This window comes from Eumetopias jubatus, unplaced genomic scaffold (assembly GCF_037043125.1).
Source record: "Eumetopias jubatus isolate StellerSeaLion01/CBP00866 unplaced genomic scaffold, mEumJub1_p1.0 scaffold_5, whole genome shotgun sequence".
Taxonomy (NCBI): domain Eukaryota; kingdom Metazoa; phylum Chordata; class Mammalia; order Carnivora; family Otariidae; genus Eumetopias; species Eumetopias jubatus.
In genome coordinates, this window is record NW_028274811.1 from 59,414,218 (window position 1) to 59,666,878 (window position 252,661).

A 252,661-nucleotide genomic window follows, 5' to 3' on the forward strand; every position below is an offset into this window, starting at 1 on the left:
CCCTGAAATGCTGCCTCATCACAGACTGTCACGCTCAGACCCTACCCTTGGCTCACCTGGACTGGAGCGAGTTCCTGTGGTCACACAGCTTACCTTTGCTTGGGAATATGAAGTGCTAGCAAACTCACTGTTGCCCCCCACGTCCTGCCTTGGATTCCCAGCATTGGATTTCTTCCATCTCGTGCTCCAGATCTATTTTCAGTTACACCTGCCCCTCCAGCCTGGGGCAAATAATTGGTCAATATTTACGAAGATCACTGTGGGCAAGGCCCCACGCTAGTGGCCAGAGAATAGAAAGTTAGAGGGCTTCCGCGTCAAAGAGCTTCTGAGCTAACTTAGGGCCAAATAAGGCTAAAGTGTTAGGTGCCAGTGAGTGTACTGAGAATAGCAAGCAGGAAGGACTTGCTTCCCTGGCAGGGTCAGGGAAGGCTTCCCGGAAGAGGTGGGATGTTGAATTGAGCATTAGCAGATTAGGCAGGCCAGTGGTTCTAAATGCATTTAATTTTAATTTAAATTTTATTTATTTATTTAATTTTTTTTCTCAATGCATTTTAAAGAAATAGATGCGCTAGACTCTAGCCCCAGAGTTGCGATATGTACGTCTGGGGTGGGGTCTAGTTGCTGAATTCTCCCTCCTCGTCTTCTTCTTCTTCTTCTTCTTCTTCTTCTTCTTCTTCTTCTTCTTCTTCTTCCTCCTCCTCCCCCTCCTCCTCCTCCTCCTCCTCCTCCTCCTCCTCCTCCTTCTTCTTCTTCTTCTTCTTCTTCTTCTTCTTCTTCTTCTTCTTCTTCTTTCATGGGTGACTGAGTTAGGTGATCACAGTTGAGAATTGTTGGTTTGGGCAAGGCAAGGAGAAGTAAGGCATATCAGATAGGGGAAACAACTGTAACCAAAGAGGAAAAGCAGGAAAGCACAGAGCTCTTTCTTTGGGGTAGGACAGGCAAGAAATAGACTCATTTAGCTGGTACGTATTAGTGCTTGAAAGGCAGCTCAGAAGTTTAGATTCTATACTTTGAGCAATGGTTTTTGAAGGGGGGAAGAGATCCTAAGGGATCTGAAAGTGTTTCTATAACAAGTACTTAGGCAAGGGAATGAAGGAGTCAATTGATATGTAAGCCGGGGACTCAAGTAATTGAGTCTGCCTAGAATTCTCTCTGTTCTCAGACTTGAAGGAGGTACACTATTTTCCTGGGCCCAAAAGTGTTAGCCCCGGTCTTTTTTGCAATTGCAGGCGGAGTTAAAACTAGACGTCATGTTGAATCATGTCCCAGGATGATTGGCAGTGATTATGTCCATTGCTTTATTCCCATGTCTTCCAAAAGACAATCATAAAAATGAGTCTGATGTTGCATTTTCCAAAATTTCAACCATCAGATCATGTCTATGGAGAGGTAGTTTTCATAGACACGCAAGTAAAGGTGATAGAAAAGAGAAAAGGGAACAACTTAAGAGAGATTACAAAGGAAGAAATGTAAGACTTGGAACACAAAGTAGGCAACCAGGGTAGCATATAAGGAATTCTTTTTTTTTTTTTAAGATTTTATTTATTTACTTGAGAGAGAGAGAGAGAGCACGAGCAGGGGTGAGGAGGGAGAGGGAGAAGCAGACTCCCTGCTGAGCAGGGAGCCTAATGTAGGGCTTGATCCCAGGACCCTGGGATCATGACCTAAGCCGAAGGCAGACGCCCAACCGACTGAGCCACCCAGGCGCCCCAGCATATAAGGAATTCTTAAAGAGAATAAGGGTTTTTGATTTACAGAGTAGCTACCTTCAAAGACCCAAAGACTGTCACATGGTAGAAGCATTAGGCTTGTTGTGTATATTGGTAAGCTTCCCCAAGAAGTAACGGAATGGGAGTGTTCAAACAGGTCATGGAGGCTAAGCTATAACACTCTAGGATTCCAGGTTCTAGTAAGTGCTTGAACATACAGAGCCAGCCATTACCCTCAGCAAAAGGGCATCCGTAAACCAAGGCTGGAGCAATAGCACTGCTTATAATAATGACACCTTTCATTTGTATAATGTCAGGCATTACATTTCTTTCAAATGCTGCACAAAACCTGGCATGATTTTGGGCTGTATGAAAAATTGCTGGTGAAAAATATATACATAAGCCTCCTGCCCTCCTTTAACCTTGTGGCCCAAATGAGCAAATATATTATCCAAAAGAGAATACATGTTTTACACTTACAGAACATAGTCTTTTTCCCTCTAAAAATTAAAAATCTCTTTTTCAAGTCCTGGCCACTCTTATTCAGGATGAATCCTAGTGCTCTATTCTCTCTACAGCCAAGATGCCCTCCTAGGGACAAGTTAGATGCTTGACTACATCCACAAGCTCTGTAAGAACTCCTGACAAATGAGACCTTTCATAGTAAATGGTGAAATAGAACAATAGGAAAGGGCAGCTTGATAGCTACTCTACTGAAATATATGGAGAATTCTCATTAGGAAAATGCTGGGGGGGAATGTCTGCTTTGTGCTGCACTCAGAAGGATGTAATAAAATATTTTCTATGTAAGTCTCTGAATAATGCAGTCCTTTTTTTTTTTTAATTTGGGGGTGAGAGAGCATTAGTTGGGGGGTGGGCAGAGGGAAAGGGAGAAGAGACTCCCCACTGAGCAGGGAGCCCAATGGGTGGCTCAATCCCAGGACCTGGGATCATGATCTGAGCTGAAGGCAGATGCTTAACTGACTGAGCCACCCAGGCACCCCTGATGCAGTCTTTTCTTGAGATTAGTGTTAAACTGGGCCCCTAGGGGCTGCACCTTAGCCCTACAGTTACCTCTCTCTATGATATATGTGCTAGACTATGAGTACCATGAGAGGAGGTGCATTGTTTTCGTTGTTTCTATGATTGTCATCAATGCACCCCCAGGATCAAGCACAGTGCCTAGCCCAAGAAAGGCCCTCACTGAGCTTTTGATTAAAGAAAGGTTGGATAGATTTGATTACCTACTGCCAAAGAGTATTGCATAACTTATTTTTTATTTATGAAAGTAAAGAAGTAGCCAAAAAGAAAACCACCAATTTCCCCACATAGTATACAATTTGGCCAATAAAGAACCTTGGATCATAGTGAAGAGCTGCGAGAAGGCAATCACTGGATATCGTGTAGACTTGGAAAAGGACCAGAAATGTCTAGGCAGATCCTAAGTTCAGCCTGTACAAGATTAGAGCAACAAACGGAGTATATTTATCATTTAAATGAACAACAAATGGGAATGTGAGATAAGCTGACATTCAAACTCACTAAACTTTGTATTTACAGAATGAACACTTTGCAAATAGCCCCAAGGTTACAGTTCTTTTAAATTTTTCACATTATTGCTCTAAGGTGTGGTGGGCCTGAAATACCACAATGGTGTGATGATTGTGCCAAAAAGCAAGCAACATAAATACTTGGAAAAGGAGAACATTACCTTTTTTCTCCCTTGATGCAGGTTTCAGAGGACCAGCTATTTTTAAAAAATGGAAAAAATTGAAAAGGAAATTTTCTAAAAAGCAAGGAAGAAGTTGGTAGAAAGAAAAGCAAAAATGAAAAATGATATAATACTTGGAAAAAAGATTAAGGAAAAGGAAGCGCAAGTACAACTCAGGATTCTAGGACCTTGTGGGTATAAGAGGAGGACCTCTGAAGCTCTACCTGCAAAAACAGTAAAAACATAACCACATAGTGGAGGTCTCTGCGAAACCTTGAAATGTGAAGATATATACTATCAAGTGTGGGAGTGCAGCATATGGGGTTTTACATTGATATTGTGACAACAAGCCAGATTTCCCATGAGTCCCTCCTCTCTCAAGGAGAAATACAGTTTCCAGATAGGCACAGCCCAGTTATGCACTTGCCTTACAAAGCTGTACATGGGTAACATGGTCATAGCCAACTCTGTCACCCTCACCCCCATCGAAATCCTTTTTTTCACCAACCCAGAGAGCAGCCAAACTAAATACCACAGGCGACAAGCTTGGATCATAGCTTTACCTCTGTTCCTTCCTCACCACTTCCTTTATCTTCTCAATTTTAATCTTGCCGATGAGTCCTTTTTTACCTCCATTTTCCACCATTCATAGGACATTGACTTTTACCTCAGGCAATTTATTTTTCACACAGACTTACTAAACATAAGACACCAGCATCATCAGTCTGTAAAGACCTTGAACCAGCCCAGAAAGTCCCTCCAGAATTTCCACAAAAATCTTCATTGGTTCCTTGCTGCATGCCCCAGCATTTATCATAAATGAATGCCATTACTTTTTCTGTTATTTTTTTTTTCTGTCTTGTTTAAATACAGGCATGTGACTTGCTAATCCTCTTCATTCCCATGACATTTTAGCTACCTTTTAAATGAAATACCCTTTCTGAAATTTGACCACGGCACAGAGTCAGGGCCTGGTGAAATGGAGTGTTGGGTCCAAGGCGCTTCGTCCGGCTCTTTTTGCTTGGGTGTACACCAGGGGCTTCAAGCCTGGCCCAACATAGCCTCCCTGATCATGTTTGCAAGGTAGACTCTTAACCAGTGTCTCTGTTCAAACTCTTGACAATCCAAACGGCAGAGCCCTGTCATGACTTTACTGCTTTGAGATGTGAGGGCTGGAACTATACTCTCCACCCCTTGTCCAAATAGCTGTGGACAGAGAGGGGAGGGGAGGCAAGTTCCTTAAGGAGGGGATGTGAGTGGCATCTCTTCTACATTTCTCTCCATTTCTCTCCAGGCTCCCACTGTATCATGGTCCACATAAGGAATGAGTACATTCTTGCTTCTTTCACCCTCAGGCTCTTCACTTTAATGACTAATGCAATTATCCACCAAACAAGTTATCAAACAGAGTCTGTGAGAAGCAACATCTGATTTTCCAGCCTCTGGTTATTCTAGAAAAAGATGAATTCTGGGAACATCTTTGGGATTATGTCCTCTCAAGTTTACACAGGGCAAAGGATCTTGGTATAAAGACAGAGCCAAGTCCTGTGCATACCATCTTCTAGGTGCAGTAACTTAGAACAGGCCTGAGGACGATATTCAAAGTGGTGAGGTTTCTATGTACCTCTTTGAGACTCGCTTCCCATCTCCTGGCAAGTTATTATAATGACTTCCATTTGCATAGTGCTTTACAGCTTAGTAACATTTTGGTTTAAATGATCTCATCTCATGCTCACAGACACCCCAAGAAAGGAGTAGTGACATCCCCATTTTATAGGTGAGGATATTGGGGCTCATTCAGCGACTATTTATAGAGTAACGACCGTGTGTTGGGCCTGGTGGAGACAAAACGATGCATAATACACAGTTCCTACCTTCAGGGAGGCCCGCAGAGAACACTGACCACCAGCAAGACTTGACACTGCAGCCCTAGCCTATCAGGGCACAGAAAAGGGTTGATGATCCAAGAATGGAAAAGCTTTCTGGAAGGGGTGTTATCTGAATTTTTTTTTTTTTTTTTTTTTTTTAGAATCAGGTGAGTAAGATAACAAGAGCCACTGGAAGAGCATTCTAGGCCCCAACCCATTCTTATTTGACCTCTTAAAGAGGAAATCTGTCAACTCAAATACACTTCTGGTGGGATTTCAGACCCTATAACAATGCCCAAGGAGGTACTTGAAATAGGCAACGTGTGGGGAAGTTCGGGCTCAGATGTGTTATTGTCTAGTCCCTAGACTGAGTGTGCCCCCTCCAGGAAGCCATACCAGTCTCCAGGATACTTTTCTAAGTACACCTGTCTGAACACTGCAGCCTCTTTCCCCCAGACAGACACAGAGGAACCCTCCCTAACTCGCCTCCTTAATATGAAAATGAAAATACACGTAGAGATCGCAGATACCATGTGGAGGCTGGCCCTTCTGGAAGTGACAACCAGGAAAATAATGTTAGAACTTTGCCACCACAAAATGTAGTCTAATAAGTTCAGGCACCGAAAAGTGTTACAATGAGTTGTTTGTGGTCAGTGGTTCAATCCAGAACAATTTTTCCTGCTTCTTCAATCTCCCTGGAAAAGAAGAGGTAGAAGCCAAGTCCTCCGTATGTCCCCCCCAAAACAGGGGCCCAAAGGGAGCTACTACCCCAGGGCAGCAGACAAATCTGCAGCATTTTGTTCCAAGAGACGAGTCTAGCCTCTCCAGGGAGCGTCAGGCATAAGCACCACGGCGCACTTTCGATTTTTCTCTCGGTTGGACACAACAGAAAAATCTAAATTATTTTGAGGAAGAAGAAAACATCACTTTGGGTCAAGCGGACCCTTCTTTTTAAAAACATCTGGGATAGCAAAATGGGTGAAATAAGTGTAAAAGCATTTTAAAAGACGCCATTCCTAGAAATAGTAGAGAACGACTTCCTTATGTGGCCCCTGTGGTGGTGGCCAGGGGTCTGCAGGTCTAGGAAGTGACTCAGATGCAGCCAAGAAGCCACGTTGTTGTGGAAACCCTGGCGCTGGATTTGGGAATGGCACCTACTTGAGGATGATATAAATTCTGGTCTTGTGCACATATTGTTTTGCAAAATCCAGGCATGAGATCATTTGGCCTGAATGTTTTCTCTGAGGGTTTCTCACAAACACAGTTATCTGAATTGAGTTAGGCCAGGGGAAAGGCATTCTGGGGATTATCTGATGGTGCATGTGGAGGTTTAAACATTTCTCAGTTGGGCCACAAACCCAAGGTTTTATATTTGTTTTCAAGAGGGCCCACAGAGGAGGAGCCCACCGATGTCTAATCACCCAACCGTTTCCTACTACTTTAGGAAGAACTAAAACACTCTCTCCAAATCATGGGCAGGAGACGGAACAGCACCACTATTCTTTCCGGCAGCATTTATTTGATTAGATGGGTTAGTATTTCTGTCTGTTTTTTATTTTAGACTTCTCAGAAGAAGGGCCTCTAAGACTGCTCATAGTTTTAAGTAGGATTTTCTATCGTAAGTGAGAGGTGATAAAGAAAAAAAAACAAACCTTAGTTTTAGATCAGGGGCACTGCATCTTTCCAGAAGAGAACAGTCTGACTGATCACATCATATCGTTGCAGTGTTTCTGACCACTTGCATCAGAATCATTCACAGGGAGACCAGTTAAATAGAAGATTCCTGCACTCCTCTCCAGAGACCCTCACTCACCAGGTGTGGGGTCAAGCCCCAGATTCTGCAGGTGTTCCTGGTACACTGGCAATCTACAGAGCTTCCGAGTGCTAGATAAAGTGATCATTCTCTCCCTCCCACATCCTTTGCTTGATTTTGCTCCAAAGAATATTTTAATATAAGATTTTTTTAATATAAAAAATTTTAAAATAGAGCTTTCTGAGACTGAATTGTTAGCACTCATCAGAAAGATAGGGGAGGGACGCCTGGATGGCTCAGTCAGTTAAGCGTCTGCCTTGGGAGCCCTGGGATTGAGTCCCACATCAGGCTCTTTGCTCAGCAGGGAGCCTGCTTCTCCCTCAGCCTGATGCTCCCCTTGCTTGTGCTCTCTCTCTCTGACAAATAAATGAATAAAATCTTTAAAAAAAAGAAAAGAAAAGAAAAGAAAAGAAAGAAAGAAAGAAAGAAAGAAAGAAAGAAAGAAAGAAAGAAAGAAAGAAAGAAAGAAAGAAAGAAAGAAAGAAAAGGGATATTTGGCCGATTAACGGTTGGAAATACCAAAAGGCAAGAAAGAACCTGAAGCCTAGTTGGTTATCAGTTTCTTGAGTAGAAAGAGAGAGGAACAGGTGTCCTAAGGGCAGACCTGCAGAGCAGAGGGGAGAGGACACACTGTCCAACTGAGGGGAGGCCTGTGAGGGCAGGCACATAGGATAGGTTTTACCTTTTCCTTCATCAGCAGAATGTTCACAATTAACTTCTGTAACGAAGAGTCTTGCATACGAGGGAGGACAGACTCAGACTTAGAAATTGGGTATTTTTTTAAAGATTTTTTTATTTACTAATTTGAGAGAGAGAGAGAGAGAGCCAGCAAGAGCAGAGCAGGGGGGAGGGGCAGAGGAAAAGGAACAGGCTCCCCAGCCTGTTGACAGAGAGACAGACAGAAGTGCACAAGCAGAAGGAATGGCAGAGGGAGAGGGAGAAGAAGGCTCTGCGCCGAGCAGGGAGCCCAATGCGGGACTCGATCCCAGGACCCCAGGATCATTACCTCAGCCGAAGACAGACATTTAACTGATTGAGCAGGGCTTAATCCCAAGACCCAGAGATCATGACCTGAGCTGAAGGCAGGTGCTCAACCATCTGAGCCACCCAGGTACCCCTTTCCTAATATTTCTTAAATTTATTTATAGTTTTAACCTGGACTAGCTCTTGGGATAATAAGTGCCTTAAGTTTACTACCAGTTGTGTTTATTATTGCTTTTATATACATCTAAAACATTTTTCAAACTTCTGTGGGTATTCCCCATTTGTAGTGTTCTGAGTTTTGGGGTACACATTCTTTCCCTAGCTACACTTTCAGAATTTCATCAAATTTGCTCCTATCTTCCTTCTTAACTAAGAATACTCAATTTCCGGGCACCTGGGTGGCTCAGTTGGTTAAGCGTCTGCCTTCGGCTCAGGTCATGATCCCAGGGTCCTGGGATTGAGTCCCGCATTGGGCTCCCTGCTCGGCGCAGAGCCTGCTTCTCCCTCTCCCTCTGCGATTCCCTCTGCTTGTGCACTTCTGTCTGTCTCTCTGTCAAATAAATAAATAAAATCTTAAAAAAAAAGAATACTCAATTTCCTTGGGGAATAATCGAGGTATTCCAGCCACTTTCCTCGGGATCATAGATGAAAATAAGCTATTACCAGAGTTCTTTGGGGGTATCCGTCTGTTATCTGGTAGCAGCCATAGAGCAGGACCTCAACTTCAATTCTATTTCTCCTGCTTACTAGCTGGGAAACGTGGGGCAAGTTATTTTCCCTTTTGTTCTCCTCATCGGTAAAATGAAATGTCAGTGTATGTAATACCTATCACAGAATGATCATTAGAAGGAACTCTGCCCAGAGGTGGATGGGAGCTCAGTGAATGCTTTTGACTCCCGGCATTTCAGGCGGGGTTCTGAGTAAACCATGTGTTCTCTATGTCTGGCCACATGTAACAATTTCAGCTTACACAGGAGATATCAGCATGTCCCCACTAAAAATGTATATGGAAGAAATAGTATGAAGACATTTACCCATTAGCAAATTCAAAACACACAATTTATTGAGTTCTGAGTTTTAAAAACAGTTTATGATAACTGCTCTGACTTTATTTAGTAGACAAGTGACTTATTCAATGAGAAATGCTAAGTGCATACATTTGAGAATCCGCATCAAGTAGACAAGTCTGAGGGTCAATGTTTTCCTCCCCTATCTCCTCTTCGTGTGGATAGTTGAGGTGGAATTACACTTCTTCCGTAAGACAGGTAGGACTAAATCCCGAAGGTCCAGGTCCCGAGGAAAAGACATGACTTACAAGCTCAGGCTGAGTGCCCGGTAGTGCTTATGCCATGGAAGGCATAACTCATTCTTTTCCATTCTGAACACACATTACCCCTCTGTTCCCAAACGCAACCTTGTGCTTTATATTCTATTCCCCCACACGGTTCCAATGGAGAACTAAATAATTTATTTATATTTCTATTAAAACGTTCCTGGTGCCATCAAAAATGCCATTGTGCAAATAGTCTTTTTCATTTGAAATAGGGTTTCCAAAAGGATTCCAAGTGACAAAGTTTAAACTCAAGCGTCATCTAACTAAGCAAATGAGAGGCGATGTTTGTGTGTATACACGGGCAAACCGTAGCTACTGAAATACTGCATGAATTCAGTGCTTTAACCTGCTGTGGGCGTGAAAGGTGCCAGGAGTGTGCTCTTTTCTACAGTGGAGATGCGTTAGTACTGGTTTGAGACCTAGGCAAGTAGTTCAGTCTTCTCAGTATCAATTTCTTCCTTCTTTTTTTTTTTTTTAAGATTTTACTTTTAAGTAATCTTTACACCCCATGTGGGGCTCAAACTCACAACCCCAGGACCAAGAGTCACGCGCTCCACCGACAGAGCCAGCCAGGTGCCCCTGCATATCATTGTCTTACATCTCTTATTTTCATAGCATTTTGTTGCAATTTCCGCCAACTATCGGTTTATTTTTTCCTGTGTAACATAAGAAAAGGAAATTTTGTAAAGGATACCATTATCTGATAGTTTCTAACTAAATCATCTCTTACAAGAGTTCTCCTCTAAAACTTTCACTGGTGGCAAATATATATACGACACTTTGCAGTTTATAACATTCCGTTCTTCCTGAGCTTCACATCAAACCTGTGGGAGAAGCAGAGCAAGAATTAACACCCCTGTTTTACAGATTAGGAAACGGAGGGCAGAAAGTTTAGAAAGGATGTAAAAAGACTTCTGGTGGATCTTGTCAAATAACTACAGATACCTTTTTTCAGTGACGAAATATCCTTTCCAATTTCCTGTGGCTCTCCTGAGTTCTAAATTATTGCCCAAAAGAAACCCCAAAGAAGTAAAGGCAGTGGTATGTATATTCTCATATGGTTAAATCCTACTGCAACATACTTTTCCAAAGAAGGTACTTGGAATAATAACAGTACAGTTGTCCCTTGAACAACATGGGTTTCAACTGTGCAGGTCCACTTATACGTAGATTTTTTTCAATAATATACATACAGTGCTGTAAATGTATTTTCTCTTCCTTATGATTTTCTTAATAACATTCTTTTCTCCAGCTTACTTTCTTATAAGAATACAGCATATAATACATATAACATACAAAATATGTGTTAATCAACTGTTTACGTTATCAGTAAGGCTTCCCGTCAAGAGCAGGCTATTAATAGTTAAGTTTTGGGGAGTCAAGTTATATGTGGATTTTTGACTACACGGGAGGGGAGGTTCTGCAGACCTACTCTATGTTGTTCAAGAGCAAACTGCAGGGTGCCTGGGTGGCTCAGTTGGTTGAGCATCTGCCTTCGGCTCAGGTCATGATCCTAGAGTCCCGGGATTGAGTCCCACACTGGGCTCACTGCTCAGCAGGGAGTCTGCTTCTCCCTCTGGCCCTCCCCCCTCTCATGCACGCGCTCTCATTCTCTCTCTCCCTCAAATAAATAAATAAAATCTTTTTAAAAAAAAGAGCAAACTGTAATGTATATTAATCATTTATTATGTACCAGGTTCTGTATTAAGCATTTATATGTTTTATCTCAATTAACCCTTACAACATTCCTAAGCAGACAGGCACCATAAATGGCACCATTTTACAAATGGGAGAGATAGGCTTAGAGAGACTAGTGACTTTTCCTGAATTACAGAAAAGCAGTATTTTCAAATCAGTCACTCCAGCACTCTTAAGCAGGGCTTTATACAAAACTAATTCTCTGTCCCTACAGATGACACAAAATAAAGGCCAACTCAATTCAATTCAAAGATGAATTGTCTTTGTCAAAAAAAAAAAAAAAAATCCAGTACTGCATTGCTGATGCAAATGCAAAATGTACAGCCACTTTGGAAGATCGTTGGTCAATAAAAGTAAACCTACACTTAGCATATAACAATCCCAGCCCTAGATATTTATCCAAGCGAAATGAAAAGACATGTCTGTGCTAAGGTCTGAATGGGAATCTTCATAGAGCAGGATTCGTAATAGGCCCAAACTGGAAACAACCCAAATGCCTATCAACTGAGACGTGGAGAGCTTGTGGTCTGGCCACACGATGGAATACTACTCAGGAAGAGAAAGGGAAGCTACTGATAGATGCAGCAGTGTTGGATGGACCGACCTCAAAAGCATTATGCTGAGTAAAAGAAGCCAGACACAAGAAGCTACACTCCACGGGATTCCTTTAACGTGGAATTTTAGAAAGCTCAAAACTATACTGACGGAAAAGAGATCAGTGGTTGGGGGTGGGGGTGGGGCTTGGAAGGGCAGAGGGAATTGACTAAGAAGGGATTCGGGGAACTTTTGAGGTAATGGAAATATCCTGCATCTTGCTGGGTACAGCGGTTATGGGAGTTTATACATTTGCCAAAACTCATCCAACATTCTACTTTAAAAAGCTGGTTTTATTGTGTGTAAATTACACCTCAGTTAGTCTTCCTTAAACACAAATCTAGCATTAAAAATAGGCCCAGCTCCGCCCCTGCTGCTTTCCAAAATTATTTGATTATGGGCTGTTGTCACAGCAGGGTTATAGCAAGGTCAGCACCGCACTTCTGTTCCCTCATAAAGCGGCAGTTAGCGTAAAAACCCCTGCATCCCTTCAGAAGAATACTACAACTCTCTTTCATTTCTCCTCTTCTCAAGCATTCTATGCATGCCCCTCATGGAAAAGCCAGAGCCACAGTTCAAATCTGAAGCCATCTGCTGCAGACTTTACTCTTGCTTGGGGGAGGTCAGCCTTGTTGTTCTAGGTAGGCCTTCAATTGATTGGATGAGGCTCACCCATACGAAGGAGAGCAATCTGCTTTCCTCAAAGTCCACTGATTTAAATATTAATCACATCCCAAAACACCACCCCAGAAATATCCAGAACAATGTTGGACAACATATCTAAGCACGGTGGCCCAGCCAAGTTGACACATAAAATTAACCATCACAATCTTCTTTGAGCTCTGTTTCTACTCCCATTTTTAAAGACAAGGAATAAAGTTGCAGGCAATGAACTCAAGACAGTGTTTTCCAAATTTGGGTGATGATGAGAATCCCTCAGAGAGGGTTATTAAAACTGCAGGTTCCTGCCCCCCCCCAATAGATTTTTATTTAGAAGGTCTGGGGTGGGGTCCAGGACTCTGTGGTTTAAATAAACTCCTCAGGGGATTATGATTAGGAAAATTTGGGCAATGACACTGTAAAACAAACCTACTTGTAACCAAGGAGCCCGGCTACTGGCGGAATTTATAAGGGCATTTGCCCAGTGTGAAGCCTATCCCTTGAAGCTGCTTGCTGTAAGGGCACACAACAAAGTCTGTTTAAGAGCTCTTTTATCAAGTGATTAATCCTGCCCCAGGACTCAGCTGGGTCTCCTCCTGAAGGAACTCCATTAAGAGTGGTACTAGATGCTCACACTCACACAGGCCCAGCTGGGTCCTTCACAGAGGTGGGTTTGGGGCAGAGTCATAGCCATTCCCTGGGCAGCAGCTTCCAACCACACACTGAAGAGATTCCGTGTTTGTCCTTTTATGAGGCTAAGCCAGTGGTCCCACAGTGCTGTAAGCAGGAAAAGAACTTGGAAACTGAAGGGAGAAGTACACTTAATACCTTTAAAACAGATAGGGATCTTCTCTCTCTCTCTCTCTCTCTCTCTTTCTTTCTTTTTTAAAGGCTTTAGCTTGGAATGGAAAGGACATCAGATAAATATCTTGAAATAGCTGAAGAGTGCTCATGTGGAAAAGAGGTTTGGATTTTCCCTCTGTGTTCCCAAGAGACAGAAATAGCCCCAGTAGGTGAAAGCTATAGAGAGTGATATTATGGGCTGTACAAAAGGCAGAATAAATAGAAAAAATAAGGACTTACAGTCAGATAGTCTGCTATTAATCTGCTGGTCCTGCCACTCACCAGGTGTGGGATCTTGGGCAAACAGTTAATCTCGCTGAGTTTTCTGAATTGCAAAATGGGAATAATAATAGCTCCAGGGCCGTGGTGAGGATTAAATGAGATGTTTGTAAAGCTCTTACCAGAGAACTGGACCCATAACTGGGGTTCAATAAGCCGTAGATGATAGAAATAAGGAGAGTTCAGGCTGTGAAGGGTGAAGAGGTGGCCTAAAGGAGGAGTAAATGCCCATCCCCAGAGGTGTGAAGCCTGGTTACAAACCCTCCTTTCCGGGGAGTTGGGGGGTGACAGGGAGTAGGGGCTTGAAGCATGGTGTGAGGGGTTGGATCAGACCCCTCTTGAAGTGCTTTTCACCTTGAGCAATTTTACAGTTCACAGAGGAGGTAGAGAACGCAGTCTTGTGCTTGCAAAAGGATTGTTCTTTTGCTTTTAGTGAAAACATTTACTCTCTCTGGCAGCCAACCCTTAGCCTTCGAGATTAAAAATTCGAGGACTTATGATTTGGCTTTTACTGGGAAGTTACAGCATTACACAATGTTTGCCCCTATTCCACCCTGAATCCCAAAGCTTCCAATATGTACCACAAAACAAAGTGATGGCAGAGTCCATTCCAAAACAGCAAGGAGGACAACCGGACCAGAGTCTTGCCGGCCATGCACAATGCGCAAAGCACACTGGGTCTCATCCAGGACAGTGAAGGGAATAGCATTATCAAAGAGCCGCAAGAGGCTGGGATGTCTATTAAATATAGGAACTGGAACTGCAATTTTCCCTAAATGTGTTATAACGATGCCCAAATGTTCACAAGAATTGGAATAAAGGTAAAGAGAAATTAAAAACCCCATGTCTTTCCCCCCTCCCCCACCCACCAGGGAGCCACCTCCTTCCCACACCCCCTAGTTCAGAAACTAGGTGTTTACTCTCTAGAAATTTGAACATAAGAGCATCCTCATTCTGGGATATCAGCACATCTTAAATCTTAGGCAGGGATGGGCGGGAGATGCTCTCTTGAAAACAGGGAGGTTAGGTAAAAATTTTTCCTACTAAGTGGAGAGTCCCTCAGCCCCTTTCCTTCTGGCTTTCAAAACAAGGGTAGCCAGGACTGTGGCACACATACAGAAGACAAGAGTCTCCTTCTTTGAAAAAAACTTAAAGACTCCCCCAAAATTTCTACAGCTCCTGACCTTTTAGGACCCCCCAATTAAAAGGCCAGCTTACCACTTGATCCCCTTAAAGCAAAGCCTACCACTCGTACATCTTTTAATGTGACCTATGTGTAGTATCTTGGATTTGATCATTCAACTAGGGATCACCAGATATTTGAGGAACACCTCCAGCTTGAAGGACAGAGGACATAACATACAGAAAAAGGGGGAAAAAATAGAACGTGGAGGGAATCCAGATAATATAGAGAGCAGATTTTTATTTTAATTCTAATATCCTCAAAGAAATGGGAGAAGATATTGTATCTATGAAACAAGAAATGGATCTTATGAAGCAACAATTTGAGAATAGGATACATGAATTTACAAAAAGAAAGAAAACTCCCAGGCAGGAGGTGGAAAGCTCACCAGTAGGCACTGATTCCCAGCTGGAATCTGCAGAAATACCAAGGGAAGAAGAGCCTGAAATTGCCCTGTCCCTGGGCAGCAAGGTCCCTCCGTTCCCATCCTCTGATCCGCTGTGTCGTTAGCTGGGAGTTCCTGATCGGTAGGTCTGTCCTCTGTCTACTTTTCCCCCACCCCTTACCCCCTCAAAGTTGAAATGTCCTGGCCTATTCAGGCAATAGTCTTGATCCTGGCTGGAATTTCCTTATGGGAAGAGAAGAGAAAAACAAAGAATTGTTATTGACCAGCAGGCTAGGGAAAATCCAAATATGAAAATAAAAGAAGGAGAGAAAATACATAAAATTCAGTGGGCTGTTTTTGTCAGAAAATATTTTCAACCTGCTGCCTGGCAGTCAGTGTCTGTGATTGAGGACAGCAAGGCAGGCTGGGACAGAGATGAAAAAGCAGGCTGCACAGGAGGAAAGTGGCAGCAGGTCGGGATAAGGAAGAAACCCAGTGTTTGCTCCCCATACTGATGAACAGACTGTCGTAGGAAGGTCAGGTGGATGCTTGCTCAAGATAAAGCAGGGTGAGGGGAGCTAGGGGAAAGGTCGCACAGACACAGTAGGCAGGGAGAAATGAGTGAAAGACATTTTAAGTGATGACTCTCAGAAGCAATAGTTATGCGGGGAGATGGGGTACCCAGCGACGATGCTGAACAATTGTGGGTCCTCTGACTTAGAACTTTTTTGGAACTGCTTTGGAATTATTATGAAGGCTGATTCAGGGAAAACCAAAGGCAGTATTAGTGCAGAAGTTAGGTTTAGGTTTTGTGCTGACTTTGGGAGGAAGGAAGCCATCACAGCTTTTCACTTTGTCACTTTTTTTCCTTCTGACAGTTTTAAACTTTATTTAGCTTTGTGAATTTAAATATAGGTTCACAGGAAGCTACAAAGACAGAATAGAGAAGACCATTCCCATGTACCCTTTACCCAGTTTCCCCTAACGGTTACATACATCTTCTATAACTATACAATATACGCTGATACAATATATGATACTATATCAATATACATTGATACAATGTGGGCATATAGTTCCCTTTCATTTCATTACATGCACAGGCTTCTGAAATGACCGCCAAGATCAAGATCCAGAATATTCCATCCCCACAAAGGTCTCCCTCTTGCTACCTGTTTATGGTCACATCCACCACCTCTCTTCCTCCTGCTCTGTTACAGTCACACTCTTTCCCCCCCCGCCCCCCCAATCCCTACTCCCTTGCAACCACTAATATCTTCTCCATCTCTTTAATTTTGTCATTTTGGGAATGCAATATAAATAGATTCATACAATATGTGACCTTCTGTGATGGGCTTTTTTCACTTGGCATAATGTCTTTGAGGTACATCCAAGTTTTTACCTGCATCAACAATTGAACACAATAGTTTAGTCATTCACATAGGGAAGGACATTTTCCTTGTTTCCAGTGTTTGGCTGTCACAAATAAAGTTACTGTGAACATTGTGTCCAGGTTTTGTGTGCACATACGTGTTCATTTTCTGGTATAAATTCCCAGGAGTGCGAGAGTATATCTAGCTTTGTAAGGAACTGCCATACTATTTTCCAGAGTGACTGTTAACATTTTACAATTCCACCAGCTGTGAATGAAAGCCAGTGTCTCCACATCCTCACCAGCAGTTAGTACCGCATTATTTCTTTTTTGAAAGAACAGGAATATCATGCTACCTTCCTTTTTCACCTTCTAAGTAAAAAGAAAAAAAAATTCAGTAGTATGTATAGGTATGTATAGGTATGTGTGTGTATACATATACATATATATACACATATATATATAATCTATTTAAGTTCAAAGCATACTAAGACAAACACCTGGTTAACACATCATCCAATTTATTTATTTTTTTAATTTTTTTTAAAGATTTTATTTATTTAATTGACAGAGAGAAAGACACACACACACACACACACACACACACACACACACACACACACAGAGCAGGAACACAAGCAGTAGGAGCGGGAGAGGGGGAAGCAGGCCTCCCGCCGAGCAGGGAGCCGGATGTGGGGCTTGATCCCAGGACCCTGGGATCATGACCTGAGCCGAAGGCAGTTGCTTAACCAACTGAGCCACCCAGGCGCCCCAACACACCATCCAATTTAAAAACTAGAGCATATCAAACCCAATTCCACCTTCTGCTTCCCCCACAGAGAGTGGTAGGCTGAATAATGAACCCCAAAGATATGCTAATCTTAGGAATTTGTGATTGTTACCTTATGTGACAAACACAGCAGATGGGATTAAATTAAGGATTTTGAGATGGAGAGATTATCTTGGATCATCCAAGTGGGCCAAAATACAATCCGTAGGAAATCACAGAGGGAGACCCGACTACAGAAGAGGAGAAAGCAACGTGACCACGGAGGCAGGCGTTGGAGCTATGTGGCCAAGGAATGTTGGCAGGCACCAGAAGCTGGAAGACGCAAGGGATGAATTCTTTCCTAAGAAGGAAGCACAGCCCTGCTGACACCTTGATTACAGCTCGGGGAAACGGAATTCAGACTTCTGGTCGTAGAACTGTGAGAGAACGATTATTGTTGTTTTAAGTCACCAGGTTTGTGATAATTTGTTACTGCAGCCCCAGGAAACTGATACATAGACACACTGTTTTGTCCCCATGTGCTACTAAAAGATCTTAGTGGAATTGTAAAATGTTACAGGCACTCTGGAAAATAGTATGGCAGTTTCTTACAAAGCTAGATATACTCTCGCACTCCTGGGAATTTATACCAGAAAAATGAACACGTATGTGCACACAAAACCTGGACACAATGTTCACAGTAACTTTATTTGTGACAGTCAAACACCGGAAACAAGGAAAATGTCCTTCCCTATGTGAATGACTAAACTATTGTGTTCAATTATTGATGCAGGTAAAAACTTGGATGTACCTCAAAGACATTATGCCAAGTGAAAAAAAGCCCATCACAGAAGGTCACATATTGTATGAATCTATTTATATTGCATTCCCAAAATGACAAAATTAAAGAGATGGAGAAGATATTAGTGGTTGCAAGGGAGTAGGGATTGGGGGGGCGGGGGGGGGAAAGAGTGTGACTGTAACAGAGCAGGAGGAAGAGAGGTGGTGGATGTGACCATAAACAGGTAGCAAGAGGGAGACCTTTGTGGGGATGGAATATTCTGGATCTTGATCTTGGCAGTCATTTCAGAAGCCTGTGCATGTAATGAAATGAAAGGGAACTATATGCCCACCTTGTATAGTTCATTTAGCTAGACTGTATCCTTATAAAATTGCTGTGTTCTTATATGGAGAGACTCTGGGAGTTACTTTTTTTGTTCAACATTGTTTCTAAGACTTATCCATTTTGTTGCAAACCATAATTCATTTAGTCTTACTGCTGGGCAATATTCCATTATGTACTTCTTCATTCTCAGTGGATTGTGATATGTCTCCTTTATCAGATTAAAGAAAACTGTTTTTTTCCCCCCAAACTGAGCTTACGCCCAGATGTCACATTTCCCATGTTCTTTCACTTCAAATATTGAGTCAGACAAAAAAGCGTGGAAAGTAAGGTGAAATGAATGTTTTAAGATTCTGGGATTCCAAATACTCCATCAAGAGTAAATGTGAGTGAATTTCCTCACCACTAGGGAGGGAGAACTGGGTAAGATACCTTGGGATGAGGTGTGCACAGGGCATCTCCTCAGGCCCCTGCAGACCTGCTCAAACGTGGGAGAGAGAATGCCCACCCCTACTCCCCCCACTTACTCCTGTGGTTAGTGAGGAGTTGGGGCCTCCCTGGCTGAAGCAGATGTGGCTGGAAGGCCGGCCTGAGACACAGTGAATCATCAGTGTGAGGCTGACTCATTACACGAAAATCAAGAATAAATAAGATGACCTCAAAAAGATTTCTGACTTCTAGTTGGACTCAGGACCCCTGCTTCTCCTGAATACCCAGGAAGGTAAAAGGTATGAATGAATCTGGAACTAAGATGAATAAGGAACTAAGGATGATTCAGCCTGGGATGAAGCGGGTGAGGGTTCATGAGACATTCTCAACTTTTCCCTGCAAAGGTCTGCCCTGGAAAAAGTCTTGCTTGAGTGGTCGGTGAGTCATCTCACAAATCTGGGAGTCGTCATCCCAGCTGTCACGACTAGTCAGCCACCTGTCTCCTCACCCTTCACCCTATGTGTGAGCTCTTTCCTCAGCTGCCACTCAAATTATCCTCTTTCAGGAGAATCACAGAATTTATCTATGATTTTAGGGGGACATGGAAGGTGGTCTCACTTTGCACCACAGCCCAAACAATGGAAAAATCCATTTTTCAAATTAATGCTCTCTCAAGTTTTCATCTAGGAATTGCTGAGTCATTTCCAGTACAATTTCTATACTGCTGAGAAATGCAGGTGCATTTCTTATTTTGACATATTTCCTTTACCTTGGAGCATCACCATGAATTCCTAAACACTTTATATGGAGAAACAGCCCCTTACTTCTCCAGAGGCAGAGACACTCACAAGGATGACCTTAGTAAGGGAGGACCCTTGGCTAGGCAGGTCAGCCTGGCAGGATCCAGGTAGGCAAGCAGCAAGCACCTTAGCTCCCAGACAAAAGCTTCCTTATAGTTGTCCTCTCAGCATCATCTCTGGGGCTAGAGATTGGCCGAGCTCGTCCCTCACCATCATCCTTCTTACACATTTATAGGCAACTGCCAACTGTTTAGCAATCTAGTTCTCCAGCCTGAGAGTTACTTAATTTTTTTTCCTTCCCCCTTTTCCACTGTTTCTTCTTTGGCCACTAATTTCTCATGTGCGGGACTACAGAAACTGGGTAAAAATCTGGGGGATGACTTGTGAAGAAGAAAGGCAAAGAAGTCAGGTAGCCTTCACTATCCACTTCATCCCTCGCTCTTATCAATTAGGGACAATCTAGCATGGTCTATATGCTACAACCTCTTATTTATGAGTTATTCAGCAGCCTTTCTCACCAGAGCCTGGTGAGAAATTCTATTTAGCTAGGGCACATCAAGACTACACTCAGATCTTCTGACTCTCCATCCAAAGTTCTCTTCGCATTATAGCATATCCTATTTTTTAGAGTTGAAATTGAAGACATCAGTGGTTCAGTGGGACATTCAACAGGTCACTCCTGGCTATTGTTGTCATGAAGAGGCAGATGATAAGTCTGAAGATCTTTGCCAATAGTTGGCAGCAGTCTTTATTTCCATCATCAAAGACTGAGACAATAAATTCGCTTGCAAGGCGATGTCTGATACCTTTAGTGGCAACACTAAGACTGGCTATGTCGCCAAAGGCTCCCAACATTTCTAGACCTATTCAAAATCAATGGTTCTCTTTGCAGAGCACAAAGGCAAACACTAAATCATCCAAAATCAGTAGGAAGTGATGGACAGGGGAGAGGACTGTGTAGTACGAAGGATAAAGAAATAATAAGGCCAAAGGTTATAGAGTGATTGCTTTCTAATTTGTCTTTATAAAAAGCAAAAAGAATCAAATGAAAAGTTGGCAAGTCGCAGAGTGAAAATGTCAGAAACATTTTAGATTCTAAGGCTTTGCCACACATGGTCTTGCATAATGTTGGAGGAAGCAAGGCTGACATGGAGAATACTTTCACAAGTCTGAGCCAGCCAGGAAGCTGGGGGAAAATGCTCTTAAATTCGGGAAAATTACAGGACTGCTATTTGACATTATTTGGAGAAAAACATCAAACCTCAGAACTTATTCTGAGAACTTGAACAAGAGAAGTACTTCAAGCCCAGAGGAAGGTGGATCCCTCTAGGACTGGAAGCACTGTTGGTGGAAGCCTTTAGGGAAGGCCTTGCCAAAGGGGGATGGATGAAGTGGGCTTGCATTTCAGTAAAACCATTTTCTAAGTGTGCATGGAGAGCAAAGAGAACCTAACTCGGGCCTGGGGCCTGGGAAGAACATATGAGCTAGGCTGGAGAGTCGGATCTCCCCCCTATGTATGGGCCCAGCATCACAGTTAAGTTTAAAATAAACAAGCTTACTGTTTTGAAAAAGAAAAGTGATGAGAGCAAAGGTTTATCTGATCATAAACATGTTATCAAAATACAATACGGAAAACTGCGTGGCACTGACGCACAAATCGTTGTAAAATTCAATGAAATAGACTTGAGGGTCTGTAAATAGACTCAAATACAAACCCGTGGTAGCACTGGTCCCAAACAGCAGGCTCTGGGGCTGGGATTCTGGAGTGTGTGTGTGGGGGGGGGGGGGCGGATAACCCTAGGCATATGGCAGCATCACAGTCGCAGACTCTCACCCGTGCAGGTTCAGGTAGAAGGTGAACGCCGGGTTATGTGGTAGCTAGGACATGTGAATGGATGGGGGTGAAAATGACAAAGATTGGGGAGCTGGTCTGATTTCAGCTCTCTGGAAGCCATGAAAAACCACACCTGCTAACTATCAACCCAAGGTGTGATATGAAACCTCAAAGGCCTCCAGCAGTTACAGAGGCGAATGTGCTCAAAACTGGTCCCAGGATCTAGTTATAATAGTGGCAAAAGTGGCAAAGGAAATTAACTCACAGCTTCATTGAATCTCTTATGTCAAAGTCAGGGTAGAAAAAGGGGAAGATCCTGAGATGTGGCCGGGAATGTTTGGACGAATGAGTCTGAGAAGCGTGAATCGTCATGCTCCTCAGAACTCTCTCCCCTGCTAGAGGAGAACCAACTGCCCTTACCCAGAGACGGTACTGAAGCCCCCACTTGATGTCTACCTTCTTGAACATTGCCCTGACTCTGACTCTCTTCAGAGGATAAATAAAGACGAGGTCTCAGCAGTCTGAGTAGAAAACACAGCTCCTCCTCCAGGAATAAAAATTGTCCACATGAAAGACATCACGAGACTTGGTTCACACGTACCAGGAAGAGCCAAGGATCACATGCGGGGGCGGATTTTAAGGAATCAGAGAGGGGAGAAGGGGGAATTGGTAGCAAGGGCAGATTATAAGGCTGGAGCGGGGGCAGTTGCTGCTACAGGAGCCCTCTCCCATGGTTTAGGTATCAGGGAAAGGATGCCCAGGAATGATCCTAATATATTGTTGTAATAGCTTCTTGAAGTTCTGAGCAAACAATGGCCACAGGAAATGAGATGGAAATGCTGGAATTGCCTTAGCATTGTCTTGATGAAGAGGTCGGAAGGCTTAGGTCTGTGGGAATGTGAGAAGAGATTTATTGTGCAAGACCACAGGAGCTACCAACGCCCTGTATTCCTCAGGAAGACAGAGGGAACATTCCCTTCACTAAGGCCAGGAGGGTTACAGGTGAAGGAGGCACTGACATCCTGGAGAAGCTTGGTAGGGACCAGGGCTGACAGTAGGAGGTACTGTCATGGAAGTGGGCTCCCTAGTGTCAACGGAAATGACAGAGACTAGACGGTGGCTGTTAACTATCAGAGCAAAGGAGGCAGAATTACTATAGTGAGCAGCAAGGCCAAGGCAGCAAATCAGGGCTCTATGGCAATGGGTAATAGATCATGGTGTTCCTAGGAGCACAAGATGCTTGGCTACCTGCTAGGATACTACTTACCTTGTCAAGAATCATGGAGGGTCTGGAATTTTGCCCTAACTTCAAACTAACAGGGCAGTCTACCATAGTTTCACGGATGCTGACAGGATGCATGAGACTCTTGAGTCAGAGACAAGGAATTTTATTGTTCCTGGTAGAGCGAGCAGCATGAGCTTCATATCTACATTGGTGTCCCTTGCTCCACATCCCACAGGGGCAGTGCGGAGGGACACAGGTAACTGTCATGTGTACACAAAATGGCTTTGTGTCACAACTGAGAAACCCTGAGATTGGGGAACTTGAATTTTTTATAATGGGAGTAAACAAATTTGCCTGACTTTTGCTCAGGAAGGAGACATCTCCCCCCCTGCCGTCTGCTCCACAGGGAGCCCCTATCTCTATCTTCCAAGGCTGTTTTCTATACAAACATACTGGAAGATATAATTAGGAACAAGTGGTTGTTAGTGTCTCTGTTCCTAAGACATGAAAACAAAGGAGAGATCCATGGAGAATCATCTCCCAACACCTGCCTAAAAAATAAAAAACGAACAAAGAAAAGACAACTTTGTGACCAACGCTTTTTGTCATAAACACTCTAATAAACAGATCTTTCTCTAGATAATTCATGGGGACAAAGATTTGACTTTGTTGGTTGTAACTCATCAGTTTTGTTGGGATTGCTATCATGGAAGTATACCCTGTCTATGGAGTTAGCCTAATACCAGCTGAGACCAGGATGAGGGTGGTATTCGCAACAGTCCCCGTCCCAACATCCTTCACTAAAGAGGCAGTCTGTCTCCCTACTCCTTGAGTCTGGGCTTGGCTATGCGACCTTAGCAATCTTCTGCAGAGGATCATAGCTCACACGATTCCAGTCCCTCTCGTGTTCCTCCACCATGGCATGAGCACAAGTCTGGGCTAGCCTGCTGGAGGCTGGGGAGAGCGTGCAGCTGAGCTGAGTCACCTCGCCACCCAGCCACAGCCAGCCAACTCCTCCATGTGCGAAGCACCCCAGCGGAGCTCCCTAGCTGGCGGCCCGCAGACACGCCAGCCCAACAAATCGCCACTGTTGTATGTCACTGAGGTTTTGTGGTTATTTATTATGCAGGATTACTGTGGTAAGAGATTAGTGATACTGTGAGGCAGACATCTAAGAATGACCATGGCTTTTAGCAGGAAGAAGATGTGATTACCTGAAGGAGTCTATTACTCTTCTCTTTTCTATAATTGCACAGTTGGAACCCAGACGGAAGGAAGAATACTGCTCGTTTAAATCCGAATACTGCTCGGATTTAACAATAATAACATCACACACTGACCCCATATGTCCAGGCAAAGAGGACTAGGGGGGAACAGAGCTGCATCTCCCCTGCTACCTGAGGGCTGACTGTACCAGCAGGAAGGGAGTGGGTGGTGTGGAGCCCGGACAACAGAGAACCAGGAAGCAAAACGACGCCAGCTTTATTCAGGGCCCCGCCAGGGAGGAAGAACCTGGCCAGAGGGCAGCCATTTTGGGGGTCACAGGCTTCTCCACACCTGGCTGGCACCCCTCAGGGGGCTGATCCCAAACTCATGGCTTCCTTCCTCGTGCATGAGGGAAAACACACACTCTTTCCTTAGATTTGCTGCTTCTGACCACGTGGGTGAGCACCTCATCTGGTTCTTCCTATCCCAGCAACGCGACTCTCTCAAGGCCTCTCTGTTGAGACTCCAGGTCATCAGGAAGCTCCCAATAATTAATTCAGCCCCAGACACCTGACCCCCCTGGCCCCAACACACACACACACACAATCAGGGTAGAGGAGCCCTGCTCACAGGCACACGTTTGCTGGCATTCTGAGTAATGATTATTCCACTGGGACAGGTTGGGAGGTGGAGCATTTGATACAGGATGGGGCTTAGAAACAGCCAGGGCAGAAAACTCTGAGCCCCTGGAGAACTGCTCCGATTTGTGTTACACTGCAGCACAAACAGATGATGACCCCCTCTAGATCCTGCTGGACACTGAAGGGACTTAGGGGAAGTTCAGATTTTCTGTAAACTCCATTTGTATGGACCAGAGCTAAAGACACCAGTCTGTCCGGTCACCACAATTATGGGAACTCAGGCTTTGGTTTTTATCCTCTCAGCCTGGGACCTTTCCTTTTTTAGCACCAAGACACCTTTTGATTCGTGGCAGCCCTGCTGGGACCCTGACGTGGGCACAGACTTCTCCACTGGCAGCACCAAACCTATTGCCAGGTATGGCTGGGCGCTTCCTCACAGTTTCTAGCATGACTCCGGCAGCTAAGCAGATACTTGCTTTCAAATCCCCATCGTGGTTCCCCCAGGGTCCCCCTCAGAGCTCATGGCAAAGCTCAGGAGCTGCCTGCACCGCCAAGAGTTCAGCTGGGCCTTGCCCTGTGTATAAACAGGAAATCTTAAGGTTCCAAGGGGCACCTTCTTCAAGCAATAAAGGCTCTTAACAAGCTCTGCAGTAAAAGACACTGAACCAGAAAAGTAAACTTTCACAGAGGGGCGACTGCGTTAATGGAGTTGACCAGTCATTAGTGCTAACCCTCTAACTGTAATGATTTGCACAGATGACCTTCCAAAGAAAAATAAAAGGAAAAATAAAAGCAGCCTTTCCAAAGCGGTGCAGAGCATCAGATTTTGGGAGGTGAAGCCCCCAAGTAGGAAATTCCAAGTAATTATTGAAGGGAATGAAAGAGAAGAGAAAAAAATCTCACTGAAACTCTAGCAGGAGTTGAAGGAAACTAAAATTTAGAAGGAAAAGGCAAACAAAACAAGGGAAAAACCAGTGCACCTCTCACAGGGGGGCATGATCTTGGAGCTGACCAGGAACGCCAAACAGGTATTAATAGTAGGTGACTTCCCAGTGGGACACCCAACAAACAGCTAGGGGTGGGAGGTAAACAGGACCCTGGGAGTGAACTGGAAAACAGGACATTATTATAGGAAGTGCTCTGATTCCTACGTAAGGTTTAGATTAAAATCTCATTTAGGCTCACTGCTTTATTATCTTGAAAAAAAGCTGACACATTTTCAGCCTTTTTCCCCATGTAGAGATTTCCTAAAATGCCCCTTTAAAAAAAAGTCACATGCATCACATTTGCAAATGAATGACAAAAAAGAAAAGTACCTGTGTGGAAACAAATACCATTATGATTTTGAAATATGGAGTTGCATTCACTCTAATGCCAGACTTTCAATTTGATAATAAATTTAAGACTCAGGGGGAAAAATAGTCATTCTTTTTGGCCATAATAACAACAATGTTTGCTCTTACTTTCTCATACACTTTGGAGGGAGGGCCAATTTGAAAAAACCCTAAGAGCAAGAAGGACTCTTACCTGGCATTTACTACATGCTAAGCATAATTCTCAATGGTTTACATGTATTAACACTTTTTTTTAAAGGTTGTATTTATTTATTTGAGAGAGAGAGAGCAGAGAGAGAGAGCACGCGAGTGGTGGGGAGGGGCAGAGGGAGAGGGAGAAGCAGACTCCCCACTGAGCAGGGAGCCCGATGCAGGGCCCCATCCCAGGACCCCGGGATGACCTGGGCTGAAGGCAGATGCTTAACCCAGGCGCCCTTGTATTAACACTTTTGATCCTAACACCAATTGCATGAGGTAGCTACTATCATAATTTCCTCTTTATGGATGCAGAAAGCCCAAGCACAGAGAGATTAAGTGACTCACTCAAGGTGACATAACTAGTAAGTAGTGAAGCTGGGATTTGAACCCAGATGGTCTGGTTTGAGAGTCTGAGCTTCTGAACTGTGCTGCTAGCAAGAACACTCTCGAAACACAGTTGTGTCTTAACAGGAGAAAATGGACTGACTTTAAAAGAATGTTGGGGTGAACTATTAGATCACAAGCAAGGCCACAACCAACATCGGGTCCATTCAGAGTTGATTTTAGAGGATGCCAAGCATTTCATCTTAAAGCCTAAAGAGTCAACCTTTCTCAGTTTAGTTTTCCCTAAACTTATCTTCCTTCTGAGGTGAGAAGGATCCCCACTGGATACTGCCTTGTAGGACCGAGAGTCACCTCAATGTGTCCTGCTTAAATCAATTATTTCTGGAGCATCTGCGAAAGAACCATCATTACAGAAGACTATACATAAGAGTTTGGAAAAGAAACAAAACTGGATCATAACATCACATGTCTTGGGCAATCATTTTCATCCTTTCAACCCTCCCCTTCTCCACATTGATTTTGTGAAAGACTTATTTCATTTCCATTAAAGAGCAATTTCCAGACCAAAAACTGTCAATGAACTGCCAAGGAGTCAAGTTCACCTCTACCCCTCTTGTGTGGAGCTCCGCAGTGCCTCGGGCCAGCAAGGAGCCCCGTGCCATCCCAGGGCCCACCTGGAAACGCATGCTGCAAGTGAGCCAGTCTTAAAACCGGTTTATGGAGAACATTTTCACCCTGTAACCTTAAACCCAGCAATGAAATAAAGAACAGCATGTTTGTATGATTTCCACCAAGTTAGAAACAAAATCTGATGCCCATTCAGCCCACAGAGTTAAGAAATTTATAGTCTTGAAAACACTAGCATGCTTACTGAAAAATCTTATCCCATGCATTAAATAATCACTGGTCACAAACTATAATTCAGAGTTATTATTTCCTGAAGTCCTATAACTACAACCTAAGTTCTCTGGTTGCTAATTTTGACGTGTGTGAATATCTTTGACCAGTTGTGTGAATCTGTCCACCTTCTGAAAAGTGACTTTATTTGATGTGATTATGTATTAAGAAGCAGTGTTTAACTGCTCTAGAAATTTTGTCCTAATGCCCTTGTCTCAGACTTCTCTCAGAGATACTTTGCAATCCTTTAGGGGGAATGGATTTCTATTGGTGGTTACTTTTATTTTTTTCAGACTATACAGACAGTAATGAAGATTTGCCTGTTGCTTGTTTAAAGAAAGTCATTAAGGCATTTTAAAGTGTCTTTATAGGCCTGGTGCCAGGTGCTTTCTTTCAAACACCTGGAGAGAGAGAGAGAAGAGGCCGATGCCAACAAGTAACAGAGGAACAATTCTATAAAGCATATTTGCTAGTATTACCAGCATTTTCTGAATGTTATTTATTAGGTAAACTAAAGGGCCTTTGTTCTACAGTGAAAAGGAGCAGATAAGTCAATCACTGTGGAAAATCAGTTTCTCAATGGTTTGTAAAATGAAATTGTATTCTATTAATATGTTTTATACATTCATTATAGAAGAGAGTAAAAATACAAAAAAGTTTAAAGAAAACAGTATAATCACTCAAAATCTCACCTTCCAGAGAAAAAAATCTCAGCATTTGTCTCACTTTTTTCTTTTTAGATTTTATTTATTTATTCATGAGAGACAGAGCGAGACAGAGAGAGAGGCAGAGGGAAAAGTGGGCTCCTTGTGGAACACGGAGCCCGATGCGGGGCTCGATCCCAGGACCCTGGCATCATGACCTGAGCTGAAGGCAGACACTTAACTGACTGAGCCACCCAGGCGCTCTATCTCACTTTTCTACACAAACACACACACACACACACATACACCATGTATTTTTAAAATCTGACTTTGTGACCCAGCTCTGCTCAGGTTTGTCCCCTTCTTCAATGATCAAGACCTGCTGACCTGTCGAGCTGGTCCCTTATGGTTTATCACTTCCCTGGATGAATTCATTCCTAATAGGATCTCCACGGCCTCATTCAGACTTCTAACACACACACCCCAGCAGTTTCAGTAAAACCCTGGCATTTCTGCATTTTAGCTTGGACTCAGCCTGGGTCATCTTCTCACACCCTCGTCCCTACATTTGGTGTGAGGAATAAGAGCAATATGGCAGCTGCCTTCTAATGTGGGAAGGATGAGCCTTGAGGGGAAGGCACACTATGGCTCTATGCCGTTCTAGGGGACACAGCTGGGACTGATGGAAACTAGAATAGTCTTCCTTGAGAAGCGCTGAGTGCCCTGCCTGTGGCTCTATTCACTTGTCAGGATGGTTGTGGGAGAGAGGATGGAGAGCAGAGACAGTTGATGAGAGTGTCCTTGCCATCAGGTTCTGAGATTCTATTCTCTCCAAGGTTGACCTTATGTCTGTCTCCACATCAGCATCTTGGTCATGGCTGTAGCCGCGAGCCCCGTTATGGTGTCTAGCACATAGTAGGGGCTCAGTATTTGTTGGAACAAATAACTGAATGCATCGGTGAATCTCACTGCTGTGGTTACTCCTTTGCCCTCCACTTCTGGAGATTATGGACAAGTGACTGTGCTGGAATTTGAAACAGGCGTTGGTGGAAAGGATGGAGAACCGCTGGCTTCTTAGCTCACAGAATCCATTTTCTGTTGTTTCTTGGGAGGACCCTTGGTCTTGGTTTTCACACAGTGGTATGTGGAATGGACTGGGAGACAGCCAATTTGGGCTTTTTCATCTACCAAACAAAACAAACCCAAACATTTGATTTGATAGATGGAATCCCCAAGTGGATGATTTCACTCAGTTTTTTAAACAATGCAGCAAGAACACTGGCCTCCTGCAGGCTTTCTCTTGGTGGGGGGCGAGGGAGGAGTAGTGGGCTGCAATGGGGAAATGACGAGTGCTAAAGGATTAAAAAGACAAGGAATGATTTTAAACTAGCAAACGGAGATCAAATGTTACACCGCAAACCGACAATACAGAGATCTAAAATCAAGTATTGCTATGTTTTTGTAACATAAGGAAGCAATATATTTTTTAAAACTTCTCTACCAAACGACATTTTAGGACTTGATAATATTAATATTTTCTGATCTGCTCGAATGAATACAAACAGCCGTTTCATAAACAGAGATCAACTCACATACAGATTTAAAGTGACGGCTTTAGCAATTATATAGCTGAGTTAATTCTATGTCTGAAAAGTGGAGATAAAACCACCAGCCAGGAGGGGAGGTCTGTTTTTTGCTTTGTCACGTGCAAGTGGAGATGCCTGGGAATCTCTAGGGAGCTGCGGTCAGCTTAGTATCAATTTGAAAGAGTGGTAAGGGATGGGTGTTTCTCAGAGGTGGCCTCAGGGGTGAACCAGGTAACTGGAAATACCTTTCTCCACCCTGCACAAGAATGCCAGACATAAGGTAGCTATCACCCCCTTCATTCACATCAGTGTGGTTTACGGAGATTGAACAACATTAAAGGCACATTCTCAGGGTTTTTAGGACACACATTGTATCTTGAGGCATTTTATCTGTAGACATGTTTAGGTAGGACATTGTTGGACTTTTACTCAGGACAAATAAAAACTTCTACTTGAGTGAGAAAACATGCCCAGTGTTCCCCTCTGGAACTGGCAGTTACCACAATATGCCCTTGGCTTTGGACCAGTTTGAACACACTTGAGTTCAACCAGACATACTTACAACCCGCCAAGTAGTTGTATAGAGATAGCACTTTCTAGACTAAACGGTCAATTACTGGTATTTATTGACAAAGAAAATAATTGTATACCCATCAGCAACATATCCAGGAGCCAGAGGGAATGTTAACAGGGTAGTAATTTTGAATGTGGTTACAAGAATAGCCCATAGCTATTGGGCAGGAGGAATATAAAGTGCATGACTTTAGCCCTGGGACTCTCAGCGCCTTATCTGCTGTCAGTCAGGAAGGAGCCTTGAGGCTTCAGTACTCTTCCTGGACTCCTGAGACTCCTCGCCTGGCCCCCAGAACAAAACCGCCATCAGTTCTGCATTCCTTCCTCCCTCCCCAGTAACTGGAGTGCCCCCAGTCAGGCTGTGCCTATCAACTCCCCCCTCCCATTATTCTTCCAGGCTGAGGGACTAAATAAAAACATAGACCAACCATCATCATGATTTTTCTGAGGCTGCTTAGCTCAGCCGTCCCCCTTCATTTGAGTGAGTTCTGTGGAAGCTTACCTCTCTGTTCTAGCAAGGCTGTAATAGACTAACATCTAATCCCCAATCTTCTGCTCTCACCCTTAACTAAACAATTCTCTGCCCCCCTCAAAGATTCCTAAGAAATTTTTCTTTCTTTTTTTTTTTTTTAAGGGGAGAGGGACAAATAGAGAGGGGGTGAGAGAATCTTAAGCAAGTTCCATGCCCAGCATGGTGCCCAAGGCAGGGCTCGATCCCACGACCCTGAGATCATGACCTGAGCTGAAATCAAGACTCGGATGCTTAACCAACTAAGCCACCTAGGCACCCCAGAAATTGTTCTTTTATGAAAGATTTGCCAGGGTAAGGGGAGGGAGTGAGTTTGGGGTGGAGTAAGGAGGAGGGGAATTACATCACTCATACACAGAACTGCACTTAGAAAAATCTCCTGAATGTGTCTCTTTTCCCTCAAATCTCTGCCTTTGGATGCTTCCCACCTGAGCTCCCTCAGCCTCTGTACCCTATCCTGGCTCCTCACCCCAAATTTCCCACCACATGCACCTCACCCCTTTGCTTATGCAAAGTAATTTGGCTCCTGGACCTGCAGAAGCAAGACGACTTCGGGGTCCAAACACAAGAACTACCTCAGACACCAGGAACCCTTCTGGTGGAGGAATTTTAAGTCTCAGATCATTTTCCTGTTTTACTTTTTCTCCCATCACCTACACCAACTCATCTAGGCACCTTGCACATCACTTCCTTTGAGGTCCCCTTGTCAAGCCCACATCTTTGAAGGTGGCAGCTTCTCTTCGTGCCACACCAATTTCTGGAATGAGCTCAAGTAGACACCCGCTGACCCAAGTTAACACGGCCCCTCTGTTCTGATTCTAAGCTTTTTGGTGACCTCCACACAGGGCCAGGTTCATGAGCATGCAACCTATGTGGTGGCAACGGGCCCCATGTTTAGAAGTGCCCTAACATGGTTTAATGCTCTACCATCACCGTCAGAAAATTCTTAATACGTTTGAACAAAGGGCTCCACGTTTTCATTTCATCCTGGGCCGTGAATGTTAGGTAGCTGGTTCTGCCCACACATGACCTTCATAGAAAATCTCCCTTCCTTCAGAGCAGTTTCTCCACAGGTCCTCACAAGCCTTAACCTCCAGGCCAATTGGCCTTGCCCAATCTGGCCCCTACTCACTGTGGGGTGCTGGGCCTGGAGAAGGCAGCTGTGCAGATGGAGATAGTGGGGGCCCTCTTTTGCTCTAATGAAGCCATGGAAACCAGCATTTCGGGGGTAGAAGTGAGGGGGAGAAGGCATGGAAGTTTGAGGATGGAAGAAGGGCCCCTGAAAAATCCACCTCATCCACATGCCAATTCCAGAGATTCTACCAGTAGAGAGAATTCCTTTGTAGTAAAGTCCTTTCCAGCTGTTTTGAAGATAAGAATATTTCTGTGAGGGTCAATACCCCACGTTATTGGTCTCTACCATGCTGTGAACAAGTCCATAAGCTGTTGTAAGCTGATCACTGGTGGAGGTCTTGGCACACAGGAGAAACCTGAATGAGGTCTGACAGAGTGGGCACTGGGGCAGGAAAGTCAAAAGAGTGGCAACTGAGTGGAGGAAGGAAGCTGCTGAGGAAGTATTTCTTCTACTTTACAAGTGTGCTAGACTCAGAACAAAAGCTTTCCTGCTCAGCCTATCTTGATGGGTAAAAGGGGCTGCATTAATATCCTCTGGCTGCCATTTTTTTTTTTTTTTTTTTTTTTTTTTTGGCCAATAACAAATTACCACAGCCTGCGTGGCTTAAATTAGCAGAAACTTATTCTCTTATAATTTTACACACTAAACTCTGAAATCAAGGTGTCAACAAGGTTGGTAGTTTTTGGAGGCTCTGAGGGAGAATCCATTCCATGCCTGTCTCCTAGCTTTTGGTCACCTGGCAATCTTTAGCATTCCTTGCCTTATGAATGCATCATTCCAATCCCTGCCTCCATCTACACAGTGTCCTCTCCTCTGTGTCTCTGTGTGTCACGTCTCCCTCTTTCTCTGACAGGGACACCAGTTATCAGATCTAAAGCCCAGTCTAAAGGCAGAATGATCTCCTCTAGAGAACCTTAACTTAATCACATTTCCAAAGAGCCTATTCCCAACAGCCAACAATACTGAATTACATACTCCCAAATTGCTGAGAAACTATGCCTTAAATGTTCTCACCATAAAAAAATGATAATTATGTGAGACAATAGAGGTGTTAGTTAAGCGATGGTGGTAATCATATTACAGCATATAAATGTATCGCATCATGTCGGACGCCTTAAACTTACACAATGTGGTATGTAAATTACATCTCAATTTACAAAAGAACTTATTTTCAAATAAGGTCACATTCATAGGTACAGAGGTTAGGATTTGGATGTATTTCTTTATAGCTACAACTCAATATATGACATTTTTATTCATGCTTGTGAACTTTTGAGCTTTGGTTTTTCCCTTGACGGAAATCCTGAAATCCTAAGACTGATTATTAAATAGTAACAGAAAAACCTCTATAAACCCAAGACATTTTAGAAGTATGCACCACAAGAGACTCTGCAGGATCTCCCAGGATCTCAGCAGAATGGCAAAGAACAATAGCAAAATGCTTTTGATCCCTTCAGTAGGAAGGTTGCAATAAGAGCCAAGGCCTATGCTTTAAATATTGTTGTGCATTAGTCAGAACATAGATATGTGAGTGTTTATGGTCCTGAAACTGACATGGGAAAGTAACCAAAATGTGGTTCTAGGAGATTTTCATTAGATTTATTGGTTTGGCGAAAAATATGTAAAAAAGCCTAACACAATATTTGTGAATAAAACCTCTAATGACTGAATCCTATCCACCACTCCCTTACACGCTTTTAGGAAAAAATCACTTTTTGGCATATTATACCACAACAGTACCAAAGATGAACAATCAGAAATTATGTGTGATTCTTGATCACTAAGAAGAGATTCCATTACCCTCAGGGATCTGGCATACTAAAATTATTAAAAGAGGAAAATGATCTTATAAAAAGTTAGGTTTTTTTTTTCCCTCATTAATCTTCACCACTCTAGGTCAGTTCTATTCAAGTATCATCATGGCTTGCATTAAGGCCACAGAATATTCTGCAGATATTGAGACTGAAATTTTTCCCTCTGAGTGTCAATTTTCTTTTTAGGATGCCAGATTACCTCCGATTTCCTTCTTTTATGTGCAGAAAAATCCCAAACACCCCAGGGTGTCATCCTAATCACATTTCGTGACCAGTAATATCACCGCGCAATTAAAGTTAAGAAATTGTTTTCATGGAAAAATAAACTCAAAGGAATAATCCAGAACATTGTGAAAATGATAAATATGGGAAGCTGATCTACCAGATATTAAAACAGATCACGTGGCTACAATACTTAAAACAGTGTGTGTTGTGGGGGCGAGAATTGCGGCCAGATCCAGAGCTGCCGGATAGCCACGGCACCTGACCCCAGACCCAACCACTATGTGAATGCAACCTCCTGGAAGATCCCAAACCAGAACAACCCAGCCAAGTCACTCCTCATCTGGACCCACAGAAACTATGAAAGAAATGACTATTGTGGTTTGAATCTGCTAAGTTTTGGGGTGATTTGTTACGTAGCAGTATAGATTTCATAGATAACGAATATAGGCACTCTCAGTGCTTGCTGGTGGTAGATTGAATTGGTATATCTTCCTTGGAGATGAGCAATTTACTAGTATCTAATCAAAATAACACATACACAGGCCCTTTACCCAGACATTCTACTTTTAGAAGCTTCCCGACAAATATATTCACACAGAGGCAAAGTGATATACATACAACATATTTATCACAGTATTGTTTAAATAGGAATGATTGGAAATAACCTAAAAGGCCATCAATATGGGCCTCTTTAAGCAAATTATAAGATTCAATAAAATATTGTTCAGTCCGACAAAGATGATGGTATTCTTTATATGATGACATGAAAAAATCTCCAATGTAATTTCTAAGCAAAACAATAACAAAAAAGTAAGGTGCAAGGCAATGTGTATAGTAAAGAGGCAATTGAAAAGGAGGAGGAATAATATCTGTCCATAATTGCATGAATATGCATAGATTATCTTTGCAAATTACATGAGAAACGTTTACATCCATTGTCTGGAGAAAAGTACTGATGGCTGACTGACAAGAGTGGGAGGGCAGAGGTTTGCCATATACCCTTTAATATCTTTTCATTTTATTCCAGTGACTGTATTCCTTAATCATAAATAAATTAAGTTAAATTTAAAAAAAGAAATTTCTGGGGCACCTGGGTGGTGCAGTCAGTTGAGCGTCCAACTCATGGTTTCAGCTCAGGTCATGATCTCAGATCCTGGGATCAAGCCCCAGGTCGGCCCCCCTGCTCAGCAGGGAGTCTGCTTGACTCTCTCTCTGCTCCTCTTCCCTCTCTCTAAAATAAATTAAACAATCTTTAAAAAAAAAATTTCAATCAGTTGTTTGGCTTTGATTTAATACTGTCTGGACTTTTAGATATTAGAGCTGGATCTTCAAAATGAGGTACATATAGGTCCAAGGATCAGGAACATTTTCTTTCAGGGTGTGTATTTGTGGGCTTTCAAGGAAACAGTAAAGGGAATCAGTTTCCAGATTTCAAACGAGCACAGAGGTTCTTGCTTGAAATTCATTTGCCTGGGAAAGTCCCCTGCCGGGCTGGTTCTATTTCTGGCCTCCCCTCTCCTAGCCTTCCTTCCACCCCTCACCTGTCCTACACCGGATGCTGGGTGTCTCCCTCCCCCCCCCCCACCCCGGAGAGGGAAGACCCTGGGGAGGCCAAACCAGGGAATGGTTCAAAATATTGGCATTGCTTTTGAGAGAGCAAACAACTTTAAAGATTGGGAAATACTTCCTTTTGCAAATCCAATTCTTGCAAAAGCTTGTTTCCAAGTTTTTGTTTTCCAAAAAATTGAAAGAGAACCTATTGTGCTGTCTAGCACATTAAAAATTATTTTTGATCATGGATTTCTGGGCCATTTTTTACATGTGACTCCAGACTTGAGAGAAATGAGTGAAATTGCTAAAAGTCTTTTCGTTGCCATCTGCTTGTTTATATAAATAATGTTCATCAGCACTGGCATTTTTAAAAACAGAAAAAAGTAATACAATTGATACAATAAATTATACTCAGCCATAAGTAACTGAACTTGCTTAAAAACCAAAACCGCCCTATCCATCTTACTAAGTGATACATTTCCAATGAAATTTTTTTTTTAAGATTTTATTTATTTGACAGAGAGAGAGAGATGGAGCAGGAACACAAGCAGGGGGAGTGGGAGAGGGAGAAGCAGGCTTCCCGCTGAGCAGGGAGCCAGACGCGGGGCTCAATCCCAGGACCCTGGGATCATGACCTGAGCCGAAGGCAGACGCTTAACGACTGAGCCACCCAGGCGCCCCTCCAATGAAATTTTACTTTTATGTTTAATGATTGTAGTTGGTCAAAACAATTGTAGTGATAACTGCACCGAAAGTTTTCCTTCTTTTTTTTTTTACCCTTAGAGCTTTACAGTCACAAGAATTTTTTTAACTTTGAAGATTCTTCATATTGAAGTTTTTTGTTTTTTTTTTAATTTTATTATGTTATGTTAGTCTGCATACATTACATCATTAGTTTTTGATGTAGCGTTCCATGATTCATTGTTTGCATATAACACCCAGTGCTCCATTCAATACGTGCCCTCCTTAATACCCATCACCGGGCTAACCTTTCCCCCCAACCCCCTCCCCTCTAAAACCCTCAGTTTGTTTCTCAGAGTCCATAGTCTCTCATGGCTCATCTCCCCCCTCCGATTCCCCCCCCTTCATTTTTCCCTTCCTACTTTTTTTTTTAAACATATAATGTATTATTTGTTTCAGAGGTACAGGTCTGTACAGAGGTACAGTCTTACACAATTCACAGCGCTCACCATAAGAATTTTTTTTAATTTCAATTTGTTCACATACTTTTGTTGAAGTATGATTGAAAAGAGAAAAAGACTTTCAAGCATACAGACATATCTGAGGTAAAATTCTTTGGGGGACATATAATGAAATTAGTTCCAAGTAAAAAGGAAACAATGTAAACTTTGTATGTATTAAAGAATAATTTTTGGATATATTTTTAAAGTGGTGATGGTGGGTATGAAATTGCTGTGGCATTTTGGATACATTTTAAAGATGATGTAACAAAGGTTTTTAAGTCTCCATATTTATAATGTGTTGAAAATGATGTCTTTTGTTGAAGAAACATTTTAAATAACATAAGATTGCATAAGGGAGAAAGTTCTTCGAATTCTTTAAGCAGTACACAAACAAATAATTTGAACTACTGCTTTAGAGACCATCTGGTTCTGCTCTCTTCACTTTGCAGATGAAAAACTTGTCCCTCAAAGTGAAAGTAACTTTGTTAAGGTCACCAAGTGACATATGGGACCAGACCCTGGTCTCCTGCCTTCTGGTGCAGGCAGCCAGATCTAATCTACAAGGCAACATGCCCAGCCTGGGAGGGGTGAGAAATCCTCTACAGTCCTTGGCAGAAACACCTGAGTGGTAAGGAGCAAAGAGCTTCAGCCCAGATCCCAATGTTGTGCACTCCGGTGGCCCACCAGGAATGGAGATTAATACCCAAGCAACAAAATGCTGTCTTCCCACATCCTCATGGCGCTTGTGCAATGTTTTCATGCCCCCCCCCTTATGACCACCCTTCATTTGCTTTCCCATCTTTTTTGCCTCTAATTTCTTTTCTTTTTTTTTAAGGTTTTATTTTTTTGAGCTAGAGAGCGAGCGAGAGAGCAGGAGCAGGGAGAGCAGAGGGAGAAGCAGCAGCAGGCTACCTACAGGGAGCCCGATGTGGGGCTCGATCCCAGGACCCTGAGACCATGACCTGAGCTGAAGGCAGACACTTAACAACTGAGCCACCCAGGCGCCTCCACCTCTAATTTCTGTGAATCTTTTGTTTTCAGTTTGCTCACGAGGCACCTCTCCTGGTAACAATCATCACCCCCACTGCCCATGGTGGCAGCTAGAGCTGGCCAGGACCCAGGAAGGGAGAACAGGGCTGCAGGAGAGACAGGGGCACCTTCTTAACTTTGCCTTGGTAGCTCTGCTTTCTCTCATTCTCACGCCAGACCTGCTTTCCAGCTTTTCATTCAGCTGCAGGCAGGGCTACCATAGAACTTATTTTCCAAATGAGCATATATTTGAAAGGGGGCATGGAATACATATATTAATAATTATGCCAGAGAAACAGGTAGAAACCAGGGCCATCCCAGGACATATGGTCACCTTAGCTATAGGGTTGCTAGTGAAAGAGGAAGGAAGAAGAAAACCACTCAAAATGTTGGATTAGCCATAGGGAGTGTTAGAGCAGTGGAACTCCAGGAGATCTGTTCTGGAATGGAGTGATAACACCCAAATGAGGGGGGGAAATGTATAGATGATGAATGTCTATTGTGTTGATTTTGTCTAATATTCTGGGATGAGCCAACCCTACCTATGGGCAAAATCAGCAGCTATACACTGGATGTGATTCAGGGAGTCCAGAACAATCCAGAAATACATCTATAGGATCAACGACTCCTGCAGTAACTGAAATCCCCCAAATTAAAGTTATGGCTTAGGCCTTCTGGACACTAGTTCATTTGACCTGGGTGGCATAACTTGGTAGGAATATCATAAATGCATCCTTCTTTATCTTACAGAGAAGAATCATGAGAACATGGGTCACAAGACAGCTAAGTTTTGAAGTGGGGACTAGAGGTGACATAGTAAAAGATCAAGAGCTCGAGTTCTGACCCAAGCTTGTTGGGAGGTGGCAGCTATGGCCTCTGGGGTGGGCATTCAGCATGGCCCAATCACACATGCAGCCTCATTTAACCCTCCCAATGACCATGTAGGAGGGCGTGGGCTTCCCTGCTTTCCTCAGGAGGTAATGTCCAGGTGGCCCGTTAGCCCTCTGACATTTCTTTGAAAGATCATTACATGACATAGATTGTACCAGGAATCAAAAGAATAACATCTTGTATCCATGCAGTTCCACGTGTTGACAAGTGCTTTCACACGCATCATGTGGTCACAGGGAGAAACTTGGCATGTCTGACTCCATGTTGCTTCCATTTCCCCTGCTGCTGTGACCTATAGCTTGAGGAACTTTTGATTAGCCCTGCATGTAGGCATGTTAATCATGGAAGGAATTTCGCTTACAGGAGAAATTTGCAAAAACCGCTTTTTTACCCGAAACCTACCTCACTCGAGGAGATAAGGAAAGATGTACAGCAGTGAGGATGCTATATTTAAGATTTACAGGAACAATGTGACCAGATTCCTGTATGCAAAGATCCACAGACCAAGGACAAGGGAGTTACATGATCTTTCCTCAGCTTTCCACCCCCTTCAGTTACCTTTTGACTCCAAGCCCCTCCCACTTCCCTTCTTCCTAACATAAAAGCAACTGCAATTTCACGCGGAGGGGAGATGATTCTTTGGGACAGTTGTCTGCCTTCTCTTCAGTTTGCTGCCGCCTTTCCGAAAAAAGTCCCTTCCGTTGCCCATATTGCCCCTCCTCAATTTATTGGCCTGCCTTGTGAAGAGGAGATGAGCTTGGACTCAGTTACAATTTGATCCAGACTTGACAAGAACCTCATGCAAAGGACTGGCTAAGTCTCCTGAGAACTGTCTTCCAATGAGCACAGCTAACACCCATACTCCATGTGTCCTGACTTTGGGTTTAGTGATCTGGTGCTTTTCCCATAGACTACACAGCTCTATGCAGTTTATAAGAGATCAATCCTGACAAATTTCCTTGGTCTTATAGGAAGGATCATTGGATCACTCCAGTCATGCATACTGAGAAAATATTCACTTACAGTTAGACTCACGTGCAGTCTTCCACGGTCTCTAGGTTCCTAAAAACCTGATTCCTGCCCATCCTAGAGTGACCTCCTTTCTAGTTCTTGATGATAGCAAATCCTTCCCCACTGGTTATTTCCTCTGCCTGGATTTCCTTTCCCCCAGATCTTTACAGGGCTGGTTTATTCTCATGCCTCAGGCCAAGGTTGATTGCTTTAGACTCTCCCTTACGCTCTTATCTAAAGTGGCCTCCTCGATTACTCTCACTCACACATCATCCTGTTATTTCCTTGAATGCACAGCATACCCTGCTTATTTAATACATACTTTTATCCTGTTTTCTCCACTAGAACCTAAGTCCCATGAGGCAAGGAGCAAGTCTGACTTTTAATTGCTCAATTCCCAGGGCTGGTACATAGGAGGTACTTAATAAATGCTGTTTTATGAATAAAATGAATAAGCAACTTCAGCTGGGGATGCTTGATTTGGGCCTGTGGCCTGCTAGCACTTCTCCCATGGATGGTTATGCTGTAAGTCCAACAAGAGTTCATTCAGGAAACTACACTCACTCACTCAGCTAACTGTGAAGGAAGGGAGCCTAAATTATCTACTTGAAAGGGTCATCTAATCTGCCTGCCTCAGGAAAGGGAGTATCAAGATCATATTGGGCAAACCTGTCACATACAAACCCTCCAGTCTAGGTATAAACTGCTTGATCTTTTATTTTTTTTATTTTTAAAAAGATATTTATTTATTTATTGGAAAGAGAGAGAAACAGCATGAGAGGGGAGAGGGTCATAGGGAGAAGCAGACTCCCTGCTGAGCCGGGAGCCTGATGTGGGACTCGATCCCAGGACTCCGGGATCATGACCCAAGCTGAAGGCAGTCGCTTAACTAACTGAGCCACCCAGGCGCCCTAAACTGGTTGATCTTTTATTTATTTTTTTTTAAGATTTTATTTATTTATTTGACAGAGAGAGAGAGAGCACAAGCAGGCAGAGCGGCAGGAAGAGGGAGAGGGAGAAGCAGGCTTCCCGCGGAGCAGGGAGCCGGACGTGGGGCTTGATCCCAGGACCCCGGGATCATGACCTGAGCCAAAGGCAGCCGCTCAACCGACTGAGCCACCCAGGTGCCCCCAAACTGCTTGATCTTTTAAAAAAGTAAATCCCACATGCTCTCATCCAATTTAATAGCACAATCATGAGGAAGCATAGTATATAGGATTATTTCATTGAAAAATATATCAAGCAAAAAACACTCTTCAATCTCCTTTGGAAAAATGCTAAGCTCAGGAATTCTTTAATCCCGAGAGATTCCAGAGGCCCCAGCGTATGTTAACCTTAGAGCAATTTCACTAGACTCTGGTCCTCTCAGACCTTAGATACTGTTGCCTGTTTAATTAAAAATAAAAAAAAAATCAATTTTTCCTGCCGTCTGACCATGATGCTAGTTTTTAAAGCAATAATTTCCTGGGATTCTGGCATGAGATAACAATGAGAGGGAAAGGAGCTAAAAACTCTGTGGGGAGGAGGAGAAATCTTAGAAATACAGAATAGAAAAAAAAGTTGAAGACTAATTTTTTTTCAAGAGCCAAAACATTTTCAGATGTCCCCTAATATATGTCAATCCAAAACTTATACAATTCATTAATATATTTTTACCCCATGAGAATATCCAAAATAAATACAAAATTATAGCTGAAGACTACAAATGGACAGAGATCTCATATCAGTTCACTTTATGCCATAAGAAAAAAACTAAAAACTCCCAAATTGTCACTATAATTTTGGCAATTTTCCTCCTAGACTCTAATACAGGAAAATAAGTCTTTATACTTTTTTAAAAATTTATTTATTTTATTGGAGAGAGAGGGGATGGAGGGGAAGAGGGAGAGAGAGAATCTTATACAGACTCCCCACTGAGCACATAGCCTGTCCTAGGGACCCATCTCACAACCCTGAGATCACAACCTGAGCCAAAATCAAGAGTCAGAGGCTCATGGGTATTAAGGAGGGCACATATTGCATGGAGCACTGGGTGTTATATGCAAACAATGAACCATGGAACACCACATCAAAAACTAATGATGTACTGTATGGTGACATAACATAATAAAATTTTTTAAAAATTTAATTTAAAAAATTTTAAAAAAGAAAATTATGTAAAAAAAAAAAAAGACACAACTGACTGAGCCACCCAGGTGCCCCATTAATTTTTATACTCTAATATTGGTATAGAAATGGAATAAATCACCCTGGAGCTGAGATATACATTTTTAACCCTAGTGATAGAAGGATGTAATGTCACTAAGTAGATTCCTTACTCTTTTTTTTTTTTTTTTAATAACTAAGATTTTGTAATGATAGACTGGTCAATTTAAACCAAACCCACTGAGGAAAATTAGGGGAATTTTGCAGCAGGATATTAGAAATGCCTGTTTGAAGGCATCTGAAAGCTCTCAAGATGGTACAGAATTCCCAGGCTGGAGGATAGAGGCCCAGGGAAGTGGCCCAGCATGTGGAGATGTTTTTTTCCTGGCGACTTTTGCCAACTCTGAAAGTGGCTGAGAGGCTGAAATTTGTTTTTGACAGCCATATTGGGCTAGAGGACTCACTCTAGCGCCCACCAAGGGGACTTCTGGTGAACTATAAATTGAGACCGCAAAGGGATCATTCTAGGGAAAAGGGTGGACTAGATTTATAAAAGCCTTATAAGGATTAAAGCTCAACTTCAAATGATCTCATCTCCAAACCTGAATTGAGATCATCCAAATTGGTGGTGTTCCTCTCTGGAAGAAAATGTCATCTTAGACTTTAATTCTACAAACAATGTTGCAAATACAACATTGGGCACAGTAAAAAATAATCAGGTACATGATGAGATAAGTCAACATGAAAATAAACCAACCAACCAAACCAACTCAGAAACAACCAACCACAAAACAGAGCCACAAGAGCTTCAGATATGCAAATTATCAGTTAAAGTCTTACTTAACTGTTCACTGTGCCAAGGAGATAAGTGAAAAGATGGGTAATTTTGACAAGAACTAGAAACTATACAAAGTAAACAAATGGATATTTTAGAACTGAAAAAAGATAACTGAAATTAACTTAGTGAATGGGTTTAACACAGATGAAGAGAGAACCAGTAAAATAGAAGATAGGTCAGAGAAAATACTTCAGAATGAATCATGAAGAGATAGATTAATGGACAATATCTAACAAGGATAAGTTAAAGAGGATACAGTAAGAAGATATCACATACTTGAGAAAGAGAGAGAATGAGGTAACAGTAATATCTGAAGAAAAAATGGTGAGAATTTTCCAAAGCTGATCAAAGATATTAAGCCATATATTCAACAAACCTTACCAAGCCCAAACAAATTTTTAAAAAAGAAAAGAGGAAACCGTATCTAGTCATATTATAGTAAAACTTCTAAAACTAAAGACAAAGAGAGAATAAGATCCTGATTATAATACAAGCAATATTCAAAGGAGCAAAAAAAAAAATGAGACAGACAACTGACTTAAACAGAAGCAATGTAAAACAAAAGATGATGGAGTATTATCTTTAAAAAACTAAAAAAAAAAACAATAACTGCAAATGTACTAGAATGAATGGGAAATACATCTTTAGAAAAACAAAAACTGATAGAATTTGTCACTAGCAGACTTAAGCTAGAGGACATTATTCAGGCAGAAGGAAAATGACTCCAGATGAAACCTTGAAGATGCAGAAATCACGGGTGGAGGGAGTTAAATTTAACTTAATATTGACTTATCAAACAATAATAGGAATTAGAATACAAAGCCACAGGGCAGATAAAGGTGGGAGAAATAAATGGATTTAAAGTATTCTAAGATCCTCCCAATGTTCAGGAAGAAGACAAAATAGCAATCAAATTAGTCTTGTGAAGAATTCATTTATTACCCATATGCAAAGGAGGATATAACTTCTAAGCTAGAAGAGAGGAAAAAAATAAAATAATAATAAATTTAAAAATTCAAAATAAAATCAATTCGAAAGGAGAGGAAAAAAGAAGGTAGACCAGAGTAACAATAAGTTGCTTAATTAAGACTATAAACCTCAATGTAGCAGTAATTACATATAATGCCATGAAACAGAGTCAAAGATCTTCAAAGTGACATAAAAAATTATGCTTATAAGAATTATCTATATCTCTATAGGAATAAAAAATGTTGTAAGTGAAGAGACGGATAAAGAAATACAATATAAAAACCAATGAGAAGAAAGTAGGTATGGCTATGTTAATATCAGATCCAGTAAACAAGATCTATAAAGAGGGACATAATGATAAAATTTACATTAGAAAGATATGACAATTCTAAGTTAATATCCACTTCAAAATATAGCTTCAAAATACTCTAAAGCAAAAGTTGACAGAACTAAATCACATTCGTGATTTAGAGTTCCCACCTACTCACTGGGAAAACAGACAAAAATATTTTACTGGGAGTTTTTATTGACATACTTTGCAAACTGATATAACAAACAAAATCAGTAAGAATATGGAGGACTTCAGCAAAATGAAATGTTATTAAGAAATAACATGAGAGACAACATGGAACATTCAACAACTTCAGGGCATATATTGTTTTAAAGCATATATAGAAAAAATTGATCATATACTGTGTCACAAAGCAAGTCTCAACAAATTTCTAAGGTTGAACTCACACAGCATAGACTCTCTGACCACATTACAATTGAAAAGAAATCAGGGGCACCTGGGTGGCTCAGATGGTTGGGCATCTGCCTTCGGCTCAGGTCATGATCCCAGGGTCCTGGGATGGAGCCCCGCATCGGGCTCCCTGCTCGGCGGGGAGCCTGCTTCTCCCTCTCCCTCTGCCTCTCCCCCTGCTTATGCTCTCTCTCTCTTTTTGTATCTGTGTCTCAAATGAATAAAATCTTTAAAAAAAAAAAAAAAGAAACCAGAACCAAAATATAGTAGAAAACCCCTATATATATGGAGATTTAGAAATAAGCCTCTAAATAATCCCTTGATTAAAAAAAATCACAATGGAAATAAGAAAATATTTTTGGATGACATGAAATGAATGAAAATGTTATATATTAAAACATGGGGGAAATTTCCTGATTTTAAAATTTGGATACTGTCTATGGAAGAGCTAGATTTAACTTTTCAAAACCTTCTCATGCTCCCCACCCCGCCGCAAAAATAGATCCCTTCTCCCCTACTTCCCATCTTCCCAAATAGTTATAGCACATTTTGATTAAATTAATATTCACCACTTATTATTTTGACTATGTAAGTATATAAATATTTTTCACAAAATATAAATGGCGTAGATGCTGCCTTTAAGGCAGACCAGTCTTCACTTCTCATCTACCCTCTTGACTTCCTGATTACTTTGCCATCCCTGAAACTCCTCACTCCAGCTGCCAATGACATCACGTAACAGTTAAGTAGCTAAAAATCTCCACTATCCAAACTTCAGGGCCAAAGCTTGAACTAATGGCAACTCAGGATGGAAAGAGATGTGTTTGCATATTGCAAAATGGCAAGAGCAAGGAATGCACAAAGGAAATAGCATTAAAATTAAAAAAAAAAAAAAAGTAGATGCTCTCGGGGCGCCTGGGTGGCTCAGTCGTTAAGCGTCTGCCTTCGGCTCAGGTCATGATCCCAGGGTCCTGGGATCGAGCCCCACATCGGGCTCCCTGCTCCGTGGGAAGCCTGTTTCTCCTTCTCCCACTCCCCCAGCTTGTGTTCCTGCTCTCGCTCTCTCTCTCTCTCTGTCAAATAAATAAATAAAATCCTTAAAAAAAAAAAAAAAAGTAGATGCTCTCAAAGTGTATGCGAATAGCTGTTTGTTTTTGGCTAACTGGAAGAGTGCAGAACAAGAGCAGACCGAGAGTTGAGCATTCTGAATGATTTTATTACAGGGGAAAAAATAACAGATCCAACTGTCTTCTTATTTTCCTTTTTTCACTACCTAAGAATAAACAAACGAATACAAAGAAAAGAAAGAGAGAGAGAGAAAGGGAGAAAAAAGAGGCCGTTCCCAGGATACAAATCCATTGTTCAAAGAATGTTCTCTTGGATATAAACATGTGTTTACGAATGTGAGTAGGTGGTGTTGCCTCTGCTGGGAGCAGGAGACACCTTTCTATGCTCTGAGTGCAGGAGATGATGTGTAAAGAAAGGACAAGAATCCTCACCCACAGCCAGGGCAGGTGGGGAGGTAGAGAGCAATGGTCTTCCTGGAGGCCACTGACGCAGGATGAGCAGGATTGTCGTGAGCTCCCTGTGGGAAGCCACGTGCATTTGCCAACAGAAACGGCACGGTATACTCTTGGATCAGGTTGGGAGAAGAAAACACAGGTATCATCTGTAAAAAAGAAGAGTTGGAGTTTTATTTTTCTCCTGTTGAAATATATAGGTTTCTACGGAAGAGCTGGAAACCTCACCATTTTTTTCTTATTAGTTCAACAGATAGTTACAGAACACTTACTGGGTACCCAGCACTGAGCTAAAGCTGGAGAGTTTTCTCAAAATGAACTTACAGTTCAGTAGGGAATAGAGACATAAGAAGGCAACCACAACAGTGTAACAAGGCTAAAATTGGGTGGATTTAGGTGTTACAAAGGCCCGGGGAGAGGTTATCCTCAGTGCAGCCTGGGTGGATGGATGGGAGGCTTCCAGAAACTGGTCACCTAAGGTGACAGCCAAACCATAGGATCTGGGACACTGTAACTGTGGGAAAATGTTATAAATCCAAACTTCAGATTTACTAATTTATCAGGCCTACTTGACATGTAAATTTCAGATTGCTTGTATCCTCTTTCTTCCAAAAACGCAGATAGAAGTTGAGTATACTCATTGTTGCTAAGACTTCTGCTTTTTCCCAATGGTCGTAAGCCTGAAGCCCTTTCTGTTTCCTTTTGAGATCACCACCTAAAAAGGTCCCAGTCCACTCATCTGCTTTGTCCTGTTCTTTCTGCCCCATTATGCAGTCTTACCTCAAAATATCACTTGAGAATTAAAGGAGAGTTCCTGGTGGGGAAGGCTGGGACTTCTTTTTCGAACTGGCTCTCAGCAAAGGTCATCAAAAGGTAACTGGCCATGTCCAGCTTTTGATCAAATTTTAATGATCACACTGATATAAACCACTTTCTGTTCCTGATCTATTTCCCAGGGTCTGTCCTGCGACTAATCACCAGCTGAATGGACGCTGGGGCTCCAGGCCAAAGTGAAAATGCTCCAAGGCTCAGTCCCAACAGTTTGTACAGGGACATTACAGAGCACTTTTTATTAGCTCTGACTCACCCTGGGCTGTCTCCACAGCCTGAAGTCAGGCTGCCTGTTACCTTTGTTTCCTCCAGTTTCCATGAATACCACCCCAAGGGGCTTTGAAAGCTTCTAATATAGGTCTTCTCTGTCTTTTGGTCCTTCTCTTGGAAATTCATTGTGGGTCCATCTTAGTTCTTGGTTTTCAGAGGACATGGCATCCTCTTGCTCACCTGCCTCAGCGTAGCACCACTTTCCCTCAGGGGTGTTCGAAACATTGTGGCTGCCTCTAGAAGCAACCTCTTGGACTTGGGGTTTGAACCTTGTTAGGAGCAAGGCAATTAACTGAGCTCCCTGTAAATTGGTCAGACAAGTGAAGTAAGGCAGAAAAGAGAACTCATTTCTAAAATAGTCAGGAAATACATACATACATACATACATACATACATACATACATACATAAATGCAATCTTGCTTATGGTAAAAGAATTTTAGTCCAAATGATCAGAATTGCCTGCACTTTACACTGTATGTCGGTGGACAAAGCCTTACGCAGTTCAACCCCTTCCCTCCAGTCCCCCACCGGACCCCCATCCAGATATCTTGAACCTGCCCACACTTTTATAAATGTACAGAAGGGCTTCCTGGCTCCCCCATTTTCCCTTATATTCCATACAGAAGACGGATTCATTCTTACTTCTTTTTCTTTTCCAAGCAACACAGGCACTTGGTCACAGCTGGAAACTGTAACAAGCACGATGGAAGAAATCATGTTCTATCCACAGCTAAAAGGTGAACCTGCAAATTAATTACCCACACATATGCTCAAAGCAAGTTGTTAAGGAGCCAGGTAATGTTTGCGGATGAGCTACGCGCAGGTAGGCTGTCCTCAGCCGAGGCCCAGGTCTTCCCATGTGTCTGAGCGGTCCCGAGGGTAGGGCAAGGGGCTGGGGAAAGGGCAGTGGGAAATTTTGTTTCCTTGGCGGCCCATCTGCTGAGGTCACGAACGAGCCTCACTCCGGCCTCCCTGCCATGCCGGTCCAGTGGGTGGTCTCTCACACTCATACTCGACCAGCTACATAGCACGGCCCACACCCTGCTTATGGCCTCTGCCAAAGTATTTATTGGGAGCTTTGCCTTCTTGGAAAACTAAATGGCTAGGACTTTATAATTAAAGACTTCATTAGTTTCCTACTGCAAATTTCCCTAGCTAATGGGACTCAGGCCTGCATTATTGATGGCATCGGAAGGCGTGCTATCCATCAATCCCAGCCATCTTCTTAAACCCATGTGCCCACCATACACCCTCTCCCCATGAGGCTGTCGGCAGAATAGGAGAGAGTCAATGCCAGAGTTAACAAGAAAAAAACTCCCAGGGTCTCCACACTGGTCTGCATAAATTTGTACTGTAGCCAAAACCAGGCTGGGAAATGTAGCCAGTCCAACCCATTTATCATTCTTTAATTGTCTTCTATTCTGAGCTCATCCCATAAGTAAATGGGGCATTCCAGCAGATAAAGCTGGACCTTCTCCACGGCTCATCTTTCAAGATCGTCACCAGTGAGTATTTTAGAAGCTCTTTGGGGCAGAGGAATGGCAGCCCTTAGAGAGAGAGGGCTGAGAGATGAGCTCAGAGTTGCCAAAGGAAGCTGGTGGGGTAGCATTATGAGATCAGTACATATTTCCTAGAAAGAGTCATTTTGTGGCCTAATTTGAGGAAAAGCTTTCTTTCCTAATTCCTATAGCACGGGAGAATACCACTAAAACAGCTGATATTTGAGTGCTACCTTTCATCCGGAAATATTGAGCACTTTATATGCATTATCTCGTCAACTCCTCGAACACCATCTCTCCACGACAATCTGTTTTTCCTCTCCTCTCTGGCAAGAGTTGTAGCTGGAACATGGCTGCGCAGCCCAGAACTACATTTCCCATCCTGCCTGGAAGCAGGTGAGGTCCAGGTTCTGTACCTTCCCAGATGGAAGGTGAAAATGAGTGTGCTACACTCAAGCTGGAGCCTTTAGGGAGGAGGCTGCCTCCTCCATACTCTTTCCCCCTTTCCTGTTGGTTGAGTTGGTGAAAAATGTAATGGTTTTAAAATCCATGAGTTGCTATTAGGCTCAGTGCCTAAGCCAGCCACCAACCCAGAGCACCCGTCCTAGATGGTTTCATGACAGAGAAATAAACAGCCTGCTCCTTAGCTCACCACATTTTAAGGATCTTTATTAGAAAGCTTATGTTACTCTAACATACATTGCAACAAGTCTCCAAGGCAAGTTGTTGTTGTTTTAATTAACCTCATCATTAACTAATGATAAAATTCCAGTTCTGAGAAGTTAGCAGATTTGTTTGAAGTCATACTGTTAATAATTAGCAACATTGGAATCTATGATGATAGAGGTCGGAACAGTGTCCCTCGGGAAGAGTGCACTGATTGAGAGTGTGCACAAGGGAGACTCCCCCACCCCGCCTTTGTTTTTCCTTTTCTTTTTTGGAGAAAGGTGCTTGGATTCGTAATTCCCATTTAGACGTTTTATCCTTATACAAAGCACTTTCACACAATTAGCTCATTTAATCCTCACAAATATCTTGTATGTTGTACAGATGAAGAAACTGAGGTTTGGACAAGTTGTATGTCTTGAACACAATTAATAAGAACCAAATCTAGGATTTGAATGTAGGTCTTCACTCCAAATCCTATAGCCAATCCATGATATGCATGCTGAAGCAAACTGCAACTCTCTCACATAAATTGCAAAACCAACTCAAACTAGGTTAAGCAAAAACCAAGACCCCCCAACCCCATACTGTCATTCACTTAACTGATGGAGCACAAAGGGAAGCGGCCAGAGTAGCATGGTAGTCATTAGACATTTTGTTCTCTCACTCTGCTGGTAGTGTTCCTCCACGAGGCTAGAGGAAAATGGGGCCAAAGCTTCCACGATGAGCAACCCCAGGAGAAAACTCAGTTCTTACCCACTGCTTTAATACTTCTAAGTCCTGGGGAAAGACCCTGATTAGGCTGGCTTGGGTCTATTGCCTTCTTCATGGACCAGTTGTAGAAGCCCGGGGGATGGGGCAAGACACTATGAATGGCTGTCCCACTAGAACCACGTGCAATGGGTGGTAGGACAGGAACAATTATCCATAGGAAAGGGAGGACTGTGGATGCTGATGAAAATCAGGAAGGGATATTGGACGGACAAATACAGATCCATTATACATACCGTGCATTATAGAAAGGGTTCAGCATAGAACTAGCAGCAACATCCCTTCATTTTGAAAGCATTGTATGCATGTGTGCATGTGTGTGTGTGTGTGTGTGTCTGTGTGTGTGTGCGTTATATAGGTAATCATCTCTTGGTCTAACTGTAGACATCCTCTTGCACAGTGGTCCAAAACAGTGCACTCTGTGACTTACCTGTTCATTGCAAGACCTCTCCAGAACTTCTCAGCGGCTCCCTTCTATTTACAGGCCCCAGGGGAGGCTGACTGGTAGTGTGGGTACACTCTCCTCTCTCAGGATGACCACTGTCCTGGATTTAAGGGATGAAGGGGTGAAATAATTACACACTGGGTATTCGTGTGAAGAGTGGGAGAGAGAGGGTTACATATACTCTCAGCTTTCTGTCTCCAGGGTTTGTTTTTGGTTATCCTCTGAGGATCAAAGTTCACTTTTGCTATAATCCCTGAGTAAAAACATGTCAGACATGCCGCTCCGCCTGTTCCTCAGCATGCAGAGGGGTTTGGCAGCTCCTAGCCGAGTCAGTGCACGTGGGGACCCCATGGACCCAACTGCTGGTGACAGACATGAGCTCCGCAGTGCACTGGGCCAAGAAAGCAAGCAGTCAGACCTGCCTAGCCTAGTAGGGACTGTCCTCTCTCTATTCTGCCATGTGACCTAACAACTTGTGACACATTTTTAAGACTCCAGACATTTCTGTCCCCTGCTTTGCATTTGCTTCTAAACTTTTAAGTAAAAAAAAATTAACCCATGGTAAAGCATAATTTTTACATTGGCCTGGTACACGTGCCCACAAAATATAACCAAACATATTTCTTGAAAAACACTTAATACTTACCCTTACCCTGTGTGTTGCACTTGGATATATTCAATTTTACTTCAGTTTTTAAAAACTGTGGGGCATAACAGACTACAGTGACTTCAGGACAGGCTGTGTGACCTGCAGGTGGAGAGCACATAGTCCAACCATTCCATGCACTGCTCCGAGGGCATCATCCGTTTAAACTGCGAGCACCTTCCCATCAAATGCTTCAAAAGCCTTTTGTTTCAGGACTCTGGCCCAGGAGCCTGTGAACTTGCTAGGTTGGGTGAGTGGCTCGTGGGCCTGCATCATCTCTCTACTTCTTCCTGAGGCATGTCCGAGTTAGAATGGAGACTTTCTCCACACACCGGTCACACAGGCTCTGCTCCACACCTTGGGCAGTCAGAAGCTTGCTCCCTGCTGCACTAGCTGAGTTATTAAACAGTCCTTTGACATTTCCAATAGAAATGAACTTGCTGCCAAGTGCATGCCTTTGAATCCAGGTGAGCTGAATCTCTTTTCCACCATATACTTTAAAATCTTTGACGACAACACCTGTTACTGGCCTGAGTCCCCTGTCACCAATTTCTTCCATCTGTAAGGAACACAGTTCCAAGGTCCCTCGCCATCCCATCTGCTGTTTCTGGACACTCTTGTTTGCCAACATCCATCCAAATGTGGAACAAGCAATTAGGTTCTTGGTACATATGTATGTTTTATACCTATATCATCCCATTTTAAGAAATCAGCTGGTATAAGGGACAGAGCCCTTGATTCCAAGATATCAACCCTTGTCCTAGCTGCGTGACATTGGGCCAGCCCCTTTTGGTTGATTTCTTCATTATCAAAGAGAAGGTTGTGTTGAGTGGGTATAGGGTTTCAATTTGGGATGATGAACAAGTTTTGGAAGTGGGTAGTAGTGATGGTTGCACATCGTAAATGTACTTAAGGTGACTGAATTGTACACTTAAAATGGTTGAAATGAGAACTTATGTATATTTTACAACAATTTAGAAAAAGAGAGAGGGTTGGATGTAGAATTCCTTCCCATGCTTCTAGAACCTTTGCCATCTGACATCACGTTACTTTGCTTTGAAGGCCCCAGGGGCCAGGCTTAGCTCCAGGCATTGCATGGACAGTGGAGGGAAGACGGTGGCTGAGATTCCCAGGGGAGGAGGCGGTCAGCTCCTGGCACACACCCCTCACCCTCACTGTTCTGGAATTGTGTGGTCTAGTAGGACCTCAACACTGAACACATCCCCAACAAAATGAGAACAGTGACCCTGCGAAAGCCCCTGGGCTCAGAGTCCCTGCAGGGAATTTAAAACAAGCAAATGTGGAGGAGGGGTGCGGGGAGGGAGAATCAGAGGAAGGTGGTCAAAAGGTACAAACTTTCAGTTACAAGGCAAGTAAGTACTAGGGATGTACAGTATAACATGGTGACTATAGCGAACACCATTACGTGATTATATGGAAAAGTTGTTTACAGAGTAAATCCTGAGTGTTTTCATCACAAGGAGAAAACTTTTTTCCTTTTTCTTTTTATGAGAAGATGGACATTAGCTGAACCTACTGTGGTAATCATTTCACAATATATGTAAATCAAACCATCATGCTGTATGTCTTAAACTTATATAGTGATGTATTTCAACAATTTCTCAATAAAACTAGAAGAAAAAAAAACAAAACACCCAAAATAGGAGCACCTGGGTGGCTCAGTCAGTTAAGCATCTGCCTTCCGCTCAGGTCAGGATCTCAGGGTCCTCGGATCGAATCCCAAGTCCAGGCTCCCTGCTCAGCGGGAAAGCTGGTTCTCCCTCTCCCCCTTTCTCTGCTCAAGCTTTCTCTCTCTCTAATAAATAAATAGATAAATAAATAAATAAATAACAATTTTTTTAAAAAATACCAAAATACATTAAAAACTAAAACGAAAAACAGGCAAATTCTTCCTCTGACAGCCTGACCTCTGGGTTATATGTGGTCCAACTCCAAGAAGACCTAGGGGCCCAGACTTGAGAAATTCCTTCCCTACTACCTGGCTCTGGTTTCTAAAATCATCTTTCCCGGGGCGCCCGCTGGCTCAGTTGGTTAAGCAACTGCCTTCAGCTCAGATCATGATCCTGAAGTCCCCGGATCGAGTCCCACATCAGGCTCCCTGCTCGGCAGGGAGTCTGCCTCTCCCTCTGACCCTCCCTGCTCTCATGTGCTCTCTCTCTCATTCTCTCTTTCAAATAAATAAATAAAATCTTTAAAAAAATCAAATCAAATCATCTTTCCCCTGCTGTCTATCTCCGGGGTCGTGGTGGGCTCAGAGAGCTGTTGGGATGAAGGCGGGGAAGCCATCCAGCTGGGCTTTCATTCCTCTTCTCTGGTTTTGGGCAGCAGCCTTCCCCTGCCCTTTAAAATGTGGAGGGAAGGCGAAGTAATAAAAACACCAAACAAGTTGAACCTGAGGCCTAAACACATGGCCTCCCAGATGCGGGCCAAGGGCCATCGCAGAGCTGGCTCCGCCCAGGCCTGGGTGATCCTGGTGAGCAGCCCTCGCAGGCGGCCTCCCCCAGGCCGCTGCCGCTGGGACTCCCCGAGCCTCCCGAGAAACCACCATAGGTGTGAAATGACCCCCCCAATTCCCCGACACTGTGGTGGTGGTCTGTACCTCAGTGGGCCTTCGAGGTGAAAACAGAGGCCTGCGAGTATTTGATTTTCAATAGTTTCTTTTTTCTTTTCACAAACCATGGGAGAAAGCCGAGGCAGCTGCCAACGACCTCGAGGATCGGATCTGGAGAGTGCTGCCGTATTTCTCATCTCCAGCCAATGACTGAAAGCACCTCCCAGCGGACCATGGGAGGCCAAGGGCGAGAAGAAGCCTTCCGGGCAGCGGTCTTCGGGGAGCCGCCGCTGAGACTGCCGGGCTCCCAGGGCTGAGAGCGCCCAGGGAGGGAGGCCAGCCGGGGAGCGAGGAGGGCGCTACCAGGCAGCGGGCGGGACTGGCAGACTCTCCGGCGCAGCTGAAGATGAAGAGCCATTTTTACACCACTTAGCAGCCAGCGGAAGCGGGCGGGGAAACTGGTCGTCGAGGCAGCCCCGGTTCTGACTGGGTGGGCAGCCCAGCCGCGCAGCAGACTCACCTGCCCAGGCGGAGGCGAAGAGACGCCGGATGTGCTCCAACAGTGACCACCACGGGGCCCCTGGCTGCGTGCCCCCGGACCCTGGGCACCTTCGCAGTCACAATGCCGGTCTGGTTCCGCCGCATCCCGACTCCTGCCCGCCACCTCTTTTCCTTCGTCTCCCCCTTATACCTAAAATAACCGGTGTATATGCACACATGTTGCATTTTTAAAAAGCTAAATAGCCCATGGTATGTTTTGATGGTCATCGGGTGGAGATGAGACGGGTAAAAGAACGGGTTCTGGGAAAAGACTCTCCGTTAGTGGCACGCTCATTCAGCTCTTGTCTTTATCTTCCGCGAAGTTGTTTTGCTCTCGCTGTTTAACAAAACAACAACAAAAATCCTTGCAGACCTTGTTTGATTACAGAATTCTAGTGGTTCTCATTGATCATTGTAAAATGCAGGACAATTTTATAACAGTTTTGTATGTAGCTATTACATGTAGGACAATTTATCTTTAAGTAGGGATAAATGACTCTAGAAGGAACGAATCCTAGATTGTTTTCCCTTCAAGTCAAATGTCTTATTGTTTAAATAAATTTCTTGTTTAACTTGAAAGAGGAAAAAAGAAAAAGGGATGAAACCAAAATAAAACTCCCAAGTGGAGGTCTGAGTGTTTAACAATTAAAGAACAATTAAAGAGCCAGACCATGTGCAACCCATTTGCGCGGGAGGGAAGGGCTGGCATGTGGGCACTCTCCACTCTCCTCCACACGTCAGCTGCTTTCCACACAAAGCGAGGCACCGTGCCAGCCATCTGCATCTGGGGCCCAACGGGAGTACATGGTCATGGCTTTGGGTTCTGGAGTCAGTCAGACCTGGGTTCAAATCCTGAACCTGACACTTTCCAACTGTGACTTTGGTCAAACATTTCATGTCCTCTGTGCCTCAGTTGTCTCATCTACCAAGGGAGGAGGATGATAATTACTTCGTAGGCGGTTGTGAGAGTGAAAGAGATAGTACCTACAAAGCACTTAGTGAGCAGTAAGAACTCAATAACCCACATTATCATATTCTGTATTCCATGTCAGTGAAAGCTGAAAGCCATTGGCTCTCTCTCTCTCTCTCTCTTTTTTTTTTTAAGATTTCATTTATTTGTTTGACAGAGAGAGACACAGCGAGAGAGAGAACACAAGCAGGGGGAGCAGGAGAGGGAGAAGCAGGCTTCCCGCGGAGCAGGGAGCCCGACGCAGGGCTCGATCCCAGGACCCTGGGATCATAACCTGAGCCGAAGGCAGATGCCTAACGACTGAGCCACCCAGGTGCCCCTTCATTGGGTCTCTTGACATTGATTTTTCTCCTTAACATTTTATTATAAAAGATTTCAAACATACAAAAAAGTTGAAAATTGTACAGTGAACACCCATATACCTACCACCTAGATCTACAATTAGCATTTTGCTATGTATGTTTTATTACATATTTATCTCTTATCCACCCATCAATCCATTTTTAAAAAATATGTATTTTAAAGTAAGCTGCAGACATTAGTGTTTTCACAGTGCACATCATTCCCTGGTTTTTTTAAAAAGGTAAAATTTATATTTGGTGACATATATAAACCTTAAGTATACGATGAACACATCCATCTTGGATCCTTAGTTCTGTATCCCTGACCTCTGTTACCATAGAAACTGCTTTCTCATAGGTTCTCCTCTCCCAGGAGCCAGGTAGTGGGTGGTGGTGGCAGGGGAACACAGGAGGGGAGAATTCCACCTAGAGGCCATTCATTCTCTGAGGCCCTGCAAGGTCCTATTCCTCTGGGAGGTCCAGATTGAGCTGATGTTCCAGTAACTGTACCCATGACTATTTCATAGGTCCAAGACAGTTTTAGATGTCATTTAATTTATGCAGTGTGGAAAAGGTTTTGTAGTATCCCTAACAGATGATACTCAGTCTCTCTTTGAATGCTTCCAACAATCTCACTAGCTTAGCTTCCTCAACTTGGAAGTTCTTTCTGTTGATAAGCTGGAATTTTCCTTCCTGTAACTTCCAAGTTCTTCCTTCGGAGAAAGATTCAATATCCCTATAAAAACAGGAAGCCAGGTGTCTCACACACCCTTCATTTTCTCTCAATTTCTCTAGGTCTTTCTATGCTTCCTTATTTGGCACTTTATCACACATCCTGCCTTGAATTGTTCATTAATGTTTCACACATTCTGTCTCCTTTTTTTCCCTTTTAAAAAAAAATATGTATTTATTTGAGAGAGAGAGCACAAGGTGGGGGTGCAAAGAGAGAGAGGGAGCAGTAGACTCCCTGCTGAGCAGGGAACCCCATGTGGGGCTAGATCCCAGGACCCTGGGATCATGACCTGAGCTGAAGGCAGAAGCTTAACCACCTAAGCCCCCCCAGACCCCCCCAACTTCTGTTTCCTTTATGAAGTTTCCTGGGGGTGAAGACCACATCTACGGCTTCCGTATGCCAGCCTGAAACACTGTCCTCCTTGAAGCTGCTCAGTGCATGGATGTGATTGACTTAGATGGAGAAAAATAAGAATATTACATGTGTTAGATATAAATGTAACTGATCTGGGTCCAAACCATTTAATGAGCTTTAGTCTTTTCAACATATTTGGAACCATACATCATGAGTAGGAAAGCTTGCACATGATTTGATCTATGTTCTGTAAAGGAAATAGCCTTGGAATATAACACCTTAATGAAGATCCTTGAATAATGAAGCTATAAATAAAAACACTGTTCCACGAACTCTATGTTGTCAAAGTTGGGCTGCCTGAGCCATCATGGCTGTATGCTTTGGATTATTAGGATCCTAATTTTGGAGAAGAAAACCTTGCTATTCAAGAACTTTCTCTGAAATGTCAGCCCAGTCTTAATGTCCACTGCAACGCCAGGGCTGGGGAGATTTCAATTTCGTATTTCATTCCAGGGCAAAATCAAAGGGCTTTCTGGTGTGAAGTTTCTTTGAATCTCCCAGACCCATCTTCCAAACAAAACTTCTCTGTTTCCCATAAGGGGCTCTGGTTTTTTGGTAGACCATGTAAATGAAGAAAGTCTAGTTCCATCCAGGTCTTATCCACTCACTTTCTTCCCAATTTATGCACAGGAAACCCAAGTTGAAGTATCATTATAAACTTTCTTTAATACCATAAATGCCTCCATTTGGGGCAGAGGCAAAAACTCTGCCGACTCAGCTGGTTTCCATTTTTTCCGGTTGTGTTTGCAGAAAAGAAAACTGAGCTAATTTTTACCAAACCTTCTCCTCTCTGCCTCTCAGGAGACCAAGAGTTAGCCAGAAGCCAAATAATCACTCTAACAACATAACTGTGTTCTTGCCCTGCATGTTTTTCTTTTCTTCCAAAATTAAAGGACCCCCCTGTGGCCCCCTGCCAAACCCATGGTCATATACGATTTCACGAGATGGAAGAGCTGTTGACACCATCTAGATGGGGCCTGGGAAGCACTGATTCTTCCCTGGACCTGAAGAGGGTTGTCGGGGAGCACAGAGAAATGACATAAAAGCCTCTGATATACTTGCAATGACTCGTGTCCGCTGGGAGCTTAGTAAATGTAAAATAAGCCTACACAGATGTTTACTGCAAAAGTCAGGGTACAAAGGCACGTCTCCAATGGCATGATAGCACTCAAAGGGGCTTCTCTGGGGAGACAGCTTCTTGAAATAAGAGCAACTTAGGATCTTAAGGTTTTGGGAGATATTTGTCTAGTTCTCTTCCTGCGGCAAACCCCCCTGTTATATATGGTCCCGTGGTCGCCACAGGAGTTACATACTATTAGTGACTGGTTGCTCTCCAGAGAGGCTGGGCCTGGTCTGGTAGAGGTGCTGAGGGGTGGTTCCTGACAGAGCCAAGAACAAGAAGGCCAGAAGGAGTGCATCCACCTGCTGGGGGGGGCCGCCGAGGGGGCAGCCTGGGGAGGCTCGATGCTGTGTCCAGTGCTCTTAACATGGTGCCCAGAACCAGTACAAAAAACCTGCTGGGTTGACCATGGAAATGGATGAAAGTGAAAGAAAGGATAGGAGATGATGAGGAGAGGCCAGGACAATCTCCTGAACTAACTGTCCTGAGTAATCATCAGGACAGTTTCCCAGAGCAGAAATAACATCCCGGCTTGTATTTTATTGCTTGCTCAGTGAATGCATGGGGAGCATATTTGATTTACATGAAAGCACAGCCCTGTGCTTGTTAAGAGGCCCTGCCCACTCATTACCTCTGGTTGCTTATATCCCATGCATACCTGAGGATAACAGCTGCCTCCAAAACAAGGTGATGTTGCTTTCTGGAGCTGCCCTGTTAGCATTAGGGTTTCTCCTTCCCTTGGGGGCGAAAAGATCTGCCTCTTGAATGTACAAGTCAAAGCTAACCTCTGTCAACTTTTTTTCAACCTATGACTTTTAACCATACTGTTAATTCACAATGTCAAAACTCTCAATCTTCTTTTGCACTGGAAAATTTAAAGATACTTAGCACAGAGTTGGATCTTGGATGCACATTTTAAAAAATACCTTTCATCTCAGCTACAAGAGCTTTATTTTAGCAGTCACAGCAGTGCCTGAAAGACTGAGAAACCACGATCATAAAATAATGAACCTTTTACATGACCTCTAAGTGACTATAAAATAACGTACACATTAGAACGTATAAATCAAATATATGTATGTATACCCAAATAAAGGTTGTTCTTGAAACAACCTTTCTACTCAAATGATGCCATTATTGCTAGAAGCATTTTCAAAATGTCTCTGAGTAGCCTTCAGAACAACTGGCACAAAAGCAAAAAGATGTCACCCAGCTTGAGGGTCACATGTTTGCTTCTTTGATCCAATGCAATTTTCTGTCTTTCACACTTTTTGAAACTTCTCCCTGCCCTTCTGCCCTCTTTCACATCATGAACTGATAACCAAGAGATTCTAACAGTTTAATGGCACTGAGAATGGAAAGGTCCAGCAAAAAGACTGAGGGGCCAACTGCAGCCTGGAATCTGAGAGACCAGTGGAGCATGGCCGCTGTCCCAACTCTTTTGGGTATTGAGTGACTATAAGAAATGTGAGAGGTGCCTGTGTGGCTCAGTTGGTGAAGCAGCCGACTCTTGATTTCCGCTTAGGTCATGATCTCAGGGTCCTGGTATGGAGCCCTGCATCAGGCTGCCGGCTCAGTGGGGGTGGCTGCTCAGGTCTCCCTCTCCCTCTGCCCTGCCCCCCTGCTTATGCTCTCACTCTCTCCCACTCTCTCTCAAACAATTAAATAAATCTTAAAAATATATATATATATAAGTAGATAACTGGCCAAAGTGTCCACAACTCAAATCAAGTTGAACCCCCATTAAGTCAAGGACTATTCCTTGGTTATAGCCAAGAGGTAGCACCATGCATCCAATGTAGATCTGGGTTTGGTCAAAGTCCTTTTTTGCAACAGGCCAGAAGGTGAGCACTGGCCAGCCATGCTGGAGCTGGTTGCCACTGGATGGCAAGGATGTTTGAGCCCCAGAGATAAGGTAGAAAAGAACCAATTGTTGTTTGAATTCCCTCAATGGCAGCAGCTGTAAATGAGACCTGCAAGAGTTGGCTTGGGCCAGTACTTGAGGGAAAGATGAGGTTGAGAGAGTCCTAGTTTTGTGGAGCTACAGGAGGGAACAGAAGCTCAGGTAGCCAAGAGTAATAGAGAACCTGGGTGTGTCCTCAAGATTTGGGACCAACCAAAAAACCTGGTTGGCTTATTGTGAGGATTACATGAAATATTTATGCAAATGCTTGAAAACTATATCATGCTTACTCACCACCCTTTTTGCCCACCAGGAAAGCAAACAAGCTTCAATGTTTCCACCCTCCTAGTTATCACTTATCTACATTCATCCCTATCTCCTTTACTCTTTGCTCTTTCCTTATTTGTTCCTGTTCTTATCCATGGAAGGCTAATTACCTGCGCAGTGTCCTTGCTCTTCTAGAGCCCTTCCTCCCTCCTCCGAGTTCCCATTCCACTCACTATGCCCCATTCATTCACCTCTTCAACCTCTCTCTCTCTCTCCCCCATCACCTCGAAACATGTTCTAAAATCTCCTAACGAAGAGAAAAACCCTCTCTCATGCCATTACACCCCTATAAGTCCTTCTTGTTTCTCACACGATTGCTTTTTTCTTTCGAGTGAACCTTCCGTGAAGGGCCCTGTCCACCCATTACCTCTGGTTGCTTATATCCCATGCATACCTGAGCTCACAGCAAGTCTGATTCCTGAATCCATCACTATACTGACATTGATTTTGGCAAGTGGCTACCCCCCACCAAATCCAGGGGGCACTTTTTTGTTCTTCCATTCATCCACTTTCTCAACTCTCTCCCCTCAGCTTCTATGGGAATACACTCTCCTGTTGTTTCTTCCATTTTCCCAACTGTTCCATTCCATATTTCTTCCTCCACCCACTCCTCAAACACTGGGGATCCCTTTTGGCCTCTGAGGGCACTGAGAATTCTTCAGCTCTTAGGAGGAGGCTGGTTGGCAAACAGTTCACAGTCAAGGCCCTATGTTAAGCCATAGGGTCTGGAGTTGGTGCTTTCTCCCTCTTGGACTCCCTTTCAGGGCTCTTATCTTCCAAATGTCCAGTTTAGTGAGTCAGCCTGTGGCCACCTGCTGCTGGGAAAGCACATGTTATAGAGGCACAGTTTGACCAGCAATGTTCCAGACACGAAAACGAACCCCTCTTCGTTCCTTACCCATTGATTGTCATGCTTTTTCTAGGGTTCACCTTGCTGTTCTATAAGACAGAGTGGAGACTTGCATCTGGGCTTATGAAGACAGATGGCCATTCGGTATATTTGAACTAAGTCTGATCTGTCCACTGCAGGCCAGAGAGTCTGTGGTTCCATTAGTTAAACCCAGCATATGAGGGCTAGGGCTAGTCCCTGAGGGCAGGGGCTAAAGCCTTCAAACATCCATTCCTCAGGGGCTTCCCTGCCTGGTTAAGTTCTCTATAAACTTACCTGTCCCAGAGTCCAGAACAGGATTTAGGTGTTGAGTCCTGGGAGCCCGTATTCTCAAATGCATCTTTATCTGACCGACTTATATCTAGAGTCTCTTCCTTCTCTACATGCACTTGTTCTGAGAGATCTGACCCACCCACAGGGCTCCAAATATTGCACGTGGGTGACGATGCCCAGTCACCATCTCTGGCACACAGACAGGGTTTCTGACCCATATGTAATTATAGGATCAATACGCCTAAAAGTTAATTCATTAACATTCCCCAAACCATCCCTTTACTCCCTACTCCCATTTTGTCTTTACCCTGCCTCCTACCTCCCTTTTTAGCTAGCTAGCTCTTAATTCTCCATGCAAATACAGTCAAGACAAAATATCACTTCAGTAGAAGGCTCCCCTGGACTGGAAGATTGGGTTGGCCCTCCTCTATGTTTATATAATGCCCCGTACTTGCCCAATATGATGCTGTATTATAATCACTTGCTCCCTTTCTAGCTTTCCCACTAGATTGTGCATTCTTCCAGGGCAGGAATGCTGTCTTGGATATAAAAGTCCAAGAGTAAATACACAGGTAAAATGGAAAAACTCTCCTGTTGCAAATTGAAAACTAGCCTTCCTCAAATACGAGACATCAGTTTATTGAGCAAGCTGAACTTGGTAAGATTTTTTTTTTCTTCCACCATTGTCTTCAAAGGAACACTATTTGTGTCTCCTTACTCTCTGGTGATGTCTCCAGGCAGATTCCAAGACTTCAATCTCATTCAGGCATCAGAAGAGTTCTATTTGGGGATATTAAAAGCTCCACTCTAACCTCACATCGGAGTCTCACATCCGGTTTAGTTCCTTGCCACTCTTCAGCTCGGGTTTGACATGAGGGTTAAGAACCTCCAGTGGGGAAGGAGGTATGTTTGTTCTTTCATTCTTCCTGATTTGCCTTGTTCACTTACCTTCCCCCCACCCCCAGCCTTCTTCAGGATCCTCTAGGGCTGAGCAGATGAGCAAAACTGAGAGGAAATCATGAGGCCATTATGGGCAACATGGGCAGTTTGTGGCTTTCGCCTGAGTGTCTGAAGTCCCCTTCATTCTAAGTCCAGCTCTTTTACAGGGCATGTTAACAGGACTTTTGGGAGGCACTGCCCTCCTCCTGCCATGGAGATTTCCCCCAGTGCACCACGGGTGATGCCCTGTGCAGTTGATCTCAATCTGTCTCTGCTGGGGCCCTCTGCCCCACCATGTAGCTCTCTGGCTATTGCCTGGCCTATGGAAATGGACTCACTCTTAGCCTTCCAAATGGCAGAAATGCCTTGCTATCCCTGCTGCCCTCTCTCACCTTACCCCACCACCCAGTTCCAGCCAGCCACCTGCTCTCACAGCTCCCTGAGAACCAGGTGCCAGTCCTCATGGCCCCAGATGCCAAGAGACACAAGGCAGCCTCTCCCAAGATCCTTAGCATTCTCCATTCTGGTAATAGTAATACACTGGCTGAAATGTTTTTGCCACTCCTCAGTCGGTTAAGCGATCGCCTTTGGCTCAGGTCATCATCTCAGGATCCTGGGATCGAGCCCCCGCATCGGGCTCCCTGCTCGGCGGGAAGACTGCTTCTCCATTTCCCACTCCCCCGCTTGTGTTCCCTCACTCGCCATCTCTCTCTCTGTCAAATAAATAAATAAAATCTTAAAAAAAAAAAAAAAAGAAAGAAAGAAATTTTTTGCCACTCAACAAGCTTCCATCTACAAAGTGAGAGACGAGTTTGTCTCCCCCCCTTTTTTTTTAATTTTGTCTCCCCTTCTTGCAAGAACCTTCTCCCAAGCCTGAGGTGCTCTTGCTCTTGCTCTCTGCTTGATCTGGGTGAAGGAATCCCCTTCCCCAGGGAGAGTGGAGGAAAAAGCCAAGCTTGCTCCTCTTACAAATTCCCTTCAAAGAACTCTCTCTCCTGAACCTCTAGCCTTTCCTTCGCAAGTCCTGTGGGATTTCTTTAGCATCTCTCTTTAGAATGTGGGGGTCCTTATCACCCACTGACTTCAGCTTTGAAGCTGTAGCCAACACCTGAGACAACAGGAAAAGTTCCATTGCACATCCTGTTAGCTCTTGCTACCGCTTAAAATATTCTTTCTCCTTCCTTACGCTTGCCTTTAGTCTCACATCACTACGCCACCAACTTCATCTAAAATGCCATTTTTCCTTATATTTCCTCAGTAAATAGTGAGAGAAAAAGGGGTTTGGTTGGAACTTTATCTTCAAACAAAACTAAAACATCACAAAAACATATTGGCCTATTTCACAAAATGGATGTTGTGTGATTGTACACTAATTCTCAGACTGAAAGAATTTATTTTGGGGGCATTAACTGTTTGATAAAATTATAAGATAGCACAGTATGTCTTCCTTAGTTTTACATTCAAGGGCAGGAAGATAAAGAGGAATATTTTCCAGAAAATATTCAAGAGTTTCATCAGTTTCCTGAGGGCCTCTCTTCTGCCTTTGATATTCAAATCACCTTCCTTTGAAGAGCCTAATGTGTCAGCATCCTTGTCAGTTTTCTCTCATTCTCTGTTCACTGCTCTAGTTCCACCGCCAGATCTTTCTCAGTAGGTTTACCCAGGAGCGAGTAATTCTCCAACTTCACTGCCCACTTCATGAAAGTGCATTTGATTTGCATCTTATTTCTGTATACACACAACATTGGAAAACCAGCTGGAGGCTGGCAGGCCGGGAGGCGGCTGGCTAAGAAGGAGGCTGGTTTCATTAGGATTGAGGTATTTGCATATGCATGCCTTTCTGAGCGCCAAATTCCTCAGTCACCACTGTGTAACAACTTTTGATTTCCCATGCCACCGTATACCTTTGGGCTTAGATACTAAAGTGTGGGACAACGAGGGGCCTCTGCCAGCCCCCAGAAAAGAGTTGTACCTCAAGTGTTTCTTGGCTGAGATGGCGGCAAGGACTCTTTGGAGCCAGCAGAGAGCTCACAGGAGACAAGGATGACCAGGGCTGAGGGTGACTATGCTGAGTCACAGAGGCAGGAAAGGACTGGAAGTGTCTGAGATGGAAGGCAAGGGAAGGCCAAGACTATTTTGGCCTCATGACCAAGTGGGTGAGGCTCAGCCCTGGGATGGCACAGAAACTGTCCTCTTCTGTAAGACAGCTCTTTGGTCCTGTGCCATCAACAGGACTGTAAGTTTCTGGGTGAGATGGCAGACTACTTAGCAGCATCAAGGGCCAGGTTGGGGCTTCAAATCATAATTTGCAAAATGGCTTCCCCCTCAGCCAAACACTTCCCAGAAATGACCTCTTCCTATTAACCTACTGTGTCCCATCCAGTACTTGGCCTCTAGACAAGGCTCTGCCCGCACCAAGTCCTTCTGGGCCCACTACCTGTATAAGCAGAACATCCAAGCTAATGCCCTGTTATGACTTAAGGCCATTCCCCACTCTTGGTGGAACAGAAGAGAGAGCAAAGCAATCACCAGTCCTTTCCCTAAGCCCATCCTGAACTGGGAAGGAAGGAGTGGGACAGGGAGGAGAATGCGACTGGGTGGAGGGACACAGTGGGCAGCCTGAGACAGCTGCCCAGGGATTGCTGCCCCCCCGTATCCACACCCTTGAGTGATCCCCTCCCCTTGAAGGGGGACTGGATTTAGTGACTGGCTTCTAACAAATAGAACATGGCAGACATAACAGATGTCATTGCTGAGAGATTAGCTATAAATGGTTGCAGCTTCCATTGTGGGTACTCATGCTCTCTCTTGACTCCTACCCGCCCTCCCCAAAGTCAAGCCTTCAGCTGAGATGACCACCCCATGAGAGCCTTTAGCCAGAGCTACCCAGCTAAGATGGACTCAGATTCCTGACCCTCCGAAACTAGAGGAGACAGTATTTTTCGTCTCGAGATGTAATTTTGTGGTAATTTGTTACACAGCAATAAATAATGCACAGGGCAGGGATTATCTTGTGGGCATCATTTCCCTGGTTTCTGAGTCCACCTGAGAGATCAGAATCTCCAAACAGTCTTGATGACCATGGAAGACATCTGTGGAAGACATCTGTGATCCTGGGCCCTTCGGGTTTGATTTCTTAAAAAATGGCTCTCTAGGTTTCATTGCCACCGTCAGGTGAAGGGACATACATGCAACCCAAATGGTGCTCCTCTCCCTGTCACTGACTCCCACCTGTACTTGGCACTCACTGTTCCATACGGTCACTCTCTGAACTAACTGTGAGCTCCCTGAATGCAAAGACCCCTTTACTTTTCCCTGCCTCCCGACACAGTTCCAAAAACTGAAACCACTAGCTTGTCTCCATTGTATCTACACCAAAAAAAAACCCCACCCACTCCCACCCTGTGGAAGGAGAAAAGCCTCAGTAAATATGGATCGATAACAAAAGGGCATCAGGAAATATGCCATCTGCCCTTTCCAGCTAGCCCTTGGCATTTGCAAGACTTATCTCAGCACCAGGCGTGAACTATGAAGCCAGTTTTCTGCAGGGAAAGTCACACATGGAAAAGCATTTGTAATAAAGCTTGAGCAAATGAAGGGAGGAAAATCTTAGGGAAGGATTGGAAGATGAAGGGGGAAAATCTGAGTCTGTCCAAATCTGAGACCATAAAAAGTGTTTGAAGCCATCAGCTGATATCTTGGAGGAGATCCCAGGATAAACAAAACCTGCCTGAGGAGTCTGGATAGTGTAATGTTCACCCTGATTTGAAGAAGGCGCTGAAGTCCTTCCAGCTGTTACAGATAAAGCCTTTGAAGATAGGCAACGTTCCAGACGCACATTTCCCCAGAGCAGGCAACTGGGCAGGGCTGCCATCAGGTTGAGTAAACAGGATCTGCAGGTAGGGTAGAAACAAGGTCTGCAGGTTGAAAACAAGAGCTAGACTTTGAAATTCAGGGACTACAATGTCACCCTAAAATTAAAAGACAATGGAGTCTTTTAAATTCAACAAATGGGACTCATTCAACTTGTGTTGTCTAAGTACCAAGCACGACTCTATGAGACAAAGCTATTCCATTCAACACACCAGACATGAGACTTCCGCCTGGTGGGGAAGACAGTCATTTATTTATACATGAGTAACAATGCAGTGTGACGCCCACTCTCATAGGAACACCATTCCAGTTCAACAGGGCTAGGGGAAGCTTCCCAGGGGAAGGGACCCGTGATGTGTAGACCTGAAGGAGGAGCTAGTCCAGAAAAGAGCAGAAGGAACTATGTAGGCAAAGGCACTAGCCTGTGTTAAGGCTTAGACTCACCAGAGCACCAGCAGATTGCAGGAGCTGAAAGAAGGGCAGAAAGGCAGATGAAAGGCATTAGGATTATTCATACTGAAAAAGGCAAGGCTAAAAGTGGAATGAAAGTTTTCAATTATGGGGCACCTGGGTGTCTGTCATTGGGCGTCTGCCTTCAGCTCGGGTCATGATCCCTGCGTCCTGGGATGGAGCCCCACATCGGGCTCCCTGCTCGGCGGGGGGCCTGCTTCTCCCTCTCCCTCTGCCGCCTGTCTGCCCACTTGTGGTCTCTCTCTCTCTCTCTCTGTCAAATAAATAAATAAGTTTTCAATTATAAGTTGTTTATACAGAAGGCACTGACCTCCCCCACTGAGGCTGCCGGGTCAGCCCAGGTATAAGGACCGGAAGGTGTGACAGCACTGTCACCAGGGAGAGACAGATGGTCATCAGAACTTCTCTCATGGGTGGGGTTGGGTGGGATCACCCCAAAGGATACGCTTAGTAAGAAGCAAGTGGTTGCTGAACTGACTCTCCGAGGGAGTCAGTTACCCGCAGGGATTCATTTCGCCAAGTGTGTGTGCAGGTTGGGACCAGATGTGATGAGTTTGGGACTTCAGGGGAGTTCTGGGGCAGCTGCCAGAGCCTCCCCTCTCCAGCAAAACACAGTGCTCCTATTCCAATATTAGAAGAACATCACTTTGAAGGATCACCAAATTTTCACCTTTCTCACAAGTCTCAGTTTGACTCTGTCTATAACAAAGGAAAGGGATCTAATATGCCCATTCCCTCTCCCCCTCTTTACTTTTCCCTGCATCCCGACACAGTTCCAAAAACTGAACCTAAAGCAGAGACCGCTGACCATGCTGAACGCACCACCTGCAAATGCACCAGCAGCCCCGGCTGACGTGATGGTTCAGGTGCAAGTGAAGGACGGCTTTTCCTTGCACTACCGTCTTCGCTGGGGTTCCTGCCCCCCTGTCCCTGATCCTGCTTCCCCTAGGCACAGTCAGGGGGACTCGGGGGGGGGGGGAAGATGGTGATCAGGACGCTCAAAAAAGAGCCATAGGGACCAATAAAAATATGGAAAAGTCCAATCTCTTGGTAGTGAAACACAAAATAATGTAACATTTTAAAGCCTGTCAAACCAGCAAGACTCTTCAAATTGATAATAAGCACTGGTGAAAATAAAGGCAAGTTCTATTTATTGATGGTTACACGTAAAACCTTAGTGACAAAAGAGGAGAGACTAATGGCACCACCATCTCACTCCTCTGTTCTGCCATGCTGGTGCACAGACAGGCTGTTTCTCCCCTGCTGGGGATGCATCAGCTACCCCTTGGTGACTAGGTGGGCTTGCAGTGGTGGGGGTGGGGGCGGAGACCACTGGGGTGGCTTAGCCTGAAAGCCAGCAGATGCCCCGCAGGAGCCCAGCCCTCATGCAGTACCAGACCAGACGCCCCAGACGTGCATTCTCGAGAAGCAGGGAATTCTCTCTGACTTTTATCCTTCTAACCATAAAGAGGAGTTGTGGGCATAATTACTACGGCTCAGCCACAGGACTTTTTACTTAAGGCAACAATGTTTAGCTAACTACAGAACACAAAGCATTTCTCTAACTAGGTCCTTTTGACCAACACAGAACTCTCTAATTTGTAACATTTTAAACCAAAACATAGTATTTGAACCTAAACATAGTCATTATTTGTTCCTCTTCAAGGAGAGACCCTCAGGAGGCAATATTCCTCATAGCCTCGGCATTATTTTCTCTCCTCCCAATCCCCAAAGAGAAATCACTACAAATGGAACTTTAAGAAATACCAGTGTATCTGAAGTGTTTGTTACTCTTCATCTTAGAGCCTTAGACACAGAGGGGGAGGGAGGTCCTATGGACTTTGTACAAAAGAGAGTAGTCGGTGTTGCTGGTAGGACCCACCTCCAGAATTCAGCAAGATGGTAACGGAGTATAAGTAAAGATTAAAGACTGGTTGATGCCAGCTGGTCATAGAACAGGAGAGAACACTGGGTCTATTTTCCAACCAGCACCTGCATCAGAAGCTGCAGTGAGCTTTTAAAAGAACCTACCTATCAGCCTCGCCTCGCCTCCTCACATCAGCACTGTCCTGTGTGTGTCCCCTGCGCGTTCGCTGGGGCGATGATCACCAGCCTCTTTGACCTGCGTGGGGGAAAGCGGATTTTCCTATGAAATGTATGGAAAACATGAATAAATTCCCTTCCCAGGCTGAGTCATTTGAACTCCTTTCAAATGTGTTTTATTTTCTAAGCCTCCAATTGCCTCTACTTTCTTACCTCTGTAACTGTGATGCCTTCTTGGCGAAACCATTGCACTGGCCTCCTCCCTGGTTTCCCTGCCCCCCACTCACCCCAGGCCCTGTGCCAGCCTGAAGTTCTCACCTAGCTTTGAATGTCACTGGCGATGCTCCCTGAGTCCTGAGTTGTAAGAAAGGGACTTCCTACAATGGCTCCTCTGTCCGTCCTTAAAGGCGCAGGACAAAAGGGAAGGGAAGGCAAGCAGCGCTGGAGGATGCCAGGGAGTGTGGTAGACAGCGGGGGTGCTTTTTAAGAGCAATTTGAGCTCGTAATTCCAACTCTACTGGCTATATGACATCACTCAAGAGAATTTTCAAATTGGTAAAAACATTTACCTAAGGATTAGGCATTATCTTGAGGCGTTTGGTAGCCACTGTAAAAGTCAAACGTGCCTGCTATATACACTGTCCCCAGTAAAGGTTAATTCCTTGCCCTGCCCCTATAATTGGCAAAATATGGTATACTTGGTGGGCTAAATTACAGTATCCCAAGAGGCTGTGTGCATCTGAGTCAGACGATGCCACGTGGGCACCAAGGAGGTGTGAACTGGCTGGTGGGGCAGAGCAGAGCCATTAGGATCCTGAGTCTCCCCAGAGGGTGCCTTTGGGGTCAGACGCCAGAACTAACAGTCCTGAAAATTAAGGCTCAGGGAACTCCTTAACTCGAGAAACTTCTGTGTTGTCTCTTTTTTCCTCTTCTCAATGTTTACTTCTTCCTAATATTTCATCGCTGTATGTCGCATCTCCACCAACTTGTTTATTGACTTTCTTGGCTTCTTCCTTTGCTGGATCCTCTGTGGTTTTTCTACTATATCGCAGAGGATGTGTATGTTGGTTTCTTTGTGTGTTTATACATTAACTCATTTAGAATGCTTCCCTTGCTTCAGGGTCTCCAGGCACACGAGCAAAACAAACTGTTAGAAGCAAAGCCCAGCTGTGGTTCTTCTTGGAGGAAAGGCAGATGGAAGGGGATGGAGCACCTCGGGAAGTTCCAGTCACCACGGAGTAGCTCCCAGCACCCCCGCAGGGTCTGAGCACACGCCTCAAGATGGGCATGCCTGCCCTCAGGGAGTTTCCTTGTCTCCACGCCAGGGTCCCCCAGTCACAGCCCTGGCACTGATGACATTGAGCCACATAGTGAAGAAGTTATTCATGTTTCAGGGGCTGAGAATAACACAGTTATTCAATTCTTTCCCTCCAGGCCAGAAATAGTTCCAGGCTCAGGCTTAAGAGCGATTTGTATTCATTGTATGTATTTTTATGATTACCAATGACACTCATTTTCTCTTTAGCATAGTGATAAAAAAGCATCACTTTACATTATTTCAGTGAAGAGTGTACATTTAAGGAAAAGTACCATGTTAGGACCCTCAGCAGTGAAAAGCCCTAAGTGAGCAACAGAGTCCTGGGTGGGGTCTCACAGAGGATTGCTAGGAGGCACCTCGGGCACTGGGTGCCCAAGGGAGCTCCAGCTGCTTTGCGGGAGGAGAGGAGTAGGTGGAGCTCAGTGACAGAACACATGTGGGTCCCAGTGAGACAGGCCCTCCTGTCTCACTTGTCCTGAAGTCCTGGACGTGGGAGCCACTGATTTCCACCCCTGGTACGTGTTAAGCCCAAACACTTTCATTTAAGCCCTGGCCTAAGAACCAAGAAAAACCAGCACACTCTCGGGACGTCCAAACAAGGAACATTCTTCAAACAAACCAGCTGTTTCTCTAACAGATTCAGAGGACTCTCTAATCAAAGGGTTTAATTTTAAAAATAGCTCACTCACAAAGAACTTACTGCTTTCATGGGTGCATAGATCCAAAGCAAAAATTACAGTTAAATGAATCCTCTTGGCAAACGTCAAGCTGCATTTCCTCAGACTCTAGAGCCCCCTCCTCCTCACCTCTGCTTTCCAGCCCTGCCCTGGGACTACCTCCTCCTGCTGGTGGAGTTCCCTGGTAGGTGAGCTTTACTGAGGGGGAGGGGTCTGATCTCACCCACCCTTCCTCCTGGCTGATGTCAGTGTCCTGTCCTCACGCCCACCACATATCACAGGTGGACTTGAACGATCCCAGCTACAAACCCTGGCGTAAGCGGCAATCCCAGTTCTGATTCACTTAATGCACACAAAGGCACAGAAAGACGGGTTTTCCCAAGGAGGGGAGGAGGGTGTGCGCGCTGATGCTCTCTGCCTCACGCCGCGAGACTCTGGTCTGGAGGCAGGCGCCTGCTTGCCGGTTTGATTGATTGCACAAAGTCCCTTGTGTGTGGAGGCCCTCACCTCTTGAGGCCTACGGAGAAGAGTGGGTGTAGAGAGAGAGAAAGATCGTATGTTTGTGTGAAGTGTGTGTGAAATCATGTCCTCTTGGAGTAAAAACCCTGGGAAGATCTCTACTTTAATGGGATTAAAATGAGGAGTTTCAAAACAGGTGACGTTTTATTTGTCTACCATCTTAGTCTCCAGTGAGGGCTCAGCTGGGCACAGTGGGATTTGAAAGCCAATCTGGGAGGTGGGCCACTTCCTTGCTCTTTTTTTTTTTCTTCACACTTCTTTAAAAAGAGGTATGAAAGAAGGTTAGTGGTGTGTCTGTTGGTGGCTGCTTTATGGGTTGTCTAATTTTCTGTATTTTCTAAAATTGTTACAGTGGTATGTGTTACCTCTACCGTCAGACAAATAATACAGGTTATTGAATGAAATATCTTAGGCTCAATGATTTGTTACTTGGGTGAATTAGTTTGAGAAAGAAATTGCCCTTCCAGTTTCCTGATGGTCAGAAGTCCTGAAGTCAGGCCCCGGGCAGCATGAGTCACCTCTCCTCCGCTTTGTGCCACCTGGTGGGTGGCTCTCGTGGCAATGGGGCAAAGTTGAAAGAGACGGGGTTGGCACCTCCGCAGCCGTTCAAACCTACCTGCTCTCGGCGGTCGGTAAGGACAGCGGCCAGAGTGAGCAGATCATTTGACCACCTGAAAATGAACCAATCTGCTCAAGCTCAGGCTATTCTACACGTGGACAAAAAAAAAAAAAAGAAAAAAAATCAATTTTAAAGTTTAAACGGTGCCTAGGAAGACTAATAACTACTTCAATATGTTTAGTGTTGGCTGGGATGTTCTTAACAACTGTTAAGCTGGAAAGAACTTGGTCCTACAGAATTGGATCATAAGCCTCGGGCAGAGGTCAGGCCTGCAGTTTCACTCCCGTCATTTCCTGGTCTTTGCACCTCTCCCCACAGCACCAACACGTAGGGGAGAACCCTTCAGGAAACGCAGGGGAGCAAAATCTCAATTGAGGAATGCCAAATCGATGCGTTCAGGTTTGATAAACACAAAAACCTAAATTTGTGTTTACAAAAGGAATCACAAAAAGGCTTCTTCAAATAGTGAATGTCTTTGCAGCATGTAAAATGTTTTCCTTACAATTATTTGCAGGTTTCCAAGCACATTTGGGTAACATATGAGATAAATATGTAGTGCTCTCTTGCTCTAAGGGCAGGTGTTATTTTAAAGTACTTGTTAATTAGGTATAACATATAAACCGTAAAGTACAAAACTTGAGCATACTTCTTAGTGAATTTTTACATATGGATACAGCCATGTAAAGACCACCCAGACCAAGATACAGATCATCTTCTGGACCCTGAAAGGTTTCATCATGCTCCTTCCCAGTCAATACTCCTTCTCCCCAAGGAAAGAATTTTGTGACTTCTCTCACCATGTTAGTTTTGTCTTATACGGGAGTCCAATCTATGAAAGAACTAAAAGTGCAGCTATATTGGTAGGTTGGAGGACCTAAACTCCATTCTCTGTGTCTCCCTCTCTCTCTCTATATATATATAGAATTTATATTCTACATATAGAATTCTATATATAGGAGATAAATTCTCTCTCTCTATAAAATTTGTCATTTCTCTCTATATAAATTTCTATATATATAAAATTTGTCATTTTAACCAACTTTAAGTGTACGATTTAACGGCATTAATTACAGTTACACTGGGTGCCTGGGGGGCTCAGTTGGTTAAGCGACTGCCTTCAGCTCAGGTCATGATCCTGGAGTCCCGGGATCGAGTCCTGCGTCGGGCTCCTTGCTCAGCGGGGAGTCTTGCTTCTCCCTCTGACCCTCTCCCTTCTCATGCTCTCTCTCACTCTCTCTCTCTCAAATAAATAAATAAAATCTTTTAAAAAAATTACAGTTACACTATTGTGCAATCATCACCGCTATTTCTAAAATGTCTTCATCACCCCAAAAGAAACTCTATCCATTGAGTAATAGCTCCCGTTCTTCCTTCCCCTCAGCCCCTGGTAACCTCTAATCTAATTTCTGTCTCTGTTAATTTGCCTATTCTTGGCATTTCACGTAAGTGGAATCACATAATATCTACCCTTTTGTGTCTGGCTTTGTAGTTTAATATTTTCAAGGTTCACCCATGTTGAAGCATGTATCAGAACTCCACTTCTTTTTATGGCTGAATAATATTCGTTTATCCATTTGTTTGTTGATTGACACGGGATATTTCTCTGGTGAACTTTTTAAAAAAACAAAATGATTCTTTTATTTATTTATTTTTTAAAGATTTTATCCATTCATCTGACAGAGAGAGACACAGCAAGAGAGGGAACACAAGCAGGGGGAGTGGGAGAGGGCGAAGCAGGCTTCCTGCTGAGGCAGGAGCCCGACACGGGGCTTGATCCCAGGACCCTAGGATCATGACCTGAGCCGAAGGCAGATGCTTAACAACGGAGCCACCCAGGCGCCCCTCTTCTTATTTTCTTGATTTAAGTAATTATATGTTTGGATAAAGATTGGATATTTTTAAAATGTAAGGGGTGTGAAAACCAAGTATGTCTTTTATAATTAAGATTGAACAGATTTTATAAACATTACCTCTGGTTAGTTTAAAATTATATTAAACGAGATAATTCTTTTATTTTTTTCTTAAGAAGAAAATTGCCTTTATTTTTCTTGGGCAACAAGATAATTCTTTTAAAGCACCTTGTACAATACTTGGAATATAGTAAGCATTCAAAAAATTAGTTTTTTAAATATTTTCAGGAAACGAATGGTTTTCAAGATGGAGCACAGTCTCAGGCCTATTTTTAGCAGTTTTTTTTTTTTTAAGATTTATTTGAGAGAGTTGGCGGGGGAGGGGCAGAGGGAGAGAGAAAGAATCTCAAGCAGACTTCTTGCTGAGTGCAGAGCCCGACATAGGGCTTGATCTGACAACTCTGAGATCATGACCTGAGCCACATTCAAGAGTTGGGTGCTTAACTGACTGAGCTACCCAGGTGCCCCAGCACAGTTTTATTTCACATTCTTACACTGGAATTCAGTCCTCTGAGAGTCAGTCAAACACCATCTATTTAACATATACTATGTGTCAGGCATTGTTCTGGGCAAAACGTATCTACTCAGTTCAGCCCACCCATCACCCTACCAGTAAAAAACCCTGAGGCGTAGAGAGGGTTAAATGATTAGTCCATGGTCCTTCTAACCACTAAATAGCAAAGTTGGATGCTTTTTCTCCCATCTGTCTTCAACTACCAGAATTTGATAAATGCATGTGGCCTTGATCAGACAATCTATTCCCCAGGGGGCTCCATTCGCCCATTCTCCTCTGTTGTCCATGGTGGTATCAAATATGTCCACATATCTGACACTTCCTTCAAAAGGCAGGACCTAAATTCTCCTCACTTGTGTACAGGTTGGACTTTGTGACTCATTTTTAAGGAAGCACAAAAAGGTAGAAGTGACACGGTAGCACTTTGGAGGTGGAGTTATTAAGGCACACGGTAACCTCCTCTTGCTCTGTGTCTCTCCAGACGACTTGCTCCGCTGGAGGTTGCCTGCCATGTGTGAGGCTATTCAAGCAGCCTGTGGGGAAGCCCACAGGGCGAGGAACACAGGCCTCCAACCAAGAGCCTTGTGACTGAGTCATCTTAGAAGGGGATCCACTGGCCCCGGACAAGCCTTCAGATGACTGCAGCCCAGGCCAGCTGCTTGACTATAATCTCATGAGAGGCCCTGAGCCAGGACCACCCAGCTAAACCACTCCTAGAGCCCTGACCCCCCTATAGTGTGGGAAGTAATAAATGTTTATTGTTTTATGCTGCTAAATTGGGCAGTAATTTGTTATACAGCAACAGAGAACAAACACACTCTCTTATTCTCACTTTATATTCACTCCTACCCTCTCCTGACCTCCCTTCAATAACTTATTTTATAGTTTGCACTCTTGGGGCAAATGACTGGCGTGTTTTTTTCAGTTCTGATATTTTTGCTACGTTTATTTATTTAACAGTTTTATTGAGATGTAATTTACATACCATAAAATGGGCCAACACGTTAAAAAATTGTGGCAAAACCACATAAAAGTTATCATCTTAACCATTTTAAAGTATACAATTCAGAGGCATGTTGTGCCAACACCACCACTGTCCAGTTTCAGAACTTTTTCACCACTCAAATGGAAACTCCCCATTGACACATTTTAAAGGATAAAGTAACTTTCTCTTCCCCAGATCTGGAACAATCATGTAGTAACAAAGAAAAACCATTAAATCAATAAAACTATTCTTTAAAGGTGAGCGAATTTGGAGAGAAACAACATTAATATGAATCTGTTCACATCCTTATAACAGAATAAAGAAACCTAATGAGATACATTCTATTATGGATAAAATAAAATATCAAATAAAAGTTTTACGACAAGTAGTTTTTACAACTCCCTTTAAATCCACCGAGTGCAGAACATCCATGTTGTACTTGGCCACCAACAGACTAGAACTGGGGCGGCCCTGGGAGCACAGCAGGGAGGGTAAACAGGTGTCATGTAGTGATGGCCTCTAGTCTTCTGGTATTAATAGACACTGTGGTTAGAAGGATCCAGAGGAACATCTGGGCTCAGTTAGTTCAGAGTATCTGCCACAGGTGTGGGGGTGGTAGGTGATGGCATTTTGACCGTTTGCCAACCCAGGAGCGGGGTAGAGGTTGATAATAGGTGTCTTTAGTTCTAGCACCATTTCCTTCCAATCATCTTATTTTAATACAATACATATTAGAGGTGACCAGAAAATATTGTTACTGAATTGAAGGATGGCTACACCAGGACCCATAGCACATTGTTGGCTGGTTTTAGTTTCTAGTGTCCTACAAAGAAGAGAATGGAGGATTATTGCCAAAAGAGTATCTTTGGCAGGCGTGTTTCCCCTTTTCTCTCCTGGAGAGGACATTATGGCTTCACTACGGAGTGTCTGTGACCATCCAGATATGCAAATTCTGTTCCTACCCCAGGAGGGCAGCTTGAGAACAGAAACGCAACAGTTGGAGGATGTGTTTAGCTCACTGCACTTGCATGGTGTGCGACTTTCTCTTTTGTTCAATTGTCCATTCATTCATTTAAAAAAAAAAAAAAAGTACTGACTACCTTCTTTGTAACAGGCACTGATCCAGGCATTGGTGACGAGCAGTGAACAAAACAGTGGAGCTCATGGGAAAAAGAGTATAGTTTCTGCACACAGCAAAACTGAGTCTGAGTGTGACATTCTTGAGAGCTAATCTGGACAGATCCACATTAGTAGGACATCAGTGGGACTGCGAAAGGGCTGGCAGGTCAAACTGTGCATCCTCTTTCCCCCACCCCAGAACCTCAACACAAGCAGTAGAAGTGAAAGTAAGGGAAACGTGGGTGTGCTCTCCTTTGCTTTACTGAGGCCCAATATCTCAGATGCTGGCCATTTCCTTTCAAACTGCCCACTTCCATCATCCCAAGACAAAATTATTGTTTCCTGGGGTTTCTCCTAATTGCTAGGGAATAGCATGCAACTCATAATACATTATGAGACAAAGCCATGATCATGAAAATAAACTCTGAAACTTAGAAAAGTCTTCACCAAACAGATGACACAGACTTGTTAATGACACTCGGCCACTTCTTGTCCACCATGAGCATGCCTGCAGAGCCAGACTCGACCACCTTCTCTGGGCAGGGCTCTTAGCTTCAGTGTTAGCGGCAGAAGGAAGATAGGGCACAGCAGTCTTCCAAAAACCAGTGGTGCTCAGAGTGGAGAGGCGAAGCAGCCTTCCCAGGCACAGGATGCCTGAGTCAAAAGGAGGTTAGGAAAAGAACCACAGGGGAGAGGGGGTAGCAGGAAGTCTAGGCAAAATGAGCAGTGGCTGGAAAAAAAAAAAAAAACTGGGGATAAAAACACATTTCTTTATTGTAATAACCAAAACCAAGAAGCAGGCATATTGCCATGCTGACCATAACTATGAAATGGGCCTTACGCTCCACGATGAGATGAGTGACAGGGTGAGTAAGTGAGGGGTGAACCAAGGGGGGTTATTCACATGGAATGCCTGAACATGATAGCTCACAGACAGGGAGATCCCCTGGCCAACAGAACCATTAAAAGCTGTCTGCTCCCTACATTTGTTACAAGAAACATGAGGCACTCCAATAAAACCCAGCTATTGGCAGAGGGAGATCTAACATCTGACTTGCGAGGCAAAAAGAGCCAGCTGTACAGCCTCCAGGACTCAGTGAGAACCTCCTATTCCAAGTCAAGTCCCTAGCTGTCCCATGGCTCAGGAACAAGAGATTGAACTCAGCCACCCTCTCCCCTAGACACACACCCTGGCCAACAACAGGAGTGTTCCAGGTTTTATCAGCTTCTTAAATGCACTGGGGGTTGCAACAAGACACCTCAGCGTGGTTGAGGAACAAGAGAAGGGCCAGGGGAACCCAGGCTGGGAGAGCAAATGAGACAAGAGGTACAGGAGTAAAGGCCTGCAGTCCAACTTGTACCAGAAAGGTGGTCTGGCTCCCCAGGGCTGCAGAAGTCCTACATCCATGGGCCCCAGGCCCCAGTGCCCTTGGGGTCACAGCGCGGGTCCTGCGCCGGGAAGTGCACAGGCACCGAGTGTTTGTGGTAGAACTGCAGGCGGGAAAGGAGCTGCCTGACAATATGGGGATGGTCTCTTGACAGGTCATGTCTTTCTTCTGGGTCCTGGTCAATATCAAAGAGCCAGAGGGTCTTGGTCGGTGGGTCCGATGAGGGTATCACAGAAACATTGTTTTGAGACGGTGGAGGAAACCAGCAACCACAGCCTGGCAAAGAAATGCAAGAGTTTACTGGGGGAGAAGCATCATAGGCAGGTTCGCACTTCAAGGAAGGAGACTGGGGGAGAAGGCTGAGTGGGGACGTGGGCAGGAACACATGACAAACATGCGGCCCTTGATGCTGTACCAACATCTATCTCAGTCTCTGACTTCTGGTGCTTTAACCAGACATGGTTCAGGGCTTCACAACCAGGGGCTTCCAGGAAAGTGCGTGCGTGCGGGTGGGGGCGGGGGAATTTTCAGTTGTCACAGTGACTTAGGGGAGCTGCTACTGGCATACCGTGCTCATGGGCCAGGGAAGCTAAGACATCTTGCAATACACGGCGCACCACCAGACAAAGAATTATCTGGCCACAAATGCCAAGAATGTCATCATTATAAACACTGCTAATGGCATCACAGTCTTAGCCATCACAACCCACATTTTAAAAGTATGTAAAAGACCTCACTTTTAGAGAATGTGCTCAGGGGAAGCAACCACCTCCTTCGGCTCTGCAATTGGTTGAGGATGTAGCTTTCAGAGATTTTCCTTGCTGGCTAGACGAGCTGTGCGCGACAGCCACACATCTCTGAAATCCTTATTTTCCACGACACATTACAGTGACATTGCTTCCTTTCACCCCCCACCTACAGTTAATGCTCAGTCTTCTTTTGTCAGGACAGGAGATCAAACCATTCCTCATTCAGCAGCCCCAGAGGTATGTTCTGCAAAAGGCAGTCGTCACTTTGGTAAAATTTTCCTCGCTGTTCTGGGGGGAAATGCTCAGCATTCTACCTGGGTAGCCAGTGAGAAGTTTCCAATTCCTGTGTCTAATTGCAGCATGGAGAGATGTGTTGAAGGCGAAATGTTCCGGATGAGAAGAATCATCCTTTGCTGGAGCCAGGCTCTTCCCAGGACCTGGGAAGAAACAGTGTGGAAGCATTTAGGTCACTGTTATTGAAATGTGTCATTATAAATCAACACTTAATATCCTCCTTGTAGAATGGTAGCTTTTATTCAACTCTGGAGTGTAAATGTGTATCCCACCACAGAAATGAATCTTCTATTAAATATAAACAGAAAGCTATAGTTCCATTAAACATCAGTCATAAACCACCACAAATATAAAGGGAATCCCAATGAGATTAGAACACTAATTCATCCTTAAAATCACTATGTTCTGCCAATGTACAGCTGGCCCTATGTAAAACAGAGTTCCGTTATAGCAGGGTAGGTTGTTTTCTGTGTGTGCCTCTTCTCTTTCTGCTGTTAAATGATCAGATTAGATGAATACATTTTCTATATATACTTATCCCTATGTAGATAATGAAATAGATTATAACATGTACATTTTAATGGAGTCTCTCTCAAGCTATGAGAGTTCAGTCATGCCATGATTAATAGTACTATATTTATTTGTTTAACCACACTGATGAAATCTAAAACTAACTGAGCAACGCTCAGTTAACTATTCAAACAGGATAATTATGGGTGTAAGAATGAATTGGTATACAAATTCTTGGATTACCTTAATTTATCATCTTGGGGTCTTATACTAATTGACTATTAGGTTTTTGAGGGGAGCAGTTAATAGTACCTACTCCCCCACCTTCTTGAATTTGGAACCAATTGAAAGGTGGAGACCAGACAGTTGGAGTTAAAAATAATTGCCTTTGTTACTGATAAAGTTGACTGAAGAGAAGATAGCTTCAGATCTGTGGCAGAGAGGCCTTTCTACTAACTGACCCTTGACTTAGAAAGACTAAATCACTCATCGCTGATCTTGCGGGACACCCACTGGACTCCCTCGGAACTGAGAGCAGACCTGAGTGCTTACATATATCCTGGGGGCAGGCTGGCCCTAAAATTAGACAGACAAAAGGTCTGAAATGAGCATGCTCAGTTCCTTCTTTTGGATAACTCCCTCTGTGGCCTGCTTGTGAAGAGTGAATAAGGTGCAGCAAGCAAGACCTGAGTTCTACTCTAGTTAAACACCCTGGTTGGAGGGGGCGCCTGGATGGCTCATTTGGTCAAGTGTCTGCCTTCAGCTCAGGTCATGATCCCAGGGTCTTGGAATTGAGCCCCTTGTTGGGCTCCCTGCTCAGTGGGGAGTCTGCTTCTCCCTCACCCTCTGCCCTTCACCCCGCTGTGCTCTCTCTCTAATAAATAAATAAAATCTTAAAAAAAAAAAAAAGACCTGGTCTATCTGTGAGGACAAGATATGGAGGTCCCCACCTCAGTCATACCTGTGCATGTTTAAAAGCCTCGATTTTGGGCCTAACTCTAAAATATCTAGTCTGTTTTCAGTCCACATTTACCTGTCAACTTTTCAAACATGGTCACAGCAAATCACCTTGGGTGTATTTCCAAAGGCTCCCAGACCACCCACCCAAGGGCTAATAGCTGTGTGTGTGTGTGCTATGTCAGGAACAATCCGCTGTCCACCATGGCGGCTAGCCCATTTGTCCACCATCCTGTCATAAAGACTCTGACCCTCCTCCCTGCCAAACCGGCCTCCTGTGCTGCTGCCCAGGGCTTCCTGCGGGAAGCACTGTTTGTGGGGGCAAAGGCAGGGTCCTGTTCTTCTGGTCAGTCTTGTGGAAATGACCCTGGAGGGACATACTGGAGACGGAGCCAATAAACATCGGTGGTTTTAGACCTTCAGTCTTCACAATCATGTACCAACAAATCCTTAGCACCAAACAGCAGATCTTTTTGACTTCTTGTTTCTCTGCCTGCTTGTGGATATTTTGGCTCCAATACAAACGGATGCTTGCCGAGATCGAGGCGCAGAGGATGTCTATCGTAGGAAATGCGTTCTTAATACACAGACTGTGGTGGGACTGTGAGCCCTCATGATTTACTCCTCACAAGCTCGCACAAAGGACACATTGTGATACCAGAGAATGTTAAATCAAACAAGTATGCTTTGCAAACATAAACAAAGAGAGGAAATTTAGATGTCTCGGCTAAACTTATATTTATATACATTTTTTTCTTAAAACAAACAGGAACATAAAATATCTAAACAATAAATAAGTCTAAGACTAAATGACAGAAGGTGCTATTATGTCAGCTCTATTTTTTTCTTATTGAGAAATTAAACAAAGAGAAAATTACAAGGAATAATCTGACTAACATCCTGCAAGTCAACACCTAGAATGTTAACATTTTGTCACGTTTGCTTAAAAAAAAAAAAAAAAAAAAAGGAAACAGAACAATGAAAACAAAGGGACAGTTTCCATGTGACAATTTGTCCCCATCCTCAATCTCGGTCTCCTCCCCAGCCCCCTCCCCCCCCTGCCCCGAGGCCGCTGCTATCACGGTTTCGGTGCCCAGTGTATCCTGCAGCCATTTAAAAATTGAGTGACATATGCATGCATCAAAGAATAATATCCAGACCTGTTTTATACTTTAAAAATGTCCATATATATGTTAAACATATTCTGCAACTTGCTTTTTTCATCCATTACAGTATTTTTAGAGCTCTGTGATTATGTTTGCGTATATATATATATATTCCTTTTAACTGTTTTTTCACTATATAAAAAAAATCACATTTTATTTATTCATTTTTCTGTTAGGCATTTTGGTTACTTCAATTATTCTTTTTTTCCCTCTATTATAAACTCTCCTGAAATGAGCACTGTTGCCCATGTCTCCTTGTGCACACGAGCAAGAAATTCTCTAGGATTTGTGTCTGGAAGCAAAACTGTCTGGTTGCAAGGTGCACACCTTTCCAACTTTACAACACATGTTAATTGGCCCTCCTACCAGTAATATCTCCCTTTCTCCATACCCTATACCTGATACTTTCAGACTTAAAATTGTTGCCTATCTAAACATTTTAGACAGAATCTTCACTTTTTAAAATCAGTCAGCAAGAATTACCTTTCTTTTTCCGTATTAGTCCAAGGGTTGCTTTACAAAACATTTTTAAATAACACCCATAGAGAAAAGTGCACAGAAGATGCTGATGAAGGCTGGACCCTCCTGTAGACACAGCCCACTCAAGAGAGAGGACATTCCTAGGACTTCAGAAGCCCATGTGGGCAGCCTTCAGTCACCTCCCCTCTCTCAAAGGTAGCTGCTATCCAACAGTAGAGTTCTTTCTGCCTGCTTTTGAACTTCATGTAAACGGAAACCATACACCTTGTTCTTTTTTATTTCTGGCTCCAAGTGATCTCATACTGTTTGTGAGATTCACCCTTGGTGTTGAGGTTCAGCCTGTTCCCAGCACTTCATTCATTTCCATTGCTGGATGTTACTCCCTTGCATGAAGGTTCCACAGCCTCTTGCATTTAGACTCAGAACCCACAGGGAATTGATTGCTGTGTGTGAAGTGAGGTAGGACTTGAGATTCATTTTTCAAAGATGGCTATCATCTGACCAAGACTATTGAAAAGACTGTTCTTTTCTACTCATCTTCAGGGACACCTTTGTCAAACATCTTATTTCCATTTATGGTGAATCTGTCTCTGAAGCAGCATGGTCCAATAGAACTTTCTTTAGTGACGGAAATGTTCTCTACCTGTGGTGTCCATTGCAGCAACCACTCGCCACACGTGGCTACTGGGCATGTGAAATGCAGCTAATGCAACTGAGGAAATTAATTTAAACGTAAACTGCCAATGTGACTAGTGACTACTGCAATGGACAGCCTTCTATCCCACTGGTCTATTTGTCTATCCTTATGCTAATACCACACTATTTTAATTACTGTAGATTTATCATATGTTCTTCTATCTGCTAGTATAAGTCCCCAATTTGTTGTTCTTCCAGACTGATTTCATCATTATTGGCCTTTTGCATTTTCAATATAAATTTTAGGAGTAGCTTGTTAAATTTCACAAACTAGCTGCTGGGATATTGATTATGATGATATTGACTCCAGGGAGCAAGTTGGGGGTATTGCTGTCTTAAAATATTGAGACTTACAACTCATGAGTGTGGTGGATCCCTGTATCTTCTCTTGAAAATAGTTTATGATTTTCTGTGGAGAGGTCTTATATGTCTTTTCTTAGGTTTACTCCTAGTTGGTTAATGTGTTCTAATACTATTATAAACAACATTTAAAAGTTTATTTCATACTCTGGATGTTGCATATACAAATACAATTGGCTTTTTTAGATATTGACCTTGTTCCCAGTGACTTTGCAAAATTCATTTGTTAATTCTAATCCTTTGTTTATATAGAGTCCTTGGATTATCTATGCATCCTATCATGACACCTGCAAACAATGACACTGGCTTCTCCCCATCTTATATCTTTTAGTTTTCTTCTTCTTACCTTATGATGCTGGACAAAGTCTCTAGTATAAATTTGAATAAAAGTAGTGATAGTGAGAATTTCTATCTCATTCCTGATTTCAGGGGAAAAGTTTTTAATATTTTACTGTTAAGTATGATGTCAATATAAAATTTTTGTAGCTATGCTTTATCAGATTAAAGAAGATCCTTTCTACTCCCAATTCACTAAGTTTTTTTTTTAATCATAAGTGGATGTTGAATTTTACCATGTTTTTTCTGCGTCTGAAAATATCACATAATTATTCTTTTATCTTTTAACACAATGAATTATATTTATTGATTCTTAAATGCTAAACCAACCTTGCATTTATGGAATAAACCCCTTTTCATCATGAAGCTTGTCATTTTTATATATTGCTGGATTCACATTTTGTTTGGGATTGATTATATTTCCTGGATTCACATTTATTTTAGAGTTTTTGCACTTACGCTTAAGAGAGAAATTGCTCTATTAATTTTTTTCTTGAAATATTGTCATGTTTTTGAGTCAAGGTTATATTGGTCCTATAAAAGGAACTGGAAGTGTTCCCTGAAGAGTTTGTGTAAGATGGATGTTACTTCCTAAATATTTGCAAGAGTTCATTTGTCAAACAATGGGGGCCTAGAATTTTCTTTGTGGGCAGGTTATTTATTAATTTAATTTCTTTAACAGATATAAAACTCTTCAGATCCTCTATTTCTCTTTTTCTTAGTTCAGTAAAGTGTATTGGGAATTTGTTTAGTTCATACAAATTTTTATCTCTGTATTATCTTTTTAATGTCTGTGGCATCTGTAGTAATATCTTTCCATTCCTGATACTGGCAGTGTGTATTTTCCACTTTTTTTCCCATGATAAATTTTGTTAAAGGTTAGTTGATTTTATTAGTCTTTTCAAACCAACATTTTACCTAGTAGTCCCTCTCTGTAGTATGTTTGTTTTCTATTTCATAAATTTGCCTCTTCTTTTTATTATTTCCTTCCCTCTGTTTCCTTTTGGCTTAATTTGCTCTTCTTTTTTTAAGGGGGGGTGGCGGAGAGAAGGAGCAAGGAGAGAGAATCTTGAGCAGTCTCCACACCAGCGCAGAACCCAGCTTGGGGCTCGATCTCATGACCCTGAGACCATGACCTGGGCTGAAATCAAGAGTCAGATGCTTAACTGACTGAGCCACCCAGGCACCCCTTAATTTGCTCTTCTATGTATAGCTTCCTAAGTAATTAATTTTCAGTACTTTTTCATTTCTGATATATACATTTAATACTATAAATTTTCATCCAAGCACCAATTTATTTTTATCATGTAAGCTTTAAATATGCATCTTTGTTATTCAGATCAAAATATTTTCAAATTTTCATTATAATTTCCTTTCTGACTCATGGATTGTTGAAAAGTGTATCTCTTAATGTCCAAACATTTGAGAATTTCCTGTTATCCTTTTGTTACTAATTCCAGTTTAATTCCATTACGATTAGAAAATAGCTCCATGGATTTTTAAAAAATAAACTTTTAACTTTAGGATCATGTTAGATGTACAGTATATGATTTAAATCCTTTGAAATATGTTTCCACTTGCTTTATGGCCCAGTACGTGGTCAACTGTATAATGTTCCATTCTCACTTAAAAAAGCAAAACAAAACATGTATTCTCAAGTTGTTAGGTGCAGTGATCCATATATATCATAGTTTGTTAACTATGCTGTTCAAATGTTTTACATCTGTACTGACTTTTTGGTTTGTTCGCTTGTTCTAATAGTTACTGAGAGAATTATGTAGAAAATTTCTTACTGCGACTGAGAATTTCTTTCTCCTCCAAGCTTTGTTATTTTTTGAGACTATATTATTAAGTGCTTACCCATTTGGAAGCATTATAATTTTCTGGCTGATTCCTCTTTTTAAAATTTTGAGAAGCCTCTCTTTATTTCCAACAACGCTTTCCCCCTTTAGTCTACTTTGATGTACAGATTATTAGCTATCATCACCGTTGTTAGTGTTTGCATGTTTTCTTTTTCCATCCATCTCATATGTAATACAAAATAGTATAAAACAGGGTGAAAGGCAAGATAGTGACTTCCAAAGATGTCCATGTCCTAACTTCCCAGGAACCTGTGCTATGTTGCCTTACAGAGGCAAAAGAAACTTTGCACATATGTCTAAGGGTAAGGACCTGAAATGTGGAGGTTATCTCCTATTATTGGAGTGGGCCCAGTCTAACCATGAGTCCATAAAAGCAGGGACTCTTTCCTGACTTGGTCAGAGGGAGATGGGTCTGAGAGGCAGTGTTGCTGACTTTGCAGTTGGAGGAGGGGCCATGAGCTAAGGAATGTGAGCGGCCCCAGAGCCTGGAAAAGGCAAAGGAAATGGATTCTGTACTAGACCCTCTGGAAGGAAATATAGCACTTCTGAAACCTTGACCTTGGCCCTGTGAGACCCATATCGCACTTTTGACCAACAAAACTGTCAGGCAATACGTCTGTGTTCTTTTAAGCCGCAAAGTTTGTGATAATTTGTTACTGTTGCAATAGAAAACCATACGCAAGGGAGCTGTGTATTTGCAATCACACAAATTAATTAGGAAGATATTACATATCAAGTGGTTGAATAAACAACATCAGGAAGAATATCATTAAGGTCAGACAGAAAATATTACAAAAGATCACAGGAGGAAGAAGTCGATACAGGCTGAGGCACACAGGAAGATAGATGAAGAAAGCGGGACTTTAGGCAGGACCTGAAGGATGCACGTTTTTGGTATCCAGCACTCCACCCCTCTTCCAGCATAACACAATGTACGGTACGGCCTGGGTCTGATTTAGCCCTATAACCCCAAGGCCTCACCCAGTGCCCAGGCACATCAATGACGAGCACTGCTGAAACAGCAGATGACTGCAAACTGGCCCAACAGAAGGTGGAGAAGGTACTCTGAGCCCGAAGAATGAGAGAAGCAGTCTCAGTGACGGAGAGCCTCTAATGGACAGGGAGGCAAGTGCTGCTGGAGGCTTAGGCCCGGTGGCTGGTACGCGTGTGAAACAGCCTCGGGGAGCGTGACAAGCCAGCCTGAGGAACTGTCCCTTTTCTTCTCATCAACAGGGAGGCACAAGAGGAATTTAAGTATTTTTTAATATTAAACTTCTTTTTCTAAGACCTTCATTAAGATATAATTCACATATGACACAATTTACCCCTTTAGAGGGTAAACTTCAATGGTGCTTAGCATACTCCGAGAGTCATGCAAGCTGCTGGACGGAGGAGAAAAGGACACTGGATTTGCTAACCTCTGGGCAGAAATGAGGGGTTCAAAGAGAAGCACAGCATAAAAAAATCTTTCTCCTTTCCTTTGGAGCTGATAGCCACCTCTGAGATAGAGCTTTCTGGCCAGACAGACATACTCAGTTTAAGATGGACCAGTCATGTGTACTGATGTTGGATATAAAAAAGGAGATGAGCAAAACATTTTCGGGCAAATGAAGGAAATCACTATCTTACATAATATGTAGTAAACTTCTAGAACTCCTTATCTGAGCAACCTCTGGAAACCTGAAGGAGTTCGAGCTTCTAGAATGAGGTGGGTCCATGGTTTCCAGTGGAGAATGTGTTCTCCAGAGCCAGAAGGGGTTCCAGAAGCACCTTAGGAGTTGTCTTTAGATGGGATAGTGATTTATGGGGCAGGGTCCAGTTCCCTGTCTTCATTTCACTCAGTGTTGGTTAACTCTTAAGGAAGAATTTGTAGTGTTTGCTAAATATATTATACTTCTCTACATTTTTGTTTGAAGAAAGGGTCTGCAGCTAAACAACAATTGGAAAGATACTAATTAGTGGTGGGTGATGGACTCATCAAATGGGAAAGGGACTGAGGGGTGCCAGGAGATACTTCTGATCTTCTGGTGTTCATGAAAGGCAGCCTTGTTTCTTGACTGTACAATGAATGCATCCTCATCACTCTTTGGGAACTACTGTCCAATACAGCCTAGGACTCTACTTTATAAAATACGTTATATTTCTATGTAATTTATATGTTTCTTGTACGTAAGTTGGAAACACAAAAACGTATGAACAGGAAAATTTAAACTATCTCTAAATGTATTAGCTGCTGTTAACATTTTGGTGTATACCCCTTGAGGCTTTTAACGGTACAAGGCTTAAATAAAATAAACATCTTAGCTGACTTGCAAATAAGAGGAAAGTTCGTAGAAAACCAAGTTTTCATGGCTAGAGAAAATAAGGCAGGGAAGGGAGGAGTCCCAGGCATCAGTGCACGGGTGAAGGGGATGGTCTGGGTCTCTTCTTCTCTGGGATGTTGTTCAAGTATGCGTTGGGTGTGGCTGGAGAATGTGGCTTGGGAAGAGTTAATGTTGTGAGTCTGCAGGAAAGTACAGCAAGGGATGATAATCAGGACGAAGAGAGGGCCTGCGATTGCAGGGAGGCCCCTGCCCACCCATCTCCTAGAAGGCCACAGCACACAGCAGGACACAGCAGGCCCTTCTGGAGCAGGATTGCTTGGGTTCAAATCTCAGCTCCATTATTCAATGGCTGTGTGAGCTTAGGGGTTAGGTGATCTCCCTAGACCTACATTCCCTCATCTGCAAAATGAGGATAATATCATCTATTTCACAGGACTTGTGTGGCCTAAATGTGCGGATACACTGAAAATGCTCATTAGCACTACATCCGGCAGATAGTAAGTGCACAATAAATGGTTTTGATACGAGTTATGCAATCTCGGGCAACTTTCCTAACTCCCCATGCCTCAGTTTACTATATAAAGGTAATACAGTAATAGCAGGTGAGAGAAGGCATATCCAGTGCTTAGCACAGTATCTGGTATGTTGTATTACCATTGTCAACATTAAAGGTTATAATGCTAATACTTAAAAGCACTCACTACATGCTTACAAAATGCTGTGTTAAGTGTTCTATGTATATTAACTCATTTAATCCTTGCAAGAGCTCTGTGAAATAGGTAATAATGGCTAGTAATGATGGTCACTGAATGGTAGCTATTACCAATATAAGATAGGTTTTTTTCTTTTATATCCTCTTTTACTGAAGACCTTATAAAGAGGAGAAAAGTAGGCAGAAGTCATTATTATACCAGAAAAAAAAAAAAAAAGACACCCTAAGCTAAAATCCTAACCAAACAAACCACGCCTCCAGTCTGGGTCTGGAGAGGACCTATATTTGCTCCCTTACACATATGTTCTGGAGTTTGAACAGGGTTAGGGTGAGAAAGCATTAATAGTGAAGCTTTAATTTGCTACTTTAGGCTTTAGTCCCTTTTCTGCCCTGCTGCATGGGCTGTCCTTCATTTCTACTGAGCCCTTTCTGTTTTTGATCATGTTTATAATTTACAAAGACCAGGCTAAAAGTTTATTCTACCTCTAGTGACCCATTTTATTCTCTTGCTGCTGGGAGGCCATCTTTGGACTTTTACGGCATATGCACTTGTACTTTGCACAAAACGTACTCACTTGGGCTAAGTGGGGAAAACCCCAGCTTTCCCAGATATTTGGTGATCAAGGTATTTTTAAATATGGAATCCTGCCAGGTTGTCTTTTTTAATGAACAGGCAAATGTGTTAGTTTATTACATGAGCCAAATGTGCCTCATAATTAAAACACCAAAGTTTTGTTTACGCTCAACATTTGACTGGCTGGCCAATTTCTTCATGGCTCAATCCAAGAAAAGTTCAAAGGAGCCCCAAATCAAAGGGCAGTTCAAGTCACCGAGGTCCTTACTGTGTCACCTGGTCTGAGCCCCACTGCCCACAGCCCGAGCGTCCCCCTCAGCGCATTTGGGCTCCAACTGGATGGTCGCTCTGGGCGGACATGTGAATCAGATCTCTAGTCTGCTCATGGCTTGACACATCCTGAAAACTGTGGGCTCAGGCCATAGCTGCCTCTCATCTCGCTATCTGGTAAGGACTTACGTACCCAGATGCAAATGTGTTCATTGTTGCCTTGATTCTTGTTTTGAAAGTCATTCTAGATCTAAAAACAGAAGTTTTTCTCTAAAAATAGTTCCCAATAAAACAAGAGCTAGAACCCCACACTCTGAGCTGATGCTTTACTGAAACTTTTACTCAATTTTCAGAGATGGAAACAGACCCTACTGGCCGTAGGTATGGCTCCAGCAGCTTGCAAGCTGGGATTTACAGAACGGTTAGGAATTTACCAGCAGCATTCCTTATACTATTACTATTACTTGCTAGTTCTGAGAAAGAACTCTGAGAAACCACTGTACATTTTAATAGCCTTTAGAATGAATAATCCATTAAGTCATTTAGCCACTCTGAATTCCTGTTTTCTTGTATGTAAAATGAGGAGAAAAATAATGCCTACCTCACAGGACAATTGTGAGGATGGAATGAGATCCTGGGGGTGGTGAGTGTTCTTTGCATTCACTGTAAGTATAAAAATACAAGTCTCTTGAATTCCCACAGCAGTTGCCATACGACTGGGTACATGGATAAACTAACTGACCAATTGAAATAAATCATTTCAATTTAGGTTCAACCTGTGGCCTTTGATTGACAGCCATCAAAATCAAGGTATGGTCAGCTGCCCAAACCTGTAACAACCGTGAAACCTGGACCAGCTACCACGGGAACCGAGATATTATTAGAAAAGCGTGGGGACGAGGGAACGGGGAAATGTGGTAGTGAAAGGGCACAGAGTTTCAGTTATGTAAGATGAATAAGTCCTAGAATTCTACTGTAGAGCACAGTGACCACAGTTAATACTATATTGTGTCTTTAAAAACTTGCTAAGGGGATAGATCTTATGTTAAGCGTTCTTGTCACACCTATATACACATAAGAAAATAATAACAACAGGGTGTAAGGAAACTTCTGGAGTTTGTATATGACACAGATTGTGGCAATGGTCTCAAAACTCATCAAGTTGTAAATATTAAATATGCACAGCTTTTTGTAGGTCAATCATATCTTAATAAAGTGGTTTCTCTCAGGAAAGGGCATGTGGGCAGCTCAGTCAGTTCAGCATCTGATTCTTGATTTCTGCTCAGGTCATGATCTCAGGGTCATGAGATCGAGCCCCGAGTCAGGCTCTGTGCTCAGTGTGGAGTCTGCTTGTCCCTCTCCCTCTCCCTCTGTCTTGCCCCTGTGCACACATGTGCACTCTCTCTCTCAAAAAAAAAAAAAATAAAAATCTTTAAAAAAATAATAAAGTGGTTTTAAAACGAATGAAAAAAGAAAATTGTGTAGAAAAAAACAACATGGCAATACCACCTAAATTATGTATGCTAAATGAGATGTCTGGTTAAAATTGTGAAAACAGGGTGAAATAGATCAGGGATTCCCAATTCTGGCTGTCCACTGGGATCACCCGACCCCCCCCCCACAGTCACCTCAGGACTTAACTACAGCTCCCTGAGCCCGGCAAGCTCAGCACAGGCCTCCTGGCAGGCTCAGCCTGCCCAACACCGGCTGCCTGGCTGTCTGTCACCTTCAGTGACCTGAAACCCCCATCTTCAGCAGCAGCCCCTACTACGCTTGCAACTGTCTTGACACGGCGCTTCCCTCCAAACAAAAGGTATGCAGCTGCTCATCATACAAAACAGCTAAAAGCAGAGTTGTCCAACCTCCACCTGGATTCGCCGCCAGCAGTCCCCAGAGGACCCCTCGGGCTCCATGGACCCCAGGGTGAAAGCCAGTGGCCCAGGCCACTCTGCTGGATGCCCCCACATGGGCACAGGTGTGGAGCAAGGGGCCCTAGGGAGCCACGTCAGCACTGGAGTGCGGTGGAGCTGGCTTGTGGGCCACGTGCTCTTTGCCCTTCAGGGGTACGCCCATCCCTTAGGACCTGTGCAGCTCTTGTGCACCCTGGAGAAAGGTAACATAGAGAGGCCTGAGAAGCATTAAAGGTTCGCCACCAAACTCATCCTGCCCCTTATTTCTGGGCTTAGACTTGATTGCTGCAAGTCTTCTGTTACACCCACACTACTTTAGGGTCCTGTCTCTCCCTGGCGAAATCCTTGCAACACGAAACAGGAGTGTTGGGGAAAATATGCCAGACATAAAGCTAATCAGAAAAAGGTGAGGAGGAATATTACAGATGTTATTTATTACCTACAAGGGAAAAATCAAAATGCTCATAATTTTTACATATGCCCTCCACATGACATATTTCAAATGAATCTGGCCTTACGATTTTCAGTTTACAAAGTCAGTTTCTCCAACACTTATTCATTCAGTCCATATTTGATATTTTAAAAGTCCTAATGAAAAAGGAGCTTTGATGTGGCTTGCTCAGCCTAGACAGAGTTCAAATGTTAATCATTATTGAATTGTGCATAATGAGTATTCAGAGAGTGTGTGTGCCTGGGTCAGAGGGAACTCCGACAGTGGGTTAATATCTAGCATCTGAGTGTCAATGGGGCACTGGAAACCCAAACAAAAGGAAACCAGCATTCAGTGAATCCTCAGCCCCTGACTGTCCCAAGAAGTGTAGCAATATCTATCTGAAACGTGTTGTCGAGAGAGCTTCTCATACTTTGGTTCACACTGAATCTTGAATAAATGTACTATTTTATATTGTTGATTCATTTGCGTATTAAACAGATATTTATTTTGGTGATCGATCACTCCACATGCTAGATCCTAAGTCTTTACAATGAATAAAGTAGAGTCCAGAAGATAATAATAAAATAATGTCAGGCGCCTGGGTGGCTCAGTTGGTTGAGCGACTGCCTTCGGCTCAGGTCATGATCCTGGAGTCCCAGGATCGAGTCCCGCGTCGGGCTCCCTGCTCAGCGGGGAGTCTGCTTCTCCCTCTGACCCTCTTCCCTCTCGTGCTCTCTCTCTCTCATTCTCTCTCTCTCAAATAAATAAATAAAATCTTAAAAAAAATAAAATAAAATAAGATAATGTCATTAAACACCATAAACTCTAAAACAGGGGAAAAAACATTTGTGGGCTGAGTGAATAAAACGAACGAAGTGCCAGGTGATTCCAGGGGAGATACAAACTGCCTGGAAAGAGCAGGAAAGCAGTGCTCACTGAGCTAGGCTCCAAAGGACAGGCTGAACAGGACAGATAAAGTGTGACAGAGATGATCCAGGGAGGGGGGCGTGTCTGTCTCCTTGAAATTTTCTTCTCCCTCCTTTTCAGTCTCTAAATGAGGACATGCATGCAGAGCACTTAAGCACAGCGCCTGGCACAGAGAGAGTGCTCGATCAGGGCTGGTTCTTATTTCTACCGGAGACTGCTTTTTAGCCTCCTTTGCTTTTTCTTCTTTCTCTGTTCATCTCTAAAATGTTTTAGAGTTCAATTCTCAACATTCCTCTGGGTATTCTAGGCTCCAAAATCTTATCTCCTACCCAGATGGCTCTTCATTCCATCCAGCTGCCCGTGCCTCTAACCCAGGCTGACCTGCCCAGGCCACCATGGGACCAGAGCCCAGCCGTCTGGCCTCGCACACACATACTGCACCTCAATCATCTTGCAATCCTGCATTTGTAGATAGGGAATTGGACATCCCTCTTCTATTTCTGGCCTTCACCATCAAAACAGCCTCAACCGCTTCAGCTTGCCCCTCCCCTCTCCACCCCTGGACAACAGTACAGGTACTCTCTCTGGCTCCACCTCCTTTCCAGGGCCCCCATGAGCCACTGTGCCTTTCTTCAGCCTGTGCCCAGGGGGAGGGGTAGAGGTGGCAGGCAGAGAAATCCTGTGTATCTGCCCATAAGAAGCTTTATAGAAAGCTCCTCTTCAGGGGCGCCTGGGTGGCTCAGTCGGTTAAGCATCTGCCTTCGGCTCAGGTCATGATCTCAGGGTCCTGGGACATCAGGCTGCCTGCTCAGTGGGGAGAAGGCTTCTCCCTCTGCTTGCTGCTCCCCCTACTTGTACAGATTCACTCTCTCTCTCTCAAAAATAAAATAAATAAAATCTTAAAAAAAAACAAAGAAAGAAAGAAAGCTCCTCCCTCATGTAGGCTACACATGGCCAAGTCCCAGACCCCCCCCCCCCCCACCAAGCTGGGTGCCTTATCTCCACATCCTCCTGTGGTAGTGACAGTGGTAGAAACATGTGGAATGAGAAGACAAAGGGGTGGCATATGGAACCCTGGAGAGAACCAACATCTGAAAGGCAAAGCAGAGGGGAGGAGCCATGGAAAGACTGAGGAAGAGGAGTGAGACTGGAAAAATGCCTCAGAAGCCACAGGAAATATTCCATGGAGGAAATGGTTACTGTCAGAGAGAAGGAAAGTCCGAGAACGCAGGGAAAGAGCAATGGATGTGGCAAAGAGGATGTCAGAGATGACTGTGGAGACAGCAATTGCACTGGGCTTGCAACACACAGTGCCCAGAATAAACATGCACAAGGGATCCAGCAAGCTTGTAATAACACAGACAAGACAGAAGAGTGTGTCTTTTCTCTAATCATCCCCCAATTAAAGTCATAACAGATGATCATGTCCAGTTCTGATGTCATCATGTGCCAACTACCGTCTCTATTCTGACCTGCCCCACAACAGGCAAAACAACAAGGCAGAACTATGGCTCTCCTCTGCATTCACGTGTTTGGTTCGTCTCTCCCTAAATACAAGTTTTTAAAGTAATTGGTAGAGTCCGTCAGCAAATAGCTATAAATAGGCACTGTGTATATATAAAAAAAGAGAAACTAACCAAAAATATTCCTCTTCAGCCTGTGATTAAGAGGATGAGCATGAACCAGGCTGGGTCGTCTGTTTTCTGGCGGGGGATGAAAGGAGAAAGCCTCCCCCGCCCCGCCCCCCCACATGGCATCTAGTGAAATCCCAACCGCAAAGCCTCATGGTCCAAAATGCCTTGCTGAAGGCCTCTCTCTTCCTGTGTTGTACTGTTCGTATTCCAGTGTGCAGGAAAGACGTGTTTAGGCTCTGAGCACATTTTTGGATAAGGTAGAAAAAAAGTGCTAATTTAATACTTTTGGAAGGGGGGCCCTGCCCATGGAATCAGCCTGTGATGGCTGTCAGGTGGGCCTGGCCTCTCTGGGCAGGTGGGTGATGCTGCCCTTCCTGACCCCGGGAGCTCAGGCTGGGGCGGCAGTGCCAACAATTACAGCTCAGAAAGCTCAAGCCAGTTGGCACTCTTCCGAAGACAGCCCTCCACAGCCCTGCTCCTCCACAGCCCAAAGCCCTGCATGTTATACAAACCCTGTAATCACCCAAATAAGGACCACAAGGTGCTGCCTGCCAAAGGCAAAAAAGCAAACATTTGAGACAGCTCTCTCTAGCCTCCCCTCGTTCTTGGCAGCAGCCCGGTTGAAACGAAGGATGTTTTATATTTTGAGACTATCAGGGTCTCCCATGAGCCAGCACTCAGAACACAGTCTCTCTTTCCAAGGAAAACTAGAAGCGCATGTGAGAAGGTAAGCAAAGATGGGGGTCTTTGCTCTGCAACTGATTTAGTGAGAATGAAGGGTCAAAGAGCTGCCACCAACTCCTCAGACCTACTTGGGAAGATCTGGTTCCAGAGAGCAACCGCCTTCAATGCTCACGAATTTGCAGATGCTGATATGAAGCTGACAGCTTGACTCGGGAGTCCAACAGACAAACATCCCGGGATTCCCGAAGCCCCAGTGTTCTCCCTGAAAACCCAGTGCTAACAGTCACACCCATAATCCCAAACGTGCTTCCTGAAGAGTGCTGGCTGCCAGGGACCCCACACACATTCGGGAAGTAGCTCACAGAGGGGGCAGCATCTGACCCGGTGCCGGCCATCCCAGTCTGGAGAGACACTCTCTCCCTATCGGTCATCTGCTCTCTACCTGAAGCCTGAAGCAGGTGGGAGGGACTTGACGCTAAGCATTGCTGTCACTTCTCTTTCCCCAGTACCAGTGTTAGCCCGCTCACATTAAGGGAAGATGGGCAGAGCTAAGCCCCACTTCTGAGACCTGCATATGGAAAACTAATTAATATACAGAGAAAAATAAGACAGAACTGAATTTTCCATCTGACTCAAGAATGCTGAGGATCAGGTAGATTTGGAAATGGAATGGAGGGGCCTCCTATCATATTGGGGATCTCATCTACTGCAGGATGGTAGTCTAGGCGAACAAAACCCCACAGAGCCAGAGTAAATTCTGAAAATACAGCTGATTGCTTTGATGCTGTCTTCTGGCTCTAGTATAGTGTGTCACATGGAAAATTTAAAAAGATACCCAGGGCAACTCCTACCCCCCTTACACCTTCTTCTTCTTCTTCTTTTCCTTCTTCTTCTTCCTTTTTGGAAAAGGAGCATTGTAAATAGGGAAGTAGGAGTATTTGCAACTGCACACTCCATGACAAACCTAGAGCTGGGCAGAAGCAAAGCAGGAAGCTGTCTACAGAGGGCTAGATAGTCACTGGCAATCTCGACTTCCCACCCACTATTTTGCCCGACCGTCTCTCTATGGGGCTGGAATTCCCAGCAAAAGCATTCCCCCTGAGCCGACTGAAGCGTTGCATTTACAAGGTATCATGTATGAAAACAACAAGAAGAAACCAACAAGAATGTTTTGAATACATGCTATGTGGAAAGAACTGTGCAAGGTGTCACGGGAATTACAGAAAACCATTAATTAATTAGGTTTTCTGAGGATGTGCCACGGTACAATGTTAGATATGAGAAAGTATCTTTACTTAGGAAGTTTATAGTTAACTGGAAGATAGATGTCGATAAAAGGCAATACGTGACGAGTGCCAAAGGAATGGCACACAACTGAAATAATTTAAGCATTAATTGAGCACCAAGCATTTGCAAGCCATGTGCAAAGGACTGTGGGGAGTGGCACAGAATTCCAGAGACAGCTTCCAGAGACTGCTTTCAGAGAAAGCTTCCTGGGAGAGGCGAGACTTGGGAACCAAGGCTGGCAGTGAAGGACTGTAGGATTCAGAGAGGTGGATGGAGAGGAAGAGTGTGCCCCAGGCAGAGGGAAGGAGCACGAGGCAGGACTCCCAAAATCTGTGCTGACTCTGGAGGACAGTGAGGCATCCTCGCTGGCTGCAGGGGGGACACAGTGAGAACAGTTTGGAAAGGATGGGTCCGATCAGTTCCCCCAAACTACAGAAGGGAGAACTTTTTTCAGCAGGTAATTGGAAACCAGTCACAACTTTTTGAGCAGAAACGAAAGGCACATTTTTAGAAAACTTCATCTCCAAGCTCATATGATGTGATTATTAAGTTTCTCAGATGACTCGATACTGGGAAAACATCACAGCTGGGAAAGACTGTCCACAGGAGAGGAGAGTCCACACTGCAAATGAGCAGGCTGGGTCAGGACAGCAGAAAACCCATCAAAGAGCCTCGACGGACAGGAACTGAAACTGGGAGACAGAGGGAAAGCCTAGGTGACCAACAGAGCAGGAGAAAAGGTGACTATTAGGTCTGGAATGGCACCACTGAACAAAGAAAGTGAGGGCAAGGCTGCTTTTTGAGGGCGATGGTGAACTAGGTTTAGACACACTGTGAGACACGAGCAATCGGACATGTCAGTGTAGACGCGGTGAGGGATTTACGGCAGGTGTGTTCCCAGCTCGCCTAACTTCTGTCGCATGGTGCACGGGGCCTGCCTCACCTGCTTTGTCTCCTCCCGCGGATCACGGTCCCACCGCGTTTCGTGGTCCCCCTTGCCGTTAGGTTGTGCCGGCACACTCCCAGGCAGCCCTGGCCCAGAAAAGTCTCCTGTGCACAACTTTCCATGCAGACAAGCAGACCGGCATTGGTGGCTCATTAAACATGGCAGGGCCATGAGATGGAAGAAGCCATGGTTCCCCAAACACCACTTGGACAAGAGCTGTCTGGTGCTCAGGAATGCCCATTTTGTTCTCTACATGAATGAGAGATGCCTGTGTGAACTGGATTAGCACCTACTTTCGGTCTGCTCCAATAGTCGGCATTATCTTCACAAATCCATCCCTCCTCCAGCCTCATCACACGCCCCTCCCTCACGACTATGTTCCAGACGTGCCGATTTCTTCTGTTCTTTGGACACACTAGGCTCTGATGGTCTATACGGCCCTTCCCTGTGGCCGACATCTTTGCATTTGCTCTTCCCTCTGCCTGGAGGACTCTCTATGGCTCGTGGCCCAGCTAACTTCTTTTTCAGGTCTCAGACCAAATACTACTTCCTCAGAGTGCCTTTTTTCACCACCCAAATGAAATTCGGTCAACCCCTGTTCATCTTTCATAACCCATATTACAATTTGCAATTCTATATTTCTTTATTTACTATGTCTCCCTATAAGAGTATAAGATCCCCAAAAAGCAGGGACCGTGGCTGTTTTGTTGGCACTGTACTGTTCACCCAGTACCTCACACTCTGTAGGTATCTGATAAACAGCACCGAATAAGCGAATGCCTGGAGCTCCAAGGTTCTGATGAGACCTGAGAGTGATCTGAATGGGGACAAACAGGAGGAAGAGAGCATCCGGCTGAGACATAACTGTGGGAAATATACATTTGGGTATGGCACTGACATCTCAATTCACACCCCAGAGAGGGTCACTGCCAAAGAACACGGGGTAGGGCAACAATATGAGAATAATTAAGGAGCTGGTTGGTACAGGGTGAAGAATGTTAGAGCTCCTGGGAGGCCTCAGACATCACATCGCCAGAGCTCCCCTTCGTGTAGATAAGGAAACAGAAGGTAAGTCCCTGACCCAGCTAGTTGGTGTCCAAGGCATGCAGCTCTGTAGCAGGTCCTACTAAAAAAGTCTGGATTCCTGGTTGCCTTGATAGCTGAGAGGGAACATAATTTTAAATTTGTGGCCAGGGAAAACCTGTGGTCCTACTGCTGGACCAAAGGGGCGTCTCGTGATGGACTTAGGTGAACCTGTATGTCCTAAGATCTTAACTCCAGGGTCCTTTCTCCTGAATGGCCAGAGAGGGGGAGCGGCTGCGTGGGAGCCTGAGGAAGAGACACCCACGTCCCATTTGGTTGTGTCTGTTCTCCTGAGAGTGCAGCCCTTATCTGGATGAGACGAAGAGCCTTCCTCAGAGAAGTAAGGAGCGGGCCTCTTGGGACCTGAAAAGAAGCATGCTCCCTTCCCCTGTGGGACTCCTCAGCTCTCATGGAGAGCATTTTCACTCACACATTGGAGCTGGAGCTCCAGTTCCGATGATTCACTGTAACACACTTCCCCCTGCGCTGGGGACACTTCTTGTATAAATACGATTAAATGAGCCTGTCAGTCCTCTGGTATCCTTTGAACACTTGAGAGAAAGCCGGCAGCTTACTGGGGCTTTTTCCAAAAGAAATATTTGCTACTAAAAAGTGATTTCCACACACATCCATGCCTCCCTTGATCAGGAGATAATTGCTGGGCCGTTAAAGTCGTCAGAGCTGGGGGCTGGCACAGATAAGTGGGCCAGCAGGAGCCGAGAATGCCCCTGGAGTCGCACTAGCCCCGGCCCCCTCTGCTCTCGCAAGCTTCCCTGAGGTCAGAGCATCCAAGTTCCCACAGGCACAGTGCCGGTCTCCTTGGCTGGAGGGCTTGGATCAAACATCTGCTCCCCTGCTTGTGGCCGCCTCCCTACTTCATCCGGCCCACATCCCCTCTGGAGGTTCAAATGACGCAAGCTCTCCGGAGACTGGAATTCTTTCCCCATGGAATATAGTCATTTATTCATTATTTCAACGAATATTTGTACCCGACTAGGAACTGATTTCATTCCACTCGGTGACTACTTATTGAGCACCTATTATGTGTGGGGAACTGCTCCAGTATCACTCCCTGCGGGCAAGGAGCTCCGGCTCGAGTGACAGTCTGTTCCCTGTCTCAGCACCCGGGTTCTTCCACCTGAGGGCAGCGGGCAGCACTGGTCAGGGCGCCTGGCAGTCCTGGGGAGTCAGGAGTATAAGCAGGATGCCTGAGAGGCTCTAAGACTCTTTGCCGAGTAATGTTTTGGGAATAAAAGAGAAATGTCCTTTAGTTTCAAGGAGCTCACATAAGATATAAGCAGCGTTAGACTCCTGCAAAAAGAAGCAAATACCAGGGGAGAGATTATCTCTCAGGATGAGTAATTGCTCATGCAGATGTGAGCAAAATACAGAGTGAAAAGCAAATGAGTGTTTCACTCCAACTCAAGGAGAATTCTTTTCATCAAAGCTAATTCATTCCTCCTTCCTTCCCTTGCTCCCCCCCTCCATGTCCTCCTACCACTGAGGGCAGAGGACTTGGTCATGTAGTCACCTGAGCGTCTCGTGAGGAAGAAAGCAGAGGGCAAGTCAGAGAGGTTGGGGGGGGGGGCGGTGCCTAACTTTCACGTGACTCAGCAGAAATCACAGAGCTACCCTGACTTGTCACACTGGGTGACACGACTCCTGGGAGGACAGGACAAGAGCGCAGAGGATCAGGGAAGTCTCTTGACACTGCAGATAATTAATACACTAAAACCAACAACCAAAGCACAAATGGAAGCTGTAATTACCCAAACGCTTTCCAAGAGTGGATCCTGGAGAGGAGGCAGAGAGGGGCAGTTTCTACTTGTGCAGGGGCTGGGGAAGGACTGGCCCTTCGGACGCCCCCCTGCTTCTGTGGGGCTCACTAGAGTCATCTGCCTGTCCCCCGACACCCTGCTCCCTCACCAGTCACCATCCAGCTCCACAGGCTCGGGTCCATGTTCACACCAGACACGATGCCCGTGGTACTTGCAAGGAAGGCTACAGAAGAGCAGTTCTCCATTGCTGTGAGCAAGGCAGTGCCAGAGACGCGCGGAGACGGAAGAATCTGGAATCCCAGCTCTGCCACTGCCGAGCTGTGCAGCCTTGGGCACAGGCTTCTAAGACTTACTTTACTTCTCTGTAAAACAGGAATAATACTACCACCTCCCTTCCTGGGGCTTCTGTGAGGACTAAAGGGCCCCAATGCAAAGTGCCGAGCCAGTGCCTGGCACAAAACAGAGGGAAAATATGGGAGCCGTTACTGTTCCTGTCATTGTTATTGTTATTATAAAATCTACTCTGGCCTCACCTTCTTTGCTAGGACCCTCCTGTGTCACTGAGGGACTTAAAGGAGACGGCAGTAACAAAACGAACCAGTGCTCAGAGCAAGTGAAAAATGACAACACAGTCACAGCGCCTGCGGCCATGTACAGCAATTTCATATCTGGGAGATGTCATGAGGCTGTTGATAAGCAAGATCAGCTTCTGCATGAGACGCACTGTACCAGTCACCACCAGGGAAATAATAACACCTTTTACAGTAAGAGCTAACACTCACTGAGATGGCCCCCTTCAGAAGCTTACAGGAAACAAAACGCAGTTTCCAGATTGGCCCTCCTCCTCTGGATTCATTACAGTATTGATGCTTCCAACTTCTTTTATCCATGTAACTGGACTGTTGAAAATTTGTTTGTAGGTCCATGGAACCACCTCACATTGTTGCTTCACGGTAAATTCCCAGGCTGCCATCCCTCCTCACACTGTTCTTTGCGGACAGCTGTGAGCACAGCACTCTACATTTACCCCATTTCATTCCAGCCTGTTAGGTTTGCCTCATTATTCTCAACTGTCAGCTTCTCTTGGATCCCGACTTATCATCTGCTGTACTCACTACTGTCCATGGCTCTTATGGCATCTGGAATGCGTAAGTATGGCTTTGATAGCTTCTTCCAAGTCATGCCACAAGAAAATGGGTCATGGATCAGAAGCTAGACAAGATGTTGACTCAAAGCAGTAGGCACCCCTGAGAACTCTTTTTTCTTTTAAAGATTTATTTATTTATTTGAGAGAGAGAGAGAGAGACAGCAGGCGTATGAACTGTGGGGAGGGGCAGAGGGGGAGAGAGAGAGAGACTTAAGCAGATTCTGCACTAAGCGCTGAACCAACGTGGAGCTTGATATCATGACCTGAGCTGAAGTCGAGAGTCAGACGCTTAACTGACTGAGCCACCCAGGTGCCCCTCTCTGACAACTCTTAAGTCTTAAATCGTTCCATTTAAGACGTCACCAGCTCGCCGCACTTGCCATGCTTATTCCTCTACTCCCTACCACTCCCAATTAGCTCTTCTTCCTCTCACTCTCTTACAACTATGTCTGCGGTGTACACAGAAAGTGGGGCCATGAAGATGCGCAGCGGTTGAGGACAATAAAGTGAGCACAGAGTGTCCCATGGTGGGGTGTGGTGGGGGTGGGGGGTGGGGTGGGAAACAAGAGGGTGGTGGAAATGAGGCCAGTGAAAACTGTACTCTGGAAAACATTAAGCCAATGGACTTCAGAGCATCCAGTCTGTGGAGGGAGATAAAACAGAAATATTTGAGAGATTAAATAATTCAGTGCTGAGCCTGCTGTCCACACTGCACGTTCCTAACTGGCTGGTGGTACCTAGATTCTATCAGATAACACAACTTCATCAGTCGGCTTCCAGGTAGAGTTAGCCCCATGAAAGTGTCCTTCTATTAAAAAACGAACCCAGGCCAGCTCCATGGGGAACAGGCTCAGTGAAAACAGTATGTTTTCTTCTATAACCTGTTATCAAAGAGGCAGTGACTCCTCACTGGGGAAAAGCAAGTGTTTCGAACCAGAAGAAGCCTAAGCCCAGAGTTTGGAGTGCAGACCTTTCTAGGACTTCCGGCTGGCCCCCACCCTTCTGGAACCAACGTAAGGAGGAGCATCTTATTTTCAAAGCCCTTTAAATATCTGAGGAACCTGAAGATGCCAAAGGGGTGGAGATCCCAACGATTTGGACCCGCTTCCAAAGAGATCCTCAGAAGTGGCCTTGAGCGAGGCAAAGAGACATAATAAAGCAAATCTAAGAAGTGAGGGGATGAGAACAAAATAACCTTTCCCACATACTTAAAAAAATCCTTAATTATTATTCAGCCATAAAAAAGAATGAAATCTTGCCATTTGCCATGACATGGATGGAGCTAGAGAGTATAATGCTAAGTGAAATAAGTCAGAAAAAGACAAAATACCTTATGATTTCACTCATATGTGGGAATTTAGGAAATAAAACAAACGAGCAAAGGGAAAAAAGAGAGAGGCAAACCAAGAAACAGACTTTTTAAAAATGTGTCAGAGAGAGAGAGAGCGAGCGGGCACAAGCAGGGGGAGTGGCAGGCAGAGGGAGAAGCAGGCTCCCCGCTGAGCAGGGAGCCCGATGTGGGATGAGATCCCAGGACCCTGGGATCATGACCTGAGCCAAAGGCAGACGCTTAACCGACTGAGCCACCCAGGCATCCCCCAAGAAACAGACTCTTAACTATAGAGAACAAACTGATGGTTACCAGAGGGGAGGCAGGTAGGGGGATGGGTGAAACAGGTGGTGGGGATTAAGGAGGGCACTCATCGTGATGAGCACTGGGTGTTATACGGAAGTGATGAATCACTAATATATTGTACACCTGAAACTAATATTACACTGTATGTTAACTAACTGGAGTTTAAATAAAAACTTAAAAAAAATCCTTAATTATAAAACAACCCAAGCACACACAGAAAAGTAGACCAAATAGCATAATGTAATAGCATAATACCAAGGTACCCAACACCCAACTGGAACCATTATCCACTTTTGGCCAATTTTCTATCTTTCCCTGCCTTTCCCTGCTCCCCACATTGTTCTAAAGGAAATCCCAGCCATCATAACATTTGATCTATAAACATTTCAGTATATATTTATAAAAGACAAGAGTTCTTTAAAAAAACAATAATCACAATACTATTATCACATTAATAATGATTTAGTGAGCAAAGAGGAGCAATGTTTCCTAGAACATTGACAATAATTCCCCAATGGCTTCACATATGCAGTTCTATGGTCTGAATGTTTACGTCCCCTCCAAATTCATATGTTGCAATCCTAACCCCCAAAGATGATGGTAGTCGGGGGTGGGATGCTTAAGTCATGAGGGTGGAGGCCTCATGGGTGGATTAGTGCTTTGTAAAAGAAGCTCCAGAGGGATCTCTTCCCTCTCCACCATGTGAGGACATAGCAAGAAGGCATCAGCTATGCATCAGGAAGTGTGCCCTCAGCCGGCTGTAATGATGCTGGTACCTTGAACTTGGACTTCCGAGCCACCAGAACTGCAAGAAATCAATCTCTGTTGTCTATAAGCTACCTAGACTGTGGTATTTTGTTCTGGCACCCTGAACAGACAAAGACATCCATCCAGTCTGCCTTTGCATGGTTTTTAAAACGCTTTTCTAATGAGGCCTGCACTTACCTCCTGGGTGGCTGGAGGGACATTGTCCTAGTGCACGTAGCTGGCTCAGGACAGCCCCGTATGCTCACAGAGCTCATCCTGTACTGGGTGGAGTAAGATTCATTTCATGTTGCATTTACACCTCCCAGCACAGAGAAGTACTCCTATTAAAGTATTTCCCTGATTTCCAGAGCCACAGGCAGCTTCAGAAAGCCAAACAAATCATTTTGAAGGCCACAAGGGACAAATCTCACTTCAGCCTTCACGCCTGCTCAGCACTCAGCATTGGCTGATGCCCCTGCCCTCTTTGCAGTGTCACTGGAGGGAACCACGGAGGGAACCGTGGCCCTCTCTGCTTGGGCCAATGATGCCCTGGCTGACATTTCTGTTGGACATAGAGGGAGGTGGGGCACACAGGAAGGCATCAATGAATGTTAGCAATTCCACTTGGCCTGCTTTTGACTTTCTCAACTAGTCAGAGCTAAATGTGAATGAGCGCTGAAGGCTTCCATCTCAGGTAACGGATGTGCAACACAGCCACGTGTAAATTACAAACCACCCTTCCAGGCGCCGAGGGGAGAGGGATACAAAGATGAATGGACAGATGGCCAGGTGCCTGTCTTTGAAAGGTTTGGAATCTAATGAAAATGTGCACGCATAAGCCTGTCATAACGGGCTAGAGGTACAGAGAAAATGCTGAGGGGCACCAAGGGAGAAGCAATTAGTGCTTAATTCTGCCAGGGAAGGTGGTGGGGGTACTGGCTGGCCAGGCCTTACCAAGGAAGGTTGTGTTTGAACTGGATCTCAAGTGATTTGCCAGATTTCTGCAGGCAGAGGAAGGCAAGGAAGGGCAGCCGAGGCAAGAGGAGCAGCATGACGAAGAGCACGGAGGCAGGAAGGCATGTGGCACATCTGGGGACAGGAAGAACACAGGAGCGCTGAGCACGAGAGCCAGGAGAGGGCAGGGTCAGGAGATGGGGCTAGGTGGCGTGGCTGGGCCTCCAGCCCAGCTCTCTTCTGGAGCGGGCACTGGGGGCTCACCGAGGGACTCTCAGCAGGCAAATGACTCTAGCGGGGAGGATTTCAGGTTCACCTCCACCTTTCATATAGATCATGGTGACTCTCTCCTATGTCTACACTGAAGGCCAGTGCCATGGTGGAGCTGGAAGAAGTGAGGAGCAAACAAGGAGACAGATTAGCATGGAGCACGTTCGGGGAGGAGGGTAGGGGCTGTCAGGTCTGGCTGCATCAGTAGCACCTCTTGCCATACAGCTGGCACCGAGAGATCCATGCTGCAGTCAGGCTGAGGCCAGCCGGAGTCCCAGGACCAGGCTGGACACCAGGCAGGAGCAACTCTGCAGCTGTTTGGTACAAGGCATCTGGCCACTCGCTGCCCGTCAGCCTTCACCCCTGCTCTAATAACCATGCCCTCTATCACCCTGCCCACGAGACCTGGGGCCTGCCTTGCTCTCCCGACAGCAGGCCTATGGGCCTGGCCCTAAACCCCATCCCATGGACACATTCCTTAAGGTACATGCCTGCTTACTTGGCCCTCCGATTTTGGCTGGCCCTAGGAGCCCCAGTCTCAGAAAACAATCAGAGGCAACTGAATGTCGGCAGAAGAGACGGACTGCATGAGCAGGGCCCATCTTTGGGCCCTTCTCATCAAACCTTGGTCCCATGGCCCAGCATGGTGAGCACCCCACTAGACCCTTGATTTAGCAGAGTGGCCCGCTTGTTATCCCAGAAGAAAAGGCACTGCTCCGCCTGCTTATCCTTAGCAAACTTAGTGCTCATCATCTCTATTCACATCTCAAGCTTCCTGCCCACCCGCATGCCTCACTGCTCCCCTCCGATCTCCCTGCCAAGGCAGAATGCTCATTTGTCTTCTCTTCGAGGGCTCAGAGGAGGACCGTCATTTCTCTTCTGGGGACAAGCACAGACAGAGCTTGTTATGTAGGGAGTCAGGACAGGAGGGGAAAAAAAGAATGGACGTGATTAAATTAAAATCTCCAACCAGCATTCTGATGCCGTGTATTTCCAGTACCACTGCTCTAAGTGTTTCTGGGAGAACTCAGTTGTGCAAAGACAGGTAGAAGCAGCATAGTGAAAACTCCTCTTGGCTTTGAACACAAAAACGAAGTCAGTGCCTGTGAGTTATTTGTTTCTCATCTGCTTTGGAAAGAGGTTGTCTAGAGAGTCTGGAAGCCTACATTCCATTTCAGAAAGCAGACCAGATTTCTGCTGACAGCCAGTTTGGCAGGGGGTAGCTTTTGCCTGGTTTTGCCATGTGAGCTCATTTTCTGGGGGACACTCTACCCGGTTCTATTTCTAGATGCCAACAGAGCTGCACCTTCAATCACGGAACTGTAATTAGCACTAAAAGGCTTTTGCAAGTTTACTTAGGACCTGTTTTCAGAAAACACAAGGCCCTCCTGCAGCAGTGAGAGCTGCTGGGAACTACCTTAGCTCGACATCTTCAACTGGGACCCATACTCAGCCTTCCCGTGCTTCGGGAGTTGCAGGAACGTTCAACCACTGACTCCCATGTTCAGTTGAGTCAGAAAGTGATGGTGGTTGGATTTCTCCCCAGCTCTCAAAGGCCTTGAACCTTTGACTTAGTGCTGTTTGCATCGTTCAACTCCCTGCTCCGAAGGCTTCGCACAACTTAACAACTTAGCAATACAAGAAGAGTCAGGCAAATTTCTGTGAAAGATTCAGGTCCTCAAGGGTTGGATTAAGTTAAAAATTTGAAAAAGATGTCTGGAGCTGTCGGGGTGATCAGCTGAGGGCTCCCCTTCCTTGTGGGAGCAGCAGGAGCATGATGCGGAAGCTCCACCTGACATGGATCGGCCCACTGCCACCTCTGTTATATTAGGTTCTACCTGTCCACACAGACTGCACTTTTTTTGAAGTTAGCATCCATATATTATGCTTGCCTTGCCCACATTTCCCAGCAGAGCAAAACAACGGTGCTCAGTAATATTTGCTGATTAAGTAACTGAGGACACACAGTGATAGGCTAGAACTTTTGTGGTGGTGGGGGGGAGGGGAGCCTGTTCTCTTGGTTAGTGGGATTCTGTTCTGGGTAGTGAAACTGGTCCCCTCATTCCCTCCCTGAGAACAGAAATTCTATCAAGAGAACACAATCAAACTAGCAATACAAACTAGGAGGACCCTAAAATCCAACCTAGGAGGCCACTAAAGAGTTAATTCAGTTTGGATAAGAGAATTATGAGGCAAGGCTATACGGATTACACACAATGGATTTATAACACAAGATTTTTTTTTTTTAAAGGACAAAAGTAGTGACTGGGGACATTTCAGATGAAGAAATAACCATGTTAACCTCGCTGCTTTTTAAACATTTGCATCTGTGAATTGCAGAGGCTCAACAGAAAGCAGATTGCCTATATCCACTGAAAGCCGTTCTGGCATGAGAAATTTCTCTTGCATAAAGCAAAACAGATGTGTGAGGGGGAAAAGCAAACTCTCTATGGGTGTATCAACGTTTGGAATTATATCGTTATCTTGAGAACTATATATTGTGAGAAGCAATGAATACAGAAACTTGACCATATTATGTCCCTGAAAACTCAATACAGAAAGCAGAAACGTAGTCTCTGGAAAATACTCATTATTAATGCAGATAAAAAGCCTAACAATATATTCACATGTCATCCACAGTGTTTTTTTGTTTTTGTTTTTGTTTTTTAAACTGGAAGGATATCTGCCAACAGAACTAACCTTGTACCAGAGATGACACATCCAGAATTTTTGGCCAAGTGCTGCCTGGAAGACATGAATTCGGATCCACTTGGCTTTTGAAGTGATTAGAAAAAGTGCCACATCCTTGTGAGCAGTAAAGAGTACACCAGGGTCAGACGCATATGTGTCTGTGTATTGGGATCCCCAAGCTAATCAGTTTGGAAATAGGAAAGCGCTCAAAGGCTAGCCCCCCTCAAGGTGTGGGGTATTTACGACATTTACAGGGCAGGAGGCAAGTGCTTGGCTGTCTGCTAGGTCCTGGGAAGTGCACAAGTGAAGCAGAGACAAGAGCACAGGCAGTGGTCTGGGAAGGAAAGCACAGGGTCCAGGAGGGCAGGCCCAGGTGGTGTAGGAGAGGAGTCTTCACAGTGGGCAAGAGGAGAGTGCAGACAAACTCCTCAGGGAGCAAGTCCGAAATCAGGCTGGGGAAGTTGTTCAAGGAAACTTCAAATTTGATGTACAGGTAAAATAAATAAGTAAATAAAACATATATTATATATACGTAACAGATTGGGAATGGCAATAGACCAGTCAAGATCAAATTGGTAGAAACGAATGCTAGTATGATTAAAATAACCCCAAATATTTGATATGGTCTTAGTACAGAAACCAAGTCAAAGTAACATTCTGTTCCAACACACACCACACACACACACACACACACACACATATATGCACACAATTAGATGTAGCCTAAGATGCAGCTTAGAGGGCTCAGGATCATCCTGAGCACCCCTCTTTGATGATGGTAATAGGTTTATAAATTATGAGTGTACATAAAAGAAATAAGTAAATATATTTCCACCAATAGCTTTTCTCCTCTTGAGAAATACACAAAATTTTAAGTTCTATTTAATTACACAAATTAAATTTCAGATAGTTTCTACATGAAGCCACACAGCACAGCATTTATTTATCACTTAAGAAAAGCCCACAGCAGTGATGTGTACTCTAAAATAACAGAGTCACACAGTACAATACGAATCTCTACAGTTTCTCATTTTGTATTTGTTATGAGTATCAGTAAAAGAGTTCTGTTTATTTTCTCCTGACTTCACTAAGTATAATATATTTTCTGCAATTGTATTCTGATGCAGGTTTCTTGAAAAGCAGAGTGTTTCTACGAAAACTTTCGCAGGCTGAAATAGCATAAGTTGAAGAAGTAATTACCGCTAATTTATATGGAAAAATTTTTGAGCGTTCCATGCTCAAAATATAACCTCTCAGGCTTTTCCGATACCTTTGGGCACATCTTGCTAATGATGTATGAAATAAATCACAATAAAGCACAGATGCTCACAGACAGAGCTCAAAGCTATATGACAGCCGGATGCTTGAGATGCTGAGTGTGGCTCCTGGGGAAGGAGCTTGGCAGCACCACTCTCAACGTCTGTTGCCTGGGGTGGGGGTGGGGGGCACTGCCTGTTTGAGAGCTCGCTGCAAAACAAATGCAAAATGCTATTCTCCATTTTCACCTTTCTTCATAAAAGTGAAAATCCTCTTTGGATGTCTTTTGGTTGCCGAAAACAGGTACCAAGGTGCGTTTTGGTAAAAGTGAAAGGTGCAACAGGAACTTTTTTGAAAAGTAAGGGATATCTGTATTCAAACCTGCTGTAGTGAGGGGAAAAAAGGATCATAAAACACAAGTATCAAACACTCTCCAATAAATCACTTGGAGAGCAATCCACTGAAATAGAATGAGCTCTGAACATGGGTTAGATGAATAAACAAAGGCTCCACATTGCAAAAGGCTGATGGAGTGTTCACATTTAATTTCGTGACCACTTCCCCTATTTCACTGATTGGCAGCATAGTTGGAGATGTCTGTAGGCCCACCGCTTCTGAAGGAAAATCTACAGAGCAAAAATGTATGCTGAAAATCTACAGAGCAAAAATGTTCATTGTTAATGAAAGGCACTGGTATCTGAACTTAATAATCAGATGCCATTTCCATTTGGAGTCTATATAATTTTTGAACATGACAGACACTTAAACAAATCAGGTTGAAATTATACATAACTCAGTGTGTAGGTTTCAACTGTGATTAATCTCTTTTTACATGTACATGTGCAATCTCTTATGGAATATTCTTAAAAGCAACCTAATAAGGAAGAAGAACGAGGTTGTGGTTCCAGAGGGATCCTCGATGAAGCAGTGAGGAGATATTAAATCAGTCCCCCTGGGTTGCTTTGAGCTCACTGCCCCTGTACCAGGCCATAGTGCCTTTACTCATGTTCTCCCCACTGGGCACGCCCTTGCCCTTCTTTTAAGGCCCAGTTAAAACCCAATCTGTTTCAAAATCTTCTGAGAACTCATTTAGGAATAGTCCTCTCCTCATGCAATATCTCACCTCTTCTTTATTTTCTCTGTTTCTCATTTGGCTCTTCAGTATCCATGGTTGTGTATTATTAGTTATTTTGAAATACGTCTACATTTTAGTTCCCTGATTCATTTATATGCTCTTTGAGGATAAGGAACTCTAGGTTATACTCTTCCTGCCCCTACTGCAACCTTCAAAGTGTGGTCCTGGTACCATTAGAATTGCCTAGTTGTTTGACCAAAATACAGCTTCAGAGATCCTTAAGGTATATGGAAGGAGGGCCTAGCAAGCTGCATTTGTAACATGCTGCCCAGGTGAATCTTAGATTCACCAGATACAAGAACTAGGGGAGTGCTGTGAACATAATCAGTACCACGAAGTATTTGTTGAATATATAGAGGAACACAAAAGACCCCAAGCCAAACCAAAATAACAACAAAAACAAACAAACAAACCATGTGTAAAACTAAAGGTCCTAGGCACTCAGGCCAGTCTGGAAAATACAGAAAATTATTTTCCTGAAGATATTCATTTCCTGTAGATTTTTCCGGTACAAATTTTTGTCAGGACAACATTTCCAGTTCAGGAGCTATCTTGCACTCTCACTAGACTGTGAAGCGCTAAAGGGCATGTTCTTCATTATTCTAATGCTTATGGGACCTTGCAAAGAAGCATGACACAACTGATAAAGGAGCCGAATTCTTCAGCATGGTCCTCTGATTCTGCCTCTGAAAGCCCTCTGTCTGGTTCCCTGAAAACATTTCCCTTCCTTGTGTGGCTCTCCATCCCACCCACCCCACCCTCACCCACAGTTTTCTGGGCCCTGGGTCTCCAGGTGTCATTTCAAGGTCAAACAGAACCACACTTTGGGCAACTGGGGTTGGCTGAATTCTAAATCCATGCCCTTTGCCCCCCCTTGGTGTTACCCCCACTGTTTATGTGACTTACATGGCAAAAGGGACTCTGCAGATATGATGCTTATTAATCAGTGACCTCAACAGGGAGATTATCTGCGTAGCCTACCCTAATCCCAAGCCTTTTGAAAACAGAGTTTTCTCTGGCTCAGAGCACAAAAGTCAGAGAGATTACAGAAGGATTTCAGGAAGAGGAAGGTTCTTGCTGGCTTTGAGAGGGAGGGGGGTCACCGGGCAAAGACCCGAGAACAGCCTCTGGAAACCAGGAGCAGTGTCTGCAGAGAGAACAGGGATCCCAGTCCTATAAGCACGAGCAGCTGAATCCTGCCAACAACCCGACCGAGCAGGGCAGCGGCCCCGGCCCCGAGCTGCCAGGTGAGAGTGCAGCCTGACTGACGGCCTGCTTGCCGCCCTGTGAGAGCCGGCCCCGAGAACCTGGCTGAGCAATAGGAGAGGAACACAGGAGCCCTCTGGCAATCTCTACAGCAGTCCTCTACTTGCCTCTCAACTCCAGCTCCGTCCGTTCTCCACTTGCAGAGACAAAGAATGGGCATTAGTAGAGGAAAACTAAACAGGAGGGGTGGCTATTATCGTTGTTGTCTTTGGTCACTGACCCATTCAGCCAATGGCTCCACCTCTCTCTCCCCCATTGGTGCTGCCCTCCCTGGGCCCACACAGCATCAAAACTTCCAGAAGGTTTGCCCCTCTGCCAGGGCCTGAAGCTTTTGGCAAAACCCTCTATATCTGAGCTAGATCACTGATGCTCCCAGGACCCCAGCTGGCTTTAACACAAACAATCAGAAATATAAATACAGACCCTGCAGAACACCCACACACAGACCTGGAGCAACCAGCAGGTGCGCCTTTAAGAATTAGATAACGTGACTGGCATAAAATGAACTTGAACTGAAATGAGTTGAATTAAGATCCCTGACACACAACTACGGCTGCAGGCCTTGAGCAACTGGGGCTGAGAGAGCCATGATCCTGGATGCTTGTCCTGGGACCTGAGATAAAGAGCAGATGAAAGCTCCCACGTCTAAGGTTCAGCCTTACCCAAGCTACACGGTGCTCAGCAGAATGGCACTCGAGTATCCGGCTCTTTGGACGCTTCATTCCTCCTTCCAGAAATCCTACTTTCCTTGTTTAAATCAAATGAACCTATCCAACAAACTGCTCTTAGAGAGAAGGGAAATGATTTTCAAGTGCCTTGCTTGATCCCTGAGCAGAGCTAATCCCCACCAACCGCCCCCCGCCCCCGCCGCCTTTTTCCTTAAGCAACTTTGCTCAATCCTCATGGAGGGGTTCACTTTATTCTTTCTGCTTTGCACTGAGTAGCTATTTATATGACCCCCTGCCCCCCTACTCCCTCCAGCTCTATGGGGGAAGGGTTACATCCCATTTATCTTCGTGTCTCCCCAGGCCTGCCCAGGGAACACTTAGGACATGTTTAAGGAGTTCACTCTGAGCACTGAGTTGGACTTACACTTGAGATTTCCTTTGCTGTCAGGTTTCGGGTAGGGGCTTAAGATCCTTGATACTGGGAAATTAGGGCCGGGCAGCCATTGTAGCCCACCCCTGAGGTCCTCCAACCCAGGAAGCTGCAGAGAAGGGGAGGAGAAGGAAGCTCCAGATGGAGAGGAGGGAGTGCCAACCTTGCTTCCTGCCCTTCAGCCAGCAGCAAGCAGACTTGCTTCTCTAATTTGATCTTTTCTCTGCTTTGGCCAAGGCTGAGTGCATTCCCCATAGAGCAAGAGTGAAACAATGCAGTTGCTGTTTCAAAGCAGAGAAAAAGAGTGGTGGTGGGAAAATGTGAAGCATTTTCCTTCATTTATTTTTGTAAAAATATGTTATGGGAAGAAGTAGACAAGAAGACAAAATATGCAGTATATTCTGAACCATGAAGGAAAGACACTTTCTATAGTCCTTTAAAATCTTTCATACTATAGCTAATCATTTATTGACTCGCTCAGCAAACTCTGCATACACTGTAACTGGGGCATGCCTCTCTTTGCGCAACTCGTGGATGTGCCTGGCTCCTAAACCAGAGGGTCTCCGGGGCAGGGACTTGCTGCCGATCAACCTCACGCCCTGACGCCTAGCACAGTGCCTGGAGGACAGCAAGAGCTCAGAGCATGGTGGTTGGCCAGGCCCAGGGATTGAAGAGGGGCAGCAGATGTAGAGAGGGGCAGAGTCTTGGGGCCAGGGGGCCAAGTACTTCCAGGAGGAGGGGATAATGAACACTGACAAGTGTCAGGGAAGAAGGCCAAGTCAGCTTACCCTGAAAAGGAGCCAAAGGCTGTGGAAATTAGGAGGCCACTGGTAACCTAGGGGATGTTTGGGGAAGAAGGCAGATTGCAATTGGGTAAAAAGCAAATGGAAGAAACACTGAATGATGGACACAAATAAACATTTTATCCTATTTTATTTTTTAAGATTTTATTTATTTATTCAACAGAGAGAGCGAGAGAGCACAAGCAGGGGGAGCAACAGAGGGAGACAGAGAAGCAGGCTTCCCACAGAGCAGAGAGCCTGACATGGGACTCGATCCTGGGACCCTGAGATCACGACCTGAGTCAAAGGCAGACGCTTAAGCATCTGAGCCATCCAGGTGCCCCACAAATAAAACATTTTAAAAAAGTCATCTAAATGTACATTGTGACGTGACTGGTAAAATAAGCTACAGAATACTATGCGGCAGTTAAAAGAATAAAGTAGAGCCACCCCATGGTTTCTCAACCTCAGCATTACTCACATTTTGGGTGGACAATTCTTTTTTTTTTTTTTAGAAGATTTATTTATTTGAGAGAGAGAGAGAGAACGTGCACGTGTGCGCACAAGTGGTGGAGGGGGCAAGAGGGAGAGGGAGAGAGAATCTCAAGCAGACACTACACTGAGCACAAAGCCTGATGCGGGGCTTGATCCCATGACCCTGAGATCATGACCTGAGCTGAAACCAAGAGTCAGACACTTACCCAACTGAGCCACCCAGGCGCCGCTGGGTGGACAATTCTTTGTTGTGGGCTGTCTTGCGCATTGCAGGATGTTTAGCAGCATCTTTGGCTTCTACCTACGAGATGCCAGTAGCATCACCACCCAGGCCGTGACCACCAAAAATGTCTCCAGAAATTGCCAAATGTCCCTTGAGAAGCAAAACTGCCCCCAGTTGAGAACCACTGCTCTACATGTACTGACTGGGAAAGATCTCCCAGGCAGATCGTTGAGTGGAAAACATGTCACAAAAAAGTACATTTTTACATGGCACCATTTACATGGAAAAAGTATTCTATACACACACACACACAATATCCATATTATATAAGTACGTACCTAGAGCGTGTAGAAGGACAAAACTATAAGCAGTGGTCATCTCTGGGGAGCAGAGTAAGGTAGGGAGTCACAGTGGATTTTGACTTTATTTGTACTGTTTGTGTTTTTAAAAAAAGAAAATGGAAATGTACCCGGTGGGAAAATTAGTTTGTCAGTGAATGGAAACTGAAGATATGGAGAAAGTACTTGTTCATTACTCCCTGACAAACTTCAGAGAGGAAGAAAAAGGTGGCCAGAAGGAGGCAGAATGGAAGGAAGGAATTCTTGGGATGTGGGAAAATTGAGCTAAATTCAGTCAAGTTACAATTGTGGACAAAGCATTATGAAGAGAGGGGTGTGTAACTTCTAGAATGCTTCCACTTACTAGCTCAAGATTTCAATACTGCTTTGCCAGCACTGACTTTCCCACTACAGTTAAATATGCATGAAATGACAGAATTCCTCTTTGTTTTTCCACTGCATGTTTCTTTAATTTGTGTTTCTTTGGTTTGTGTACCACTTTCTGTAACGAGAGTGCTGATGCCACTAAGGAAACTGTCACTCTTCCGAGTTGGAAAGACCTGAGAATAAAAGCTCCCTTTGCCTTGTGTTTGGTCTGGCATATGGCTGAGTACACTGCAGGAGTGTATTTGTTTTTCATTAATTTGTTTGTCATTTTTCTCCATGATCTATGGAACATTTATTTCCCCTGAAGCAGAAGGATCTGAAATGTCAGAGGTTTCTCTTGGTTTTGCTGGGGCAATGAATTGTGGAGAAAAAGAAATTTTTCTTATATGCTGTTTGATTGTGGAAGGAGACATTTTGTGACCTTTTGCTATTTTACAGTGATAATGAATTTCCTGACAAACCTGGAAACTTTGGGCTTCTTTATTGAAATAATAAGGTTTGAGGAATAACTTTGACCTGTACCTTTGTACAATTAATCAAATACAGATTTTGGAAAAATTGATGAGTTTGGTCTTTACCGAGACACTCTAATTTGTTTCTGTCACTGTGGCAGTACACAGGTCTATACCACATAAAAACATCAAACAATTAACTACAGACCCAAGTCCCTGAACAGAGATTTACACACATGTGGTGGGAGGGGGCCTAGGTTCAGGGACTTCTAGCCTGATCACTGTTTGCTTTGTTTCCTTTTTCTTTTCTCTTCTCTTCCTTCTCTTTTTAATTGCAAGAGTAATACAAACTTGTAGAAAACCTGGCCTACACTGAACAGAATGAAAAAGATAATAGGAAATCATCCATAACCTCATTCTCCAAAGGTAATGGACCATCACACCATTTTGGTCTGCTCCTTCTAATCCTGTTTTGGTGCCTGTAATTTATAATTGAGATGATACTGCATATAAAATTTTATATTCTGTGCTTTTTTTTCCTCCTAAATATCACATATGATGTTTTGTTTGTGATCTCTAAACACTTTAGAGGAAAACTACACTGAGTCCTTAGGATGTTCTAAATAAAGGCTGCAATTCATGGGGGAAAAGAAGGAATAGATCTTTTTTTTTCTTTTTCTTTTTTTTTAATATTTTTCTTTATTTGAGAGAGAGAGAGCGCGCGCGTGCAAGCACAAACAGGGGGAGAAGCAGGCAGAGGCAAAGGGAGAAGCAGAGTCCCTGCTGAGCAGGGAGCCGGACTTGGGGCTCGATCCCAGGACTCTGGGATCATGACCTGTGCCAAAGGCAGACGCTCAACTGACTGAGCCACCCAGGTACCCCAGGAATAGATCTTCTTGGCAATATTTTAGGAATATCAGATTCTCCCACTGTCCCCCTGCATGTGTTAAGATCTGGATCCAAAAGTACATTAAAAGGATTATTCACCACGACCAAGTGGGATTTATCCCTGGGCTGCAAGGTTGGTTCAACATCCGCAAATCAATCAATGTGATACAGTACATTAATAAAAGAAAGAACAAGAACCATATGATCCTCTCAATAGATGCAGAAAAAGCATTTGACAAAGTACAGTATCCTTTCTTGATTAAAACTCTTCAGAGTATAGGGATAGAAGGTACATACCTCAATATCATAAAAGCCATCTATGAAAAACCCACAGTGAATATCATTCTCAATGGGGAAAAACTGAGAGCTTTCCCCCTAAGGTCAGGAACGCGGTAGGGATGTCCACTATCACCACTGCTATTCAACATAGTACTAGAAGTCCTAGCCACAGCAATCAGACAACAAAAAGAAACCAAAGGCATCCAAATAGGCAAAGAGGAAGTCAAACTCTCACTCTTTGCAGATGATATGATACTTTATGTGGAAAACCCAAAAGACTCCACCCCAAAACTGCTAGAACTCATACAGGAATTCAGTAAAGTGGCAGGATATAAAATCAAGGCACAGAAATCAGTGGCATTCCTAAACACCAACAAGACAGAAGAAAGAGAAATTAAGGAGATGATCCCATTTACAATAGCACCCAAAACCATAAGATACCTAACCAAAGAGGCAAAGAATCTGTACTCAGAAAACTATAAAATACTCATGAAAGAAATTGAGGAAGACACAAAGAAATGGAAAAACGTTCCATGCTCATGGATTGGAAGAACAAATATTGTGAAGATGTCAATGCTACCTAGAGCAATCTACACATTCAATGCAATCCCTATCAAAATACCATCCACTTTTTTCAAAGAAATGGAATAATCCTAAAATTTGTATGGAACTAGAAAAGACCCTGAATAGCCAGAGAAATGTTGAAAAAGAAAAGGAAAGCTGGTGGCATCACAATTCCAGACTTCAAGCTCATCATCAAGACAGTATGATACTGGCACAAAAACAGACACATAGATCAGTGGAACAGAATAGAGAGCCCAGAAATGGACCCTCAACTCTATGGTCAACTAATCTTCGACAAAGCAAGAAAGAATGTCCAATGGAAAAAAGATAGTCTCTTCAACAAATGGTGTTGGGAAAATTGGACAGCCACATGCAGAAGAATGAAACTGGACCATTTCCTTACACCACACACAAAAATAGACTCAAAATGGATGAAAGACCTAAATGAGAGACAGATCCATCAAAAATCCATCAAAATCCTAGAGGAGAACACAGGCAGCAACCTCTTCCACCTCAGCCGCAGCAACTTCTTCCTAGAAACACTGCCAAAGGCAAGGGAAGCAAGGGCAAAAATGAACTATTGGGACTTCATCAAGATAAAAAGCTTTTGCACAGCAAAGGAAACAGTCAACAAAACCAAAAGACAACCAACAGAATGGGATAAGATATTTGCAAATGACATATCAGATAAAGGGCTAGTATCCAAAATCTATAAAGAACTTGTCAAACTCAACACCGAAAGAACAAAGAATCTAATCAAGAAATGGGCAGAAGACATGAACAGACATTTTCCAAAGAAGACATCCAAATGGCCAACAGCCACATGAAAAAGTGCTCAACATCACTCGGCATGAGGGAAATCCAAATCAAAACCTCCATGAGATACCACCTCACACCTGTCAGAATGGCTAAAATTAACAAGTCAGGAAACGACAGATGTTAGCAGGGATGTGGAGAAAAGGGAACCCTCCTACACTGTTGGTGGGAATGCAAGCTGGTGCAACCACTCTGGAAAACAGTATGGAGCTTCCTCAAAAAGTTGAAAATAGAGCTACCCTACGACCCAGCAATTGCACTACTGGGTATTTACCCCAAAGATACAAATGTAGTGATCCGAAGGGGTATGTGCACTCCAATGTTTATAGCAGCAATGTCCACAAGAGCCAAACTGTGGAAAGAGCCAAGATGTCCATCAATAGATGAATGGATAAAGAAGATGTGGTGTATATATACAATGGAATATTATGCAGCCATCAAAAAACCCCCCGAAATCTTGCCATTTGCAATGATGTGGATGGAACTAGAGGGTATTATGCTAAGTGAAATAAGTCAATCAGAGAAAGACATGTATCATATGACCTCACTGATATGAGGAATTCTTAATCTCAGGAAACAAACTGAGGGTTGCTGGAGTGGTGGGGGGTGGGAGGGATGGGTGGCTGGGTGATAGACATTGGGTAGGGTATGTGCTATGGTGAGTGCTGTGAATTGTGTAAGACTGTTGAATCACAGACCTGTACCTCTGATACAAATAATACACTATATGCTAAAAAAAAGAGAGAGAGAGAGAGAGAGAAGATAGTAGGAGGGAAAAATGAAGGGGGGAAATCGGAGGGGGAGACGAACCATGAGAGACTGTGGAATCTGAGAAACAAACTGAGGGTTCTAGAGGGGAGGGGGTGGGGGGGTGGGTTAGCCTGGTGATGGGTATTCAAGAGGGCACGTATTGAATGGAGCACTGGGTGTTAATATGCAAACAATGAATCATGGAACACTACATCAAAAACTAATGATGTAATGTATGGTGATTAACATAACATAATAAAATTAAATTAAAAAAAAACTTGGGGAAAAAGGAATAAACTAAAAAGAAAAAAAAAGATCTGGTTTTCAGATTCTCTGACATTGTAGACATGTGTACGCCTTTATGTTTGGAAGGCAAGGCAAGAAAACAAGCTTGTTGAGTCAGGATGCCAGCCGAGCTCACATAACGACTCCGGGCAAGGGTGCTCTGTGTCCCTCAGAGACACTGACTGTCCAACAGGTGTCACAGCAACTGTCTGACCACCCAGACAGATGTGTGGATGTCAGCACCCATACCAGTACCCTCTCTGCCACGTACTCGGGGGGCATGAGCACAGGGAAGTCTCTTTCTCCACAGAAGTAGCACAATTAGTCCCCTGATTTCTCTACTTATTCTCTACGGGAGTTTGTTGGGGTTCTCTACACCAGTTCCTAATATTCTGCAAGACCAGAGGAAGCACCTGAAAGGTGTCAGAACTCACAACCCAAGCAGGGTCTCAGAGAATTTAGGTAGAAGTATCAGTACCTCGTTCTTGACTTCCTGAGGGGGTGGGGGGTAGATGCTCAGTTCACTGCCATTTCTTAGAAGTTCAGATTTTCTTCGTGACTGTTGATAGGACGAGAACATCCAGAACAAAAGGAAAAAGGAACTGAGCTTCTGAGTTGAGCTCTAAAATCTTTGCGTCTTGCTCAATTGAATGTACTTTGAATTTTTTTCATCAAACACCAGATTATTTTAGGATCAGAAAACAATTTGGTATTTGGATAATAAGAAAGATCATGTAAAATGCTACACAGCTAGCCTAAACAGGAACTCAGGGGAAATTACAAAATTATAATTACAATGAATATATTGATTATATAATTAATATATATAATTAATATATAATTATATTATATATTAATTATATAATATATTAGCTATATAATTAATATATTAGCAATTATAAAACAGTTCTGAAATTTAAGGTCTCGTATCTCTGTCTCCAACTGCGTATCTCACAAAATACTTAATTAGTCTCAAATCAAATATTCACACAAACATTTTAAGTTATAAATCTTGAGGGCACCTGGGTGGCTCCGTCGGTTAAACATCTGCCTTTGGCTCAGATCATGATCCTGGAGTCCCAGGATCCAGCCCCACACGTGGCTCCCTGCTTGGCGGGGAGTCTGCTTCTCTCTCTCCCACTCCCTCTGCTTGTTTGTGCTCTCTCTCTCTGTCTCTCAAAAATAAATAAATAAATAAATAAATAAATAAATAAATAAATAAATCTTTAAAAAACCCCTATATATCTTGGATTCCAAATTGGGTAAAAGTGCTTTCTATGCTGGGGGCTGGCTACTCAAAGTGTGGTCAGAGACCCAGCAGCACTGGCAGGCACCACCTGGGAGCTCATCAGAAATACCTCTGAAGCAAATAAAACATTATATGTTGAAGAAGAAGCAGAAGATAGCAGGAGGGGAAGAATAAAGGGGGGGAAATCGGAGGGGGAGACCAACCATGAGAGACGATGGACTCTGAAAAACAAACTGAGGGTTCTAGAGGGGAGGGGGGTGGGGGGATGGGTTAGCCTGGTGATGGGTATTAACGAGGGCACATTCTGCATGGAGCACTGGGTGTTATGAACAAACAATGAATCATGGAACACTACACCAAAACAAATGATGTAATATATGGTGATTAACATAACATAATTAAAAAAATAAAGGAAAGAAATCCCGAATCAGGAGATCCCTCTACTCAGTCAAGTTTGAGAAGCTCTGGTTTAGAGTAGGATGGAGCAGACCTTTACAAATGCAAGCGTTTTCTCCTGGTGATCAAAGGCGTGTCCCTAGGAGATTCAGAAAAGTTAGTTCTATTACAGACTGCTTTCTTCTTCCCCAATAACAAGCAAATTTCTAGTATTTTCATCACCACCTTCCCGGTGGTGAGAATCTGCCCCAGACTGCTGAGAGAGACTACAGCTTAAATAACCAGCTTTGGTTTCCTGACGTGGAAAAACAATGCCAAGGTCACCATGCTCTGGATTTGGGGCCAAGATAAGATAAAGAGGATGACTGGTCCCGAAGCATCCGAGTGGCTGGACAAGTGCACTGACAGCACAGTGCATTCTGACACATTGTTTTGACTAATTATTGACTCTAAAACGTGTGTGTTCTCTCACCTGCTTACTTCCGCTTCTAGAAGTAAAGCAGCCTATGAGCAATGTAAGTTTTGAGGAGTGCTCAAAAGCAGGCCTAAGGTCAGGAATACGTTTGGTTTATCCGTTAGGGGAATTTAAACTCAAACCCAGTTAGTTTTTAATTCAACTTAATCACTAACACTCTATGAAGTGCCATCAAGTTATCTAAAAGAAAGCAGTTACTGCACAACGGAAGAGTTGATGTCATGCTAGGAGCTGCCAAACCCTCAACAAACTGGAAAGTGATTTTTAAAAGGGAAAATCCAAAATTATGAAAAACGCGTAGTTCTTAGATTTGCTTGCATGCTCTTCCAAGTGTCTCGTGATTTATGAACATCTCTCTGCATTCTTTTCTAATTTGGTTTCCACTGTCAACATTTTCATTTTAAAAGAATGCGTAATCATTTGAGCTCAATGCAGGATAAATGCCGTTCTTTATAATTTGTGAGAAGATTAAGAAAAAATAACCTCATCTACATTTGAAAATATAGTTAAAATTAGAAGAAGGTAAAAGTTTAGGGTTTTTTTTCAGTCTCTAACATTAAAATATTTAAACATGAGTTGTTAACAGTTAGAAATCAGGTACTGTATTCTAACTTGCCCAAGAAATAACCCAAACCCAACCCTCAACTTTATTTTTTAATTTTTTATTATTTTTTTAAAGATATTATTTATTCATTTGAGGGAGGGAGAGAGAGAGACAGAGAGAGCACAAGCAGAGGGAGAGGCAAAGGGAGAAGGAGAAGCAGACTCCCCGCTGAGCTGGGAGCTGGACACGGGCCTCCATCCCAGGACTTGGAGATCATGACCTGAGCCAAAGGCAGACGCTTAACCATCAGCCTGAGCCAAAGGCAGACACTTAACCATCTGAGCCACCCAGGTGCCCCCTCAACTTTCTTTAAAGGAAATATGTATATTACAAATAATTCTTATATCTCAGGCAAATGATTATAAGGGAGAGTGATACCTGAGCTGAGTTTCTCTCTTTCCCCTTTTATTTTTATTTTCTCTTTGAGAAAGGAGCTAAAAGTCAGATAAGCACCGAATTATTTTCTGTAAGAAATTTTTACCAAATGATATAAAAGGCTCTGAAACGAATTTTCGTAAGTTGCCAAAATAATCATGACTTCCTGATAAGTCACCATAAATTTATACTCATGTTGGACACAAGTATACTTAAGTCTCTTACACTAGCCATCAAGTAAACCAAATCTAAGTTTTCTATATCTTACTTTATGAACAAACATTAGCTATTACAAATCAAGTATCTCTGACATCTATCCAAGCTCTTTCTACAAGATCTGTTAAAGGCTTTCTCAAGTCTTTCCTTTTCTCATTGTTCTTTAAATGACTCTCATTCTCTCTGTCAAATAAATAAATAAAATCTTAAAAAAAAAAAACCTTTAAATGAAGGACGTTTAGTCAACAACTGCTTTTTGTCATGACACTGTTCTAGATACTTGGGTACAGTAATGAATACAAAAGATAAAAATGTCTGCTCTCGTGGAGCTTATATTTTAATGGGAGAAGAAGATGATAAATATTTAGACTATAATTATGACAGATGGTGCTGTGTGCTCTAAAGTAATGCAGGCACAGGGGACAGGGCAGGGGTGGGAGTATGCCTAGATAATTCCTAGAACACAGAGCAATATTGGCATTAATTTCTTCTCTGGATTTTTCTCCATGTAATTGCTCTCAACTCCATTACTTATTCATGTATGTACCCTCTTGGAAACTGCTTATATGGAGACATTCAGGTCAGAGGGCAACTAAGCACAACACCCCTGACATTTTAAAGGGAGAAGCCAGAGCTGACTGGAACCTCCTTTCCTGAGAAAATGGTATAGTGCCCCAGGAAATAGTAAGAGACCTACTAGCAGACTTTCACAAACATTCTGAATTTGTAAATCAGGACAGGTCACAGGATAGAAAGGAAGCCTTTAAGTGAGAACCTCTTTCATGACTATGAGTCAAGAGGATTAGGAATCCTTGCCAGGAAGTCCAAGGGCATCCCCAGCATAGTAGAGGATCCTAGATGGATCTGACTGCATGCAGGAGGATCCATCCTAACACAGGGAGAAATAGCCCCAGGAAAGGAACTGGGCATAGCCACTTGCTTACCTGGAATAGAGTCCATATAATTGGCTTTTGATCAAGGGCTCCACCAAATACAGAGAAACCACCTAGAGACTATTTTCCCTTAGTAGGAGGGCCCACTGCACCAGACCACTTTTCCTCATCCATTGGCTAATAGATCACTGAACTAGTTCTATGTATCTTTTATAAACTAGTCCTCCTGCTTTTATATTTCAAAGTATTGTGACAGCATGAAATATGGAACCCAAAGATAATGAATCTATGTCATTTTTAGCAAAGCCCACCTCATTTACACTCAGTAATAACATAATATGAACATGGAACAGAATAAAATATATATAAATATGATAATATTGCACAACATAAAAGGAGATGAACATATCACTGTAGAAGTCAAGGCATAGCAAACCTGACAACTATTTACTGAAGAGTCAATTGTCAGCCTCAACCCTGTGTACTTAATACAATCAAATGAAATATTAACTCTATGAAGGAGGCAAAAGATAAAACTGATTTTTTAAAACAAAAAGAGCTGGAAAGCCTACAGAAAGGCAGTGAGGAAAAAGATTTGCCATACTCTATTTTGAAATGCCACTGGAAGCATGAAAGAGACACAGAATGAGATCTGTAAACAAAAACAAAAACAAACAAAAGATTGGTGAAGTAGAACTCATCCCAAAATGTGGGGGGAAATGGCAAAGAGATAAGAATGAGAAGTGACAGAATATACATATGAAGGACAAAGGATATCTAGCATACAGGTAAGTGGTGTTACTGCCCAAAAGACCAGAGTACCTTTAAAAGAGATAAAAGTCCAGGGGCGCCTGGGTGGCTCTGAAGGTTAAGCGTCTGCCTTAGGCTCAGGTCATGATCCCAGGGTCCTGGGATCGAGTCCCGCATCGGGCTCCCTGCTAGGCGGGGAGCCTGCTTCTCTCTCTGCCTCTCTCTCTCTCTCCCTCTTTCTCTCTCTCTCTCTCTCTCTCTCTCTCTCTGACTCTTATGAATAAATAAATAAAACAAAAAAAATAAAAAAAAAATAAAAGAGATAAAAGTCCAAACATCTATCAGATTAAAACTTTCCTGGGATGAAAAATCTTGAATTGTGCAGTACTTACTCTCTACTATGAAAAACTGATGAAATAAATCCAAAATACACTGGTGATACACGCACACACACACACACACACACACATATATATATATATGTTTTTAACTATCATTACCAAAGACAGAACACTATAATTATCCAATCAGGGGGAGAAAACTAGATACCTCCAAAGCAAGAGTATCAGGCTATACTGAGAGTACTTTTCTGCAACAATAGATGCCAGAGACCATAAGCAATGTCTACAGAATTGTGAAGGAAAAAAAAATAACCATGGGATTATTTACCCAACCAAGTTGTTATTATGGGCAAAAATAACGAAAAGCTATATCCTCAAATATGCAAGCCTTCAGAAAGCATATTACCCATGAAGTTTCCATGGAAAGATGATAATTCAAGGATGTACCAAACAAACAAAAAGAATCAAAATAAAATTTCTGTCTCAAGATGGAATTATAGTAAAAGGAAGTAAGCACTTAAGTCTACAGGTATTTTATATAAAATTAAATCCTGTTTTTTTTAAAAGATTTTATTTATTTATTTGACAGGAAGAGATAGTGAGAGCAGGAACACAAGCAGGGGGAGTGAGAGAGGGAGAAGCAGGCTTCCCGCTGAGCAGGGAGCCCAAGGCGGGGCTCGATTCCAGGACCCTGGGATCATGACCTGAGCCAAAGGCAGACACTTAATCACTGAGCCACCCAGGTGCCCCTAAATCCTGTTTTTCACTCCTACACCCTGGGATTATTTCCCAAATAAACTAACTACATGCAAGTCTTTGTCGCATGCTCTACTTTTTGTGAACTAAGACAGTGAGCAAGAATGAATAATTCAATACGTGATACTTAAAATACTGATAAATAAATTTAATAAATAAATAAAATAAATTAAAAACGTTTTAGCTCTCTAACTTAGTAATAAACATTCAGTAAATATTCATTTCTGGCAGTATGGTGAACAAGAAATCTCAATAGACCATCCTCCAAAAACAGCAAAACAAGCTATATAAGTTTATTTTTAAAAGAAAAACTTTTCAGGGGCACCTGGGTGGTGCTGTCAGTTAAGTGTCTGACTCTTGGTTTTGGCTCGGGTTGTGATCTCAGGGATTAAGCCCCACGTGGGCTCTGAATAGAGCATGGAGTCTGCTTAAACTCTCTCCCTCTGCCCCTCCTCCCCAAATAAGTAAATAAATCTTTTAAAAAAAAGAACAGAAAGACTTTTCAAATGCCTTGGTGATATGTTAAGAAATTAACCCTGAAAATTACAAGGGGAGGACTGCTACTTCCAACCAAGTGGTAGGGGCTGGATTGACCCTTCTGCCACAAACAACTAGAAAACTGGACAAAATAGAAGAAGCAATTGTATTCAAGCATTTAACAAAAGCAAAATAAAACCACAGTGATTTATCATTGCATACCTGCTAGCATGGTTAAAGTTAAAAAGACTTCCAATGTTAAATGTTGGTGAGGAAGTAGAGTAACTCAAACTCTCACACACTCTTAAACAAAGCTAAAGTTTGGTAGACTAAAAAAGAGAAAACAGGGGGGCGCCTGGGTGGCTCAGTCATTGGGCGTCTGCCTTCGGCTCAGGTCATGATCCCAGGGTCCTGGGATCCAACCCCGCATCGGGCTCCCTGCTCAGCAGGAAGCCTGCTTCTCCCTCTCCCACTCCGCCTGCTTGTGTTCCCTCTCTCACTGTCTCTATCTCTGTCAAATGAATAGATAAAATCTTAAAAAAAAAAAAAAAGAAGAAGAGTAGTATACGCTCCTTAAAATAGACGTACTTAAAACACTGAAAATGCAGAAAGATTGAAAGTTAAAAGTTTGACAAAGAAGTATCATTAGAATAGCAACCAAAAGAGAAAAAGAGCTGGTATTCCTAGATTCAAAGCAGATAAAATGGGCTTTCAGGCAAATTAAAAAACAAACACAAAAAACCACACACTTAAAAAAAAAGATAATTTTGCTATGGTAAAATGTTCATAAAGTTTGATAAAAGATAAAAAAACTACTTGCAAGCAGATTACATTCTCAAGTAATAATGCAATAAAGATAGAAATTAAAACAAAAAAGATGATGAAAAGCCATATGCCTGAAAGTTTTAAAGATTTTATTTATTTATTCATGAGAGACACACACACACAGAGAGAGAGAGAGAGAGAGAGAGAGGCAGAGGGAGAAGCAGGCTCCCCAAGGAGCAGGGAGCCTGATGCGGGACTCAATCTCAGGACTCCGGTATCATGACCTGAGCCAAAGGCAAGACGCTTAACCATCTGAGCCACCCAGGTGCCCCTGCCTGAAAGTTTTAAAACACAATTTTAACCTATTATCTGTTGAAGAAGAAAATATTTCTTGTGATAATAAATATATGATAAATAAAAACAAAACCAATGATAAAAATACAACATGTCACTATGTATAGGATGTAGCTGATGCAGTATATAATAATAATTTTTGAGGTTTAAATACTTATATTTTTTAAAAATACTGAAAATAAATGAGTTGAATTTTCAACTTATGTTAGAAAAAAGAACAACAGAAAAAAAAAACCCAAAGGAAGTAAATAATTACTGGTATAAAAGCAGATATATGGGCCAATGGAACAAATAGAGAGCCCAGAAACCCAAGAACACACATTGGGGAAAGGATAATCTCTTCCACAATGCTCCTGGAAAAACTGAATATCCACATGCAAAAGAATGAAATTGGACCCTTATCTCATACCATACACAAAAATCAACTAAAAATGGACTAAAGATTTAATGTAAGCTCTAAAACTATAAAACTCCTCGACACAAACACAGGAAAAAAACTTTATGGCATTGGTCTTGGCAATGATTTTTTTGGATATGACACCAAAAATACAAGCAACAAAGGCAAAAATAGTCAAGTGAACCAAGTCAAACTAAAAAGCTTCTGTACAACAAAAGAAAAAAAAATCAACAAAATGAAAAGGACCTATAGAATGGGAGAAAATATTTGCAAACCATATGTCTGATAAGGAGTTAATACCCAAAAGGAACACATACCACTCAATAGAAGAAAAATCCAATTAAAAAATGGGCAGAGGCTCAAAAAGCAAAAAGTGTTGGCAAGTCTGTGGAGAAAAGGGAAACCCTTTGCACTGTTGATCACATGAACTGGTTCAGCCACTATGGAAAATAGTATGAAGGTTCCTCAAAAAATTAAAAATGGAACTACCATATGCTCCAACAATCCTACTTCTGGGTATATACCTAAAGGAAATGAAAACAGGATATTGAAGAGATATCTGCACTCCCATGTTCACTGCAGCATTGTTCACAATAGCCAAGATACGGAAACAACGTAAGTGTCCATCAATGGATGAATGGATAAGGAAGATATGGCATATATATATTATATAACACATATATAATATATATATGTATAAAAAATATTTTTCAGCCATAAGAAAGGATATCTTGCCATTTGTGACAACATGGATGGACTCTGAGGACAAACACTGCATAGTATCACTTATATGTGCAATCTTTAAAAACAAAGACGTTCACATTCTTAGAAACAGAGTAGAATGGTGGTTGCCAGAATGGGGTGTGGGGGGGGGGAGTAAATAGGAGGAAGGTGGTAAAAGGATATAAACTTTCAGTTATAAGATGAATAAGGTTTGAGGATCTAATGTAAAAAATGGTGACACTAGTTGGTAACACTGTATATTATGTAACTAAAATTTGCTCAGAGTAGAACTCAAATGCTCTCCTCTGACCCCCAAAAGATAAATATGTAAGGTGATAGATGTGTTAATTAACTAGATGGTGGGAATTCTTTCACAATGTATACGTATATCAAATCACCATAATATACATTTAAATATCTTACAATTTTGTCAATTATATCTCAATAAAACTGGAAAAAATACAATATATATATGTACATATAAACAATAGAATATTATTCAGCCATAAAAAAGAAGCAAATCCTGCCATTTGTGACAACATGGATGAACCACAAAAGCATTATGTTAAGTAAGATAAGTGAGAGAAAGACAAATACTGTATGATCTCACTCATATACGGAATCTAAAAAAACTGAACTCATAGTGCCAGAGAGTAGACTGATGGTTGCCAGCGGTGGTGGGGGTGGGGGTAGAGGAAATGGTAGCTGGTGGTCAGAAGGTACAAACTTCCAATTATAAGATGAAAAAGTTCTGGGTGCCTAAAGTATACCATACTATGTAGTTAATGATACTATACTATATACTTGAAAGTTATTTAAAAAGTGGTCATAAATGGTTTTACTGCCAAAAATCCAAAATACCAAAAAAAGGTAACTATGGAAGTAATGGATGTGTTAACTAACTTTACTGTGGTATTCATTTCACAATATAAGCATATATCAAAGCATCACATTATACACCTTGAACTTAAATAATGTGATATGTCAAATATAATCTCCATAAAGCTGGGAGGAAAAAAGATAAATATCTCTAATGCACAGAAAAACCTTTCCCTAGGACACAAAAAGAGAGAACACCATTCAAGTTATTTTATGAAAATAGCATAACCTTGACCAAAATATTACAAAGATAATTTAAGAAATCATAATTATAGGATATTCTTATACATAAACATGAATTTAAAAATGCTGAATAAAGCATTAGAAATCTAGCAATGTATAAATTGAATGTAACTCAAAAATGCAAATTTAACATCAGAAAATTAATAAATCAAAGGAAAAAAGCATATGATCATATAGAGGCAGAAAAAATTTGAAAAAAACCAAACATCTATTCATAATTTAGAAAACTCTACAAACTAGGAATAAAGGGGTGTTTTCTTACTCTGATAGAGAGTATAAAAAAATCTATAATGAACATTATACTCAATGGTAATACTTTGAAAGCTTTCCCTCTGGGCTTGGGAATGAAACAAGGATGCCTGATAATCACCGCTTTTATTCAACACTGAATAAAAACAGCAATAAGACAAGAAAAAATGAAAGTGTATGATTAGAAAAGAACAAATTGTCATTATTAAAGATAATTTCCTTGTTATACAAACTCAAGAAATTAGACTTGGTAATGGGATTTAACAATGTCACTAATTGGATATAAGATTAAAGGTGAAATGAATATCCAAAACTCAACTGCATTCCTATATACTATCAAATAACAGAATTCAAAAAGAAAAAAGGACCATTTATAATAGCAACAAAAACATAATATATGCAAAAATAAATAATAAAAAATCTTAACAATTATAAAACTTTACAGGAAGTCATTAGAGAAGACGATATCAAAGGTTAGCTATACTATGTTCATGGACAAATTGATCTATAAGTTTGATGCAACTTTAGTCAAATCTCAACTGGTTTTTCAAGATGGTAAGCATAACCATATTGATTTTGCTATTTTTAAATTGTAAACCTACTTGGCATTCATACTATTACACCTAAGACACATTTTTTAAAGAGCCAAATGTAAATGATTAAATCTTTGTAGAACTAGAAGAAAATGTAAGTGAATATCTGAACTCAGGATGAAGAATTGTTTAAATATATAAACACAAGAATTCTACAAAATGAAAATTTTTACTTTTTAAATTTAAAAGATACTATAAAATCAAAAGAAAAATATTCGCTATGTAACAACAATGAATATTTTAATATATAAAAAGTTCTTATAAATTGATAAGGAAAACAATTTTTTCTTAACATGAGAAAAAGACAGGAACTAGTAATTACAGCCAATAAACACAAAAAATAAGCCTAGCCTCAGCAGCAAAGAGAACCAAATTAAAGCAATACATTATTTCATCTACAAAATTGGCAAATGTTTTAAGAAATGCTAATATATCCTTTAGCCAAGATTCCATAAAATAAATATTCTCACGTGGTGATGGTAGAAATATCAATTCATACATTATATCGGGGAAGCAACTGACCAATATATAAAAAAGGATCTTCAAAATGTTTATGTCCTTTGACCTAGGAATTTTGCTTTTAGACATTACCCTCCCAAAATAATGGATGGTCATTGCAGCTTTATTTATATTAATGAAACTTTGAAAAGATACTAACACATGCAAAATAGGGTTAATGGTTAAGTATTCCGCATGTTAGAATTGTAGATCCAAGTCAGAAAATGACATGAAGCCACTGATAAAATTGTTACACAAAAATTTTATTTTATTTTATTTTTTTTAAGATTTTATTTATTTGACAGAGAGAGACACAGCGAGAGAGGGAACACAAGCAGGGGGAGTGGGAGAGGGAGAAGCAGGCTTCCCGTGCAGCAGGGAGCCCGACATGGGACTCGATCCCAGGACCCTGAGATCATGACCTCAGCTGAAGGCAGACACTTAGGGACTGAGCCACCCAGGTGCCCCTTTCCCTTTGTTTCAACAGGCTTACACATACACCGTTTTGCTCATGTGCTTGTGTGTCCCAGGATTGCCTTTTCCACCCCCGGAGCTCTTCATTCAGGGTTCCAGGCAAGGCTTCCTTCCTTTCATGAACCAGCCTGTGTGACTGAGCCCTCCACTCAAATAGCAGCTCTCTGTCTACCAGACTCCATGGCAATTAATCTGACAAGTAATCAAGTACAGCTTGCAAATCTCTACCACTGTGGCCTTGAACTGTTACTTGATTTTCTTTTAACTTTTTGTATGGTTTTGTTCTTCTCTCCAACTAGATTATGAACTATTTTTTGTTATTTTTCATAAAGTCTAGTGCAACAGAGTAGGTGTCTATGGTACAAAATAATGGCCCCAAAGATGTCCACGTCCTAACCCCCAGAGCCTGTGACTATGTTAGGTTATAGGGCAAAGGGGAATTAAGACTGCAGATGGAGTTAAGGTTGCCAATCAGCTGACCTTCAAAGAGGGAGATTAGCCTGGATTACCCAGGTGGGCCTAACGTAATCACAAGGGGCCTTAAAAAGTGGACGAGCTCAGCACACCTGGGTGGCTCAGTGGGTTAAGTGACTGCCTTCGGCTCAGGCCATGATCCCAGGGTCCTGGGATCGAGCCCCGCATCGGGCTCCCTGCTCCGTGGGAGGCCCGCATCTCCCTCTCCCACTCCCCCTGCTTGTGTTCCCTCTCTCGCTGTCTCTCTTTCTCTAATAAATAAAATCTTTAAAATAAAAAAAGTGGAAGAGCTCAGAAAAGGTGTGAGCACAGAAGTAAGGTTGGAGTGATGTGTTATGAGGACTCAGCTCTCCATCGCTGGCTTTGAAGATGGAGGAGGACACAGGCCAAGCACGGGGCAGGGGGGGGCGGCCTCCCCAGGCTGGAAAAGGCAAGGACATGGATTCTCCCCTGGAGCCTCCAGAAAGGAATAGAGCCCTGCCAACACCCTGGATTTCTGCTCAGTGAGATCCATGTCAGACTTTTAACCTACAGAACCGTAACATGAATTTGTGTGGTTGTAAGTCATTACGTTTATGGTAATTTGTTCCAGCAGCGACAGCAAATTAATACAGTGTTAAATATTATTTTCCTTCAATCACATTTAAATCAAGAAAGATAAAACCAAAGTTATGAAAATAATGGACACATTTAAGACTATACTTTTTGAGGCAATCTATCCTAATCGCCCCCAAATGCCTCTCATTATTTCTTTATTTTTCCTTAGTGCTTATGTATCCAATTTACATCACTTATCATTTGTTCCTACTTATTTTATTACTGTGTTAACATCACTTCCTGGGCACACAGTTTTCCTCTCATTCAAAGGCTCTTCAGAAGAGAGGCCATGTACTCATTCCCTAGGTTCCCTAGGTATTTGCTGCCAGAGGTAAGAGACTTCAGTCTATAAATACCTGATTACTAATGTCTTATATTATGGATTACTTACAGGAGACCATGGACTCAGCCTTCTTCTCAGAAATGTTTTTAAAAGTTTTATTTCAGCCTTATACAGATGCTCCCTCAAGCCCCTAAAAAAATCTGGCCAGGTTAGTAAATATTTAGAAAGGGGACTTACTACACTTTTATTCCATTGGATATGTCCCACAAAATTTAGCGAGGTTTTATGTTTTTCCAAACTTTTATGGCTGACTATTTCAAGAAAGGCATATGGATTTATCCTTATAGACTGTAAGACTGGGGACCTGAGGTAGAAAGATGTCTGGTCTGGGAGGGGAGAGAAAAAAGGGAGTCTGGACACCCTCGAATCTCGAACAGACCTGGGTACTGAGCAGGCTCTGTGGTGGAGGAGGGACTATGTGGAGGGTATAGTCTATTCTGTGCTGAGTGTCAGAATCCCCATAGACCTCTGAATCAACCAGAATTACCACGCTACTCTTGGAAGCCATGGCTAAAATTTCTAGGCTGTTCCAGAATTAAAGAAAGGTAAGCAAGTAAGTAAGTGGTCAGTTGGAAACGAGAGGATTTGGCCTCATCGTAACCCTGGGGGAGAAAAATAAAAGCTGATGCGTAAATAGGGTTCTGGGCAAGTGAGCACATGGTGTCATGGAGAAGGGAATGCAGGGAGGCAGCTGGCCCTGGCCACATGCCCTTCTGCCAGAGGCAGGGCCAGCCCTAGCCCTTCAAGTCCACTTCTGTTATCTGGCTCTGGGAAGCCTTAAAAAAGTTGCTTACTCTGATTTCTCCAAACATAAAATTGGGGCAGTGCGATTTGCCATTTCTGTGTAGCCAGGCCTGTGGTGAGGATTAATTAGTGTTTTTAAAGGGCTGTGGGTTTGGTGTGGTTTATTTATTTTGTCAGGATGAAAGCCAGTACACCAGCACTAAGTGTTAACAGCAAAGGTTTGATGTTTGTTACTTGAGATGCGCGGTGCGAAGTGGGGTGGATGGGATATGGGGCTTGTGGGACTGCCTTCGGCATCAAAAAGGCCACATTTCCAAACACACTTTAGTGCTCCCCAAAGTGAAGGAGGCAGAAGAAAAGCCCTTGAAAATTAAAAAGGGGCAAAGTCACCTGAGTTTAGGCTCTGCGACCAAGGGCATGTACCAACCTACACCAAGGAACATTTGATGAGCAGCTAAAGACAAATATTAGCAGGTAGAGAAGACCTGCAGACAAAATTCTGCTAACTTTGTGACAAGCTGCAAAATGAGCTCCTATATTCGATAAGGAGAAAGAACGCCAGCGGAGGCCGTCAGGGTCTACGGTGGAGGAGGATGCTCACACTCCAGCTTCGCTGCCAGAGCACAGGTGGGCATAGCGGCAAAGACACCAGTGCAGCCCCGACTCCCGCTCACTGTAGACCCAGGAGCTTTCCAGATAGGGCAGTCTCACAAGAACCCTCCAGGCTGGTTTGCTGTTTGTTTGTTAAGATTTTATTTATTTATTTGTGAGAGAGAGAGCGCGCGCACAAGCGGGGGGCGGGGGGGCAGGCAGAGGGAGAAGGAGAAGCAGACTCCCCACTGAGCAGGGAGCCCGATTCGGGACTCGATCCCAGGACCCCGAGATCATGACCTGAGCCGAAGGGAGATGCTTAACTGACTGAGCCACCCAGGCATCCCTGGGCTGGTTTTCAAAAGTAAATCTTTATGGCTTCATTTCTGATTATGGAAGCTAGATGTGCTCGTTACTAAAACTTAAAACTGGAGAAATACATAAAACAAAAAGTGCAGACAGCCCCCCTCCCATTCCCAGCAGCCAGAACATAATCACTATGAACTCTTGTTGGGACATATATACAAGACACAGGTATAATTGTCCTTAATTTACAGGCGAGGAAATGAATACCTCAGAGAACTTACCCACAAGCCTACAGGAAATAAGTCAAAACTGGAATTCAAACCCAGACTTTTGGACACCCCGGAATTCTGCATGTCCCATTAGGCTACACCCCCTGTCCCCACACCCTTCTCTCTCATCCCACCACCATCCTGCAGTGTAATTTCTACAGGGCACTGTAGGACTTGCATAACTAGCTTTACACACACAAGCTGCTGCCATCCACACAGTCACGTTGTGCATGACACTGCAAGCTAGTGTCAGGGCTAGACCCATTTTTCCAGCCACATTTAAGTGTGTAACGCTCCGGTGACATTTGAGTGGATGACTGTAACACAGATCTGGGCGTCCCTTTAGCCCAAATCCCATCCAGAACAGAAAACAAAGAGACACCTTAAATTAGGAGGACGTGACTTTTGTGTGAGGCCTGAACCTGGAAAGCCCTGAATTCTGGGTCTGGTATTTATTAGCTGTGTGTGACCAATGCCTCAGTTTCTCCTTCGTGCTTATAAAGAGGGTGGACAAACTGAATGCCTTCTAATTTCTGGTGTGCTATGCAGTGGTGAGCAAGCTCCTCATGGGAGCTTCATGCATCCCCTCTAACTTTTCTTATTCTGCTCAATATCGAATTTTAGGCTGAAGGATAGAAGGTTGCTTCTTGATTGCCACCTCACAAATATGCCCAGAAAGAAATGAAAGTGCTTTGAAAATAAAGTATGATATTATTGCTCTTGCTAGATTTATTCTAATTAAATGAGTGGTTGATAGCCAACTTCAATGATTAATTTATTAACATGCATTCTTTTTTTTTAAATTTTTTTTTAAATTTTATTTATTTATTTCAGAGAGAGAGAGAGAATGAGAGATAGAAAGCACAAGAGGGAAGAGGGTCAGAGGGAGAAGGAGACTCCCCGCCAAGCAGGGAGCCCGATGTGGGACTCAATCCCGGGACTCCAGGATCATGACCTGAGCCGAAGGCAGTCGCTTAACCAACTGAGCCACCCAGGCACCCTATTAACATGCATTCTTTCAGTGTGTACAAACTCTGCAACAAAAGGGACTGAGAGGGGCACCTGGGTGGCTCAGTCGGTTAAGCATCCAACTCTTGATTTCCGCTCAGGTCATCATCTCAGGGTTGTGAGACTGAGCTGCACCCGTATCGGGCTCCACGCAGGGCATGGAGCATGCTTGAGATTCTCTCTCTCCCCCTCTCTCTCTGCCCCTCGTCTCTTTCTCCCTCATCCCCCTTCCCCCTCTAAACAAAGGAGGGGGGGTTTGAGAGAGTTATAGATGAAATCTCGCCCTCCTTGGAACTCACAGCTCTGGATGGGGAAAACACATGAATATACACAACTGTGCATGAGGTAGCAAGAGCTCAGTGTTGTAGGGTGCTCCAGAGAAGCTCAAGAGACTCCAGCTTGGAGGGGCCAGGCAGAGCTTCATGGAGGAGGCGGGATGTGAACACGTCCCTAGAGAAGTGTCAGAAAAGCACAGGAAGATGATGGTGGCTGAAGGTGGGCACTGCGACAGTGCTGAGGGGTCACATAAGCTGAATGGCGGAGGTTGTAGCTGACAGGCTCGGGCGTCCACACACGGCTGTGGGCAGCTGGGGACCACGGAGAGCCGGCAAGCAGGGAAGTGGCCTCTTCCAGAGCAGCTTCTAACAAAACTTAAAGTCTAACTAATCCCCAGTACCTACATCAGTACCTAGCTTGTTGTACCTGCTGAATAAATCATCTCAGAAACAGACTGAATGTTGCTCCAGAGAGGAAACAGGGAGCCGCTCCAAGCATGCAAACCTGGACAGCTCTCAGATCTCAGGTACAGAATCGGCAATTTTACCACAGAAAATGAGTGTGTGAGCGAGAGGGAGGGAAAGACTCTTCTTTCACTCTGTAATCAAGAGCAAAATAACATCTCATTATAACCTTTAAAGAAAGGAGGCCTTTTTAAAATGAAATAGTAACAAAGCTGTACAGAATCACTTTGAAGACTTGGCCTTTGGTGGTGTGGAAAATGCTAACATCTGTCAGTGCCCTTCATCTATGATCAAGCTCCTACCAGAAGAATCTGAGTGCTGTGTATGCATGCACGTGTGTCAGGTGTATATGTATACACTGCACACCGGACGTACGTGAGAATTCTAATGGTAACAGAATGTCATGTCTGACTTCCGAGTTGAGTGGTGGTCTCAGACGGCACAGGCTCATTACTTCAGAACAGTGCATGTCAAGCCTGGTGCCTGTGGGATGGGTGTATATATTTTCTCTAAGGCAAACTAACTCCTTTGAAATTATTTCTCCTCATGGTCTGAGGCATGCTGGCTGGAACCTGAGGGAATTTGGAGCTGGTGCTCCTCAGAAGCACGTCGAGCTGGGCTCACACCTGCAGATCTCAGGGCCTGACTTAGAATCTCGGCTGCTCCCTACTACTTTAGATAGTTCCAGGCGTCCCATGAATGAGCTTAAACAGCTTCATTCCTGTCCCTCGGGCTCTCACAGGCCTCCTCCTCTGTGTACCTTGTACTGCTCAAGAAGGACACTGAGTCTAGGTCAGCCTGCTAGAAAGAAATATTCTATTTATTTATTCTTAAAGATTTTATTTATTTGAGAGAGAGACACAGCAAGAGAAGGACCACAAGCAGGGGGAGTGGGAGAGGGAGAAGCAGGCTTCCCGCGGAGCAGGGAGCCCGATGCAGGGCTCAGTCCTAGGACCCTGCGATCATGACCTGAGCCGAAGGCAGACACTTAACCAACTGAGCCACCCAGGCGCCCCTAGAAAGAAATATTTGGAAGACACAAGGGAATAAATAATTCTTAGGATCTATTCTTAGAAAGGAAGGAGGGAAGAGAAAAAGGTACTATCTGAACAGAGACCAAAACATGTCTGTCCAGGGTTACCTCAGAACAAAGCCTTTAAAGATGAATAAAAAGTTTCCTCAAAGCACACAGGAAAGCAATTACAGCCCACACATGTGACACCGGCCACGGGGGTGAGGGGTGAGGGGTGAGGTGGAGATAAAAGCAGAGCCAGATTTGGGGCACAGAGAGGACAGTGAGAAATGAAACAATACAAGGGAACTTGCCAAGAAGGGGAGCACAAAGAGCGAGAAGAGCAAGAAGGAGCAGGGCCCTGGACTCTAAGGGGAAGTCAGGCTGAGCCGAGCACACAGTCAGGGGCTTTATAAGCATATATGTTTGTCTCTCACGGAGATCTAGAGAAATCCCACATCCTCTCTTCTGGCTGATATTTTCAATGCAGGCAAGACTGAGGGTGGGCATTTATAAACTGGGTAAGTAGTTTCTAATATCTGTATATGATAATATTAATGGTCACCAGCCACTTCCTAATTTTAATTATTTTTATGTAGGAACAAAATGTAAGGTGCGAGTTCAGGGATTAAAAGGTGGGTGTGAATTGCCTTCGGGAGGTACTTTAGGTTCAGGAAAGGCTAAGAGACAGTAAGACAATGACTTTAACCCGATGATCTATTATGAGTCATTAACAAGTATTTGCTGAGAAATGGCTAGGACGGCAGGCTCTGTGCTATGCACTGGGGATACAGCAGTAAATGAAAAAGATATAGACCCCGGCCTCATGAATTTCTATGCTTTTCTTTGGTTTTACATTTTACATTTATTTATCTTGAATTGTGGTAAAAAAAAAAAAAAAAAAAAAGTAAAATTTACCATTTTAGCTGTTTTTATTTATTTATTTATTTATTTTTAAGATTTTTATTTATTTATTTGACAGAGAGAGACAGTGAGAGCAGGAACACAAGCAGGGGGAGTGGGAGAGGGAGAAGCAGGCTTCCCGCTGAGCAGGGAGCCTGATGTGGGACTCGATCCCAGGACCCTGGGATCATGACCTGAGCCGAAGGCAGACGCTTAACCAACTGAGCCACCCAGGCGTCCCATTTTAGCTGTTTTTAAATGTACAGTTCAGTGGCACTAAGTACATTCACATGGTTGTGCAACCTTCACCACATCCCCCCACAGAACTCTTTTCATCTTGTAAAACTGAAACGACACCCATTAAACATGAATTCCCCATCTCGCCCCCTCCAGCCTCTGGCAGTCCCCATTCTACTTTCTGTCTCCATAATTTTGACTATACGAGGTACCACATTTAAGTGGAATCATGCAGTATTTGTCTTTTTGTGACTGGCTTAATCCACAAAGGTTCATCCAGGGTGTAGCACGCGCCAGAACCTCCTTCCTTTCTAAGGCTGAACGGTAGCCCACTGTATGCATATACCATATTTTACTTATCCCTTTGTCCCACCAACAGCGCATTCCCATTTTACATTCCCACCAACGTGCCTACGTGTTCCCATTTCTCTATGTCCTCACCAACACTTGTTCTTTTCCTTCCTTTTTTCTTTCTTTCTTTTCTTTTCATAGCAGCCATTCTAATGGGTGTGATCTGTGGTTGAGACCGTTCATCCTTTACTGCATAATCTCCTGGTCTCTGGGAAATCCTATGACCTCTGGTGTGTGCCCGTGTCTGTCCCAGTCTTCTGGGAATATCTTTATTATTCATACCCAACCCACAATGTACCAAGAGTATGCAGCCATGAAAAAAGCCCCAACTCTACCAGTAGGAAGGGCCTCTGGGGGGCGCCCTGTACTCTAAGAATAAGAGTAAAGAATAAACCCCAAAAGCCCAGCTTCTGAGGGGATGTGGTACTACTTAGAAGGCAGGGCTCCCCTGGGAAACGTCTAACGCCTGTTCCTCTTATTCATGATCGGAGGAGACACTGGTCCACAACCCCCAACAAGACCCACTAAAGGGGAGAGGGCAGACGTTAAAGTGGATTGATGCAGTGATGTTTTAGAACAGGGATCAGAGGGCGCCTGGGTGGCTCAGTTGGTTAAGCGACTGCCTTCGGCTCAGGTCATGATCCTGGAGTCCCGGGATCGAGTCCCACATCAGGCTTCCTGCTCAGCAGGGAGTCTGCTTCTCCCTCGGACCCTCCCCCCCTCATGCTCTCTCTCTCTCTCATTCTCTTTCTCAAATAAGTAAACAAATAAAATCTTGAAAAAAAAAGAACAGGGATCAGAAAAGTGGGCAGGATGTAGTAATAATAAAATCCTACAATTCAAATTACTCTAGCACTTATAATGTTTCTAACATTTTCACTTGTATTTATCTACGTACAACCATGCCTTTGGCTACATCACTGCTTAGTAATGTGCGCAGGGTGGAAAAGGAGAGAAACTGAGTCAGCAGCTTTGCTCCTTTGAGATCCTATTTATACAGAGACCCACAGAATATTGAAGCTGGGAGGGACCTGAGACATCATTTAATTCAATCTTCACAGACTTGGTTGTTGTCCTATAAATACATATTTTCTTAGAGCTAGATTTAACCCCCCCCCCCCAATTAACTGCATAGAAAAGGAGATGAGCTGGTATCATCTTCCGGTGAAGGAGTGGGTCCCCAAATATAGCTCTCCTTTTTTTTTTTTTTTTACCTTCTGCTGCACAGTGGATTGAAATGAACATAAAAACTAGGGAGAAAAGCCCAAGGTGTTGCATGTGTGTGAGGAGGAGGGGCACTTTGCTACTTGCAGGCAGAGACAGAAGTGAATGTCCTGTTTCTGCGAACCAACAGTGAATGTGGTTCTATGTTGATGCCAACAGTGGAAAATATCCATCATTACAAGCAGGAGTCAGAGCAAGAGTCCCTGGTTGGCAGGGAAGGCCAACAGGGAGGCCTGGAGTGGGCTTCAAGGAGAGGGTGGCGGCAGCAGAAGGCCAGAAAATGTCCCTGAATTTGGGAGAGCAGTAAAGGGTCATCGTAAGTCTGTCATTCAATATGTGGGAAACTGAGGCGAAGAAAAGTGGAGGGACTTGCTTAAGGCCTTATAAACTATGGGTGGCAAAATTAAAATGATTCTCTATTCTGATTGCCATGCCCTCCTTAACTTTTATACTGGGGAAACCTCGTGCCTGTGCTGGGATTGAGCTGGGGCACTGTGGGAAAGGTAGCAAAAACCACAGCAGGCAGGCAGCCAGCAGCACTGTGGGCGGGTTACACGGAAATACAGAACTTAAGCCTCCCTCCTTCCCTCCCTCCCTCCTTTCCTTCCTTCCTTCCAGAGAAAGAGCACACACACACAAGTGGGGGGTGGAGGGGCAGAAGGAGAGAGAGAATCTTAAGCAGACTCCATGCCCAGCGTGGGGCTCAACTCATGGGCCTGAGACCATGACCTGAGCCCAAACCAAGATTCAGACACCTAACGAACTGAGCCACTCAGGCGCCCCCTCCCCATTTCTGATGCTAAGAACAATTCAGCTTGGTGAGTGGGGGCACCTTTTCATTTGTAGATGGAACTTAGTAAGGACAGCTGACAACCATTACAATGTGTGCAGCATCTTCAGCGCATCCTTGGATGTCATACTGGGTTTTGCAGTGCATTAAACTACCTAGAAGTTTTAAAAACCCTTCCTGCCTCCCCTCTTCCCTTCTGGCCACCCCCAGAGATTCTGATATCACTGGTTAAGAATCACTGCTCTAGACTAGAATGTGTCACACCCCTTTGGTGTGCTGGGGCATAGAAAAGGTTAGAAACCATGGATGTCATGGCCACAGTAAGTAGTCACGGGTCTGTGCTCTTCCTACACAGCTGATCCAATTACTTCCTAGCACCTGCTAGAACAATCCTTCTAGACTAATAGAAGTACAATGCAAATTCACATGTAATTTTAAATTCTCTATTAACCACATAGAAAAGGAAAAGGAAACAGGTGAAATTAATAATAAATTTAATTCAACATATCTAAAATATTGCCATTTCAATGAGTAAATATATGTTATGATATATTTCACGTTTTTCACACTAAGTCTTCAAAATCCGATGTGTGTTTTATACTTGCAGCACATCTCAATTCACAGTTAGCTACATTTCAAGGGTTTAAAAGCCACATATGGCTAGCGGCTACCATATAGACCTATAACCACCCTTGCCTCTCTCACTGACTTAAGTTACTCCAATAGAAATAGCAATTTCTCCATACTGTAGCCATCTCGACCTGCCTCAGGCCCTTTCCTTTCCACTTTGGTCCTAATTCTACCCCAGCACCCTTGCATTAGTCATCAAGTAATCATCACTGAGGGCCTGCCCAGTGCTGGGTATTCATGTTAACTTATGAGGATGAAAAGATAAATAAGACATAGATCCTGACTTCCAGGAGCTCTCACCTTGGTGGGATATGAAGGCACATACAAGAGAATTTGCTGAAGGCTTTATACACAGATACATACAAAAGGATGCTGAGGAAGGACTTTCTGGGGTTCCAAGAAGCATTCATATACATGAGACATTTGTGTTGAGTTTTAACGGATGAGGAAAAATTGTGGAAGGGCAGGGAAAAGTGTTTCAGCCACAGAGAAAAGCATATTCAAGACAAAACATGACGATCATGCTTGGAAAAGGCAAGTGTCGAGCAGGGCAAGGACTGGCTGGAGGCGGCTGGTGGGGCGAGTGGGGCCTTAAGTGCCTGTGGACACACAACCACTGCGGGGTTGTTGTCTGAGCAGGGAAATCCTGGGGCAGGTTGTGGCACAGACTGGAGTGGATAAGGAAGTCACGAAAGCCTGAACAATAGAATGAATGAATGAAAGGGGTGGCAGTATGTCTAGAAAGGAGGGGGTGTCAGCACCCAAGAGAATGAATGGAATGGAAGAGCACTGTTTTGTGGAGTCTCAAGAAGAGGCTTGATGATGGAGGCTGGACAAAGGGCCTAAGAGCTAAGGCTCTAGAGCTCTCAGGTGAGAAGAGAGCAACAACAACATGACATTCCCAGTGAGCAGGAGCCTCTGAGATCCTATGGCAAAGCTGAGGCAGGGAGATGAAATGGCTTGAAGGTCATATAGCCAATAAGTGGCAGGGCCACGAACAGCATTTACCCTCCACGGAACCAAAGCCACAGGGAGGTCAGTACAACAGGTGTTATGGAGAACTGTTTATCCGGACAGCAAACTCAAGTGGAAAAGGAGAAAGTGAGGCTGGAGACACACTAGGCAATAAAAATGTCTTTGCGAGCTAAAAAGATTGAGTTTAGTAGCGATAAATGAGGTACTCACATGGTGAAATATCCACAAAGTTTGGGTCGATATTATGCAGCAGCTCTGTTCTGGGGGACGGGCTTCCTTCACTAGAAGAGAATTGTTTAGGAAACGTTAATTTCCTCTCTCAAATTAATATGATGACTTTTAATACTTCCTTTCCTTGTACTTACAGGAAATAATAAGCTTGCCAATTAACAACTTTGTCATGAATTCAGAGATCTCTAAAATCTGTAGTTGGTGCATCTTTAATTCATAATTATTTGTCTACATTATAGTAATGACTGAACATCTAATAAGACTGTCAGTGTCAAGCATATGACAATTAAACAATACTCTTAAGTGTAACCCTTTGCAATAAACACTGTGGCTGCATTTGTACATGACCATTCTTTACAAAGGGGAAATGAGAACTCAAGTCATTCTGTGTAGGCTTCATACTGACCATTCACAGGGAGATGAGGAAAGAACATCTATGAAGGTAGTGGCAGCAAAACTACAATCACAACCTACATTAGTGGTGAAAAGAAACTTGGGGATCACAGTCCAACCCCTTACATTATGAGTAAGGCAGACAAAGGTATTGGCCAAATTTTAGATCATGTGACTCTCAAAATGATGTTCTTAAAAAATTGGGAGCATTAGGGCATCTGGGTGTCTCAGTCGAAGCGTCTGACTCTTGGTTTTGGCTCAGATCATGATCTTGAGGTCATGGAATCAAGCCCCACATTGGGCTCTGCGCTCAGCGTGGAGTTTCCTTCAGTTTCTCACTCCCTCTCCCTCCCGCTCACTCTCTCCCTCTCTCAAATAAATAAAATCTTCAAAAAAAAAAATGAGAACATTAACATCACCAGATATATATGGGGTGTGCATGATGTACCCAAGACATTTTGCTAGTATAGATTCAGCCTTATGTAAAAAATTATTTCAATTGTTGGGAGAGTACTAAGGACTGCTCGATAACCCAATAAAAGGTTGCAAAGTACTGTTAACACTGTAGGATTTGGGGCGCCTGGGTGGCTCAGTTGGTTAAGCGACTGCCTTTGGCTCAGGTCATGATCCTGGAGTCCCGGGATGGAGTCCCGCATCGGGTTCCCTGCTTGGCAGGGAGTCTGCTTCTCCCTCTGACCCTCCCCTCTCTCATGCGCTCTCTCTCTCTCTCTCTCATTCTCTCTCTCAAATAAACAAATAAAAGATTAAAAAAAAAACACTGTAGGATTTGTATACACCTGAAAAACCACTAAGGTCCCTGATGTAACCAAGAGGACATATTTTCAGGTGACCCAATATCCACACTCAAAATCACAGGTAGCTGTCTACAGCAGTGGCTTGGGATTTCAAGATCCATAAAATTTCAGAAAATCTGGGTTGTGATTGGCAATGTTGTATTTGCCAAGTAAAAAAATTTTAAAACAAAATTTAATTAATTAAAAAAAACCCAAACTTCAACTACCATCACCATTATATTATAAAATAAAGATTTTTTTTAAGGTGGGGGGCAGGGCACAAAGGGAGAAAGAGAATCTTAAGCAGGCTCCATGCCCAGCAGAGGCAGACTCAGGGCTCCATCTCACAATCCTGAGATCATAAACTGAGCCGAAATTAAGAGTCAGATGCTTAATCGACTTAGCCACCCAGGCGCCCCTAAAATGAAGATAATTTTAATAGCAAAAAGGGTAGGAAGAATATGATCTCAGAAAAACATGACAGCTCTTCAAATTGAATGTATTTAACTTTAGTATTCTATCAGATTTCCTTGTTCTACTCTACACCATAAAACACGCTAATTAGAGGGTAGGAGGAAATACACAGGGATGCCCCTAGTTCTGGGGGTGCAGGAGGTAGCATTGTGGGGGAGAGGGGGCATATTTCCCAGGACTCTTCTCATTTTCCTCTTGAGGCAACTAACTATCTGATTGTCCTGGAGACTGCCAACCAGTCCAGAATGACAGGAACTAGGGTTTGATTCCAGAAGCTCTGAATACAAGAAGGGATGATTAGCAAACAAAATGGTGAATGTGAGAAAATCTAAACAGGATGATGATGATGATGCCTAATTTGTGGGTTTAATGCAAATGGAGTTAAAATCTGGATGATAATAATAGCAAGTTAAGTCGGGAGGGGAAATCAGAATGAATGCATTTTATAAAGTCTTCATATTGTTCAGAAGTTAATACTACTGATGAAATTCAGATTTAGCTAAGTAAAATTTGCATGTTAAAGTTTTAAGGTAACTTGAAAATAAAGATAGAATTTTTCTGGACTACAGAAAAACAAAACAATTTTGTTTTGTTGAATGAATTTTCATTCAATTCAAAAGAAGACCCCAAAATTTCAGGGCCAAGATATTAGTACATAACCATTTGTCTTTAAAGGCATAGTTCACTGAGATACCCCAAAGCATTAGGCACAGTTAAATAAAGGATTTTTTTCTAATAACTTTTAGAAAGAGTTTCTCTGTTATGTTATTCATTCATTCATATTTTTTGCATTACTCAGAAGAGCTATGGATATTTCAAAATAAGGAAACTTAAGAGATGACATTTTGAATACTGGAGTCTGTGAGCAATCCTGGTGACGGATCACTTGCTAGGAAAAATCTTCAGAGGTAGAATCACCATGATGTAAGCAGGAACAACAACAAAAACAAAACAAAAAACAGCCAGTTCTCTTAAGTGTGTTGTGACACTACTTTTTAAAATGTAGTAATCAGAATATTTTGATAAGGATGTGGTTACTGATATGAGTCAAGAAGACACAGTATGTGATTAGTAATTAAAACAATGACCAAACATCCTTAGTCACTCCATTAGGGGCATTAGGACACCTGGGTGGTCACTCCAAATTATTAAATGAATCAAGGAAACCAAATGTACATTTAGGGAACTGAATAAAATACCATAAATCTTGAGTTACTTCACCTCAAAATACAAAAAGTTGTTAAAACCCCAGATAAGCCCATGTACCAATTCCCTGGGGCTAGCCTTTTGGAAAATGATGGATTTTAGAAAATCTCTGGGTGGATTTTTTAAAAGATGCATACCAACATGTGAAGTAATTATGGAAATATGGAAAAATATACACCAAACTTAACTGGAGTGGACAGATGGGTGGGGTGAGGTTATTGAGGACTTTTGATCTCTACAACTAGCATATATTGTTATTGTAATCAAGAAAAATTTAAGATTTTAAAAATGTTTATTTATTTATTTATTTTCAGGGATAGAGAGTGGGGGAGGGGCAGAGGGAGAGGGGGAAGCAGAATCTCAGCTGAGCAAGGATCCTGATGTGGGACTCAATCTCAGGACTCTGGGATCATGACCTGAGCCAAAGGCAGACGCTTAACTGACTGAGCCACCCAGGTGCCCCTGAAATCTGCATTTCCAACAGGTTCCCAGGTAGTACTGTTGCTGCCGCTCTGAGGACCACACTTTGAGTAGCAAGATTGGAGGAAGTCTCCTGGAGTCCTCTAACAAGGGACCGGAACTCTTTTGGAGTTTCCTAACTTAGAAACTCATGTAGTTTAGACCTGCTTCTGGAGCAATGAGTCTTGACCTTGGCTACACAATGCAGTCACCTGGAGAGCTTTATAAAATACTGATACTTGGATTCCACCAAAAGGGAGTGATCTCACTGACATGCGCTTCAGCCTGGGCGTGTAGATTTATAAAAGTACCCATGCTGATTTCCTTAAAATTAGCTTTATTAAAATACAATTTATAAATCATACAATTCACCCACTTAAAGTGTACAGTTAAATATCTTTCGTATATACATAGAGTTGTACAACCATCAACACAATCTAATTTTACATTATTTTTCTCCCCTGTTAAATAAAAATTGTGTACCCATTAGCAGCTACCCTTCAGTTTGTCTCTTCCCATGCTCCTTGCAGCCCAAGGCAATCACTAATCTATAGTGTTCCTACAGACTTGCCTATTCTATATATTCATATAAATGGAATCATAGAGGGGTGCTGGGTGGTTCAGTCCATTAAGCAGTTAAGCATCTGCCTTCAGCTCAGGTCATGATCTCAGACTCAGGAGGGGAGTCTGCTTCTCCCTCTCCCTCTGCCCCTGCTCCTATTCTCTCTCTCATTCTCTCTCTCTCTCTCTCTCTCGAGTAAATAAATAAAATCTTAAAAGAAAAAAAGGGGATCATAGAATATGTGGTCTTTTTTTAAAGATTTTATTTATTTATTAGAGAGAGAATGAGAGAGAGAACACGAGATGCGGGAGGGTCAGAGGGAGAAGCAGACTCCCTGATGAGCAGGGAGCCCAATGTGGGGCTCGATCCTGGGACTCCAGGATCATGACCTGAGCCGAAGGCAGTCGCTTAACCAACTGAGCCACCCAGGCGCCCCAAATATGTGGTCTTTTTTGATGGCTTTTTTCACTTAGCATTACGTTTTCTCCACATCTTCATCATCACTTGTTAATGGCTGTCTTCTTGATTATAACCATCTTAGTTGGTATGAAGTGGTATCTCACTGTGGTTTTGACTTACATTTTCATCTTCATATGAATATCTACTATTTGTATAGCTTCTTTGGAGAAATATCTATTCAGATACTTTGCTCATTTTTTATTTGAGCTATTTGTCTTTTTTATAATTGGGTTGCATATATTCTGGATGCAACTCCCATATCAGATGCATGATTTGTTAATATTTTCTCTAATTCTCTTGGTTGACTTTTTGCTTTCTTCATAGTATCACTTGCAGAACAAAAGTTTAAAATTTTGATGTGATACAACTTAGCTATTTTTCCTTTCTTGCTTTTGGTATTTTATCTACAAAACCACTGCTTAATCCGGAGTCACAAAGATTTACTCCTACATTTTCTTTTAAGATTGTTATAGTTTTGGGTGCCTGGGTGGCTCAGTTGGTTAAGCGACTGGCTTCGGCTCAGGTCATGATCCTGGAGTCCCCGGATCGATTCCCTCATCAGGCTCCCTGCTGAGCAGTGAGTCTGCTTCTCCCTCAGACCCTCCCCCCTCTCATGCTCTCTCTATCTCATTCTCTCTCTCAAATAAATAAATAAAATCTTAAAAAAAAGATTGTTATAGTTTTAGCTCTTACACTGAAGTCTCTGATTCATTTTTTTAAAAAGATTTATTTATTTATTTTAGAGAGAGAGAGCAAGCAGGGGGAGGAGCAGGGGGAAAGAGAGAGAATCTTGAAGTAGACTCCCCACTGAGCATGGAGCCTAACTTGGGGCTCAATTCCAGGACCTTGAGATCATGACCCAAACCGAAACCAACGGTCAATCGCCCACCCAACTGAGCTACCCAGATGCCTGAGGTCCCTGATCTATTTCAAGTAATTTTTGTGTATGCTGTGAGGTGGGGATCCAATTTCATCCTTTTGTATTGAATATCCAGTTATTCCAATACCATTTATTGAGAAGATTATGCTTTCCCAATTGAACTATCTTGGTACCCTTGTCACAAATGCAGCTGATTCTAACACACAGCTCAGGGTGAGAATCGCTAATCTTGAGCCTTGTTATATGAAGTCAATACATTTGATTATATGTTCTAAATTCTTGGTTTTCTTCTACAGAGGAAAAGATGGGTGACTAGCTTCTAGGACACTTATATAATGAGCCCATGTATAATGATAATGGCTCCCCCTTGAAAGGAAGTCCTAGTTCCTCAGAAAGTACCTTAAGAAAACCATTGATAACTTCCTACAATCAGTCCCTTCAATTTGCCCCTGTATAGGGATATAAGTATTTTGAACATATCTCTTTTTGCATATGACACAATTTCTTCCTCAAAGGTAAGTGTACCGAAGTGAGATGGAAAAAAAAAGTGCTTTGCATGTTCATGACAGTATTCAGCAACATCAACTGTGTGATCACAATCTTACAAATAAACAGTGGCTTCATCAAACTCATAAATGCTTATGGGACTGATTATTGCTATACTGTAACGTGTTAGCTTCTATCTTCTATACATATCTATGCATTTATAGGTAACGCTACAAATATTGCAGCATTTCATGACTACTTGTACATTGTACTCTTCCAAGGTTTAATTTCCATACAACCAAGTACTAGAAAGTGGACACTGTTAACTGTTTTAGTAATTTATGGTCCTCCTCCCGACTAGTTCTGAAGGCCTCACTCTCTCACATGCAGTCCTGCATTGTCTTTAAGGGCCCAGCCTTTCAGGGTCTGCATCTCAAGTCCACAAGGTTATATAAACTAGACCCTTTTTTCTTCACCAGCAGAATGTGGATAAAAGTATCCATTACAGAGTTGTCAGGAGAATTAAATGAGGCAACATACATAAAGCACACATACATAAAGCTTGGGATATAATACGTGCTGAATAAGCTGGTAGCTTAAAAACAAGAACACCTTCTATTACAAACTGTGGATCCTGATTCTACAGACATGGAAATAATATAAGCACAATTACAAGACTATAACCTGAAACACAGATATAAGAATAATATGTAGATACAAGGAAACATTAATATTCCCATCCATTCTTCCTGCTGGCAAGAATTCCCCTCATGAAATACACCGGTGTAGTTATAACTTTAATTTCTAAGACATGTTACAATATCCCCTCCCATGTGAGAGTCTCGTTTTAGACATGTGTCAGTGTCAAATATAGCTAAGTCACAGTCTACTCATCGTGAACTGCATATAAAAAAGATACAGTGTCATCTGTTATCTAGGGATTTTCCCTATTTTTCAGATTAAGCATATGGTATAGTTTACTGTACAAGCAACACTATCTTCATTAGACTGTGGATTCCATTTGTGAAATTTACATCTCTGAATAATGACTGATGATGTTCATGGGAAATGATTTTTCCAATAATCACACAAGTTCATGCAATGACCTTGTTTTATTATGGCAAGGTAGTATGGGTTTTTACTATGGCAAATGTTCAGCCTCCAGAGTGATAAGAACAAAGCAGCACTCTCTAATTAGCTTCTTAAGGTAGGCACTTAGGGGACTGTTCGAGGATCCTTACTGCACGATGCTCACTACCCACTCCAGCTTACAGTAGACAAATAATTATGTAAAGAAAAAGAACTATAATATGTTGTTCACACTGACCACTTAATGACAGAGACCCATCTCTAAATCAGTGAAATGGGCATGTTTTATCCATATCCACAACAACCAAACTGGAGTTATTTGGGGGTTTCTTGGTTTTGGCCAGGCATTTATAGAGCATTTGTTAGGTGCCACATATCATTTTAAATGCTTCACATGTATTATCATATTGAATCCTTGACACTATGACATAGATACAACCTAGGCACAGAGCGGTTAAGTGACTTATAAGATCATGTGGTTGAGCAGGGGATGGAATTGGGTTTGAAACTCTGGCAGAGTTTCTGATTGACTCCTGAATTCCTCACTTCTAACCACTATGCTAAATTGCCTCCTTAGTAAGATGGAGACATGGCCTCCGTATCTCCTTGAATGTCTTATGTTTCCATTCATTCTGCTTATTTTCAAGACTCCATTACCAAATATCTCTATTAACTTCAAATGCCTCTATTCATGAGAGAGAGAATCCTTTTCTCCATCTTCTTCTCTTAAAAACTTACATAAAATGGTATATAGCTAATTATCTTTTTTAAAAGATTTACTTATTCATCAGAGAAAGAGAGAGAGAGAGACAGAGCACAAGCAGGGGGAGCGGCAGGCAGAGGGAGAAGCAGGCTCCCCGCTGAACAAGGAGCCCAATGGGAGCCCAGGACCCTGGGATCATGACCTGAGCCGAAGGCAGACACTTAACTGATTGAGCCACCCAGGCATCCCAAGTTAATTATCTTTGATGACATTTAGTATTCAATTTTAATTTACCTCAAATTTCATATTCTCTGGATTAGCTTTAAAAATAACAGGGCAAGAAGACACTGACTAGTAACTAGTTTCCAATATGCTATAAATATTTTCTAAAAGTCTACAGTTTCAGACACTGAGATCACAACACTGTCCATTTATAAATAGAGTTTCCAGTTTTTGACTTTCATTTTCCAACTAGTTGAAGGGTGGGGCAGTAAAATATTTCCCATAAATAAATGAAATGCTATTACATTCCATATTCATTTTACCAATAGCTTCTGACCATCTGTCATAAAAAGACACACCCTGAAAAGCCGTATCAAATTTTTAGAAACAGAAATAGCCATGATGATATTTTTTGAGAAGAAATTTTGAAAAAAAAAAAAGTTACTTATTAGAAAATTCAAAACACACCCAGAGTAATGTCCATCCTGTTACCTCTTTGAGAGCATCATCATCACTGTTACCATCTTCACCTTGAGCTACTGAGTCATGACTGTGTTCCAGGCACTGTGCTGGGTGTTTTATACATATTCTTTCACTAAATCCTCACATAAGTGCCTATGAGGTACGTACTACTAATGTTACATTTTACACATGAGGGAACTGATGCTTGCAACTCAAGTAACTTGCCCAAGGTCACACAAATAACAAATGGAGAAGATAAGATTTGAACCAGATCTAACCACAGAGTTCACATTTTGTAGCCATTATACAGTTGACCCTTGAACAATGTAAGGGTTAGGGGTGCTGACCCCCTGGGCAGTCAAGAATCCAAGTACAAGTTTTGACTTCCCCCAAACCTAACTATTGATAGCTTACTATTGACCAGAACCCTTACAGATAACATAAACAGTCGATTAACACATATTTTGTATTTTATGTGTATCATAAACTGTATTCTTATGATCAAGTAAATGAGAAAAAAGAAATGTTATTAAGAAAGTCATAAGGAAAATACATTTACTGTACTGCACTGTATTTATATTAAAAAAAAATCTATGTATAAGTGGACCCATGAAGTTCAAACCTGTGTTGTTCAAGGGTCAACGGTACCGGTGAAATTCCTGGTGGGACTTCTTTTCCTTGTTATGTGGGCCTGGTGATATAAGGTTTGTGGAAATCCCATGCTCCTTGAAAAGCCATTTTAACTTGCAAACATAACCATGAATAAAGAGTTTAGGCATGGGAATTATAAGATTTTAACTAAATTTGGTGAGGAAACATATAACTTAAATTCATTTGATATAGAGTTATATATGGAAGGATTATTTTCATGGACATTTTAGTTAAGAAATCTTATTAAATTTTTAAAGTAGGCTACTTAAGAAAGAAGTAATATTATTAAGAATAACTGAATCACTCCCCTAAATATAGTCTTTTCCTATTCATTACTGAAAAATAATTGGTGGGACTTCTGGGTTAGTATCAGGGCAAACCAGCAGGGCCTAATATGACTTTCTTACAATTTCCATGATAATACCCATAAAGAATTACAAAAAGATGAAAACTGGCAAAAGCACTGGAAACTAAAGAGAAGACCAGATGCCAAAGTCTCCAGGGGATTTTCACTAATGCCAATGCTGAAGAGATTACAACATATTCTTGGATTCTACCATAAGAATCAAAATCTGATCCCAAAGAAAACAGAAAAAAGATGGATTTGCTTTGTCTACCTCTATCTATAGGACTCAGAGATCACACTAAAGAAAAGATGGGCAATGATCTCCCATGAGCCGTCTTCAGAACTAGCCCATCACAGTTTTCCTCCCTCACTCCCTATGTCCACCCAGGCAGCAAACACTAGACTACATGAGGGGAAACAGAAGAAACGAGGCATAACATGCAGTATCCTTGCATGGGAAGTCACCTAACCAAAAAAAAAAACAAAAAAAAAAACCCAAATCTGAACCAACACCTAGAGTGCTACGTACTGTGGACTTAGGGTAGAAGCTCTTTTTTTTTTTTAAGATTTTATTTATTTATTTGAGAGAGAGAGAGAGACAGAGCACAGTGTGGGGGAGGGGCAGAGGGAGAGGGAGAAGCAGACCCCCCCCACTGAGCAGGGATCCCGATGCAGGGACTCAGTCCCAGGACCCGGGGATCATGATCTGAGCCAAAGGCAGACACTTCACCAGCTGAGTCACCCAGGCACCCCAGAGTAGAAGCTGTTTTATAAAAAAGGTTGCTAAAGTAGAGAATCAAAAAAAATAACACATCATTCCTTAAATATTTTGCTTTAACTTAAAAACACATATATATTCAGTTGGCAGTCTTTGGATGCAGGGCTACTGGTTAGAATTCCCTACCATCCTTATTTCATCAAGCACACTTATAATGCTTCTTTATAATTTCTAGGGCTATTTTTCTTTTCTTTTTTTTTAAATTTTTTATTTAAATTCAATTTAGTTGACATATACTATATCATTAGTTTCAGGGGTAGAATGTAGTGATTCATCAGTTGCATATGACACCCTAGGGCTGTTTTTCTTAAACTGGAGAAAGAGCCTAAGAACATGTGAGTTTCCAGATTTCCAGAGAATAAAGATGGCCACCTAAATTTTAATCTCTCTACATATTCTCCTTAGAAACCATATGGAAAATGAAAGAAAGTTGGGGCGCCTGGGTGGCTCAGTTGGTTAAGCGTCTGCCTTTGGCTCAGGTCATGATCCCAGGGTCCTGGGATCAAGCCCCACATCAGGCTCCTTGCTCAGCAGGGAGCCTGCTTCTCTCTCTCTCTTTCTGCCTTTCTCCTACTCCTTCTCTCTCTCTCTCTCAAATTAATAAATAAAATCTTTAAAAAAAAAAAAAAGAAAAGGAAAGGAAAGGAAAGAAAAGAAAATCACCCAATGCCTAAGCCTACAACATAAGTGGGAGACTGACCGTATTTAAAACCTGGGTGGCTGTGAGGAAATGATCACCTGAGACCTGAAGAGCCAGTGTGAGTGTCAACTAGGGCAGAGTCAGGCTGGCCTCATGCTAAAGAGGGTGAGGGGGCCCCGGAGGGGAAGGACTCAGATTGCACTTGGTAAAATTACCCCAGAAAAAGAGGGCCCCACCCTGAGGGATAGAAGATTGAGATACAGGTCTGATATTAAGTGGATCAGAGGACCATCCCCTGAGGAGACCAAAGGGAGGGCTTAGACAGCGTGGTGGTCTCAGGTGGCACCAATTCTGACAGGAGCAGCTGAAGAACACGTGTCTTTTGGAAAGTGAATGGTAAAGGGGAAAAAAAGGAAGACGCAAAAGATCAGGGTCCTACTGAAACAACCTAGTATCATAGAATCACAAGAAGGCAGATCAGAAAGTTAGAGGCAACATGTATTTTAAAAAGGGCACTTCGCTATAGCAGTAGGAGAAGGTGTTCTTGAACTAAGAATTGAATCAAACTATCAAAAGTCCACCCCCATAGATTGCCTGCTATTACAGGTCCAGGAAAAGCTGACATATGAAATCGTGAACAACAAAAAGAACCCAGTATCTAAATAAAGTTACCATAGGAGTTTAAAAAATAGGAGATGAGAATTCAAAACTTTTGGCAAATGAAAACATTGCCCCTATTATGGCAAAAAAAAAAAAAAAAAAAAAGCACCACAACGCAGAAGAAAACTGTTACACAATATTTCAACATAAAGTAAATATAATTAAATCAGCGACTGCCAACATAAAAAAAAACAAACAAACCTGAATCAAAAAATTTAAAACTCTAACACTGAACTAAGGAAAGAAACAAAGAAAAGACAAAATCTCAGAAATAAAGGGACAGTATATATAACTGAAAGTATATGAGGCATATAGAGAATAAAAATGAAAAGAGAGAAAATAATTCAGAATAAAGAAAAAGGACCAGAGAGAAACAAAGGATATGTAAATTCAATAATATTTATAATTGTGGTCCCTGAAGAAGAAACACAAGAGTGAAATATATTTGAAACTATAATTCAAAAGTCTCTGAAATAAAAGATCTGAATATACAGATTGAAAGAATTCACTGTATATCTAAGAATATACATGGTCCCCTTTGAGACAGAGCTAGTAAAAGTCTTAGACTTTAAATCATAATAATAATACAAATCTTCTGAGCCTCCAGGCAAAAAGACCAAGTTACTTGAAAAAAATAAAGTCATGTTGACATTAAATGTATCAACAGCATCATAAAAAAACAAATAAAAGTGGAGTAATATTTTCAAGAAATTCAAGGAAAGAAAGTACGAGACAAGGATTTTGTATCAGTTGAACTGTTTTTCAATTATCAAGGTTGTAGAAAATGCTTTAATAAATACTCAAGAATTCAAAGAATCCTGAGAAATCTCTTAAAGAATTAATTCCTCCAACTAAGAGATAATTGAGAACATTTTAGAAATTCAGAAGTGGTTAGCATGGAATATATTAATGTAGATCTAAGACTAAAACAAAATTGTGAATGAGGATAGAACAGTATTCTACATATTATATGCTCTGACCAGGTAAAAATAATACAACTAAGAATAAGACTGGAAGAGACACGTGAAAGGGTTGAGTTAAATACACTACTTAATTTCCTTATAGGTAATAAGGAGGAGTCAAAGATGCCATTTGAGGCTAACAAACCAAATAGTAGAACCTAAGTAAAAAAAGAAGACTGAGAGAATTATATACAGATCCTCCTTGACTTGTAATGGGAATATGTCCTAATAAACCCATTTTAAATTGAAAATATAATAAGGTGAAAATACATTTAATACACCCAACCTATGGAACATCATAGCTTAGCTCATCTCAAGTGTGCTCAGAATATTCCTATTAGGCTACTGTTGGATAGATCATCTAACACAAACCTATTGTACAATAAAGTGTTAAATACCTCATATAATTTAATAAATACTGTACGCAAGTGAAAAGCAGAATGGCTGTCAACATATTGGTTGTTTACCTTCACGATCGCACGGCTGACTAGGAGCTGTGGCTTGCTGCCCAGCATCACAAGAGAGCATCATACCGCATATTACTAGTCCAGGAAAAGATCAAAAGTCAAACTTGGAAGTATGGTTTCTACTGAATGTGTATCACTTTCGCACCATCACAGAGTCAAAAAATCATAAATCAGGGACAGTCTGTAAAGGTATTAGGATAAAGGTGAACACTGGAATAGCATATAAATCATTCTAAATATTAATTAAAAGAAATAAAATCAAAGGTCAAAGATAAGCATAAATATAACATAAAACAATACGACAAAGCTAGGAATAAAAATACCAGTCATGGCAATATACATAAACTCACCTACTAAAACAAAATATTTTCTGACTGGATCACCAAGAGAAACCTAACACTATACCTCAGAACTACAGAATATGCATTCTTTTCAAGTTCACGTGGTACAGACACCAAGAAAGATCATATGTAGAGCCAAGGTCAGATTTAAACAGGCTCAATAATACAAAGTATGTCCTCTGACCACAACAGAATTAAACTAAAAATCAATAACTACAGAAAACCTAACACATCTGTAAATTAAGTAACATACTTCTAAATACTTCGGTCAAAGAAGAAATCATTTGCACCATCCCCACCGTTATGTCGTCCACTAATTTTGACATAAATTCTACCTTGTCAGATACCAAGATTAGAATCTCAGTTTTCTTTTTGTTTGCAGGCAAACCCTTGCTGTAATGGTACTTACCAGAAGACAATAAAGCAATGCATATAGAATCTTGAGGAGAAGAGATTTGGCAAAAAATTGTCAGGTTATTATTTATGTTTGAAGGTAACAGATATTCTTTCATATGGAAGGATTTTAAAAAAACCCTCAAGCCTGGGTGGCTCAGTCAGTTAAGCACCCGACTCTTGGTTTCAGTTCAGGCCATGATCTCAGGGCCCTGAGACTGAGCCCCGCATCAGGCTCTGGGCTTCGCATGGGGTCTGCTTGTCCCTCACCCTCTGCTCCACCCCCCACACTCTCTCCCTCTTTCTCTCTCTCAAATAAATAAAATCTTAAAAAGAAAAAATACCCTCATCATTTATGCACCTCTACTGAAAACTGCTTTAAAATATGAAGCAACCAACTGAAAGATTAATTAAAATTAGGAACTTAAGAATGGCAAACAAAGCTTTTTAATAAAAGGAGTGTTGGTAACATTAAAGATAATTAAACATACAGATCAACATATATAATTTCTCATATGTGATTACAAAGTTGAATACAGAAGAAAAAACTTTTTGAAAAAAAGAGTTATAAGATTTATAAGATTATGTTTAGAAAGCTGGGTCTATGATCTCAGATTAAATTAACAAGCACTTGAAAGTGGAAAATAAGCAGGAAAATATTGATCAAGAAAGTAAAGGCACAATAAAATTTTCTTTGAGTATTTCTTCCTCCAGCCAAGACGGAGTAGCGGGCAGGGTGGATTTAACCTCCTACCTAAAACAACCTGAAGAAAAACAGAATATATGAAACAACAGTTGTCAAAACAGAGAATATCAGGCAAAGGACAGTGACCCCCGGGGGGTAGGAAACAAAGGAGGTGAATCTTATCATTAACCTAGCTTGAAGTCACTTTGAGAGAGTTTCCAGGCCCTGGTGCAGAGAAGGGAAACTGAGGCATAGCCCGGTGGACTCCCTGAGTTGAGGAGGCAGAGCTGAGGGTCCAGACAGACCAGGGGACCTAAGGTTCACAGGACAGAGTACCCGAGTAGAGGAAGCTGCACAGAAAGAGATTCTCAGAGGGTCCCTCAAAGTATTTAGCTGAGCACTGATCAGATATACGGAGGGAACTACCTCAAACCGGGGAGAGAACCATCTGAAAAGATGAAAAGGAACAGTGCCCAGCATTCACACAGAGTTGGAACCAGCACATGCCCCCTCCCGCCAGATTCACAGGGTACTGGGTTGATTACTGGGAGGTTCTGACTCAGTAGTGGAGAAAACTTAGCCCTAGCCTGAGCACAGGTCTGGACCTGCCTAATAAATTACAATGCAATACCCAGAAGAATCAAACTATTTCTAAGTCACTACATCTCAGAACAAAGCAAGAAGACTTACAACAATACATAAACATCTAGCACCTAACAAGGTAAAATGCACAATGTCTGGCATCAAATCAAAGATTAAAAGTCATGGAAACGTGACCCATGGTGAAGAGAACAATCATTCAGTCACCACCAACCCAGAACTGACATGGATGCTGGAATTCGCAGGAGTCATTAAAAGTTATTTCGGGGGCGCCTGGGTGGCTCAGTGGGTTCAGCATCTGCCTTCGGCTCGGGACATGATCCTGGGGTCCTGGGATCGAGCCCCACGTCAGGTTCACTACTCAGTGGGGAGCCTGTTTCTCCCTCTCCCTCCCTCTGCCCCTCCCCCCGCTCATGCTCTCACTCTCTCAAGCACACATGCTCTCTCTCAAATAAATAAAAAAATCTTTAACAACAATAAAAAAGTTATTTTAACTGTATTCTGTATGTTCATAAAGTTACCTAGAGACATGGAGGATATAAAAAAGACCCGAATGAACCTCTAGAAGTGAAAACCTACAAAGGGTGAGATGAAAAATATACTGAAGAGAATTAATGGAAGATTAGGCATTGAGAAAAAAATAATAAGACTGCAGGCACAGCAATAGAATCTATCCAAAATGAAATACAGAGGAAAAAGTAATGTTAAAAAAAAAAATGAAAAGAGCATCAGCAAGCTGAGGGCAACTTTAAGTGTCCAGATAAAAAGACTGGATATCTCCATTCTTCCCAAATTAATTTTCAGGTTTAATCTCATTCAACCTAATTTATAAAAAGCTTTTTTCTTTTAGGGGTGCCTGAGTTGCTCAGTCTGTTAAGCGTCTGCTTTCGGCTCAGGTCATGATCCTGGGGCCCTGGGATCGAGCCCCGCGTCGGGCTCCCTGCTCAGCAGAGAGTCTGCTTCTCCCTCTCCCTCTGCTGCCTCCCCTGCTTCCCCTCCTCTCTCTCTCTTCTGGGGAAAAAAAAAAAAAAAAAGAGCTTTTTTTTTTTTTTAATTTAACAAAATAATTCTAGAGCCCAGAAAAAAATTTAAAAAGTGGGACTAGTCAAGAAAATTTTGTAAAGAAAATAGAATGGAGACATGGATAATTATTTCTACCAGGTATTTAAACACACTCTAAAATGTATATTTACAACAGATTACACATTACAACAGTGAGGTGTTAACGTGAGAACAGCTAAGTCGTGGACTAAACCAGACGGCACCAAGACAGAAGACAGCAGTAATAAGAACTTAAAACATAATTAAAGTGGTCCTACAAGTCAGTGTAAACAGAAACATTATTCATTAATAATAACAATGTAAATATTATTCAATAATCAGCGTGGGTGGTCTTGGTAATACTTGGAATAAAGTATTATCTTAGTTCAGAGGTTCTTTTTTTTTTTTTTAAAAGATTTTATTTATTTATTTTACAGGGAGAGACACAGCGAGAGAGGGAACACAAGCAGGGGCAGAGGGAGAGGGAGAAGCAGGCTTCCCGCTGAGCAGGGAGCCCGATGCGGGGCTCGATCCCAGGACCCTGGGATCATGACCTGAGCCGAAGGCAGCCGCTTAACGACTGAGCCACCCAGGCGCCCCGGGTCAGAGGTTCTTAACCTTTGGCTCATTGACCATCGCGTTTCACTGGCCTTGGTATCTGTGTAAGTGGGGTTAAAAGTGACTTATTTTCCCTTCAGTTTTCCTCCTGAAATTTAACCCATAGCAGGGGGATGTTTTAAGTTTTTGTTGCTGTTGTTGTTGGCTTTTATTTATTTATTTATTTATTTATTTGCGAGAGAGAGTGCGAGCACAAGGGGTGGGAGGAGAGGGAGAGGGAGAAGCAGGCTCCCCGTGGAGCAGGGAGCCCAACACGGGGCTCGGCTCGATCCCAGGACCCCGGGATCATGACCTGACCTGAGGGCAGATGCTTAACTATCTAAGTTACCCAGGTGCCCCAAGTTTTAAGTTATTAACTTTTTAAGATATTTTACATCACCAGATAATATTTGATTGTCACTATTGTCATGTTATAACATCAAGAAGAGTTTCCCATTAACGAGAAATAAAAATGATACCTGCCATTACGATTAGGGGTTCTGCTTTTGTTTTATTTAAGTGTAATAAAATATAAAATAATTAAAAAAAGAAGAAGCAGGAGATATCGTGAGACACCGATCCTTTGAAATGTCTTAAAACAACCTACAAGCTGCTTACCAAGTTGAAAAGCACAAAAACCATACAGAACTGGAAAGAACTTAGAGAAGCTGTGTCCCCACAAATGATAACATGCACTGTGGTTTGGAACAGAAGAAAAACTGAAGCGTTTGAAGGAGCTCCTGTTGCAAATAGTGTCACTCGCTCCAGAACTGCTAATTCTTCTAAAATTTTAGTATCTGGAAGCAGGTCTAAGAGGAACTGATAACTATGCAACTAGCAGAAACCTCTGATGCTCACAGCACAGCCAACTCTATTACTGGGATTCCTATTTCATGAGACCCTTTTGAAATTTTCAAAAATTAGCATTATCTTGAGACTGGCATTCCAAGTAAATATCTGACTAGAAGAAAGTTCCAGAACCCTGGGCACAGATCAAGTGTCTCTGACATTTGGCTGTCCATTTGTTTTTGCTGTTTTGGAAAAAGAAGCTCCAGATGTCAATGTGACTGGATGCTTTCTCTATCAGCAGTCATGGGTGCCAAATGTTGCACCACTCATAACGAAAGACAGCCTGCCTAATGCTGTGAGAAGCATCAACTTCAAGGCCAGAGGGGCTGAGTCATTTTTCAGGGTCTTTCATCAAGAAATAGGGGCAGAAGGAGAGTAGTTCTCCACTTACTAAACAGAAATGTGCTGGATTTCCAGAGCAAAGTCTTGAAATGCTTAATTAAACTTTGGGCAGAAATTTTACTTTTTTTTCAAACAGAAAAGGAAAGCCCTCTCTCTTGTAGTTTAGCATACTTGGACGATATTTTTGGCTGTATCTCTTGCTAAAGCCCTGCAGTCAATATTATGTAGGCTGATCGAGAATGGAAAGCTCCTGTTCTATAAGAGATGGGTCACCAGGAGTTCAGTACCCTTCCAACACTGAAGAGAGACTTTTCCCTAATCTGGAGTTAAGGGTGCCCAAACTTTTTCCAATTTCTTTGCAGGCAGAAGCAAACATGTGCCAAACTTTTAAAGGTTACTCGTAATCAATATAATCTTAAGATTAAAATATGGATATACCATCCAAAATTTGGTGATGTGGACAAACATCAAAGACTTAGACTTTGCCAAAGATAAAAGCCTCAGGGAGTTGGGGACAGAGGAAATAATTCCAACTGAACTCAATTATTTCTCAACTTAAGCCTACCCTCGTTTGGCAAAGTGTACTACAAAGTTTTGACTCCATTTGCTATGATGTGCTTTTGCAAGCCAGGATTTTACACTTTTGCCACCAAAACAAAAACAAAACAAAAATCAAAACTGATTGGATGTCAAGCATGATTCATATGTTGTCATATAAAAACCACTCAAAACTTTCTCCTATTTCTTTTAAGTCAAACCGCAACAGCTTTCACAGTGAAATTAGTGATTAGCTGAATTAAAGTTCAAGTTTTGCTTTGCTTGGAAATTTTTGTTCTAGTTCCTTCTTATCATAAAGTAGGTACTAATTTTTGCTGTAAAAATTAATGAGAGAGGGGTGCCTGGCTGGCTCAGTCCACAGAGCATGCAACTCTTGATCCTGGAGTCATGAGTTCGAGCCTCACACTGGGTGTAGAGATTACTAAAAAAATTACATAAACTTAAAAAAAATAAAGTAACAGATTTTCTTTAAAAAAAATTTATGAGACAGGGGCGCCTGGATGGCTCAGATGGTTGAGCGTCTGCCTCCGGCATAGGTCATGATCTCTAGGTCCTGGGACGGAGTCCCACGTCGGGCTCCCGGCTCAGAGGGGAGTCAGCTTCTCCCTCTCCCACTGCCTCTCCCCCTGCTCATGCTCTCTGTCTGTATCTCTCTGTCTCAAATGAATAAATAAAAAAAAAATCTTTAAAAAAAATTTATGAGACAGGTTTATAAAGAATGTTTTTCGTATTTTTCTATGTGTAATCACATAGAAATAATGTATAATCAGTGTTCAGTATCACAAAAATTCTTTCCAAACTTTTGTGCATATGTTTAGGTACTTTCCTTCTGTAAATTCACAGCTTTCAGAGTCTCAAAGAGGTCTATGAATCAAAAACCTGGAAAAAACTCACTCCTCTGATTTAGATATTGACCTGACATAACACACATAATCATCTCTTAACAGTTCAAGAATTATATGGAAGAAAATCAAAACACCACACTTAGAAGAAAATATTTAGCGCATTTCAGGCTGAGAAAAAGCCTTCTGACCAAAAAGGCAAAAGAGAAACTGATTTCAGCAAGAAAACACAAACTTCAGTAAATATATGTAAAAAGTCATGAACATTTTCAAAAGAGAAAATACAAATGGAATAGAAAACATTTAAAATTAATTTCTTTAATAATCATAAAAAGTCAAGTTAAAATGAGATGATTTTGCCTATGATATTAACAAAGAAGTTTTTAAAAGCTATATAAGGAAAATTTGTGGAGGAGATGAGAATTCTCATATACCAGTGGAATAAGAGTACATTGGTACTTTTTTGGAACACAATGTTATAATGTCTGTCAAATGCTTTCAAAATGGTCATCTCTAAGTACTGTATAATATCTCGTATATGTGGATTCTAAAAAACAGAGGGGAGGGGGAGCTGAACTCCTAGAAACAGAGTAGAATGGTGGTTGCCAGGGCCTGGAGGGTAGGGGAAATGGGGAGATGTTGGTCAAAGGGTACAGATTTTCATTTATAAGATGAGTAAGTTCTGGGGATCTAATGTACGGCATGATGTCTCTAGTTAACAATACTGTATTATATACTTGGAAGTTATTAAGAGAGTAGATCTTAAATGTTCTCCCCACACACATAAAAATAATAACTATGAGAGGTGATAGATGTGCTAACTAAGCTTATTGTGGGGATCACTTCCCAGTATATATGTGTATCAAATGATTATGATGTACATCTTAAATTTACAAAATGTTTTATGTCATTTATATCTCAGTAAAGCTGGAAAAATGAAATTAAACTATATCATTCTTCCTCACATTATGAATTCACCAGTCATAAGGCAGTCAGAGGAGAGAAAGGTGTCAGACGATGTTTAACTGGACTACAGAACACAACCCATCCAACATGTCCCTGGAATATACATCTCTGGTTGCTACTTGTTGCCTCACCATTGAATGATGAAATATATAGATATTTTAACAAAATCAAACTCAGATTTAACTTGATACCTATTTTCTTCACTCTCCAAAATTAGGCAAACTTTTTCAAGGTCTGTGTTCCACAGCAACACAAGAAAAAAAAACTAAAAATGTATGCAATAAAACTGAGTGACATTAAAAATAATAATAATACGTAGAAGTCATTCTCTAGTTTAATAATTTAATTTTCAGTAATTTCTACCTAATGGGAAAAATCCAAAATATAGACAGAGATTTTATGAAGAAACTGTTTACCCCACTGTTAATGATAAAAAAGTAAAAATCAATCTATATTAAGGGAATGATTAAGTATATCAAGGCATATGATAGAATATGCAGTCATTGAAATAATGTTTGCAATGAGTTTCTTGAATGACATGATCAAAAGTGATGATGTGTTAAGTGAGGGAAAAAAGAGGTCGTAAAAAAATGCTAAGAAGAAAAATTTTAAGGAAATACGACACATTTATGGTAGCTGTTTCCAGGTAACATTTGGGTGATTATTTTTATTTTATTGCCTGTACTTCGCAAATTATCTACAATGAGTATATATTACTGACACTCAGGGAAGTTAAATAAAAACAGAGTAACCACAGAACACAGATCACAAGTAGGGGCAGAAATATTTTAAAGAAAAAAATGTCATCTTGTACGAACGAGCAAATAATGAGTATAAATTTTCAAAACAACTAATGAGAGAAAAACTGTTGTTGTTTACTTCTTGGCTTAGCTGTTCGATGACGTGGATATGGCTGAGTTCTCTTTAAATGGCAAATCATAAACTGGTCATCCAATCCAAACTGAAAAACCAACTTCTCAGGTAAGAATAGGAGACAATTTGGGGCTGGTTAGGATTTTTCCCCCAAACAGTATGATTTATAAGAAGGACTGAAATAATAGTTGGAAAATAGGAAAAGGTAAAGGAAGAGCTTCCTGATGCTTTAAATTTTGCTTTTCGAGAAAAAATCTTTTAAATTTGATAAATTCTCTAAAGAAAACTTGGGAACTCTGAGTTGCAAAATAATTGAAAGAAAAAGGTTACAAAGCTAATCAAATCAGGGGATGATGACAAGCTAGTCAAATCAGGAGATGACGACCTTCCCTGTCTCACCTCCTGGATGAGATTCATTACAAAGGAACCAATAGACTCCATGCTTGTCAGAGGCTGAACAGCCTTGCTGAATGCTTCTTTCATCCATTCCTAAGCTCATAGGAAATTTTAAACTTTAGCATTAAAACTTTAATACCTGTCAAACTTCCTTTGCATAAAACAATCTTATGTCAAACCCTACTATTTATTTTTATTTTTATTTTTAAGTATGCTCCCTGGCCAGTGTGGAGCCCAGTGAAGGGCTTGAACTCATGACCCTGAGATCAAGACCTGAGCTGAGGTGAAGAGTCAGACACTTAACCATCTGAGCCACCCAGGCACCCCAAACCCTACTATTTTTAATACAGAATATTGCTTACATAAAAATTGATAATATAAAGATTAGAGGTAACCAGTATATCTAGCACTTGGAATTGGTTAAATTATGGTAGATACAGACTATGCACTGTGGATTATAAACCTAAATGTACACAGACCAGGTAGCTAACATAAATGAATGAAGTGGGCCTGGGCTGGGATTTGGGAGCAGTGGAGACTGGTGATTTGAAAAGGGAATACTTTATCTAAGGAAGACAGCAACAACTTGATTCCTGTCAGGTGGCTTTGTGGAAAGGTGGGCCCCCGTGTTGCCAGAATCTCCTACTTTTAAAAAAATTTTATTTGGAAATAATATCAAATTTAAAGAAAGTTGCAAAAATAAGAAATAGTAAAAGAACACCTATGCCCTTTACCCAGATTATCTTACTGTTAATATTTGACTTGGTATGTATTCTTTCTCTCCGCACACACACACACATTGTGTGTATGTTTGAAATATAAATTGAAATACATAGACACAATTTTTTCTGAACTATTGGAGGATATGTTAACATTTTATCATGACCCTTTACTCCTACTCCACTGCATATTTCCTAAGAATAGAAACCCTACTATTTTTGAGATGGGGCATCTGGAGTGATGAAGAGAGCATGAGGAGGTTGTCTCCTCCTGGCCACTAGGGACTAGACAATCAGCCACTTTTTCTCCCTCTGTAACACCAAACCAAGGTTAAATACTATTGCACTAGACAACTGCCATTCTATCAGTAAAAACAAAACCTCCAATATATGTACATTTATTTATAAATAGGATATATGTACTAATCTTCTAAAACATTATGTACCTTATAAAACATATTGTTAAACAAAGATAAAATAAAATTAAATACAAATACAAGTTTATAGTGTTCTTCCTGCACCCTTGAAGATGTGTACCTCCCCACCACCCTTGAAGATGTGTACCTCCCCACCTTGGGTGCCATTCTTCTATACCGTGGTAGCTAAACAGGAAAAGGACTGCCACCGTACCCAAAGCTGAGTCTGGGTTCTGCTCCCCAGTGTACCTCTCTTATGTCTGCTGGCTCTCTCTATCACAATACACTGTTTTATTGCCTTCACAGTGTTTATTGCTCCTGGAAGTCATCTTGCTTATTTATGTGTTTACTTGTTTATTTCTTCTCCCTGCCCCCTGCCCCCCAACTCTTCTCTACTAGAATATATGCTCCATGAAAGCCAGGATCTTCCTGTCTTGTTCATTCCTAATCCTTCCACCCCTAAAAAGGGGGTGGTTCATAATGGGTGCTCATTAGATACTCCCTGGCTCACATTCTAGCTCCATCCCCTGCGTGGTCCTCCATTCTCCTAGCAGACGAGAGGACAGGTCCCCTAACCCCCTGCAGGAAGCAAACAATACGCTATCCTACCCCTTTGAGAAGCTTCTCTGCTTAAAAACCACCTGTAGAGGGTGAGCAGCAGAAGACAATCTTCCTCTTCACGTAAAACCCAGGGCCACAATCTCAAATCCAGAACTTAAAAAATACATATAATTACAATATTTCTAAACACATTTCTATTTTTTTTTAAAAAAATTAATTGTAAGTCGAATTATCATTTTCACACAAAAGCTATCATTTTCCCTCAATCCCTTCAGGCTGTTCTTGCAGTTTCTGCCCTGGGAAGATAAAAAGGAAGACAAGCAGGTACCTGATGGTTTTCCACACATCGAAGCCGTCCAGAGGCTTGGTGCCATTTGTGCTGCCCCTGGCCAGCTTCACAAGTGTCGGCAGCCAGTCAGAAATGTGGATGAGCTCCCGGTTCTTCACACCCTTCTGTTTCAGCAAGGGGCTTGCCACAAAGCCCACCCCTCGAATGCCTCCTTCCCACAGGCTCCATTTTCTTCCTCGAAGGGGCCAGTTATTGCCCCCTGCCAAAGTCTGTCCTCCATTATCTGAAACACAAGTAGGTTTTTGCATGAGGACAATGCTAGACACATTTAAGAACAGACAACTTCTACGTTGCTTTTAAATGGGGCTTAAGAACTAAGAAAGATGCCCCCTCCTTACTGCCTTCGGTACCAACCTCTCCTCTTCCGCCCAACATTCCATTCCCTCCATTACACAGACATAATCAGAGTGTAGCGTGGCACCAATCTGACACAAGACCTTCAAATCCCCTTGGATAGGGTCGCTGAAAAACAAGCAAGTCCCCGGAGGATAACTGCTTGCGCTAGAGCCCTGTACTAATAATAATCAATGACTAGGTGGCAAATGCATGTGTGCAATTTTGTGTGACACAGGAGAAAGAATCCAGGTACGCTGAGCCCCTTCCCGTCCACAAAAAGAAACCTCAAGTGACATTTCACTCAGTAAGTTAAAGCTCCTGATAAGTTGGAGGCCTTTTCATTTTACTCACCTGGAAAAACTTTCTAACATTTACACTGGTAACTAAATTAATCTTCTACTCCCTGGTGATGTGAACCCTTTCTTAGGTGTGAAAGTTGAAGATGTCTCCAGTGGGCTAAATGTCTCGTGTAAACACAGCAGTCGAGTAGAAAAAATAATTGCAAGAAAAATTCCTCCCTTCTTGACAGGATGGCAAGACAAAGCTTCAACTGATGCACTGTGCCAGGGAAAAGAAAGCTTCTCTTCCAAGACAACTGAAGTTGAAGCCAGAGGAGAAGTTACAAGAGTGACTGAAATTAAGTATCTTACCAGCTGGGTGGGACTCAGTTAGAAATTAAGTTGGACTGTAGGGAAAAAAAAAAAAAAGTGGTATTTCTTGTATACTGAGGTTGTAGAATCATTGGCATCTCCAAAAGTACCCATACACTCAGGGGACTCCACAGACACTTTTGAAATAACCCTTATTTGCATACATATTACCCCTCAATTAAATCTTTTTTTCAAACCACTGTTATCCAAATGAACCACAGGAGGGCAGTAGGACAGACCTAATGTCTGTAGAATGTTGTACGTAAAAATCCAACACAGAAATCAAGACTAAAGCCACAGGAAACACATGGAACGAAAAAGAACTGGTATTTGTTAAGCACCTACTATGCACCAGGCACCACTTTAAGTTTACAGTATCTCTCCCAGAATGTGAAGTCTGAGAGACCTGGAATTGAAGCCTGATGCCAACCGCGCACTAGCCGTGTGACCCAGGGCAACACAATACCTCAGTTTATGTTCAATGTGGAGAGAAGAATTCCTAGCTCAGGTATTATGATGAAAATGAAATGACACTGTTTATGATCATTGCTTGGCTGGGTACCTGGCATAACCTCAGTGCTCAATAAATGGTAGCTAATATCTATAACTCAGTCTAGTATCATAACCGTTTCATTTTTCGGAAAAAAAAAAGAAGAAAAAGAAGTTTGAAAAGTCCAAATAGCTAATAAGTGGCAAAGCTAGGATTCTAACAAGGTCTGCGTGACTCCCCAGGTGCCTTCTGTCCCCACACAAGAAATACCTTCTGTGTTCCTGATGTCCCCCGTATGCAGTGGGTTTTATACCTACAGGCCACATGACGGTTCCCTGCCCTATGAAAATCATAAGCACAGTCTCAGCAAAGTGTACACTCTTCCTTTTGATATAGCAAAGGTTCGAGGAACCTTTGTTGCTGGTGGGTGAGAAATTCAAGGCTCTACCGCCAAGGAGGCTTCTGTTCAAATCCTTAGCACACGAGGTGCCTGGTTCTTCTCTGTGCTTCATGAAGGGAGGGAGAAGAGTGGAGCTAGGTTACATGAAAGTGACAGTTCCTCAACACATGGGTTGGGGATGATCTGTCTCATCATTTGCCATCACAGACTTACAAGAACCTTTCCTTAAACCCTACATCTCTTCTTGACCAAAAGTCAAGGACCAAACAGTCACCCAAGTCAGCTTATTAAATACACTTTCTACTTTACAAGAACAAACCTGTATATTCAAAACAAGAGGCCACCATCCTTTTGACAGTGGGGATTCCTCCCTCTGTATACTTCACAGAGTATCAGTCACCCACAGCCAACATTTCAAAACTTAAAAGGAGGTGCTGTTCATATTACACAAAAGGACACTGGAAAGAGAGGTTTACACTCTGCCTGTGAGGTCAAGAATGGCTAAGTCAGCACACTATTATTTTGCTCTATTATCTAGACTGCTATAAACGATACTGGCTCAGGGCTTGTAGAAGATGCCTGTTGTCTCCATTTTAAATCGATACACTCCTTTGAGATAGTCTATAATAGTCTCTTTCAGTTCCACGTACTTGCTAGTGCTCAGTACAAAAATACTAAACGTTGGTGGTGGAGGAAATGTGTGGGGAGATGAGGAGGAGGGTGGCTGGGTCTGCTATCTGACTCTTGGAGCAGCCCTTCAGGTATGACTCAAAAAGGAAAATACGCTGTGCGGGAAGGAGAATGTGGCCACTGTGGCTACCGTCAGAGCTGGAAGGTGCTTCCGCATCTTATGAGGGGAGGGCGCCGATGCAGTGAGCAGGACTGTTTTCACCACTAGCTCACTGGGCTGTGTTTCCCATTAGCAATGAGAAGGGATTCTGTCCTCTGTTATCAGTCACATTTTCCAGAGCACTCTGGAGAGAAAGCACTGTCAACAAGCACACCGTGACTTCTTCTCTCGGACTCCCCTGTCACAGAGTCGATGCACAACCGGCGGCACGAAGAGGGCAATTTGGCTTTGCCAGGGGTCTGCTTCTCCACAGGTGGCCCCTGCCTGAGGGCTGCCACTGAGCAGCAGTGCCGCAGAACCCATAGTTGGGCTCTCCAGAAATAGGGTGCTGTGCATCAGTTCCGGCACAGTCTCCTGGGTATTTCAAGAAGTTGGACATAAAACTGATCACAGTTGCAGTAAGAATACAACAAGCTCATTTGGAATAAGGTTTCCTATATTATTCCCTTAAACCCGACAAACGAAAATTTAAAAAGACAATGGAACTATCACATTTCTTTTCACTCTCTCTCCTAGTTTTCTTTTGGGCAAAAGTTAACTTTTGTTCTTGCTAAGAATTAATTTTCAAGAGAAAATTTTCCTGTTTCATTTCCTGACTGACTTATTTATGAAAAAACTTCCAAATCAAAATAAGATGACTCCAACTAGTAAAGGAAACTCTGAATTTTTTTTTTTTTTTTTTTTTAGGGAAATAGTTTTGCAGCAATGTTTCTGGCAGAGGGAAAACCTAATTATAAACACTTTGCCGTCTAGAAAAGAAATGTCAAAATAAAACAAATGTTGTCATATACAGATGGTGAATCTCACTTTATCATTCCCTCCTGAACAAAAATAACTGTCAAAAAGTCATGGAAAAACATTGGTTAGCCAATGATCTAAGCAAATGCATTAAGTGTATGACAAGGAAGCCTCATCTTCATCCAACTGATAAAAGTTCAGATGGAACCATGACAAGAACTTTCATTTTTAGGACTACTCCCAACAGGGTAAGGCTGTGGCTTGGTCGTGGGAGGCTGCCCTGAACATCAGTGTGTATTTCTATCTCATTGCTCCCTCACCCGGGCTTACCCGAGACATCCTCCTCACTCTGACCCAGGGATCCTGAAAGAAAAAGCAAGAAAGGCTCCAAGGGCCTTGCACCAGTGCCCGGACTTGGCTCTGAATAGGGCCAGCAATGTAAGTGTGACAGATGAATAGACAACATGACTTCAAACACCAAGATGCCACCTTCTCTAAAAAAGATGACCCGCTTGCTGATGGTTGATTCTTTTAGACTAGTTGTTTGTTTGTTTGTTTTTTAATTTTTAACTAAAAGGCAAATTGGTTAATATGTGTCTTAGAAGTCACCTAGAGGATTTGGTAAATTCAATCTTCTCCTACTAAAAGATCTTGGAGAAAATATCTACCTGGACACTAATTTACAATCAAATGTTCTTCTCTTTCCTTCTTGTGCTACAATTTTTTTTTTTAAGATTTTGTTTATTTGAGAGAGAAAGACACAGCGAGAGAGGGAACACAAGCAGGGGGAGTGGGAGGGGGAGAAGCAGGCTCTCCGCTGAGCAGGTAGCCCAATGCGGGGCTTGATCCCAAGACCCTGGGATCATGACCTGAGCTGAAGGCAGACACTTAACGACTAACCCACCCAGGCGCCCCAACTACATTCAATTTCTGATTGAATGTGCATTCCCTTCTGCTGAGTCTAACTTTCAAGTGGATTTCAAGCCCATCCACCCCCATCTACCCCAGTGCCTCGGGTCTGGCACTCTTCCCATTTGGACACATGGTAACCTACAGATTGCTTCACTTGGCTGTCAGAGGCATCCCTGTGAAGCCCCCAAACCAATCAAGTCTTGTTCGTGCTTAAAGATCTCTAATTGCTTTCTAATCAGGAAAAACTTTAAACTTCAGCCCACATAGAGAATCCATTACATCTGGCCCCAACCTACTTATTGGGCATCAACACCTGCCCTCCTCCATACAAAGTGCCTTGTGCTGGGCCACCTGGCTGGCTCAGTCAGTAGAGAGTGTGACTCTTGATCTCGGGGTTGTGGGTTCAAGCCCCACGTTGGGTGTAGAGGTTACTTAAAAATAAAATCTTAAAAAAAAAAAGTGCTCAGTGCTTCATTCATGTAGAACTAACTTCGCCTTGTCGTTCGGATACGTCATGGCGTTTCATGCTGACTTTGCCTTTGTACATGTTGGTTTCTCTGCCTAAAATACTCTCCCTCTTCTTCTCTGCCCGACTTAAATTTTAACTCTCAGGATAAATGTCACATCTTCTGTTAACTTTTCATTTACCACCCCCCACCACTACCCTGCCTAGATAGTCTCTCTGTATATTGCACTTAATTTCTGTATATTGTTAATTAGTTGTTCATGGGTTTGTCTTCCCAGGGAACTCTGCCTCCCAAGGACAAGAACAATATCTCATTCTTCTTTGCATTTCCAGGACCTGGCACAGGGCCCACCAAAGAGAAGGGCTCAAGAATTGGGGGAGGGAGGGTGTGGGTAAGGAACAATAAACAAATGGAAAAAAGGCCACCAAAAATTGAGAATGAAGGCACTACAAATTTACTTTGATTATTGGATGGTGTTTTCTGAGCCTTCAGCCAGCCTCTCCATGACCTTGACTTTTAAGAAACTGTTCCATACACAGGTGCTGCTTATTTAACAGGACACTGCAGGGTCGGTCGGGAGTGGTTCCTGGTCCCCGTGAGGATTTAAGCAAATCAAACACACAATACCAGAATTGTTTGTCCAATCTGGCCCTTGATCAGTCACACTGAAGTCAAAGGGGATTGTTTGGTCCTGGACCGGAAGAGAGTCCTCACTCAGCCCTTTAAGAAATCTATGGGGAGTGCTCACCATGTGCCAAGGACCACCCCAGCTTTGGGGAAATGGCAGCCAAGGAAACAGACAAGGCCCTCTCTCTCATGAAGTGAGTAGAAAAAGAGATATGATCTCTCCATTCATGGTCCTCTTGGAGGAGCTGAAACCAGAATGACGGGACAGGGCAGACCACAACCAGAGAGGGGAGAGCCCAGGCACGGAGAGTAGAGGCTCAAGCGCCTTATTCACTTACACATTGGATAGTGGGGTGTTCTGCATCAAGGTTTCTTAATTCAAGATTAAGTTAACTACACCCTTAAGAACACTCTGTTGCCAGAACTTAAGGCAAACTTGAGCTGAATGATGACTCGATATAAACCAGTTGTCTAGCTGGTTAATGACTGTCATCGTTTGTCTCTATCATCCCTACTGCCACATTTCGAATTTCATTAAAATGGATTCAAAGAATTGGAGTTAAGTGCCGTGAGTTTGGGTAAATTGCTCTCTGACCCTGATTTTCTAATTTGGAAAATGAGGATAACAATGATACCTATCTTAACACAGAGCCTGGCACAAAAGTAGCGCTCAGTAAATATTAGCCATTTTCACTGATGAGAATCACCAGCAGCAGCATCAAATATGCAGAGCAGAACCATCTCGTCTCTGGGTATTTATTACACATACACTAGATTTAAGTATTACAGCTGCACTCTAAATCACCATGCATTCATTAAGAAAGGATTTTATGCACAGAGCCCTTCTCAATTACATGCTCTTCTCTGTGGGTGATTTCTTGAGATTCGTAAGAACACAGTGAATTTCAGGGCTTTTGCTGTCATTTTGGGGACAGAGACAGGTGACATCTTTCTGTTTCTAGGAGTTTAAATAAAGTATATCAATTATCAAAGAAAGAGGAACAATGATCATAACCTGTGATTAAAATGAAGTGTCAGAAACTGAAGCTTTATTCAGTTATATTGTAGGGATTTCAAATGGTTTGCAGCATTCAGGACAGATGAATGTTCCCACCCTACTCCCAGTCAGACACAGTCAGACTTTACATCTGGATAAAAGAACCAGCAAAGGGAGCGCTCCTGCTGAGCTAGCATTGGGAGGGTCCTGCTGGGATGGGATTGGCAACCAGACCCCAAATAACGGATGCAGCCACCAAAAGAGCAGAAGATAAAGAGGACGGATGCAGGGAAAAGGTAAAATCAGGAATGAATGAGGATTAAAAGGGAGATTTTACAGGGTTGTAGTAAAAGATTTCCTTGTTTTAATGGGGCTAATGTCATTGCTTATAATGATGAGATACCAGTGGGATTTTATCTCTCCTTTAAAACTTAAGGATGAGAAGATCCAAAAGTCTGTTGAAAGACTGGAGGGACATGAGTGGGGGATGGGCTAGATAGATGATGGGTATTAATTAAGGAGGGCACTTGTTGTGATGAACACCGGGTGTTACATGTAAGTGATGAATCACCAAATTCTACTCCAGAAACCAATACTGCACTGTATGTTAACTAAAATTTGAATTAAAAACAAAATTAAATAAATAAAAAGTTGAAACAAAAACAAAAACAAAAAAAAAGAAAGAAAGACTGGAAACAAATGGTCTCTAAAAGTTAAAATGGGAGGTGCCTGGCTGGCTCAGTGGATAGAGTATGCAACACTTGGTCTCAGAGTTGTGAGTTTGAGCCCCATGCTGAGTGTAGAGCTTAGTTAAAAAAATAAAAAAAATTAAAAATAAATAAATATATAAATACAAATATATATATAAATGGAACTGGAAACTGAAAAAACAGTGTACTAAGTTATTACATATCAGTAGGCAAACAACTGAACTTTTTCTGTAGTTTAAAGCATAGGTGGTCACAGATTTTAGTGATCCTTAAATTTTAAGAGAAGTACAGAATGTTGTGAGTTTCTCTCACTCTGGAGGTGTGGGTTTGATCTCTATATTCCTGATCTCCTATCAAGTAGCCTAGAAGCCCCGGTACTTAGGACCAGCAAAAATACCACGTTTATTCTAGAATTTTTTAAAAACTAAAGCCCTCTTGGAGGAGTCCAAGATGGCGGAGGAGTAGGAGACCTGGATTTCGTCTGGTCCCAGGAATTCAGCTGCATAGGGATCAAAGCATTCTGAACACCTACGAATTCAACAGGAGATTGAAGAGAAGAATAGCAGCAACTCTCAGAACAGAAAAGCGACCACTTACTGGAAGCGTACAAGCAGGGGGAGCGATAAGCAGAAGAAGAAGGAGAATCTGGCTTCCCACTGAGCAGGGAGCCCAATGTGGGGCTCCATCCCAGGACCCTGGGATCATGACTTGAGCTGAAGGCGGACGCTTAGCCAACTGAGCCACCCAGGCATCCTATAAGCTATTAAACTGTCACCAAACATGGAGAGTATAAAATTTAGTATGAAAGTCTGCTGTTCACAAAACCATGGCAAAATGTGATTTCAAAATTTGGACATAAAATAAAATGATAACATTTGGATAATTCTGTGAATTCCTGAACATTTATTGTTCATGTTTATCCAAATATCATCCAGAATGCTAACAGCACTGCTGGAAGCTTTTGATAGGATCAGCAGTCACTGAGAAAACTTTTAGTTTGTTCACCAATTAGCAAAGTTTCTGTTTTTCAATTACATTTTGGAATAAAGTCTATGACCATTAATTGCAAAAAAAAAAAATTAAAGCCCTCTTTGTTTTCCCTTCAGGTCGATACTGAAAGAATGCTTGATATTTTTAACTAATTAACTTATGAATTTCATATTTTTAACTAATTAACTTATGAATTTCAGGGCAAACGAAAGTTATTTGGCACTTTGAGGGAGTGCCATAGTTTACTCACAAATTATTTGGCTCCCTTTTCAGACCAGATGATTTTTTTTTCTTACTAGACAGCTGTTTATCCATCAGTAATGCTAATCAAGAAGTAATAGATGAAAATGTATCACAGAAGTACTTCAGAGTCTGGCAAGTTTCAGAACAGCAAGAGTGAAAATACCATCAACAGAGAGAAAAAAGTAGAACTGAAGTTACAAAATTACAAGAGTATTAAGTCCTTGTATGGCAATAAAGATGGCAATTGAGGTCAATGATTTTTTTGGAGAGAATAAAGGCAGAGAAAGTTAACATATTCTATTTGGGCAAGCACCAACTACTTTAATTTGTCTTTATGTTTCCAAATATATAATACAAGTTAAATGTTCTGAATTTACCTTTGATGCAGAAGCAACATTTTATTGGATCTCTACTTCCAAGGTAGTCAGATACGCTTTTAGGGTCACCCAGAAAAACCAATAAACCAAGCTGAGTGAACAGGCAATTCTGTTTGCCCAAAGCTCTTTTCTTTTTCCTTCTTCTTTTTTTTCTTATGTAGAAACCATAAAGATATTTGATTCTTATTTTCTGTACACAAAGCTCTTTTCTGAAGTTTACTAAATGCTAAAGGACCTCACTGAGGTATGAGTGTGTACTTATGGAAGAGAGACAACTCAGCAGCACAATCCTCTTTGAAGAACAACGTAAGAGTGAAACATTTAAGGGTAGAAACAAAAATACCTCAGTGTACCTAGACATTAAAAAGTCTGTTAAGAGAATTTAACAAATAATTCAAATACTGAATACACACTTAATAAAAATACAAGAACACAATTCCTTTGGATTTGCAGATGACACTTACTCCAAAGCCAAAGCCAAACCAACTCTGCACTGCCCTCAGACTCCGGGTCCTCCTGACCACGCCAGGCGGCAGAACCCCTTCTGATAGGGGTGTACACAGTGAGAGTGAGGAGAAATCAGGTGACCCTGGACATCCTAAGCAGGTGTTAGGGAGGGAAGGCAGCGGAAGAAGAGAAAGTGTGGGAAGCAGTGAGGTCTGTGTGCCTAATGAGAAGCAAGAGGTTAAATGGAGGCATTTTAGCAGGACACAAAGGGATGTGAGAAGAGAGAGGTCCGAGAAAGACAAATACGATGTGATTTCACTCACCTGTGCAAGCTAAAAAAATAAACAAAAAGTGGAATCAGACCCATAAATATAGAGAACACACTGATGGTTGTCAGAGGGCAGGGAAGGGGGGATGGGCAGAATGGGTGAAGGGGAGCGGGAGATACAAGCTTCCAGTCAGGGGATGAAGAAGGCATGGGCATAAAAGGCACAGCGCAGGGAACAGTCAAGTGGCACCTAAGAGTGATGTTTGGGACACATGGCAGCTGCAGTAGTGGAGAGCACAGCCTTACATGGAGGTGGGGGATGACTGTGTTGTGCACTGGAAATATGGTGCGACAGCTTAACTCGAATATAAAAATTGGAAGGAAAGAAGGAAGGAAGGAAGGGGTCCAATATCTGGGAAACTCAATGTCTCCTGAATAGCCACAAACCAGGATAAAAAAAAACAAACAAACATCAAACAAATCAAAACAAATACCCCTGAATAACCACAATAGGCATCACCACGTCCCTGCAATCAGACCCTAATGTAGGGCCCATTTAGTCTCAGACACGATTCTAATGACATGCATGGTGTGTGGCTCCCTCGTTTCATAGCAGACTAGAATCTGCAAATTAGAAAGGTGCAGAGTGCGGGAGATGGTCTCTGCAGAGAGTAAGGGAATAAGAAGAAGGAGACAGTGAGGCTCTGTGCATTTCCCTGTGCCCAGTGTGGTGTGGCCATAACAGACAACAATGACTGCAGGCTCAGAGGCCCTCACAGCACAATGCAGAAGAGGTTACAGCTGCATTGATGAATGGTTTTCATTTGCTGTCGAGAAGAGCACAGATGTGGCAAGAGATGGCCTGAGTCTCCGCAGGCAAGGGGGATGCAGAGAAACTGGAACCCTCAAACACTGCTGGTGGGAGTGTAACATGGCTTTACTGATTTGGAAACCGTTTGGCAGTTGCTCAAAAAGGTAAGCATAGAATTACCATGATTAAACATCTATCCCGTACTTTATGTCCTTTGGATGAGAGGTGGGTTGAAGAAAAAAATCCTACGTTCAGGACAACTCCCCAGCGTCACAGGAACGTATACAATCTGCTTCACGGAAAAAGTCCCAGCCTGCTTACCCCATGTACATTTCAGAGCACAAGCAAGGATAGAGCTCAGGACCAGACAGGGGCCTCTAAATACCATCCCAATTATCAAAACCCACAGCTTCCAAGATATGTCAGATTCTTTGTTCTTGTTTTCACCAGTCCATCAGATTGACTTGGCTTCTTTTAAAAAACAGTAGACCTTTGCTGGCAATAAGGTGTCTCTTATAGACCCTTCTTTTATACCTCAATTTTTCATCGGGGCCTTTCGTGATCAGCTGACCCTACAAAACATCTGCCTGGCATGTGAGACACAAAATTCTTTTTTGGAAAGCTCTTCATATGTACCCAAAGAGACTGCTTCATTGTTTATTCCATTTTTAGTTTCCTGCAAGTTTAATGTGGAATCAAGTGGAAAATGACTTCAAAATACATAAGAGATTACATGAATCTTTTCCATACTTGGTGCAGTCATGAAGATACATTAACCCTATCAGATATGAAATGGTATGCTAGTGATTTCTTTTTTATTTTATGATTTACATACAATAAAAGTCACTTGTTTTGGTATGGAGTTCTATGAATTTTGACAAATAGAGTCATATAACCAGCGCCACAATTACAGAACAACTCCATCAAACCAGAATCACTCCCTTGTACTGTTCCTTTGTAATCAAACCCTCCACCCCACCCTTAAGCCCTGGCAACCACTGATGCCTGCTCCATCTTTAAAGTTCTGCCTTTTCCAGAATGCCATATAAAAAGAATTATACTTGGGGTGCCTGGGTGGCTCAGTCAGTTAAGCGTCAGACTCTTGGTTTTGGCTCAGGTCATGATCTCAGGGTCATGGGATCGAGCCCCGTGTCAGGCTCTGTGCTAAGCACGCAGTCCAATGGGGAGTCTGCTTGAGATTCTCTCCCTCCCCCTCTGCCCCTCCTCCCACTTGCACGTGTGTGCGTGCGTGTGTGTGTGTGTGTGTACACACGCACTCTCTCTCAAAATAAATAAAATCTTAAAAAAAAAAATCATACACCGTGAAACTTCTTTGAGTCTGGCTTCTCTCATTCAGCATGCCGCATCTGAGATTCATGCACACCGAGGCGTGTAGCAGTGGTTCATGCCGCTGCTGGGTGGTAGAGTGGTCCACTGCAGAGGTGTGCTGCAGGTTCGCTGAGTTGTTCACTGGCAGAAGGACGTCTGAGTTTGCTCCAGCCTTCGGCAGTTACCAAACAGGCTGCTGTAAACACGTGGGTGCAGGTTTTTGTATAACCATGTTTTTATTTCTCTAGGTTATATCCCCACCACTGGGATTGCTGCTTTCAAGATATTTTTTCCTTCATCTTTGATTACAATGTGAGTGTGGTTTTCTTTGGGTTTATCCTGATTGGATTTTATTGAGCTTCTTGAATGTATACATGTACAGCTCACCAAATCTGTGACATTTTCAGGCATTATTCCTTCATATTTTTTTTTCTGCCCAACATTTCTCCTCTCCTTAGGACTCTAGTGACATAAATGTTAGATCTTTTAATATTGTTCCATAGGTCCCTACAGCTTGGTTCAATTTTTTCTCTCTCTCTCTTTCAGATTGCATAATGTCTACTGATCTGTCTTAAAGTTCACTGACCCTTTCCTCTACTATTCTGCTACTGGACCCATAGAGGGAATTTTAATTTCAGAGATGGTATTTTTCAGTTCTAAAAATTCAGTTTGGCCTTCCTTCCTTCCTTCCTTCCTTCCTTCCTTCCTTCCTTCCTTCCTTCCTCTCTGTTTCTCTGCTGAGAATTTACTTTTCCATGTATTTTAAGAGTATTCAACTGTATCTCATAGAGAATGGTTATAAAGGAAAATTTTCAGCTGACAATTCCAAAATTTGGGTCATCCCAGCATTGGCATCTGTTGACAGTCTTTTCCCTTGAGTACTGGTCACGTTTTTCTGGTTCTTTGTATAGTGAGTAATTCTGGATTATACCCTGGACATTTTGAATATTAAGTTGTGAGACTCCGGGTCTTATCTTAGAGTCTCTCAAGGATGTTGATATTTGTTTGTTTTAGCAGATAATCAGCCCAGTTAGATTCAGACAGCAAGTTTTGCCTCACTTTCTGTGAACAGTGGTTATAATGTCAGTTTATTTTCATTTTTATTTATTTTTTTAAAAGATTTTATTTATTCATGAGAGACAGAGAGAGGGGGAGAGAGAGAGAGAGAGAGAGAGAGAGGCAGAGGGAGAAGCAGGCTCCCAAGGAGCAGGGAGCCCGATGCGGGACTCGATCCCAGGATCCTGGGATCATGACCTGAGCCAAAGGCAGACGCTTAACCATCTGAGCCACCCAGGCGCCCTCAGTTTAGTTTTTAAAGGCTTTGCTATAATGTTTGGGTTTACCCACTCAGTATGCGCCCCACTCGGGAGTTGGTCTGGGACTTGGGGAGTGGTTTATATCGCTGTTGAGTTTTTGAGGCCTTTGCTTTGCTTCTTTGGGACTGTGTGGCACATGCACAGCTTAGAGGTGAGACTGGGACTTACGTCAGTTCGTACAGAGAACTGGGGGATCCTCTTCCCCACCCCTGTCCTCTCCGAGATTCCCCACACACTTTCTAGCCGCCTGGGGTTCCCCTTTCCTTGTTTCTCTGGGCAGAAAGGTTTCTCTCAGGTTTTAGCCCCTTATTCTGTCACTTCCATACAACTGAGGCTGCCTTTGAGAGCAAACAGCAAAATAAAAGAGAGATAAAATAATGAGATTCTCCCACACCCTTTGGAAAAAAGGGGCTCCTTTTCACTGGTCCTCTGGTCAGAGAGAATTTTCTTTTGGGATTTCAGGTGCCCGAACCCCCACCACCAACACAAATGCAGATCCTCAACTGGGGTTGGCTGTGGGGCAGGGGCAGGGGAGGAAAAAAAAGAAACAAAATAATAATTCCCCTATACTGTCCAGCAAAGGACTCCTTTCCCAAACTGCTGTTTAGAAATAGAGGGTTTCACCTAAAGATTTTGCTGCCAATGCCTGCTGCATTGTTCTAGAATTCCATCAGGCCTTGGGTTAAAGCTGAAAGAGGAGAGAAAACAAATGCCACGAGACTCACCCTTGGTATAAGGGATTGATAAAGCTTTGACTTCATTCCCATCCACCATTCCCCTACTATTGTGTACTTTTCAGTTGCCCTGGATAGTTGCTTTCTGTATTTTCCAGAGTTTCCAGGTGTAGGCCATGAGGATTACAGGCTTCAGTTGGCTTACTCCAACCGGCCCCTCACTGGAAGGGTAGGCTTAGGATTTTAACGAGAATTGGCCAAGAAGACTTGCGATTTCAAAGACCTTAATTAAGCACCTGTGAAGTACCCATGACTGTTGTCAGCACAGTGGGAAAAGACAATAGAGGTTCAAACACAGTCCCCACACTCAAGGGACAGATCATCCACGGAAAGCCTGGTCCAGGTGAAAAATACAAGACTGTCCACAATGAGGACAAAAAAAAAAAGGACACGGGATGAAAACTGGGCAATTAAAGCAGGTGACACTGGAGGCCATTCAATCCCATGCTCAAATTGGGTGGAGAAGAAAAGGCACATTCCACCAGAGGGAAAGGGGGCTTGACAGGGTAATTATTCTTCCAAGTTGGTTTTGTGCCTTTTTAATGACACATTGAGTTTATGTGCCCCAAAGGAAACTAAGGGGCGGCTTCTAAGGACATTTTATGACTCTTGACTGTGTTCTTCCCTCCCCTTCCCTCAGTTGGTAGAAAGGGTTTCCAGGACTTCCCGCATGAGGACTGGAAGCCCAGTCATGCTGGAGTGAGTCATGGGATCTTTCCTGGGGAGTCTTGAATTACCAACAGACAAAACGTTCAATAATTGTTGTAACTCAGTTGGTTGCTGGCATTGTTCATGTGCTTCAGCTGAGCTGAAACATCCGGAAGTTTACTTTTCATATTTTATTTGGGGTTATTCCTACAATCACAAAGGCAGTATCTTCATTCTAGGACAGTATCTATCATACTGGAAAAGGTTGTTTGTGAAGCATTCAGAGAGGCTTTGCCCGGGAGCCCCTGTGAGCAGACCCCCACAGAGGCGGGGGGTGGGGGCTGTGGCCAACAGCAGCTGACAGATGGCCCACATGAGCACGGGGGAGCCAAGTCCATTGTGAATTTTCACTTGCAGCTGTGTGGAAAATACCTATGCCGGTGACTCCACAGTCTGGATTTCTAGCTTTAAATTACAGCAGAGAAGTGAACGCTTTCAAGAGCTGAGCATAGAGGGAGGCTGGTAAACCTTAGCTGGTTTTGAGCCCATCAGCTACCATGCACTGCTGTACAGAAGGATATTTAAAAGAGAAAAGGGATTCCTGTCACAATCCGGGCATCAAGCGGAGAGCCTGGACAGCTCTTGGGGCAACCAGACCTACGGTTAATAGAGATACCATGTCTACTTCCAATCACGGAAATTCAGCTTCCTTCTCGTGTGACTCCATGCCAAGGCCTTGATTTTCTTTTCTGGAAGGAGGTATGCGTGGATCCAGAGTTACTGCTTGGCCAACCCCCCGAGGTCACATGTCAGTGGCAGGACCAGTGACTGTATCGCATTTGTGCCTTTTCACAGTCTAGTCTGGGAACTCGACCTTCTGTGAAAGATCTTGCTTGGGTCCCCCACTCCTCAGCGCCCCCGCTTCCCCCCTCCTCCTAGCAGGCTGCAGGACCATCTTCTGTCGCTTATCTAATGCAAAATAAACAGAGCAATCTGGAGCTAATTTAGGTGGTTTTCCATATCAGGATACAGCTGGGAAAGATTTTAAGAAAAAGGCCCAACAGGAACAATAGTGCTGTGAAGTCGGGCAGCCGGCGGGGGAGCACGGGAAGGCCGCTGCAGACAGCCTGGCAGACAGCTGTCAGCCACTCCAATAACAATCCCCGGAGCCAATGAAAACGGGCAGGGGCCGTGCGGGCAGCCCGGCAGAACACCAACAATGCAAACAGGGGATCTGAGGGCGTTCCGAGTGAATGGCTCGAGTGTCCGGGCCACCAGTCTCCCGGGAGCCCTTCTGCACTGCTCCCATGCGGCAACGCCTGGACAGGAATCGCAGATGAGGGGACAACACTTCATTTCTCCACGACATGGGCCAAGATTTTTTTTTTTTTTTTGATGTGCATGCATACATGCTGGCTTTATCCTGACATGAATCCAGCAAAGCCTGGGTAGGAACATCTGGTTTTGACATCAATTTCTCCTATTCTGCAGGCGGGTTGTCTTTTTAACTCTTTGGGGGCCCCTGGCTAGACCTTGAATTTCCTGGTCCAACTCGACAGAGGTGAGAGGGCTTGAGGGAGTTAAATAAAGCTATGGGGAACTTGCAAATGCTTTATATATTAAAACAAAAAAACCACACTTGGATCAAGCTCTTGACAAAAATCCAACCAATGAGGTAAACTGTATAGTCCTAGAGGGAGGGCTGTTCTGTGCAGAGAATACTGAGCTGGAAGCACAGAAACCTGCGTTCTCAGTCTGCTTCTGCCACAGCAGACGCCCTTATCCTCCTCTTCATCATTCGATCCAGGATGTTAGTTCATGCTCACTCCTTCCTTCCCGAAAGGGCTCCACTGCATGAAAAATGTCCCTCTGATAAGAGCAGCCTTTGGGTCTATTATAGAACAATTCCATTTGTTTAAAGATAACTTTAAATAATCCTTGTCTATGTTCTAAAGGAAAATGAATTACAGGACAACTGGGTGGCTCAGCCAATTAAGTGTCCACCTCTTGGTTTCGGCTCAGGTCACGATCTCAGGGTTGTGAGACTGAACCCCACCTCAGGCTCTGTGCTCAGCGCAGGGCCTGCTTGAGATTCTCTCTCCCCCTCTGCCCCTCCCCCCGCTCACACTAGTGCATGCATACACACACTCCCTCTCTCGCAAATAAATAAATAAATAAATAAATAAATAAATAAATAAAATCTTAGAAGAAGAATTCCACCTAGACGTTTCAAATAAAAAATATACAAATGAAAAAGTAGAAGTTAAAGATTTCATTAGTCACTATTCCATCTACTATTCCATCATATTCCACAATAAATTATTTAAACAGCATTGATTATCAAAGTTTCCATTATAATAGAACTGATTTTAAGACTAATATTTCAGACTACAAAAAGGCAGAGATATGGATAGGTTTTCTAAGAGTAGAAAAGAATATGAAAACTTGTAAAGTATAAAAAGGTAAGAAGACAGGGCACTATACCCTTTAGAAATATAATATCCTTTCTATTTCTATGTAATATCCTTTCTATTTTCTAAGTTTGGACAATGATTGCTTCAAAAGCATCCAAGCACACTTAAAAATCCAACTATCTGAAAATACAAAATCTCTGTAGGACAGCTCTCATACAATAGCATGTATGAGAATCCCCTAGAAGACTTGTTAATACACAGATTGCTGGGTCCCACCTCCAAAATTTCTGGTCCAAGGAGGAGCTTGAGAATTTGCATTTCTAACAAGTTCCCAGGTGATGAGGATGCTTCTGGGTCTATGCTCTGAGAACCACTGCTCCAGAGAGAGATGTAATGGCTGATACATTAAAGTCAACCAGTTCTATTCAGTATCCTTTATTGTTCTTTTGAATCACCGGTCAAGTGTGGTTGAATAGTGAGAGTGGAAAAACAGGCAAGAACACAAATTAGTACTGAATCAATGCAAAATATTCATAAAAAGCCACACAAAGAGAAAATGGCTGACCCTTAACTTTTGTGAGGATTAAATTATAAAGGTAGTTATTTTCTGAATGGCAAAATTGTTCTTAAGGATGGAAAAAATGTGGCAAAGGAGAAGGTTTTATAATAATGAGTCTCTAGGTCTATACTATACCAGTGGGTTTCATCCTTCCACCTGACTACACTGCAGAATCACTTTGTGAATCTGAACCTTTGGGTAAGCTTTCTAGGCAGCCCAGCTTGAAAACACAGAGAAGACTGTGAACCTGCCTAAAAGAAAACAGTATTCGAATTTCCATGGTTGGAGTACAGAATCTCAAACGGTATCTGAGAGACCATTACGAAGACAAGGAGGTCAAGAAAGATGAATAGCATGTGAGAAGCTGCCCAGCTACTTGGAAACAAAGCCACAATCATACTTCTTTTCCTGAAGCCTGTCCAATTCTCTATCACATTATTTGACTGCAATGAAAATAATAATTAAAAAAACAGAAAAAGGAAGTACTTGGAGAGAATCTAAAATAGAGACCTCAGTACACAACACTAGTTGTATTGGTAAGGTCAATTGCCATCTTGAAGATTAGCAGGCTGCCCACCAAGAAGGAGCCTGACCGAGGACTCGATCCCAGGACGCTGGGATCATGACCTGAGCCAAAGGCAGACACTTAAACGACTGAGCCACCCAGGCATACCTATGATGTGCCTTAATAGAAGCGTGAACTGATTAGTTAAAGATCACAGAGAAAGAAATAACTATGTCTGGAAAGGTCAGGGAAGCCTCTGCAGAAGAGGTAATGCTTGACATGAGTCTTAAAGAAGGAAGAAAAATTATACATGGGAATAGAATGTATTAAAAAACAGCAGCATGAAAGAACAGAATGTTTTCAGTGAGCAGGTAAATGAATACTGGAGCCTCATCATACTGAGTGCCCAGTATATACAAATGCATATAAAGTACTCAACAGACACTCCTAGTCTGATCGCCATGTCTGAGGTTTCTCTGGCTGTGCCTGGAACCATTTTGGATGTAAAGAGAAGGAAAAGGTGGACTAGGGGTCCTTTCAGTTGAGTTATGTGGTTAACTGTTGAAGTATGTTTAACCCTTCCAGCGTATTTCTATTATTTTGACTCCAACACGGAAAAATTCTATGGGATATGTAACTTTCTGAATGGCAAAAGGAGAAGAAGAACGGTGATTTTAGAGACGGGTCTCAGACATCTATAGTCTGTTTTTAATTTCCATCCTGATAAAGGTGGACAGGGATAAAGAGGTAGAAGCTGGGCCACCTGGGAAAAGTGACAAAGATAGTGAACGAGGCATAGGGAGAACTAATTCTGATGATTCACGGTGGTGCCCCTTACAGCAATTCATCAAGCCCTTCCCTTACTCAAGAGATAACCAACTTCTCCATGCTGTAGTACCAAATTTTCTTTTTTTTTTTTTTTAAGATTTTATTTATTTATTTGTCAGAGAGAGCGAGAAAGAGCACAAGCAGAGGGGGAGCGGCAGGCAGAGGGAGAAGCAGGCTCACCACTGAGCAGGGAGCCCGCTGTGGGACTCGATTCCAGGACCCTGGGATCATGACCTGAGCCGAAGGCAGATGCTTAACCAATTGAGCACCCAGGCACCTCTGGAACTACACTTCTAACGAATGGTTATGTAACCAGGCCTTTGCCATCTGTAACCCAAATGGCTGTGGTGAGGTTGGTTAATACCCTTCTTATAGTACACAAGACCATATGAATTTGAAGACGAAGGAAAAAAAGAGAGAAAATGGATGACAGTGACGCTATCTGGCAGCCCTAACAGCTCACAGGCAAATTTCTCGCAAGCAAGATATTTCTGACAATCTAACAGTGATATCAGCACAGTGCACTGAGAGAGGTTTGCCAGAGGGAACGGGAAGTCATGGAGTGATTTGGTGAGGCCCACAGCTTGTCTGTGACTCAGCCTACTTTATGGGACTCAAAATGAATTAAAACTACACTTTAAAACCCGTATCTTCCACCTGGTTCCCATCACTGTTTTTTGGCTAGCAGGAAAAGGACCTGCCAGTTTCTATCTGCAGGAGGTAAAAAAGGGACAGCACATTTCAGGGAAAAGCAAATAAACATATCTGCCATGACGGTTTCAGGTTTACCAATACAGCAGGTGGTTCAGGAAGTGCTGCATGGATCCAAATTATGGCAACAGCAACCTTTCCCTCAGCCAGGCAACGCAACATCACGCGGCCAAGGAGAAGGTCTATTTTGAACTCATGAGAGGGAAAAGTGGTCAGACAGGAGCTTCTCCAACTACCTGACTAAGGCACTTATATTTTATGGGAACTTTTCTCTCTTGGGATCAATTCACAATACCACTATCCATTCCCATTACTTGATAAAAACCAAACATACGGTCAGAAATTATTTTTAAAGAAGCTTTACTGAACGAATATTCAAGGCTTTAGAAAGAAGAATCCATTATCAGTTTGATCACTTAAAAGCTCTGTTCGTGCTTACTGAAAACATGCTGAGCCTGGCTGACAGGCCTCAGTGAGTCAGTGGGATCCTGCAGGAATGTTTCCTGGTCGGCCAGGGCAGTGCCTCCTTCCCCAGACCTTTCCCTGCCAGCCAATAATACGATGGGAGCTGAGCTTTAAAACGTAGTTTTAATTCACGTTCAGTATCAGAAAGTAGGCTGAGTCACAGCAAAAGCAGCTGTTTGGGATAGATTTGGTATCTTTCCTATCCTGCTGTATGATGGAATCTATTTTATTTGATTCTCAAGTTTCTCATGGTATGACCAGACACAAAGGTCATGGTTCTTATCAGTTTATTTTACAAAAGTGAGTTAAAACAATTAAAAAAAAAAGAGGGGCGCCTGGGTGGCTCAGTCGGTTAAGCGACTGCCTTCGGCTCAGGTCATGATCCTGGAGTCCAGGGATGGAGTCCCACATCGGGCTCCTTGCTCGGCGGGGAGTCTGCTTCTCCCTCTGACCTTCTTCCCTCTCATGCTCTCTCTCTACCATTCTCTCTCTCTCTCTCAATAAATAAATAAAAATCTTTAAAAAAAAAATTTAAAAAAAAGAAATGAAAAAAACAAAACAAAACCTCTAAGCATTTCAACATTGACTCAGTGTTGCACATTTGTGTTTACAGACTTGCCATGTTAGATACATCACAATTATTCTCTGCCACTATGTGCGTTTATGCCAAAATATCAAAGGTACCCAAATTTTTAGCCAAAGGGAAAAAAATCTTTCTTGTCTAACTGTAGTCACCCAGATCATGATTTCTTAAAATGATTGCTATTTTTAAAAATTATGTTTTTAAAGAATTTTTAATGTCAGAGAAATTTTTACTCTAGAAAGTATTTACATTGAGTGCTAAGATAATAATTTACATTTTTCTCTTTATATCTTTCAATAGTTCTCTAGTTTTCTACCATGATCATATATTAATTTTATCAGAGCATGATTAAAGTAATTTTTAAAAATTAAGGAAGATACTAAGGATTTCTTTCAAAAATTGATAATCTAAAATAAGTGTGGCTTATTGTATAATAAAATCTATTCTGGTAATCTAAAGGTTAGAACATATTATTTTAAATGTTAATTTATAAAAAAAAAGAAAAATTAACTAGGGAGTACCTTTCTTAGAGAGAAAAAGAATATTTTAGAGCCAAATTATTAAAAAAATATAAAATGAAACAAACCCTCCACGTCTCCACCAGTTCTCAATGCCATACTTGCTGGAAGAGGGTGGTCCACATATCACAATGGAGGGGCCCACAAATACTTAGAGCCATATGATGGTGCCAAGATACTTTACAGTCATTATATTTTATGAATGTCTTCTTATGGATATTAAACATTCATGTTAATTTTCCAGGTAATGTGACAACCAACAGACTACTTTCTTCAGCTCTTAAGCTTTCCTTACTTGTATATTTTTGACTACAAGAGGCATAGCTCAACTCTGGCAGAAACACTCCCTTATGTCAAATAAATCTGGTCTTCACTATCAATGGGAAATCAGTTTGGTTTCTGTTTCCCATTCATTTCCTGGGTACCTTATTGAGTTATCTGATAATTACTAGACCAACTAACTACTGCTGCCACCTCAATTGAAACAATTTATCTAGGCGACATATGTAGGCCCTTGGCTTCTTTTTGTTGATCTCCATCAGTCATGGCATAAAGGACTTTTCTGAGCTGTCTTGATACTGTAACTAAAAGGAAACCAGTGATTTCAGGAACTTCCTTTCTACATTGAGGATTATGATTAGTAAAACACTTGAGTCAGTCTGAAGTGAGCTAACTCTATACTCTGAGAGAAAAGATACCCTAGGGGCAGAAACGGGGAAGGTCAAATAGCTTTCTACTAAACACAAAGACTTCATTAATTTTGGGGAAAAAATAAAAGGAGGGAGAGGATGTGAAACGGAAGGTAACACGAAACCTGACATCTGTCAGATCTAAATGGTGTTTACTTGCTTACTGCAGCCCTTATGTAATCTTAGTCTGTGACTTCATTTACACTTTGAGAGTAGCATTTACTGCAAATTTCCTCTAAGATGAATGATTCACTGTAAAATTACTAAAGTTTTCAAGGAGGTGAACATGCAGCAAGTGGGGCATGACTTCCATAAAATTCAAAATGTCCCAGACATGGATGAACATCTCATGTGTAAACAGCTAATGATAAACACACACTCTATCTTACATTTCTTTTAAGGTTCTCAGCAGGTCTGCAAAAGCTTCCCCTGCAGGTTCTAAGGCAGACAGAGGCCAAGGTACATCAAGGTATCCTGACTATTGGGAGAATGAGACGGGTCCTCCCTGGCCTGTTCTATTCCAGAGCAAAGAACACTAGACCTGGGCACATGGACAAGCTTTCTTATCTAAACCGAAGAGCAAACTTGATCAAACTTCTGGGTTAATGTGGTAAAATACCAAATTCGCCTGTCTTCTGGAAATATTCAGGTAGAACGAGAGGTCACTGAGATAATGACCCCATGGACTCCTACCCCAAGACCACCTATGTCTCCTTCCCATCCCCAAAGTCATCCTTCTCTTACCGACGAAAATCAAAAGAAAGGAGCTAAAACATCGATTTGTTCTGGAGATAAAATGTTACCTTAATGCCGAGTTTTCTCCTTGAGATTTACAATTTTCCTATTAAATTATATCATTTATCATGCAATAAGAGCAATGTCAATGTCTAAGAAAATCAAAAACAGAGTAAGGAATTAGGAAAGAATTTAGTAACTAGAGGTAGTTATTCATTCATGGGAGGAGGGGAATCTTTCTGACCTGTCTTCTAGCAGGAACTATAAATGCATATATGCCTATATATACGTTTTGCAACTGCAAACATTAAAATATCAACCTACTCTGTGCCAGTGTTCCAAACACAGAGGATATTGTGATAAGCAAGACAGATAAGGTCTTCGCCCTCTTGGAGCTTAACTGTGGTGAGGAAGACAGATGACAAACAAGTAAGCAAAAACAGCAAAAACAACCACTGTGATAAGTGCTATGCAGAAAACGAACACTGTGATATGACAGACAATGAGGGGTGCAGGGAGGGACAACATCAGATGAGGGGTTGACTTGTGAGCTGATACTGAAAATGACAATGTATCAGTGGCCTTGGGAAGGTCAAGGGAACTCAAGTTCAAAGGCCTTTCTAATACAGTATTAGGGTTGTGTGATACATTGTGCCAAAACTTTCTTTTAAATTAAAGAATGTACCAACTATATTCCTGATAATTTTCTGTTGTCAAGAAAAATGGAAGCTAAATGATATTGAGCAGTAAACCACCAAGGAACTTTTGTATCATCACTCTTCTTCCATTACCTGTACCCCACCCACCTACTTAATTTCACTGACATTTATTTACATGATAGGATACACGTTCACATGAAATCCTTTTGTGTTTGAGGAAAAAAAAAAACATAAAAAAAAAAAGAAATCCTTTTGTGTTTGAATGCAATTGTGTTTAAAGGTGGCAAATTAAACCACAGGTTCAAGGAGAACTGAGGAATACTAACACTCTTCAATCAAATTTGGCCCAAATCAGTTAATTTCTTAGAAACCAACAATAGAACAAGAGAGACAAAACTCAAACTGTCACCACACTTCCTCATGTTGGCCCATCTCATCTGCATCATGAGATAACTGGAAAGACAAGTAATTCATAGTTTTTTACTGTAACTTTGATTCAGGTAGAGAGTAGATTTATTAGTAAACAGTAATTTATTGTTTCTCATAGAAAAAGTATCTCCTATGTAGCAACTAAGTATTCTAAATGCAATTTCATAGTTAATATATTTGCACATCTGGAGATTTTGATGGCACTTTTATGTACTAAAACTACCATTCCTAATACCTCCATTAGTTGTAGTTGGAAGCCTTAGGAAGACAATATATTGTCAATTTTTAAATAAAGCTTTTTTAAGTGGAATTACACTTATGGAAACTTTTCAGGGATGTTCTCATTCAGTTTATAGTAGAATACATCTAATTCGATTTGTAAGAGTCTTCCATATATATACAAAACATTTTATTTTAGAATAGTTTTAGATGTACAGAAAAATTGCAAATGTAATACAGAGAGTTCCCATAAAATCCATACTCAGTTTCTCTTATGGTTAACATCCTACATTAATTAGTCTTATACATTTTGGGGACAAAAATCGCAATTTCATGTGCACACATACACACACACTTGAAGAACTTTCAGCCTAATACGGTATTTCTTATATGGTTTAGCATAAAAATTGTAATCCTTCAAGACCTTTTCTTAATGTCTGATTTTTTGATGTTAGAATAATGATTTATTAAATAAAGTAATTCCTCTCCAGACATTTTTAGAGTCAAAGCAAGTTTTTATCAGAAGGTCACGACCAAATAATTATCTAATTAGCAAAAACATTTTTTTCTCAGCTCAGAAAGGAATTAGAAATTACAACCATGAAAGGGTACTAATTGGGTTTTCACAGAAGCATGAAGTGCTAGAGCTCTTTTTGTTTGTTTCACTCTTCTGCCATGAAGGTTACCCAAATTAACCCTTTATCTTCCGCATGACAACGCCGATATAATGCTGCAGTTCAGTAGCGGAAGAGAAACAAAACCAAGTCAAGTAAACTTGGAGATTTTTTTTTTAATTTTTTTATTGTTATGTTAATCACCATACATTACATCATTAGTTTTGGATGTAGTGTTCCATGATTCATTGTTTATGCATAACACCCAGTGCTCCACGCAGAATGTGCCCTCTTTAATACCCATCACCAGGCTAACCCCTCCCCCCACCCCCCTCCCCTCTAGAACCCTCAGTTTGTTTTTCAGAGTCCATCATCTCTCATGGTTGGTCTCCCCCTCCGATTTCCCCCCCTTCATTCTTCCCCTCCTGCTATCTTCTTCTTCTTCTTTTTTTTTAACATATATTGCATTATTTGTTTCAGAGGTACGAGATTTTTCTTAAGTATGCAATTTCTATATGGACACAATTTCAAGACAGGAAACTAGGAGCCCCATTCTCCAATCTGGGATAAGACAATGGAGGCGGGGTGTGGGAATGATACTCTAGAGCTCTCATGGGAATCCAGATGTGCCAGTGAGCCCATCACAGCCCAGACTGCAGAGTAGTCAGGATAGGGCATGCTGGGGGGACCACACAATCCTTATTGCATATAAACAATATCTACTTACCACAAATGTCAGCACTTTTGCATTCCTGAACAAGGAGAGACTGCCATTGCCAGTAGCTAGCTTGGACTGGGCTTCAGGCAGGATTAGTGGACAGTCCAAATGCTTGGGGGAGTTTAGTCAAGTTTGACTCACCCTCTATGCACTTAGCATGGAGCCTTGCATAAAGCAATCATTGAAAGAATATGTGCTGAATAGATGAAGGAATAAAGGGTTTACACCCCTAAAAGAATTGCAGAGATTTGGGGTTATATGTAGCTGTTGGAGCCCAGAAATCAAGGGCTTTCCAATAAGGCAACCATAAGACTACATTCAAATTTGGAGACTTGGCTGATCTGGAGGAGCTTCTTAGCACCCAGACTCCTGTTTAGCAAGCCATTATCCTGGAGAACGTTGAATGCATTTTCAGAGGAAGTCTCCTTCACATAACAAAGCAGCAGGAGGAGGGAATAGGAGCACAGGCACTTCCTACTACAAGTGAATTCTAGAACTGGTAACAGTGGTGTTCTCTGGGAAAAGAAACGGAGAGGCTGGACAACAGTGGTAGGTAGATGGACTTATTTTTCACTCAAAAACTTTTGAGCATTTGAAAATTCGTACTTCGTGCACTATGAGTTAAAAAATAGATTGTTATTTAAAAATGAAGTCTGGAGGAAGCCATTCATCTGGAACAAGATCATTGTACAGTAATCACAGGAATATCCCAAACAGAAGGCAGGATGGAAGGGAGGGGTCCAAAGATACACTGAGGACTTAGGTCTCAGAGGGTCCTCTACCCTGCTGGCCAGTGGGTACCTGAGCAGGTACATCAGTGGGTGATAAGGCTGGGTGAGCAGCAGCGACTCACACCTCCAAAAGCAGGTTGGGGAGGATCATCCTTCAGCCCCTAGACTCTCATTTGCAAGGAGTTCTGCACATCCGGTGATTTGACTGCAAATCCTAACTCTTTCCAGCTCCTCAACCCTCCCCCTCTGCTTCCACTTCTCACAGAGCACCATCAACAGAAGTCCTTCTTGTCCTGAGCCTCTGGCTCTCCCCTAAGGACCCTGCTTCCTCTGTGGCCTTACTGTTCATCACTGCACTTCCTAACTTCTCTTATCCTTCTCTCTAATCACCATCCCTCTCCCCCCAGATTGAAGCTCATGCACTCAGACTATACCGCTGACTAATTATTTTATTGCCGGTGTTTTTAGACTCCTGGATCACTGCTACCATGTCCCTTGAGGATTTTGACACCTAGCATCCCATCACTCTCTCCAGTACCATTCCCATTACTCTCTGCAAACCACTGATGATTTCCATATCAATACAGATATCTTTCTAAAATCCTGGACTCTTAGTGACCTGACCTCCTCTCCTTCAATGATCTTATCCCCTACCCTGCTGTAGCACCTCACATCCAGACTCATACTCTGGACCTTGCAGTTACAAAGTATTCGTAAACCCTCCACAATCTTAATTTCAAGCATCACATTCTCCAGTGACCACCAATCATCTCATCAGCTCACCTGCTATAGAACTGAGCTGTTAAAAATGGTAACCACTAGAACACTGGATATTCACATGCAAAAGAATAAAACTGGACTGGACCCCTATCTTACAGCACTCACAAAAATTTTTTTTTATTTTTTTTAAAGATTTTATTTATTTATTTCAGAGAGAGAGAGAATGAGAGATAGAAAGCACGAGAGGGAAGAGGGTCAGAGGGAGAAGCAGACTCCCCACTGAGCAGGAAGCCCGGTGCGGGACTCGATCCCGGGACTCCAGGATCATGACCTGAGCCGAGGGCAGTCGCCCAACCGACTGAGCCACCCAGGCACCCACAGCACTCACAAAAATTAACTCAACATGGATTCAAGTCTTAAATGTAAGACCCAAAACCATGAAACTCCTAGAAGAAAACATGGGGGAAGAACTCCTTGACGCTGGTCTTGGCAATAAATTTTTGGACATGACACTCAAAGCATAAGCAACAAAAACAAAAACAAGTGGGATTACAACAAACTAAAAAGCTTCTGCACAGCAAAAGAAACAATCAATAAAATTAAAAGGCAACCTACAGAATGGGAGAAAATACTTGCAAACCATATATCTGATAAAAGGATATCTACCTGATAGCATAAAAATAAATAATTTGATTTTAAAAATGGGCAAAGGACCTGAATGAATAGACATTGTTCCAAGGAAGACATACAAATGACCAACAGGTACACAAAAAGGTGCTCAACATCACTTATCATCAGGAAAATGCAAATTAAAAGCACAATGAGATATCACCTCACACCTGTCAGAATGGCATTCACTGAAAAGACAAGAATAAGTCCTGGCAAAGATGTGGAGAAAAGGGAACCCTAATATACTCTTGGTGGGAACGTAAATTGATATAGCCACTATGGAAAACAGTATGAAGAGTCCTCCAAAAATTAAAAATAGAACTACCATATGATTCAGTAATCCCAACTTTGGGTATATAGCCAAAAGGAAATGAAATTACTATCTTGAAGAGTTATCTTCACCCCCATGTTCACTGTGGTGTTATTTACAAAAGCCAAGACATGAAACAACCTAAGTGTCCACTGATGGATAAATGGATAAAGAAAATGTGGTGCTGATAAAGAATATATAAATATAACGAAATATTATTCGGCCATAAAAAGGAAGAAAATCCTGCCATCTGTGACAATACGTTTGAACCTTGAGGGCATTATGCTAAGTGAAACAAATCAGAGAAAGACAAATACTGTACGATCTCACTTACATGTGAAAGCTACAAACAACTGAACTCATAATAGGAGACTGGAGGCCACCAGGGGCTGCGGGGTGAAGGTGATCAAAGGTACAAACTTCCAGATACAAGATGAGTAAGTTCTGGGGACCTAATGTATAGCATGGTGATTGTACCTAACAACACAGTACTGAATACATGAAAATTGCTAAGAGAGTAAAATTTCTATGTTCTTACCACACACCCACCCACCCCCACACACATACACAGGTAACTATATAGGGTAACAGATGTGTTAACTAACATTCTTGTGGTAATCATTTGGCAACATATACTTGTATCAAATCATCATGTTGTGCACCTTAAACTTACACAATGTTATCTGTCAATTATATCTCAACCAAGCTGGGGGAGAAAAAACAAATGGTAGCCACTAGGCACATTTGGCTATTGAGCACCCGAAATGTGGCTATGGCTAGTCTGAATTGAGATGTGCTTCAAGCATAAAATACACACCAAACTTACTGTTTTTTTTTTTTTTAAAGATTGTAAAATATCTGACTGATAACTTTTTATACTGATTACTAATTGAAATCATAATATTTTAGCTGCATTACACTGAATAAAATATATTACTAAAACTAACTTTACCTATATCTTTTTAGTTTTTTTGAACATAGCTACTTAAAATACAGGTGTGACTCACATTTGTGGTTTGCATTAGATTTCTATTGGACAACACTGATCGAGAACCTCCCTTCAATAATTCTTCAACCACTGTCAGGATGTACAATCCTTCAATCACACTACCTTTTTACCACATCTTAACAACCCTCCACCAAGTCCTAAAGTTCCCTCCTTACCCAGCTCACATTGCATGGCCCCATCGTTATAATCTCTTCTTTTTTGGTTGTTTTGTCTTAAATTTTTTAATTGAAGTATAATTTACATATAGTGTTATATTAGTTTCAGGTGTACTATATAATTATTCAACAATTCTATACATTTCTTAGTGCTCACGGTAAGTATACTCCTAATCCCCTTTACCTATACCACCCATTCCCCTGCATACATATTCTCTTTCTTTTTTTTCTTTTTAAGAGAGAGAGAGAGAGAGAGAGAGGGAAGAGGGGGCAGAGGGAGAGGGAGAGAGAATCTCAAGCCGACTCCCCACCGAGCACAGAGCCCGATGTGGGGCTCGATCTCATGACCCTGAGATCATGACCTGAGCCGAAATCTAGAGTCAGACGCTTAAATGACTGAGCCACCCAGGCACCCCCATATTCTCTTCTTCATACAACTTTGCCCTTCTCTTTTCATTAAACTCAACCTCATTAAATTCAACTTTCCATGGCTCCTCAGGTATCCCCAAAACCAAGTATCATCAATGTTTCCTTGGCCAAATTTTGTCATCACTAATTCTCTTCCTATTGGAAGCCCAATGGCTCTAGAGCCAGCACATAACCATTTAAGAAACAGAATGAGTGACAGTTTTAAAGGAAAGACCATTAACCAAAAAAACTTGAACAGAGTCCTACTCCCACATCTGCCTCAATCCAGCTGTGCGACCATAGGAAGGACCGTAACCTCTTTGAGGCTCAATTTCCTCACGTATAGTATAAGGCTCTTAGCCTTTCTAGCTTCACCATGCTAGGATTTGGTGAAGACTGTGGGAGTCAGTTTGAACATGGGGGTACGAAGAAATGCTTTCTGACACTGTCTTTGAGCCAAAACCAGCAGTTGGCATGCAAGTAGTTTATTTTGGAAGCGATCCCAGGGAGCAGAAATGAGAGGCCAGAGTTGTTGAACAAGTAATGAGAGAAAGCCACACACGGATGTGTTATCAAGCTGACCATTGCCACAGGTGACTCATGCTCAATCTCACTGGTCCCCTTTGAGAATCCCAATGAAATGCATCTCAGAACTGGGGGAAAACATTCATGCACTGGCTCCCAGTGAGTAAGCGTGGCCCCACAGGCACCACCTTCAGCACATCCGGGGTGTGTACATGTAAGGCTCTCAGTGTTGGAGAACATGTGGACTTAGGGCAAGGCACAATGGTTGTCCTGTGAGAAGCTGACCAAAGCCTACTATGAACTGGCCACCAGAGCAGCAGTTGGAGCAAAACATGGGGCTACAAGGATCCGCCATGACACACAGAGTTGTGGATGACACACCGTCTTACTAAGTGTGGTTTCTAAATGAAAGCCTAGAACCAAAGGACACAATTGCTTTGCTTTTAACTATGGATCACTGTCCCTTAGGCCCATCTCTTCATCTAAAAGTGGAGAAAAACACAGACCTACCTCACATTCTGGGAAAAGGCTTAAAACCAGAGTGTTGCCATTCAGTGGTTTAAGAACTTCACTAATATTTAAAGACAGAAATTGACTATGGGGCTTCTGCCTGCCCCAGTCCTGCCCAGTTGCAGATTCTGGGGCCTTCATATAGGGTCAGCTCTGCTCAGCCCTGGTTATTGAGAGCTTCACGTTGGAGTCTATAGCTCTTCTAACCCTTACATCCACCCACCCACCTCCAACTGCTTCTCCTCCAACTGCTTATGTGTGGGCTTCTGAATTCTAGTTTCCCGAAAACAAGGTCTCGATGGTCTGCCCAGCCCTGGGGGCCTCCTTTTCTAGGAGGTGCTGGGTTCTGCTCACGTAGTACAGCTGAGTGAAGTCCTGCTTCAATCTGGATCCTTTGAATCCTGAATACGATACAATATTTATACAACAACACATTGCCCAGAGATTACTGCTTTGATGTCCTCACCAATACAAAATGGCAAAAGCCCAGATTGTGATGATAGTAATAATAGCTGTAATTGTCAAATTCCTACCTCCCACCAGGCCTGGTATCAGGTGCTTTACAGGAATCTTATTTTACTTCTCACAATAGTCCTGTGAGTAAGCTTTATCTCCATTTGCAGATAAGCAAACTGATGCTCAGAAATTTACCAAAAGTCACCCAGTTAGTAAGTAGTAGAATGAGAATCTGAGCTCGGGTTTGTCTGATTACAGGACCCTTGCCTTGTCTTTTTTTATTATTATTATTATGTTATGTTACCCATCATACATTACAGGACCCCTGCCTTGTCTTAACCACTCTCTCTTCGAGATGGATCTCAAACTTGCCATGTTTCCTGGGTCATTACAGATCAGACTTGCCATCAACCTTCTGGAACCAGTCCTAAATCCACCTCAGCCCCCTACCCCCAGCCTTGTCCAGAAATGGTTTTCTATCCTCGCCCTGTCCCCAACATGTCAAGTAGGTCATTTTCCAGGGAATTTTGCATTGACCTGAAGCTAGAATCTTTTTTTGGCACATTATATTGCTTTATCCGGCATTTGAGTTGGGCAGCCTTTTGAAGTTAAAATGTGTTATCAATTTCTAATGTGCTCTCTGAGTTAGAACAAAATCAAGATGCATTACTAAGTTCCAATGATGAGAGATGGATGCCCAATGCCAAGGATAATAAAAGAGAGCAAGGGGAAGGAGACTGTTCTTCAGGGAATAGACTGAATTGGAGTTGAGATAATAGCATGTAATTTTAAAAGCAAAGCATTGTCCCCAAATACCAACATTTAGAATGATTTTTCTTTTCCAATTATGTTTCTTACTTTTTACTCTTCACATATGGTATACATACAAGAGAGGGAGAAAGATCCGCTGATCATTACCACTGTACTTGCACACATACTCTCAAGGTTCTACACACACATTCACGTGTTCAAGTTCTAACTTCTCAAGGAAGCCAACAGTGGCTGACTGGCTGGGAGTCTTCAAGGAAAAGGCTGTTTATGTCTGCTCCTTCCTGAACCCTCAGACTTGGAACATCTCATTATCATGACCCATCATTTCTCTCTCATTTACAATTCCCAACAGGATCCCTGGTTGACGGTTACAGAGGCTGTGCACTAATCCACAGGAACATGGTTTCTGCATTCAGCATAACAAGTTATCTTGGCAAAGCTCCACAATCAATTAGTGCTTCAAGACATGAGAAAACATTACTGACAAAAGGACAGACATCCAAGAAAAAAAGTAAGTAAGTTCCCACGGAAGAAATCTATGCCTTTGCTTTTCAGTCATACACAGCAACAAGACTGAGTGAATTGCTCAAGATTATGAGCTGAGATATAAAGCAATGAGAAGTGAGAATGAAGGCTTCCCAGCAACTCTGCCTCCAAGAAGCCAGTAACAATGCCTAAATCCTTTCTATCACTACGGGGAGAATGGGAAGAGTACCAAGTTCGAGAATTCAATTCTCCTTTACTTCTCTTAACTCTCTAAACATTTTATAAGTAACTGTATTATTAAACAAAGCACAGTGTAGAATTTAATAAAAAAGAGAGAATGAGACACACTTCCTCATTTTTCAGAATGGCGTGATCCACTGTGAACAAAAGACATTTTCGAACTCACAGAGCTGTGTGAAACTATGAATCCAGCAGCTGGAATGGAAAGGACAAAAATCTACATTTTCAAACCATTTCAGTTACCTCTCTGTGATTATGTCTCTCTTTAGAAAAAGGTGATGATTATTTCTAATCTACCCCAGAGAATTAGAAGACAGTGCAGCTCTACAACAAAGGATATTTTAAAAGACCTTAAAAAGCAACAGTACTCTGGTGGGGGTGTCGGTAATGGGGGAGGTTATGCAAGATTAGGGGTGGGAGCATCTGGGAAATCTCTGTACCCCCTGGAAGAACAGACTTCAAGTAATGAGACCCCTTCCTTCCTTCCTCCCTCCCTCCCTAACATCCCAACTCCAGATTATGCAAACAAATTACATCTTTCTATGGAGTCACTGGGAGGCAATACCCTTCTTCCAATGATGCTGTCAATGCTCAAAACTCTTTTTGGACTTTCCTTCAAAACCAGTTTACGAGCCTCCTTAGCAGAATGACCCCAGCTCCTGCTTTGTAGTGCCTTACAGTCTATTTCGTGTTATTCCATCTAAGCCTGGTCATTAGAGAGAAGATCTACCATAAACGATCCCTGGGGTACTCCCAAGAGGTAGGAAGTATTGTGATTACAAAGCTACAATCTAGAGCAGCACTGTCCAACAGAAGTATAATCTGAGCTATATATGTAATGTAAAAATTTTCTAGTGGCCACATTTTAAAAAGAAACAGTTAAATTTATTTTTGATAAATATTTTATTCCACTCAATATATCAAAAATATTATCATTCCAACATGTCATCAATACAATTGTATTATTTTATTTATGCTTATAGCACATCTCAATTCAAATTAGCCCACATTTCAAATGTGTGATAGCCACCGGTGGCTAGTGGGCACCTACTGGACAGCACGGATCTAGATCCTTTTCCCTCCTGAATAATGAAAGCTGGGGCACTAATGAGTACTGGATGAACTGAATTCTTCTTGGCTTTTCTTAATTCCTTTAACTTGTGAGTAGATGACCATGATACAAGAAAGCAGTCTATAACCCTGGGCAGAGTTTGATATTAAAATAAAGAAAATCTTATTAACAAAATCAATGTGACACACGCCAGAATACACGGAAATTAAAATAGAAATGGTAAAGGCAGGGCTAGTGGCTCTTTCACCCACCAACAATTCTGCTTCCGTTGCCCTCTGAGGCTACTCTAGCTTGGAGAGACTGCATAGGGTCTTTTCTCAAAGCTGGGAACAGCCGGAGACAGCTCTGAAAGGGAGCGGATGGCCTTTGCCTAGGAAAAACCGGAATCTGTGATCTAATCTATGTAATGATTCACAACCCAAACATACTGAAGACAAAGGACTAGCATGGGGTCTGGGCCTGGGCAGCGCAGGGAGCCAGAAGGGCTGGAGAAGCAGACACAGGAATGTAGTAGGGCTGAGGACCAGCAGGTGAGAAAGGAAAGAACTGAAGACTCAGGAAGTGCCTCTGAAGACCCTTCATTTCATCTATTATGCTAGGAGGCAGCCAGGCCTCTCTGCATTCTTAGCAAGAATGTAGACTCCACACCCCGACCGGAGCACAGAGATACTTCATGTCTGTTGTGTGGGACAGAGGCACATTCTGGAGGGGGCCCACGCTAACCACCATCAGGATCTGCCATCTAGGATACGCAGCAGTGTCTGAGAGCCTGGGCCTCCGGCTGGCGTTCTCAACAGCTAAGCAGAATCCCCAGCCAGGCAGCCAAGTGCAGGACCTCCTGCCCCCACTCTCACAGGCACTTATGAGGAACCGTAGCTCCTGCCTCAAGCTCTAAGGATTAGTGGGCATTTTTTTGTGGATGAATAGAGTTGATTTTTTTTTTTAAGATTTTATTTATTTAACAGAGAGACAGAGCCAGAGAGCACAAGGGAGGAGGAGGGGCAGAGGGAGAAGGAGAGGCGGGCTCCCCGCTCAGCGGGGAGCCCGATGCAGGGCTCCATCCCAGGACCCTGGGATCATGACCTGAGCTGAAGGCAGATGCTTAACCAAGTGAGCCACCCAGGTGCCCCTAGAGTTGATTCTTCAAAAAAAAATTTTTTTTAAAGATTTAAAGATTTAAAAATAAATAAATAAATAAATAAATAAATATCCGCACAAGTAAGAAAGTAGTCTGGGATGGAAATGATAAAAGAAAAAAATCACCGTACTTGGAAGTTATCTTAGGGGAGGCTGATAGCTGTGGCCCATACTGTGAGAGAAAAATAGAAAAGAGATCACAGAGATTACAGTTGGTTCAAAGTGAAAACTGCAGGGAAGAAATAAACGCGTGGTGCCAATAATCTCTGAAATATTTTCTGATTAAGAAAACATGAAAAAAGAGCCCCACAAGGTTAAAGGTTGCTCTGTATGAAGGAACAAACCTGGAAGGCAGAATTTCTGTATGCCACGCTTTGTTGGTGCTTTGTACCTACTGCCAAAGTCAGCGAGAGAGGCAACTGGGGTTTTTCCAAATATATTTTTATTATTGTTTTTAGGCCTGGACGGGGGGGGGGGGGGGAGGGGGGTCTCATGTTTTTGAAAGCAGAGTCTATGCAGCCTGTCTGAGGCCAGGCACAGCGGGGCCATCTCCCGCAAGAGCTCAGGCCCTGGTTCCCAGACCCTGGTGGACCAGCAAGTCTCCAGAACCGGGGAGGGAAGGGTCAGGAATCTGTCCTCGGCTAGCAGAGGGCTTCAGACTAAGGTAGAGAACCACAGCGTCGCTGTATAAAGCCTGAGTGGAGAGGAACTTGGGACAGGACACAAGCAAAAGCTAGCCCGGGAACTCTCGACATTTCAAGTAAATGCCCCTTTTCAAATATATTCCACATGCAGGCGCAGCAGTCACCACTGCCTCCAGGAGAACCCCATGTGTGCGGAGGAAAATGGGGAAGAATCAAACCATTTGGGTTCTTCCGTAGGGAAAAGTTAGCCGTGTGAACACATTTTGGCTATTGTTGTTTCCTTAAACTCCTCCAGAATAAATCCCCACGTTCACATTCTGGAAGATGCGAATATAAACAATACACAGCTTTTGTTGTTCAACTGAACATACTGGTCCCTCCTCTGAAACCTAAATTTGTATCTTCCATCTTATTACTGACACAGATTAAAAAAAAATTCCAGACCAAAAATACTTGCAATCCAGGCTACTTTCTGGTGATTCATAAACTACTAATTCCTAAACCACCTCATCCCCTCTTTTATCCTCCAACTACCGACTGCGTCTTTGCCCCCACAGCTTGCGGTGACCCATCTCAGCCCCTCCTCCTGCCGACCATGGTCTCCACGCGACTGCTTCCATACAGATTCTGCTTTCGCCTTGCTTTCTCCTCCACAGCAGGCTGTCCTCCTAACACTCCGCTCCCCTTCCCAGGAAGCTTTGCCTCCAAAGAGTTTGGAGAAGTAAACAACAGAAGAAATGGACCCATCTTAAATGTGGCCTCTAAAATGGAATGAAAAACAAGATGAGAAGGTAAACCCAAACCAATTGGAAAGCTTCTTGCGATATTGTCAATAATTATGCTCAGTTCATTATGTGTCTTCCATTACTCATAAACCCCAAGAAGTATGAAAAATAAAGATCATTTCATGTTTCTCATGATAAAAAATTCAAAATGTGAATAACGCAATATTGTATAATGGCAAATAATAAGCAATATAATAAAACTTTGGAGATCTATCTGATAAACTTGGGGAATGAGACGCATCTTTGCCATAGAGCTTATAGATTCAATGGCTTGTCACAGAGAATACCAACACAAGATTGTTCTGGAGGACTTTAAAGTGTATTGGTCATCATTTTCTCTCAATATACTAATGAACAAATCTGTATGATTACTACTATTAATAATAATATTTTAAGGTGATTCAACATACTTTCAGTGTGGACATTAACATATAAAGTCTGAAGAGGTAAAATGGATTAATGACTTCAGGTTGGGGGAAGGATCAATCTAGTCTTCCTAGTTTTTTTGGTTTTGTTTTTAAGATTTCATTTATTTACTTGAGAGAGAGAGAAAGAGCACATGAGCAGGGGGGAGGGGCAGAGGGAGAAACAGACTCCCCACTGGGCAGGGAGCCTGATGCGAGGCTCGACCCCAGCACCCAGGGATCATGACCTGAGCTGACGGAAGCAGCTCAACCCACTGAGCCACCCAGGTACCCCATTTCTGCACATTTCTAAATACTATCAAAGAGCTGCAGCCCAGTCTCAAGGGGACTATGGATCTACTGCTACGTGGACCACATGGGCTCCCTGGCCACGCTTCCAGCTCTCCACAAATGGATCCCGCCGGCAGCAGAAAGGATGCCTCCATCAAAGGCCATCACCAGCACTGACAAAAGGTATTTAAACACAGAGTGACAGAACGATGAACTCTCCTGTAACAAGAACTCTTTAGAGATAACCAGTCCAAGCTCTCCTGCGTATTTCTTCAATTTGCCCTTTCATCACCATCAATTTCCCCCACTGCCTTCACTTAGCCCCTCCTTAGCTTCCTACCCCCTTCACTGCTGCAGCCTCCTAAAAGGTCTGCCTGCCTCCAACTACGCTCCACACCCACCCTAAAATGAAAATCTGATCCTGCTTAAAACCTGTCAATGCCTCCCTACAGCTTTCACTGTCCCTTGGAGATTCCTTTCGGCGCGCACGCACGCTTTCCAGTCATGCTCTCCAGCCTCCCATCTGACCATCCCCCCTCCTGCACTCTGGGCTCCAGCCCGAGCCTCCTACAGAACTGCTCTCTCCCCTCTGCCCCTGTTAATGTTCCCCTCCGCCCCTGTTTATGTTCCCCTGCCACAGTGGAGAATGCTGTCCAATCCCTTTCCCAGCTGCACACTGTTTATCTAGCCAACTCATTCCCAACCTGTAAATCTCAGAAAGCCTCCCCAGACCCCTGGGCTCTGGTAGGCACGCCTACTTCGTGCACACAATACCCTGGGCTACACCCAAACACGCTTTCCTGGCATCATAATCATTCATTTGCTTGTCTGCCTCACTAGGCTGTGAGTTTGCCAAGGGCTGGAACTGTCTTGTTTATCTTTCAATCTACAAATGAGAGACTGAGTGAATAAATGAATGATCAGCCAACCTGCATCAGCATTAAATGAGGCTGAGGCTGAGGTCTACATAAACTGAGGCTACCGTCTACGTAACCGACTGGCGGGAAAGCTGGGACTTAAACTCTGATCATATCCTATCAAAGAAGGACTCAAAGGGTTATCTTTGTATACACATAGCAGAATATTATGTTTACAATGGGACAGGCAATATTTGTTAACAACACAAATAATCTAAAAAGAATGGCATTAAACTACCAAGGTTGTAATTATATGTAATAAGGGCATGGAGAGCAGAATAATTTAAATTTTTCTTATTAGCTTTTTTCAAGAGTCTGTTCCTAGAAATGGGCACATTTTCCTGAAATGGAAACATCCAGATGAGGTTAAACTTCAAACCCAGTTGGTTTCTGGTATATATATATATATATATATATATATATATATATATATATATATATACACATACACACACAGTTGATCCTTGAACAACACAGTTTTGAACTTATGGGTCCACTTACATGCAGGTTTTTTCCAATAAATATAGTACAGTACTGTAAATGCACTTTGTCTTCCTTATGATTTTCTTAATAATATTTGCTTTTCTCTACCTTACTTTATTTCAAGAATATAGTATACAGTACAAATAACATACAAAATATGGGTTAATCAACTGTGAATGTTATTGGTAAGGCCTCTGGTCAACAATAGGTTAGTAGCAGTTAAGTTTTTGGGGAGTCAAAAGTTCTGTGTGGATTTTCAGCTGCCCGAGGGCTTAGTGCCCTTAATCCCCACATTATTCAAGCACCACTTGTATATGTATAAATATATATGTATTGTACTCCTGCATATATGTATATTATATATACAGCTAATTAAACAATTATTATGTATACATTAAGTATATATACATTCTTTGTTAGGTGAATTCCTGAGGTTTGAATAAGTTACCTTAGACCTGAGGTTCTCAAATTTTTGTATACAAAAGAATCACCTAAGATATTTTTAAAATTAAGGATTCCTAGACCCAAACCTCAGGATTTCTGAGTCGGTAAGTCTATATAGAGTCTGAGAAGTTGTATTTTTAAAAATTGAGGTGAAAATCACATAACATAAAATTAACCATTTTAGGGTGTCCAATTCATAAAAAAGAAAAACAAAGCTGGAGGCTTCCCAATTCCAGATTTCAAGTTATATTACAAAGCTATAGTGAACAAAACAGTATGGTACTGGCACAAAAACAGACACATATATCAATAGAACAGAATAGAAAACCCATAAATGAAACTACCATTATATGGTTAATTAATCTTCAACAAAGCAGTAAAGAATATCCAGCTGGAAAAAGATGATCTCTTCAACAAATGGTGTTGGGAAAACTGGACAGCAACATGCAAAATAAAGAAACTGGATGACTTTCCTACACCATACACAAAAATAAATTCAAAATGGATTAAAGACCTAAATGTGAGACCTGAAACATAAAAATCCTACAAGAGAACACAGGCAGTAACTTCTTCGACATTGACCATAGCAATTTCTTTCTAGATACAGCTCCTAAGGCAAGGGAAACAAAAGCAAAAGTAAACTATTGGGACTTCATCAAAATAAAAATCTTCTGCAAAGCAAAGGAAACAATTGAAAAATTAAGAGACAACCTACTGAATGGGAGAAGATATTTGCAAATGGCATATCTGGTAAAGGGTTAGTATTCAAAATATATGAAGATCTTATAAAACTCATAAAAATGAATAATCTAATTTAAAAAAATAGGCAGAAGACAGGGGCGCCTGGGTGGCTCCATTGGTTAAGGGTCTGCCTTCGTCTCAAGTCATGATCCCAGGGTCCTGGGATCTAGCCCCGTGTTGGGCTTCCCCCTTATCAGGGAGTCTGTTTCTCCCTCTCCCTCTGCTGCTCCCCCCCATTCATGCTCTCTCCCTCTCAAACACACAAAAATAAAATAAAATGAAATAAAATATGCTAAGCCATATGAAACATTAAAGATGTTTAGCTAAGAAAAATAATAAAGTGTCCATTTCAGCAACATTTTAGTACATTCACAATGTCATGCAGCCATGTCCTTACAGGGACTGCATATATAGAGTTTTTAACAAACTCCCCACTGCTGCAGGTGGTCCCCAGGTGGCAAACTCAGAATAACCACCTCAAATTTTCAGATAATGATGACAGAGAATAAGAAGCCTCATGGATCGCCCTCAGATTATAAAAGATTTTTTTAAAAAGTCAGCTTTCCCAAACATCTAATCCTAAAAAACATATGCCTTTGCCTCTCCCTTTCATGAAATGAAGCTAGTTTATTTGAGGGCTTCTTATTCTAATGGATCCAACATGTTTAGATGTACCCAGTACTTTTATGCCTACAAAGTAGGGCAGCGCTAAGTGAAGTCAAGTGAGAAAAGTGGAAGAAATGAATCACTGCTCTAAAATCAGCCAGATCCAGGCCCTGGTTTCCTTGGGTTTAGTCACATTATTATAGCACATTATTAAATTCTACTTCAGGCAATGAAACTGTCAATGAACACAGAAGAAGTCTCAGAGGAAGAACTGTAATCAGGTTTCTCCTTATAGCCAAACTCTCATCTATATGTAAGTGAAACCGGCTATTCTGATAAGAGTTGATATAAATATGTAAGAGCTGCATAAAGCTGTTGAGATCAATTACAGTTTTCTCTTCAAGGTTTTAGAATCAGCTTTCCTAGTTTTAATTCATGATCTAGTTGCTCCAGAGTTGAGTCTGATTTTAGCTCATTTTACTCAAGGTCAAACTTCAGTGCAGATTCCTGGAGTTTGGCAACTATAAAGATCAGCACGGTGACAGGTGCCCCGGTGAAAATGGTATCTACCTATTAGCCACCAATGCTGCTTCTCTTGGGCGATATCCTACTAAAATAACACAGGCATAGAAGACGATGAATAAGATGCTGTGATGAGTTAGAATAAGATGAAAACTCATCACAATGTGAAAAACCAGGACTGAATGACAACGTATAATACCCAAGAGAATTTTGGAGAAATTTCTATAAGCAGTAAGGCCAAAGAAGCTGGGTTGAAGAAACAAGGGCTGGCAACTCCCATTTGCCTCATGACACAGAGTAACCCCACGCACCTGAAAAGAAGCAGGACAGCAGCCTGGGACGGGACAGTGCTAATTTTTGAAGTGACCACAGAATTATATTACCTCCCCCCCTTTCTATATGCAGTTAGAGATCACATCTCCCAGAAAACAATGAGTAGGAGAAGAAAAGGCCACTGACAGTGGAGCACACTGTATCCTGGGAAATGCCCCTGAAGTAAAGCCCTGAAGGTATGGAGGTAGGAAGAGTCCAGTAGCTGTGCATGCTGGGGTTCTTCTAGCATTTCCAAGAAACAGGTAGTCAAAAAGGAGGAAAATGTCAAGTATGTCAATCAGATTCACTGGAGTGTAGAACACTCAATGCCTAAGGCCACTGGGAACTGAAGAAGCCGTGCACATCAACCTGACCTCAAACGACAGGTTTGAGAAGAAATTAAGCAGGGAACCGTGATCAGAGGTCAAGAGATGGCCATGTACTCTGTGTGGACAGATCCGTCATTGCTTATACTCAGAGGAAGAATATATAGCTGCTAATGATTTATAATGAAAATGAAGATTTTAGCAGAGGTCTCTTCAGAAAGATTCAAGAGAAGCACAGGTTCTATGAACAGAAATGTAGAAAGCCAAAAGTAGAGATAAGGGAGAATGGTATGAGCTAAAAAGGAAAAGATGAGATGCAAAAGCCCAGTCGATTATGGCTAATAGGTATCGACCTCAAGTAGATCTGCACTTAAATTCTGGCTCTTCCCTTTGTCAGTCCATTCGGGCTGCTCTAACAAAATACCACTGACTGGGTGGCTTATAAACAACAGAAATTTATTTCTCAGTTCTGGAAGCTGGGAAGACCAAGATTGAGCACCCACGTGGTCACCTTCTTCTGTTAAGGCCCACTTGGTGGTGCACAGCCGGTGTCCTCTTGCTGTGTCCTCAAATGGAGGAAGACGCTAGGGATCTCTGGAGTGACTTACAAAAGCACGAATCCCATTAACGAGGACTCTACCTCGTAACCTAATCACCTCCCAAAGACCCACCTTCTAACCACCATGTGCGTATTGTGGATGAACACATTCAGACCATAAGAGTAGCCTTGGGCAAATCACTTAACCTCTTCAAAGTTCTGGTTTCTTCACTTATAAAATGGGGATAAAGAAACCTATTTCACAAGGTCGCTTTGTGCTTTAATGCTAACAACATGACCAATAATGAGAAAGTATAGGGAAGGCTCTAGAACAGGGCCTGGGTATGCAGTAAATACTTAACAAGCAGTAGTCATTATTATTATTATTATTATTACTAACAAGCATAGAAGAAAAGGGAACTGATTGAGGCAAAGGAAGGATTGCAAGAAAGTAAAAATACAATCAATAATAATCAACACCGGAGATCCTAACGAACATAAGCCAAGTTGCAAAAATATCTAACTGATAATGCAGAGGAGATCCAGAAGACTGGGAAAAAGGACAGAGAACTGAAAATAATGAGAGAGAAGCTGAATCAGCGATTCAACCTATTAATTAAAGCTATTTTTGAGAAATAAATCGAGCAGAACTAAAGCAATAAGCTAAAATATGTACAAGGAAAACTTCCAGAGTAAAAAATAATCTCAGCAGGCAGATCAAAGGGCTCATACAGAGGAGTCAGAATTAATTGTCAAATATTTTAAAGACCTACACTTAGATATAACTCAGCAAAAAATTTAAACTATGGAGATAATTAAAAAAGAAAAATCCTCCAAAAAAGGTCCCAGGGACCAGCTCAACCAGAAAGATCTTTCAAACAATCTGTAAACTGTTCCAGAGCATAGAAAAAGGAAGGAGAAGCCATCCCAACCATTTTATGAAGTGAGGATAACCAAAATGACAGAGCTGACAGGGAGAAAAGGAGCCACCAACCCCACTTTCACTTCTGGGGCGAGGCAAAAGTCCTAAATAAAACCCTAGCAAACGGAATCCAGTAGTATAAAATATATATACACACATGATCAAATGGGATTTAGCCCAACAAAGGAAAGATGGTCCCAGATTAATGTACCTATTAATATATCATAGTGTTAGACTGTAAGGCAGCCTTATTGTAAGGTAATCCCCATTACCTCAATGCAAAGCTTCAAAAATTATTTTTGACAGCGTGAATAAATAATACATTATGGATGTTTATGAAACAGTCAACTATTTAAAATACGGTTATATAAACACATTTGAACTCATATAATAAAAGATCTTAAAATATTGCTTCCTTCCAACTCTCGCATATCATGAAAACCTATTATTGCACCTCTTCCCATGCATCCTTGACAGCAATAACCATTGTCACAGGAGGCACTCTGAGATATTTAACAGTTTTCCAGAGGTACCATGTTCATTCCTGCCTGAGCACTTTGCAGTCTACATAGGATACATTTTCCTTTCAGGAAATCATTTATCCTTAAATTGCAAAATTGTGATCTCTACAACAAAGGCCTGCTTTATAAACTTACAACTTTCAATTCTTGCAACTGTGAGGTCATTTCCCAGGAATAATTACTAAATCAGTATTAAATGTCTTGGCCTCCTTTTTTATTGATTCTTTCTAGTGACCTCTATAAGCATTCAATTCCAGACCTGATTAAAGTGCTTTACCAGGCTGTTCAAAATAAAGTAAATTGAGAAGACTCTCAGAATCAGAGAGATCTTGTAAGGACTCAAGCATAAGATGTCTCCGTTTCTTCGGAAGAGGGGAACTTTGCGGGGTTGGAGGGGGACACGTTATCTTACATTCAACCCATTTCACAGCAGGGCATGCTTAGAAAATTGGAGTGTTTGTATCACAGTGAAGCAACTAAACAATGCTGCTCGGGGTGAATGCCTCTCCTGGCTATGCCCAGGCTCCTCAACAGAGCAATATGGCGGCAAACTCTGCTAAATCATAAGGTCCAATAAGAACATCCAGGTCATCCTTGGCATCATCTCAGAAGATGGCATTGGAACCAGAAAGGCTGCTGCCTGACTCTGCCTGGCTGTGTGGACTTGGGCAAGTTACTTAGCCTCTTTGCGCCACAGTTCTCATATCTGCACGATGGGATAATAGTAGTCCACAGATATTATTGTGAGAATTAACTGAGCTAAGTCATGTAAAGCACTTTGAACTCTATCCTACACACAGTAAGTATTCAATGAATGCTAAATTCAATAACAATGCCTAATTAAAAGCAAAACAAAACTACTCCTTTTTTTAAGATGTTATTTATTTATTTGAGAGACAGAGCGCAAGCCACAGAGAGCACAAGCAGGGGGAGCAGCAGAGGGAGAAGCAGACTTCCCCCCTGAACAGGGAGCCCAACGCCAGACTCGATCCCAGGACGCTAGGATCATGACCTGAGCTGAAAGCAGACGCTTAACCAGCCACCAGGCACCCCAAAACAAAACTACTCTTAAAAAACACAAACTATGAGTAGAATACCCAGATTAATTCCTCAAAACCTCACCACACAAGCCTCACGTTGTCACTTTACAGTAAAATTCACTGAAGACAAGTTCTGTCCTCACTCTTGGAGTTTCCAATCCAATTTTTAAGTTTTAGCCAATGATCACCAGGGATTTGAGAAAGCTTTTTCATGAAAGGCCAAAAAAGATACAAATGACCTTAGAAGGAAGAGAGGCAATGTTGGGAGTATAAGTGAGCTTAAAAGTATATGTATGGGCTCACATATATACACACATACAAGTACACATATGTGTACACACATATTTACATACACACTCACACCCACATACACTTAAGAGCTAAGAGCGCAGGCTTTGGAGAATGAATAATTAAAAAATACGGTAGTTAAAATGAATTTAATAGAAAAGATTACAAAACAATGATAAAGAAATTTACCAAATAGTAGAAGAAAAATAAACAGGAGAGGAAAAAAACTAAGGAAATTAGAGGATAATCCACTATCCAAATAACAGAAGTTCTGTAAAGAGAGAATAGGAGAAAGGTAGGATGGAGGGCCAAACAATTCTGAAATGAATAATGTAAGAAAGCTTCCCATTAAAAAAAGCATCCTCATTTTTAGATACAAAGTGCTCTCAGAGGGCGCCTGGGTGGCTCAGATGGTTAAGCGACTGCCTTCGGCTCAGGTCATGATCCTGGAGTCCCGGGATTAAGTCCCACATCGGGCTCCCTGCTCAGTGGGGAGTCTGCTTCTCCCTCTGACCCTCTTCCCTCTCGTGCTTTCTATCTCGCATTCTCTCTCTCTCAAATAAATAAATAAAATCTTTAAAAAAAAAAAGTGCTCTCAGAGTACGCAGCATAATGAGTAAACCAAGATCTACACCCATAGCCCATCGCAGGGACGTTTTAGCCAACTATGTCTAATCAGACGGAAGAAAAATTATGTGTATAACAGATGAGGAATCAGAAGGACACTGCCATAATGAAAACTATTTTCAAAAACTTTCTTTCCTCCTTCTTTTCTGTTTTTTCTCTAATCGATGTGTACGAATTTTATTGTCAGAAAACAATCTTAATACAAAAAAATCTATGCTTAGCCACTCTAGCCTAGATTTAAATGTCACCACTTCTCCTTTGTCTTCTTAATGTCAGATTTCTGTCTCTACACTGATAGGGAACTGCTCTCATCAGCACAAGTCCTATTCACAGAGGACACCTGGGCCGCACAGACAGCGGAGAAAAAGCCACTCTAGGAATTCACTGCCTGCCTGCCCTGCGTATGAGTGATGTCCGCTCATACTCATTTGGGTAGTGTGAGAGCTGGTTTTCAAGCATTCTGCCAGAATATTTTGATATCTGAAGGAAGAGGGGGAAAACCCATAATTCTTTTCCTTAGACACATTTTTCTATCCATTATTATCATGTCTCCACTCACAGAGTTAACATTTATTTTAATAAGGAACTGCTAAATGCTCCAATTTGTCTTTATTCCATGTATCGAATACCACGTCCTAGGCTTTGCCAAGAGATCATTTTCCTATTGACAGACTTACCTGTGGAGAAGATGAACACCGTGTTGTTCCAGAGCCCGTGGCTTTTTAAGGCTGCCGTGACATTTCCCACTGCTTCATCCATAAGAGACACCATTCCTGCATAATAATGCCTATTCTTATCTTGGATGAAGTTGTATGGTTTCAGGTATTCCTCAGGGACCTGAAGGGGCTCGTGGACAGACTGAAGAGCAAGGTAGAGAAACAGAGGCTGGAAAGAGAGTTTGTACAAATCAGTTAAGAGGGTATGGAAGCATTAAATACAAAAAGAGAGGTCCAGATTTATCAGTTAATAAAAGTAATATCAAGACAAGCCACAGAATGGCTTGAAAATATTTGTAAATCATTTGTCTGACAAGGGACTTATATCCAGAATATACAAAGAACTCTTCCAACTCAATAACAAAAGACAATTAACCCAATTACAAGGTGGGAAAATAATTTGAATAGACATTTCTTCAAAGAAGATATACAAATGGCCAAAAAGCTCATGAAAAGATACTCAAAAGATGCCTAGGGCTATAGGGACCTGCGGGGGGGGGGGGGGGGGGGAGAGGAATGGTGAGTGATTGCTAATAGGCACACGGTTTCTTTAAAACATTAAAAATGTTTTAAATTTAGACTGTGATGATGGTTGCACACCTCTTGGAATTTACTATTGAATTGTATACTTTAATTGGGTGAATTTTATGGCATGTGAACTAGGAGCATCAATAAAGATAGTAAAAATGTAACAAAAGACACCAGACGAAAAATTAAAAAGAAAAGCTTGAGTTCTAAAATGGCCTAGAAGGCTCTGATCCAAACAAATAATAATAATACCAATAATAACAACTATATATATTTTTTTAAGTTTTATTTATTTTTGACAGAGAGAGAGAGAGAGAGCACAAGCAGGGGGAGCGGCAGGCAGAGGGAGAGGGAGAAGCAGACTCCCCGCCGAGCAGAGAGCCCGATGTGGGGCTCGATCCCAGGACCCTGGGATCATGACCTGGGCCGAAGGCAGACGCTCAACGACTGAGCCACCCAGGTTCCCCAATAACAACTATATATTATATGTTGTTCATGTGCTAGATACTATGATACTGATTTGCATATTCTGTCTCATATAATACTCAAATTCAGCCTGTTACACCCATTTCACAGATAAGTTAACTGGGGCTTAGAAAGGTTATAGGATTTGTCCATGTTCATATTGCAGAGCAATCTCCTATTGGAAACTCTACCATTATGGTGCAGATATGTACCAATAGATGCTTTAGCTTTTTGCTTTTGCTGAAAAGAAAGTTCCCACACTTTCGGAGAGAGTTCAGGATTTTTCATAGGAGAAAACAAGTGAACACCATGCCTTGCTAGTCTTTGATCGAGGACCAAACATAACCCCAATTTAATTCCTGGAAACTAAGGAGTGTGATACGCTGATTCTATTTTACCTTTTACACCAATTTATAGCATTTAACATTAGGGGTATTCCAGGTCAGCCTCTCCTTTTTTAATGAGCCTTTCTGAAAGCACTCTCTTCATTGCGCTCCTACAGAATTCCTTAATGAGTTGAAAACTCTCAAAGAGATAACAATGGTTCAATCCAAGAATAATAATACAATTCTGTTAAAGTCTTTGAGGCATTTAAATCTCATAAAGGAACGGGAAAAAGTTAGAAAGAGGACTGCAGGGGGTGGCTCATATTTCATTCTTCATTATTGTTGATAATTTTTTAAAAATTCTGTATCATACACCTTGCTAGACAGAGTCAGGAATATACACAGAGAGAGCTTAAAAAGATACCCAAAAGATTATTTTTAGTTCAGATCTTTAGAACTTGGAAAATCAAAATGATAAAAATAGCTGTTAAATATCAAAGTCATCACTTTAAAACCTATTTTACGAAGGAAGGTTAGGTGATGGAATGATAACTAGAACCTAGGCTTCATTTGTACATCCTGTCCACAGGAAAGCATTCCAAATTGCAACTCCAAAGGTCAGTGCTACAATCTTGGACACTGCTTTAGCTCTACCTCCAATCCCCTTCAACACACACCGTCTCTACTCCAGCCACACATAGAGCAAAACTTCTGAGTTCCCCCAGACCACAGTGCAGGGAACCCCACCCAGCACATGCCCTGCACGGTGCTGAGAAAGGAGCCTGGGCTGAGACGCCTTGGTGGGGGCGGGGGGGCGGGGATGGATGTGCACGGGCATCGGTGGCCCAGCGGTGAGTGTGAGGGTCTGCTGTGGGAGCAGCCATTCCGGTCTTCAGCACTAGATCAAACCAACACCGTCCCCCCGCCACCCCACCCCCCCAGACCACCACGGTCTGGCTGGGGACAGGATTAAGTATCAGAAGGCTACCACAATTTGCAGCGCACATAAAGTTTTTTTTTTTTTATTTAGAGAACATTTTAATATATATTTTCATATATATATTTAAAGTTAAGAAAAACAAAACTAATTCAAGCCATACCCTGTGCAAAAAAAGAAAAAAAAGAGAAAAAAAAAGACAAATTTAAAGTGAGACCTGTCTGCTGTTCTAGTCTCAAGTATCACAGTCAGCTTGTTACTTTTATTTTGGAAGAGAAGATGTAAAAGTTTCTTTCAATCACTCAGAAGGCAAGTGTAGCCACTTATAAAAACAGAATGGCAGGGACAGACTAGGAAAGTCAGAGGTGAAAGGGCAGAGCAGGAAAGGAATTTTCAAAAATAAAATTAACAAGGTGACTGTTCCAGAAGGGGGCTGTGAAAAGGACATGGTGGACGAAAGTCTGTTAGTCAAGTAATGATTCAACTTGCACATAAAGTTTTTTAAATCGGGAAATATCACATAAAACTCTGTGGCTTTTAAAAAAAATTTTCTTGAAGAATCAGAACTCCAACAACTCCATGCCCATACTCCATCGGGTAATAAATGACTGGAGCATGAAATAGAGGCCTCACTCTCAAGTGCTCTCCAATTTCTAGAGCCTCCCTACTGTTCTACCTGAGGGGCTTCACTTATTTAGGTCAGCAGCCTGGCCCCTGTAAACACCAGAGTTTATGACCCTGGGCTGGCTTCTCTGGGCAGGCGCGGAGGAAGGAGAGAAGGAGCTCACTGCTTCAGGAGAAGATGCGTTCATCCAGGTCATCAGCGGCAACATGGCAAAGCCCGCGGTGAAGGAGAGAAAGGAGAAAGACGGCAGGTTATTCCCAACCCACACGTGATCTCCAGAGGTGATGGCCAGGGAGGGTGGTGTGGGAGAGTTCTCAGACCATCGTTAGAGAGTCTTACAGATATCCAGTATGGGGGCTCCTGGGTGCCTCAGTCGTTAAGCGTCTACCTTGGTTCAGGTCATGATCTCAGGGTCCTGGGATCAAGTCCCACATTGGGCTCCTGCTAGCAGAAAGCCTGCTTCTCTCTCTCCCTCTGCTGCTCCCCCTGCTTGTGTGCTCACATACTCTCTCTCTCTCATTCTGTGTATCAAATAAATAAATAAAATCTTTAAAAAAAAAAACCCACAAATATTCAGTTTGGAAATCATTCTATTCACTTTCTTAAATACAGAAAAACATTACCTGAAAACCTTTCCCATAATTATTCCGTAGGGGGCTAAAGACATGACCATTACTCTTGAGGGGTCAAAGTTATAAAACTGTAGCAATACCCCCATTTTTCCAGGGGTCAGACTCCTTTAGGTTCAAACAGAAGGAGCACAGCTGAGAAGAGGCAGTGAAAAGCACCTCTGACGGATGAGGACTGTGACTGTCTCAGGCCAGGCAAGGGCCTCGCACTGCCGCCAACCACATCCTAGAAACCTACAAGTAAAGATAAAGGTGTTCCTCGAACAAAACAAGCTATCTTTTTTTTTCCCCCATGTCACCAGCAGTAATCGAGGGCCATGCAGTGTATGGGTGGACAGACACACACATCAATACATCTCTGGCTCACCAGAAAGAGGCAGAATGATGTATAGTGCAGCCCTTTTAATAAGGTGAGGCCCAAAGCAACACAACTGAGAGTATTTCCATCCGATATTGTAAAAGGAAAGTTTCAACACTCACAAGGTAAACTTTATCGATGAAACAACTCATTTCCCACAGCGCTAGGTATAAAACATTTCAATACTATTTTTAAATGAAAAAAAAAATTAACAGGGTATTGTTATTTGTACTACCTGGTGGCCTAGGGGAAAGAATAATTAACTAGGGCTCCAAGGTTTTCTAACTATAATCGGGACCCTGCCTGCAACCACCTGCTGTAAGACACCCTCCCCCCCAGCCCCAGGGAACAGACATAGTCAATCTCCCCACACCTACCTACGTGGGGTCAGCTCACTGTTAGCCTAAAGCAAGCAGCCGCCATCCTAGGGACAGACTCAGTATTACCATGCTGTCTACTGACTTGAGTTCCAGCCCAGTCATGCGTTGGCCTTTGGAGACCTGTGGGCGCATTCTGACCTTACAGATATCATTCAAAACACGGTTGTCCTGAGCTGATTTTGATCTCCATGGACCTCCAGGTTTGTGCGGGACCCTGATCTTTCCCTTGCTCCTTCTTGGGTCCAGGTCCCTGCTGCGACCAAACCAGTTATAGCGGCCGACTTGACAACAACACTAACTATAACCCTTTCAGGTTCCTTAGGAATATAAAACGGAATCCTAGATGTGAATCGTGACCAAATGTTTAAGTATTACACAAAACTATGACATTGTCACCTAAACTTATTAGCATACTGATAAGACACTAAGAATTCTTTTCCCTTTCTTTTATGCCATACAACTCCTAAGATAGCTACTCTAAATATCCTCACCATGCTAAGAAACCTGATTCCAGTGAGGAAGAAAGCCTTACTTTCATTTCATTAGCATATTTTCCTAATTTAAAGTATAAATTAAAAAAAATATAGGATGCATTTTTAAATTATTGCTCTATTGTTGACTTTCAAATTAAGACATTTCTTTCCAACTTGTGTCAGGAAAAAGTGTCTACTGCTAGAAATTCACATTTGCTTTAAGAAGCTTCTAGTAGATTAGGTTTATGAGAAAACCTTTGTTTTTATTTTGCCAAGTGTTGGGGGTGGACTATTTTTAACTGAACGATATGTTATGGACATGTTGCTTTTAAACTGTAGTGTTAGTACTAAGGGAATTATCCTGGAGAAAAAAAGACATCCCTTCCCAACACATGGGCAGTGGCTATTGGCAGTATCTCCCTGAATCCAGCACCAACTGTGTTTCTGTTACAAAACAGCTCCATATGCTCTTTTCCCCCTCAAGTGCTTTCAAATAGGCACATTTTTAAGATGGCTTGTGGATACTTCGTGCGTATTTCTTTAATGATTTCCATCTTAGACAAGTTGCCTATGTTATAGTCTATATATAGCATCTAAGAAATTAGCACAGAATTAGATTCAACATTGGGATAAAATGATGAAAAGTGCAGCTCCTGGAACTATGTGATGCATCATCTTACTGAGAACTAAAAATGTAAACGTCTGCATTTGCTGTCTTAAACAAACATTCTGGGGCTGTTCCTCGGTACTGATTATTTCATTCATTTATGTCTACGCTTGAAACTTGACCTTGAGGAAGTTAGGAATGCTGGACACTGCTTCACAATATTTCAGACACTGTCAGAAAATGCCCATCCTCTCATCTGGCAATTCCCATAATGCTACCAATGAGCAGCACTATATTACTAACACAAGTTTGGATGGCTTGCGAGCTCTTGGGGACTCATTTCCCTCAGTTCCGTGCTTTCCGCACCACACCAGATAAGGCAGCCCACCCACAAAGAAATATTTCACCCAGCTGCTTCCTCTTATCTGCTTAATGTTACGGGCACTGTGAGAGACTACTCCATTGCTGCCTAATGGGAACTCATTTTTACCGTAGGCATATTATAGTTGTTGCATGATTAAGGTAGTGTTAGACTGTAAGCCTGTAAAAGGCAGTTGGCTTGAGCTTGTCCCCTGTGTTTGAGGGGACTCAACAGTGGCTGCACAATCAGAATCACCGGTGGGAGGGAGGGAGGGGCAGAGGGGTAAATACCAATGACACCCTCCCACCAAGCACCAATAAGTCACAATATTTGTTATTGGTCTTTATTACAAGCTTTCCAGATGAGCCCAATATACTGTCAAGATTGGAACCATCAAGCTGAATCATACACCAGGGCTAATAACCTCTAGTCTTAGATATGAGCTGTGAACTCGGGATGCCTGTTGAGTGCACTGAGCTCTGGAGTCAAACAGTGTGGGTTTAAATTCTGGTTTGGACTCTCAGTAGCTCTGTGACCTTGAACAAGTTTCTTGTTTGCTTATCTATAAAAGGCTGCCTAACTCAAAGGACAGGACAAGAACCACAATTCCCTTAAGACCTTACCTTGTTCTTTGGGCTTTTAGCACTATCTATAAAACACCAAGCATACAGAAGAAAACTGAGAACCTAAGCCAATTACCTAGCAGTTATCCCAGCTCTCTGAAAATTGGTTCAGATTGACATTTTTTTTTAGGATTTTATTTAATTATTTGAGAGAGAGAGAGAGAGAGAGCACATGCACACAAGCAGGGGGAGAGGCAGAGGGAGAGGGAGAAGCAGACTCCCCGCTGAGCAGGGAGCCCGACACGGGGCTCGACCCCAGAACCCTGTTAAGGCAGACACTTAACCGACTGAGCCACCCAGATGCCCCAGTTTAGATCTAGATTTAAAACCTGTGTATGTCCACATATGTAAGAGAACTTTCTGATCTTCCAAGCTCCACAGGAAGCATGGCTACTCCAAGATGTCAGCTTTGAGAGTGATAAAAAGCCCAAGGTGGGGCAAAACTGAGGACAGATACCAGGGAAGACCCCCAATACTGAATTAGAATAGGCAGAGCCAGGAAGAAACTATGTCAAAAGGGAGTCAGCTGCCAGGTACCACCTCTGAGCAGGTATATAAACCTAAATCCAAGTTGTGATCTGCCCTGAGGCTATTCAGTAATTGTCAAAGAAGCAAAGTGCAGAAAATTGGGAGCACCAGATAATACTGCACATTCTGTAATTTGCTATATCAGGGTCTTACTGAAGGACTAATTTCATCGGTGTGCTAATGTAAGTCATTGAAGCCACATTTTGGGCCCTGTATCTGACAACACGAACCTGTGACCCAATTTCAAAGGTATATTCAAAGAAGTTAGCTTATGAAGCTAACTCTAGGTTAACAACAACAAAAACGTTTAAGGCAATTCACACTTTTCTATTTTTACCTTTAGATAAGTCTTAAGATTTTAGTACATGACATACACAATGGCTTCAATGTAGTAAATGTGAAAAACAGGTTCATCGGTATACCATGTATATGGAGTGAAAGACTTAATACTGTTAAGACATTCATTCTCCCCATGTTGGTCTACAGATGCAATGAAATCCAAATCCAAGCAGGAACTTTTTGCTAGAAATTGACCAGGTGATTCTAAAATTGAGAATGCAAAATATCTAGAATAGCCAAAATAACCTTGGGAGGCCAAATACAAAGAGGACTTGCCCTGAACCCAAGGTTTGTCGATCTCTTAACAGAAAGTTTGCCATACTACAGCCTCATCTTGTACACAGGCCTATCATTTTAAAAAAGTCAATGTACTAATTGCTTACAGCACATGCACATAATACGCCAAAATAATAAAACTACGTATCTACTAAAACACTTCCGACACAGTATTCCTCAAAGTGTCATCTAGGGACCCTTGGTGTCAGAATCACCCTTGAGGAGTTTCTTTAAAATGCTGATGTATGGGAGCGCCCGGGTGGCTCAGTCGGTTAAGCATCTGACTCTTGATCTCAGCTCGTGTCTTGATCTCAGGGTCGTGAATTCAAGCCCCACGTTAAAAATAAATGAAAATGAAAATTAATTAATAAATAAAATAAAATGCTGATATATGGATTTCTCCCAGACCTAAGGAATCAGACTTTTAAAGAGGGGCTCCAGGAATTTCTATTTTTATCAACTTCCCCAGGCAGATACCGATACACTCCAAAATTTAAAAACAACTCCCCTAGAATTTATTAGATTTTTTTTCCCAAACAAGCAGCTTTTTCCTATACTCACCTGAAGAGATGCTATCTTAACACAACTTTGATATCAATAAAAAAGCAAGACTTACCTTCTCTGGTGGATGGTTAGTTATGAGGGCTGTAGCTCTTTCGGTAAATATGTTTGTTGAATATATATTTTTATATCCTGTTGCAACTTCTTCACCATCTCGAAAATCAAGAGCACATCGTGTGACATTTAGAGCATCAATTAATGTACAGCGCTCATGGGAATAGTAATCTTCACTACCTAGGAGATATCCTACAACAAGAATCAGAGATGGAAAGGAGTCAGCATAGCATAAAACTTGCTAAACAAACTAATGTTTCAGCATTTAATTGCCTAGTGCAATTGATTACCCATGACAAGGCTAATCAAATGACAAGGCTAATCAGAGCACCACTTCTTAACATCTCTATATTTGCTAGCAGGAGGCATTAAAATGTTATCGTAAAAAAATTCAAAACCATTCCTCCTCAGTCAAGTCTTCAGAACACAAGGCTCTGTCATGGAACTCTCAAAGTGGATGATTCCAAGTAAATCCATTTTTAAAAATCAGAGTTTAAATTCAGGAAAGATGATAAAATCTTAATCTTTGAAAGCTATCTAATGGCAAAAACAGCATAGGGTTAATGTGATTTCTTACGAGTTTTTACTCTGAGGTAATCACATAAATGAACACAGGATTCAAATAATGTTGATATTGACCTTTGGAGACTGGCTTCAAGGTTATTTATAGAAGCAGCTCTAGGAGGAATCATCTTTAGTCAGATGCTGACACCCACTGGCGGAAGACACAACCCTTTCCAAACAGGAGCTCTAGAAAATTTAACAGAACCAAAAGATCAAACTAACGTGGGCAATCAAAGTAGATTTTTCTACCAACCACAATCTCAGTTTTGCCCCCAATGTAAACGGCATCAACTGCCTATCCCCCAATTTGAATGTAAACATGAAAGGAAATGGGTTTTCTCAACTAAAGCTGTTTCTGCAAATGTTCCCTATTTTCCTAAAATATTAAAATAAGCTGTGCTGCATATTTTATGATTCCATTTATATGAAATGACCAGAACAGGCAAATCTATAGAGACAAAAAGTTATATTAGTGGTTGCCTAGAGCTGGTGGGGTTGGAAGAAAATGGGGAGTGACCGATGATAAAGAAGGGGTTTCTTTCTGGGGTGATGAAAATATTCTATAATTAGATTGTAATGACAGTAGCACAACCCTGTGAATTTATTAAAAATCAATAAATTGTACACTTTAGTGGATGGATTATATGGCGTGTGAATTATACCTCAATAGAGCTATTAAAAAGAAAGAAGCTGTGCTGGACTCTGAGTCATCTGCTAACAAATAATGCTTATTAACCTTAAAATGAGGTGGATAAAATTAGCCACGCCCTTTCTTCAGTCCTAAGCGTTCTCTATTATCACAATCAAAAGGTTTACACAGTTTACATGAAAAATGAATTCATTTCTAATTAATTTCCTCATTTTTCATGATTCAATAAATTCAAAGTCCATACAATGAATACCTTGGTCTTACGACCACTTTTTTTAAATTTAATTAATTTATTTGAGACAGAGAGAGAGAAAGAGCATGAGCAAGGGGAGGGGCAAAGGGAGAGGGAAAGAGAGAATCTCAAGCAGACTCTGCACTGAGTGTGGAGCTGGATGCGGGGCTTGATCTCAGGACCCCAAGATCATGACATGAGCTGAAATTAAGAGTCAGAGGCTTAACCAACTGAGCCACCCAGGTGCCCCAGACCACTTTTTACATGGCAATCTTTTCCCCTAATGTATATAACAGAAAGGGAAATCAAATGTGTTTGTTTTTTGTTTTGGTTTTTTTTTTTAAGATTTTTATTTATTGAGAGAGAGAGAGAGGATGATAGAGAGAGAGCATGAGAGGGGGAAGGGTCAGAGGGAGACGCAGACTCCCCACTGAGCATGATCCCGGGACTCCAGGATCATGACCTGAGCCGAAGGCAGTCGCTTAACCAACTGAGCCACCCAGGCGCCCCTCAAATGTGTTTGTTAATTAATATATAAGAGAGAAAGAAATGTATCCATAAAAGCGACCTTAGCCCTTATATGGATGATTAGAGAGGTCAGGACACTGGGGTTATATTTGGAATTTTTAATAACTCCTAGGTGTTAAGAGCTTGAGGAAATCACTTCAGGTTATTTCTCTGTAAATGTAAACTATTGTCTATTACTTGAGAGAATATAAGCATAGGATATACTTGATTAAAAGATGTATGGGGGCACCTGGGTGGCTCAGTCAATTAAGCGTCCGCCTTCGGCTCAGGTCGTGATCTCACGGTCCTGGGATTGAGCTCCACATCGGCTCCCTGCTCAGGGGGCAGCCTGCTTCTCCCTCGCCCTCTGTCCCTCCCCTTGCTTGTGTATTCTCTCTTTCTCTCTCAAATAAATAGAAGCCTTAAAAAAAAAGATATAAGAACGGTAGGGGTGCCTAGGTGGCTCACTTAAAAAAAAAAGTATGAACTATAAATACTAAAAGGATATTACAAATAGGAGAACTCCAGGAATAGAACTATTTATTTACATACTTGGCCAGACTGATACCAAACAACCATGTGGCAATCACATGCAGCTTTTCTCACAACAGTGATTCACAAATTCGCACTTACATGCTGAGCCTAAAGAAGATGGCATCCTATGCTTTCTTGGGGAAAAATCATAAAATACTTTTTGAACAACTAAATCTCTGACTTTTTAAGTTTTATTGAGCTATAAGTCATATCCCATACAAGTCACCTACTTAAAGTGTAGAATTCAATGGTCTTTAAGGTATTCAGAGTTGTACAACCAGCCCCACAATCATCTGGCTGCTTTTGAACAGAACATCTAAGTCATAACAGTGATAACAGCTGCAAGGTCATTATCCCCTCCTATCTACAAGTTCAGACGAATGTGTGGTGTTTGTTCCTCTGAATCTTCAGGCATCTCAATTCTCATAAAAGGATATGATTTTCTTCCATCCGAGTGAATTTTTAAATATGTGACTTGGGTTTTAGTAAAAAAATTAAGATACCTATAGTCCTTCCTCTTGCTGGAGCATAGGTATGGATCCATCTTTCAGCAAAGGTCTGACTGAAAATTGTCAAAGGATATACAGGCTGTTTTTTCCTCTAGAATTTCCAAAATGACAAAGAGCTCTTACACCCAAGTCTGACTTTCACAGTTATTTGAGGATACAGAGGATATATCCAGGTTCATCAAGAAAGAATGCCGTGATTGCTTAGCAATGTCTGCTAGAGAAGCAGACTGGGAGCGGGGCACATACGGTCTCCTGCCGGAGGTCCCTGCATCTCAACTTTAACCTGGGATCCAACACAGCATGACAGAGCTGTGTGTTTCGACTACATTGTTTGGGCCCCATATAATCACCGAAATGCCCTTTGGCATTCTGGCCCTACCTTGAATGAAAAGGAATGTCTCAAGAAACACGTATAAGAAAACCACCACTATATTACAAAATGCTGTTTTTGAGGATGTTGTCCACCTTACCTTCTCCCAAAGGAGAAATTTCTCAGGTCTAAGAGCCAGAAAATGCTTTACTCTTCCTGAACATCTGGTTTCCATTTATCTTATAAATAATGTGACTCTTATAGCTGTCTCCTTTTTAAAAAATTTTTTTTAATTTGGACATAAGAAATCTCAAGTTGCAGAGTTGGATGTGAAGCCCACCTACAGCCAGGCAGTTTTTTTTTGTAATTTGGTGCCACGCCGCAATTTCATCTTTTTCTACTCACCCTAATTTTTTATTCAATTTTTTTTTAAGATTTTGTTTATTTGAAAGAGAGAGAGATAGCCCAAGCATGGGGGAGGGGCAGAGAGAGAGAGAGAGAGAGAGAGAGAGAGAGAGAGAGAGGCGGACTTCCCACCAAGCAGGGAGCCTGAGGCGGGTCTCGATCCCAGGATCCTGAGATCATGACCTGAGCCAAAGGCAGACATTTTTTTTTTATATAAAGATTTTTATGTATTCTTTTGACAGAGAGAGACACAGCTAGAGAAAGAGTACAGGCAGGGGGAGTGGGAGAGAGAGAAGCAGGCTTCCCGTGGAACAGGGAGCCCGATGCGGGGCTCAGTCCCAGGACCCTGGGACCATGACCTGAGCCGAAGGCAGACGCTTAACGACTGAGCCACCCAGGCACCCTCTATTTTTAAACTTTTCATGTTCAGCCTGTGTTCCTTTTTGGATGTGGCAGGTTGTAAATAAATGAAGAGACAAATGAGAGGTAAACAGGTAGCTAAACAGCCAGATAGAAAGCGCAGTATGAAAAGAGCTCATCAGAAAGACACACAGCCACTAGTAAGATAAATAGGCTGTTAGTTAGGACAGTTTGTTAACAGGTTAAAAGAGGGTAAGTTAAAAAACTAACCTAAGGTTTCACATTTTTATAGGGCTATCAAATCCACAAAATACTTCTTATTTCTTATTATCCTTCCTATTACCATTTGTTATTTACCCTTCCATTTTATTCTTTTGATTGGTCTTCCCCAATCTAGTGATTTCAAAAACAGATCTCACAGAAGGGGGGAAGGACGCCAATGGAAAAGAGTCTCCTCTACCATCTCCAGAAAAAAAAAAAAAAAAAAAAAAAAACCTTTGGGACAGTCCACGGAGAGAAAAAAATATTCTGAACCTTTGTGAAGGAAATACTCTTGTATTGGGTTTTGTCTGGAATTATTTTAAGAAGCAAGCTGTATCCCCTTGTGGTCGTAAGCTTCTCTAAGAGTACAAAGGCCCCAACACGGCATTTAATACCCTGGCAACGGTACGCGCCTCCCTGTGGGCAACTGCCCACCATGAACTGAGCACCGAGCCACGTGGCCGAGGTGGTAGTAGAAAGTTGCCCCGCGGCAGTGCTGACGGATTCATTCTGTGTTCAAGTTTCCAGTCATTTCACTTGATTACACTTGGGTGTATTTTTATGCGATGGTTGCAGCTAGTCTAAGCTGTAAAAGAAACATGTGCATTTCCATTACCAAAGTAAGTATCAAATCCTCGGCGGGTTGGAAGGCATTCTTTCCGGTACATTCCCAGGTGCCATTTTCCGACCATATGGGTAGTGTAGCCTGCTTCTTTTAGAAGCTGGGGCAGCAGTTTTTCATCCAGAGGGACACAGCTGGGCTGACAGGGCCAGATTATTTGGTGTTGTAAGCCTGTGTGGATCTTAAAGAGACAAACATGAAATTTTAGGTTGATGGTGTTGAAACATCCTGAACAAGCAGATAAAGTGGTTGCTTAATTTATTGGATACATCTGCAGGTTTGACTGTTGAACTCTATTCCTGTACCAGCTTAAGGATATTTCTGAATGGCACTTTACTCAGTTATTCAAATAAGGTAATGGCCATAAACAGATTGGAAAAAATGAATAAAAGCACTCTAATAAACATTAGATATTTTAACAAATATTTATCAAGGAATTATGTTAGAAACCATTAACTTAGGATTTCACCTCCTACCTCAAAAAAGTAACCGTAACATGAAGTGTGGATCTGTCAAGGAAAAAGTGTTCCAATTTTTGTACACATGAGAAATTAGTGTTTGGTTTGGAAGGGGCTTCTGTAATCTTTCAAGATTTGGTGATTTTTTTTAAGGGTTATTCAAAAATACAATGAAAGTAATGACTTATTTTTCTTATTCCACTTTATGGAGACCATAATTTAAAAGTCAGTGACCAACTTTTTCTTAAGGAAAAAAAAAGCAGCTATCTGACCCACATGTTGGGAGTGGTTCACACAAGTATGCCCAGGGCGCAAGGACCACACAACAATTAGCCTTTAAGAAATGATCCCTTGTTGAGTTTTCGTGTGATATTAAAATAGAATATCTACAATTACATGAAAAGGCTGTTAAAATAACCCTTCCTTTTCCAACCACCTATCTGTGTGAGGCTAGATGTTCTACATCAACTTTTGCCAAAACAATATATTACAACAGATTATAACAACCTAGCTATCTTCTATTAATAGAAAACACATACATGCTATGGTGAGCGCTGTGCATTGTGTAAGACTGATGAATCACAGACCCGTACCCCTGAAACAAATAATATATTATATGTTCATTAAAAAAAATTGAGGACACATACAAAAATACAAAACAGTATTACTCTTCTCATGTAATTCTCTTATTTTGGATAATATAGTTATTTTTCATAAGTTATTTATGTTAACATGTAATGGGATTATTACTGCTATTTTTCAATGAACAAAAGTATTTTTAGATTTCTATTTTAATTTCTGACACGGTGAATTTTGAAAGGTGTAACCCACAGAAACATAAGCTCTTTGGGGTACCTAAGACCAAAAAGTTTGAGAACTGATGTTATAATATCCAGTAGTGGGCCCTGCAATGAGGGAAATAAAGTAGGACAGGGAGATGGTGACAGAGGTGATTCTTTGATAGGGTGGCAAAAGAAATCTGAGGGGGAGCTATTTCAACAGTAATATGAATCAAGTGAGAGAGTAAGAGAGCCTTGCAAAAATACAAGGCAAGAATAATTGAGGCATAAGAAATAAAAAGTACAAAGGCCCTGGGCCCTGAACTTGCTGGATGAGTCTGAAGGTCAGGAGGGAGGCCAGTACGGTCCTGTCGCAGCTCCTGTGCTGGTGGGTGGCATGCCAGCCCTGCTGGGGTCCAACCAGAGCAGAGTTCCCGGGGGCTTCCATCCTAGGCTGCCCACCACTCCCTTCCCGCAAACCTCACACCTCTTCTCCTTGTCCTGGCTTAGCCAGGGAGGTACTTTCCTTTGCATGAAGTGGGACTAGGGTCTCATATTCAACTCTGCACTGGACACAAGCCTTCTCTAGAAAGGGCTAGGTACTCCCGATGTCCCTGGAATAAATGGGGCTCTGGGGACACAGAAGGTTGAGAGTACCAGTTCTCCACACAAACTCTAACTCCCTGGCCTCCGTCAGCTGTCAGGTGGGTTGTAAGCAGTTATTAATAAATGGCAAAAGTGTGTTTGCAGATGTTTTGCTGGCTTCTACAATTAGAGGCAGAATGCATTAAGCTCGGGGAATTAGATCCCAACTCAGCTCTATCACCAAAGACATACTCAACATTCAACAGTGCCACAGTAATAATCGTAAGCTCTGTTATTAACAGCATTGCTATGTTGTTATGCCTTCCCCCACTACGCTGCACTTTGCTTTCTTGAGAGACGGCATGGCATCATAGAGAACATGCCCCAAAGCCTGGAGCTGCCCCAGGAGTATGCTGTGGTGCCTAAGAACACCAGATAACATGTACGCTCAACCACTCGTCCATGGATCCCCTGGCATGATGGAATACTGATTAATCTCTGGGTTTCTCAATTCAAATACTAACTTACACAGACCAGATTCACAGATTTTAACTGTGTTTTAAATACATGGCAATAGGGCGTCTGGGTGGCTCAGTTGGTTAAGCAGCTGCCTTCGGCTCAGGTCATGATCCCAGGGTCCTGGGATGGAGTCCCACATCGGGCTCCCTGCTCAGCAGGAAGCCTGCTTCTCCCTCTCCCACTCCCGCTGCTTGTGCTCCTGCTCTCGCTATCTCTGTCAAATAAATAAATAAAATCTTATAAAAAAATACATGGCAATAAACAGATACAAAGGAGAAGCCCTCCAAAAAATTCACACTTACAATCTTTTTTTTCTAATTTATTATAAGCTACTATTGAATAGCTTTCTCATCAGCTTTGACATTGCCTTGAATTTCATTTTTTGTGGATCTTTCCAGAACCACCACTTTGGAGTTGTACTTGACATTGCTTCATTTCCTTCTATCTTTCCATATCCTTTTAAAAGAACCATATAAAATAACTTAAATGTGAAATTAAAATGGGTTTATTTTGAAGGTGATGGATAACTCACTATCTTGATTGTGGTGATGGTTTAACAGGTATATACATATCAAAACTTATCAAACTGTATACTTTAAATACGTGCAGTTTATTACATGTCAACCATACACCAATATACTTTTTAAAAATAAAAATGAGTTTAAGATTTCTACTAAGGGGGCGCCTGGGTGGCTCAGTTGGTTAAGCGACTGCCTTCGGCTCAGGTCATGATCCTGGAGTCCCTGGATCGAGTCCCACATCGGGCTCCCTGCTCGGCGGGGAGTCTGCTTCTCCCTCTGACCCTCCCCCCCCTCATGTGCTCTCTCTCCTCTCTCTCATTCTCGCTCTCTCAAATGAATAAATAAATAAAATCTTTTAAAAAAAAAAGATTTCTACTAAGATTTCTATGCCTTTGGGGTACCTGGGTGGCTCAGCAAGGGAAGTGTCTGCCTGAGGCTCAGGTCATGATCTCAGGGTCCTGGGATCAAGCCCCATTTCACGTTGGGGGGGTCCCTGCTCAGTGGGGAGTCTGTTTCTCCCTCTCCCTCTGCTCACCACCCCCCACCCCGCTCATGTTCTCTCTCTCTCAAATAAATAAAAATATTTTAAAAAAAAAGATTTCTATGCCTTTCCTAGAAATCACTGGACACCTCCACTGAGGTAAGTGCCGGATGCCTTCCACTTGCCTTCCAAATCCACATTCTGCCTTCTGTCCTGCTCTCTGCCCTGGGAAGCTGACCTTTGGGAACCAAATCACAGGACTCTGCACCTTCTGGCTTCTGACTGGGTTCACCCAAGGCGGACCCCTGACAGGAGGTTAGAGGGAGGGAAGAGATGAGTGGCTCTGGACTGCCAGACCACGTCTCTCTGTGCAGGCCATCCCGAAGGCAGCCGTCTCTATATGACACTCTTTGTCTCTAGGTTCTTTCCTTCCCTCCCTTCTGGTCCAGGGCTAGCAGAGCTCCACTAGGTTACACACCATTACTTGTGTTCCCTTCCCCCAACTCACACTTTTGTGAATAGTCCCTAATTATAAATAAACCCTAAATTACCTTAATTTGAATGTGCCATCTCTTTCCAGCTGGGATCCTGAATAATAAGGATGCTACAATATCCAGGAAACATTGGGGCAGGAAACACACACACACACCCCCCCCCAAATCATAGAAGGATTCTGTTCATGGTTAACAACGTGAAATTTACTCAAAAGAAAATTAATCCTAGGTTCAAAAACTTTGTAATAGATACTAATTGGCAACAGTGCAGGAGAAGCAAAGGTAATATTTTAGGGAACCCAAAAGACCCAGATAAATGCTATGTGCAGATTTCTTTAAATGTAAAGCTCATCCATCACACGCACAGAATTAACTCTGATAGCTATAAAGCATTGCCAAGGGATGCTGTGTGATTCGGTTTTCCTAGTCCATGGGCATCAAGCCAGGTGGTCAGCTGAAGCCTGTTTCTATTATCTACAATCATATGGAGCACAGAATTTGTTCTTTTCAATTCCCAAGAATTTATTTGACAGAGCATTTTTACGGCATTACTGGGGAAGCGGAAGCCAAACTCTGGATGGCAGCCAAAAACATGTTTTTAGTCTGTTCAAACACTATTTGAAGTAAGGAAGCCGTAATGTGTAGAGAAGCAGTAAACAGGCAAATGCTGAGCTGGTTCCAACTGAGCACTTTAGTTTAGCACAGAACTATAGATCCACACCATGCTTCATGGGGCAGGATGATAACAGGGCACCCATAGGAACCAACAAAAAAAGAATTGTGCTTTTGCAAACATAGCAGCATCTACGACAATTCCATTCTAACACTCCTCTTCAATGTTCAGAGAGCATGTATGAAAGGAGAGGATATATAGATAATATAGGAGAGTCCAAAGGAGTTACTCTATACCAACCATGTGTGGCTATCTCTTCTTCATTAAAACAAAGCCTCTTGCCAAAAACAGCTTCTCCTAAGATTTTACTTAACCATCAAGGCTTTCCTGCACAAAGGCAAAGGGTCTCCGTGAAGGACCTGGCTCATCTCTAGGTTCTTTCCATGAGATAAATGATGAGAATCCTTGTGTGTGTGTTTTGTTGCATATAAAATTTATCTGATCCTGTGAGTTATTCCAGCCTGTGTAGACATGGAAGAGACTATCAGTGTAGTCTCGTGAACTTAAAAAACAGAAAGGCCTATCTCTTGGAAGGAGAAGGAAGGAGGGTGGCTCCCACCCTCAGAATTTCTTCCTATCCCCCTTTAAGAGGTCCAGGTAGTCTACTGATTGATTATCTACAGGATTTGGAAGCTTAGAGCGCAATAGTTCAGCCACACTGATAACAAACTCTCCCAGGGGTTCCATGAACCACTGTTACGTATATGGCAATGAATGCCATCTCTCTCCTAACTTAGCAATGCTGAGATAATACCCAGCTGAACAGAAGAAAGATTCTGTCCTGTCAGTTGGACCTGTGCATGATGAACTCATACCCTCAGTGCACCCACGTATTTGTACACCTCCTACTCCAGTACTTTAAAATTCGGAAAAGCAGGCAGGCCCACCCTCCACTTTATACACCAGGGGGCCGAGAGGGAAGCTCCATGACCGGAACACAATCACAGAACGTGCTGGTGGCCGACCAGGACTTCAGAATTTCCAGCCTGCCCCTGAGCGAGTACACTACAGGTTTTAACCACGGTCAGGTACCACTCATGCCACCTTAGGGTTTATTCCTGGAGCTGTCCCACAGAACAAATGGGTAGTGGAGAATCTGCTCCCTCCCCCCGTTAAGCCTTCGAAAAAGCAGTCAGCTGCCCACGCTGTCGAAGCCAAGAGCTCCAGAACACACATTTTATGTGTTAGGGCCTGACTCCGCCATCTGGCCTGGTCCTCCAGAACCCAGGCTGCAGAGCTGGCTGGTGTCACTGACAGTTTTAAGGGTCTATTTATTTTGGTGTTGATTAGCAAAGAGTGTAAATCTCTGACTAACCCCACAAAGGGATGTTGTTGGTAAAAAGAATAAACAAGGCAAAAACTGAATCAGTGCCTTCCTCTGTTTAAATTATAAATCCAACCAAAAGCCCCAAATGAAAAGGTAGGAAAATACAGAAGAAAGGAAATTTTTAGTAAAGTGATATGATTAAAGAAACAAAAACAAAGAGAGTTACCAGACAGTGACAGCTTATGTTCAGAGTGATTCTTGAAATAACAAGCCTCAAAAACCAATAGCAAAAAACCCCCATAAGTCAGTGGGTCATACTCCACTTAGCCCCAAACTTATTTATTTCCTCATTTCCAATTAGTGGGAAGTAAAATATGTAAAACATGGAATTGTTTCTGTAAAATATTTTCAGTGCTTGCAGAATATGGCTTCCAGATGCCCCTTGCCTTCTGGGAAAATGCTTCCTGACTCTGGCTAGGCTTAGGAAAGATAGCTGGCTTCAGTAAAACAAAAGACCTAGCAAATCAAGTCATCCTCAGGGCTCCCCACATTAAAGCCCTGATGTGTTTTAGTAGGGGGCCATCTTATTTGGCACTATGGAGCTGATGCATCCTCTGTTCCTCCCTCTAAGGAAGCACAGGAATAGAAGCTAACAAGTGCTTTCTCTTCAGAGGCGCCTATGACCCACAGACTATATGCTCCTATCTCTGATTCCTTGGATGCCACTGCTAGAGGGTCCCACGAACACTCCCAATCTGTGACCTACTTCTTTCCCCACTCACCCTACCTACTTCTTCTAGCTCTTCACTCCTCTTTGCCCCACCTCTAGTCTTAGAGTCCAGGGAGAGGCGACCAGGGATAGGAGAGTCCACTGTCCAGAGGAGAGGCAAGCAAGCAGGAGGTTGATAAAGGAAGGGCAGGCAGGACGCTGAGGGCACTAAAGAAAAGAAGCAGGGAAATGAGAGCATCCTCAGGCAGAACCCATCCTCTCTCCATGCCAGTACGCAATGCCCTATTCTGCCTGGAGCCATGGGTCTCAGCCGCTCACATTCTTTTTTTTTTTTTTTAATGTTTTATTTATTTATTCATGAGAGTCAGAGAGAGAGAGAGAGAGAGAAGCAGAGGGAGAAGCAGGCTCACCACAGAGCAGGGAGCCCGATGTGGGACTCGATCCCAGGACCCCGGGATCATGACCTGAGCCGAAGGCAGACGCTTAACCATCTGAGCCACCCAGGCGCCCAGCCGCTCACATTCTTAAAGCAACTTGAAGCAAAAGTCAACAATTGCCCACAATGGTGCTGCGCAGTCTCCTTCCTATATTTCCTGTCCAAGGTTTTGCATCAGGGGTGAGTGAAAAGCCCTGAAATGTCTTGTCCATTTATCAATGTGATTAAGAAAAATGTGACTTGGGTCCCTTAAGAATGAAACCTTGGAGTCATCTTTCATTGCTTCTGTTCTCTGCGAAGGTTACAGAGTTCTGGTGGAGTGGCCCCTCCGTTCCCAAGGTAAGAATGTTCCCAGTAGAGGACCAAAGTTACTTTCCTTACTTTTTTCCTAAAAGGAAATGTTCCCACTAAGGCCCTCTGCTATTGTTACCCTTTAATCTTTTTTGTTTCTTAAAAAGAACGCAGGGGCCCTAGAAATGGCATGTCAACCATACATAGTGAAGAGAGCGAGCTTGAGCTCTCTCAGGAAATGCTCAGCTGTTAAAGTACTTAGCACATTCATTCATTTCGTTGCTCAACACTGAGACTGCTTCTCTAGGCCAGGGACAAGCAAGGCCGTCTAAAGGACAAGTCAGCCTTGAGAACAAACAAGCACACTTACAATGTGTACTAAGAATACAGAGCTATAACGAATATTTGGTATTGAGTAAAATCAGTTTGTAAGAATATAGAAATTTAGCATTTTCAAGTCTTCTTTTGACCTAAAAGCACTATACAAATTCTATTAGAAATGCTGATGGATTTTTATTTATTTATTTGACCACTTTTACAAACATCTTTGTTATATATTTTTATTGGAATATATCTGACATATAACATTGTGTAAATTTAAGGTACACCACATTTATTCATCGTGGTATCTTTGTCACTGTAGCAACACCTAACATCTCCATCATGTTGCACACTTGTCCTTTCTTTTCCATGGCTGGAATCACTAAGTTCCAGTCTCTTACCAAGCGGGAGGCTGACAGTACGGTACTGTCGACTCTACTGCACCTTAGATCTCTAGGTCGTATTTACGGCTTGTTGCACGTCTGTCCCCTTAAACAACATCTGTCCTATCCTCACACCCCACGAAGGATTTTTAAATTAACATTTCATCCTTGAGATTTCAAACACGGGGAAAGTGAATGTAAAATCTATTTCATTATAGGCACAACATGCCTCCAAAGGATACCAAGAAAGTAATAAATAGGGGCTCTGTACAGGAAGGAGGGCTGAAGGCCAAGATGAAAAGATCTTTTTTTTAATGCATACCTCTATTTAAATCTCTTCTATGTGAAACTTTGAAAGTACTTCCTAAAGACAATTTTAAAAATCAGCTTACTTTAAAAAAAGGTGGGGGGGGGGTGAAATTGAATTCTAACCAGAATAACATGTATACAAGGAATGCCACATGGCTCGTTATTGTGGTTCCTTAACATATACTTACTCAGAACACTGTTAGATTAGAAACGTTCTTACAGTAGCCTTCAATGTAACATCACTATGAAAACCCGAACAACTAAGTTAAGTTTAGTATTTTATCATGAGCAGGCAGTATGAGGACAGGGAGACCCTGCCTCCACCTCTGAGCTCCCGGCATGCTTTTCATACCCTCCTCCGCTCAGTTCCAGCCACAGAGACCTTGTCCCCATTCTTAGAAAGAGCTCACTGGCAGGCTCTGGGCCTGCACTTGGCTGTCCCTCCCACTGTTTTAAATTCTCTTTCCCAGGATCTCCGAATGGCTGACTCCTCTTCGTCCAGGCCTCTGCCCCTATCTTCTTCTTGGAGATAATTTCCTGAGTCACTTAGCCTTTTGCCTACTTTATTTTCTTTTCTACATTTATTGCCAGGCCATTTAAATTCACCACGCTTTACTCATTTGTTTATGTGTTTATTTCATCCCCCGCTTAGTCCCTCCTTCTCCTCACCTCACCTGCAACAGACTACAAGCACCAGGAGGTCCCCAGAGTATAGCACAATACCCAGCATAACTAGCTGCTCAATCAATATTTGTTGAATGAAAGAATGAATGAATGCATTATACTAAATGGTGATAGACTGAAAGCTTTCCTCTAAGATCAGGAATAAGAAAAGGGTGTCCACTCTTGCCACTTCTAATCAAAGTGTACTATAGGTTCTAGTCAGGGCAATTAGGTAAGCATCTAGAATGGAAAGCAACCAGTTTGGAAAAGAAAAAGCAAAACTATTTCTATCTGCAGATGACAGGATCTTGTATATAGGAAATCCTAAAGGTATCATACACACACACACACACACACACACACACACACACTCACTCACTCACTCACTCTTTTAGAACTAGTAAGTTCAGTGAGGTTGCAGGATACAGATCAAATGTCAGTTGCATTTCCATACCCTACCAATGAACAATTGAAAATGAAATTAAGAAAACAATTCCATTTATAACAATATCCAAAAAAATAAAAAATTAGAACTAAACATAACCAAAGAATTGGTAAGACTTGCATGCTGAAAACAACAAAACATTATTGGAAAGAAATTAAAGAAGACCTAAATAAGTAGAAACATATCTCATGTTCATAAATTAGAAGACATATATATCTTTTTCTTTTTTATTAACACATAATGTATTATTTGTTTCAGGGGTACAGGTCTGTGATTCATCAGTCTTGCACAATTCACAGCGCTCACCATAGCACATACCCTCCCCAGTGTCCACCACCCAGCCACCCCATCCCTCCCACCACCCTCCACTCCAGCAACCCTCAGTTTGTTTCCTGAGATTAACAGTCTCTTATGGTTTGTCTCCCTCTCTGGTTTCATCTTGTTTCATTTTTCCTCCCTTCCCCTATGATCCTCTGTCTTGTTTCTCAAATTCCTCATATCAGTGAGATCATGGGATACTTGTCTTTCTCTGACTTATTCCACTTAGCATAATAGCCTCTAGTTCCATCCACATCGTTGCAAATGGCAAGATTTCATTTTTGATGGTTGTATAATATTCCATTGTAAATATATACACGACCTCTTCTTTCTCCATTCATCTGTGGATGGACATCTAGGCTCTTTCCACAGTTTGGCTATTGTGGACATTGCTGCTACAAACATTGGGGTGCACGTGCCCCTTCAGATCACTACATTTGTATCTTTGGGGTAAATACCCAATAGTGCAATTGCTGGGTCATAGGGTAGCTCTATTTTCAACTGTTTGAGGAACCTCCATACTGTTTTCCAGAGCGGCTGCACCAGCTTGCATTCCCACCAACAGTGTAGGAGGGTTCCCCTTTCTCCGCATCCCCGCCAACATCTGTCGTTTCCTGACTTGTTAATTGTAGCCATTCTGACGGGTGTGAGGTGGTATCTCATTGAAGTTTTGATTTGTATTTCCTGATGCCGAGCGATGTTGAGCACTTTTTCATGTGTCTATTGGCCATTTGGATGTCTTCTTTGGAGAAATGTCTGTTCATGTGGAAGACTTATATTGTTAAGGTGGTAATACTTCCCAAATGGATTTATAGATCAATATAGTCCCTATCAAAATTCCATGGCATTTTTTACAGAAATGGACAAGGTGATCCTAAAATTCATATGGAAATGCAAGGGGCCCAGAAGAGCCAAATCATTCTTGAAAAAGATCAAAATCGGAGGAGTCATATTTTCTGATTCTGAGACCTACTACAAAGTTAGAGTAATCAGGACAGTGTGGTGCTGCCATAAGGATAAACATATAGATCAATGTAATAAAATTGTAATTCCAGAAATAAACCCATATATCTACGGTCAACTGATTTGTGACAAGAGTGGAGAGAGCATTCAGGAGGGAAAGAACAATCTTTTTAACATATAGTCCTGGAACAACTGGGCATCCACATGCATCCACATTCCTCAGAAAAATATAAAAGTTAACTAAAAATGGTTCAAAGACCTAAATGTAAGAGCTGAAACTATACAATTCTTAGAAGAAAACACAGAGGTAAATCTTCATAACCTTAGTGGTTTCTTAGATATGACACCAAAAGCACAAACAGCCAAAGAAATTAAGTTGAACTACATCAAAATTTAAAACTATTATACATAAAAGGACACTATCAAGAAAGTAAAAAGAAAACCCATAGGAGAAAGTATTTGCAAATCATGTATATGAAAAGGGTTTAACATCCAGGATATATAAAGAACTCATACAACTCAACAATGAAAAGACAACTCAATTTGAAAATGACAAAGGATTTGAGTAGAGATTTTCTCCAAAGAAATATACAAACGACAAATAAGACATGAAAAGATGCTCAAGGCCATTAGAGAAATGCAAACCAAAGGCACAATGAGATACCACTCCATACCCACTAGGATGACTAGAAGGCTATAATCAAAAAGATAGTAACAAGGGTTGGCAAAGATATGGAGAAACTGGAACCCACAAACATTGTTGGTAGGAATGGTGTATCTGCTGTGGAAACAGTTTGGCAGCTCCTCAAAAAATGAGACATAGAGCTGCCATATGATCTAGTATTCACTCTTAGGTATATACCAAGAGAGGTGACAAAAAAAAATGTGTTCACACAAAAACTTATACGTGGATGTTCACAGCAGCATTATTCACAATAGCCAAAAGACAATGCCCATCAACTAATGGATGGAAAAATAAAATGTTGGTATATCCATACAATAGAATATTATGTGGCCATAAAAAGGAATGGTACATGCCATAATGTGGATGAAAGGATATCTACCGTATGATTCCATTTATATGAAATGTCCAAAATAAGTAGATCTATAAAGACAGAAAGTAGATCAGTGGCTGCCAGGGGCAGGGGGAAGAGGGGAATGGGGATTGACTGCTAACAGTTACAGGGTTTCTTTTTGGGGTAATGGCAATGTTCTAGAATTAGACAATGGTGATGGCTGTACAACCTTGCAGATATATGAAAAACTGATAAATTAGACACTTAAAATGGTATATTTGATGGTATGTGAAATAAAACGTTAAAAAAAAAATAGAGTATAGGAGGAGTACCTGGCTGACTTTTCAGTCAGTGGAGCATATGACTCTTGATCTTGGGGTTATGAGTTTGAACCCCATGCTGGGTATAGAGATTACTTAAAAATACAATCTTTGGGCGCCTGGGTGGCTCAGTTGGTTAAGCGACTGCCTCCGGCTCAGGTCATGATCCTGGAGTCCCGGGATCGAGTCCCGCATCGGGCTTCCTGCTCAGCAGGGAGTCTGCTTCTCCCTCTGACCCCCTTCCCTCTCGTGCTTTCTATCTCTCATTCTCTCTCTCTCTCAAATAAATAAATAAAATCTTTAAAAAAAATACAATCTTTTTTAAAAATAGAGTATAGGAAAATAGGCAATATCTTATGTTGCTGGTGGGAATGTAGATTGATACAACCTACTGAAGTACAATTTTGTAGGATTTCTCAAAATTACAAACACATCTACCTTTAAACCCAGAAAAAGTCCTTTTCTAAGAATTTATCCTACAGATATATTTAACCATGTGTAAAATGATATATAGCGAAGGTACTGACTTCAGCTTTGACATATCAAAAGACTAGAAACAATCTATATGGCCACCATGATGTGACTAGTTAAATAAATTATCATATATCCATTCAACAAAATATTATAGTCATAAATATTGAGAATGCTCTTTTACTAACAATGTGGAATTATTTCAAGTATAAAAACAAACATGTGAAGAGTATGCTACCATCCATATAAAAAGAAAGGTAATATCCACATATGTATTTGCTTGTGTATGCATAAAATACTTTACGAAAGAACTACATATACAATTCAGATAGCACTGTTTGCCTTCACAATGGGGAGCCGATGCCTAAGGAACAAAACAGTGTGTGTGTGTACATGCGGGCATGTACATAAGAAGAGATTTTCAGTAACTTTTCAGTTTTCAAACCATTGTGTTGTCTATTCAAATATACATCAAAATATACATCAAAAATATTTTTTAAATAAGGAACGAAGGAGTCATAAGATTGTGTACAGTCACCTGAATTCTAGTCCTGAATTTACCAATAACCATTTGCCTCCTCTTCCGATCAGTCTCCCTCTTCCCCGCTTTATCAAACTCCATGCATTTTTCACCAAAGTATGCAGGTTTAAAAAGGTTCATATGTGAGGGTTCTGAACAATTACATGTCCATATATAAAAGGCTGGGTTCACGTGCCTGTTGAAACAAGTTCTGGACAAACAAGCAGCAACGTTGTAAGGCGCATAGCATAGCGCGCTGAGCAGGAGTAATCTCTCTTCCCGCCAGTAGATGGGGTGAGTAGCTATGATCAGGTACATTTGCCAAGTCAGAAACCCGCTCTAAGGGACTCAGGGCCTTAGAGTCAAAGAAATGTAGAGCTAGAAAAAGCCAGGGAGTTCAGCCCAGCTCCCATATTTTACAGATGTGGAAAATGATGTCCAGCTAGTCAGAGTGTGAAGACTGACATGGTGAACACTGGAACCCACATCTCATTATTCCCAACCAGTCCTCTTCACTAAATACTTTAATAAGCCAAAAACCTAAAACTCAGAATTTGGGGAAACTAAGTTCAATCAGGCTAGGCTTAGTTATCACTTTACACTCTTCTAAAGTGACATGACTATGGGAAGGATGGGTCTCTAAATATTCTATTAAAAGACGACTGTTAAGTTCACAGATAGAACTATTATGTAGTTCTTTCAAGTACCTAACTTTGAAATAGTCAACAAATTTCCTCATTTTAGTGTCTAAAATATTGCACAACACATGACTCGTTCAGAAATAAAACCTCTCCCCCTATTTTCATTTTCCATTTAACATAGGCAATTCCTAACTTGAAACAATATGGGTTAACTTTTTGTTGTTGAGATGTTTGGAAACGACCTAAATGTCCAAAAATAATGGATCGTTTAGCAAATCTGAAGCAGCTCTTGTGATGATATTTTTAATAATTCTGAGTAGGCAACATAATGTAGTGGTTTGAGAGCCATGCTGCCTGGCCACGTCCTGGTCTACCACTTACTAGCCCTGTGACCTTGGGCAAGGTTCTTACCCTCTTCCAGCCTTGGTTTCCTTGTTATCAAATAGGGATAAAAGTAGTACCTACCTCACCGGGTTGCTGAGAGAAGTCAATGAATTAAAGTGTAAAGTGCTCAGAATGGTATCAGTATATAGTATCTGAGGGCAATGAGGCTCCTTAGTTCTCCCTGAAGTGTTGGCTCCTTTAGAAAAGGACGCTTGCTAGCCTGAGGTAATTTGTAATTGGGTCTCCTGAAATCAGAGTAAAACGGGAGAAAAGTCAAGCAAAATGTTTAGGGAGGCTAGCCTGTGACAGTGAGTGGTCTCTGAACTGTTTTGGAGTACGCAACTTCTACCCTTCCTTCACATCTTAACTACAGGGCACTCTACACACGTTTTTTTCTCCAAGATGCAATGGTGGTGACTGGCAGAGAAGGATGTTAGGGGACAAAAGCAGCCAATTATAAGAACAAGTTTTTTAAAGTATGGTATTTGCTTTCTTGTTCAAGTCTGTTGGAAGGGAGGAAGTCAGAGAAATGAATGGCCCTCCCATTCTTCTGCAATTTGAGTTCAGTTCTCTTATTTCAGAGCAAATGCAGAACTATTGGGGGCAGACCTTGCATTCTCTCCTTCCTTCTTTACTCAAATGCGCCCTTACTCCTACTAAGTGTCCAGGGTGAGATCTGTCTTAAAGCACGGATTCCTGATTACACCTTGCAGCCAAGGCTAGACCTGTGGAAAGTACCTAGGGCTGGGGGTGAAGGGAGCCATCCCTGACCTTCATGGAAACCTGGACGACAGCTACTTCTCAGTCCTGTAGTAAAATTCTATCTTTTCTGTTTCTACAAGTCTTTGGATCACCATGGAAATCTTTATTGCAAATAAACCCTCCCTTCTCTTGATCTTTGGACAACGAGCTAGGGTTGATCAGAGAGGCTACATGAACACAGACTTAGGAGGGCAAGGTTCAAGCATATCCCGTGACTTGCACAGTAAGGGCTCAAAATGTGCTTGTTGAATAAACAATACATGTATAAGGAGGTATACATGATCCCAGGGTCCTGGGATCGAGCCCCGCATCGGGCTCCCTGCTCCGCGGGAAGCCTGCTTCTCCCTCTCCCACTCCCCCTGCTTGTGTTCCCTGCTCTCGCTCTCTGTCAAATAAATAAATAAAATCTTTAAAAAAAAATAAATGAACATGTATAAGGAGGTATGCTTGTGTTCTGGAACAGTAACCATTTATTGTAGTTAATATAGATAGCCATAATCACATCAGGATCTTATAAAATCATCAGTCTTAGTCAGATTAAGCAAAAAGGATACAATTTTATGGGCCTGAGATGACCAGTGGATACAGGAGAGGCACAAGACCCAATATTACCACTTTCTAGCTGTGTGATTCTTAACATGTAATCGAACTTCTACAAGTTTATTTCCTTATCTGTAAAAGGGGATTAAAAGTTACAGCTACCTCATGAGCTATTTCAAGAATAACTTTAAAAACAGTGAAGCACCATGCAAATGTTCTTGATATTCTTAGTTACGTAACATATGTGCACACTCTCTACAAGTATACATATCTCTGTTAACTACATAGAAGTTGTTAAAGAAAAGCTTTTAGAGATAATGTGAGCTATCACTTGACATCTGTCAGATTGGCTAGTATCAAAAGAACAAGAAATAACAAGTGTTGGTGAGGATGTGGAGCCCTCCGCCCTGTTGATAGGAATGTAAATTGGTACAGCCACTAGGGAAAACAGTATGGATGTTCCCCAGAAAATTAAAACTAGAGCTATCACAGGACCCAGCAATTCCACTTCTGGATACTTATCAGAAGAAAAGGACAAACCAATCTGAGGAGATCTATGCCCCCCCCCCCCATGTTCTCTGCAGCACTCTTTACAATAGCCAAGACATGGAAGCAACCTAAGCGTCCATCCACAGATGAATAGATAAAATTAGATGTCATATATATATGTATATATAGATATAAAACATGGAATATTACTCAGCCATAAAAAAGAATGAAATCCTACCATTGTCGCAACATGGATGGAACCTAGAGGGTATAATGCGAAGCGATGTCAGAGAAAGACAAATACCATATGATTTCAGTTATGCGTGGAATCTAAAAACCAAAACAATGAACAAACAACATAAAACAAACAGATTCATAGATACAAGGAACAGTTGGTTTCCAGAGGGGAGAGGTGTTGCGGGGCCGGTGAAAAGGGCGAAGAGGATTCAGAGGTACAAACTTCTAGATAAAAAATAAGTCATGGAGGTATAAGGTACAGCATTGGGGATATAGCCAATAATATGCTGTAATTTTGTATGGTGATAAATGATAGCTAGACTTATTATGGGGATCATTTCATAATGTACAAAGATATAGAATCACTATGATGCACCCCTGAAGCTGATAGGATATTATATGCCTATTATACTTCATTGATAAATAGATAATAAAGGTGCTCAGAAGCACTGAACACAAGGTTAAATCAGAAAGGAATATCAGCAGCCCAAGCAAAATCAACCTGGGTAGGTTCACTGTGCTGAGAACTGGAAAAATCAATCTCTGATCCGACAGTCCTAACCTAGGGCCGCTGGGTTCGCACGGGAGCAGAGTCGCACCTACCGCGCACACTCTTTTCCCTTTACCTGGCGCCCCGCCCCTGCTTTCCCGGCTCCCCTCCTCTCTCCGCTCCACTCCGGGGTGCCCAGCCCGCTCCCTCTCCTTCGTCAGTCTTCAGGACCTCTCTGCAGAGTCCACTCCGACCCTTCGGCCTACGGCTCGCAGGCCTAGCATTACCACTCTCCTAGAAACCCTCTCACCCCGACCTTTAGAAAACGAAAGACCGAAAAAGCCCAGGAGGAAGTGGGGCTCCGGGGGCTGCGGGTCGCCCTGGAGCGGGCATGCGCGGAGGCCGCGGCGGCCTGCGGGCCGGGGAGAAGCGGGGACGGCACGGCCAGAGGGAGCAGCCGCCTCGCCTGGACCCAGCTCGGGAAACTGACGCCGGATCGCCAGCGCCCGCCCCGGCCTCCCGGCCCCACTTGCCAGAGGCTCGCGGGCCGGGCGGCGGGGCGCGGCAGGAGGGCAGAGCGGCGGCCACGGGAGGGGCGGAGCGGGGCGCCGGCGACGGGTTGGCGGGCTGCCGGGGGCGCTGCGTACCTGGTAGCGGCCGGTGAGCAGCTGGCTCCGCGAAGGCGTGCACAGCGGCTGCGTGTAGTAGTTGTCCAGGAGCACCCCGCCGGCCACCAGCGCGTCCAGGTGCGGCGTGCGGATGTTCGAGCCGTGGAAGCCCACGTCGTTCCAGCCCAGGTCGTCCGCCAGCACGAAAACGAGGTGCGGCGGCCGGCCGGCCCCTGCGCCCGCGCCCGGCGGGGCCGCCAGCAGTAGCAGGCGCAGCAGCAAGGGGAGGACGCCGGGGAGGAGCGGCCGCCGCAGGCTGGGGCCTCGGGACAGGCTCGCCGCGCCGCGCCGGCCCATCCTTCGCCGCCCACGGTGCCAGCGCCTGTGGCGCCGGCAGCCCCCGGCACCGCTTGTAGAATCAGGAACTGGGCGGCCGGGCCTGCCCCGCCCCCGCACGGTATTTCACCCCAGCGGGCGGTGGGCGGTGGAGGCCTGGCGCGGGAGCCCCCGCCGCCTCTGACCCGGGCCCGGGCCGGTGTGACGGGGGAGGAGCCAGCGGAGAAGCACCAGATTCTCCCGCTGGCCCAGCTCCGGGGAAACTCCGTTGATGCTTGATGGGAGCCAAGATTTCTTCTCTTTCCATAGATGAATTTTGCGACATAGCATCCTCAAAGAGGAGCAGATTTGATCTTTTTAGTAACTCTTCGCAGTTTGCAAAGCATTTTCTTTAAATTTCGCAACAAACTCGGCAGTTAGGAATTATAATGTACCCTCCTTTTTTTTCAATAAAGAAGCCTGTAGTTGGTTGAGCCTAACCCAAACTCACATCCTGAGCCGTGATGTTTTAGAGGTCTTGGGGGAGTCATTTCTAGCAAAAGAACTCAGACTTGTGCAAGTGGGCGGTCGATGGAGAGGCAAAACTCTAGGTGATGTTTCACATTCATTTATGAATAGCATACGCCCGTGAAGCCACTTCCTCCTCACTACCCAAAGGGGGGCCAAATACCCACTCCGACTGCACGGTGTCCTTTTGAAGGTGCAGTTTTACTTAGGCAGCCCTGAGGAGTTGGGGGGCTGTTGTGTGACCATTAAGTAGCTCACTAGCTTGTCCAGGTATGGGCCTCTTCACGGCTGGCTCTGCGACACTCAAGTAGTGAGCCAAAGAAGTATTGTATCTAATCTGCTTGCAATCATGTGAGGATGGAAGGAAAAAATTCCCTTAACCATATGCTCACTGAATTGGGAAGTTAGCCTTATGACCACTGCCATCCCAAACTCTCTGCCTCTTCTGGTTTGGAGATAGACGGTAACTATTTACGGTTATGGGGGCCAGACGGTTATGCACTGTAGGATACATCCTTTCAGGCTATCTGAATCTGATGCCATGGGAATTATTTCACAGCTTTATAAGTTGTGGATAACTGATAGCGATGGAAACTAATGCTTTTTAAAAGAACATTTTAAAATTTAAATTCAATTAATTAAGATAGGATGTATTATTGGTTTTGGAGGTATGGGCCTGTGATTCATCAGTCTTATATAAATACTCATTACGTCACGTGCTCTCCTTAATGTCCATCCTCCAGTTACCCCATCTCCCTACCCCCTTCCCCTCCAGCAACCCTCAGTTTGTTCCTTATGATTAAGAGTCTCTTATGATTTGTCTCCCTCTATGGTTTCCTCTTGTTTTATTTTTTCCTCTCTTCCCCTATGATCCTCTGTTTCGTTTCTTAAATTCCATGTATCAGTGAGATCATATGATAATTGTCTTTCTCTGACTTACTCCGCTTAGCATAATGCCCTCTAGTTCCATCCACATGGTTGCAAATGGCAAGATTTCATTTTTGATGGCTGTGTAATATTCCATTGTGTATATATACCACCTCTTCTTTCTCCATTCATCTGTCGATGGACATCTGAGTTCTTTCCATAGTTTGGCTATTGTGGACGTTGCTGCTATAAACATTGGGGTGCAGGTGCCCCTTTGGATCGCTACATTTGTATCTTTGGGGTAAATACCCAGTAGGGCAATTGCTGGGTCGTAGGGTAGCTCTATTTTCAACTTTTTGAGGAACTTCTATACTGTTTTCCAGAGTGGCTGTACCAGCTTGCATCCCCACCAGCAGTGTAAGAGGATTCTCCTTTCTCCGCATCCCCGCCAACATCTGTCGTTTCCTGACTTGTTAATTTGAGCCATTCTGACTGGTGTGAGGTGGTATCTCACTGTGGTTTTGATTTGTATTTCCCTGATGCCGAGTGATGTTGAACACTTTTTCATGTGTCTGTTGGCCATTTGGATGTCTTCTTTGGAGAAATGTCTGTTCATGTCTTCTGCCCATTTATTGACTGGATTATTTATTCTTTGGGTGTTGAGTTTGATAAGTTCCTTATAGATTATGGATACTAGCCCTTTATCTGATATGTCATTTGCAAATATCTTCTCCCATTCTGTCAGTTGTCTTTTGGTTTTGTCGGCTATAGAAACCAATTCTAGTTTATACATACGCCAGTGACTTCTATACAGTGTAGTGACAATCCCCACCACCCCCGTGGAAAACAGGTTTTGCCTCCACTTGCACATTTGTTTTAATATTCATGATCTGATCCTTGGGTTGTCCTTTGAACTAGTTTTAACACCTTACCAGTTTCCTCACTAGTGAATTAAATAAAATCTTTAACATGTATTCATTTTTATATTCGTACAAGGGTCATGATTTTATCTCTTTTTGAAAATTATCCTTTAGGGTGCCTTGGTGGCTCAGTTGGTTGGGCGACTGCCTTCGGCTCAGGTCATGATCCTGGAGTCCCGGGATCGAGTCCCGCATTGGGCTCCCTGCTTGGCGGGGAGTCTGCTTCTCCCTCTGACCCTCCCCCCTCTCATGCTCTCTGTCTCTCATTCTCTCGAATAAATAAATAAAATCTTTAAAAAAAAAAAAAGAAAGAAAATTATCCTTTAACACATGGAGTGTTTTCCTTTTACATACAATTCTTTTTCTTTGCATGAAGCGGATTAGTTTATGACACATCCAAATTTAATCGCTAGTGGAATCAGTGGGATTTAGCAGGAAAAAATTTAAATTTAGCATTAAATTCAAAAGGATAATTTTGAAGAGCTGTTTGATTCTTATTAAGGCTTGAAAATTTCATTTAAAGACCCTGTAAGAGACAGTAAAGGCTTGAGAACTCTCCACTATGGCTCTTGCATGTCCTTCCTCTCCATAACTGTTTCTCCCTACCCTGATAGAAATCAACTTGCCCAAACATGGTTGCTAATCTGCCAAAACAGTTCCTCCTTTGACCACCTGCTTCAGAAACTAGCTACACTTACACTGAGACTTCTCATATCCTGCATTTTTTGAACAAAAACCTATGCTAATTGTGCTCTAAATGTGCACATGAGTTAGTTAAAAAGAGTTAATTTTATTTTTATGTGTTGAACACATGATATGCAGTACAGACTAGTTATTATGAAGTCTCTCAATTGGACTTTGATATTTCCTGATGATTAGGCTCAGGTGATGGGTTGTGCAGAAGTATCATAAAAGTGATACATCTTCTTGAGGCTTCATATTAGGAAGGACGTGTTGTTGATTTATTATTTGATCACTTTGTTAAGGCAGTCATTTCTCCACTGTGAAGCTACTATTTTCCCCTTGGAACTAATCATTATTTTATGGGGAGATAATTTGAGAATACGTTTATATTCTATTCTTTCTAAAACTTTGGCTTGTTAGTTTTAGCACTCACTGCTGCTTCTTGCTTTGACCTATTATTATTAGGATGGTTGCTGAATGGTGATTTTCTAATTCCATCATTCCTTCTATATTAATTAGTTGTCAAGTAGGGAAAAAGCTTGCCTTCTCTCCCATTAATTTATTTAAATCACTCTGAACTCATGGATTCTTGTTTTAATCAATGTGCTTTACTATAATTATTTTGATCCTCAAATTTCCTTTGATTTGACCAGTGGGAGCCCCTTCAGTCTGGCTCTTGTATCCTTTTGGCATATCCTTTTTAACCTTTGAACACTCCCTTACTTTTTGGTACAACAAGGTATTCTAGGTCCATCTTATACTTTTCCTTCGCCCACCCTGGAATTAACCATTACTACAGGGAACCCCCCCCCCCCGTTTGCTTTCAGTGGAGGATGGCATCTAGAAACCTGTACCTGTGCTACAGTTGTGCTCATTGCTACTGGGCTGTCATTATTCCCAGGATCTCTCATCAGACAAAGATAGGAATGAGATGTGTATATTCACTCAGGCATACATAAGTATGTATATGTACTATATCGATACATATGAATAGGTATAAAGCCATGAGTTCATAGTGAGTACCTCCAATTCTACTTTCCCCCTTTCCATACTCTATGGGTAGTACCAATTTTCATTGTTACCAGCCATTAAAGTTCATACTTTTTAATTTTTACCAATCTGATATGAGAAATGATATCACAGGATAGTTTTTGGTTTTGCATTTCTCTTAGGAGTAAGGTTAAAAATCTTTTGAGATGTGGAAGGGCTGTTTTTACATCATTTTTGTGAATTGTGTCATTTTCAACTGGTTTTGCTCTTTTCCCTCTCAATTTTAAGACTAGAGATGTTACCTCTTTAACTGTGATATGTACCAGAAATATTTTCTACCAGTTTCTCAACTGTCAAATATTTTGTTGTGGTATTTTTTGATATGCCAAAGTGATTTTTTTTAATGTGGTCAAATATAGCAATTTTTTTATTGCCTCTGGATTTTGAGTCATGATTATACTTTCCTTATACCAAAGTTAAAATAAAATTCACCCATGTTTTCTTCTAGCATGGTTTCAGTTTTCACATTTAGATCCCTGACCCATTGGCATTTATTTTTGTGGATGATGTGAGATTTGAATCTAATTTTATCTTTTTCCAAATGGTTACCCAGTTCCTAGCACCATTTGTAAAGAAAATAGTCTATCTCTGCCCCACTGCTATGAGATGTCACATTTACCATATGCTTAATTTTCTCATATATTTGAGTCTATTTCTGAGCTTTCTGTTCTATTCCACTGGCATGTCTGTTGACTCATACACCAGCACCACACTGTTTCAGTTACAGAGGTTTTATAGTATGTTTCAATGTATGATAGGAATAGTGACTCCTCATAACTTATTTTTTGATGCTTTCCTGGTTATTCCTGCATGTTTATTTTGCCATATGAAGTTTAACATCAACATGTCCAGATCCATAAAAAAATAGGTTGGTGGGGCGCCTGGGTGGCTGAGTCGGTTAAGCGTCTGCCTCCGGCTCAGGTCATGATCCCGGAATCCTGGGACTGAGCCCCATGTTGGGCTTCCTGCTCAGCAGAGAATTTGCTTCTCTTTCTCCCTCTGCCTGCCGCACCCCCTGCTTGTGTGCTTGCTCTCTCGCTCTCTGTCAGATAAACAAATAAAAATTCCAATAAAAATGTTTTTTAAAAATGTGTTGTTTTTATTGGAATTGCCTTCAATTTATAAACTAATTTAGGGACAACTGAAATCTTTGTAATATTAAGTTGTCCTATCTAAAAACAAAGGTTATCTTCCATTTATTAAGTCTACTTTTGTGTCTTTTAGAAGTTTTAAAAATTTTCTTCATATTAGTTTTGTGCTTGTCTTGTTAAATTTATTCCTAGGTATTTTATCTTCTCTGTTGCTACTGAAAGAGGGCTTTCTTTATATCCTTTAACTGGTTATTATTTGTGGACATGAAAGTTACTGATTTCTGCATGGTAATTTATATTCTGCCAAATGCTGAATTATTTCACTGTTTGAGTTAGTTTAATTATTGATTTTCAAGGGTTTTTCCAGTACATAATCATATCGATAAAAACCATTCCCATCAGTTGCAAAAATCAGATACAAAAATTAGGACTGAAATAAAGTCAGCTCCCAGCTCACCAGTGGGTATAAAAGTTAATCTGGGGGTAGGTAGAGTACTTGGAACTTGGGATATATTTTTTACAAAGAAAAGATATTATACAGGGGCACCTGTGTGGTTCAGTCAGTTAAGTGTCTGCCTTCAGCTCAGGTCATGATCCTGGGATCCTGGGATCAAGCCCCAGTTGGGCTCACTACTCAGCAGGGAGTCTGCTTCTCCCTCTCCCTCCCCCCTCCCCCACTGCTCATGCTCTCGCTCTCTCTCAAATAAATAAAAAATCTTAAAAAATATATATACATAACACCTGGTTTGCATCTAACCCCCACAAAACCTATTTAACCCATAGTTAAAATCTCTTAACTCCTGAAGTCAATAAGAAAAAGACCAACAATCCATTTTTAAATGGGCAAAATACAGGAACATAATAGTTTATAGGAAAGGAAATATAAGTGGTTATTAAATAAATGAATAGATGTTCAACATACTAATCGAACCTTCAATAATATACCACTGATATTAGTGATAACTCACTGCTTTGGGTATGGTATAAAGAAACAAACCGTCTCATACATTAATTGCAGAAGTGAAATTTGTTATAATCTCTAAAGGAAACTATTTTGCGTATCTATCAAAATACACATACACTTTAATCCAGCAATTCCAGTTGTAGGAATTTATCCTTCAGATATACTCAGTGCAAGAAATAGCATATGTATCAAGATAACCACTTTAGTTTTATTTTTATTAGAAAAAGGCAAATAATAGGGCCTGGAATTATGGAATTATTATGGAATACTAAGTAGTCATTCAAAACGATGATATGGAATAATCTCCAAAACATATCATTAATTTTTAAAAGTTAGGCAAAAGACATTATGCTTGGTATACCTTAATTTGCTTAAAAATATATGTATATATGTGTATATATACCTATATTCACATATTTTCATATTTTGAGAGAGGTGTTTACATATTTATAGAGTATCTCCAGAAGGATAAGAAGAAATAATAATATTGTCTCTGGGTAGACAGGTCGCAGACAAGAATAGGAGAGAGATTAATTTTTCCCCATATATCCTTTATGCATTGTAAATTTTTAACTCTATACATATATTATCTATTTCTCATAATAATGGTAATAACATAATTTGCATTTAAAGAAAAAGTAAAATGCATTATCAGAACATAGTGCTAAGACAAATATTCCCCAATGAACATGTTTGGAAAGCCCCAAGGCCATGCACTAAGACAATCACATCAATGCTCTTGCCAGGCCTCCTGATTTCTCCAGTTTGCAGACCCCCTAGTTCTTGGCATGCTGCTAACTGGCTAGAAGCTATGCTTAGAAGTCAGGATACCCATGTTTCAATGCTTCTGCAAACCCGTTTTGTTTCAGTGTCTTTGAATATGATAAATATTGCATACAAAGTCTAAGCAATTTTAAACACTATCTCTAAATGTTTAACCATTGGGGTAGAGATAAGAATGACAAGAAGTCTTTCTTCAGATAGAAAACCTAAAATTCACTAAATGTGGTAAATTATGGTTGGTGTTACTCATTGCCCCACTACCGCCCTAGGTAGTCCAGAAGGAGATAGACTTGAACATCAGAAATATCCAAACTTTGTTACTTTAGATGTCAGCTATTATATTATTTTCACAATACATTTAATCTTGGAAACTGATCTAGGATGGATGTTTCTACCATATCTATTTCAGGGGGAGAGGGTCTTCTTGAAGGCCTGTAAAGTCATATACCAGACTTACAGATGACTGTTCTTAATGTTCTTTTACCTTCTTCTAGTCACCAATACTTACATGCATAAGTTATATTAACTACTATCAGTTCTAACTATTATCACTGCATTAATAATCATTAAGCATGTAGGAATGTAATTCTCTATAAGAAGCATCTTCAGGGGCATCTGGGTGGCTCAGTTGTTAAGTGTCTGCCTTTGGCTCAGATCATGATCCCAGGGTCCTGGGATCGAGCCCCGCATCTGGTTCCCTGCTCAGCAGGAAGCCTGCTTCTCCCTCTCCCACTCCCCCTGCTTGTGTTCCTGCTCTGGCTCTCTCTATCAAATAAATAAGTAAAATCTTTAAAAAAAAAAAAAAAAGCATCTTCAGTTTATTGTTGGTTTTGTTTGGTGTGTTAATATATGTGCATGTATTGAAAAAAAAAGGGGTCAGATTTTAAAAAGAAAGATTTCTTTTAGCTCTAATATACTCCTGATTTCTGAAATTGATAGTCTAGATAAGAACAGCTATGGCCAACTCACACTGAAACTCCCTTGACCCTCTCTTCTTGCCCATTGCTTATCACCTCCTTCCTCCTCAAAACAGACTAGAGAGAATAGAGAGTGGAAAACAGCACCATTGGTAAAAAAAAAAAAAAAAAAAAAAAAAGATTTGGGTATAGCATTTTTTTGTGCGTAAGACAATATACTAGGGGTGCTTGGCTGGTTCAGTCGGTAGAGCCTAAAACTCTTAATCTTGGGGTTGTAAGTTCAAGCCCCATATTGGGTGTAGAAATTACTTAAAAAAATTTTTTTTAAAGATTTTATTTTTTTATTTATTTGAGAGAGAGAGAGAGTGAGTTAGAGAGAGCCCAAGAGGGGGTAGGGTCAGAGGGAGACGCAGACTCCCCGCTGAGCAGGGAGCCCGATGTGGGACTCGATCCCGGAACTCCAGGATCATGACCTGAGCCGAAGGCAGTCGCCTAACCAACTGAGCCACCCAGGCGCCCTAAAAAATTTTTTTTAATCTTTAAAAAAATAAGATAGTCTACTAAAGTATATATAGGTCAATTAATTCTCACAAAGTGAACACATCCATGTAACCACCACCCAGATCAAGAAACAGGATGTTGGTATTGCATTTTATCTCATTTCTTCTTTCCTTTCCTTTACCTTTCACACAGCCCAAGCCTTAGTCTTTGCACAATATTTACAACAACTGAATTGCATTCACTTTTTCCCTACTGAAAGTTTTACATTGTACACCAATTTCTTAAGCAGTTCTAGGCCAATACTTTCCAACTATGCTTAAATATCTCAAACCAATGTGAACGCTTCAAAAAAATAAAAATAGTCATACTGTGTGACAAAAAAATAAGAACCTACTCTTACTAGATAAGAAAGTTCAATTAATATATACCTATATTAAATTTTTATTTTTTATTTTTTTAATATTTTATTTATTTATTTAAAGAGTGAGAGACAGAGCACAACCAGGGGGAGAGGCAGAGGGAGAGGGAGAAGCAGGCTTCCCACTGAGTAGAGAGCCCGACATGGGGCTCGATCCCAGAACCCTGGAATCATGGCCTGAGCCCAAGGCAGACACTTAACCATCTGAGCCACCCAGGCGCCCCTATATTAAATTTTTAAAAAGTGAAACACATACATAGTTTTTAAAAAGTTAAGTTAAGGGGCGCCTGGGTGGCTTGTCGTTAAGCGTCTGCCTTGGGTTCAGGTCATGATCCCAGGGTCCTGGGTTCGAGCCCCACATCGGGCTCCCTGCTCAGCAGGAAGCCTGCTTTTCCCTCTCCCATTCCCCCTGCTTGTGTTCCCTCTCTCGCTGTGTCTCTCTCTGTCAAATAAATAAGTAAAATCTTTAAAAAAAAAAAAAGTTAACTTAAAAGGGTTTACCGTGAAAAGTGAGTTTCAACCCCTCTCCAGGAACACTAGTGTTACCCTTCCCGAGATAGTTTAAACATAAGTACAATTTAAATATTAAAGTTTTTCCTATTAGAACCTAAATGATAGCATATTGCATATTATAATATGCCATGCTTTTTAAAACTAATAATGTAGGGGCGCCTGGGTGGCTCAGTCGGTTGAGCGGCTGCCTTCGGCTCAGGTCATGATCCCAGGGTCCTGGGATTAAGCCCCACGTCGGGCTCCTGGCTCAGCAGAGAGCCTGCTTCTCCCTCTCCCTCTGCCTGCTGCTCTGCCTACTTGTGCTATCTGTCAAATAAATAATATCTTTAAAAATAATAATAATGTAAATAGCGCTTTTATTTAACATTTTTAAAAATAGCCCTTTTAAATGTGTTAGTCCACCCCACAACCTCCCCCCATCCTGGTAGCCATGTTTGTACCTGTTGACCTGACCCCTTTGGCCAGGCCTGCACGGACTACATTGGTGTTGTATGCAAGTCATTGTCTATTGCTATGCGATCCATTTCATGATCTTCCTCTGCTCTATTCTGTATACAAGCTACGTGTCCCAGGCTCCTTCACCTACTTGCTCCCACGTAGGTTCAGCCAATGGGAGGCACTGGTGGGAGATTGGAATGTGGGAGGAAGAGAGAAGCCAGGGTGTTTTTTCCCTTCTTTTGGTTTTGGGTAGCATCTTCAACAGCATGGTTGAGTCTCCTCTGTGTTTCCTGCTCCTGCTGGCCGCCCCTTCCCAAATGGTCCTAGTGTTGGCTTGGCAGCCCTCATCAGGACATTCCTTACTAGTTCTCCAGGTTAGGAGAGCACTCATATACTGCTCTGTTGATTTCTTCCAGCCCTGTAAGACCAGCACCTTTCGTTGTTTCTCCTGGCATTCTTTGAGGTTGGATTGTTTATTCTGAATAAGTGACCATTTGCTGAGATTTGGTTATTGAATGATCAATAACCTTCTCCACAAGTTCTGTGTATTGCTCCTTTGATTAGAATCTAATATTTTATATAAATAATTTGTCCGGTACCTAATAAGATACTGAAAATCAGAACTTAGGTAACTCTAAAATTATGCCACTGATGATATTTTCTTAATTATTTTTTTAGTTTTAACAACCATTTAAAAAGAGGAAATATGAATTTTAGAGATATTGTTCAAAACCAGTAAGATATTTCATGTATGAACTAAAATCTGCTCTTACTGAACACAATGTTATATCTCACAATTTGCCCTCTGTTTCATAACCAACATCAATAGAAACAATCTTAAGTGATCACATAGAATGACAGAATTGAACTCAGCTTCTGCTTCTTTGTATTTACAATTGCTCTACTGTTTCAATGTGGGATAACTAGCTCCACAATGATTGAAGACTCAAATTATGCTTGAAGTAAGCTTGAATGATTCCAGCAGTAAAGAACTTACCCTTGAATGCATATTGCTGAGCCTGTTAGTGGTAAGGGCATGTGGTATAACCAGAGCTTCTCTAAATTTTTCTTAAAGGTTTTTATTTATCTATTTGAAAGAGAGAGAGAGAGAACCAGTTGAGGGAGGGGCAGAGGGAGAAGCAGACTCCCTGCAGAGCAGGGAGCCCGACATGGGACTTGATCCCAGGACCCTGGGATCATGATCTGAGCTGAAGGCAGACACTCAACCGACTGAGCCACCCAGGTGCCCATCTCTAAATTAATTTCCATGTGGAACCCAATATTTAATAAGGTAAGCAATAAATATGTGCTAATTTGAAGTACTTGGTGACCAAAACATCAACAATTGCAACAACAAATGATTTAGACTAAAAAAGTGTTTTACAGGGAGGAGAATTTGACATAATGAAATAAAGAGAACTGAGATAGTTAATGGTGTCATTGAACCTACCTCTAGACTTCGTGATTTAATAAAATAAACTGCTTCAGCTGCTGTTAATGGGATATTTTCTTACTTGCAGCTGAAAGCTTCCTAACTGGTACCCTCTGTACCTTAGTAGGAAGCTGCTCCTGGATAGTGAGAGTCTATATTCCCCACCTCCAACTCCTTACCTCCTAGTCCTTTATCAATATGGTCTACCTCCTGCCCTCACCAGTCCCCTAGAAAGAGCTCATGCCAATGGCGCCAATGAGACCGTGGTCTAACCTCAGAGGCACTTCTCAGCCCTTAATCTTACCTGACATCTCTTATCTTTGGACACAGTTTGCCATCCTCTCATCAAAATGTTCTCTTCCCTTGGCTTTCATGACACCTCAGTTTGTACCGAAATATACACCTGGGTTTTGTTAAATGCTTGACCTCCCTGGTCTATAAATGCCACAAAGGCAGGGACCATGTCTGTTCAATGCTTTTCCAGTGCCTGGCCTGTCGGAAGTACTCAACGAACACTTGTAGACTAACAAATACTTCAGTGAGGAAAGCAATTACTCAGAGAACTTTAAATACAGGAAAGGCTTGAGTAGATGATCACATAGTCTGTTCTTGGCTGGCAGCAGAGCTGGGAAAAGCAGGTCTTCTGGCTTTCTGTCCAGTAACTGTTGTACCACCCTGTCACTCCTATGCTTCATGGCATGCTGACACTTCCAAAGTGTACACCTGGAGAAAATATAAGTAATGTGTTAGCCTTTTATAATTCATAAAGTAGCTTCTATAAACTACTGAACTATTCTGGAGACTCATTAATGGCAGACAGATAAGCAAAGGCAGGACCAGTTGGACTTATATATGATGGTTCATCAGGAGAAGAGTTTGATTTGATTTGGGGCTCTTGGCTTTTACGAGACTTTGGTAAAGGATGCTATTTGTGCGGCTGAAACTTTCTTCCTCTCACGGATGCTTTGTTTCCTTATAATGTCAATCTTGTTGTGCAGTTCAAACATGCACAAAGTCCTCTCAGTAATATTCCAGAATTTGTTTGCTATTTAATGTACCATACAGCATACTTAAAAATGGGTTTATCTGTCACCTTTCCCATCAGAAAAGGAGTAAAACATAGATTAGAGGTGAACACCAGCAACCTAACAACATCCATCAATGTTTTGATAATGTGTTGACTAGAAAGTGTTTTTGCAGTTCTAAGAAACTTTCCTAGCTCAAGGGAAGAAAGTGCCCATCATTCATTATCACATTCTTGAGAACACTCTTTCCTAAACCATAGACATGGGCTTCTGCACATCAGTAAAGAGTACTTTCAAGCATGCTGGTTGTTTGCTCTTCACGGCTGACGACCCTAATCCTGGCCCCGTTCCTGTGAGGCCTCTCTCAATGCCTGGCCCACTCTCCAGCAGCTAGCGGTTTTAGGGAGGCTCTTTTGAGTCAAGGTGTTCACCTAACAACTGGGTGATAGGCCATTGGTAACTGAAAGCTTCAGAAACTGGTCTCTCAGGGCCTCTCCCCTTGTTAGGGGTTCTTGCTACCCCAAGACTTCTCTTACATCTTTTCAGCTTCAGCTTTCAGGGATCATCGGTTTATGCGCCGATGTTTCACTGTTCAAATTCCCATGGCATGAAGTCTGGTTAAGTGGTCTCGTAGGTCACTGGTCAGCCTATGCATTGGCTGATGCCAAACCTCGCACCTAGGCCAGGTCCACCGGCTGGGTGGGTACGGGATGCCAGGGTAACTTAATAGCAACCAACAAACCACAAAAGATGGAATGAGCACAACTTAAGAAAA

The 252,661-nt window shown here is 42.2% G+C and overlaps 1 protein-coding gene across 1 annotated transcript; it reads right to left on the minus strand.

The window, feature by feature from the left end:
- Positions 1-74,639: 74,639 nt before the first annotated feature.
- Positions 74,640-239,975, minus strand: ARSB (arylsulfatase B). The gene is made up of 8 exons (XM_028114440.2): positions 239,480-239,975; positions 222,321-222,507; positions 217,375-217,565; positions 209,265-209,472; positions 163,971-164,214; positions 140,750-140,820; positions 78,270-78,392; positions 74,640-77,482 (listed from the first exon to the last, which is right to left on the minus strand). The coding sequence occupies exons 1-8, from the start codon at positions 239,795-239,797 to the stop codon at positions 77,217-77,219; spliced, it is 1,608 nt and encodes a 535-aa protein (XP_027970241.2). The 5' UTR covers positions 239,798-239,975; the 3' UTR covers positions 74,640-77,216.
- Between the last annotated feature and the right edge of the window lie 12,686 nt (positions 239,976-252,661).

What these genes read in the sequence shown, in the direction of transcription:
- ARSB (XM_028114440.2), bottom strand. Translation starts at nt 239,797, where the DNA reads ATGGGCCGGCGCGGCGCGGCGAGCCTGTCCCGAGGCCCCAGCCTGCGG. An exon ending in AGGATTTGATACTTACTTTG is followed by an intron (nt 217,566 to 222,320) that starts GTAATGGAAATG and finishes TTCTTGTTGTAG; the next exon opens with GATATCTCCTAGGTAGTGAA. An exon ending in GGTGTTCATCTTCTCCACAG is followed by an intron (nt 164,215 to 209,264) that starts GTAAGTCTGTCA and finishes CTTGTGTTTCAG; the next exon opens with ATAATGGAGGACAGACTTTG.